Raw genomic sequence first — 288,358 nt, forward strand, 5'->3', positions numbered from 1 at the left:
GGGCAGACCTTCTGCTAGGCCAGCACACGCTGCTGAGGAGCCCCCTGGGCTGCAGCAGTAACCCACATTTCTTGCATTTTTGGATCTTCTTTTCCTTTAACTTTAAGGGCTTAGCTGATTTAAGGGATGGCCCCTAATTTAACTTCATCTTCTTTGGCCCTTGCTGAGTAAGCCAACATCACACTAGCTTCCATTTAGGGCGTGCTCACCACATGCCCCTTCCATGCATTGTCTCACGTGCATTGTTGTCTGCTCCATTTCACTGATGAGAAACAGTGGCCAGATGGGCACTAAGTGGTCAGAGAGGGATTCAAAGACAGGTCTGTTTGGTTCCAAAGCCTGCACTCATGACAACTCTATTCCACTGTCTCTGCATCACAGAGACTACCAGGGAGATGCCAAGATGGTACGGGGTAAGACAATGCCTGTGATCTGCACTGCAGGTCTGGGAAGCCTTCAGTACCCAATGGAGTGGCGTTGGCACAGAGGCTTCAAAGGTGGTTTCGCTGCGCTTGAGATGGGCACCGAGGAATAAAATATTTCTGGATATGTTGCTTGCATTTTGTATTAGTTTCCTGAGGCTGTCATAACAAATTACCACAAGCTGGGTGGCTTATACCTCAGAAATTTATTGTCTTGCAATTCTGTAGTCCAGGAGTCCAGTGTCAAGGTTGGTCCCTTTGGAGGGCTGTGAAGAAGAATCTGTTCCAGATGCCTTCCCTAGGTCCTGGTTGTTTGCTGGCAATCTTTGGCATTACTTGGCTTGTAAAAGCATCACCCAGATGGCTGCCTTCATCCTCACATGGAGTTCTCTGTCTGTCTGTGGCTTTGTGTCTAAATTTCTCCTTTTTATGAGGGCACCAGTCATATTGAATTAAGGTGCACCCTAATGAGCCCATCTTAACTGTGACATCTTCAATGACTCTATTTCCAAATATGATCACTTTCTGGGATACTGGGTGGGGGGGTTCAGCCTTCAACATATGAATTTTGGGGAGGTGGGGTGCAATTCAACCCATAATAGCTTTGTTCATATCAGCTCTTAAACTGAGAAGAACTATTTAAGGAATGCCTTTGTTCTTTCCATTTCTTGTTATAAACCATTTTCTGCACTGCAACTCCTGATGAAATGAAGTAGACATTTCTCTCTATTCTGAACTGATTCCCATCTCCTAACTGTCATGTAAAGCAACTCCCCAGGCCATCTGGGTATGTCTTCTCCAGATCCCCAAGGGCTTCCTCAGGCCTCTGTTCCTTGGACATGGTGAAAGCACATGTGTGGGTGAAGCTTTTCTTTCGCCAGTGATCTGAGCTGTTTCTCTCCAGACCCTGGGGTGTTCTGCTCCGATGGGCTTTATTTTGAGTCTACTGTTCTGAATATTCTATGACCTGCAGGTGGAACACCCAGCACAGATGAAATGATTTGGTGAGTTCTGTCCAAGCTAGTAGCTGCTGCTAATGGGGCTGGTTAGAATCTTCGCCCTAAGTACTGTGGTCCTGCTGATAGAACCAACTCATTCACACACAGTGGGGTGTAGCTACTTAGAGAAAGGAAGAGAAGCTTTGCTTGAGGAATGATGCTGGCTATTTCTGGCATGGAAAACAGTGGGAGCCAGGGAAGAAATGGGGGCAGCTGCTTAGCTCTGGGGTGCTGCTCCTCTTGGGCACATCGTTGCTGTGTACTCTCTTGGGACATCCCTTAGGCCATCGAGGTCCCTCCAAGACTCCTCTGCCCACCAGCAGGCACTCCTTTTTCAATGGTGAGCTGAAAGTCTCAGGGGCTACATGGTGATTCCCCAAGGCCAACCTGGGACAGACATAGTTCCCCTGAACTCCCAGACTGGACACGTCCACTTGAGCCCATCACTTATTCCACCTTTGTCTTCATTCAACCAAGGACAAGATTGACCAAAAAAGGGGTGGAGTGGGGGAAGGAAGAATGTTCTAGGCACAGGGCCACAGGGCCAAAGGTGGTAGGGAAGATGGTCTATGCCTCAAATGAAAGAAGGTGGATCTGGCTGGCTGGATGGATGGTAGGGGGAGGGAGTAAGTGCCAGAGATGAACTACAGAAATTATTTTGCACCTACATGAGGAAAGTCCAAGCTGAGAAGACTGGACTTACCCTGAGGGCACTGAGCAGCTTTAAGGACAAGAGTGACATGGAAGATCCCTCTGGAAATTATTTGAATGATTTGAAATGGAGAATTATTTGAATGGAGGTAAGATTAGAGTCAAAAGATGATTGAAGAGGTTGTTGTAATAATTTAGTGTTCACTCATTCACTCTCCAGCTCCTGAGTCTCCTCTCTGTGTTGTGGGGAGATGAGGAGTTGGAGAAGGGGTAATGCCTCCTACAGCCTTTAAAACTCTTCTTACAACTGATGGAGGCTGTGTTTCTCCCCTTCACTGGGATGAAGCTGCTACTGGGCTGGCCTGCTCTAGGCTGAGCCCTGTGTGAATTTCCTCATTCTGAAAAAAAAATACTGGGTGATCATGAGGCTGTCAGCTGTGTTTCCTGCTTCACAAGTAGAGCTTTGTTTGAAGAAGTTTCAGAGTGCAAAAGTCAGATTGAATACAATGGAGACACAAAATGAAATTGCTCTTTACAAGAAATACAGGTGCAATACAATGGAAATACACTTGTTTTAACACCACAAATGTCCTGAGGATTTCTAAAGGCTACTGAGTAGATTAAGCCAAAGTGGATTTAGGAAAGGAAAGAAGGAAGGCTGGTCAGAGAGGCATGTAGGGGTGTGTGGGTGTGTGGGTCAGTACCCATATGTGTGATTGGTAAGCAGGGACTGTATGAACTTGATGGAAGGGCTTGGAACACTAATTAAAAACTCAACCTAGGATAGAGGTTCCACTAGAATGAGAAGAGCTGACTCTTCCTTCCCTACCCCCAGTTATCTCCTCTGTATTCCTGTGTTCACCATTGCCTGCATACATGCAGATACATCCTCATGCTCTGTCTGCTGACTAGTGAGTTCACAGATACCCTACAGACCCTCTGGATTAGGAACCAGGGGAAAGAGGAACGGGAAACAAACATTCCACACACTATGTCTACAAAATGGGAGAATCTCTTCCTGAATTAGGTATTTTTAATACTGGTCTAGGCTGCTTTCCATGACCTGGGTGAGTACTTTGTACCAAGAGAGTCAGTCAACAGTCAGGAGGTATTTATGTAGTGCCTGCTATATTTCCACATTGCTGTAGGGGCTAAGCTTGCAATCAAGACTGGCAGTTTGCAGGTGTAGAGTGTTTTCTTTGACTTGAACGGTGCAATTTACTTATTTATTTTAGTTTAAATGCCTTTAGATGGAGCAAGCACTTGGCAGTTAATCATAGTCTTGCACCTAACTGTTGCTTTGCTTGCAGTTTATGAGAGAAGAGACTCACCTATATGAAAGGATTGTGTCCCTTCAATCCAAGGGGTGAGTCAATGTTCTGGGCAAAAACTGTCTGAGAGGGCAGGTACCTGAGAGAGCCCGGGGAGTAGCTGGGAGGCTTTGAGGCAGCACGTTTGTTCTTTGAAGTCAAAATGGTTAAAGAATCATTTAGCTTTTTCTTCTGCTTGGCACAGCTTCTACTTGCAAGAGCTGTGGACTTTGGTCCCCAGACAAGTTGGCGTTCAGAGGAAATAAGTGATTGAGCGACTAAAGAGGATGTTTTCAGAATGAATTTTCAGTGTTGGGTCTAAATTGAGATGAGGCAGGGGTGGAGAACAATTACTCAGCTCAGAGATTCTCTTCCAAACTGACTTCATCCTTCCTCTGATTCATTCTCAGCATCATCCTAAGCTGCAGAGAGACTGGATCTGGCTTTTTGAGCAGTTAACTGGGTCTTACACTTCCGGCTCACAAGTACTCATGTCCTTGTGTTCATTCAGCCCTTCATTCAACAAATGTTTACTGAGCACCTACTATGTGCCAGGTACTGCCCTAGATGCTAGGGACACAGCAGTGAATCACACTGATACAAATTCTTGCCCTCATGGAACTTACATGCTAATGTATGTGTGTGGGAAGGGGAAGACAGGCAAGAAAATAAATTAGCAAGTTATGTGGTATGTTAGAAGAAAAAATGATATGCAGAAGATAAAATGGGAATGGGGTGGGGCATGTCATGGGGCAGGTGGGGGAATGATGCAATTATAAATAGGGTGGTCAGGGACGGCTGCGCCAGAAGGTGACATCTGAGGCGAGACTGGAAAGAAGTAAGGGATGGCAGGGTAAATACTGGGAGAAAAAACATTGCAGGCAGAGGGATGATTCAGTCAAAGGCCCTAAGGCAGGAACAGGTCTGCTTTATCTGAAGTGGCCTGTGTGATGGAGAAAGGGAAGGAGGAGTCATAGGACAAGACAACAATTGGGGACAGAAGATGTGGGCCTTGCTGGTGATTGTGAGGACTTTGTCATCCACTCTGATGAGGACAGTAGCCATTTCAGGGTTTTGTGCAGAGGAGTGTCATGATCCAGCTTACCTTTCATCAGGATCATTCTAATAGATGGTGGGAGCAAGGGTGGAAGCAGGGATTCAGAGCGGAGACTGTTGCAGTGGGCCTGGTGCAGTGGCACTGCTGAGAAGTGGCTGGACCATTGAGAGATATGAAGGCAGAAGGACCATGTACTTCCTACTCATGTGGTCTCTCTAGGGAGTTTGGTGGGTTGGGAATTCATTGTGCTCCTTATGTGCTAAACATTGTCCTATGTGCTTCACATATAGTATCGTCTCGTTAAGTTCTCTGGCATCCTGTTGAGGAAGACATGTTTCTTCCCATTTTACAGATGTTGAAGTCCAAAGAGGTGAACAATGGAAAGACATCAGCTGTGAGTCAGTGGGGAGTGTCTGAGGATGGAGGTGCTATGGCTCCCTGGAGATCTCTTGGTGTGTTCACATGCCGGGTGGGTCCACGGACGGGAGCTCTTCTGGTGCTTCCCTCACTCCCCACCCGACCCATGCAGTACCCACCCTCTGCAGCTGGGCCCTCCAGCTGGCTCAGCTCAGCCCTGTTTTATGTTTAGTCGGTCTTTGATCTTCACTCTTTAACTAAAGCCAGAGCCAGGTGAAACCTGATTTTATCCTTTTCTCAAATGTGAACTAAGCTCAAAAGAAAGAGAAGGCTGATATGGACCCACATCTAAACTCACATCTGAAATAAAAACTTGAGTGGATTTTCCTGTTGATCTAGAATTGGTCACTGGGGCTGAAATTGAGGACAAAGAGATGGTAAGTCCTGTGCAAGCTGGAGGGAACTGCCAGCACTCGCATACAGCACTAGCCTTGCTGCCACCAGCTCTGCCCCAGGTCCCTCCCAGTGTGTATATGAGAAGGGATTGGAGGGGAGAGAAAGTGTAAGCTAAAGTCATTGCAGCATGGGGTTCATTATGAGAGGCAAACCTCTCGCCCTTCCATTCACCTCTAATTCCCCAAGTCAAGGGAGGGGCTCAAGAGAATTGAGGGTGCCTATAACTAGAAGAAGAAGCTCATATTCTAATTTGTGAATTAAACGTCTGCTTAGATCACCAACCTTCTGATCTAGCCCTATGCTTGGAAGAGCAGGAGGAGAGACAAGGAGGGAGAGAGGGCAGCGTGTACACAGTGTGACCAGAGACAAGCCTGCGTGTCTGCATTTCAGTGTTTTAAGAGGACATGAATTTTCCATGGGTCCAGTGGACAATGTGGAAGGTGGGTGGGCTTGAGTTGCCCTGCCTGTTTTGGCACCTGCTGCTGTGTGGGTGGTGGGCCCCAGCAGCAGGAGACTGCAGTGTGCCAAGGTACACGGAGAGGTAAGAGCTGGAGTTGGACCTCCCATCTCAGAGGAGTGTGCAGGGGAGGGGAGCAGCCCCGGATGGAGGCTTGTTGGTGAGAGTTGAGGCCAACAGCAGAGTTAACTACCAAGCTTGCATTCCTGTTCCATGCTCTTTCCACCCTGAGCTCCAGAGAAGCCAAGCCTTTAAGGGTTGAGAGGCCTAAGGGTCCAGAGTTCCTCACTCCAAGCAGTCAGGGTCCCTGTCAGCCTTGCTGGGGGTTGGGGGAAGGGAACAGAACGATTTAAATTAAGTTTGAGATTGAAGTTTTAAACATATCTGACTTTTAATAACCCAAAGTGATCAGAAAGTTATGAAATTTGATGAAGGTGCTATTAAGAGATGGGAATGGGTGATTAGATGAGGCTTGATTAAAGGCAGTGAATCGAAAAAAACTCATGTTTATATCCCACTGTGTTGAGACACATTTTAGAACATTATTGAAATGGAACCAAAATCTGAAAAATATTAGGGCTCCAGCCAGCCCTGCTCTGACCTGGACTGTGAGTGAACTGGCAGGCCCTGGCAGTGCTTCGTGGGGTGCCTTGTTTGAGGGGGTGGCATTGAACCCTTGGAGTGTGTCCATTGGAGTGCAGAATTGAATGTCACCCAAGTCATAGAAACAAGTGGAGAAGCTCTTCAGAAACATTTAGTGAGCACCAGTTGATTAGTTAAATTAATAATTCAAGTATACAAAACAAGGAGGAAACAAAAGGAAAGACTTCAGAAGTCTCTTAAAATTGGGAAAACTCTGAAGAAGGAATAGGCAGCCACCAATGACAGGAGTCCCATCCATGCAGGATAATGTTCCTGGGAAGCACTTTTTGCCTGGGGATTTTATGGAATATTTAGAACAGTGACAGTCAACAGGGGCTGCCCAAGTGCAAAACCCCCTTGTGTTAGGAAGCATTCCCAAACATCTGGGAACCACCTGTGAAGTAGATCTTAGCCTATACTCCTTCCTATAAAAACACTGAGGATTTTTTCTTTTTTAATGTTGGAAGACACTTTCCTAATCCCCCAATTCCCTTCCTTCCTAAGAGAATAACTGGATACTTGGCATACTTTGTGTTTTGGCCACAGAATACATATTTTCACATGACTGTAATCATAGTGCAGACACAATTTTGGTCTCTCCTTTAGCTGTAAGTGCAGACTTCCAGTTACTTCTCTTCATAATGGTAGAATATTCTATTGTAAATGCTAGGGCACACTGAACTTTTCTTGTATGGTTATTAGTATCTTCAAAATTATAGATGCTAGTGCAGTGAATATCTTCATACACATGGAGCTTCCTCCTTTTCAATAATGTTATGAAGATACATTCTCAGAGGTGAAGTTTCAGAGTCAGATTAGGTGGCTTTCGTTGCCCCTTGTAGCGCTTTTCTGCCGTGGTCCCGACTTACGGCGTTCACAGTGGGACAGGGATATTCCTGGAGGTGTGGATGGGGTGCCCCATGATGGCCTGTCACAGGCAGAGTGCACTGCACAGAAGAAGGAAATGCTGGGATATTTGCAGGCCACTCATTGATCAGGACAAGGAGCTGTGAAGGAACTATTTAGATTCAAGTATTTGGGGTTGAACAGTGTTGACTTTCCATATTGAATACAGGACATTTATCCATCTCTTCTTCCCAGCCACAATCAATGATGGTTAAACTCTTAAGAGCCCACCTGCTGTTTGTCATTACAAAACCCAAGTTCCCCAGGTAAGATGAAGCCCAAATCATTCATTTACTTTAAGTCCTGGTTTGAGAAATGACTCCAGTACACAGATCTGTGGTAGGTCTCACAGAAGAGGGAAAAGGTGGAGACTACTTTCCCCTTGCTCGGATGAAGCTTCCTTCCCTCCTCTTGACATGCTCAGAGTATGGCACCATTGTCGTCATAATCATCATCAGTCACATTTGAGCACTGACTCTGAGCCAGCACTTTCTCAATTTCACCATCTCGTTTAGCTTTCACAGCAATCCTACGAGGTAGATAATGGCATCATCCCTATTTACAGAGAAGGAAACTGAGGCATAGAGGTTAAGTATTAAGTAATTTGCCCAAGGACACATAGCTAATACGTGACTGTATTGGGCCATGAAGGTGGACAGTTGGCTAAGACAGAATTTCTAGCACTGAGGAGCTCACACCGTGTGTGTGTGTGTGTTTGTGTGTATGTTGTGTTTGTGTGTGTGTGTTTGTGTGTGTGTTTGTGTGTATGTTGTGTTTGTGTGTGTGTGTTTGTGTGTGAGTGCACATGCATATGTGTAAGGTTGATAGACCAATAAATGGGTGAAGCAAAACTGACAGTGGCCCTGAGAGCTCAGAAGGGAGCACCTATCTTAGACTTGCTTCAGGATGGGGAATAATTAAAGAATGTTTTCCAAAATAGCAGCTGGTTGAGGAGGAATAGGAGTGAGCTAGGAGAATTTCACTCTGTGGTTAGAGATAAAAGATTTATTCCGTAAGGGTTAAATTATAATATAAGACTCATTATGGTCTGGGTCAAAATATCGGCCCTGAGAGTTGTGTGAGAGTTGTCAGAGTGGGCATACAGAAGGGGGGTCACGTTATTGTTGAAACGATAGAGAAGAATATGGTGGAGCCACTTTTGAACTGGGGAGGGGAGGCGTGTTGATGAAGAGGGGTTCCAGGTCTAACCTCTCACCTGATGGTTTGTCCTGGCCTCTGCAGTGGTCAGCGATGGGTCAGCTGACTGCCATAGCATCCCAGCCATAGGAGGAGGTGTGGTGATGGCTCTTGTTTCCTTCAACAAATGCTCATTCTTTTCATGGATTGTGAAAGTTATGCTGCATTTTCTTGATTCTAAGACCCCATTGATATTATGGACAGAATTGTGTTTCTCCCCAATTCATACATTGAAACCCTAACCCCTAACATGACAGTATTTGGAGACAGGACTTTAAAGAGGTAATTAAGGTGAGGCAAGGTCATCAGGGTGGGGCCCTGATCCAATAGGACTGGTGTCTTTATAAGATGAGGGGACCCCAGGGATGTGCATGCACAGAGGAAAGGACTTGTGAGGACAAGCAAGGAGAGAGGCCTCAGGAGAAAACAGCCCTGCCCACATCTTGATCTTCAACCTCCGGCTTCTAACTTCTGTTGTCTAAGCCACCCAGTTTGTTGTACTTCATTATGTCAGTTGCCCTAGCAAACAAATACAATTGACTTAAGACACACCATCAATTTAACAGTAATTGGGGTGAGAGGGAGAAAAAAAAGAAACACTGCATTAAATGCACAAATAGTCTGCAAGGATGCATATTAGCATCAAGAAGAAATGTTGTAGAAAACTTAGAAAATATAGAAAACACATGGAAGAGACCCTAAAAAATCTTACATAATGACAGTACCCAGGTAGGACCATTGTATTGTTTTATATCACTGATACAAATACACGAACATACTCATTTTGTGTAAAATTTGTGTTGCTGTTTTTCTCTGATGTTATAAATATTTTCTGATATCAAGACCTTTTTTCAAACTCCATTTCAATAGACGCACACCATATCACATTACACCATTTGTTCTCAATTTACCTAATCTATCATTATTACATATTTATTATGTCCAGCTTATATAACGTTTTTCCTATTTTAAATGATGCTCTGATGAAAATCTCTGGAATCTTTGCCACATCAGGGATAATTTTCTACGGGTTAATTCCCAGGCTTGGAATTAATGAAACAGAGAATGTGAACATTGTAAACAGAGGATATAAACAGAGGAGAAAAACATTTTGTGATTCTTGATGCCAAAAATTTTAGGTAATTCTATGATTCCCTTTCCTAACCTGAACACTTGATTTCAGATATGATGTGACCAGTAGATGTAAAAAAGAACTATAATTTTTCTCTCCTGGATACAATAGACAAGTTAATGCAATGTAAAGAAAAGGATTTTTTTTGTCTTTTGTGTTTATTTTGATTTTGAGCTGGAAAACAATGGCTACCTTTGAGAAAGAGAAAATAATATAACGTGTGAAAGCCAACTCCAGGGTCCTGGAAATTAGGATGGCATCACAGTGGAGCTCTGGGTGAGGCATGGGTTGGGTTATGTCATCCAGGCCATCCTAGAGGAACCCCACTGTCACTGCCAGATCAGAACCCCTATGCAAAGGGACAGAGGGCATCTCATTGCTGACCCTTACTGCGGCTTGCCTGAGTAATGGCAGACTCCAGCCTTTATGACCAAAGACCCAGATTGCCATCTGAACACCTAGACCACCCTACCTCATTGCTCACACAGCAGTCCCCAGCTCCATGAAGTTAGACTAAAAGGTGTGCAGAAGCCTCACTGTGGGGCAAGAGGGACACCTTTGCCACTCCTCCTAGGGCAATCTTAAGTTAGGAGCCCTTAATTCTAAATTTTACATGCCCCCCCCCAAGAACAACATAATGTTTTGAAAAGAATTAATATGTGCCTAATTTCTGGATCCGTTGTAGTTTTAACACAATGAGCTGAAAGGTAGGACTTTGAATTTTACTGGGACTGTGCTATGCTTTAACCTTGCTCTTTGGTACAATATCTTTAATATAAATCTATATGTCACATACGCTGCTATTACATTGTTTTCATATAACCATGTTTGACACCCCATTTGACAATGTCAACATTCACAGTGGTTCCTCAATGCATTTGACAGTATCAGCCCTTAAAATGTTTTCACAATACTTCCATGTAAGCACATTTGACAGGATCAGCAGTTGAAATGTTACACAAAACTACATATTTGCAGTTCCGAATACCAGCAGTGACTGTTTTCACAATATCTGTACATAGTGACTGCTCATTCATTCGGTACACATCTTGTTTTTCTTTCGAGAGCTTATGAAACACCAAGCTCTGTGATAGCCTTTTTGACGTTGGGTACAAAGATCATTAAGATTTAATGGACACTCTCATGAAATTCCAAGTAAACAAAAAATCAAATAGCTAATAACCAGCATTTATTGAACACTTACTGTGAGTCAGGATTTGAGCCAAGGGGTTTTCATGCAGCAACTCATTTCATGCAGCTACAACCGAAGAGATAGGTTATAGCAATCCCATTTTACAGATGATGAAACTGAGGTGCTGAATTGTTAAGCAATTTGTCTGAGCAAACAGCTGGATAGAAGTAGAACTTACTGCTCTCAGGCTTTCTCTCTTTACTGTGTGCTTTTCAACTTGGAATTAATGAAACAAAGAATGTGAACATTGTGAAGAGAGGATATAAATAAAGGAACGAACATTCATTATGCCATAATTATTATAATGGTGTGGGATTATAAAAGTGCCTTCAGAACAAGGTAAAGCAGGCATCAATCTCCTGGGGACATTGAAGGAAGGCTTCAGGAGAGGGAAATATTCAAAGGAACTTCAAAAGCTTCATAGAGTGCGGTCAAGTGGAGAAGATGTGAAAATGCAAAAAATGTTTGTAAATTCCAGGAGGCACTTAGTGGTTAAAGAATGGGGTCAGGCCGGGCGCGGTGGCTCACGCCTGTAATCCCAGCACTTTGGGAGGCCGAGGCGGGCGGATCACGAGGTCAGGAGATCGAGACCATCCTGGCTAACACGGTGAAACCCCGTCTCTACTAAAAATACAAAAAATTAGCCGGGCGTGGTAGCGGGCGCCTGTAGTCCCAGCTACTCGGGAGGCTGAGGCAGGAGAATGGCGTGCACCCGGGAGGCGGAGCTTGCAGTGAGCCGAGATCGCGCCACTGCACTCCAGCCTGGGCGACAGAGCGAGACTCCGTCTCAAAAAAAAAAAAAAAAAAGAATGGGGTCAAGTTTAGGAGGCCTGGAAGGTGTGTGAGACAGAAGCAAGATTGAGAAGGACTTTGAATGTGTCAGGGAGGAAAAACTTTTCTTCTACCCTCTTAGGTTCAGTTACTGAACCTACATGCCTGACAAAAGACAGATAACAGGAGAAAAGGCACAAAATTTTTATTAATATTTATGTGAACATGAGTCCACAGAAAAAAATCAGCGAAACTCAAAGAGGCAGTTAGACTTAGGGGTTTATATACCATTTTAACAAAGGAAAGATAATTCGGGCTTTGAAGGGATGATAAATTATGGGGAAGTGACTAGGAAATATATTGGGGAACTAGTGGAAGACAATGGTTATTTTAGTAAGGTCTGTTATGCCAACTCATCTTGGTATTGACTCCCGTCTCTGGTGATAAGAGTCACTCTGCCTTCCCTTCCTAGTGCAGGGTGAGAGTCACCTTCACAATGGGAAATTTGTCCCTGCTTTTAGACAGATTCGGGGGTCAGAGAACTCTTTCTCCATCTGTTGATTCTCAATTGCCTTCAGCTCAAAATAATCCACATGCCAAAGGGACATATTTCAGGGTGGCATATTCTGATCCCCTTCAAATGCCATGCTAAATAATTTAGGCTTTATTTTATAGCAATGAGAGGTTTTAAGCATAAATGACGTAGTCAGATTTGCATGCTTGAAAATGCAAAATTGGGGGGTTGTTAGAAGGGAAGCTGCGTCAGGCTGTGCGCCCCCTTGTGGAGAAGAGAGAGAGAAAGCGAGAGAGATGGAGAACTCTGCATTGGGATTCCCTCCCTTCTTTCCATCTTCCTGAAGGAAAGCTGGGATTTCAATTTTCATCCTCCCAGGCGGCTGCTGTCTGGAGGCTGCTCCATCTGTGCAGGGCTTATCGCTGCTGTTTCCAAGAGGCAGAGCCCCAGAGAGCCTCTTAAGTTCTACAAAGCCCACCTGGGTAGCAAGCAAACATGGAGCCTCCCCCAACCTCTTGAAGGATCTTAGTGGAGGCTGCCTGTGCCCTAGTGCACCCTTGCTGCGTCCTCAGCAAGTCTATCTTGCTCACCCCCGCTTTGCAAATATTTAACTTCAGGATCAGCTGCTCTGGGTGACATCCAAGGGGGAGCTTCAACTTTCTTGTTTATTTTAGATCCCAGGGACGCCCCCACAGGTAGACGAAGAGGGTCCAGAGAAAGGTGGGGATTCCCTAACCCCTTCTTTCTTGGCCCAGACAGGCAGAGAACACCTCTTTTCTCACCCCTGGGCAGCCCCAGGAAGTCAATCCTTCCACTGTTCCTGCTCCGTGCCTCTCTTCCCTCTGCCCAGATTCCTGGGAGACTCAAAACCCTGTTCAACTCTCTCTGGGCTAGCTGCTCCCCTCCCCAAGAGGATTTCTCTCCAGAGCTGGTATCATCGCTTAATGATGTTCCACCAACAAGGGGAAGGTAATTGATTGTTAAGTGAAAATATAAATTGTAATTGAATCCGTCACATTTCAGTTTTTCATTATCGTGTGACAAGTCTCTTAGTGCATTGGCAAGGACTGCAGGGATCAGGGAGGGCTGGAGAGAGAGATAAGGACAGTTGTCTTCCGTTTCCTTATCCAGTGTGGTAGGCTTGCATTTTCAAATTGTAAACTGCCTCACTGGGACTCTTGCACACATGAGTGTGCATGGGTGTGCACACAGCTATGCGCTGGGTCAAATGAATTCATATTCAAGAACTGAAGTGGAATGCTTACAGGTCCTCAGCTGCGATGTGTAGGTCCAGTTTGAGCTTCAATTTTGTATTTCTAGCTTCCCACTGGACGTTCAGTTTATTTAATAAGTTCATGCTGTCCCAAGCGTTGTGCTGCACACGCTCACTGTTTTGATCTAATTTAGTATTAAGGAGGAAGTATAGTGTGGTGCTTAAGAAGTAGACTTGAGAAACAGTAGGCTTGTATTAGTTTCGTGGTCCCACTGCTTAATAACTGTGTGGCCTTGGGCAAGTTTCTAACCTCTCTGTGCCTCTGTTTTCTCATTTGTAAAATAGGGATAATAATGAATATTTACAGTTTAGGGCTATTGTGAGGATTAAATAGGGTTAGTTTAGGTAAAGCAGTTGGAAAAATACGCCTGGTTAAAAACTGATACCAAATGATTTTGATATCAGGGTCATGCTGGCTTTATCAAGCAAGGTGGGATTTGTTCCTTCTTCTTTATTTTCTGGAAGTGTTTGTGTTAAGTTTGGCACTCCTTCCTCCTTAGTGTTTAACAAAATTCATAGTTTTGATGACAAATCAATTTGTTTCATAGATACGGGGCTGTTTATATTTTAAAATTCTTCTTGTGTACATTTTAGGTTGAGCTTTCAACAAATGTTTCTCTTTTATCTAAGTCAAATTTGGAGGCATAAAGTTGCTCCTTTTATTATATTTGTCTATAGGATCTCTGAAGATCTTCCTTATTTTTACTTCTGATACTGGCAATTTGTGGTTTACTTTCTCCTTTACTTCTTGATCATTCAAACTGAGGAGATTATCAACATTATTAACTTTTTCCAAAAAACAACCTCTGACTTTGCTGATTGTCTTTATTGGTTGTCTCTTTCCGTTGCATTTATTTGTCATCTATTTATTGTCTTATTTCTTGTACCTACTCTGGGTTTAATTTACTCTTCATTTCTTAGCCTCTTAAGGTCGTGGTTTAGATGATTGCTCTAATGTGTTTCCTGTTTCCTGAGATAGGCTTCTGAAGCTATACATTTCCCTGTAAGCACTGCTTTAGGTATAGCCTACACAATTTGAAATCGTTAACATTCCACTGAAAATATTCTGTGCTTTCTTTTGTAATTTATTCTTTGATCTTTGGACTATTTAGCAGTATGTTTAATTTCCAAATATTGGGGAGATTTTCTTGGTGTGCTATTGAGATTAGTATCTAATTTAATGCCGTTGTCACCAGAGAATATACTCTTTATGGTATTGGTCTTTTGAAATTTATTGAGACTTTCTAATGGCCTAGCATATGGTTTTTTGGGACATTTTCTGTGCACTTGCAAAAAAATGTATATTTCACAGTTTTTGGTCTGTTTTATAAATGTCAGTTCCATGAAGCTGGTTGATTGAGTTGTGCAGATCTTCTATCTGCTCTCTGCTTTTTTTTTCTTCAACTTGTTCTATCAACTATTGAGAGAAGAGAATTTAAAGTCTCCATTTGTCTTTGTGGATTTGTCTATTTATCTTTTTAGCACAGCCACTTTTTGCTTCAGATATTTTGAAGCTCTGTTTTAAGGTGCATACACATTTAAGATGTTTATATATCTTTAATTGACTGAAGCTTTTATAATAATAAAATGTCCTTTTATATCTCTACTAGAATTCTGTGTCTTGAAGTCTACTTTAATATAGCTACACTATTTTTCTTATACTTAATGTTTGTATAGTATATTGTTTTCCATATTTTACTTTCAATCTATCTGTGTCTTTATATTAAAATTATGTTTACTGAAAGCAACATAAAGGCTTTTCTTGCTTTTCATTCAGTCTGATAATTTCTTCTTCTTAAAAAGAATGTTTAGTTAATATGCATACTTACTGATATGATTGCTTTTAAGTCTAACATCATGTTATTATTTTGTATTTTCCATTCTGTCTTTTGTATCTTTTTATCTTTTTCTCCTTTATTCATTCTTCCTTGTTTTGCGTGAATGAAGCATTTTTAGTATTCCATTGTACCTTTACTATTGATCTTTTTGTTATACCTATTTGTACTATTTTTAAAATGATCGTTGTAGTGATGACACTATTCATCTTTAACTTACCACAGTCTCCCACTCCCATGGTGCCATTTTTGCCCATTAAAAATTATGGATGGCTCAACCCCAACTCTTCTGGAAATTATGGACTACATGTTGAGCACACCTGATCCAAAAATCTGAAATCTGAAATGCTTCAAAATCCAACATTTTTTGAGTGCTGACTTGATGCCACAAATAGAAAATTACACACCTGCTCTCATTTGACAGGTCTCAGTCAAAATGAGTCAAAAGTTTGTTTCCTGCACAAGATTATTAAAAATATTGCATAAAAATCACCTTCAGGGTATGTATATAAGGTGTATATGAAATGTAAATGAACTTTTGTGTTTAGACTTGGGTCCCATCCCCAAGATATCTTATTATTTATATGCAAATATTCCCAAATCCAAAAAAATCTGAAATCCCAAACATTTCTGGTCCTAGACATTTCAAATAAGTGGTACTCAGCCTGTAATATTATTTCATGAATAATGTAAGAAATTTATACAGTAAAATTCCATTTACCCTTCCTACACTTTGTTCTTCTATGTTTTTTAATTCTACATATGGTATTAATTCCATAATACATTTTTAAAATTGTTGCTTTATATGGTCTGTAGGTTGTTAAAAGTGTGTGTGTGTGTGTGTGTGTCTATGGATAGATTTAGAGGGGAAGAAAGAAAAAGAAAGAAATGAGAGAGAAAGAATAAAGGAAAAAAAACTCTGAAAAGTATTTACACACATTTTAAAGCTTTTATGATCTTCTTTATTCTTCTGTAAAGATCCAAGTTTCCATCTGGTATCATTTCCTGCAGCCTGAAATACTTCTTTTAATATTTCTTATAGTGCAAATCTGTTGGCAAAAAATTCAGATTTTGTTTATCTGGAAAAGTCTGTATCCCACCCTCATTTTTGCAAGGATATTTTGCTGGATAAAGAATTCAAGGCCAGCATGACTTATAATGCTTTTGTCTAATTAAACATCTCATTAAATTGTTTTCTGGACTCCACTGTTTCTAACGAAGTCAGCCATTCTTTGTCATGTATGAATGTCATGGATCTATGTCTTTCCTTTGATTTTCAGCAGTTTGACTGGTTGCCAAGATGATGGTTTGGTTTGTTTTGCCCCTGCTTGTTGTTTATTGAGATTTTCTGAATCTTTCAGTTGATGTAGAATTCTTGGCTGTCATCTTTTCAAATATTCCCTTTGCTTCATTCTATCTTTTTTCCTGGGACTTTGACTTCATATATGTTAGACCATCTGATATTATTTCAGAGATCTCAGATGCTCTGTTTCTTTTTTTCTTTCCAGTCTTCCCTCTACCTATTTTAATTTGGATAATTTCCTGTTTTCTAGTTGACAAATCCTCTTTTGTACTATATCTAGTTTGTAACCCTGTCAAATGAACTATCTATTTCTGAGATTGTAGTTCTTTTTTTTTTTTAGCATTTCTATTTTGTTCTCTTTCATAGTTTCCCTCTCCCTAGACAAATTCCCCATCTTTTCACATATTGTCCACAATTTTTTGGATCCTTTAATGTATTTATCATACGTTTTTTCCCCCAAACTCCCTGTATGATAAATCCAACAACTGGACCTTCTCTGGATCTGATTTCATGGCTCTTTTCTTGGACCATGGTAAAACTTTCTCGGTTCTTTGTGTATCTCCTAAGTTTTTTACTGTGTGCAAAAACATACATATAAAAGGACTGAAGGTGTAGAATAAACTTTATCCCCAAAAAGAGCACACCCCTTTTCCTGCAAGGCTGGTACTGCGGAAGGATGAGTTAATCCCATATGGAGTTGAGCTGAGCCTTGGCTTTGTTGCAGCTTTGGTCAGATTTAATTTCCTTCTAGCTTTAAATGTTTTGAGGGTGTCATCAAGACTCTCCCTCCAGCAGGGCTTGCAATCTGAGAGGACGTGAGATTTGGAGATCTCTTTAAGCCTTATAGGTTTCTGAACAATGAGAAACTCCATTTTCCAACCCTATCACCAACTTTTTGGGTCACTGAAAAATTTTGCATTTTTTTTCCAGTCCCACCCCTGGCTTTCTATTCCTTGGGAAGTCTCTTTCCATCAGGCTACCCCACTCCTGGCGTTTGGATGGCTACTGCAGGACACTATGTGAAGAGCTTCACAGTTTTAAAGGGATTTCCCCTGCCTACTCGGTCCCAGCTTTAGTCGGCTGTTCTAATCACTGGATGCAAGTCTATGGTGTCTCAGGGAGATTTTTGCAGTTCTCTTTCCCTGCCCCTCCCCACCTGCAATGCGTCTCAGTGTGTTGCACTTAGAGAGGGCCTCATGTGCCTTGGGAGGGGAGATATCTTTCAGGTCTCTGGCCTGCCCCAATCTTTAATACATTACTCCCATACACTTGTTCTAGGTCTATGGGAAATGTTTGGGGGCTGGATACCGAGTTATTCTCTGAAAGGGATCCCATGGACCTCTCGTCTTTACCAGCTCACACATGGCCATGGGAGGCTTATAAAATTCTTTGGTTTGTGCTCCTTCTTTCACCACACCACTAGGGACGACAGCAGCTGTAAGTCTGTACTCTCCAAGAAAGGGCTCATTGCTTTCTGGAATTTAACTCATTTAGGTTTATTGACATCCTTGGCTCTCTAATGAGCTTAAAAACTATAATTTTATAGCCTATTTGGCTTCTTCCAATGTTAGAATGGCAGTGACATCCCCTTGTGACTCTACATCCTAAACAGACATTCATACTTTACAGCCCTACTCTCTAGAAGCGTTCACTGAGGCAATAGCACGTTTCATATCTGGACGGTGAAAGATTATTTATCTCCAACCAATGGTTGTTTCTTTCTTCTGACAGCTAAAGATCCAGCCATATAGATGCAGACATCAACATTCTTAAATAAAGATTTTCATTTTTCCAGGTCATTGCTCCTAACATTTGGAAAGCAATACCTAGAGGCATATTAATCTGAATAGGCTGATTTTTGGCTAGGAAGGTTTAATAAAGCAAGTTATTTTCTCTCTGACTTTGAGCAGTAATTTGAACCAGTTCTTCAGCACAGCAGAGACCAAGGCACTCCTTTTGCCCCTTTCTATGAAGGCAAGGCCCATTCTCTGGGGAAGAAGCGGGATAGTTTTGTAAAGTGGAAGAACTATCTAGGTCCTTTTCTATTCTTATTTTTTCTGTAGTCAGTGACAACTGGTCTAAATGGTCCCCAGTATTCACCACCCATTTGATATAAGAACAACTTCTACTCTAAGTGGGGTTTGATTTATTCTGGAAGTCCAATCTGCCTTTGTTTGGGTTTGAGGCTCTACTCCTCATGGTAACTTGACATCCCACAGTGTCCTTTGGGAGGAGTGCTGAGGGACCACTAGACACTGACAAGGTAGCGTAGGGGGCAAAAGGGCTCGGTTAATTAGGAGGAGGTGGCAAGTGTGCACCCTGTCAAAAATCACAGCTACTGCAAGGAGTACTACTGTTCCTGTAAACCCTTGAGCTCTATTAGGAGGAAAAAAAAAAAAAACCTGGTAGGTAGGCATGGTTACAATGCCAGAGGTAATGAGCCATTTTTCATAGTGTAGTAATAATTTTAATTAATAAAGATCACTGCATAGTTCTTGACACTCACAGATGTGAGCATTCACCTAGAATGTACTTAGGAGGGTGTGTGTCTGTACGCATGCAGGCTGGAGAGGCCATTCCACTCCACGCTCCTGTTCTACGCTCCTGGTATCAAAGCCACTCTCTGGGACTTGGGTTTGGTGTATAATGAAGAAGCAGGAAGAGCAAACTTCAGGCCTATTTCTAGAGAAGAATAGAAACACTTTCTTTAGTAGTATGTCTAGACAGATCCATAAAAGTTAAAAGAGGCATATTTCCAACAACTTTATCATACAATCAGAAAAAAAATCATCTGGAACTACTAGTATAACACGATTGAGATGCTGGTGATATAGAACATAAACTCTGACCCCAGGTCAATTTTGCTACTAGCTTTGGTGATTGTCAACTAACGTTACAAGCATCTTCATAGATTTTTAAATCTACTTCCACTGACTTCTTATGTAGTCTCGAGGAAGCCACAAACTTGTTTCTATTTTTTTGAGTATGGTCTTCAGAGCCCCACTTGATATTGCCAGTTGGATGTCTAATACCCAACTAAGACTGGACAAGTTCAATTCAGAACTCTTGATTCTTCCTCAGACTTCCTTAGCCCCAATTCCTTAGCCCTCATTCACCTGTTTCAAAGCCACAGCTCTAAGCACCACCTTTACTTTTTTACAATTTGTTTTATTCTCCGTATCCAAACCATGTGCAAATCCTGTTGGCTTTACCTATGATGTATACCCCAATCCATCCACATTGTGAATGCACATGTGTGTGCAATGTGCATGTGTATGTGTGCATATATGTGTAAGTGTGTTTATATACATATGTACATATGGATATATATTTTATCCCTCTCTCCTCACTGTTTCTGTAGAATATGAGCGAAGATCTTGACTATCAGCTTTGTCTCTCTAGTGTTTAGGACACTTTGAATAACTGAATTAATCTCCAAAGAAACATCTGGAATTGTAGTCAGGGATTAAATATGTTCTACACTGGAGACACCAAGCTCCAGGGAGGCAGAATTATTTACTTAATTTTACTGGAGAAATAATTTATTGGTCCAAACAGATACTGGAAAGATGCCTGGCAATGATAAAGAACATGAATTTAATGTTCTTTGGGCCAAGTTTGCCTACTGACAGTCTAAGGTTCTGATCTGGCCTGTACAGTGTTATAAAATTGTTGAGTTACTTGAAAACATAAAACAAAGTGGATTTTCTGTATCTCTTGAAAGTGTGGGTTGTCTGGCAACACAGGATGTGCATTCCTGTCTAACAACATTCTGATGCTAGAGTTGAGAAGTGGCTGCCCTTGAGTCAAGGTGCTATTCTCCAGGTGGCCAAGGAAGATTCTGTCCCAGCCCATTTCACTAATTTGCATGACCTGCCTGGTTTCCGTGGGTCTCTGAACCTGAGATCCTGGTCAATCTGGATTTCTACAGAGCCTCCTATGAACAGGCAGGTAGCAAGCACTTCCCTAGTGCCCTTCTTTTATCATCAGCCTGGGATCAGTCTCCAGTTCTAAATGGGCACATGGAGATTTCAGAGCCAGTACCTTACCTGGTCCCCACGTAGGCCTGGTCACATCATACCACAACCCAGCATCTTCCTTATTCTCTGGTTATGTCCCAGACGTTTTAAAAAAAATATGGTGAAGAGAGGGTGCCCAGCTAGTGTTAACCACAGCCACCACTCTTGGAGACATGACTCAAAATTAAGACCTGCTAATTTGGTTTTTAGGGTCATCTGCCAAGGACTATTTTGACTGGAAGGAGCCATGGCTCAAGTGCTATGCCCTTCTTTGTCACCCCCAGCCAGGACATTTCCTCCTCCACTTCCCTGGGTCAACATAACACTAGTGTCAGTCACGGGGGTCTTTGCAATCAATCCTTCATCCCCTTCACACTTGTATGCTTGGGAAGCTGGGACCCTTCCAGGAAAAGAAAAAGTATACCTGGGTCAGAGTTGGGGTGTCCCTCATCCCATGTTCTTGTCCTCTCAAATATGTGGCCAATTTCCTGGAGATTTCTGTATCCATCAAGGGTGGCAGGAGGTCAGACTTCTATGAGAAATTACTCCCTAAGATGAAGTGGTGAATCCGAATTTCTCTTAATGTTTACACAACCATACTGCATAGCTGTGGAGTCTAGGAGATTTCCCTTGGGTTAGAAATGCCTATTCATTTTGTTATGTTGGTGGGTTATTCTGAGTCACAGAAGGAATACAAATAGACAACACGAAAGCAGCACATGCATGGCATAAAGCTCAGACTCAGATGCAACCTCCACATTCCACACAGTGGTCACATCTCAGACGTCTTCTCATTTATCTGATTGTTGTTTTAGAACATCCAATGATCAATATGTTTCCCTCCTGTCTGGGAGGCTCCAGTAATGAACAAAAGGCATTGGCTGCGGAGAACGCCACTTTCTACGATTACAAGCAATTTGCTAGTTTTCTCAGAAGAAGAGCTTAAGAGGGGTTCATGAAATGTCTGCTTTCAGAATCATTAACTATTGATTAAACTCCCCATTTTACTTTGCACAAATTCTGTTAAAAAGAAATAACAGGGTGAATAACAGTGCTGACCACCGTGCGATCACAGGGCGGCACAGCCTGAGTCAGTGCGTGATGTGCTCAGTTTCAGGCTCTTTGGAGAGGAGAACTGATTGGGAGCATTCGCCTGTCCTGGGTACCTGGTTTCTGCGACAGCTGTATCTTTCACTGTTGAGCTCATCCTTTATGTTGATTTCTATTAGTGAATTTATAAATACAGCCTGAGGAACGCTACCCATCCCGCAGCTCTTGAACCATCTTTATGATCCAAAATGGTAAATTCTTTGTAGGAGTCACCTTGGTTCAGTTGGGAAAAAAATTACTGATGCGCTTTGAAAACGTAGAGTTCAAGTTTTTTTTTTTTTAATATAGCTGAATAGGATTTTAAGAAAACAGAATTATAATGTGGAGTGAAAAGAAAAGCAAGAGGTTGGGTCGGAAACTAGGTTATCAGTACAATGCAGAAAGGGAAAATAAATGCTAATGGACTGCACATATGCCCTTCCCACTAGATTAGAGACCAGGAGGGCGCCTGCTGGATTCGGCCCATTGTGTGGCCGAACAGAACACAGGGTCTGGGCTATTATCCCCTCCACAGCCCCTTGTGCCACAGATGGTTCTTCTTGCTTCTCTTATCGGGCCGTGCATTCAGTCTCTGTAGCTTGATCTCTTCCTCACTCTTCTGCTCATACAAAATGGATTGATCTGCTGAAAGAGAGGGGCTGGAGAGAGGCTGTCTCGGGAGGAAAGGGGAGGGTGTGAATACAAAAGCCGGGGAGGCCAGGTGCAGTGATGGGGTGGGGAGGGAAGAGAGAGACTCAGTGCCTTGCTGGGGACAGCCCCGTCATCAGTCAGCAGCCTTGTCTCCCCTAGGCCTTGAGCTCAGCTGCCTGGAAAATGGCCTTGTGCCTTTGTGCTCTGGACAGCCAAAGCTCTCAGGTGTTGAACAAGCAAGCAGCGCTGACTGCCTTTTCTCCCTTCCCTGGGGATGCTGAACGTCTAGGGCTGGCGTTGCTGGCGGTCCCCTCCCAGGAGACCCAAAGCTCTGCCTTTGAGCTGACTGACGAGCTGCAAATTCAGCAAAGGTGAGCAGGGGTTGAGAACCGTGGCCTTATGAGAGACAGCCCTCCCAGGAGAGCCAGCTGTCCCAAGACAGCCTACCTGGAAGGATGGAAGGGTCATTCCTCAGGGCTGAATCCAGAGCCCAAGGTGTGCTGAACACAAGTCTCCTCCTGATCTGGATCCACAAGAGGTTGTATGGCTGAGAGCACATCCAGGCTCCTTTACTTACAAGCTGTGGGGCCTCCAGACATTTGCCCAGCTGTATTCATAGTGTTACTGGTGAAGATTAAATGGGTCGGTCATGGAAAGATCTCAGAACAATGAGTGGCTTAGAACAATACCTTAAAACTTAGCTATGATTTTCATCATCATCATGGTCATCATCGTCATCATCATATATCTATATTAGAACCATTTTCTATTAACATTACATATTATCAGTATTACAATGTACCTCCATATGAGACATCATGGCATAATTGAGAGAACATGGACTTTGTGGACACGCAGTTTGAGACCTCACCCTGAAACTCAAATCACACAGTATTTGTGTGATTTTTGGTGTGTTACTTCTCTTTTCAAGCCTCAGTTTCCTAACTGTGAGGTGGGGCTAATGCTATAAATTGCCCAGTACAGAGCCTGCACATTAGAGCAGTTCGATACGCGGGAGCTGTCACTCTTCAGAATAGCCCATGCAAACACATGTTGTGTGTACCTGTGCGTGCCTGTGTGTCATTGAGTTTGGGTGGTCAGTTTCTGCTGGTGTGTGTTGAACATAGAACCTAGAAGCAAGTGTCTGAAACAGCAGAACAGACTGGGACAGGGAGAGGCTGGCAAGAAGGAATGTAAGCAGAATCAGAGACAAGGACCTCAGAATTCCAGTCCTGGTTCATTGCCCTAATACCTCTTTCCCTTCTTCCTGTGGCAGGTGCCTGTGGGCTACAGGCCTGGGCCTTAATGGGTCAAGTCCTGCTTGTGGCTCCTGTGAACCTTCAAGCACAACTTCTCTCTCTCCTGGAACTGAGCAGCTTTGTGTACTTTGAAGCCCCTGAATGCAGTTTGTGGGGCTCTTGATCAGGGAGTTAAGAGGTTCAAGTTAATCCTGGCTTCCCATCAGTGGAAAATGAGGAATAGCGCAAGGACCTTTTTCTCAATGTGCCTTAGTTTCACCATCTGTAAACAGAGGGCTGGGGCAGACAAATCCCATATCCCCTGTCCCCCACAGCAAAATCTTACATCCAGATGAAGTGTGTCCTGTCCTCTGAGCATCTTTTTGCTGCATCTTTGCAAGGAAGATTGTAAATGTCGGTGTGAACGTAGAAAGAAGTGTCTGAAACAGCAGAACAGACTGGGACAGGGAGAGGCTGGCAAGAAGGAATGTAAGTAGAATCAGAGACAACGACCTCAGAATTCCAGTCCTGGTTCCCTGCCCTAATACCCCTTTCCCTTCCTCCTTGTGGAACAAGGTAACTTTATCTGAGCAAGAGCTGAAGGGAACCCTAAAGGGAAAGTCTGAACTTTCCCAGGTTCCAGGTGCTGTTGCTCTAATTATTAATAATGATTAATACTGGGGTCTTGCTTTGACCTTGGTGGGCACACCCCTGAGTGGTTCTGCTCTGAGCCCTGAGAGGCAGGGCTCCACCCCTGCTTGTGCAATGTGCCTACACAACCCCAGGGAGCAAGATTCACATTCATTGTCATCCTAAGTTTATATCACCATTATAAGAATTTTCCAGCAGATGGCCATAAAGTGTCTTGAGAAAGCAATGCCCATTTCTTCTTTTGCAACTTGCACAAGGTCACCATATTGGCTAGCAAGGGGTCCGTGAGACCGCATCTCCTTTTGCTGCCACCCTACAGGCCAGGCCTCTTCCCCTGTCTGCTCTTTAGCCTTCCCTGAGCCTCCTCCTTCCAGGTCCCTTGCCACATCATCCTTCCTTCTCCCTCACCCCTATGCTTGGTGTGCCTCTGAGATTTTCCCTTAGTAATTGAAGGAATCTGAGAGGTAAAATGAAGAGCCGCAGGAGAAGGCACACAGCTACAAGCTGTAGAGGGCTTTGTGTCTCAGTTTTGCCCTGAGTGTTTTGGAACATGATGTGCGGAGTCACATCCCTGGTAGTTTTCATGTATGACCTCTCCTCTTTCTGCATTCTTAAGCTGCACTTCTCCTTCCCCATCCATTCTCTCTGGTCAAATATTCCTGGGGTCAAAGAGCCTTAGTCTCCTCTTCCTTCCAAAAGAAATGCCCTATCCTCAGTATGCATTGCTATACCTCTTGCCCTGACTCCAGAATCTTAAGTGTTAAGTCTTAATGCCAGGCCTACGAATATAGAAGTCTGGGATGAGATTTGCTGATGGAAAGAGGAGGCACCAGGCTCTATCTCCCTAGAAATTTGCTCCTCCATGGAGGATATGACCCAAGAAACTCTTAGAAACAAAGCCAGAGTAACTACCAACCACATTAACCCCACACAGGAGGGGTACTACTTTTAGAATGGGCACTCTGAGGCCTGAGGATATGAGGCTCTTGGATCCTGGTGTGCCTTTTGCCTTCAACAAGAAGCTCATCTTTTTGAAGGAACCTTTAGCTAGAATCTAGAGAGTTGGAGTTCGAGCCCTGCCTCTGCTATTTTCTACCTGTGCCACCTATATTAGGTGGAAGATGCCATATACATGGCCGGAATTTTTAACCTGTCCCCTTCTCTTTCTCTCAGGCAGCAATGAGGTTTTGAGACCTGACAGTTTTAGGTGGACTGTCTCCACCAAGGATAAATAAACATTATTTACATCTGGTGATTGACTTTCACATCCATCTTTATTTCTCCAGCATTTGGTATTAAGCCCCTGCTAAACATCAAGCTTCTCATGAAGAAATGAGGTCAGCACACAAAGGGAATGCCCCTTGGAGAAACTCACCACTCCATTTGGAGCTAACTGGACCAATTCTTGACCAGTGAAAAGATAAATCCAGTGTAAGGTGCAAGCACCTGCTTTTAACATGATGCCATTGCGATTTTAGCTGCTGCTCACAGGTAACTATCGCTTTTCAAGTCTTTCCTTCCTTGTGCTTGTTAATTCTCACAGGCCAGACCTGTAATTGAGGGATGAGATTTACACATTTGCAGCCCCCGGCTTTCCTTCTCGGCTTTCCACTCCAATTAGGTTCCCAAGACATGAATCTACAGATGATCCGTTTTCCCAGATCCAGAGCTGAACCCTAATGAAGCCACACATCTCACCTCACGGTGGTGCAGTTCTGTGGGGAGGCTGTCTCTGCAGGATGGAACCCCTTCCCTCTCAAGAGGTGCCAGGAACCCAGACCTATCACAAGGTGACTCCACTTGGGGGTAGTTCAGGGATCTGCCTGAACCACTTCCTTCTTTGATTTTCCACAGGGTCACTTGCAAAACAAAACTGACTCTGAGAAAAGAAAGTCTTCAGTATTTTGAATCCATTGATACACAGGTGAAACAAATCAGTTTGCATTTTCCCTATACTTTCAACACTTTGTTTCTGAATAATAATAAAAAAGTCCCTGAAGCAAATACTATTTTGAGCCTAATTTCTGGAGGCTCCTAGCAGGCAAATCACTCTTTCTCTTGCTGTGATGTTCTTTTTAGTCTTAAAAAGAAAAGACTTAAGGGAAGAAGATGTCTTTTATTTTTCAAACATTGAGCAGGTGCCTTGAGGAAGAAGCCCTGGGTGCCTTTTGTGGCTGCGGTGGGTAGAACAGGGGGAGACAGGTAGAGGGGGCAAGTGGAGATTTGGACTGGAAAATAGAATACTCCAGTTCAGCAGTTCCCAACCAGGCTGTACAGTAGGGCCACTTGGGGATGTTTTAAAAAGAACCAATTCCCACTCCCCTCCCTAGGTAATACTGATTTAGCTTGTCTGGCACAGGGCCTGGGAATCTGCATATTTGAAAGACCCATTCTCTACCTAGGAAATCAGAATTACTACAGGAGAAGTGTGGGAACTATATTTTAAAAAAATGGCTGGCCAGGCACGGTGGTTCACACCTGTAACCCCAGCACTTTGGGAAGCCAAGGGGTTGGGGGGGGGGTGGATCACCTGAGGTCAGGAGTTCAAGACCAGCCTGGGCAACATGGTGAAACACTGTCTCTACTAAAAATACAAAAATTAGCTGGGCACAGTGGCGTGTGCCTGTAATCCTAGCTACTTGGGAGGCTGAGGCAGGAGAATTGCTTGAAACTGGGAGATGGAGGTTGCAGTGAGCCAAGATTATGCCATTACATCCAGTCTGGGCAACAGAGCAAGACTCCGTCTCAAACAAACAAACAAACAAGCAAACAAAATGGCCCACAGTGATTCTGAGGCAGCCAGGTCCTGGTGCACAGACTGGCATTTTCTAAAAACTAATGGCTATTTCAAGTTGCTCCACAAAGTTTTGGGGCTCCCTTTTGTGGTACAGCACCCTGTCACTTGCTAGAGCACTCAAGCAGGCTCTTGTACAGGTGCTGCAGGGAGCTCCTTACTCAAGGGTGGGGCTGCCAGTGATCTCACAGATGTCCTCTGACTTTGCTTCAACAGCTGGAGATGTCATCCTTGTCCCACAAAGCTGTTCTGTCTGATGTAAAGCCATGTTCAGGTTTATGCCCAAGGTGAACAGAAGACGGGCCTGGTGCAGTGGCTCCTGCCTGTAATCCCAGCACTGTGGGAGGCCCATGTGGGAAGATGCTTACGATGTTCAAGACCAGCTTGGGCACCATTGTGAGATCCTGTTTCTACAGAAAAATAAAAAAAGTAAAAATTAGCTAGGTGTGGTGATGTGTGCTTATAGTCCTAGCTACTTGGGAGGCTGAGGTGGGAGGATTGCTTGAGACCAGGAGTTTGAGGCTGCAATGAGCTATGATTGTGCCACTGCACTCAAGCCTGAGTGACAGAGAAAGACCCTGTCTCCAAAATGAAAAGACAAAACAAAAGAAAAACACATGTTTGGGTGGAAAGAAAGAGGCCGGGGTGGAAGTGGTGGAGGTGGGTGGTGGAGTCTTCTTTAAGCCATGGTAGCCGCATTTGTGCCAGCCTCTATAAACCCTGGGAGTAAACTATGGGCTTTCCTGCATTGAAAATTTTGTTTTACAAAAATCTTTCTTTTTGGTTAAAGCACACTGCACATTCCTCTCCATGTATCCGCTTACGCGTCCACTAAGACTCACCACACATCCCATTTTCCATGAAGCCCTCATAATATAATTAGCAGTCACCTCTGCACGGCAGAGCCTGAGAACAGCACTGGCATCATGAGATGGGAGCCAGGTCCTAGATGGGGACCTTAGACTTAGGCTGGGAGCCAGTGGTGCCTGGGGCTCCTGAAGCCTTCACACCCAGTGTACCTAGCAGGCCTTGGTAGCCTGTACATCACCAGTGATAATCTGCATATCTATGGGAGAGACACAATAAGGCTTTGCCCATACCAGGTGGGAGAGAGCTTAATTTAATCCTCCGGGGTTGTATGTTTTAAAATCAAACAAAACAGATCAATTCTTAAGTCTGAAGACCTAAGTTTGGTTCCTTTTTAGTCAGAGATCTTGGACAAATCAATGTTTTCGATCATCAGATTTCTCATCTGTAATATTGGGGTAACAGTACATAATTGGGTTGTCAAAGGGGTTGGGTAAGATTATGTTCAGTGCTGTGTAAATAATAAATATTATAGAAGTATGAAGAGTTATTACTGCTACCTAAAACTCTGGGCTTAGGAGAATTATGGAAAGCTAACATCTGATTCAAAGGATTTTATTTGATGTTTTGAACCCCAATTTCCAAGAAAAAAATGTACCTCTCCTTCTTTCCCTCCCTTCATGCGAGACACATTTATTGGACACTCACTATGAGGACTTGGCACTGGGATACTAAGAGGAACAAGACCAGGTCTTTGCCTTCATATAGCTCATAGTCTAGCGAGGAAGACAGATTGATAAAGAAATAGATTATTCTAAATTGTGATGTGTACTATGATAGAGGAATGTCTTGGGTTTAGAGATTGGGAAGGGCAGGGAATGATTAAGTAGAGGCAGGAAGGGCTTCTTCATAAAGCTAATACTTGTACTGGGTCTTGAAGGAATTGTCCAGGAAGATATGGAGGTATGAAGGGCATTTCTGGTAGAAAAGAAAATAGAGCTTGGTTCAGATAATGAGAAAACACACAAACGGAGGAGCTTGATTGTGATTTTAGCCCTAGAGAAGGAGCAGATTTATAGTAATTTTAGTGACTCTGAGCTAGGAAAGACTATTGGACACTTGTATTCTTCACATAAAACAGGATAAAAAGGATGAGAGGATTGGAGATAGAAGTGGGATCTTACAGAATCTTGACAGTGAGAAGTGTTGATCATAAAAAATGGCATTCAGTACAGAAGAATATAAACTTCTGTACTTGTATTCAAAACCTAAACTGCCTGTGAATAGGGTGGAGGAGACAGTGCCAAGCTGAGGTATGTACTGAAAAATTCAATACATATACCCAACGGGATAATGTGACCTAAAATTCTAATTGGCCCACAGAAGTCATTACATGAGATGACATAGCAATAAATGCACATTAATATCATGTGGGCAGCTTTAAGAAAAATACGGATACTTACAGCCATTCCCGTATCAATCAGATCAAAGTTTTTAGTGGTGAGGCCCAACTCCAGGTCTTGTTCAAGATCCTCCTACATGATTTAGAAGTGCAGCTATGGTGGAGAATCATTGTAATAAACTGAAGTGACTAACAAAACTGCCTCCCCACAGACGTTCAAAACTGGTAACTCTCCCGTGACCAATATGTCACTGCCCAGAAAGAAGCATTGACTGCTTTCCTTAATCTCTACTGGTTAGACTGTGTGGGCTGCTTTCTTATGGCAACTGCCTCATCAGATGGACAGGTGGAACTTCCCGTCAATTGCTAAGAGTATATTTCAAATCTCCCAATATAATTGTGGATTTGTCTATTTCTCCCTTTAATTCTGACAATTTGTGCCTAGTGTATTTTGAGGCTCTGTTATTAGGCTGATATGAATTAACAATGTTACACCTTTCTGATAGATTGACCTTTTTGCTTTCATGAAATGTCTGTATCTGTGGTAATACCCTTAGTCTTGAAATATGTCAGATATCAGTACAATCAGTCCAGCGTTCTTATGCTCAGTGATTGCATAGTAAATATTTCATTAATCATTTATTTTCAACCCGTCTGTGGCTTTATCTTTAAAGTCCATCTCTTTTTTTTTTCTTTTTTTTTTGAGATGGAGTCTCGTTCTGTTGCCCAAGCTAGAGTGCAGTGGCGTGATCTCAGCTCACTGCAAGCTCTGCCTCTTGGGTTCACACCATTCTCCTGCCTCAGCCTCCCGAGTAGCTGAGACTACAGGCACCCGCCACCACGCCCGGCTAATTTTTTGTATTTTTAGTAGAGACGGGGTTTCACTGAGTTAGCTAGGATGGTCTCGATCTCATGACCTTGTGATCCGCCCACCTCGGCCTCCCAAAGTGCTGGGATTACAGGCGTGAACCACCGTGCCCGGCCTCTAAAGTCTATCTCTTATAGACATCATATAGTTGGGTTTTGCTTTTTTAGTAGAGACGGGGTTTCACTGTATTAGCCAGGATGGTCTCGCTCTCCTGACCTTGTGATTTGCCTGCCTCAGCCTCCCAAAGTGCTGGGATTACAGGCGTGAGCCACCGTGCCTGGCCAAGGGGTTTTGCTTTTTTAACCATTCTGAAAATCTCTGCCTTTTAACTAAAGTGTTTAGTACAATTAAATTTAATGTAATTTTGATATGGTTGAGTTTCTACATAATATTTTACTACTTATTCTATTTGTTTTATATTTGTATTAGTCCATTTGTAATGTTATAAAGGAATACTTGAGCCTGGGTAATTTAAGAAGAGGTTTATTTGGTTCTGCAGGCTGTACAGGAAGCATGGTGCTGGCATCTGCTCTTGGTGAGGGCCTCCAGCAGCTTTCAATTGTGGCAGAAGGCAAAGGAGGAGCAGGCATGTCACATGATGAGAGAGGGAGTGAGAGAGAGAAGTGAAGGTGCCAGGCCCTTTTTAAACAACTAGCTCTTGGGTGAACTAATAATGTCAAAACTCATTACCATGGAAGGGCACTTCATGAGTGATCTGCCCCCATGACCTAAACACTGCCCTCTAGGCTCCACCTCCAACATTGAGGATGACGTTTCAACATGAGATTTGGAGGGGACAAATATCCTCAACCATATCAATGTTTTTCTCATTTTTCTTTTTGTTCCTCTGTCCCTTCTTTCCTGAATTATTTTGGGTTAACAGAATATTTTATAGAATTCAATTTTAATTCATTTCATTGGCTTTTTAGCTATACCTCTTTACATTATTTGTTAGTGTTTTTGTGTGTGTGTGTGTGTGTGTGTGTGTGGTGGTAGTGGTTCTCACACAGGGGTGATTTTATTTCTCAGGGAAATTTGGCAATGTCTGGAGACATTTTTGGTTGTCACAACTAGAGAAGTACTACTGGCATCTGGTGAGTGGAGGCCAGAGATACCACTAAATATCCAACAGTGCACAGGAAACCCAGCAAAGAATTATCTGGCCCCAAATATCAATAGTTCTGAGGTTGAAAAATCTTGCTCTGTGGATGACAATATACAACTGTAATTTTCACAAACTACTTAGAAGTTTCTATTTACTTCATATAAAGAACATTGAAACTGTAGAGCAAGTTTCCTCGTGTCCCCATGCCCCTTTTTAGTGGTCAAAACACTTAACGTGAGATCTACCCTCTTGTTATGCAATGCTGTACAGCAGATCTCTAAAGCTTAATCATCCTGTGTAGGTGTAACTTTATACCTGCTGAACAATGCTTCATTCCCCACCCCCTTCATCCCCTGGCAGCCACCATTTAATTTTCTTACTCTATGAGTTTGACTATTTTAGATGCTTCGTGTAAGTAGGATCATGCAGTATTTGTCATTCTGTGACTGACTCATTCCACTTAGCATAATATCTTCCAGGTCCATCCATGTTGTTGTAAACGGTAATTTTTTTCTCCTTTTTTTAAGATCGAATAATAGTCCACTGTACCTATATAACACATTTTCTTTCTCCATTCATCTGTCCATGGACATTTGGGCTGTTTTCATATCTTGACTATTGTGAATAATGCTACAATGAACATGGGAATATAGGTATCTCTTCAAGATCCTGATTTTAGCTGGATGTGGTGGCTCACACCAGTAATCTCGCCACTTTAGGAGGCTGAGGAGGGAGGATTGCTTGAAGCCAGGAATTCAAGACCAGCCCAGGCAACAAAGTGAGACCCTATCTCTACAAAAAATTAAAAAGTTTCCTGGCATGGTGGTTTGTGCTTATAGTCTCAGCTACTTGGGAGTCTGAGGTGGGAGGATTGGCTGAGCCCAGGAGTTTGAGGCTGCGATAAGCAATGATTGCACTGCTGTACTCCAGCCTAAATGACAAAGTGAGACCCTGTCTAAAAAAAAAAAAAAAATCCTAATTTGAATTCTTTTGGCTCTATTCCCCAAAATAGATACATGGTAGCTCTATTTTTAGTTTTATGAGAAATTGCCAATCTGTTTTACATTGTGGCTGTATCATTTTACATTCCTACCAAGAGTGTACAGAGTTCTAATTTCCCCATAACCTTGCCAACACTTGTTGTCTTTTGTTTTTTTTTTTTTTTTTTGATAGTAGCCATCCTGACAGGTATGAGGTGATATTTTATTGTGGTTTTGACTTGCATTTCCCTGATGGTTGGCGATGTTGGGCACATTTTCATATATCTGTTGGCCACGTGTACGTCTTCTCTGGAGAAATGTCTATCTTTGTCCCTTGCTCATTTTTAAATTGGATTTTTAAATTATTATTATTTTTTGCTATTAAGTTGTGGATTTTCCTTATATATTTTGGAAATTTACACCTTATCAGATACATGGTTTGCAAATATGTTCTCCCATTCCAAAAGTGGCATTTTCACTCTATTGATTGTTTCCCTTGCTGTACAGATATTTTGAGTTTGATAAATTTGTTTTTGACCAAACAGGCGAGATTTTCAGCAATTATTTCTTCAAATTGTTCACTTTTTTTTTTACTTTCTCTTCCTTCTGGCACTTCAATTATGAGAATCATCTTTTGATATCGTCCCATAGATTGGTGAGGCTCTTTTCATTATTGTAATGATGTTTTGTCCCTGTTCTTTAGATTGGATAATTTCTATTGCTCTCTCTACTGACTTTGTTCTATTGTCTTTAAGATACTATTAAGCGCATCAGTGCATTTTTGTTTGTTTTTAATAGCGTTATTGAGGTATAATTGAAATATAAAACGCGTATATTTAAAGTGTATAATTTGATGAGGTTTACATCCATATACACCCATGAGACAATCACCACAATCAATATAATGAACATATTCACCAATCCCAAAAACTTCCTCATGCTCCTTTGTAATACCTCTCTTGTCGCTCCCTTGCCCCCAGGAAACCATGATCTACTTTCTGTCACTATAGATTAGTTTGCATTTTCTAGAATTCTATATAAATGAAATAGGACAGTTGTTTCTTTTGTTGTCTGCGTCTTTCACTTACATAATTATTATACTTTTCAACTATGTTGTTGCATGTTTCAACACCTCATTCACTTTCATTGCACAATAGTATTCTATTGCAAGAATATATCAGAGTTTGTTTATGCATTGTTGTTTCCAGTTTTTGGTTATTCTACGTAAAATTGCTATGAATATTCATGTACAAGTCCTTGAATGGAAGTATGCTTTCATTTCTCATGAATAAATATCTAGTAGATGGATGTTTAACTTTTTAAAAAATAACAAACTGTTTTCCAAAGTGGTTGTACCATTTTACACAACCAATCAGCAGTCTATAAGAGTTCCAGGCCAGGTGTGGTGGCTAATGCCTGTAATCCCAGGACTTTGGGAAGCTGAGGCAGGTGGATCACCTGAGGTCAGGAGTTTGAGACCAGCCTGGCCAACATTGTGAAACCCTGTCTCTACTAAAAATAGTTAAAACAAATTAGGTGGGCATGGTGGTGGGTGCCTGTAATCTCAGCTACTTGGAAGGCTGAGGCAGGAGAATCACTTGAACTCAGGAGGTGGAGGTTGCGGTGAGCTGAGATCGTGCCATTGCACTCCAGCCTGAGCAACAAGAGTGAGACTCCGTCTCAAAAAAAAAAAAAAAGAACAAAAAGAGTTCCAGTTGCTCTAGATTCATGCCAATGTTTGGTATGGGATGGCTAGTTTTTAATTTTAGCCACTCTAGTGGGTATGTAGTTGTATCTCATTGTGGTTTTAATTTGCATTTCTCCAGGAACTAATGATGTTGGAGCAACTTTTCATGTGCAAGGTGCTATCCACAGATCTTTTTTTCTGATTATTTGCTCAAATCTTCTGCCATTTTTCATTTGGTTGTTGATTTCTTATTATTGACTTTTGGGTTCTTTGTATATACTGATATAAAGCCTTTATCAAAATTAATATTGAAAATATTTTCTCATAGCTTGTAGTTTGTCTTTATATTTTCTTTTTTTTAAAATTATACTCTAAGTTCTAGGGTACATGTGCATGACGTGCAGGTTTGTTACATATGTATATAGGACCATGTTGGTGTGCTGTACCCATTAACTTTTCATTTACGTTAGATATATCTCCTAATGCTATCCCTCCCGCCCCCACCAACTCCATGACAGGCCCCGGTGTGTGATGTTCCCTACCCTGTGTCCAAGTGTTCTCATTGTTCAATTCCCACCTATGAGTGAGAATATGCAGTGTTTGGTTTTCTGTCCTTGTGATAGTTTGCACAGAATGATGGTTTCCAGCTTCATCCATGTCCCTACAAGGGACATGAACTCATCCTTTTTAATGGCTGCATAGTATTCCATGGTGTATATGTGCCATATTTTCTTAATCCAGTCTATCATTGATGGACATTTGGGTTGGTTCCAAGTCTTTGCTATTGTGAATAGTGCCGCAATAAACTTACACGTGCATGTGTCTTTATAGCAGCATGATTTATAATCCTTTGGGTATATACCCAGTAATGGGATGGCTGGGTCAAATGGTATTTCTAGTTCTAGATCCTTGAGGAATTGCTACACTGTCTTCCGCAATGGTTGAACTAGTTTGCAGTCCCACCAATAGTGTAAAAGTGTTCCTATTTCTCCACATCTTCTCCAGCACCTGTTGTTTCCTGACTTTTTAATGATCACCATTGTAACTGGTGTGAGATGGTATCTCATTGTGGTTTTGATTTGCATTTCTCTGATGGCCAGTGATGATGAACATTTTTTCATGTGTCTGTGGGCCGCATAAATGTCTTCTTTTGAAGACACTTCTTTGAGAAGTGTCTGTTCATATCCTTCACCCACTTTTTGATGGGGTTGTTTGATTTTTTCTTGTAAATTTGTTTAAGTTCTTTGTAGATTCTGGATATTAGCCCTTTGTCAGATGGGTAGATTGCAAAATTTTTCTCCCATTCTGTAGGTTGCCTGTTCACTCTGATGGTGGTTTCTTTTGCTGTGCAGAAGCTCCTTAGCTTAATTAGATCCCATTTGTCAGTTTTGGCTTTGTTGCCACTGCTTTTGGTGTTTTAGACATGAAGTCCTTGCCCATGCCTATGTCCTGAATGGTATTGCCTAGGTTTTCTTCTAGGGTTTTTAGGTTTTAGGTCTAACATTTAAGTCTTTAATCCATCTTGAATTAATTTTTGTACAAAGGTGTAAGGAAGGGATCCAGTTTCAGCTTTCTACACATGGCTAGCCAGTTTTCCCAGCACCATTTATTAAACAGGGAATCCTTTCCCCATTTCTTGTTTTTGTCAGGGTTGTCAAAGATCAGATGGTTGTAGATGTGTGGTATTATTTCTGAGGGCCCTGTTCTGTTCCATTTCTCTATATCTCTGTTTTGGTACCAGTACCATGCTGTTTTGGTTACTGTAGCCTTGTAGTATAGTTTGAAGTCAGGTAGCATGATGCCTCCAGCTTTGTTCTTTTGGCTTAGGATTGTCTTGGTGATGCGGGCTCTTTTTTGGTTCCATATGAACTTTAAAGCAGTTTTTTCCAATCTGTGAAGAAAGTCATTGGTAGCTTGATAGGGATGGCATTGAATCTATAAATTACCTTGGGCAGTTTGGCCATTTTCACAATATTGATTCTTCCTATCCATGAACATGGAATGTTCTTCCATTTATTTGTTTCCTCTTTTATTTCATTGAGCAGTGGTTTGTAGTTCTCCTTGAAGAGGTCCTTTGCATCCCTTTTAAGTTGGATTCCTAGGTATTTTATTCTCTTTGAAGCAATTGTGAATCGGAGTTCACTCATGATTTGGCTCTCTGTTTGTCTGTTATTGGTGTATAGGAATGCTTGTGATTTTTGCACGTTGATTTTGTATCCTGAGACATTGCTGAAATTGCTTATCAGCTTAAGGAGATTTTGGGCTGAGATGATGGGGTTTTCTAAATATACAATCATGTCATCTGCAAACAAGGACAATTTGACTTCCTCTTTTCCTAATTGAATACCGTTTATTTCTTTCTCCTGCCTGATTGCCCTGGCCAGAACTTCCAACACTATGTTGAATAGGAGTGGTGAGAGAGGGCATCCCTGTCTTGTGCCAGTTTTCAAAGGGCATCCTTCTAGTTTTTGCCCATTCAGTATGATATTGGCTGTGGGTTTGTCATAAATAACTCTTATTATTTTGAGAGACGTCCCATCAATACCTAGTTTATTGAGAGTTTTTAGCATGAAGTGCTGTTGAATTTTGTCCAAGGCCTTTTCTGCATCTATTGAGATAATCATGAGGTTTTTGTCTTTGGTTCTGTTTATATGATGTATTACATTTATTGATTTGCGTGTGTTGAACCAGCCTTGCATCCCAGGGATGAAGCCAACTTGATCGTGGCGGATAAGCTTTTGTATGTGCTGCTGGATTCGGCTTGCCAGAATTTTATTGAGGATTTTTGCATCAATGTTCATCAGGGATATTGGTCTAAAATTCTCTTTTTTTGTTGTGTCTCTGCCAGGCTTTGGTATCAGGATGATGCTGGCCTCATAAAATGGGTTAGGGAGGATTCCCTCTTTTTCTATTGATTGGAATAGTTTCAGAAGGAATAGTACCAGCTCCTCTTTGTACCTCTGGTCGAATTCGGCTGTGAATCCATCTGGTCCAGGACTTTTTTTGGTTGGCAGGCTATTAATTATTGCCTCAATTTCAGAGCCTGTTATTGGTCTATTCAGGGATTCAACTTCTTCCTGGTTTAGTCTTGGGAGGGTGTATGTGTCGAGGAATTTATCCATTTCTTCTAGATTTTCTAGTTTATTTGCGTAGAGGTGTTTATAGTATTCTCTGATGGTAGTTCGTATTTCTGTGGGATTGGTGGTGATATCCCCTTTATCATTTTTTATTGTGTCTATTTGATTCTTCTCTCTTTTTTTCTTTATTAGTCTTGCGAGTGGTCTATCAATTTTGTTGATCTTTTCAAAAAACCAGCTCCTAGATTTGTTGATTTTTTGAAGGGTTTTTTCTATCTCTATCTTCTTCAGTTCTGCTCTGATCTTAGTTATTTCTTGCCTTCTGCTAGCTTTTGAATGTGTTTGCTCTTGCTTCTCTAGTTCTTTTAATTGTGATGTTAGGGTGTAAATTTTAGATCTTTCCTGCTTTCTCTTGTGGGCATTTAGTGCTATAAATTTCCCTCTACACACTTCTTTAAATGTGTCCCAGAGATTCTAGTATGTTGTGTCTTTCTTCTCATTGGTTTCAAAGAACATCTTTATTTCTGCCTTCATTTCTTTAGTACCCAGCAGTCGTTCAGGAGCAGTTTGTTCAGTTTCCATGTAGTTGTGCGGTTTTGAGTGAGTTTCTTAATCCTGAATTCTAGTTTGATTGCACTGTGGTCTGAGAGACAGTTTGTTATAATTTCTGTTCTTTTGCATTTGCTGAGGAGTGCTTTACTTCCAACTATGTGGTCAATTTTGGAATAAGTGCGATGTGGTGCTGAGAAGAATGTATATTCTGTTGATTTGGCATGGAGAGTTCTGTAGATGTCTATTAGGTCTGCTTGGTGCAGAGCTGAGTTTAATTCCTGGATATCCTTGTTAACTTTCTGTCTTGTTGATCTGTCTAATGTTGACAGTGAGGTGTTAAGGTCTCCCATTATTATTGTGTGGGAGTCTAAGTCTCTTTCTAGGTCTCTAAGGATTTGCTTCATGAATCTGGGTGCTCCTGTATTTGGTGCATATATATTTAGGATAGTTAGCTCTTCTTGTTGAATTGATCCATTTACCATTATGTAATGGCCTTCCTTGTCTCTTTGGATCTTTGTTGGTTTAAAGTCTGTTTTATCAGAGACTAGGACTGCTACCCCTGCTTTTTTTTCCCATTTGCTTGGTAGATCTTCCTCCATCCATTTATTTTGAGCCTATGTGTGTCTCTACATGTAAGATGGGTTTCCTGAATACAGCACACTGATGGATCTTGACTCTTTATCCAATTTGCCAGTCTGTGTCTTTTAACTGGAGCATTTAGCCCATTTACATTTAAGGTTAATATTGTTATGTGTGAATTTGATCCTGTCATTATGATGTTAGCTGGTTATTTTGTACGTTAGTTGATGCGGTTTCTTCCTAGCCTCGATGGTCTTTACAATTTGGCATGTTTTTGCAGTGGCTGGTACCAGTTGTTCCTTTCAATGTTTAGTGCTTCCTTCAGGAGCGCTTGTAAGGCAGGCCTGGTGGTGACAAAATCTGTCAGCATTTGCTTGTCTGTAAAGGATTTTATTTCTCCTTTGCTTATGAAGCTTAGTTTGGCTGGATATGAAATTCTAGGTTGAAAATTCTTTTAAGAATTTTGACCCCCACTCTCTTCTGGCTTGTAGAATTTCTGCCAAGAGATCTGCTGTTAGTCTGTGGGCTTCCCTTTGTGGGTAACCCGAGCTTTCTCTCTGGCTGCCCTTGACATTTTTTCCTTCATTTCAACTTTGGTGAATCTGACAATTATGTGTCTTGGAGTTGCTCTTCTCGAGGAGTATCTTTGTGGCATTCTCTCTATTTCCTGAATTTGAATGTTGGCCTGCCTCAGTAGGTTGGGGAAGTTTTCCTGGATAATATCCTGAAGAGTGTTTTCCAACTTGGTTCCATTCTCCCCATCACTTTGTGATACACCAATCAGATGTAGATTTGATCTTTTCGCATAGTCCTGTATTTCTTGGAGGCTTTGTTTGTTTCTTTTTACTCTTTTTTTCTCTAAACTTCTCTTTTCACTTCATTTCATTCATTTGATCTTCAGTCACTGATACTCTTTCTTCCACTTGATCGAATTGGCTACTGAAGCTTGTGCATGCGTCACGTAGTTCTCATGCCATGGTTTTCAGCTACACCAGGTCATTTAAGGTCTTCTCTATGCTTTTTATTCTAGTTAGCCATTCGTCTAATCTTTTTTCAAGGTTTTTAGCTTCTTTGCGATGGGTTCGAACATCCTCCTTTAGCTCAGAGAAGTTTTTATTACCAATCTTCTGAAGCCTTCTTCTCTCAACTTGTCAAAGTCATTCTCTGTCTGGCTTTGTTCTGTTGCTGGTGAGGAGCTGCATTCCTTTGGAGGAGAAGAGGCCCTTTGATTTTTAGAATTTTCAGCTTTTCTGCTCTGGTTTCTCCCCATCTTTGTGGTTTTATCTACCTTTGGTCTTTGATGATGGTGATGTACAGATGGGGTTTTGGTGTGGATGTCTTTTCTGTTTGTTAGTTTTCCTTCTAACAGTCAGGACCCTCAGCTGCAGGTCTGTTGGAGTTTGCTGGAGGTCCACTCCAGACCCTGTTTGTCTGGGTATCACCAGCAGAGGCTGCAGAACAGCAAATATTGCAGAATGGCAAATGTTGCTGCCTGATCGTTCCTCTGGAAGCTTCATCTCAGAAGGGCACCTGGCCGTTTGAGGTGTCAGTCAGCCCATTCTGGGAGATGTCTCCCAGTTAGGCTACTTGGGGGTCAGAGACTCACTTGAGGAGGCAATCTGTCCGTTCTCAGATCTCCACCTCCGTGCTGGGAGAACCACTACTCTCTTCAAAGCTGTCAGACAAGGACGTTTAAGTCTGCAGAAGTTTCTGCTGCCTTTTGTTCAGCTATGCCCTACCCCTAGAGGTGGAGTCTACAGAAGCAGGCAGGCCTCCTTGAGCTGTGGTGGGCTACACTCAGTTCAAGCTTCTTGGATGCTTTGTTTACCTACTGAAGCCTCAGCAATGGTGGATGCCCCTCCCCCAGCCTCACTGCTGCCTTGCAGTTTGATCTCAGACTGCTGTGCTAGCAGTGAGTGAGGCTCCGTGGGCATGGGACCCTCTGAGCCATGCACGGGGTATAATTTCCTGGTGTGCTGTTTGCTAAGACTATTGGAAAAGCGCAGTATGAGGGTGGGAGTATGAGGGTACCCGACTTTCCAGGTACAATCTGTCATGGCTTCGCTTGGCTAGGAAAGGGAATTCCCTGACCCCTTGCACTTCCTGTGTGGGGCGATGCCCCACCCTGCTTTGGCTCGTGCTCCCTGGGCTGCACCCACTGTCTGACCAGTCCCAGTGAGATGAACCCGGTACCTCAGTTGGAAATGCAGAAGTCACCCATCTTCTGCATCACTCACGCTGGGAGCTGTAGACTGGAGCTGTTCCTATTTGGCCATCTCGGAACTCTTTCTTTATATTTTCTTAACAGTGCCTTTGAAAAGCAGAAGTTCTAAATTTTGATAAAGTCCCATTTATAAATTTTTTTCTTTCATGAATTCTTGTTTTGGCATCATATTTGAAGAATCTTTGCTTAATCTAGGTAAAAAGGGATTTCATCCTGTGCTTTAATTTTCTAGAGGCATTATAATTTTAGATTTTATGTTTATTCCCATGACCTATTTTGAGTAAATTTGTATATATGATGCAATCCATATGATTTCAGTTCACATAATTTATGGATTGAAATTCATTAATTAACTAATTGATGCATGCATATGGATGCTTAATTTTTCCAATGCCATTTGTTGGGAATACCATCCTTTCTTCACTGAATTGCCTAACACTTTTGTAAAAAAATCAATTGAAAATTGATTTGTTTTCAATTTTTTGGGTCTAATTCTGGATTCTATATTTTGTTCCATGTCTATTTGTCTATCTTGATGCCAGTACTAAATGTCTTGATTACTGTAACCTTGTAATAAATCTTGAAGCTTGGTAGTATGTCATTCAACTTTGTTCCTCTCTAACTTATTTTGGTATTCTATGTCCTTTAAGTTTCCATATGAATTTTAGATCTTCACTTTAATGCTCTGCCAACTGAGCTATTTCAGTCAAATTTTAGAATAAACTTCTCAACTTAAAGCCTGCTGCAATTTTCATTGGGATTGTGTTGAATGTATAGAACAGTTTGGAGAGAATTGACATCTTAGCAATATTGAGTCTTTCTACCCATGAAACAGAAACCCATGAACCTCCTTCATTTTTTGAGGTGCTCTTCAGTTTCTCTCAGCCATGTTTTATGGTTTTCAGTTGCACATGTCACATGTCTTATTAGACTTATCTCTAAGTGTTTCATAGTTTGGGTTGCTATTGTAAATTATGTCTTTTTTAAAATTTTAAGTCCTGAGTACTTATTGCTAGGAAATAAAATAGAATTGATTTTTAAAATATTGAGCTTGTATCCTGGAATATATTAGTTCTAGTAGGTTTTTTTTCCGGTAGGTTCTATGGAATTTTCTACACAGCACATTATGTTATCTCCATCCAGTGAATATTTCATTTCAGGTAATTTTAGCTTTCAATTCTACAATTTCATTTGGTTCTTTTTTAAACAGTCTATTTCTCTGCTGAGATTTTCTGTTTTTATTTACTTGGCGAACATTTTTCTTTATGTCCTTGAGCATAGTTGTAACAGTTATAACAGCTGATTTAAAATCCTTTTTTTCCCTAATGCCAACATCTGGGTTATCTCAGGGTCAGACTTCATTTTGCTGCTTTTAAGTATGTCTAGTAATTTCAGATTGTATCCAGGACATTCTAAATTATATGTTGTAGACACTCTGGCTTATTCTGTTATGGTCCTCAGAAAACTTGGTTTGTTTGTTTTTTAAAGCAGGAAGTTTAGCTTGCTGGACTAAAATTCTAAACTGGCTCCAATATTGCAGGCAGTGGCAAAATTCTTTTCTTTTACCCTCAGCTGGGTTTCTTCATGTCTGTCTCATACATGCACAGTTCAGGAGATGGCCAGATATTAGGACAGAATTTATGTGCAGAATATAGGGCTCCTGTGTTAGCCTGTTCTCTCACTGCTGTAAAGAAATACCTGAAACTGGGAAATTTATAAAGAAAAGAGGTTTAATTGGCTCACAGTTCTTCAGGCTGTACAAGAAGCATGGCTAAGGAGGTCTCAGGAAACTTACAATCATGGTGCAAGGCGAAGGAGAAGCAGGCTTCTCCTACATGGCTGAAATAGGAGGAAGAGAGAGAGGGGGAGGTGCTACGTGCTTTTAAACAACCAGATCTCTGATAACTCACTCAGTATCATGAGAACAGCAAGGGGGAAGTCTGCCCCCTGATCCAATCACCTCCCACCAGCCCCCACCTCCAACCATTGGGGATTACAATTTGTCATTAGATTTGGGCAGGGACATAGACTCAAACCATATCAGCTCCCTATCCTTGGCTCATTTCTATTTGCGTTAGCCCTCACCACCACCCCAAACCCCACCCTCTCGACCCTGCATCCAGCTGCTGTGGGTACCCTGAACTGTATCCTCTGGTTCTTTAAGCCATAGGACTGTGGAATGCCTTTCAAATTTCAGCCGCACCACTTGCTGCCGAATGAAGCCTGCCTTCAGGTTAAAAACAATGTAAAAATGGGAAATAAATCAGGTGAATCAGGTGCCATTCCCTTCTTCCAAGATAAGTCCAGTCTCCCCTCAAGGCTTGTGTTCTTTGGCATGGATCATGGCTCACTGCAGCCTTGACCTCCCCATGTCAAGCCATCCTCCCATCTCAGCCTCCTGAGTAGCTGGCACTAAGGCATCGGCCACCACACATGGCTAATTTTTTGTATTTTTTTGTAGAGATGGAGTTTCACCATGTTGCTCAGGCTGGTCGGAAGCTCCTGGGCTCAAGGGATCTGCCTACCTCAGCCTCCCAAAGTGCTGGGATTACAGGCCTGAGCCACCGTGTCTGGCCTTAAGTTCTTATTTTTGATTGTTCTTCGGTGCCTTCATGTAGTTATTTTAAAAAGTATTTCCCATGGTTTATAGTTTTATCTGCAGGAGAATTAGTCCAATAAGAGATACTTGATTGTCATACTTAAGCAGCAAACAGTTTAGTTGCAGGGACAGGAGTCAAATATAGGGAGAAGCCAAAGAATGACTTCAGAAGCGTAATATGAACAAAGGCATGATTCATTCATGCATTTATTTATCCAACAAACACTTTTTGAGCCTCTGCTGCAGGTAGGGCTCTTCTCAAGGCACAAGGTAACATAATGTTGAGTATAGATAGACATTCTGTGGTCATTCAAACAAAAAGATCATTTGGAACAAATTGACTTCAGAGGGGGTTTGGAAAAAAAAAAAACCCTAGTAAACCAGGATTAGGCATCTTCTGAGGGCATAAAAAGTGTGTACGTTTTTACTTTCCTACAGGGTCCCCACCAGATACATATATATGGCTATTGAGCACTTGAAATGTGTGTAGTCTGAAATGATCTGTGCTGTAAGTATATAATATTTTATACACCCCAGATTTTATACACCACAGAATAAAGTATTTTATACATGCCAGATTTTAAAGACTTAGTATAAAAAAAAAAAAAATCTCATTTTTACTTTTTTGAAATGTACTATTTTGGACATATTTGATTAAATATATATATTATTACAATTAATGTCACTGATTTCTTTTTACTTTTTTAATGTGCCTACTAGATTATTTAAAATCCATATGTGGCTCACATTATTTTTCTATTGGACAATGGTGGTCTAGACCAGAAGTCAGCAATCTTTTTCTTTGAAGGGTCAGAGTTGCTATTTCAGACTTTGTAGGCCATATGGTCTCTGCTGTAACTACTCTACTCTGGCAGTGTCATATAAAAGAAGCATAGTTAATACAAAAGCAAATGAGTATGGCTATGGTACAATGAAACTTTATTTATAGATACTGATTTTTGAACTTCATGTAATTTTCATGTGTTACCAACCAACATTCTTTTGATTTTTTTCTCCCAATGATTTAAAAATATAAAAACTCATTTTGGTTTGCAGTACATACAAAAACATGTGGCGAGCTGGATTTGGTCTGTGGGCTACTGTTTGCTGAACCATGGTCTGGACCATCATCTTGAAGGACCCCAGAAACAATTTTCTTTGGAAAGCGTCATGTGAAATAAAACCTGAGTGGAATGAATCATTGTTTGCAGTTCTTTACGATCTTCTACATTAGAATTACATACCCACTTTCCCATGTGGCTTTGCAGTACCAGTTATCAGAGTAGGTGGAGTGTATTTTCCCATCTCATCAAAATTGGCTTGATTATGGGACTTATACTGGCTAGTGGAATGTAGGTAGAAGTGGCAGTATGCCAGTTCCCAGTTGAGGCTTCAGAGGAATTGCGTGTTTCCATCCGCCTTGAAATTTCTGTCTTTACCAGGATGCAAGTTGCCTCTGGATTGCTTTTACCATTTTGGCCTAAGTCCTAGAATAAGCACGCATAAAATTGACCAGGGCCCAAACTTCAGTTGAGATATGTCAAGCACAACCTGATCTGCAGCTTGAAGCAGAGGCATTTAGCCAAGCCCAGTGTAAATCAGCAAATTTATAACTGACCCACAAATTTGAGAGAGACAAGTGTTTATTGTTGTGTGTTACTAAGATTCTGTGATTGTTCATTACACAGCATTTGCCGACCACTACAAATTCTATTTTCATTTTCCTTTCTTCGTATCTCACTTTATACCTTCCCATCTTGTCTTCATGGGCAAATGCTGGGACCATCAGAATTGGCACCGTGGCTGCATTAGCAGTGCACTTGCTTCTAGGATTTCTCAGTGTAGGTATTGTTTATTTCGTGCTGACTCTGGGAGAAAGACAGCCAGTTAATCTAGATGCAATTGAATTTAGAAATCACTCAAATCTAATTTTACTCACTTCTTCATTCCCAAGTTATTTTTCTGCATCCTTTGGTTGTGTGTGTTTCAAATCATTTCCCACTGTTTATTTTTAATTTCTACTTTATTTTAATTATTTAATAGGTGGCATCTGTGCTGTGCCTGTCATTCATCGAGAACAGTTTGTTTTCTGCTTATGGAATCACAAAAATATTTAATCTGACGCTTCAGTGGTGCAGCCGTCCTTGAGGCTGCAGACCATAGGATCCTTCCTTCTCTGTCTGGATGCACTGGAGGGCCAGCATTCTCGGAGGTGGCCAGGGTCCTCTGAGAAGCCAGCGCCCAAGTGGTACCTGAGTCCAGTGAACGGCAAGTAAGAAGCTTTCCTTCCTTCAGTTACTGTTTTTGAACAAATGTATGCTTTCTTAAATGTCCCCAGGTAAAACACTGTGGATGGCCTGCACAATGACAGGTGTTAGGGATCAGTGCTCATACTGTTGATGCTTTCCCAAGCCAGATCACCTCTACTTTTGGGGCTGAGTCCATTGGATAGGTGAGTCAAAATGTGGATCAGTAGGGTTGTATCTACTCATGCCCCGGGGACCTGACTCTAGATGCCAAGTGTGTTCTGAGTCATAAGTGGTGGATTCCATAGAGAGGAAGAGATTGAAGGAGAAATGGAGCATAATTAGCAAAATAATAATGATGATAAAAGTTGTCAGCATCATGCTAGCCATTCCTATTGTACAATTTTCACAGTTTAGAGCAAACCAATCCCGTGATTTCTCTGCCAAAGCCTTCTAATTTGGGAGCCTCAGTTCCTTCATCTCTAAAATGGGTTGGCTTGATTAGACAGCTTTTTATAGCCTTGCCATACCAGGCGTTGGATGAATTCTATGTTCATGATCTAATTTGCAATAATGTCAATGTTGAAATCTATGGTCTTATTTCTTTTTCTTGTAATTTTATGGAGGGCCTAACATCCTGCCAATACTTTGTGTGAAGTCTGTTATGGGTTCTGAAGTGATATTGCTAAAGCTCTATTCTTTTGGAATAGGCACTGAAGAAATGCCTCCTGGACATTTCTTCATAGCATTACACCTGCCATTTACACCTTAGTGAGAACCACTGTGTGAGATTAGTTTGCTAGTCCCCTAGCACTATCTGAACAGGATTTGACCCTGAAAGTGGGCAGGCTGAGTGTTTGGGGAAGGGCACAAAGACAGGGAAATGGTGGTGCAGGCATATTAGGTTGGGTTACAAAGGAAAGGGGAACATGGTGGGTGGAATGTAGGGAGCTGTTTCGGGCTCTGGAAGGTTCCCTGGAGCCAAGCAGCGGGGTTTCCAGACAGACCAGAACAGTCTGCCCTGGAACAGATTGCAACTGAGGTGGGAAGATGGTACACAGGAAGCAGCAGGAATAAGCAAGAGAGACTCTTGCCTGGGCTCCCAGCCTCCACTCTGGGCCCTGCGCAATCTGTTCTCTTTCCTGCAGAACAGACAGTGTGGCATTGTGAAACTTACACCAGGCTATGGCTCTCCTCAAAACCCTGCAACAGCTTCTTATCACACTAAGAATGAAGCCACCACGCTCACCATGGTCCACAGGCCTCCATCAAGCTCTGTCTAGCCCCCGAACTCATTTCTCCCCTGCATCCTTCCTGGATCACTGTTTTCCAACTGCACAGGCCTTGGTTTTTCTCATTTAATACACCAAGAAAACCCCTGCCTTGGCCTTGACACTAGATCTTCTTCCCCCTGGAAGCTTCGTCTTTCAGATAGTGACACGGCTTGTTTCTGCAATTCACTCAGGTCGCCACCCCAATGTCACCTCCTCTGACTCTCAATCACTGTCTATCCATCAATATGGCTTTATTTTCCTGCAGAGCATATTTCACTGCCTGATCCTGTGTATATGCTTATGATTTCTTGTTAACCTGTCTCCCTTATTAGAGCACAGGCTCCCTGAAGGTAGGTTCTTTGCTTATTTTGCTCTCTGCTGCACAGCCAGTCTCAAGAACAATGTCTGGTATCTGGTTTATTCTCTAAATAGAGGATTGAATGAATGAATGAACAAATAGCTCTAGTGTCTGGTAAGGCTGCAGGCTACCTGTGCTTGGGAGGACTTGGTTGTTGATGTTTCATTGGGCTGGTTGAGCACTTGCACTAGATAGAGAGATAGACAGATAGATGGAATCTGATACTCAGTGATATTATACAGAAATAGATGGTATGAAAGAATGAATGGAAGAGTTCATCTTAATGCTGTAATATTTTTCCAATTATCACACAAGGAAATACATTATGAGCCAATCTAAGGAACTATTTTTGACTTTCAGAGATGCTCCAAAAGTGAGTGAGGGAGAAAAACTACATTCCCTGCCTCTACAAGGTTTTGAGTAGGATCTGTATGCAGAGCTTGTTAGAGATGATTTTTTAAAAGAAGACTTCAAATAGAGTCAGAACTAGATGAACCCTGATGTCCCTCCATGACTCTCAGCCCTTTCTGGTCCCTTGTTTTCACCTGAAAGCATCATAGTTTGAACTTTATGTTGCTCCTGGATACTTTTTTAAAAATTGTATTTTTTTTTGTTCTCTCTTGTATTATTTGTGTCTGGAAAAAGTTCTTCAAACAGTAAAATCAGATGTTGGTAGCATCTACAGGGCTGGACAGGCGGTAGATTCTTCTTATCTTTGAAGAGGCAATTGCTTCTGGCAGGAGCAGTCAGGGAAGACTTCCTGGAGGAGGCAAAACTTGAACTGGACATTGAGAGATAGGTAAACCAGAAAGAAATAGGAGAAGGGAGGAAAGTTAAGTACAACATTGCCAGCAAAAGGCTCAGAACCCCAGAAGTGGCAACAGCTCTCTCCTACCTCTCTGGCTAGGGCAGAAAATTTTTTCTCTAGGGCCTCATGTGGAGGGGAGTGGGAAATAGGACGCAGCCATCTCCCCATTCCTTAGCACTGAGCTTCTCGAGGAATTGCTGTCTTTGCAGGTGTAGTCACTTAGGTTCTTGTGCCACACTTTTGGGGACACATTTCCAATGAGAAATAACGCCTGCCAAAATTCACATCTCCTGAGTTGCCAAAGCCCCGCCTCCACCTAGCACACCTGGCTTCCCCCATGCCCTGAGGAGTAGGAAGAGGGGGGCACAAAATTGGCAAATTGGTATAAGTTTCAGCCACAGCCAAGTTTATTTAGATATGCAACAGAAGTGGGCTAAGAAAGGGGGGATGGGACTCGGCAATGTAACTGGTGTAAATTGGGAGCAAATAACTGAAACAAATGTTAAAAGTAGACATTGTTAAAAAACAAGTCCCAATAGCAAAAAAAAAAAAAATATTGAATTTCTGTTTTCTCTACACATCACATGACTTAACTGTATTTTGGGCTGAATATGTGCACTTATTCCACATCCTCTTAGGGCAGAAAGTGACCTAGGAGTCTCAGGTACAAGGAAGTTATATTGACAAATGAGCTTATGACCAAATGTCAAGGGGACATATGTTCTGGCATCAGCAAGTAGCTGCAGCCTCTGGATGACCAGGTCGCTTAGTCCAAGACCTTGTGAAAAGCTTAGCCCTCAAAGAATATATATATATATATTATATATCTATTATATATAATATATGTATTATATATCTATTATATATATAATATATGTATTATATCTCTATTATATATATAATATATGTATTATATATCTATTATATCTATTATATATAATATATGTATTATATATCTATTATATCTATTATATATCTATTATATATATAATATATGTATTATATATCTATTATATATAATATATGTATTATATATATAAGATATATAATATAAGATGTATAATACATATATTATATATAAGATATATAATATATCTTATATATATGAGATATGTATAATATATACATACATAAGATATATAAAATATATAATATAAAATATATAAAAACATATATATAATATATAAAATATATATAAAAATATAAAAAATATATATTACTCATAAATACACTATATATATGAATATATAGTGTATATATATTCATATATATAGTGCATAGATATTCAAATACATCAAATATATATGAATATATTTACTCATTTAATATATATTAAATATATATGAATGTATATATTTACTCATTTAATCTCAAGACCTGTGAAAAATAGAGAACAAATATTGGCCCTTGCTCTATAAAAGGCATAGACTTTAGCTTTATTGAAGGAACTTGAATTGCAAAATCATCTCGTCTAAAGAAAAAAAATGATCTTTTACACTGTCTTTGCCTTTTAAAGATACACTGTGTAATCAGTTGGCTTGTTAGGCTGTTTAACAGGTAAAGAATATTAAAATATTTGCCTTGGTTTCTGCACTTTCTCAGTGCTGTAAACATCACAGAACAGAGCCTGCCAATCATTTACTGGCTGCGTGGATGAAAGCGTTTGATGGAGGCAACAGTCTGTAACCAAACAAGATGCCTGCAAAATTTTGACTCTGTTGTGGCCCGACTTAGTTTTCTGTTGCTTATAAGAGAATACCTGAAACTTGGTAATGTATAAACAAAAGGAATTTATTTCTTAAGTTCTGGAGGCTGAGAAGTCCAAGGTCGAGGGGCCATTGGTGAGGGCCTTCTTGCTGGTGGGGATGCGGCAGAGTCTAGAGGCAGCACAGGATGTCACATGGTAAGGGGGGGTGAGCGTGCTAACGTGTCAGCTCAGGTCCCACTTCCTTTTCTCATAAAGCCTCTGATCCCACTCCCATGATATTCCATTAATCCATTAACCCATTAATTCATTAATTCATGAGGGCAAAGTCCCCATGACCCAATCACCTCTTTTTTTTGGGCGGGGGGATGGAGTCTTACTCTTTCACTAGGCTGGAGTGCAGTGGTGTCATCTTGGCTCATTGCAACCTCTGCCTCCTAGGTTCAAGTGATTCTTCTGCCTCAGCCTCCTGAGTAGCTGGAACTACAGGTGCGTGCCACCATGTCCGGCTAGTTTTTGTATTTTTAGTAGAGATGGGGTTTCACTATGTTGGCCAGGCTGGTCTCAAACTCCTGACTTCAGGTGATCCACCCACCTCAGCCTCCCAAAGTGCTGGAATTACAGGCATGAGCCACCAAGCCTGGCCCCAATCACCTCTTAAAGGTCTCATCTGTCAATACTGCCATACTGAGGATTAAATTTTAACATGAGTTTTAGATGGGACAAATACTCAACCATAGCATGGCCTGATAGTATTTCTCAGAGTGGATCCAAGAGCTGAATCAGAGGCAGCTTGTTCCACTAGGCACGTGGGTGGACCACCCTTGTTTCCTGGCATTGGACATTGTCCGTGGAGATGGTCACCAGTCTTTTCCCTTGCAGAGCTATAGAATGGCGAAAACCCACCTGAGACAGCCAGTGTCATGGGATTCATGCCAAGAATCTCTTTGTTTTCCTGCTAGAATAATGTTGTCAATTATTGGGATTTCTGAGGAAGTCCCCTATGAATAGAACTCCTCTTTTCTGCTGGGCTCTGAATAAGTTATGAACTGAAGAGCAAGAATGGGTTTCAAATATACCACCGATAACAAGTAAGTTGGAGGCCATGAGTCCCATTCTGTTAACCAAGTAGGCTTGTTATTTGAAGCTCAGAATGAGGCAGTCCCATCTCCCTAGGCCTGGTAGCACTGAATGGGCAAGGCCTGGTACAGGGAAAGGGCTATCCAGATCAGAGTTTTGGGAGAAATCCTGCTTTCCATGGACTAGCTAGTTCCCACAATTAATGAAATCTGAGTTCAGCTGAGCATCCTGAGTTATTGTTCTCAAATTTCCTAATGAAACGAGTGGTGGGAGATGGGCAGAAACCAAAGCTTTTCAACAAGGGAGTTCCCTCTACTTGGACAGAAACATCAGGAATGGACAAAAAGCTTCCTCCATCCCTAAAATTACCATGCGTAGGAAGCCACTCCTTGCAGGACGATCAAGTTCTCAGCTATCCCCACTCCACTCTGTGAACTCCATCCTCTCTGTTCTTCAGCTTCCCCAATTCTTAATGCAGACAGAGCTGCTCCAACTTTAACCTACTGTGTTAAACATTGGTGCCCATGCACCAAACATAAATAGAGGGATACATGGCAGAAAGGTGGCTCTTACTCTGCTGAGTTTCCCAAGGCTTCTGCCATACCTTGGCCTGATATTACCTCCCATTTATAGGAAGGTATCAGTCTTCTAAGGGCCCTCCTGGAATTCTCTCTCCCACACTGTAATTCACACTGCATGCCATCACTGGACTAATTTTCTGAAAACACCACTCTTACTGAGTCACTCCAACTCTCTGAGTCTCCATTTTCTCATTGCGCAGTGGGTATGTTTATGTTTTCCCTGCTTGCCTACCTCACATCAAAGACCATGGATGGAAAAGCATCCTGATGACTGAAACATGTTGTGTGTATGGGAGTGCACCAATCTTGGGGGCCCTCTTACTTCCTATGGTCTATCAGATCAAGGATGCACTGTTGGGCTTGTGTCCAGAGCCACTGCAAGCAGGCACACGCTGGACCTCCTCTTTCCCTGTTTCCTTACAATCGTGGTTCTCTTTTTCTTCCCTACCTGTCCCTCTGGGAAGTCTTGCCTGACTGCTCCTACCCTCAGGAATCTCCCTCTCATCTGAGCTCTTAAAGGCACTGTAGTTGGAATAAATTGTTCTCAAGCATGGCTGCACATTAGAAATATCCAGAGAGCTTTGAAATAATAGTGTTGCCTGCACCGCATCTAATTTCAATTACATTAAAATATCTTGGTGTGGGGCCAGGGTGGCTGTGTTTTCTCAAAGCTCTCCAATGACTCTAATGGACAGCCAGGGTAGAAAGTCCCTGGTCGATACCTGACACTTAGCACTGCATTGTTTTGTTGCGTGAGTCCATCTTTTCTCCCTAATTACTCTGAATTTTCCCTAGGACAGAAGCCCTGCCTCAGCTCTTCCTCCTTCTTTCCCTTGTGCTTTTTGTCCCTCCAGAACACATCTGGTTTCTATGGGTTGTAGTTAGTGAATTTGCTTCAGAACACATTCATCTGCCCTTTCTCCTGCCCCCAAGTCTGAACTCAGCGAGCATTACTCAAAACTGTGTGGTGGGTCATAGCGTGAGTCCCTCCTGTGCTGCTATGTGGAATTCAAATATATTCATGTGTGTTTGGTGGACTCGTAAGTGGCATCAACAAGGAATCTCTTTGTTTGAGGGACCCATCAGTTTCTTTCTTGGAAGAGAATTCATTTTTTTTTTTTTTTCAGTGGTGGGAGTCAGGAAACAACAGAAGCAAATATTTAGAATCAAACATCCAGAACCAACATTAGGAGGCAATGAAGAAACATTTCCATGCAGAAAAATTCTCTGATGATTACATACATTCAGGAGCTGGAAGGCTGAGACAAGTGTCTTTTAACAATGTCACTGCAGCTCACACTTTATTAAACGCTGGTCACTGACCTTCCCTCATGCTCCAGCCCACTGCTCCTCTCTTTGCCAACAGGAAGCCATGTGGGGGTTTCTCAAGTCTTTCTGGGAATTTGATGGTTCTAATTGTGGAAGGGCTCAAGAATTCTTAGAGCTCAAGAATGAAGTTTCTATTTTCAACAGACACATTCACGATTACGTTTATTTCTAACACCATTCACATGTGCAAATAGAGAGACACCGTGCATGTTAAGTGATTATATACCCACTCAGCATGCCTTTCTACATGGAGGTTGTTCTAGCTATGATAATTCTTCCAGCCTGACCAACTCTGGACAGTTTCATGTTGGTTGCAGTTTTGGATTAATAGAATGCTCCCATTTCATTTCTTTTGTTCTTTTTTGCACATCATTCCAGGCACTATGTTCCAGGTTTTCTGCTCTCCCGGTGTCTTCTTGCATATCTGTTGCACTTAGTTTCTCTCTGTTGCACTTAGTTTCTCCCCAGGCTATACTTAGAGATTTTGCAATTTTGCTTCAGGACACATTTACTCCTTGGTGCCTGTTTCCTGAGAAGACTTACTCTGGTTTATGGAAAAACACTAACTCAACTGCTGAACATTTAGTTTTGTATCTCACAGATGCAAAAGTCTCAGACTGTCCATTGTACTTCATATCCACCCTTAACTATCACTCTCTAAATCTCACTTCTAATCAGTCAGTGGCATAAACTCAATAGTAGACTTGGCTTGACAAGCTCATTGTTATCTGACTAAGGCAGCTTATAATGTCAGTAGGGCCTATTGCAAATGTCTTGCTTTGCCTCACACCTGGACTACTCTATGTCAATGGAATGCTTGATTTTTGAGGACTAGAGATCATTGTCCAACAGTGAATCTGGCACTGTGTTATGGAGTATGGTCACAGTTGAGTCTAATCTGTGTTCACCAATGAAATTCACATGTATCATGTGTGGTTGGTAGACTGGTGGGGCAGCCACACAAATATACTTCTTGGTTGAGTGAGCATATCCTCTCCCAGTCTTTTTGTGACTCCAAGATTTTAGGCTGGTGTGGCACTTGGGTCAACACTCTTCATTTGCCCTGGTATTATGCACGTTTGTGTACATGTATGGTCTGCAGTAATTATAGCATATGCCACCTGCTGCATCCCAGAAGCATGCTGGGTAGCATGAGAACATTTTTGCATGTATGGGATGCTTTTGAAAATTAACATTTATTTCAATAATTTCTCCTCCTTCTCTGAGGGTCAGTTAGCACATCTGTGGAGACTGCACCCCTTGTTTCCTGGAACTGGAGATTGTCAAGGATACCTGATTTCTTCCTGTTCAGCACAGAGAGAGAGGCATGAGGGTCTGTGGGCTCAGCAGCGAGCATCAGAATCTCATGGAGAGGTTTCAGCAAGTCTGCTGGGAAGACATATGCTTGGAATTATTTTTCCATAGTTGGGAACAGAGCCAGAAGTACTTTATTTCATTCATTTCTTTGTTCAACATGATTTAGGTTGCTAATGTCTGTCTTTACTTGTTTTGAGAGCTATGGGGGGTAGGAAAGACAGTTTTATAAAACATCTCTTCCATCAAAACTGAGGAGACAACACACACCTCACAGCCCCCCGCCCCAAAACACAGACTCCACACACACGACATGAGTGAGAAGAAAGCAGCACCAATTGTTCGATGCACGTGAGGCTGGGTGAGAGGGGCTGTCAGTCTGGAGAGGTGACCTCCTCCTGGATCTTGCCATAACTGAGTCTTCAGCCCTATATTCATTCTCAGGCTGAGCCTAACTAGTCTAGCTGTGAGCAGAAATCAGCACAGAGAAAGAAAAGGAATATTCATGTTTATGTTGAATACCAGGATCCAGGAATGGAGAGAACAGGGGTCCATCTGTTTTGCATCAGTGTTGTAAGACTCAGGCATATCTTTACTGAATGTCTTTTGAATGTATTCTACAGTTTCTGGGGCTCTGGCCCAGAAAAAGATGCATTTGCTGCAAATAAACATTCCTTTTTGAAATATAAACAATAGATTCATTTACCCAATGCTATGTGATCCAGCCCTTTGAGGAATCTGGAAAAGGCCTTAACTCCATCCAAAATTGTTCCTAGCAGTGATACTAATAGGCAGGGAGACACGAAGAAAGAGGGACTCACTTAGCCAACTGAGATTTAGAAGAATTATTGATTCATAGAAACATTTCTTCTGGTATGAAGGGCAGAGGTCTGGCCTGAACCAAAGCTGAGGTTAAGCTAGACTTGGGCATCAGGGAAAAGAGACTTTGCTCAGTGGCCTTACCAACTGGTCTTTAGGCTCTCCCAGAGCATAGAAGCCAACTGGGAAAATAGGAAGGAAGAGGCCAGTTTCTTGGGCTGTGTTTTTGATGAATCCAAGTTTTCTGGAAAAGAAAGAGGAGAGTCTCTCCCTCTCCCACTGGGAAATGGGTCCCTTGAGGGTATCCAGTTTGTGATCTTCTATTCATGCATATCATCTGTTTGGCTCTATATTTGGGAAATTACTTCTATTTGGTGCACTTAATTGCTGAGATTATTGTGGATTTGTTGCATTTAAAAAAATTCAGTAAAAGACACAGAAAGATTGACGGTAAAATGTTTATCAGGTGAAAGTAACCTTCACAGATTCACAGACCCAAGTTCATCTTATAAATACTGATTTTGGAGGCCCAGGAAATAGTTGAGAGGCTGTTGATTTTCTCATTATTCCGTGGACAGAAAGTAATAGAAATAATAACAATTATAGGTATGAATGTTTGAACATCTATAACATGTCAGTAAGCACTCAGAATTTTACATCAATTTGAACAGACAGAGATGGAAAAATCTGTGATTCTACTTGTGGGGACTCTGTCACTCCAAGGTCTTGATCCTCAATGGCCCCTCGTGGTGCTCAGTGATGCCTATCCCACCAAGTCAGGGCAGGTTCTTGAAAGATTCCTCCCCCTGCCCTCCTGTTTTGAGGATAATCTTGTAAGGTTTTTAAGTTATTCATGACCACACTTGAGGAGGAAGCTGAACCAGAGAGATTTGGGGACTGCCTGTCCAGCAAGCCAGCAGAACTGTCACTGACCATCAGACCTGAGAAAGTTGGAGTTGCCAAACAGCAGAGAAATGACCACAGCAGCTACAGCAAGGAGGCCTTTGAAACTGGCTCAGTTCCCCAGCTGTGATGCCTGACCATTTCTAACTGCGCATCTGAGGGCATGTTTTCTTTCTTGTTTATACTTCCCATTTCTTGAACTTTCTGACCTCTTTCCAGAAAACATCAGTTTTGTTTGTTACAGCAAATCAAAAAAGCGACCTGCTCATTCATTTATAGAGATGTATCAGTAGCCTGTGGTGGGTACATCATTGTAGAAGGGCTTAAAGCAAGTGCTCTGAGCTGAAATGCTCAACTTTCTTTAGGATTGATGTCTGCTGGGACAGGGATAGAATGCTGTTCATCAGCCATATACATTATTCTGTTCCCCACCCAACTGGTTGATTGCAGAGTCCACTTGATGCCTGGAGAAGTTCCATCTGTAGGGGAATTTGGAAATGTGTGAGAGAGGCCTTTGGTTGACACAATGATATGGGGAGGAGGGATAGGGATGGGTCCTGTGCCTGGAGAATTGTCTCTAATCCTACAGGAATCTCAAATGTTTCAATGGACATTGATGTAGTTGAAAAATCTTTTGACTGGCAGAGCCTAGCTTCTAACTGTTCTGCATGTAGCACAAAGCGTTTTGTGTGCAATTGCAGTTTGCACTGACTTTCCCAGAGGAAGTAACTACTGTGTAAATTGAGAGAAGATTGTGTTTCATTATGTTCAGGAATTGACCAAGAATTGTGTTCATCTTTCTGATCATGGAAAATCATGATCACCAATGGCAATGCCTCACCTGGTATCGGAGCTGTCCTACAATATACCCGTAACATTATGCGTTTATAGCTATCTCATTCCTAGTGAGTCTGTGTAAAGACACACAGAGCATCTGGCCACTTCATTGTGTCTTCTAGGTTAGTCATCCTCTTGACCATTTACAGATTGAAAAGTGTGTTATTTTATTCTTTTCTGTGTATTTCTCCATGATATTATATTTAGGGCATTATATTGATGTTCATTTTTGCACATTTTTGATGCTTCTTTTGCCTAAGAATGCAATTATGTTGTTAAATGAGGTAAACTTGTACTATGTTTTGCCCAGAACTTTACCAAGTGTTGTTCACCATTTTGAAAAATCAGCTTTCTGATGGAAACAGTTCTCGTGATAATTGAATCATAAATATAAGACACTTGAGTCAGCTTGCAGTTTTAGATGCCTCATTCATGGTGATTCTTCCAAATACAGGTATAAACATCTGATGATTTTATTGTTTGCTAGTGTAATCATTCTCATTTACATATTGAGATTTTTTTAATATTATAAATTATTTCCTTTCATCTCTCCTTTAACTTATAGTTAGGACATTATATTTGTATTTAAAAAATTATATGGCTAGGATATATTATCTGTGACTTTCATATGAGGATAGGAGAGGGGCATTACTAAAAGCTTGTTATAGAAGGGGAGCATTGGCTCTAACCGGGCTCTGATGAGAGGCATTGAGGGGACACCCTGTGCAGACCAAGCCTGGCATGAAGAAAACACACGCATTTACCTCACACCCTTTGTGGGGCGACGTGGGTATCCAGCTTTCTGTATCAGGTTCTTTCTCTACACAGCCACATGACTTGGCTGAAGGTCAATTTGCCAAATACAAGTCAGCAATTTGTCAACAGATCAGTTGATTAGATTCAACTTCCTTCCAAGAGTTTTCTCTTCTATTGAGGTGACCTGTATGCTTTTCACCTTTTTTCCCCAAAACACACTGCCACTTTTGCCTTACTATCCTCTGTGTCTTCTCTCTTTCTGTATATAAATATATGTAAACACACACACTCACACATTTTCTTTTTTTTCCAGTTCATTTGCGACTAAATACACAACAATACCCCATTGTCCCTAAGTACTTTAGTTTGTGATTCCTAAAAACAAAGACATTACCCTACAAAGCCATGGTACAGGCTTGGCACGGTGGCTCACGCTTGTAATCCTAGCACTTTGGGAGGCCGAGGTGGGCAGATCATGAGGTCAGGAGATCGAGACCATCCTGGCTAACACGGTGAAACCCCATCTCTACTAAAAATACAAAAAAAAAAAAAAAAAAATTAGCCGGGCGTGGTGGTGGGCACCTGTAGTCCCAGCTACTTGGGAGGCTGAGTCAGGAGAATGGCGTGAACCCAGGAGGTGGAGCTTGCGGTGAGCCGAGATGGCACCACTGCACTCCAGCCTGGGTGACAGGTGAGATTCTATCTCAAAAAAAAAAAAAAAAAAAAAAAAAAAAGCCACAGTACACCTCACTGATCAGGAAATTAGCATTGGCTATCACACTCCCGCCACACACATACTTCCACAGATCCCACTCACAGATCCTGCCTGTGCCAGCCATGCTCTTTATAGGTGCAGGAACCAATCGAAGGTCACACATTACATTTAGTTGTCTTGTCTTTTTAGCCTCTTTCAACCTGTAGCAGTTCCACAGTTTTCCAGGTCTTTTATGACCATCATGATTTTTAAGCATGGGCCTGTTACTTGGGAGACCATCCCATTGTTTGGGATTTTTCTAATGTTTCCTTGTCAATAGGTTCAGGTCACACATTTCTGGCAGGAATGTCACAGAAGTGATGCTGCGTTCTTCTTAGTGCATCATTTTGGAAGAGATATGATGTGGGTTTTCCCATTCCTGGTTAAAATAAAAAAGCTAACTTTAGTCACTTAGTTAAGGTGGTGACTGCCAGGTTCATCCACTGTAAAGTTAATTAGTGAGTATTTTTAAGAAGAGATACTTTGAGAATAAGTACGTAGACTCTTCTTATCAACACTCACCCTCCAGCATTAGCAGGGATGAATGATTCTTGCCTGAATCAGTTATTACTATGACGGTTGTCAAATGGCAATTTTCTGATTCCATCTTTCTCTACGTTGATGAGTTGGCATTCTACTGTAAGGTGGAACTCCTATGTATGTACGATATGTGTATGTATTTCAGTATGGACTCATGGGTTCCTGTGTTACTTAGTGGGCTATAACTCTTACCATCATCATTTATTTTGATGCTCACATTGCCCCCAACTTGGCTGTGGGACCCTTGTCAAGATGGATTCTGTGTCTTTTGGCCATGCTTCTGTCATTGCAGCACAAGATGGCCAGGGCTTGTATGTTTCCAGCTCCAGCCCTGCAGTCAGCCAGTCAGCCATTTCTCCACGAATGCCTGACTCCTTTCAGGAGTCAATATCTGGTGCTGAATGCATTAATCGCTCCTGTTTTGTCTGGCTTCTAGGCCTTTGCAGCAGACAGAGCTAGAATATCTACATCTATGTACGTGCATATTTATCTGACTATTAGAAGTCACAGTGCAGATCAATATCCCTAAACATAGTCTAACATTATATGGTTTATTCTATAGCCTCCTTCTTTCCATATTTGACTTCCATTCTCGCTGGTGAGGAACCTGGCTCTCATAGGATCAGTTCACTTGTTTTCTCAATCATGTTGTTTGTAACTAACCTCCTGAGCCCAGGAGCTATCTCCTTGCCAAAGCATTGTCAACTCATGCTGCTCCTCTCCTGCTGAGAAATTCCTCCCTCTTTGAGCCCTGAGAGTTTGCTCTACATTGATATTTTTGAAATTATGCGTAAAGGGAATATTGTATTATCGATAAAGTTCATTGCAGGGTAATGGGGTAGTATTTTTATAATAACATATATATATATGTATTTTTATAATAACATATATATATGTATTTTTAATGCTATATCTTACCAACTTTTTTCTGTGTCCACCTCCTGAATGCTTCTTATATATCTTATCATCCATCCGTTTTCAATTTTATATGTCTGAAAAGTGACTTTATTTTTGCCTTTTCTCTAGAATAATAGTTTTGCTGGCTGTAAACACTGGAAAGTATTTTCTCCTTCAGCATTTTGAGTATGTTACTCCCTTCTCTTCTGGCATCTAATGTTGACTGTGGGAAGGTTGCTTTCAATCTAAATTTGATAGCCCTCTTTTAAAGGTAGATTTTAAGATTTTTCTCATGACCTTTAATGTTGTGTAGTTTCACTATAATATATCTAGGTGCAGATTATTTTTGTTTTCTCCGTCTGAATGTAAGTGGAGGGCACATTGTTCTCAAGATTCTCAAATTCTGGAAAATCTTTCTCCAAATATTATTTCCATGCCATTCCTTCCATTCTCTTCCTCTGGAATTCTTATTCAAGCTATGCTGTGCACCTCAGTCTATCCCTCCTTCTTTCTTAGCAGGTCTTTCATATTATGTTTTTCTCTCTGCACAGCCTCTGGGTGAACTTTTCGATACTATCCTTTGTTTTACTGATTTGCTTCCACCTCTGTTTTCAGGCTAGAGTTTATCCCATTATTGATTTAGAAAGTCTTTTATATCTGTTACTGTAATTTCCATTTCTAAGATTTCTCACTGGTTCGTTTTCATAACATTTTTGTGTGTCATTTTTGTCTCTTCCACATAGATTTTTGCTCATGTAAAGGATGTTATTCTTTCATTAATCCACCTAGACATACTTCCACACTTCTATAAAGGGATCTGGATTGATTTCTGTTTCAATTGCTCATTTTGTTTGCTTTCATTCTTATTCTTATATTTCTTCACATGGTTTGTAATTCTGATTATGGCTTCATTTTCAGGGGAGATTTTATTAGTTATGTGTTACTTTCTTTTTTGCTCTTTTCTCTTGTGAATGTTTACTCATATCTGAGTGGTTATGTAGTTGACATCACATAATCCTTAATTCTGAACAGATCCTGTAATAGTGGTTTTGGTTTCCTGCCCAATTGTATAATCAGGGAAATTATTGACCCTGTCTCTGAGCTAGTGCATACCTTAGTTGGTTCCTGATCTTGGGGCTGGATTCATATTTCTGTGCCTCTCTAGACGTGTAATCTGTTATAGGTCAGAGCCCCTGGGAGCCCTTCAGGGCATGTCTTTTCTGCCTCCTTTCTCAAGTAATATGTGTGTTTGGAGAGGGGAGAGTGGAAAATCCCTTCCTTAGCTCCTATTTCTAGTCCCCTATTATCCCAGAGGAATTGAATACCTTGGTTTGGGTCAAGGTGTTCGGCAGTCTATGATTTCAGAGTAGTTTATATTTTAGACTTGCAGTTCTGTTTCTGATCCATTAAGACATTCACTTATTTCTAAGCCTGGCTACATTTTTTTGTTTTGTTTTGGATGTATTATTGCTACCTGTTTGGAGCCAGGGTGTTAGTGTCAAAGTGTAAATTTACAGAGCTATTTTGATAGAACGTTTCTTATTTCCATTAAGCAAAGGTAACATTCCAGTAGGGAAGAAGATACTTTTTAACTTGCAGAAGTTGCTAGCACATATTCTCAAGTTACAGCTATGGGAGAATTTATCTCCATCTCTCACAGAATAGCAGAATCCCGACACACATCACTAAGTTGGACCTTGCTTATCTCTCAGTCCAGGAAATTTTTCATGGCAAGTTTGATGCAAAGGATGCCTTTCAGTATGGTTCATGTGTGCAAAAACCTTCTCCAGTATATTTTTCTCTCTTGGTGGAGCACAAAGGGCATAGTCAACACACGTATGCTTAGTTTTAGAAAAAGCTCAAATATGTAAAAATCCAGCATCCCTTCCCACAAGAGCATAACATTAGTGCTCCTTAGGAAAGCAATTAGATTTTTCAAAACCAGGGCAATATTTTTAGGTCCTAAAGGGTAATATGACCCTTGCTCAGCACAAAGTTAGGGTTTTTTTTTTTAATGATGAAGTCCAATTTTGCCTCCTTGTAGCTGCCACTGTAATGACACAAATGATATTCTGAAATGAGAACTGCTCAGACATGGGAAGATGTTCAGTTGTACTTTTGAGTTTTCTCTTCTTTGTGCTAAATTCTTCTATTTTATTCAGAACCGTCTTCTATAACTCAGATGTGTGTGTGTGTGTGTGTGTGTGTGTGTGTTTTAGCCATTTGTTTGGCATAGAGTGTTTATGCAAAGGTATGGGCAATTCTATAAATTCCAAAGTGTCAGAGATGAGGGTCCAGTTTGGTACCTTGCTCCAGCTTCCCTCAGCTGTGGAAAGGATTCATTTGGCTGTATGGCTGGTCTCATGGTATCAAAGAATTCAGTGTAATTCTTCAAGCCTTCCTTTGCCCCTGTTGCAACCTGGGAAGGGTTACTTGCAAACCACTTCTGTAGATGGGTTACATGGTGAATTGATTGCTGAACAGGTGGCAGGAGAGCAGTTTGATTTTTAGATATAATTCTGTTTTCTGCCTTTTGGCTTATTGCTGAAAGGTGTTTTATGCTGTAATTTCATTGTGGGATAATTTTGATTTCAATGCTTGTGAGTAGTTTGACTCTTTGTGTGTGTGTGTGTGTGTGTGTTTGCACAGATTGACATGGTGCATTGAGGCTATGTGAGGGCTAGGCAAAGAAAAACAGTGATGGGATTGTGATTTGCTAAACTGAGAAGCAGAGGAGAGGTTCTCATCCCAGAGACCCAAGCTTTGTACTGAATATTTCAGGAAAATGTTTCCCAAATAGTGCTTCATGGAAGGTTGTAACCTTCTGAGATAGTCTGTGAATAAAGTACTCTATGACCATATAATTTAGAAGTACCATATAGTGTGCCTCCTTCTTGGAGAAAACTTTCTGTCTGATCATATGGAAGGCTGTGAGACTTCCAGCAGTAAAACAATCTTTTTTTAACTTTCTTCTTTAAGATTTATCATCCATATTTGGTCATGGAACTTGTTGAAAAGAAGACTGTAATACCCATTAGCATCCTGGAAAATTAGTACTCCATTTTGCATGCTCTGGAAAGTGCTTTGCTGAGCCACGTGGCATACATATGAATGTTTATGCTCTATGCATTTACTCACAATCATGCCAAATGCCCATTGTGTGCCTCGAGTCTTGGAGACAGCTGCTTTCTCTCATTGGGTAATTAATTTGAGAATTCATCTTACATGGTACATCACCAACCTCCTAACAGTGTGGTCCTGGAGAAAGAAGACAACCAGCAGTTTGTGTCAGGAAACAGGAAAGAGCACAGGGGAAGGTGTCATTAAAATGAGGTGGAGTGAACCATGAGGCTATCTGGTAGAGCTTGTAAGTGAAAATTTATGAAAATGACTGATGTGATTTTCTAGGGAAAGAGAATGTGAACTGGAGATAACCAGTTCAGCAAAGGCGAGGAAGAAGCAAGGAATGAATAGAAGGTGGTGAGGAATGAGTAGGTTCTGCATCCTGGCTGATGCGCCAGGGAGGTGTGTTGTTAAGGAGGAAAGAAGATTATTGTGGAGGGAGAGATTTAGTGGACATCTGGGGAAGGAGACTCAGTCCTCACTGCAGAGTATGAAAGAGTCATGAATGGTGTTAGGGACCTCAGTACAGATCCCCAGGGAGGCCATGAAGGAGAGCAAATAGTCTTCATGGACCATGGCCCCTTTTTCTACTGTCAGATGTACTCGAGGTAATTCCTGGCCTGAGTGGCAGCTGCAGGGAGGGAGGGTGGGGCCAAATGGGGAGAAGAACTTGGTGATTACAAGGTGAAGAGAGACACACACTAGGCAGTCACAAGGTATAGAGAGAAGAGTCCAGCTCAATTCAATTCCTAGCATCATAGTGACTGGGATCCAGGTGTTTCTGAAGGGTACACTTCTGTTCAGGCCTCGCAAAAATTGGCTTCCCTTTTGTCCTAGACACAGCACTGGGGTTGTCAATGAAGTTCTTATCTGGAGGCTATGCGATCACCATCCAGTCATTAGGAGATAGAAACTATTGATCATTATTTGTCTGATGCTCGTTGCAAACAGCAGGCCTCCTTCTAATATCTTTATCCACTTCTAAGGCTGTCAGCCTATTGACTTTTTTTTTTTTTAAACAGTTGATTGGAGTGTGAGGTGCAGAAGAAATGATTTTTAACCAAACGATGGATAATTTGATCATGACACATCTGTAGAAGAGCATGGAGAACTTGTGATGGCTCTTCTCTGCCTAGTGAACGGGCAGGGGGTTGAGGGCTATCCACTGTTTATCTTATGATCTCTTCTCTTGATAAAGCCTAACACAAAGAAAGCACAAATGAAGAAAGCAAGGTTCAGTGAATGACCCAGAACTGGCCACATGACCTCCCTGGCCTTGGTTTACTCATGCGGGCAAGGAGTTAGTTGACACCAGATGTCGTCCTATGTTCTGAGGCTGTGGGAACAACAGGGCACTGCATGGTTTCTCTGCAAAGGCTGCTGAACCCATGGGGTATGGGAAGCATAGAGGAGACTGAAGCAGTCCTTAGTCTCTGGTTTGCTGCAGTGAGCTCTGCACTGAAGCCAGCTGCAGGGAACTCTTACATGAGCAAGCGCACAGGACCTTTCCTAAGGCAACCTCTGATTAGAAATACAGAGGTCCCTGGCAGAGGCAAAGGCCAAAGGTGCATGAGATGTTCTTTTTTTTTTTTTTTTAAATTAATGCTGTGTTATCAAAGAGTTATCACAGAGGGAGATCTCTCAGTGGGAGATTCATCAACAACACAATCAACAGGTATTGATTGAAACTTCTTGGGCTCAGGCTTATGCAGGTAGAGGAGGGATCCCGATGTCAGGAATCCTGGTCTCAGGGAGCTCAGTTTCCGTTTGGGTGATGAAGGCACTCTCACATCAGACTGTTGTAGTCTGTATGTGCAGAGAGAGTCAGGACTGAGAGGTCATGAAAGATTTTCTGCAGGAAGCTGGACTCATTTTGAGTTTTGAAGGACAAATAGAGTTTAAGCAGCAGACAGAAGGGAGAGGCTCAAGATGTCTGAAACAGTGAAGACACAGGTCTGGCTAGGGCAGAAGAGATCAATTGGAGACCATGGTTGATGCCCCTTGATGAGTGCTGGTCATACTGTGTATGCATCTCTATTTATATGTTTAACAGCTTTATTGACATACAATAAACTTCACATACTTAAATTACACAGTATGATCAGGTTTGACTAATGCATACACCCATGAGACGGTCGCAACCATCAAGATAATGAACAATCTGCCACCCACAAAGGGCTCTTGGAGTCCGTTTGTAATTCCCTCCCTCCCGCCACTCACTGCTCCTCATCCCCAGGCAGCCCAGTGATCTGCTGTTGCTATAGATTCATTTGCATTTTTGAGCATTTTCTATAAATGGAATCTAACAGTAGAAACTGTTTTGACTGGCCTTTTCCATGGGCATAGTTATTTTGATATTTATCCATGTTTTATGTGTATAAGCAGTTCATTCTCTTTGTTGCGGAGTAATATTCCATTGTATGGTTATAACCAACATTTGTTTATCTGTTTACATGTTGAGGGACATTTCCAGTTTCTGTTCATACAAATAAAGCTCTTATAAAAATTTGTCTTTACAGGTGCCTATGACCGTGTTGTTCTAGTATTGGATTCCTCATTTTCCTGATTTTCTTTGTACTTGTTCTGTCAGCTATTGGGAGATGAATGTTAGTCTATCTGACTATAATTGGGGATCTGTCTATTTCTTCTTGAAGTTCTATCAGTTTTTGCTTCAGGTGCAAAATTATTTGCACAAAATAATTTTGAAGCTCTGTTATAAATTGCATCAACATTTAAAATTGTTATGTGACTCTGGTGAATTGACCCTTTTATCATTCTGACATCACCTCCTTTATCCTTGATAATATTCTTTGCTCTGAAATCTACTTTGTCTCATATTAATATAGCCATTCCAGTTTTATTTTGATTAATATGAGCATAATATATACATATGTAATGTGTGTATATATATGTATATACATATATTTGTGTATACATGTAAGTTGAGTATTCCTAATCCAAAAATTCAAAATCTGAAAAGCTCCAATGAACATTTCCTTTTAGTGTCATGTTAGCACTCAAAAATTTCAGATTTTGGAGCACTTTGGATTTTGAATTTTCATTTGTATGTATTTTAATTCTTCTACATTTAAGCCCTTTATGTCTTTATATTTAAAATACGTTTCTTATAGGTAGCAAAAGTTTGATCTTATGTATTTTTAATCCAATCTGACAATCTCTGCCTTTAAAAAAACTTTTATTTTGTGATAGATCATACGTAGTTGTAAGAGATAATAGAGAGATCTTGTGTTCTACTTGTTCAATTTCCCTCAGTATCATCTTGCAAAACCACATTACAATATGACAACCAGGATGTTGACATCACTACAATCCATCAAATTTGTTCAGATTTCCCAAGTTTTACTTGGGCTTATTTGTGCGTGTGTTTATAGTTCAGCCCAATTTGGTCAAATGTATAGTTTCACGTATTTGCTATTGAAATCAAGATGTAGAATAGTGCCACTAACACAAAGATCCTTTGTCTTGCCCCTCCCCCTCCACTCCACCCTCATCTTTAATGCCTGGTAACCGCTAATTTGTTCTCCTTTTCTGACATTCATCTTTCACCATTAAGCATGATGTTAGCTGTGGGGTTTTTGTAGGTGTTCTTTATCAAGTTGAATTCTCTTCAATGTCTAACTTGCTGAGAGTTGCCACGAATCGTTATTGGATTTTGTCAAATGCCTTTTCTGCATCATTTGATATTATCATATGGTTTTTCTTCTTTAGCATGTTAGTGTTAAGGGTTACATTGCTTGAGTTTTTGAATGTTGAGTCAGCCTTGCATACCTGGACTAAATCCCACTTCGCCATGCTACATAATTATTTTTACACATCATTGGATTTGATTTGCTCATGTTTTGTTGAGGATCTTTGTTTCTAAGTTCATGGGAGACATTTGTCTGTAGTTTTCTCTTTTTTGTACTGCCTTTTTCAGTTTTGGTAATCTGTGTCCTTAAAAGGAGTATTTAGATAATTTACCTTATTGATTATGATTATTGATATGGTTAAGTTTAAATCTATCATCTTGCCTTTTGTTTTCTATTTGTTCTATCTATTTTTATGTCTCCATTTCTTCTTTTCTCACTTTATTTTGGATCGTTTAGCATTTTAAAATTATTCTGTTTTATCTCCTTTTTTGACTTACAGCTATAACTCTTTGTTATTTTAGTGGTTTCTTTAAGGTTTACAGAACATTTTTTAGTTATTATAGCCTACCTTCAAGTATATTATACCACTTCAAGTATGGAAAAAATCCTTGTAATGGTAAAATCTAGGTCTCCCTGGACTTTCAGCTCCACCTGCTGTACCTAGAGGTATCTGCTGGGCCATGCCTAAGTTCCCTATCCTTGAGTCATGGCCTAGAGACTCTCTCAAGGCAGTGCACCAGGGCAATCATAAAACTCTTCTCATTTACTCCTCCGCTTTCAGAGATCACTAACCTTCATTGCCTCATGCACTGTGCCTTGAAAGCTATTCCTTCATCTATGCTCTTTGTCTTGTCGTTTTGTTTTGTTTTAGGTAAGAGAATAAAGTTTCCTCTTATTCCTTCTTGGGCAGAAGCAGAAATCTTGCACTGTTGTTTTGATGTGGATTCCGTAGGCTTCATGTCAGAGTCAAACTGCTAATCCTTTCAAGGGCATCTCTGTTGTGGTCCAGAGAGAATGAAAGCATCAAGGCTACATGACATGTGTTAGGTCTTTCCCTTTAGAAAGATCCAGCCCATGCACTGGTACCTCACTCCATGGCAGATGTTCATGTGTGACGGTAGAGCCCGCTCCAGAAACAGCAGGTGGTTTGCACAAGGAAATTTGGTTATACATGTATTTAGCCTCCATTTCACTTATAACTGTTTGTGAATGAGACTAAATCCAGGACTGTGAAATCCCACTTTTCACATTTATCAAATAAACAACTCTATGTCAAAGGCAAAGAGAATTGGAGAAAAGAAAGGTCATCAAATGCTTCAAGAATTGCTTAGTCTTAAATGCTGGAAGGTCCTCAAGAATAGCCCTCTGCCTTTAGGAAAGTCAGACACTCTTTTCTTCATTTTACATCTACTGGAAACTCCAGGTGTTAAGGGGCTTATATAGGGTCCCGTAAGTGTGTGATGGAAACAGAACCATAGTTCTCTCTCCAAGTATATTAGTGGCTTTTTCAATGATTGTCTGCAGTATTCCTCCTCTTGCTCCCTGTACTATCTCTGGGGTAGTTTCCTGCCCCTAGCACTGCCTGTCCCCTTGCTAGGCAGCCTGCCTCCTAAAGGCTTTCAGTGTTCTGCCTCTCCAGGTGAGAGAAAAACATGCTCCCCTCTGAAGTTTCTCTGGGCAGGCTTTAGAGCTACACAATTAACAATTTCCCTGTTCATTTTCCATTGCCTTGTGGTCCTGGCCTCTGACAGAGGATAGATGGCTGTATCTTAACAGCCCCCTCACATCATTTGTCATGTCCTGGCATGCTGACAACAGCCTCTCTGTTTCTGGAAGGCCAGAAGCTAGAATGTCAGGCAGGGAAACTAAATAACTTTTCACCCTTAGGACATAATTCCTTCTTCAGAGAGCTGCAGGCCACTGAAAGCTGGTGTGAGGGCATTGAGCCAGGGAAGCATGGAGCCTAGAATATAACTGTGAAGACTTTGTGATGATCAGGCTGGGTCTTAGAAAAGTGATTTGAAAAAATGACCTGGAAGCTGAGTAGGCAACGGGGCCATCCTCTTCCCCAAAGCAATGGGTTACAGTGCTCTGCTATCTTTCCGTGAGGTGCTGTCTGCTAAGAGGGAATTTTCTATAGCCAAGAGCAACTGGAATTAATGGAACAAAGGGTTTGTATGGAGGACAATAATACCAAAGATATCACCAGTGAACACTGTTATAGGGATGTTCATGAGCCAGTCCTAAGTCCTTTAGGTATATTATCTTATTGAAGCTTTGCAATGACTCTTTGAGGCAGGTACTATTACTCTCCCTATGTTACAGATGAGAGCGAACAAGTGGGAAAACTGTGATTCAAATCCTGACATTCTGACTCCAGAGTCTGTGCTCTTAAACTCAATGCCATGCTGTCCATAACTAAGAGTATAAAATTCCTCTTCTTTATCAAATCACAGCGTGGGGAGAAGTGAGCATTTAGGCAAGGAAAGGGTAGATTTTAATACTGGAGCAAAGAGAAGAAATCCCTTTGTTCACAGAATGAAATGGGTGCTTAGAAAACGACACAGACTTGGTGCTTGGGGCTTCTGTGAGCTTCTCTACTTTTCCCAGCCTCCCTTGATTTAGGTCCACCATGTGACCTGTTCTGGCCAATGAAATGTGTACAGAAGTAATATGAACCATGATGGTCATTACCAAGTTTCTTTTTCAGCACCATCTCTGAATCCTTGACAACCTGGAAGGATAACCTCAAGACCATAAGACCACAATAAAGTGGAACCATAAGAGAAGAGCAGCTTGGATCCCTGAATTGCTGCTTAGAAGAGAGTTGCCTAGGAGATCTATGAGCCCACATAGAACTTGGAGTATGCTGTAGACTGAGTTATGTCTTCTATATTCATGTGTTGAAGCCCTGATCTCCAGCTACTGACTACTGTTTTTGGAGACAGGGTCTATGTGGAGATAGTTAAGGTGAAATAAGGCCATAAGGTTAGTGCCCTTACCTGACAGGATTAGTAAAAACAGGCACTGGAGAGCTTTTTATCTCTCTCCACCCACTCCCCCAAGCGCACACCCTGAGTAAGGGCCCTGTGAAGACACAGCAAGAACGTGGCCATCTGTAAGCCAGGAAGAGAGACCTCACCAGAAACTGGCCCTGCTGGGGCCTTGATCTAGGACTTCTAGCATCAAAAACAGTGAAAAAATAAATTTCTGATGTTTAAGCCACCCATTTGTTATTGTGTTATGGTATTTTGTTATGGTAGTGTAAGCAGACTAAGACAGAATGAACGAAAAATACACTTGCATTATCTTAATCCACTGATATTTTCAGGGTTTATTTGTTACCACAGCAAAAACAAACCTGCCTGATTAATACATGGGCTTGAATCTCCCAGATTCCTTGTAGCCCTGTCTGTTCAAAGGCCCTTTATCTTGGGAGAAGGAGGACTGTTTAAGTCTTACAAAGAGAGACACTATCTGAAAAGCTAGGGAGGAACCATTTCCTGCAAGTCTTGTTCAGTCTTTTTTTAGCCTTTAGTAGGCTCCATGGGGAACATAAGAGAAGTATAAGGTGAAATGTGGGAGAGGATCTTAGTTTTCTAATATTTAAAATGAAAGGGTAGCATTGTTTGATCTCTAAGGGCTTTTGAACCTCTATAAATCTGTGATTTAAAGGCATGTTCTGGGATGTTAAATATTTAGAATTTTTCTGATGGCTAAGAAAGATATGTGCCAAGTACCCTCACACTTTAAAGAAATATGATAGTCCATCTACAAAGCACCTTAAAAATAAGTGACCCCAAACTATTCTGCCACATTGGCTCATCACCCTCCTCCCGTGTATAAAGAAAAAAAAGAGGGAAAGAGGAGGTCACTATAAGGATCCATCTGGGGAAAGTTGTGAACATCTAGTGAGTTGTTTCCCCCACAGGCCCTGTGGGAAGAGAGGTAGAGGCCCAGGAAGCTTGACATGTATTCTCAGGCCTTTGGTGGATACAGGGTCTGGACTCCGTTGGTCAGCTTGGGTGGAGGCAGCAGAGAGGGAAGAATGAGGCTGGGGAAATTGCCTGTCCTTCCAGGGTGTAACCAGTCTAGGGTGTGTGTTTCTAATAGAGCAAAGGAAGTTTCAAGGATGAGGTCTGCATGGAGTCTAGCTGTCCAAGGGGACCTGCTGGAGAGGTGAGAGGATGAGGGGACCCAAAGAAAGGGGTAGATTGCAAGAAGACAGAGAATGAGGGAGTGCAGCAGGCTATAGGAAGCATTGCTCTTGCAAGAGAATGCAAGGTTAGGGTTCCTATCCAACCCCTCATGAAGGAAAGGGTGAGCTTTGGACATTCCTTGTATTCTGAGAGCATCAGTGCTCCTCATTCCAGGAGGACCTTGCCTGCCCCCTTCTTCCCCATTCTCCCACCTGCACTCACTCATAGGGCCCCCATTCAGAACTGCAGAGCTGGGGAGGTGGGAGCAAAAGGAAACAGTGAGGATGCTGGCTTCTCCCCTTGGGCTTCTGAGACTGGTCCAGTGGTGGGCCTGACCAGTAGTACATTGGAGGAGATTTTAGAATTTCAATATTACATAGAACTGGACTTTTCAATGTCCCGCTCCAAAGAGATTATTTGCTTTTAACCTGAGCGTTCACAAAAAATGTTATGAGACGTATTGGGTACTCATTCAGGAGCAGGGAGGAATTGCTTCATAGAACGGGCTGGAAGGGGCCTCTGTGACAAAGAATTTAGTGCTTTTTGTTTGTACTCTGTTGAGGTGGATTCATTCAGTTAACCAGTTACATGCATACAGTGCCTCACTTTTCAAAATTTGTTCATATGCATTATCTGTTTGCTACCTACCTACCCATCACCTGATTGGACACATGTTATCTGTGCATAACCTGTTTGAGACCAAAGTAATTTTTTTTGTTCATTCTCCTGCTGGACTTCAGATGTGGCCATTGCCAGCTGGGACTAGCTCTGAGGACCCACTGGTCATTACTGCTGCCGCCCTCATATTTGGAGAATCCAGCCCACCAGCAGATAGAGGAGACAGCTGGGAAGGTTTCCTGGTGCTCTGGAAGCTCACTCTATTGACCTTCCTGGATGTCTAGAGAAGGGAGAATATGGTGCACCAAGGCATTCAGAATTTTTCAGGACAGAGGGACTCTTTTGTGCTTACAGGACTCTCTCTAGTGCTTATCCTCAATGTCCCCCCCTTGTGACCTGCATTCTATGTGCAGCAAAGCCAGCCTTCTCATGATTCCCTGGGTATGTCCTGCATTTACCCACTTCTGAGGCTTTGTTCAAACTCATCTCTGTGCCTTAAATATCCTTCTCTTACGTTCATTTTCCAAGTCCTTTCTCCCAAGTCACATCAAATTCCTGTGCTCCTTCCCCAACCCAGAAGCCTTTCCTGAAGCTCACATGGGGGTTGATTCTGTCCTTTTTCCTGCAACACATTGTTGATGTTCTCTGTGCATTCTCCATGGTCAGCATCTGCTTGGATCATGTCATCTGTGATGGTGCCTGTCTCTCTTACTGGTCTATGAGCTCTCAGAATGCAGAGATACAGCTTCATTCATTTCTGTTATCCCTGTGGGCACTCAGTGAATAAATGGAATTAAATTGTGAATTATCACTGGTAGGTGAATTTTAAAGGATGTGTGATCTAGCATGTCTCTCTCTCTCTCTCTCTCTATATATATATATATATACACACACATACAAATTAATATAAAGGTGGGACTTGAACCCTCATATATGTTAAACTCTGCTGGGGTATTTCATGACCTGTGTGAATCCATAGAAAATTCAGGTGTGTAAATTCTTTTAATTCATTGCTGAGCCCCATGAATCATTGTCTTTTGTGAAATTAGAGGGCCAGCTGCGTACATCTTGATTGGAAAAAAAGTGGGAAAGTTGGTAAACTGGCTAATACCCTCTACAGCTACCTTTTTTTTTTTTTGCCAAGTAAACAAAAAGCTAATTAACTGGGGAAGTAGAGGCCAGATTGGGGAGAGTAAGCCCAGGTGTTCATAATTCTGGGTGGGTAAGGGTCCTTGATATCACAGAGGGGAAAGTCATATGTTCAGCCAAGGCCTGGGGCTGGTGATAAATGGTTCTCAGCAGACCAACTGGGGATTTGGGGAGTTTAACTCAAGCACACAGTATGACAGCTTAGGAATGAGCCAGGGCATGGTTTTGAGCATTGTGATGTTTAGGATGAGCTGTATGTCAAAGATGATACCTTCTTCTTTTGCTAGGGGTAGGTGGTGGGTTCTGGGTGGATCTGCCGTCCAAATACAGAAGGGGTCATAGATGTGGTGACAACAGCCTCCATGATTACTTTTGCACCCTGTCATGCTTGGCACCCTGCTTGGGGGTGAGGCCTTGAAGGCAGAGTGGCTGGCAATCAGCCAGTGTACGTGGCTTAGGCTCTAACAGGGTTAGGCTCTGCAATTTTGCTTGCTTGTCGCTCTTGATCATTTTTCTCTTCTGCCTTTTATTTTTCCCCCAGACCTTTTGGTACCCAATGATTTTTGATTAATTTATTTACCATTGTTGGGTGATTGATGTTGTTTTGTGCTGGTACTTTGTAACTTTCCAATTCTTCTAGTTGTCAAGGTGACAGCCCCCTGATGATGAATTAGACCCTGTCCCTTGCTCTTTTTATTCTCCCTGTGTGCCAAGGCTCTTGGTTTTCAGCAAATATAAATATTTCTAAATGCAGACTTAATGACTGGAGTATACAACAAAATCCAGAAAGATCTATGATACTTTCATACTTCTTTACTTTTACACTGAAGTTCAATACATTGTGTTTTTTCTCTATCTGTTCTACTTTAGATTTGGGGAATCCACTTCCCTTTTGGGAATCCTCTAAGCTATTTTCCTGCTCCTCTGGCATCTTCTCCTAGGCATAGTTTTCCTTTCTTACTTTCTTATCTCCTGTTTTCTCCCTGAATTAGGTGAACTCACATTCCTCTACATAATGCATAAGGATGGGATGGTGGTGAGAAAAGGTACTTTTATTTGTTAAGTCCTTATTTGCCTCACACAATGAGAGGTGCTTTTCTATTAAGTTCATAAATATTTATTGAGGACCTATTATGAGCCAGGAAAACCCCAAGAACCTTTGCACAAGGTAGTCATGTTAATCTCTATTTTATAGGCAAGGGAAGTGAGACTCTGGGAGGGTAATCAATATGTTTTAATTCATACTAGTAGGAAATAGTAGAGCAGGGATTTGAGCTCAGTCGTTCTGGTGTTAGCAATTTGCATTGTTTTCCGTGACACCATTCTGAAGGTGACCAGGGATGGATGAAGGAACTCCTAGAGCCTCAGAATTTGGAAGAAACCATAAACTTTCTCTACAAGGGTGGTTCTCAAACTGGTAATTAGATGCATGCTTGATCAACTACATAATAATCACAAGGAATGCTCATTAAAATAGAGATTCCTGGGCCTTTCCACAATTGTTAAGTCTGGTTTGGCCCAGAACTTTTTTTGTTTTTTGAGATGGAGTCTTGCTCTGTTGCCAGGATGGAGTGCAGTGGCGCAATCTCAGCTCACTGCAACCTCTGTCTCCCGGGTTCAAGAGATTCTCCTGCCTCAGCCACCCATGTAGCTGGGACTACAGGCATGCGCCACCATGCCCAGCTAATTTTTGTATTTTTAGTGGAGATAGGGTTTCACAGTGTTGGCCAGGGTGGTCTCGATCTCTTGACCTCGTGATCCACCTGCCTTGGCCTCCCAAAGTGCTGGGATTACAGGCGTGAGCCACCACGCCCAGCCAGAACTTTTAGTTTTAAAACATTGCCTATGTTATTCTGATTCTCAACCAGGTGAGTGAACCAGTGCAATAAGCCAACTATTATCTAGAGCAACACTTTTCTGGACACCTTCATGAGAGATGTTCATCTAGCTTCTGGGGTAAGGAGCACAGCCTATGTTGTAGCTTCCAGTAGTGGGCAGCCCTTAATAATTTTGGAAAATTCTTTCTCACATTGACCTATCACCAGTTTCTCTGTAACTATAGTATGTGATGCTTATAATGCAAATCATAGGCACTACTGATTGTGCACTCACTGTGTGCAGACTCGTGCTAAATACTTTAGCTCTATTTTACCACTCAAGTGCCTCAGCAACTCTCTGAGGTTGGTATTATCATCATTCGTATTTTGCAGATGAGATCATTTCATCCTGGAGATACAAATGATGTGTGTTTCTTTCATCTAGTCTCTATAAGCTCTTCAGATGTTTGCAGGTAACATCCTTCCCAATCTCTCTGGCTGATAAAATGAAGTTGCAATAATTCACTATGACCAAAAATTCACCAGGTGCTGATTTTTTCCAAGGCAGGATGCTAACTTTGCAGAGATGAAGGAGATCCCCCTTTTTAACAATCTACAATTGGGGGACGGGGGGACAGAGAGCATCAGGATAAATAACTAATGCATTTGGGGGTTAATACCTAGGTGATGGGTTGATAGGAGCAGCAAACCACCAGAGCATACATTTACCTTTGTAACAAACCTGCACGTCCTGCACATGTATCCAGAACTTAAAATGAAATAACATTTTAAAAAATATGAAACAAAAACAATCTACAATTGAGTGAGGGAGACCCAGGTAAACTTGGACTCAGTTTTGTGTGTGAGCCTTGCCTCTTTAAGTGGACTATGAGTCTTTGTGGGCAGAGCCTCCAGATTCTCCCATTTTCTTCCCTACAGTAGGAGGGTTTGAATGCATGATGGGGACTTAGTAAAGACACATTGTCCTGGATTGATTTGGGAATATGTCATCAAGCAAACTCTTTTTTGGCTTTCATGTTTCCTAAGTGAGTCAAGTGATTGGACAGAGGGTATGAGGCTCTTCCTGGATTCCTAAAGCCTAGGCCTTTGAGAGGGCTCATGAATTTCCTTGGAGTCCCTGCATCTGTGATGTGAGGAATGTCTCCCTGGGAGATACTAGCTGCCCACAGTTTCCTAAGCAGGAAGTAACATATCACAATAGATAAAATGCAGGATTTATAAGCAAAACCATGTGAGTATCCTATCTACATCATTGACTTTCTCCATGGTCTTGAATCTGTCTTTATTCTATGCCTTCACTGTTGTCATCTGCCAAATGGGAATACCAATTCTTTATCAGTTCTTAAGGATATGCAGAAGGAAATATTAGTTATTATTAATGTATTTTAAACTACTTGATGACACTAGCTGCATGCATATAGATCCTTCTTGTTTTAAACAAGAGATGCTAAACAAAACCAAGAAATATTAAATTATACATTTACAGAAGAGATAAATTATAGAGGTAGTTATTATTTAAATTGCAGAAATATTTCTCATTTTCAGCCCAGGGTTCCTTTACAAAGCAATCTGTCTTGTGCTTTTAAAAAAAGTAATTCAATTTACAAAAATTTGATTTGCATACAACTTTTTAGAAACATTTATCATGTAAAGTGAGACATCATCCGACTAAATTAGAGAATTTACCAATATGTTTTGGCTTAGGATAAATATCACTTCCTCCAAGGATGGGAATATTGGGAAATTGAATCTCGCTTCTCCCCTTCTCAAACTGAGACTGTCTAAGCCCAGGTTTGAAGCATCTGGTCTGAGAATTAGTAGCCATGATGGAAATACTTGGATTCATGATCTAGATCTGCCAATAAATCACTCATGACCTCAGCGAAGTCAGCTTCCCAAGGCCTCAGTTTTCTCATCTGGACAATGAGGTTATTGGAGTTTATGTTCCTTCCAGCTTTAAGGTTGTTCAATAGTACTCATTGCTAAAAGAAGTGATCTGAAATTACAAAGGGCAAGACCTGGCATCCTGTCAATGTGTAATAAATCAATACATCATTCGCTGAATACAATTATGATGTTCATTTATTTCCAACCAATTCTCCAAGTTGGAGATGCTCCAAGTTTATGATAAAGAAAACAACATGAGTTCAGAAAACCCTTTTTCTTATTCTTCGCTGACTTGATCTCTCTTGACGATTTCTGGCATCCTTAAGTGTGGTGAAAAGAAGATTGGTTCTGAGCAAGTATTGGGGTCCCTCTGTCGTAAAGGAAAGAGTCCTGCAAACTGAAATGCTGAGTTAATCCTAGATCACTACTGTGCCTTTTACATTTCAACTGATTCAATTGCAGGTGATAGCTGCAAGTAGCTAAGAGATACAGAGACATGGTGGCAGCTCATTCTCCTCTCCTCTTCCCCAGTTTCCCCACCCAGGCCAGCGCCTGTCTTTGCATTTGCCGCTGCTGGCCAGCGTGCCAGCCTCCTGTCAGCCTCAGTCGTCTGTGCCTCCCTTCCAAGCCATGAATCATCAGAGGTGCTGTGGCTTCTCCAGCTTTGCATTCCTGGCAGAGGTGTTGTTTCTTCCTAAAAGTGGAGGGGAGGGAGTTGCTAAGGAACACCATTAACATGCTGACAGCACAACAATCTCAGAGAGTTTTGGCCTCAGCCGTTTGACTCTAATCAGGAAATCATTTTTAGAAAGATTTGTCAGTGTAAGAAAACAAGCTCCTGAACTAAATTAGGATCTGGATTATTTTTCCCTCCTCTCTCAATCTGCAGTGCAAGGCAGAGTGGTGAGCCATCACGGTTTTGTGTGTAGTGAATTTGTTTCCACCGCACATTTTAATTCGGAGCTCCTGAAGGTGTCTGTGTTTGTAAGGACTGTGTTTTTGGAGCTGCTCCCTCGGAGGTTTGGTGCTTGTTTCTCCTTCCCTCAAACTGGTTGGCTTTTTTGGCAAGACCGCCTAGGCTTCAGGATTCTTTAGTCTGATTTTCTTCTCCTTTTTCTTTTTTTTTTCCACCCCAGTAATGAATTCACGGCATGTCTCTGGGAAATTAAGGTAATCCATTATACTGTTGTCTCCCTATTTTTGAAGCAGGGATAATAGTATTTAACCCACCTTTGCAGTATACTGAGTGGCCTGTCAGGGTTTCTTCTTTAGAAGGACAGCTTGAAAACATTTTAATAAATGCTCCTTAACTGCATGCTTTAAAAATACATGGGATCAGGTGGCAAACAGCTCAGTAATAACTAGTTCAGGAAACCAGACTAGCCATGTATCACTCTCTGCTACTTCCATTTTCTCCTCTTCCTCTCCCTTTGGGGAGAGGACATTTCTTCTCCCCATTTCTTCAGGGACATGCTATCTCCATTTGGGGTTTCAGTCTTTGGGGATAAGCTAGAATTTTGTTAGTTACAGACCAGTCCCTGCTGCCCCTGCAAATCCAAACATATTTAAGCTGCAGGAGCAAGTGAGTTTCATGTCCTGTAATGCCTCCAACAGACAGCACTTAAGGATGGAGACCTAAATGCCAAACTCAGTGGTGTTGCACAGATGAAGTGTGGGACTGGACTCGTGTTCTCCATGATATGCCCGAGGTTTTGTTTCCAATACAACTAGGGACCTAATCATACTTAGGGATGTCCACTTGTGCATGTCAGTGCTTTACTCACAATCACTCTTCATTTCATGAACCTCAGGCCTGAGACTGGCGTGTCATTCCTGAAGAACAGGGTAGAGCATGCTTTCTAACTTTATCTTCGTATCTCCTTTTCTATGAAGATAAAGGGGTGGGAGTGCACAGACTTTCCATGTCCTGAGGAAAATGCTACCCAGAGTGCAGTGTGAACCCATCCTAGGGATGAGCAAAGTCAAGGCTAAGTCCTTGTGTGATCTGCAGGACTGGCTGCTGAAAGGGATCCAGTTGTGAATGAAGGCTTTAGATGTGACTCTTATCTGCACTCAGAGACCCCAGTATTCAGCCATTACAGATTCATTCCTTCAGGTGTGGGGATCTTTGGGAATTTTCACTTCGGCTCTGAGAAAAAGATTCTCCTGGGGTTTGTGTGGATCCTGCGGGCTCCTCTCATTGGACAGTCCTATGTTGAAAAATGCCCCTCCAACCCTCTTCAGACAGAGACTTCTGAATAAAAAGACTTTATCTATAAGAGGACCTATGACCCAAATAAAAATCCAAGTAAACCTGAATTTTCTCATTTCTCCAACTTATACGAGTTGAGTTGACGATTTAGACGAATTGAGAAAAGATGAGTTTAGATGAGTTCCCGATGAAAAAAATAGGTGATGCAGGAATTGCTCCTGCCCAACCTCAGAACGACCACATGTGCAGGATCCAGGGACAGGTCAAGGCTGACGTTCCCAGGAAGAACAATGATTGACGTGTTTCACTCTGAACTCCTGGGATATGTACTCCAGAGAACCTACCAGTAACTGAGCTCTTGAACCAAACTATGGAGCTGTTGAATAAGGGCTTCTCTCGTTGCTATGTAAGGTTAGGGGACTAGACCTAGAGATTAGTTAGCTCAATGGATTTGTGTGTATGCACACATGTATGTATTTAAGCAACAGAAACCTTTCCCTGCCCATTTATCTTATGTGGAATGCCTACATATTAAACAGATAAAAGTGGGGCCATCTCACTGAAGTGGAGGAGGGGGTAGAGAACTAAAGTCTCACCATGTGGCCCTCCCTTGCCTGTCCATCCCCACATGATCTTCTCCCTGCAGCTGCTCCCAGGGCATTTCTGTGGAATCCTAGGGCTAAACACACTTGCCACGCTTTACCCTTGCACTTCACAGATGAAGTCACTGAGGCTCTGAGAACTACTTTAGCTTGCATTGCACGGTACACATAGGAAATGCTCAACAAATAAATCAAACACATCCATTTTTTTAACTGTGAGGTGAAGAGTTACACTAAAAGAGCCAGAAATGTGCTGTGAACCTAGGTTTTTGCCTTCAGTGGAAAGGAAAGGGATTTTTGGTCTCCTCTCTATTTTCCCTGCTTCCAGGAGCCCACTCACTTCCTTCTGGGCTGTCACTGCTGTTTACACAGTGTAGCTGGGACTGAGATGAACCCACAGGAAGGGACTTTCCTTTGGTGCTAATGCAGGAAGGAACATGGCATCGATCTATCTGCAATTATAAGCTCAATGTGTTTCCCTTGAATTTTTAGACAAACCAAAGATACTTTGCAAGCGCAGTAGAGCTTCCAATTAGGCATTTAAGTTCCCCATTTCTATTTCCCTAATGACTTGACTTGCTCTTTTGCTTTATGAAATGAAAATAGCTTTATTTGGGCATGAGAATGCAGCTGATTGCATGCTTAATATGCTTTTGCAACAAGTTTCTGTTTCTAGTAAAATGCAATGGACAGAATAATACATTTCCATGCTTCTTTTTTTTTTTTCCTACATATTCATGGTCATTTGCTCCAGCTCCATCCCATGCTGAGGGTGGTGCAGTCTAGGTAGGAATGTACAGAGGGCTGGTGTTTTAAGGCTCCAGAGGGAAGGCCATCCTTGAAGGGAAGGGAACTGGCCCCAGGGCCATTTTTTGTGGGGGAGGATATACGGTTGTGACTTATTCATATGGTTTGGATCTGTGTCCCCATCCAAATCTCATGTTGAATTATAATTGCTAGTGTTGAGGGAGGGACCTGATGAGAGGTGATTGGATCATGGAGGCAGATTTTCCCCTTGCTGCTCTCATGATAGTGAGTTCTCATGAGATTTGGTTGTTTAAAAGCGTGTAACACTTCCCCCTTTGCTCTCTGTCTCCTGCCACTATGGTAGACGTGTTTGCTTTCCTTTTGCCCTTTCACCATGACTGTAAGTTTCCTGAGGCCTCCCAGCCATGCTTCCTGTGCAGCCTGTGGAACTGTGAGTCATTTAAACCTCTTTTCTTCGTAAATTACCCAGTCTCAGGGAGTTTTTTTTTTATAGCAGTATGAGAATGGACTAACACATTTTATCAAGTTCTGAATGGTAGGAATCAGGGATGGGCCTGGAGAAAAATCACTCAGAAGAGTGAAAACAGATGTGGAGGACAAGAAGAGGGCACTGAAAGACATCAGCTGTGTTTTAAGAAAGCAATAGCAGGAATAAAGAACCTTTCTAGATCAAGCTCTGTGAAGGTATTAGGGTTGAGTTAAGAAGGTTTTTCTTCATTGGAGGAATAGACCTGAAAATAAAAGCTGTACCCATTTCCAACTTTATCTGTAGCTTTGAACACTGCACAGAGTCAACTCTAGTTTCCGGAAGGCCAAAGTTCTTTCCTTCTTTGGCTTTTTGGTTTGCAGAAAACCTTGCATCATCTGTGGCCCTTAAATATTTCATATACTTGGGAAGCACTTTGGAAAGGCACTCTAGAAGCTCTCCAGTCTTCTCTCTACCCAAATCGTCCCCTTCCTTCCAGCCCTGCACAAGCAGAGAAGCTTTCTGGGATGTGGCAGCCAGTGCTCTGCGCGCCTAACACTGTCATTCTGCACCACGTCATCCACACTGTCTGGCCACATCATGTCTAAAAACATATCCTTTTCTTCTCTGGTCCTCAAGGGTGAACAGCTGGGCACAGACTGGCGTCCTAGGAGGCCTGTCACATGCCTGACAGGAAGTGGAAGCAGGATATTGGGAAAGCTGGAGCCAGCACAGCCCTTCTGGCCATCCTAGTGGGCAGCGGCAGGTTGAGAATGCCCTCAGGTTTTCTGTTGCTTCTGCTTGGGTGGGGCATCAAGATTTTTACATGGCTTGTTAAATGCAGAGCTCTCCTTGGAGAGGACTGCGGTCGTGCCCCTGTTGTCTGGGTGATTTGCAGAGTAGGGCATAATCTATCTCTGCTGTGGTCTGCAGCTGCTCTTGGCTTTCTTGTCTAAGGTGCCCTTGATTAGACCTGAGATTATAGAGGACCTTGGCCACTGCTGCAAGGCAGATGTGGCTAAAAAATAGAAAAAGGAAAGGAAATCTCACATGCTTTGGCCTCTTCTTATTTCTGGGAACACCCTGAGCCTTCCTCAAAGCGTATCCCGGTGCTGGCTGGCCTGCTGATGGGAAGGCCTGCTTTACAAGTCTGAAGGAGACCCCGAGGTCATTGTGTCCATTCCCCTGCCTTCAGGCAGGATTAGAGATAAGCTGCCTCTGCCAGAAGATAATCTCTTCTACTTGTAAAAGCTTCCAGAGCAGACCCGAATCTCTCTAGAGACCATTCATTGCAACTTTTAACAACTTTCACCATCAGGAATTTCTCCCCCATAGCTATCCTAAATCCCTTATACTGGGGATTAAGCTCCTTTTCTTATTCTATCCTCAGTAGCCACTGCCAAGACTTAGCCTGCACTGCCTAAGAACTCTTCTGATACCTGAAGATTGCATGAAATCCTGCCTGCCTGTCTTCCCTGATGAATAATCCCAGCTTCCTTTTCTCCCAGGCCCTGCAGCCCAGCCTACTTGTTATCTGTGAGGCCGCCCTGAGATTCCCTCTAAGTGTGAATTTCCCTGGTGGGGAGCCTAGACCAAGCACAGGAGTCTAGTACATTTCTGGCCCATCTTAGGTATATTGAGAATCTTCTTGGAGCCCATGGTGTGGACAGCATCTTCCTGTTCATGCACTTGAAAGGGGTTTGTGTGTTAGTGACGGTCCTATTCATGGGCCGTGGTCACCCTTTACCCCACCAGAATACTAAATTGTTTTTCTTTACTCTCCTTAGATGTTCAGGGCAAATTGTATCATATTCCCCACAAATGTCACTGCATCCTTTAATGTGCACCAAATACTGACCACTGTCACCACCAGAAATAAGGACGAGGCAGAATGATGACAGTTCTGAATGCCTGTGGCTCTTTTAGAAGGTTTGGACAAAAGCAAGCAACCTGCATTTACAGAGCCAGCAGCCTGGTGCCACATCTGATTTAGGCAGAATCACCTTCTTGGTCTGGTTGCTTTTTCTTCCTTTCCTCTTCTCTGTCCTCTCTGACCTTCTGATCTTTCTGTGCTCTTTTTGGGGGTGCCAGAGCCCTCATACTGTGCCCCTGCTACCTCAACAGCACTGGTGAGTCCTATATGCCCCTTCCCGAGCACACTTTGCCCCGTGCCTACCCCAACCCAGACTAACTCCCATTTGCTGCTTTCTGCGGATCTCAATTCCAAACCACCAAGCAAGTCCTGAGTGACATGCACAGCCAGAATGTGCTCCCTCTGTACTAGGTGGCGACAAAGATAGGTGAGATGGCCAACCTCCTCAAGGGGAATGTAGTTGAGACAGGGACTGAAGACTCAGGCATGGCGAATTCTAAGCAGCAAATATAATTTGATCTACTTTGCCATAGAAGAAAATAGATGTCCAAAGGCAGTCCACCTACAAAGGCTAAAAGAGTTAGGCAGGCATTCAGTGCAGTGGACTACAGGCTGGGTATCAGAGGGAGCTTCCTGGAGGAGATTGGCTTGGGTGCAAGCTGGGCCTTGGGCACAGTTGGGTGTAGGGTGGGCCTTCAGTGGAAGAGACAGAGGCTCTTGATTGGCTCAGGGCTCCTTTTGTGCTCCTCCAACACCTCGATCTTTCCAACTCTCTCCATCTCTAGTTTCTGGAAGGAATTCTCTTCCTTTTCATTCCATTAATAAATAAAAATATTTAATAAGCATCTCCTTTTTTTTTTTTTTTTGAGACGGAGTCTTGCTCTGTCACCCAGGCTGTAGTGCAGTGGCATGATCTTGGCTCCCTGCAAGCTCCACCTCCTGGCTTCATGCCATTCTCCTGCTTCAGCCTCCCGAGTAGCTGGGACTACAGGCGCCCACCACCACGCCTGGCTAATTTTTTGTATTTTTAGTAGAGACGGGGTTTCACCGCGTTAGCCAGGATGGGCTCAATCTCCTGACCTCGTGATCCACCCACCTCGGCCTCCCAAAGTGTTGGGATTACAGGCGTGAGCCACCGCGCCTGGCCTAATAAGCATCTTCTAAGTGCTAGAAGTATCCCAGTCCAGAGGCTTCCTGAAATGTGCTGTGGCACACTAGAGAGACTGTGACTGGATTCAGGTATGCAGGACTTTGGTTCTCTCAGTTCCTGGGCTGGATGAGCAGAACCTGCTTGGGTTGGTGGGGCTCCTGGGCTTTGGTCATCTTTAGTTGCTGAGCAGTCACATTGGTTGACCACACTGCACTCTGTAGTACAATCATTTTCTGCATGTACTGTATGTGGTTGGAGGTAGTATACCAGGCCTCGGGATGCAGAGATAACAAGACAGGCAAATACTCCAGTGGGGGTACGGTAGGCAGAATTCTAAGATAGCCCCCAAGATTCCCACCTGCTGGTGAGCATGCCTTGAGTAACTCTCCCATACCTTGGGTGTGGAGGTGAGCTGTGAATATGATCGGACAGTCACTGCCATGTTTAGGTTATGTTACATGCCACGGTTCACTTTAAAGGTGATTCTGCTTGGTGTGCCTGACATAATCAGGTGATCCCTTCAGAGGGCGTGAGCTTTTCTGGGTGAGAGATATTCAGAGTGTGAGAGGGATTTGATGTGGAGAAGAGTCTTCCATTTCCAACCTTGAAGTTGGAGGGGCCGTGTGGCAGGGAATGTGGGTGGCCTCCAGGAGCTCAGGGCAGACCCTGGCTCACTGCCTCCAAGGAAATGGGAGCCTTAATCCCACCACCACAAGGAACTGAATTCTGCCACAGCCACATGAGCTTGGAAGAGAAGCCCAAGTGGTAGATGAGAATATAGCCACTTGATGCCCTGATTGCAGCCTTGTGAAATCCTGAGCCAAGAACTCAGCCACTCTGTGTCCAGACTCTAACCTAGAGAACTGTGTCCTGGTAAATGGGTATTGTTCTAAGTTGCTGAGTGTGTGGTCACTTGTTTTGCAGCAATAGAAAATTAATACATGGGGAATATAGAAAAAAGTAGACATGAAAGATTAGAACAGTGGTAAGAATTTTGCAGAGGATTTAAACCCAGGAATGTAAGATAGAGTGGGCACTGTGACTTCTTTAGAAGGGGTGGTCATGTGAGGCATTGGGGAGGTGTCAAGAAGGACCCAGCCTGGTGATGATCAGGGGAAAGAGCAGTCCAGGCCCTGAAGCTGCCCCAAGCCTGGTGTTTTCCAGGTACAAAAAGCAGAATAGCATGGCTGGAGTGTCTAGAGAGGCAGAAACCAAGTCAGATAGGGATTTTTTTAGAGTGAGCATGAATTTTGGATTTATTTTCAATGTAGAGGAAGCCAAGGAGGATGGTAAGCAGGGGAGGGACACATCTGCACAACCTGATGTATGCTTTAAAAGATTCCTGCAGACTCTGGCTGGAGCTTGGGTTGCAGCTGGGGAGTGTGGGAGCAGGGAATTTGATGAGAAGGACATTGCATTGTCCAAGTGAGCCCTGCTGGGCTCTGGGGCTGGGAAGGTGGAGGAGAGATGAGCAATGTTGACTTAAGTAGTTTTCCCTTTCCCCTTTCTTCTCTTTATTTCTTTTTTGTAATCCAATTCTGTTCTCCCCTCCTTTTCTCCTTATACATTTGCACACCCTCATGTTTTCCTTTAAGGGCATAAGACAGCCTCTGACCCTAGTCATGGTACATTCTCCCACGGGCTCAAGGCTGAGCAGATGGAATGGGTGTATGGGATCTGGAAAAACATAGGGCAGAGGAGTGAGAACTTTCCTCAGCGCCTGGTTCCTGTGGGCAGCTCTGTGGGGCACAGCCCAGGCTTAGTCAGGCCCTGGGCATGGGGAGATCTGTTCATACTCTGCTGGGAGTTTGTCCTTTGTACCTCAGTGTTAGGCCTCCCCAGAGGGACTTGAGTATAGGAATTGAAACTTCTGCATCTGTCTACCTGGTGCCCAGCCCATTCCGCCTGTACTTTGAACATGGGAGGTACTTGGTAAATGTTTGACAATAGATAATGGCAAAATCTAGTGTTGATAGCGCTGACTCTGGCCAGAATGCCATATGCCAACTACCATGTGCCAATTTGCCATTCATCTGTCCCTTCAGTTATTCAATTCTTACTCCATAAATATTTCTTTGGTGTCGACTATGTGCCCCACTTTGTACTAGAGGCTGTGCTTACCCTATGCTATGGACCAAATGTTTGTGTCTTCCCCATCTAAATTCATATGTTGAAACCCTTACCCTCAACTGGACAGTATTAGGAGATGGAGCCTTTGGGAGGTAGTTAGGTCATGAGGGTGGAGACCTCATGAATGGCATTAGTGCTCTTATAAGAGATGAGAGTGCTTGCCTCCTCTCTGTCTGCTCTTTGCCATGTGAGGACACAATGAGAAGATGGCCATCTGCAAACCCAGAAGCAGGCCCTCCCCAGACACTGGACCTGCCAGCACCCTGATTTTGGACTTCTCGGCTCTAAAACTATAACAGATAAATGTCTGTTGTTTAAGTCACCCAGTCCATGGTATCTTACATAAGCAGCCCTAGCTGACTGAGACACCGTATCAGACTAATGGTGGATCTTTTCTTTGAGGAACATGCATTCTTTTTAAAAAGTTTTGAAAACTTTTTAAAAACTATTTTTATAGATTCAGGGGGTCCATGTGCAGGCTTGTTACATGGATATATTGCATAGTGCAGGCTTGTTATATGGATATATTGCATAGTGCAGGCTTGTTACATGGATATATTGCATAGTGCAGGCTTGTTACATGGATATATTGCTTAGTAGTAGGCATTGGGCTTCTAGTGTACCCACCACCTGAATATTAAACATTGTGCCCAATAGGTAATTTTTCAACCCTCATCTCCCTCCCACCTGCCCCCTTTTAGAATCCCCAGTGTCTAGTATTTTGAGGAATGTACATTCTTAAAGGGAAGACAGATTTTAAAGAAAGCACAGAAACAGTGAATCCAAGAAAACAATAACAAATGGAGGTAAACATAAAGGAAATAAACAAGGAAACTAAGTGCTTGGACCTGGAGACTCCCAGAAGGACTAACTCCAAGTTTTGAAGGTATAATTTAATAAACAAACAAATGTACGAATCGATAATTTCCTTTCCCCTGGATTTGCTGTATTGTGCTCAATTTCTCTTCTCTGGGTCTATTTCTCCTGGGAAGAGGACTGTGAGTGTGGGCAGATATTCAAGGAAGGGGTTTAAGGAGAGGGTAGCAATTTCCAGTTTGCATTTTAGAGACACCTGGCTGCAGTGGGGGCGGGGTGGGCTGCATATTAGGACAGAGACTATTCCAGTGTTAGAATGTGAGGGAGAAAAAGATGGATTTGAAGGACATTTAGGAGACATAGGGCATGGAGGTTTGCTGGTTAAGGAAGAAGGAAGCTAAAGGTCAAGGGTCAAGAACCTTTTCTAGGTCTGTCTGATTTGGGCATCTGGCTGGCTGGAAATGCTAATTTACTATGAGACATTAAGGATAAAGAGCTAAGGGCCGTTTGCAGTGGCTCAAGCCTGTAATGTCCGCACTTTAAAAGGCTGAGGCAGGCAGTTCACTGGAGCCCAGGAGCTCAAGACCAGCCTGGACAACATGGCAAGACCCATTTCTACAAAAATACAAAACTTAGCTGGGTGTGGTGGTGTGATCTGTAGTTCCAGCAACTCAGGAGGCTGAGATGGGAGGATTGCCTGAGCCCGGGGATGTTGAGGCTACCGTGAGCCAAGATTGTGTCACTGCACTGCAGCCTGGGTGACAGAATGTGACTCTGTCTCAAAAAAAAAAAAGCAAACGGGTAGGGGAGCATTGTGAGAATTTTAGTTTTGGGTCGGTTTTGTTTTGCTGCAGGCTCTTGTGCATTAGGAAGTTTGTTAACACCTGTGATGTGCTTAGGAACAAGATCGGGGCTGGAGATGCCAGTGAAGAGGCTGTGACACATAGACACAGTAAGGCAGGAAAGTGAATGAGTAGAAAGGAGAGCTGAGGATTTACCACTGAAAACCACATTTAAAGATGGGAAAAAGAAAGGAGATGGCAGAGCAAAAAGTACAATGTTCAGGAGAGGAAATAGTTAAGGGAAAAGTGAATTGCCTTGGGCAGGGGGACGTGGATCTGGAACGCAGGTGATGCTGTTCAGGTAAAGCAGGAGGACATGGCTTCCCTCAGAGTGGCCCAGGTAGGTTTGTTTACATGCGGGAGGGAAGAGGAGAAATGCCCATCGGACGCTTTCTATTTTCTCTGTAGGTAGGAGGTGAGGTAATCTGTTCATTACGACTCTTCTCATTTTTTTTTAAGAAGTGAAACTCTAGCACAATAAAATACTCCCAGGAAGGAGGCTGCCACGCTGGAGGGGTTGCACATGTGGGAGAGGAGGTGAAGCAGTGGAGTGGGCTGTGGGAAGAGGAGGCCATCTCAGCCATCTTTTCAGAGGAGAGGGTGGGTAGAGATTCAGGTGGTGCATGCATGTGTGTTATATGTGTATTGTGTGTATATGTTGTGTGTTGTCTGCGTGTGTTTTGTGTATGTGTAAGCAAGGGACTCAGGAGTTTGCGTTTGCTGCCTGCTACATGTATGTGACATTGGAGGTACGGATCTCCTGGGAATGAAGAAGCAGGTGGTGGGAAAAAGAGATTGGTGAGTGGAGAATGCTTGCTGTCGCCTTGTGGAGCAGGAAGGAACGAGCTGGCCAGGGGACTTTCTGGTAGCACTGAGCAGGTGTCTGCACATGGGCCACAGAGCTGCAGGAGCAATTTCAGACCACAGTCCTTCCGAGTCTAGAACCAAGCAGGCCAAGACGGTTAAAGCCTTGGCCTCTAGAGCACCTTCTTTCTTCCAGGCCTCCTAGAAGGGAAAGGGAAGTGGCCAGCTGCTCTGGGAAGGAGACCACCCCATGAGCTTGTAAAATAAGCCTGTGCAATTCCCTCTTTCTGTCCGCCTCATGGTGTTACTTGTCTTACCACCTGCCTAGTCCTCCTCCCCAAATCTGTTCCATACATAATTAATGACTGCAACAGCGGGTTCTGTTCATGTAATTGAAGACACCTCTTGGCAGCTTTGAAACTCTCGTGTCATTCTTGGCTTCACAAGCAAAGCTGCTCCCCTTGTGTCTACAAGTGTGGCTCCAGACCGTTCACATCTGCGCATCCTCAAATTAGGATACGCGAGTGATTGTGGCCACCAGGAATGTCTCAGCTGTTAACCCTCAGCAGTGTGCAGAAGGAAAGTCTGCTGATGTGGAATCTGGGGCAGGAGATGACCGGTAGGGTGGGAGGAAAGTAAAAGGATGGTAAAGGGCCAGATCAAATACAAAACACTCCACTACACATGGCAGAAGTATGTTGTCTTAGGTCCCTAGAAGCAGAGCTTGAGGAGGAGATTCTTAGGAAAGTGACTTACTGAGGGAGTACTCTCGGGGAGTGAGGGAGAGAGGATAGGGCGGGGGAAGAAAGCTAGGGAAGGATGTGATCTCAGCCACACACCAGCATTCCCTGGTTCCACCATGAGCCCTGGAGTACAAATTGCATCCCAGCGTTGGACTCTCCCCGCCTGGCTTTTCTTAGAGACACTGTTTGGAATTTCCCCTGATGTCTCCACTTGGACCAAAGTAAGTCTCCCAAGAGAAAACCAACAGCTTCCATTACTATGTGCACTTACTATTTATCATTTACTGAAGTCATTCATTCATTCATTCATTCATTTATTCAACAATACATGTTATGATTGGATCTTCCCATGACCTTTGTATTTCTGGGTATTTGAAGAGACATTTTCTGTAAATTCTCAACTAGTGACTGAAAGCCAAGGTTTTTGTGCTTCCCGAGTAAGAAACCTCTGTTTTATTTTTGAGTATCCACTGGCCCTAGCTCATCAGTGCCTCCAGACATATGCACCCCATTGAAATAAGTTTACGAATATTAGCAGGGTGGAAAACAAAGAGATCAGGAGAGCGTTGGCCACCTCAGGAAGGGGGAGAAGAAAGGAAAGGGTGAAAAAGTAAGAGAACAAAATCTCTGTGCAGGCTTCCCAAGCTTCCCACTGCTGTTCATGGACCACATTCAGGAGGAGAAAAGAGAGGAGACGAACTTTGTGGATGGATCCCACCCATCCAGCGTGGGTGATGGCAAATTCAGGCTCTGGATTGGCCCATCGAAGTCCAGACCACCCTGGAAGCTTGTTACTATGGAAGCTCCCACTCAACGCAAACAGGCTATTTTCAGGATTTGGAAATCATTTATTTCACTTGGGCACGGCTTGTAAACTCATCACTGCACTTTGGATGATGTCAGATGTCACTACCCCATCTGTAAAATCGAGGCATCTAGTCACTTGATCTTTAAGCTGCTGTCCAGGGTGGAGAGCCTCTGTCTTCAGGACTCCCAACTCAAATGATTTGGAACAATTAATCAAGGCCTGCAGGGACCTATCTGCTGGCCTGTCAGGAGGCTCCTTCTGCATTTTCAGTCTTTGTCAACCAGTTGGATAGAGGGGTGACTGTACGCGGCCTTGGTTTTTGGGGAACTGACCAATGTTGAGAGAAACTGAAACTGTGTTGGAATCAAGACGTATGAACCACAAAAGGCTGGAAAAAGGTCTAAAACCTGAAAGATAAAATGCTGCATTCTTAGCTAAAAGTTAATAATTGGCTGGGTAGAGTGACTCATGCCTATAATCCCAGCACTTTGGGAGGCTGAGGCTGGCAGATCACTTGAGGTCAGGAGTTTAAGGCCAGCCTGGCCAACATGGTGAAACCCTGTCTCTACTAAAAACACAAAAATTAGCTGGGCATGGTGGTGTGTAGGTTGCAGTGAGCCAAGATGGCGTCACTGCATTCCAGCCTTGGTAGCAGAGCAAGACTCCTTCTCAAAAAAAAAACCAAACACTAATAATTGCACAAATATGGGACAAGTAAACTACTTAGCCTATGAACAGTTTAAGTGAAAAGAGTTAGGAGTTTTAGTTCAGAATATAGTTACTTACAAGTTTAATAAATATGTGTGGGGTCTCAGGCACTGATCCAGAAGCTAGGGGCTAGGAGCACAGCAGTGAATAATATGACATCATCCTCATACTGCTTGTATTCTACTATCATGATGTGATCCAATCCACAGTCCACAATACGCCATACAAATCAGTAGCTGTATGAGCTGGCAGTAAGAGGTGAGGGGAGAAGATAATGCAGGGCAATGGGAACTGGGATGATGAGGTGCTGTGAGAGATGGGGGAGTCAGGGAAGACTTCTAGGAGCAAGTGTTTATACCATTAGCTGTTTGACATGGCTGCTCAAAAGGACTGAGATCCTAGGTCCTATGACTAATTAGTCTCATTTATTAGAACAACCTGCTTAGATGTCTCTACCTACCTGACTTCCTCTAGCAGCAGGCCCAGCCCCACAGGCCAGTTGAGGCCTTTCAGGAAATTACCAAGCCAGCCTCTCTGACCTTGGCTTTAGGTCAGTCAATGTGCATTTTTCTGTCTCTTGTGAGCTGTTGTCCGTTGTAGGACCCCCATCACTGACCACACCCAACACCACCACCACTTACCAACTGTGATCACCCTTGAATGCTTGGGGCTGGCTGGGTTTCCTCCAGCCCCCATGTGAGGCCCACCCGCAGTGCCCACCTGGCAACCCTCACTCACCCAACCGGACCTATCCCACTCTTTCCTTTCTTTCAGGTCCTGTGCTGGCATTGACTGCAAATAAGATTCAAAGGGAACATTTTCTGTTTTACTGTTGTTCATCTTCTTAACTTTGCACAGTGTGCGGCATAAATGCTAATTTTTCTAGGTGGGAGAAATTTTTCTCCCAAACTTCTTGCAATTTTATTAATAATGTAGCAAATGAGACAACATATTCTGAGGGTTTCGTCAATCCCAAGGAGGCGGTCTGGGCCTCTGAGCACCCGTGTTCTTCCTCTGGGTGACTCCAGTGCTCTCTCTCCAGCAGGTAGCTGCAGCACTGAAGAGCAGAGGGCAAGGGGAATTATGCATGAGCAGAGAGAGGAGACGCTGACCTTCTGTGTTTAAAGGTTAAAATGATTTCTTGGGAAATGGAAGAAACTCACTAATCAGAGGCTGTTCTGAATTTTTCTGCAAAAATTAGACCCTGTGGCTCTCTTCACGTGCTCTGTTTGTGAGTATATATGTACCTAGATCCAACAACTAAGTCAAGTTCAATCTCAATTTATTCAACATCTACTATGTTCCCAGTCCTGAGATGAGTTAGGCTAAAGAGAACACAAGGAAATAGATCAAAACCCTTGGTCATTGATAACTCCAATAACCAGAACACACAACCAGCCAGTGTTCACTTAACACTGCTTAAAAGCGATAAGGTAGTTATTCTTACTACAGGGGTTTAATACAAGGCAAATGGGATCAGGGCATGTCATGGAGTCAATCCCCTTTCATAATCATGTACTGGTGGGGAAGTAAAGCTCAGAGTGGAAGTCATGGGCACCATAGGATCTTAGCCTTTAGTCTGCATTGAAGAGGGGCAAGGGAATGGCTTAGGCCACAAAAGTCATCATTCATTCATTCATTCATTCATTCAGTAAACATGTGTGGAGTATGTTCTCTGTGTCCAGCATTCTAGTGGCCGCTTGAAGATTAATAAGTTAATGCAGCTTCTGCCTTCTAAAATATAAGCCCAATAAAGATAGAGACTTTTTCTATTTTATTCTCCACTATATTTCCAGGACTTAGGGCAGTATCTAGTATTTAGTAGAAACACAATGTTGTTTGATAAATGAATGAATGAATGAGTTCATAATCCAGAGGAAGGTAGACAGGAAAATAAATGTCATACATGTATTGCAGTTCTGTGTGTGTGTGTGCGTGCGTGCATGTGCACACAGTGGGGGCATAGAGCTTAATTTTTCCTTCTTAAGTGGAAATAGGATATGAAAAAAGACTTCAGAGGCATAGCAGGCAGGATTCTTAGTATCAAACAACAGAAATTAACTTGGCTAGATTAAGAAGAAAAATATGAATTTATTAAAATACTGAGAGATCACAGAATCTCTAGGAGTGCAGAAACCCCAGGCTCAGTGCTATGGATGCAGGAACCATGTTGAAAATTGCACCTCAGACTGTGCAGTCTAGAGAAGGTAGTGTTGCCTTTGCTGGACACAGCAATCAGGGCTTTCACCACTGAAACCACAGTACTGGGCCCTGGAAATACCCCTAGAGTCTGACATCACCGCCTCCACACACACCAGAATGGGTTCTGGGCTGTGCCTCTTTCTCCATGCTTCTAGCCTCAGATTCAGAATCTGACTTGGGTTTATCTGACTGGAGAAACTTAGGTCACTTTAGGCAACATGCACCTTGCAACGGAGGCTGGGATCATGAGTATCTGATGGTTGTTCTCTTGCCAAAAATCTTGTGAGGTGAAGAACTTGTGAAAAATGGAGTGGCATCCAAAGCTGTTAGGTGGCCGAAGAGAAAGAGAAATCATTGTCACAATAGGATAGATGATTCTAGTTGGCAGGAGGTAAAGTTGGAGACATGGTGGGGGCAGATCATGCAGAGCTGAAAGGTTCAGATTCTTAACCATAAACGTTTGGGAGCCACCTATGGGTTTTGGGCAGGGGAGTGACTTGATCAGATTTGCATTTTAGAGTGATGACCCTGAAGGCAGAGTGAGGAGGCTGGGTGCGAAGGCCTGGGGCTGGAGGCAGGATGACTGGCTGTTGGGGAAGAGGGAACAGAAGGAGATGGTTCTAGTATGAGCTGATGAGGGCCTGAAGTAGGCAGCGGCAATGGAGGTGGAGGGGATGGGGCAGTAGGAGGGCGGTCATGGGGAGGAAGCCATGGGACTTGTGAAGGAGAAGCTGGCAGGTATGTCCCCAAGGTTTCTGGCCTGGGTGGATGGGGAGGGTGATGATGGCTGTCATTGAGAGAGGCAGTGAGGAAAGGGGTCTAGTAGGAGTGAGACTGAAGATGCAGGTGACAGAATGCCTGGAAGGGAATGTTCTTAGCGGAGAGGGGATCTGAAAGCAGAGGGGAGGGTTGGCCTTTTCCTCAGAGGCCAGAGAGAAGAAGATGAAGCAAGGTGTCTTTGTCAATGCATGTTGAGACACGGGTTCTTAGGGAGTGCATGCCCAAAGGACTCACATTTTCCAAGTTCCTTCCACCCCAGCCCAGCCTCCCTCCACCCTCTGTGTGGACAGCCTCCCTTTCTTCTTCCTCTAGCTCAAGGGTCTGCAAACTTTCTTAAAGGGCCAGGTGGAACGTATTTTTGCCTTCGTGGGCTGGAAGGTCTTTGTCCTGCCCACTCAACTCTGCTGTTGTAGAGTGAAAGCAGCCACAGACAATCTGTGAATGAAAAGGTGAGGCTGTGTTGCAATAGACTTTATTAGAACTAGCCTGGCCGTATGAAGTTTGCCGACCCTGGTCTGGCCGGTTTCTGCTCCTTCTGACCCTCTGGTGTGCGCTTCTGTTGCACTTTGCACTTTGTCCTTTTTCTTTGCACTCATCTCACTCTAATGAATTATTTGTCCAATTATGTGTTTAGCGTCAGTTCCAGTGTTGGTGGCGAGGCAGGGGCCGTGCACGTCTTGTCGTGGAGGATTCCCAGAGCTAACATGAATAGGAACTAGCATGTATCTTGTACTCCCTGTGGGCCAGGTATTACTCTAAGTGTGTTTTATTATCAACCCATTCAAACTGCCCAGGATCTCCAGTAGGTGGATTCTGCCCTTATTTCCACTTTACAGATGAGGAAGCCGAGGCTGAGAAAGACTTGAAATTATACAACTGGAAAATGGAGGGGCTGAGACTTGTATTCAGTCTGGCTCTCCTGAGTGACTCTTTGTGACACAATTTTGACTCTTGATAAGTCGCTGGCAAAAAGTGAGCCAAGTAAATTAGACACTGTATTCCTGACCTAGTAGGAAAGGGAGCCAGCCGGCTAAGGTAGGATAACGGAAACCCGGCGATGTCACTGTGGGAAAGGGCGTGGAGTGTCTGCAGCAGGTGGCGGCCTTCCTCTGTGTCCCGGTTAGCCTACAGGGCTTGCCTGGGTGTTACTCTACAGCTGGGCTTTCCTCTGGACATGTGCTGCAGCCTGTGGTAGGGCAAGGGCAGGCTGAGGTGTGGGTTGCAGGTTGGGGGTTCCCTCAGAGGTTCTCTGGGATCAGAGCAGCCTCCTGTGGTAGTGTGAGCTGGGATCAACAGCCTTCAGATCAGGCTCTGGTTTGGCACTTTCTAACCTTATGACATGGTCATATGGCCTTATTTGGGCCTTGATTTTCTTATTTACAAAATGAGAAGATGATGCCCTATGCTGCAGTGTTGTGGTAGCAATCAGAGCAAATTAATCTGAAGTGCTGCCCTGCCACGGAAGCTCAGCAAATTGGCCCCGCTCTCTTATTTGAGAAGCTTTTGCCCATGGGGCTCCATGAGAACAATATCTGGTCCAGGATATTTAAGACATGCCTGGAGAAGCTACACCTCCTCCTGTTTCACTGTGTGCTATGCGCCCCTCCCCGCCTGACCCCAGCAAGTGTTCTCAGCTCCAACCAGGCAGTACTTAGCACACACTACTCCCTGCCTGCTGTGTGCTTTGAGCCCATTTTTGTGTTGTCCTGAGGTGTGTGTCTGAGTGTGTGTTGGGAGAAGAGTCCATACCATGTGCCGTTGTGTAGAAGCGAGCACATTTCTGGTGTGTCTGCTGATGTGAATTTATATGTGTATATACGCCTTTATATATATGTATGTAGCACTCAAATGACAAACTTCAGTGGCTGAAATGAGTTTCTTGTAAGATGTTGTTGATAATGAAAAATAAAAAGGCAACTGTGGAATCAAGTTGATTAATTCTTTGGAGTGTAGGGATCATGATGTTTAACAAACCCAGGAGCCAAATGGGTTGTAAATAACTGAAAGAACAGATGGTCGGGTGCGGTGGCTCACGCCTGTAATCCCAGCACTTTGGGAGGCTGAGGTGGGTGGATCACCTGAGGTCAGGAGTTCAAGAGCAGCCTGACCAATATGGAGAAACCCCGTCTCTACTAAAAATTCAAAAAATTAGCCAGGTGCAGTAGTGTGCACCTGTAGTCCCAGTTACTCAGGAGGCTGAGACAGAAGAATTGCTTAAACTTGGAAGGCGGAGGTTGCAGTGAGCTGAGATCACACCACTGTAATCCAGCCTGGGTGACAGAGCAAGACTCTGTCTCCAAAAAAAAAAAAAAAAAAAAGAACAGATCAGATATAAAAACTATATGTATATACACACACACACACAAACACACACACACATATAACCAATTGCGCAAGTCTAGAAGAGAAGAGGCTGAATTACTGTTAGGGGGAAGAAGCTCAAGAAGTTTAGCTGACTGCAGTCTCAATCTGACTGAAAGACTGTAGGGTTGGGGCGAACTTTTGTCTCCTCCCCTTCCTCCTGGGCTTCCTCCACGCAGGCCAATACAGCAATGCTGAAGTTATATAATTCCTGACATGGTGCTTTCCTTCCTAGATCATTTTCCCTTGACAAAGAAATGGTTTTGTGCCCACAATTCCAAAGTAATACATCTCTAATGAAACATTTTCAGTCCCAGTGAAAGCCATGGAGTCCCAAAATCAACAATGTAATTGTCGACTGCATTAGTAAAGGTGCATGTTCAGACCTTGGAAGGGACAGTCCTTCTGTCCTCTGCACTGGTCAAACCCATCTAGAAAGTGACACTCAGCTCTGGGTGGCACAGAAATACATTGTTCAACTTGGGTGTATGAAAAGGAGTCAAGGAAATCAAGAAGACACATGTTGGGAGACAATTCTCCAGGCGTCTCCTGCATCTGTGCTCATCTTTTGAACAAGAGGCATTGCTTTGTTGTGGACCAGCTTTTCAAAGATATAATATATCTGCAACAGCTTTTGAAGATGGGGACAGAGTATCACTCTAGGAGAAAATGGCAGATTTGTTTCCTGACCAGGATAATAAAGATGATGTCTCCCTCTTGGAAAATGATGGGCAAGCTTTCTAGCAGCTCCCTTATAATATTGGGGGTCTCTTGAGCTCAGGTTTCCTCAGCTGTGTCATAAACTCACTGGATTCACAGAATTTACCTTGGCCTACCTCCACCTTGCCTACTATGGGATTTGGAGAGCAAGAAGAACTGATGCAAACATGAAGCTCATGCTTCTTTCTGTGCCATGAGTAACAAAGACCTTTTTCTTTGACCCAGGAGTCTTGTGTCTTTGGCCAGCATCTGTGAAATGAAAAGGCTGACTTGTTAGCTTGAAAACAGGGTGAAATCTTAGATGTTCGCAATTCTTGACAATGAGAAGCATCAGAATATACCATGATGAATTGATGGAAGCGATGAGAAAAGAGTCACAGAACAGTCGGGACTGTTAGGCTTCTGTGTAACCCCAGAGAACAGCACTAGAACTATTGGATAGAAATTTGATGGTGAATGATTTGGTAGAACTCAAGGGAATACTATACAATATGTAGAGTTGTGTGGCAGAATCTTGGGATGTTTTGTGGGTAGTGAGAACTCATCAGTACTTGCTGGAGATCCTTTAGAAAGGAATGTTTGGTGACTTAGAGTGAAATAAATAACCCCTGAGACCCTTAGTGTTATACTGTTTTGAAAATTGATGAAATTCCTACTGTTTGGAAATTCATCAGCTGAGAGACACCCTTATGGACCATTGGTTTCAGCTGAAGATGCTCTAGGAAGCTAGTTGCCTGTCATAAATTCCATGACCTTGCATCAGCACCATTGGCTTGCCCTGAAGGACACCACTGGCTTGGACTGAAGGCAGCACGGGAAAGCAAGGGTGGCAGAGGCAGAAAATACCAGTGAGTCCTCTGTGAACAGGGCACAGGCCTTTGCCTCCACACTCGGATTGGTTTGCCTTCCTATTTTATCATCATCAGAAAATATGAATTGAGGGTGTAGTGTGTGGTATTTGCAGGCAGAATTAATGAAATACAAATTTTAATCTTTGACTTTTATTTGTACATATTTTAATTCTTTCATTTCACAAACCATTATTGAAAACCTACATTGCACTAAAGGTTAATACAACATAGTTCTTGCCTTAAGTAATCTATAATTTATTTAAGAAAACAGGAAAATATCTAAAATACAAGCGTACTTTGTGAGTGTATGACAGGATACAAATTCATGAGACCTGCATGTTCACAGACATTCCCATTTCCCCAGAACTCAAGAGGATCTCTACCTCAATGGGCACAGTGATGTGGTCTCTACCAGAATCCCCCACCCTGCCCCTGAAATAAAGGAAGAAAGCAAGGTTCCAGCTGGGTGATGAAGAGTTTTCTAGGGAGGAGTTAAAGAGTGTGCTGCTGGAGTATCTTTGGGATTGGAAGGAAGTTGAAAAGAGAGTTTTCATAAATATTACTGTAAACTATGCATTTGATACATAGAGACATTTTGATGCCCCTTTCTTACCTTATGTTGTCTTCAGAGAGCCAGAGTTGGCCCAAGGCATGCAGTGATGGTGTGACCTTCTTATCTTCCTTGGAAGTGTCATATCTTCTGACTAAAGATAGCTCCCTCTTTGCATGTCTCCAGCCGCAGCCCTGGCTGTAAGAATCCTTGTACCCTGTTTTCACTCATAGGAAGTTTCAAGTCCTCACATCTAGGGCTATTTTCTAAGGGACAAAAATAGAATTGCAGAGTCACATAAATGAATAAAATATTTATGATGAACCTGGGAAGTTAGTTTAATCACATCTATCTCTTTCCTCTCGTGTATTAATTAATCCTAATAAATACCCCTAACTCTTTTCCCCCTACCACATCAATATTGCTTGGAAAATGCATGTATGTGGAGGGGCTGCTTCAGGATCATCTGAAATGAATAAGCCCTAAATATTTCAGATGGAGTCATGAGTACAGCAGCTCCATCATCAGAAAATACAATTATGATGATTTCATGATAAAGATCCATTTTATGTACTTGAAAACTGCCTGAGCTCACTCTATTTGGTCACTGAGACCTCCTCTGCTATTACAGAAATCCAGCAGGATGAGTCAGACTTGAATCCATCAGAATGGAACTCTAAGCTCTACCATCAGCACCTCCTAAGTCATTACCAAATTGTGTGGCTATTTCATGCTACAGGTTGAGGATGCAATGGGGAAAGGTGTTGGACATTATGACACCGTTTCACAGCTCTGGCAACTAGGATAAATCTTTTTCTGTAGTTAGAAAATGGGTTTCACCCCAAAGATAAAGAAAATCAACACCAACAAAATCTATTGACCACTGAGATGAGCTGCTACATCTTTGTATTTTCTTCTCATTTAGTCTAATCAAATTTCCCATGATTGCCAGGTATTACTGATGTAGTTTCCTTATGGAGAGATGGTATTTTCCTCTGATGATTTAACTCTTGTTCCAAATGAAACATAATTTCTGACATCTATTTCTAAGGAAAAAATAATTCAGGAGGCAAATATGAATAGTGATGGGAAGATCTTGGGGAGACAGTAATATGGTCCCTTACTTCTGATTTCTCCAAGTATGGTGGAGAGGTGTGGGGGTGTGGGAGGGCAAGGTGTGCATCTATTGTAGCACAGTCAGACACATGCAGGCATGGAGTGGATGACGGCAGAAGCAACAGAAGAGAGAAGCAGGGCGAGAACACACAGGACTTTCTATGCCAGTAGTTCTCAACCCAGTCTACTCATGCAAACCTCCTGGGGAGATTTTTAAAAATACCATTGCCAAGTCCTACTTCAGGACGATGTATTTTTTAAAATAATTTATGCCTTTGAGTGAATTAATTCAATTAGATTGTTTTCCTTCTCAACTCTAGTCGAGACCATGGAATAAATGAAAGTTTTGTTTGGGGGAGTAAATTAACCTTGGAGCATGGATTAATTAATTAATTAGGCAACCACTTGTGTGTTATTTTTCCCAGCATTGTGCTAGAATGAGGAGCTAAGAAAGTCCTTGCCTCATACCATGAAGAGCTCAGTCACTGGGGTTGGGGGAGAGGGCTGTATGCAGGTAAACAGATGTTTTACAATATATACTACCCTGGCATCAAAAAGTTCCAAATGTTGTCTTTTACTTTCACACCTTTGGCCCTTATGATGACCCTTAGACCCTAACCGTCACCCTTGGGTCTTGCAGTGCTGTGTTTTCTGGGCGAGTATTGGGTGGAGCAAGGCAAGCAAGGGTCTTTCCTGGGATGGTGTGCTCTGAAAGGGTGATATGGCCAATCCAAGGAACCTGATAGATGCAGCACCAAGATTTGGCATCAAAGAGACTGGAAGAGGAGCAGAACTGGTGAACCAGTGAGTGGGATGACTGGCACTGGCAGGCTAAAGGGAGCCCAGAGATGTCCTGGGAGGGTTGCTTTTTTATGGTTTCTCCTAACTGCCTAACAGCTGACATGGACTTGTCAGATACATTTAAAGGGGTAAAATACAACAGGTGTATAACATTCTTTCTTTAAAAAAAAAGCATTCTGAGTTAATAAAGAAAGCAAAGTGGGAACCAAACATACTCAGATTCATAGAGAAATTGTGGCTTTGTTGATATTTTTTTTGCTCCATCAAGTAAACAGAATGATGAGGTACCAACATGATATGATTATTTGACTTTTCTGCTTATAGGCTAGGAAAAGAGAATTTTTATTATTTCATTTGTCGCTGAAAATATTTCAAGAAATTCTAATCTACTTTTATGCCTTGGTAATGGAGTATAGTGGAGATAGTGAAATATTTGTTTCCCTGAACCTCAATGGCTTCACGTTTTAATGTTTTAATCACACGGGTCTTTTTGTTATTTACTAATTACGTCATATATGAAACTTACCTCCCCAAGGAGTCTGTGAACTCTTAGGGAAGCAGAATGTATTTCCTACATCCTGGCCTCCCCTACAAAGCCTAGCCCATTGGCTTGGAAATTAGCAGTGATCCATAAAGAACCATGAACCAGACTAGAATGGCCGAGGAACACAAATTCTTGGGCTGTTTTAATTTTCTGATAAGTGAGGTGCCATGGATGCTTGCCTCATAAGGGTTGGTGATCAAGAAAAGAGGCTGGAGCTAATGGAGCTGGAGGCTATTATCCTCAGCAAACCAATACAGAAACAGAAAACCAAACACCGCGTGTTCTCACTAATAAGTGGGAGGTGAGCAATGAGAACACATGGACACAGGGAGGGAAACAACACACACTGGGGCCTCTCAGGGGGTGGGGTTGGGGGAAGGGGAACACCAGGAAGAGTAGCTAATGCATATTGGGCTTAATATCTAGGTAATGGATTAATAGGTGCAGCAAACCACCATGGCACATGTTTACCTATGTAACTAACCTGCACATCCTGTACAGGTACTCCAGAACTTAAAAATTAAAAAAGTAGAAATGGCAACACATTAAAAATGTAAATTCCTTGTCAAGGCATAAGGAGAGCCTCTGAAAGTGAGTCTATTAGCTGATTAGATGTGTGCCTCCCTCCCCTGTGAATGCTAGTCTCTAAAGTCTGAAGAGAAAGGGCCACCTGAGTGCTCCTTTATTTGATGGAGGCATATTGCCATTTTTGGAGACCAGTCATCATGCAGTTATGACCCAGGTGGCTCACTTGCTGTGTGGGGAGAGGTTCAGCTGCTCCTTTTCCCTCACTGCCTGGTGCGTACCCATGGTGGCAAAAGTTGGATTTGATAGCTAAGTCTAGACTTGGGAATCTGTGGGAGGGGAAGGGATTGGGAAGGTGAAAGGTTTCTTGTGTAGGAAACATTTTTTTTTTAAACATAAACTAACGATTTTGGCTATTCTTTTTCTGCTGAAGGGAGACAGGACTAGTATCAATGATTTTAGAACTAATCCGTATCACAGGCCATATTGTGCAGGGCCCATGAAGGGCAAATTATGTGTGGGCTACACCACACACTCACACCCTCCCATAACACATGCACACTTTCTCTCTAGAGTGAGTATGGCTGACTTGTCTTTGGGGCATAGGCAAGAATCATACTGTGGTTTGGCCTTCACTAATCTGTTTGCCTTTCCCTGAAAGAAGGTTTTAGCTGTTCAATTTACTTTTGTTTACTTGCAATGTTGTGTTTGAACTTTGCTTGCATGCCCAGAGGGCGGAAGGCTGTGGAAAACGTGTGCCTTCTAACTAAATCCAAAAGCAAAATCGTATCAGCTAGGCCCTGAACAGCTAGGGGCCACCTTTCACTCCAAGAAGCAAGTTAGGGTGGAAAGGAAAGCTCTTTCCAACCTTGAAAAAGTGGGAAAAAATGTTTACATGTGAAAACTAATAAGGCAAAAATCTTGTATCCAAAAGTATGAGAAAAATTCTAGCAGGATATTATAGGAAAATTTACTTTTGCATTAGTTCCATTTCATATTATTGTGTATCCCTCATAGCATTGACTCCTACTTTTAGTTTTTGTTAAATAAAGACTATGCTTTATTCCCATCTCATGTATGTGATGTAAATTAGGGTTTTTGGCACAAGACAAGGATGCCCTCTCTCACCACTCCTATTCAACATAGTATCGGAAGTTCTGGCCAGGGCAATCAGGCAAGAGAAAGAAATAAAGCGTATTCAAATATGAAGAAAGGAACTCAAATTGTCTCTGTTTGCAGATGACATGATCCTATGTTTAGAAAACCCCATCGTCTCAGCCCAAAAGCTTCTTAAGTTGATAAGAAACTTCAGCAAAGTCTCAGGTTACAAAATCAATGTGCAAAAATCACAAGCATTCCTATACACTAACAGCAGACAAGAGAGAGCCAAATCATGAATGAACTCCCATTCACAATTGCTACAAAAAGAATAAAATACCTAGGAATACAGCTAACAAGGGAAGTGAAGGACATCTTCAAGGAGAACTATAAACCACTGCTCAAGGAAATCAGCGAGGACACAAACAAATGGAAAAAACATTCCATGCTCATGGATAGGAAGAATGAATATTGTGAAAATGGCCATACTACCCAAAGTAATTTATAGATTCAATGCTATTCCCATTAAACTACCATTGACATTCTTCACAGAATTAGAAAAAACTATTTGAAAATTCATATGGAACCAAAAGAGAGTCTGAGTAGCCAAGACAATCCTAAGCAAAAAGAACAAAGCTGGAGGCATCATGCTACTTGACTTCAAACTATACTACAAAGCTACAGTAACCAAAACAGCATGGTACTGGTACAAAAACAGACATATAGACCAATGGAACAGAGTAGAGAAGCCAGAAATAAGACCGCACATCTACAGCCATCTGATCTTCAACAAACCTGAAAAAAGCAATGGGGAAAGTATTCCCTATTTAATAAATGGTGTGAGGAGAACTGGCTAGCCATGTGCAGAAAATTGAAACTGGACCCCTTCCTTACACCTTATACAAATATTAACTCAAGATGGATTAATGACTTAAATGTAAAACCCAAAACTATAAAAACCCCAGAAGAAAATCTAAGCATTACCATTCAGGACCTAGGCACAGGCAAAGATTTCATGACAAAAACATCAAAAGCAGTTGCAACAGAAGCAAAAATTGACAAATGGGATCTAACTAAATTAAAGAGCTACTACACAGAAATAGAAACTATCAACAGAGCAAACAGACAACCTACGAATTGGAGAAAATTTTTGCAGTCCATCTATCTGACAAAGGTCTAATATTCAGAGTCTACAAGGAACTTAAAGAAATTTACAAGAAACAAACAACCCCATTAAAAAGTGGGCAAAGGAAATGAACAGACACTTCTGAAAAGAAGACATTTATGCAACCAAGAAACATATGAAAAAAGCTTAACATCACTGGTCATTAGAGAAATGCAAATGAAAACCACATTGAGATATCATCTCACACCAGTTAGAACGGTGATTATTAAAAAGTCAAGAAACAACAGATGCTGGTGAGGCTGCAGAGAAATAGGAACACTTTTATACTGTTGGTGGGAATATAAATTAGTTTAACCATTGTGGCAGACAGTGTGGTGATTCCTCAAGGATCTAGAACAAGAAATACCATTTGAACCAGCAATCCCACTACTGGGTATATAAATCATTCTACTTCTGTCCAAAGGAATAGAAATCATTCTACTATAAAGATACATGCATGTGTATGTTCACTGCAGCACTATTTGTAATAGCAAAGACATGGAATCAACCCAAATGCCCATCACTGATAGACTGGATAAAGAAAATGTGCTACATATACACCATGGAATACTATGCAGCCATAAAAAGAGATCTTGTCCTATTCAGGCACATGGAAGGAGCTGGAAGCCATGATCCTCAGCAAATTAACATAGGAACAGAAAACCAAACACAGCATGTTCTCACTTATAAGTGGGAGCTGAACAATGTGAACACATAGACCCAGGGAGGGGAACAATGCACACTAAGGCCTGTCAAGGGGGGCAAGAGGAGGGAGAGCATCAGGAAAAATAGCTAATGCATACTGGGCTTAATTCCTTGGTGATGTGTTGATCTGCACAGAAAATCACCACGGCACACCTTTACCTATGTAACAAACCTGCACATCCTGCACATGTACCCTGGAACTTAAAATAAAAATAAATAAGTAAATTGGTGTTTTCAATCATATTAAATGGAAATTTATTGCGGTAAAAGGAAAGGGGCCATCAAGATAATCTATGAGGAACATTCAAAAGAGTTGGCTCTTCTTTCTTAATAGGAGTGCTTATAGAATAACTTTCCAGGTTAATAAAAAAGTTATTTGCTCTTTCCTAAAATATTACAGATAGTTGATCATTTATGAGAGTACAGGTTACTTCACAAAGAGATCATCTAATGATTGGAATAACAGGAAAGATAAATTGAAATATAAAGAAAAATAAGTTTGGGGTTTCCATAATGTAGAAAATACAAGAAAGATTAAATCTAGTTTCTGAGTGCATATAAATATTAGCATACAAAGCAACCGATGATAAAATATCTTATGTTTTATGGGTTTGGTATAATGCCCAGCCAACCAAACATGCTTAATAAATTTTAAGTGGTATCAACAATATTCCCTTGTGGCTGACAGAGAGTTAATGTTGCCACTTTAGGAAACCTTATTAACCCTTTAACTATGGTGATTTCATCAAGTGAAGAGGGAAAAGGTTTACTGGGCATCAGTAGTGTGGTGGAAATAATGTTTCCCCCCACAGTGAATAGATGTCTGTCTCTCATTGGGATAACCGATTCTAATATTATTAAGCACAGGCCCAATAAATCTGTTCTTGTATTTTCCTGATACAATACACCTACCACTGCTCAATATCTTTCATATGTGAAGTAATAAAACTGATTCGATATGAAATCTTGTACTTTACATGTAAATTGGATTGCTATGGGCCATTAGACTTTTTACATAAACAATATATTTTGTTTAAAAGAAAAAAACTGTGTTCAGTTTAACATTCTGAAAGTTCATAATGTGCGAAATCACATTAGCAGAGTAAATGGTGTCGGGAAGGAATCTGTGGCATGGCCAACAGAGGCATCAAGGGGAAAGGAGCCTTAACTTCCAGTAAAACAACTTCTGCTCCCATGGGTGATTTTAACAAGATGGCTGCCAAGAGGTGAAAGCTCACTAATGTCAGGTGTAATTAAAAACTTTAATTCCAGAATCCTCCTCTAAAGCATTCACAGTGTACCATGCCCAGGGGCTGAAGCAGAGAAGCAGAACCAGGGTAGCAAATTATTTGCCTCTTTGAGAAGGCAGCAATTGCTACACAGAAAGGTGATGACATATTGAGGCCAAGTCTGGCAATACAATATGATGTCACAGGCCCCAATTTTGTTATCAGATAATAGCCTTCATTCTGGTAGGTCAGTATCTTATTCCTTTGCTTATTTATCTCCATTATGCACAAAATCTGCAAAGCCAGAATTCAGGAGACAAACCTTGCCCAAATGCATTGCACTATTTGCATCTCGGCCTCCTTTGTAACACTGATCCTCGTGCTCTGCCACAGCTGTCAAAGTAATGGCTTTTTTTCCCCTTTTTATCTGGGTTGGCTTTATTCCCAGATTCCAAATGAAAGAGACAGCATTTTACTTGACCACCCCTTTCCAACTGTTAAACACTGTGCCTTCAGGCTCCGATGCTCTAATGGTCGATTAAAGTTGATAACAGTCTGTCCAATTTCCATTTTTGAACATTCAGCTTGCTGAAATTGTAATATTGTGAAAATCTGAAGTCTTCAGGACCTGACTGAGAATCTCTCTGGATGTCAACACATAATAATAAACAAGGGGGAGAAAAGTATTGCCAACAGGACTTCACATTTGTAGAGCTCGGGTTAGCTATGTGGCCTAGCCAAGTTTGCGTAGAGTCGAAATGGATGATAGATCAGCTAGTCTATCAATCAGGATGTGGAATGGAGCCACTCACAGTGTGGCTTACATCTGTAGAAGGCAAACATCCTCAAAAACTCATTGACCCACTGAATAGCATATGCATTTCCTTCCTCACCTGCCTTACCAAGCCATCAGTCCTTCTTGCTCTTATTAGAGATCCTTCCTTAATCTGTTTGGCAGACTCATAATTTACAGCTCCTAGACTTTGTTGTTAGGGTCAAAGCGTTACAGGGATACAAATCTAATTGAAATATTTTTGGAAAATCTGATTTCTCAGTGGATTGGACTAAAATAGTTTGACACAATCTCTTTTTTCAAACCAAGAGTGGTCTTTCTTGGACCTTAGAAAAGCAAAACCAAACCCAGAGATTCTGAGATGGATTTGTAGACCAGTAGAATTCCAAGATACACAGTTTGATTCCAGTCTTCTAAGTAATGGAAAAAATAAAAAAAATTCACCATGAGCCATACTCCCTCTATTTGCAGTATGCAGGCTACTCAGTTCCTTTCATTGTACTAGTCAGCTTGCCTTTCTTAGCCACGCTGGAATTCTTTCTCTGAACGTGAATGATCTCCCAGAGTTCTCATCTTTGGTAGGCTAGTCTCATCTTTTTCAATCAATTGCTCAGCTCCAGGATGCTTTTTTCGTGTTGGGGAAGCAATTGCCCATTTTCTGAGTCTTTGCTGCTAAAGTAAGTGCAGAAGCGTTCTTCAGACTCTGCCAAATTTATTACTGCCGATAAATATGACAGTTCTGGGAATGTGGCTTCAATCTCCTCTTCTAGCCAGGCTGAAATGAAGACTGGGGAATTTGAAGGGCCAAATATTTAGTCCTCTATGTTATTACCACATCACAGAGGCTGTGCTTACTTTTTTTTTTAAGACAAGAAATTTTTATATCTACTTCTTTTACACAAAAATACTTTACATCTAAAACAGATATCGTTGCTTAAAAAACAAGTTTCACTCCACCTCTGTCCAGCAACTTGAACTCTAACTCCCACCCATTTCATGTCTGTCCTGGGGCCCTTCTTCACAAGGGAAAAGGCATCCATAGTTTGTTATATGCAACTAGATAAGAACATAAAGAAATTTCATATCAAACATTTGAAATAAAAAAAAGAGGACTCCAGAATTTTTCTGTCTCATAGTTTTGAACTATGATGGTAGTAGAAAATCTGCCCCACAGTTCATAAGCACTGATGATATTTATCTTTATTGTTCTTTTTATTCCTGCTATTGAAGATGCTAGTGCTTGATGTTTATTGCTGGAATGTTTGTAAATTCCTGGAAGCTCATACGTCAGACAATGTGTGTAACTTAAAGAGAAGAAAAAGACTCCATCTTCCGGGACTGTCTTTATTTCCTAGAACTAGCTATCAATATTTGCCTGGTAGAAGCTTTAGGTCACAAACTTTCTGACCCAAAAATCTGTTTCTCTCTACATGTCTGCCATAGTCTCATTGATTTTCTTCTCCTTCTCCAGAAACCCTTGAAAAATCCTGATACTTTAGATAATAGTAATAATAGCAGCAGTGAACACTTACATAGCACTTTATCATGTGCCAGATACTCTTCTAAGCATATGGCAAGGATTAAGTCATTTAATCCTTGTGACACTCTGTGAGGCAGGTACCATTATTCTCCCCATTTGACATAGATGAAGAAATGGGTTTGCACAGATTTGTTACGTAATTTGTCCAAGGCCACATAGCTAGTGAATGGTGAAGATGAGATTTAAACCCAGGAAGTCTTGAGGGGAGAATCTTCTGCTTGGTTTATCCTGGGGGTAAACTTCTGAAGACCTCCTGTTTTCTTGGCCTTTCGGCCTTCTGCCTTGCTGTGTCTTTGAGTGTCTTTTTTCTCCTCCCTCTCTGCATGGTATTTTATTTTGATTGGTTGCTCACACCCCTTATCCACAGGAGCCCATATTCGGCAGACGCAATTCCAACTGAAACCCTGCCAAGGCCTTATCCTCAATTAAGAGCCCATTTCCATTCCAACTGGGATGTCTGGGAAGCGGTGCTGTTCAGAGCCTGGTGTTGGAATTACCACACAATGTTTGGGTCTCCTGGATGCCTCTGAGTTGTAGCATTTCCCCAGTTTCCGCTGGGTGTGCTCATTTGGGAGACATTCTGAGGATCCCTCCACATGCCTGGTAAGATGTAGACCTTGGCTAGAGTATGAGCTTTGTGTGCTGTTACTTCAAAAAGATCAAAAGCCTCTGATGTGGATCCATCGCTGAAGTGCATCCTATAGCTCCTTAAGGTAATGCTTAAAAATGCAAAATGAGTGGGAAAGAGAAATTATAATTGGGAAGAAAATAGAAAATAATTAGAATAATAATTAGAAGAAAGCAAAAAATAAAGTGTGTATGCAATGTCTTCTAAATTGGATAATTTATAGGAAAGTGCTCGAAAGGCCTACAATGCTCTCCAGTGGGAGGTAACATTATTATGTTAATTGTTGCATTTGTTTTATTATCCTCACCTTAGGATTCTGGTTTCTGCCAAAGTTGAACATGGAAATAAATCAGTAGATGGCATGGAATTCCTGAAGGCCGGGTGCTGTTGAACAACCCACAGGCAGGGAAGCTGTCTTCCTGGGGCTCCTGCCTATCCAGTGAACATCCTGAAGATCCAGGGAACAATCAGTTCAGTCCTGATGGAGCAATCAGAAGCTGAAGGAAGAAACCCATCTGTGCTGTAAACCAAAGAGGGGAAGACCAATGATCAAATCCAGGCCACGTACCATCAGTTCAAACTGAAGGGAAAAGATACAGGCCTCCTAAACACAGAACAATTCCAACCTGACAAAGGGCTTAGAGAGAATCAGAAACACTCTTGCAAATATAGCAGAGAAAGAGGCGAGGCTGGAGAAAAAAATAGGCCAAGTAATAAGTGCGAGAGGGGATTGAAGCTAGTAATGACTCAAAAACGGCTGAGCTGCCGAACCTATTTAAAAATCCTCTTAAAAACAGAAGCAGAGAAGAAAAGAATCATGAACGGAAGTGGCACAGGGATGACCTTGAAGAATAATTAAACCAAAACCAAGTGAGGGGCTATTTTGCAGCTCGGAACATAGAGAAATCAGTGTTGGATGGCAGGATTCCGAAGGCATTAAGGGAGCTTGTGCTCTCTAAGCTAATTAGTTCACACATTTACAGTTATTTTGGGGAAAAGTAATAGGGATCTAAGGATGCTAACAAGAGAAGAGACTATAAAAGGTGGTTTCAATCTTGAACCACGACAGAAGGCTTATGGAAATGCAGTGCAATACGGCTGATGTCAACATGCAATGGGGATGTGAAGGAGGGACCCTGGCATCCAGAGGGTAATGGGGTCATTGGCAAGAACCATGATTGATTTTTTTCGAGAACAAAGGAGGTCCAACAATTGATTTTTTTTCTTGTGCACAGGAGTTGGCTGAATTTTAATAGATAGCATAAATCTTTGAACTTTACTCACACAGTTGGCACCAGGGTTCACATCATTTATTTCAAAGCTGAGGTAGCTTGGCTATATGGGCCCTTGCCACATGGATCTGGAGTGTCTGGAAAACCGCAGCAAAAGACAAGGCAGTGGCAGTTTATCCTGCTCATGGCTGGATGGGGAATAAATTATCCTGGTGAATGAAAGCTTCAGATGATTCTCAAATAGAGGATTCTGAAAGAGTCTCTGATAATGTGAAGTCCTACACCATGAGCTTAGGAAATTGTAAGATGATATTTGGCTGAGGGTAAAACTAGGTGCTGTCTTAGTAACGTCACTGTGCTTGAGAAGATTCTTACCTTTGATGGATGACTGGATTGTATGAATTCTTATGTTCCTTACATATTTGATATTTTATAGTGCTAGGAATAGTGGTTGTCATAATTTTCAAAGAGTGGGAAGAAGGCAGGCTAACCAGAGGTTAAGTTGGAATCCCAAGGGAAGAGAAGAATTTCTGGGGTACTGAGGAATGCAGACCGTTTGATGCTCTTCTTTCTTCATCTTATGCTGCGCTTCAGTTCCAAGACTAAATATGCTGTTTCTATTGCCCCCGCCATCTTGAAGCTTTGTACTTTTAATACCATAACCCATAACCCCTCTGATTCATGCATCCTCCATTGTTATTCCCAACTTGAGCTTTACTTCATTTTAGGTAGAATCTTCCCTATGAGAGTGCAGGGTAAATTAAAAACTTATATAGAGACCAAAAGGAATACATAATCTAGTACTTTAATGGCTTGATTTAGAAAGCCTTGTTGACAAAGCTACATAAGTCTGTAGTATTCTGAATGGGTAGGATGACAAAGTGATCAGAATTGATAAAATGAAAGAGGCTGATAGATGACATAAAATGTTCTGACTCATAATTCTCCTGAAAGCCCTCTCCCTGTATGACGCCATTGCCCTGGAAGCTCCCAGGGCAAATTTATTTTCCATTTTGCAGATGAGAATATTGAAACACAAGTCAAGGGACTTCTGGTTTCAGCTCTTACATGTAAACAGTTTGGAAGTCATCACTCTCATTCCTACGTGAAAAAAAGCTGAACAAACTGAAAATCAATGACTTTTTCTTGGGCCCATCAGAGAATTAGGTCACAGAACAAACCAGCACTTTGAAATCTAGAGAAACAAGTGAATATCAAACAAAATCACAGCTGAAATCTGCTTACCTGGAGGAGAAGTCAGTTAAATGGTAATTGTGATGAATTGCTTGAGGCTGAGTGTGGACTAGTATCAAAATGAAAAACTCCTGGGGTCCACAGTCTTAGCGGGGATCCTAAGCTTTTCTGGGTTTTGCCTCTGTGAACCCTACTAGATTCTGACAGTAAAGAGCCAAGAAAGATGTCTCTTTGGCTCTGGCAGGCAGAGATGAAAAGTCACCATTATGAAATAAATTCAAAGCACCTCCACAAAAAAAGAGCCTGCTTTCCAGGGAAAAAGACTTTAGCAGTGACTTATCTCACCTGGAGGGAGGACATTTACTTGGCTTCAGCCCCCTCTAGACTTTCTGTCTCACCTAAGTAGGGGGGAGTAGCTAAAAACACTTGTGAAAGTCACAACCCAGGGACACAGAACCACTGAAAGACTGAGATTTAATCACAAGATTATGGAATGCTTCCCTTCCCTCACATCTTATTATTATACCAACAGGGCTCCAGTATAATCACAGTGGATTACAGCTGAAAAAACTACAAGATGCAAACTTCATCTAAGGTGGAGTTATTAGGGAAGCCCAAAGACAGCAGAGGAGACAAAAACAAGGGCGCTGGAAAAAATTTAAGTCTCTGCTATCTACAGCTACAGCACATATTAAACACAACCCACCTCTAAGCCAGATTAACATAAAACTTCACATTTACCCATTTACCTCAGTTCCTATTGCCACATACCTCATGTCTGGCTTTCGCCTAAACACCACAAGATATGTTAAAAAGGAAGAAGAAAGAGTCTGAAGAAACAAAGTAAGCATTAACCAGACTCAGACATAAAACATATGTTGGAATAATCAGATAGGGAGTTTAAAATACCTATGATTAATATATTAACGGTCCTAATATGGAAAGTAAACATCGTGCAAGAACAGATTGGTATTATAAACAGAGAGATAAAAACTCTGAGAAAGAATCAAAAGGCAATACTATAAATCAAAAGTACTATACCAAAAATGAAGACTAATTTTATTTTTACTTTTTGTTTTTTATGATTTTTTTAAGTTCCGGGGTACACATGCAGGATGTGCAGGTTTGTTACATAGGTAAACGTATGCCATGGTGGTTTGCTGCACCTGTCAACCCATCGCCTAGGTATTATTTGTATAAATTTATGGAGAACAAGTTTAATCTGGTCACATGCATTAATCACATAGCGGTGAAGTCAGGGCTTTTAGGGTATTCTACACCTGGATGTCTAACTTTCTTGCTATACCTGGGAAATTTGTATCATTTATTTTATTAAATAGGCTTTCTAAACTTTTTAAATTTTTATTCCCCCTCGGAAATACTGATAAGTTATAAGTTTATTTGCTTTATGCAGTCCAAAATGTCTCTAAGGCTGTTTTCATTCTTTTTTATTTTTGTCTGGCTGGATCATTTCAAGACCCGTCTTGAAGTTCTGAAATTCTTTCTTCTGCTGCTTCTTGTCTATTGCTGAAGTTTTCAAATGTATTTTGTAATTCCTTCAATGAATTTTTTAAAAATTTCTGTTGTGTGTGTAAGATATATATCTCCTTGGTAAATTTCTCATTTATATGCTGAATTGATTTGTCTAATTTCTTTGTGTTGGTTTTTGGATTTCTCTTGCATCTTATTACATGTTTTAAAAATAAATATTTGGAATTCTTTTTTTTTTTTTTTTTTTTTTTTCTTGAGACAAGGTCTCACCCTGTTGCCCAGTCTGGAGTGCAGTGGTGTGATCACAGCTCACTGCAACATTTACCTCCTGGGCTCAAGCGATCCTCTCATTTCAGCCTCCTGAGTAGCTGGGAATACAGGCATGCACCACCACACAGAGCTAGTTTTTGTATCTTTTTTTGTAGAGACAGGGCTTTGGCATGTTTCCCAGGCTGATCTTGAACTCTTGAGCTCAAGCCATCTGCCTGCCTCAGCCTCCCAAAGTGTTATGATTACAGTCATAAGCCACTGTGCCAGGCCTGTTTTGAATTCTTTATCTGACATTTTGAGGATTTCTTTTTGGCTAGGATCTACTGATGAATGACTATTCCTTTGAGGGTGTCATATTACCTTGCATTGTCATGTTTTTTGTTTCTTTATGTTGATATAGGCACATATGGAGCAATAATCACTTCTCATTTTTGAATTTGCTTCGGTTGGGGGAGTGTTTTTTCTTAAAGATGTGACTATAATGTTGGTTGGGTAGGCAAATAGATAATATGAACAATCCTATAGCTATTAAACAATTAAATAGTTAATAGCCTCTCAAAAAGAGGCAACAGGCCCAGATAGTTTCACTTGTGGATTCTACCAAGCATTCAAGGAAGAAATGATGCTAATTTTTCATAATCTCATCCATAAAAATAAGAGCAGAGGGAATACTTTCTGAATCATTCTATTAGGCCAGGATTATCCTAATACTAAAACCAGATAAAGACATTATAAGAAAGTGAAAGTGCAGATCAATAGTTCACATTAATATAAAAGCAACAATCCTGAACAAGATATTAGTAAATTAAATCCAGCATTGTATAAAAAGAATTATACACCACAACCAAATAGAATTTATTCCAAGGCTGTCTCAACATTAGAAAATTAACCAATATAATCAACCATCTTAACAGATAAAAAAGCAAAATCATATGATAATATAAATTGGTGCCGCAAAAGCATTTGGAAAAATCTGACAACGATTTAGGATAAAAACTCTCAGCAAACTAGGATTAGAGGGGAACTTCTTCAATTTGATAAACAATATCTACAAAAACCCTACAGCTGACATTTAATGGTGAGAGACTGAATGCTTTCTACCTAAAATCAGAAACAAGTTGAAGATATCTTCCCTCATCACTCCTATTCATCTTTGTACTAGAGTCCTACCTAATGAAATAAGAGAAGAAAAGAAGATAAAGTTATACATATTGGGCAGGAAGAAATACAACTGTCTTTGCTCCCAGATGACAAGATTGTTTATATAGAAATTCCTAAAGAATTGAAACAAAACAAAAACTCCTGGAACTAATATGTGAGTATAGCAAGGTCGTAGGACATAAGGCTAATATACAAAAGTCATATGCTGTCCTGTACACCAGCAGTGAACAATTGAAGTTTGAAATTTTAAAAATCAATTTACGTGAAGTCAAATGCTTATGTATAAATGTAACTGAATACATACAAGACCTATATGTGGAAAACTATAATATTGATGAACAAAATCAAGGAAAATTAATAATTGGAAAGATACTCTGTGTTTATGAGTTGAAAACACAAATCAGGGGACAAATTAAAGAGAGGGCTGGGACTAAACTCTGTTTTCAGATTTTTAAACCATAAAAGAATTTTAATTTGAGGAACTTAATTTTGATGCCTTATTAATAGGAACAATTTTAAACAATTCATCAATTGATTAACTGTCTAATTTGTTTATATCATTGCTATTAAAATGCAATGCATTGCTCAGAGCAAAAAATTCAAATAGTTTAAAAGGTGATGAAAAGTTTTTCTCCATTCTAAGAAGAAACTACAGTTATCAATGTCTTGGCTGTGTTTCCAGAAATTTTCTATCGTACACAGTCTTTCAGATGGTAAGTCAGAATCTGTGGCTAAAGAAGTTAGAGAGAATGTTGACTGTTCCATTTGTGAGATCTTGATATACCATACATACTTGTGAGCTTTTACTTTCTTCTTTGCATTGGTTTTAATTTTTAAAATAATACTAATTTTTATAGTTCACTAAAAGGATGAATTTTGTAGTTAACATGCAAAGTTTCTGGTTTCATTTGCCCTCTATTGCTTTTGTGCAAATAATCCAAGGGTGAGGTCAGGGTTGGTGAGATTTGACCTCTTCTTTTTGAGTATGCATTGAGTATCAATGTTTATGTGGAGTTTGGAAAGGAGAAAATATCTGGAAAAGAGAGAAAACAGGAGAGAGGACAGTACTGTTTCTCTCCTTGTCTGTCTCTTGCTTTTTCAGGACTGCTTAGTGGTGTGCAAAGGGGTGTTCCCAGGCCTTAACATCTACCCTGTGGATATCACTATTTTGGAAGCCTATTAGTAGCAGCAGTTAGACTCATATAAGTTCCTAAGCCTTTAAAACCTAGGACTGCAGTTTGGAACCTGAACCTGTGTAATTGTCTATGATATGATTGTGGATGCGGAAGTTCTGCATTTTTAAAAATTTCTCTCTGCCTCTCCACTCAAAGTCTCTTAGTCTCCTTCATTCAGCAACACCAGTGTGAAGTGAGAAGGGAAATGTGCAGAGAAATCTATCACACTCTTATGCTCATTATTTTCACCGCTGATACCTGGCACTGACTAAAACCAATTCCGTCTCCCTATTTTCCATGTTTCTAATTTCTTGCAAACCATCACAGATATTGCAGATTTTAGTAGGCAAATTGCATACCATGCTAATGAACATAACAAATCAGTTGAATAAGCAGGAGCTTGATGTGCAAGAATAAGCACCGTGATAACACTGTTGCATGAAAGTTGCTTTGATCGGTGTTGTAAATGAGGCCTTTCTCCTGGGGGTTCCATGTGCTCTGAGGTTGAAGCAAACATGAACCTCTCCTCTGGGTCACACCACCAGCATCAGTGTGGGGCCCTTGGGTGTGGTGCCCTGGACTGAGGCTAGGGCTGAAGCTAGGCCTGGGACAAGGATTTAGAGAAGGAGAGAAATTGGAGAATGGCTTCCTGCTGCCCTTGAAGGCTTAAAATTTAGGAAGGGACACAGAACATTTGTATAATCTTACAAGCATTATCTTAGTGGAAATCAAATAATGCAATAGCCCGCAGTACTTTGAACAGTGCCAGAGTCTGTGTGGGAGTAAAGAGAAGCATTGGGGATGTTACCGGAAGATATCACAAGGCATAGGGTTATCCATGGTAACTTTTCAATTGTGATTGGCAAGCTGTCCTCAATTCACTATCTCGAGGCTCCATGGAGCAAGATCATGTTCCCAGATGTTCTCTTTTGGAGTCCAGCCAGATATGGCCACTAGCTTTGCTCAGAATTAGCTCAAAACTTGATGTCCTGTCTGAGATACTTTGGCTTAGTGACATTTCCCGTAATGGGGCACTCCCTGTCTATACAGGCATGTGCAACCCACTGACAGTAACTCCAGGGGGAGTCTGGTGGCTTTGATGTTTACCCCAATAGGCTTGAAAAACAGCATGTCTCTTCCTGGCATATCTTCCCGTTACTGGTTTTCATCTTTCCAGTGCTCTTGTCTTGGAGAAGATAATATAATTGTTATTGTTGTTTCACATCATTTCTTAGCAGAGGAATTGTTGTGTTTCCAATGCCTTGAAAGAATACCTTAGATTGTCCTGAAATAGTGTGATCTGAGACAAGTTGTCTATCAAATCTGTGGATGTGTGCAAGGGCAAGCTGGGTGAGTCAGATGCCTCCCGTCACCAGATGAATCACTGGAAAACTTATTAGGAACTGTCCAGTGGCAGGCTTAAATATATTTACTTGACGTCACTTGGTTCTTCTGACTTTAGCTTGCTTATTTCGGAAAGAAGGAGGGTGGTGCTGGGTGCTGCCAGCTGTCTTTGTCTGCTCTGGGGAGTGCATAGACCTGGAAGTGTTGATCTGTTATTGTACATTTGCAGAGTGCAAAGTTCAGAGTGGTCACAGAGCTTGATGGTATCTGAAGGATTCTGCAGCCTCCAAGTCAGAAGCAGCCCTCTTAAGTCTTGCATTAAATAAGGCCCCATCTTATAAGGAGGAAAATGAGGTGAAGCTGAAAATACACAGATTTAGTTAACTTACCCAGTGTCCCATCACTAGAGTGTATCAGAACAGTAAAAACACCTATCCTGTCCCCATGTGAGATGTTGATCTAACTTGGTGACTTTTTGGAAGCCTTCCTTTAGTGCAGATTCATTTCAAAGAGCTCATCTCAGGCCTGCTATCCTTAAGGAGAATGTGTGGGGTATGGAGGCTGCTTAAATCACCACCGAAAACATTTGAGGACTAAGGGAGTAGTTTTGACTCACTATTCACCTTTCTCCTTCTTTGAAGAATACACAGATTTCACTAAATTCACCCACACATCCACAACCCCTTCAATGCATTTATCATATCAAGTTTTCATTTTTATCTGCTGGCATAACTCAATGTAGGCCCATATTTAACCATCCTTATTGTGTTTTTCTAATTATACATTTTTTTCTTTGCCTCCAAACTGTCTTTTTAGGGATATGGCTTAGCTGTTTCTTTATGTTTTAAGGTTACAGTGGGAATTTATTTTTTCTCCTTCATGGCATCAATAAAGCTAAACTATATTCAGTACCAATACAAAGATATAGCTTTGTTGTTCCTTCACCAAGATCTTCACCCTTGCACTAATATAGTTTGATTAGGACAAGTTCAGCTCTGTGACAGTCTTTTTCACATATCTCTCTGGGACCTAATTTTGATATCTATAAAACAGGGATAGTTATGAAGCAGATGGGTCCAAACACCTCAAGGCTGTTGTGAGGACAAAAGAAGTTAATATACATGAATGAGCTCTCAAAGACCTTACATGGGTCCTTTGAGTAGGTGCATTGACACTTCTCTTTTGGTCCCTGCCTTCTGCCCTCACCCAGTCTCTCCTCTCATACTTCAGTCTCAGATGCATCACTGTGCCTCTGAAATGTTTCATTGCCACACTGCATATATTAGTTTACTATTATTTACTTATCTATGTTCTACCCTAGACTCTAGTAAATCTGAGATCTTTGCTTTGGTTTCTCTGTATTTGCGTTCATGGAGCAACTGGATTCCCAATTCTTAAATATTTGTTGAATAATTGAGTTATTGTTACCACCTATAACTGTGTGAAATAAAACCAAATGTTTTTTCCATATTTATTAGGTCTGAGATAAACTATGTCTTGTTTTACGTAAAAATCACAAGAGCCTCATGATGTTGATGTTATTAACCTCTCTGTTTTATAGTTGAGAAATTGGAGGCAATTTGCCTAAGGACAGAGAGCAAGTAATACTGGCTAAGGTGGGATTTGAACTCAGGAAGTATGACTTCAGAGCCTTCATGCTTAAATAGCATACTGAAACATTTCTTGGGAGCAACAGTGGGGTTTGCAGTTATCCCAGCTGCTGGCTTATCTGAGCTTCAGCCAGCTGAAGTCAAGGGACCAGGGAATCTTAGAGTTGAAGTCCTCAGGTGTGATGACTTACCTGAATGCTCCACACATGTGACTGCTTCAGCCATTGGAATTGCGTGACCACTGAGCAGATTCCAGAACATGTTCTCAGTGGTGCACATCAGATAGGTCTTAGTCTATGTCCAGATGTGCTCTTTTCTGAGTGAAGTTTGTATTTTTTCTCTAGAATTTCTGTTAGTTGAATAATATCAGATTGCTAGAGATCTTTTTATTTGCTTTTGTTTATTTTAGTTCTATCTGCCTGAAGACATACTAGTCTTTGGTCTTTCCTCGGGATGGGTCCTCTGTAGCAGACAAGTCTGCAACACCAACGTGCTTGTTTCCTCCTGCCTTCTCCTCCCTACATCCAAGTCCTTTTTGTTGTAAAGCAAACAAGACTGTTATTTTAAAACCACTGGCTCTGAGATGTGTCATCTTAATTTTCATCTTGACTTTCTTCCCTGCAGTCCTTCTATAAGCTAGAATTAAAAATTAGATATGTTTTGGAAATATGTTTAGAATTAGAAATAAGGTGTTCTCTTCCTTGTACTTTGAGCATTCCTCAGCCTTCTTTCCTCTGTCTTATCTGTTTTCTGACTTTGTAAATTGTTGTGTTGTAGTGGCTGCTCTATGAGGTAGTCTAACTTGTAATAAGGATGTGATGTGTAGTTGGAATGGCAGGTTCTGCAATGAGGTCACTGAATCCAGGACAGGTAAACAACATGTTATTTGTCTAACTTCAAAAAATCCTTGCAAATGCTCAATTTTTCTTGCCAGAGTTGATCCTCATTACCACATTTTCTTATTTACCAGGATGGGAGTAGGCTCACTTGAGGGAGAAATGCTATCCTGGTTAAGTGTATAGATAGACAACTTTTTCAGGGCCTCATAGGGCAAAAGAATGCTTGATCTGGATGTTCTCTTTACCTTAGAAGCATGTACCACTGTGGCCAGAAATCTAGAAATCTATATTTTTTATATGGGAAGTCATTCAAGTTTTTGAAAAAGTGATGTGCAGATCCTTGAGCATTCCCTGCTGCCTCAACTCTCTCCCTGAATATGGAGAGCTTGGAGACTATCTACCTTGTATCTAGGAATTTGGGAAGGATAGGCAACATTGCTCCCACCAAAACATAATTGACCCACTCCTGCCTCTGAGGCTTTGTTAATTGAATTATCATCCTGCAACACTTACTCCCATTTTTTTCTGACTGCATATCCTATTATTTAAGCTCAATTAAGGTGTTGCCTGCTCTCAGAAGCCTTACCTGACAAAGAAAGTCAACAGTCCTCCTCTGTATTCTGATAGTTCTTGCTGTCTCTAGCCATCATCTAGCATAGGCTTTTAATTAGTTTTCTTTATGCTTAATATTTTCCACTAGATTGTAAGCTCTTCAAGGCCAATGGCTCTGCCCTTTTCAATCTTTGTATGACCAGAGGCCTTCTAGCACAGAGATTTGTTTATAGTAGGTGTGAAATAAATGTGTGATATTGGCAGATTTATGAGCATGCCCTCTAATACAAGACATATGGAGTTCATTGGCTTGGTGCTTGAGTGTCACCGCCCCCACACCTCCACACTTTTCTCCAAGTTATCCTCTTGGCCTGGCCCAGCTGAAGCTGTGGAAAGTAGATAAATCATCCAGCTCCTAGGTCAGACAGCTCAGAGACAAATGAACACAGCAGGTCGTTGCCACTATAATGATGCAGTGGCTGTTCTGTTTGCCAGTTACTGGACAAACAATAGATTTCCTTCCTTCTCTTAACTTTAATTCCATTTCTCATAAGCCTGAAATTGCAGTTGCTTTTTCCAACTTCTTTTCCCCCCACCCTGCCCTAGTTCATGTCAGTGTTACCTTAACTAACATTTTTATGGCTTGAAAATCAATTCAGCACCAGATATAAAGACATTCTCTGTCTCAAGCCTTTGTTCTCCCCACTAGCCTCACACCCTCCATTGGCCCAGTGCTGTAGCTTCGAACCTGCTTCAGGGTCTCTAGTCTCTGATTCCCTTTTTTGTTTGAACTTTTGTTAGATCTGCATTGATGTTTATGAGATAGACTTTCTCTTGCTCTCCTTTCATTGATTTATTTTCAGATAACATAATCTTGGTAATTATGAAGTTGAAAAGATATTGGTTTGAACAATCCTTGTTAATCGTAAGCCTCACTTATTTTACCCTTTTCAACTTAATGATCTTGGAAGACGGAAAAGAGATTCTGGGCTTAAAGCGGGAGGTTTGGAAAAGATTTCACTGGTTCTCAATGGCCAGGCGCAGAGCCGTATTTAAGATCCTTTACCATAGAGATTGAGATTATTTTGTCAGTTCTTTCTTTAGGCCAGCTATGCTGTCTTTAAATTCAGCACCATGGATAGAGGAGATTAGGGGCAGGGATGCATGAAGCAAAACCCTGCCTGGGGAAGTTTTAGTAGCACACAAAATGATTACTTTTATTCTCAGGAATGGTCTTATGAGTTGAGAAGCCCTATACAGGACACCTTTGCTGCCCTGAATGAACACCTGAGCTGAAATAAGTTTTACTAAAAAGCATTCATGTCGAAATAAAAATATTAAGATTTGAATTCCAGTCTTTATGTTTCCTAGGTACATGACTTTGTGCCTGGTAAACTTTCTGAGAACCAACTTCTGCTGTACAGATATGTTTGGGAAACTACTACCCTGAGAAGATGTAGAGTGTACTTCTAAGTTGGGTTTACATTCTGGCTCTACTCTTTACTTTGGGATCTTGGACAAGTTACTTAAATTTTCTATGGCTGTTTTCTCATCTCTTAAGAAGGTGAAAGGGGTACTTTATTCAAAATGTTGATGGGAGACTTAAGTGAGATATTACATGAAAAATTCTTAGGAGAGTATATGGCATACAGTAAGTGCTACATTATCATCACTATAATTAATAAAATTACTGTAAAAATTACATGAGATAATATATGTAGAAAGTTGGACAGGGACTAGCCATGCAGTAATTCTGGTTATACTTTCTTTTCTCCTCATTGATGTTTGAAATCACTCCATTCCTTTGCATTAAGCATTTACCTCAAAGACTTATAGCACCCTTGGAAGAGGATTTATTCTCTTGTACACCTGTGTATGTTTGAATTAGTTCGTCACTTATTGTGGGACAGAAAAACGTAAAAGTTCTGGGTGCTAGAGCTAGGGAGAGTGGGCCAGGAAAGAAAGGATAAAAGATTGCTGTACTGTTTTCTGGTTTGTTGAAGGGGTGAGTGTAATTTAGAGAATTAAACGCTAGGAGTCCTCTTCATGATCCTATGCAAAAGGCTCACCATCCACACATCATAGCTGCAGGCTTGTTGTGATTTGCTGTATGAGACTCTAGAATCTTATTGAGAATGGAAAAGAACTCGTATAATATGCATAGAAATCCAGAAGCTCCGCCTAATGGTCTTGGAAATTGTGCCTCTAAACAGGGATCCTTTTGCTTCATTCATTCATTTATATATTCACATATTGTACATTAATTCATTTATACTCAATAAGCATTTATTGATAATTTACTGTATCTAGGCATAATGTTAAGGATTATAGCAGAGAAATATGATTTAGACTAAAGGCTGCCATCAGGCATTGGGGAACACAAAACATATGTGAAAATCATTAATTAAGTGAATCAATAAATATTAAGTATTTAATATTGTGGCTGGCAAATAATTGGGATTTAATTTTTGTTAGATGAGTTTACTGTAAGTTTTTATTATTTATACTATCAAGTTTGATGAATTACTGTCTACATATGGGGTTTACAGGAGGAGTGAGATATTGCTCTGTTGGGGGCTGAAAGGAGATATCTTCAGAAAGGAGGTTGCATTTGAGATGGGCCTTGAGGCAGGGGTATAACTTGGTCATGGACAAATGGAAAGGAAGTGGGTCTCTAGCTGAAAGGTATGGTGTGAACCACAAGGCAGTAGGAAATCACAGGAGATTGATCATGAAAAAATACCAAGTACTTTGAAGTAGAAGAAACATTATGTACAAGTACTGAGAGATGAGACTGGGAAGGTAGGTTAGAGATTTATCTTGGTAGCTTTGAGTGCCAGGCTGCAGACTTTGGGCCTTGTGGTGTGAGTGAAGGGGTATCATTCAAAGTTTTATTTATTTATTTATTTATTTATTTATTTATCACTCCAGATGAATAATCAGGTCTTGATCTGTTTATATAATAAAAAAATTGACAGCAGTCAACGGTAACACCATAGTTGCTATTCTTTTTAATGAAATTGTCCTGTGAGAATTCCAGGTATACAAAATGAACCCACCTAGTCATCCAAATTTTGGATAATAATCTCTTGATTTGTGATTTTCTATTTACAGATTCACCCATGTCTTCCTAGGATCCAGCATCCAAACCTGGACCAAAGGCCTCGGATCCTCAGCAATGGGGGTGCATCTGGTGATGGTGTTCATGCTAAATTTGTGCCAAGAGACACCTGTACTTGTGGGAGAATTAATATTTCACTTCTGTTTAGGTTTCTCTTCTGGGAGGTGCTATCACTGAATACATAAAGAAATTGAGCCTATATGATTTCAATCTTCACCTTCTGATGCTGATGAAACAGGATTCTATTCAGGTGAGTGGGCTGAGGAGCCACGAGGTTAAGGGAAGTTCTGTGGGATATGAGGGGATCCTTTACTCCATTTCCTGTTTTCCCTCCTCTTTCCTCTTTCTCTCCTCCTCTTTCCTTTCCCCTCCCCTCCTCTCCCCTCCCCTCTCCTCCTCCCCTCCCCTTTGCTCTCCTCTCCTCTGCCTTTTTGTGTTAGTCAGGGTTCTCTAGAGGGACAGAACTAATAAGATAGATGTATATATGAAAAGGAGTTTATTAAGGAGTACTGACTCACAGGATCACAAGGTGAAGTCCCACAGTAGGCCACCTGCCAGCTGAGGAGCAAGGAAGCCAGTCCAAGTCTCAAAAGTACGGAAGCTGACAATGCAGCCTTCAGTTTGTGGCCAAAGGCCTGAGAGCCCCTGGCAAACCACTGGCATAAGTCCAAGAATCCAAAAGCTGAAGAACTTGGAGTCTGATGTTTTAGGGCTGAAAGCATTCAGTGTGGGAGAAAGATGAAGCCCAGAAGACTCAGCAAGTCTGCTCTTCCATCTTCTCCTGTGTGCTTTATTCTAGTCACACTGGCAGCTGATTAGATGGTGCCCACCCAGACTGGGGGTGGGTCTGCCTCTCCTAGTCCACTGACTCAAATGTTAATCTCCTTTGGCATCACTCTTACAGACACACCCAGGAACAATAGTTTGAATCCTTCAATCCAATCAAGTTGACACTCAATATTAACCATAATGTCTCCCCTCCTCTCTCCTCCTCTTCTTTCCCCTCCACTCTTCTCCCTCTCTCAACATGCATATGCACTTGCACACAAGACGCATATATGCACATCATATGGAGCCTCAGGCAAGATTATATGAAAGTCAGCTTCAACCTTGATATGGTTTGGCTCTGTGTCCCCACCCAAATCTCATCTTGTAACTCCCATAATTACCACATGTTGTGGGAGAAACCCAGAGGGAGATAATTGAACCATGGGGGCAGGTCTTTCCTCTGCTATTCTCGTGATAGTGAATAGACTCATGAGATCTGATAGTTTTAAAAACTGGTTTCCCTTCACAAGCTCTCTCTCTCTTTGCCTGCTGCCATCCATGTAAGATGTGACTTGCTCCTCCTTGCCTTCTGCCTTGATTGTGAGGTCTCCCCAACCATGTGGAACTGTAAGTCCATTAAACCCTTCTCTTTTGTAAATTGCCCAGTCTTGGGTGTCTTTATCAGCAGTGTGAAAATGGACTAATACAGTAAATTGGTACTGGGAGTGGAGTGCTACTGAAAAGGTACCCCAAAATGTGGAAGTGACTTTGGAACTGGGTAACAGGCAGAGGCTGGAACAGTTTGGAGAGCTCAGAAGAAGGCAGGAAAATGCAGAAAAGTTTTGAACTTCCTAGAGACTTGTTGAATGGTTTTGACCAAAATGCTGATAATGATATGGACAATAAGGTCCAGGCTGAGGTGGACTCAGATGGAGATGAGGAACTTGTGGAAAACTAGAACTCTTGTTATGTTTTAGCAAAGAGACTGGCAGCATTTTGCCCCTGCCCTAGAGATTTGAGGAACTTAGAACTTGAGAGAGATGATTTAAGGTATCTGGCGTAAGAAATTTCTAGACAGCAAAACATTCGAGAGGTGACTTGGATGTTATTAAAGGCATTCAGTTTTAAAAGGGAAACAGAGCATAAAAGTTCAGAAAATTTGCAGCCTGACAATACAATAAAAAAGAAAATCACATTTTCTGAGTAGAAATTGAAGCCAGCTGCAGAACTTTGCATAAGTAACAAGGACCCAAATGTTAATCATCAAGACAATGGGAAAAATGTCTCCAGGGCATGTCAGAGACCTCTGTGGCAGCCCTTTCCATCACAGACCTGGAGGCCTAGGAGAAAAAAATGGTTTTGTGGGCTGGGCCCAGGGCTGCTGTGTCCAGTCTAGGGACTTGGTGTCCTGCGTCTCAGCTGCTCTGGCTGTGACTAAAAGGGGCCAAGGTACAGCTTGGGCTGTGGCTTCAGAGAGTGTAAGCCCAAAGCCTTGGCAGCTTCCACGTGGTGTTGAGCCCACAGGTGCACAGAAGTCAAGAATTGAGGTTTGGGAACTTCCACCTAGATTTTGGAGGATGTATGGAAATTCCTGGATGCCCAGGCAGAAGTTTGCCACAGGGGTGGGACCCTCATGGAGAACTTCTGCTAGGGCAGTGGGATCAGAGCCCCCACACAGAGTCCCTACTGGGGTACTGCCTAGTAGAGCTGTGAGAAGAGGGCCATCACCATCTTCCAGATCCCAAAATGGTAGATCCACTGACGGCTTGCACCTTGTGCCTGGAAAAGCTGCAGACACTCAATGCTAGCCTGTGAAAGCAGCCAGGAGGGAGGCTATGCCCTGCAAAGCCACAGGGGCAGAGCTGCCCAAGATGATGGGAACCCACTTCTTGCATCAGCATGACCCAGATACGAGACACAGAGTCAAAGGAGATCATTTTGGAGCTTTAAGATTTGACTGCCCCACTGGATTTTGAACTTGCATGGGGCCTCTAGCCCTTCTGTTTTAGCCAATTTCTCCCATTCAGAATGGCTGTATTTACGCAATTCCTGTTATCCCCATTGTATGTAGGAAGTAACTTTATTTGCTTTTGATTTTACAGGCTTATAGATGGAAGGGACTTGCCTTGTTTCAGATGAGACTTTGGACTGTGGACTTTTGAGTTAATGCTGAAATGAGTTAAGGCTTAGGGGGACTGTTGGGAAGGCATGATTGGTTTTGAAATGTGGAGACGTGAGATTTGGGAAGGGTCAGGGTGGAATGATATCATTTGGCTCTGAGTCCTCACCCAAATCTCACCTTGTAGCTCCCATAATTCTCATGTGTTGTGGGAGGGACCCGGTGGGAGATAATTAAATCATGAGGGTGGGTCTTCCCTATGCTGTTCTTGTGATAGTGAATAAGTCTCACAGGATCTGATGGTTTTAAAAATGGGAGTTTCCCTGCACAAGCTCTCTCTCTCTCTCTTTTTGCCTGCTGCCATCCATGTAAGATGTGACTTTCTCCTGCTTGCCCTCTGTCATGTTTTTGAGGCCTCCACAACCATGTGGAAGTGTAGGTCCATTAAACTCTTCTCTTTTGTAAATTGCACAGTCTTGGGTATGTCTTTATCAAGAGTGTGAAAATGGACTAATACAGACCTGCAGTTGGGTGTTTGGCTTTGTCAGCCCCTGGTCCTATAACTGACACAATAGCCCCTCCTATTCTTTCAAACATAAAAAGTAGTTTCCATGCTGGTTTAGTTGCATGGTGGTAGTGATTGTGAGGTAGACCCTAAAATAGATCATGGCAGCTCAGCTGTCTCATTGACCTGGGCATATTCAGACTGTATAGAAATGATTAGAATGTGTAAGTATAAAGCACCTTCAGAGAGTGGTTGAATTTGGAGAGGAGCTTTGGCAAGGAATTAAACCAGCTCCAGGTACCTCTAAGCAGCTGAGTCTATTGAAGACAGATGTGAGTTGTCCTTTGTATGAAATGTGGCAGCCCAGAAGTCATCCCTCTTTGTGCAAGAACAGCCTTGTTTATTCAATCAATTCCTATTTGAGCACCTACTGTGAACCAGGATTGTGCTGGGCCTTAGGGAGACAGCAGTAAACAAGGTAGATGAAAACCTCCGCAGTCATGGAGGTCACTTGTGAAACAGATAGAATGGTCATTTCAGTGGCTTGGTCTCCAGAGGTTGCTCCCTACTTATTGCTCTCAATAGATTTTAGTGAAATGCTTTGGATCAGACATGGGAGTGTATCGGACCCCATTCATGGGAGGGATTTGAAGTACCAGATCATAGCCAGCTGACCAGATTCAAGCAGGAGGACAGGGATGGAAGCATCTACTGTGGGGTGGATCTCTGGTGGGATGGCTTTTTCAGTTGGCTCTTGACCATTTGAGTTTATATGGAGGGCAATGGGAGCCAAGAAGACAGAGAAGACCAAATGCCAAAAAGATTCAGGAAGGCTTCTCAGGGTCAGTGACTTAATGGACTTTCAGAGAGAAAAAGTTTTCTTTCAAATAAGGGATTAAACAGTAAGTCAATATTGGATTGACTGAAAATTGGGCTGACTTTTGAGATAACAGAGAGGTGCCTAAGAAAACCACATAGAATGACAAAGATTGAACAGATTTGCCCTAGGCTTGAAGGTCTGTAGCCTGCATCTTCCTCCAATGCTTTTTTCCTCCTTTTTACTCCTGCATTTGCATTGTTACTGGCACAGCCTTTGGTATCTTTCTAGGATCCCTTCACTGGCCTGTCTGCTACCAAATCCTGCCACATCGTACCACAGTCATGTGTCACTAAATGACATGGATATGTTCTGAGAAATGCACCACTGGGTAATTTTGTCATTGTGAAAACATCATAGAATGTTCTTACATAGACCTAGATGGAATAGCCTGCCACACACCTAGGCTTTACGGTAGAGCTCAATGCTCCTAGACTGAACACCTGTACTTGCATGTGATTGTATTTAATACTGTAGGCAATTGTAACACAATGGTAGGTATTTTCATATCTGCACGTAGAAAAGGTACAGTTAAAACATGGTCTTATAAGATCATGGAACCACTGTCATACATGCCGTCAGACATTGAAATGTCATTGTGCAGTGCATGACTGTATAAGCCAAAGTCTATACCTGGCCTTCACCGGACACAGACCAGCCTTATCACACCAGATGCAACACAGATCGTTCTGTTTCTACCAGAGATCCTGTGGCAGCCTGCGGCTCAGAGGCCTCTGTGGGCAAGCTCCGTGGAGCTGGGCCTGCTGGCTCTTTTGTTTGCACACACCAAATTTGAGATGGGCTATCATTAACCAAATGGAGAGCAGCTGTGCTTACTGAGACAGTGTGCCTCCTCAGATCTGTGGACATGTCAGAATTTTTTTTTAGCCAGAATGTTTGGCTCTAGAGGCCTCAGAAATATGTGAAGCAGCCTTAGTTAAGGTTCTAAAAGATCCCCCTTCTCTCTGGCTTCATATAGCCTGGGCTGACCTAGTGGTGTAGCCTCAAGTTCCTCAGTTAGGGGATCATGCCTTTAGGATGAATAGGGTTTTCCCTTTTAAAAAGCAAATTCCTCTAGCAAGATCTCATATTAAGCAGCTCCCAGCCAATGACATGTATTTTGGTGTGAATTAAGGGCTGGTAATTTCCTCTAGAAATTAAACAAAGAGCTGAAAAAGGAACAGGTGAGAGAGATAAAATTCCTGAGTGAGACTACCCTCACCTGGAGGATACCAGGTATGAGACATTCACAGATGGAAGGCAGGGTTGCCAAAGACTAAGTTTGCACACCTCAAGATTGTGTCCAATGTTGTCCTAGATGAAACAAGATTAATTTTTATTTGTTGTTGCTCTATTGTCAGAGGCATGGTGAGACAGACCTCATTACCCTCTCTTCTCTTTCCCACACATCCTCTATTTACCTCTCCATTTCCTTATCTTGTTTCTGTTCTCAATGGCCCAGGATTCAGGTTGCAACCAGTAGCCCTCAGTGCCTGTCAGCCATGCATTTCTAGGAAGCTAAGAATGACTTATGGGACATCATTTCCGGAATGGAGGTGTTCACAGGCCCTCTCCCCAGTGAAACAACCACAACTGGTGAAAATTATATACATTAAAATTTTTTAAAGTCGCTGAGCATTGTCTTTGGGCCATACAGCAGATGAAGAAATATTTATTCAAGAACGTTTACTGCATCTTGGTAAGGACGGGAGTACATGGCATTTGATCTGCAATTTGCTTCCTCCCTTCCTACTCTCTCAGCTCACAATGAGGGAATTTCCACACTGGGCAGGTACAACCAAAAATAAAGGACTCCTTCTTCACTCAACTTCCAGTGGAGGGCGTCAGTGTCTCCAAGGGGTAGGGACAGGCCACCAGCATTTTACATCCTCACCACATCTCTGTGTATCAGAGGGTCTATTCCAGGCAAGAATGGCTGAGAGATCTGGGGCTGTCTTCCTCCACTTATGCCATACTAATAGGGCAGAAGATCTATCCCAGGCATGGCAGCCAGGAATAGAGGGCCCCATCACCTCACCCTAGCTTGGGTAAAAGTCTCTATGCAAGGAGAGGTAAACCACAAAGACTGGAGGCTGCCATACCACCCCAAGGTGACACGCATAAAACTCACAAAGCAGGTGTGTGACTGAGAGAAGTAGTTTTCTGTCGCTGACCCTCAGTTCTAGAGCAGTGCTGCAGATTTGTTACCCAAGGGGAGAGGCAGGGCACAAGATCAAAAAGCACTGAAGCTCTCCCAAGGCTTAGGGGCTTTATTTTTTACCACCATGTAAGATAGCACAAACCTAAGAGTGCTCTTAGAAACAATGGGGATTTTGGTGACATGCAATTAAGAGGGGACTGGTTGCTCCATGAAAGCAACAAGCTTAACCTCAGACCATCTAGAAATTTACTGGAGGGAATTATGGAAAGAGACAGCTAAGAGATAGTTTCTTCAGAGACTGGCCTCAAAGATTACCCCTGCAAAGGGACCTAAATTTAATTGCATCAGACTCTGGAGCAATTTATGCCTCAGGGTACTATAAAACATAATAGAACAATTAGCCAGCAATTAGTGGGGGCTAATAGCTGGGCATGATATAAATGGAGCCAGACAACAGAGATATCAGGGAAAGAGACAGTCAAAGACAGCACTAATAAAACCACTGCCATCTCAGGGTGACAGTGTACATGCCCAAGGATGCCTCCTCTGAGTGGCGACATCAGAGGCTGCATCCTTGGGGGAAACAGACCACTAAAATAACCTAGTCAAGTCACTAAAATAAACAGGCAAACAATAACATCATCAACATCAAGCTGCAGAGCAAGGGATCAGCATGCAGAATTGTTACAATATATCATCTAAAATGTCCAGTTTTCAATAAAAAATTATGAGATGAAAAGAAATAGAAGAGTGTGACTGATACATGGAAAAAAGGCAGGTCATAGAAACTGTGAAGGGCCTAGATGTCAGACTTAGCAGACAAATACTTCAAAGCAACTATTATAAGCATGTTCAAAGAACTGTAGGAAACTATGCTTAGAGTGGCAAAGGAAGGAAGGCATAATGATGTTTCATAAAATAGAGAATAATGACAAAGAGATACAAATGATAGAAAATAGATATTGTGAAGGTGAAAGTATGGTAACTAAAATTAAAAATTTACCAGAAGGGCTTAATTGTATAGTTGAGCTGACAGAAGAATCAGAGAACTTGAAGAAAGATCAACAAAGATTACGCAGTCTGAAGAATTAAGAGAAAAAAATGAAGAAAAATAAACAGAGCCTCAGAGAAATAGTGGACACATATGTGTAACTGGAGTACCAGGAAGAAAAGAGAAAAAAGAGAACAGAAGAAATATTTGAAAAATCATGGCTGAAAACCTCTGAAATTTGATGAAAGCCATTCATCTATACACCTAAGAGCCTCAATAAATTCCAAATATAATAAACACAAAGAAATCCACACTTAGACGTATCATAGTAAAAATACTGAAAGACAAACAACACACAAAAAATCTTGACAGCAACAAGAGAAAAGTACTCATCACATACAAGGGGACCTCGATGAGATTATCAATTAACTTTCTTCCATCAAAGACAGTGAATGGAATGACATAGTTAAAGTGCTAGAGAAATAAACCTGTCAACCAACAATCTTATAGCCAACACAACAGTCTTTTGAAAATGAAGATAAAAGAAAAACATTTCCTGATAAACAAAAGCTAAGAGAATTTGCTGCTAACAGACCTGCTTTACAAGAAATACTGAGGAAGTTCTTCAGGTAAAAGCAGGTGATCCCAAACAGTAATTTGGATGTACATGGAAACAACAACAACAAAGAGTAAAGATAATTATGCAACTATAAAGTAAAGTATAAAAGCATATTTCTTTTTCCTTAACTGATTTAGGAAGCAGTTGTGTTAAACTATGCATGTAATTGTATTATCAGACCTATTACATATAGAAAGGTAATGTATTTGATAATACAAGCACAAAACAGATATGTGGGAGCAAAGCTGTATTGGAAAAAGGAAATGGCACTAGAGAGTAACTTGAGTCCACAGGAAAAAAGGACCAGAAATGGCAAATAAGGGCGACAGAGTGAGACTCCGTCTCAAAAAAAAAAAAAAACAAAAAAGAAGAAGGCTAATACAACACACTCCATAAATAAATACTTGTTATCCTTTGTTCTCTTATCTTCTTTAAAAGACAAAGTTATATAAGGTAATTATAACTATGTATTTTTGTATAATGATGTAATACAATAACTGTATATTATATATCTAGATGTAATATGCACATCAGGAATACCACAAAAGGGGGAGGAATAAATGAATAGGGCTATATAGGAGTAATATTGCTTTGTCTCACTGGAACTAAATTAGTGTAAGTCTGAAGTAGAGTAATATTGCTTTGTCTCACTGGAACTAAATTAGTATAAGTCTGAAGTATATTCTGATAAATTGATATGAATATGGTAAGCTCTAAAGCAACCACTAAGAAAATAACTCCAGGGTACAAAAAAGTAGAAAGAATGAGTAAGATCTAGTAGTTGATAGCACAAAAGGGTGACAATAGTCAATAATAATTTAATGGCGCATTTTAAAATAACTAAAAGAGTGTAATTGGATTATTTGTAACACAAAGGATAAATGCTTTCAGTGATGGATACTCCATTTATCCTGATGTGAATATTACACATTGCATGACTGTATCAAAATATGTCAGGTGCCCCATAAATATATACAGCTCCTATGTATCCACAAAAATTAAAAATATGCAATTTAAGGAAAGAAAATAACTTCCAAAATATGGTAAAAAATTATTAAAGGAATTAAAATGTTACAGTGGAAAGTATTTGATTAATGCAAAAGAAAGCAGTAAAGGAGGAATAGAGAAACAAAAAGTTAGAGACATATAGAAAACAAAAGTTATAATGGCAGCCATGAATTCAAGTATAACAATAATAGCATTAAATGTAAACAGATTAAACAACCCAATCAAAAGGCAGAGATTGTCAAATTGGGCTAAAAACAAAAACCATGATTCAACCAAATGATGTCTACAGAGTAAATATTTTAAATTCAAAGATACAAATAGGCTGAATGGAAAAGGATAGGAAAGGTTATATCATGTGAACATCAACATAAGAAACCAGGAGTGGCAGTACTAACTTCAGACAAAATAGACAAAAAGCAGAAATCAAGTTAATAGACATAAACAGGAACATTTTATAATGATAAGAGGAGTGTTTATCTATTATGATGATATAACAATTACCATATGTACAACTAACAGTGCCTCCAAGTACTTGAAGCAAAAACTGTCAGAATTGCAGCGAGGATAGGCAATACAAAAAATAGTAGTTGGAGGCTTTAATATTCTACTTTCAATAATGGATAGAACAACTAGGCAGAAGATTAACAAGAAAAGACTTGAACAATACTGTGAATCAAGTAGTCCTAACAGAGCTCTATAGAACACTCCACCTCAAAAGAGGCAAATACAAATTATTCTCAGATGAACATAGAACGTTCTCTAGGATAGACCATATGGTAAGCCATGAATAAGACTTGATACATTTAAAAGAATTAGAATTATAGAAAGTGTGATCTGTGATCACAATAGAATGAAATAATAATAGCAAAATATCATAAATATAGAGAAATTGAACAATCCACTTCTAAATAAACAATGGGTCAAAGAAATCAAAAGAGAAATTAGAAAATATTTTGAGATGAAGGAAAGGGAAAACACACATAAAAAATCTCAAAGCAGTGTTTAGAGGAAAATGTGTAGCTTTAAAAAATTGTATTAAAGAAGAAGATCTCAAATCAATAACCTAACCTTTCATCTTAAAACAGTGAAAAAAGGAGCACACTAAACCTAAAGCAGACACAAGGAAGAAAATAAAAATAACAGAAATTAATGAAATAGAGAATAGAAAAACAATAGAGAACGTAAGCAAAAGCAAAAGCTATTTCTTTGAAAATATCAAGAAAATTGACAAATCTTTAGCTAAACTGACCAAGAAAAAGAAAAGACTCAAATTATTAAAATCAAGCATGAAGGAGGGGACATTGCTACTGACGTTACAAAAATCAAAAGAATTAGAACACTATGCACGTTTGCATAGCAATTTAGATATTAAATAATTTTAATAAAATGGACAAATTCTTAGACACGTATTATCAAATTGACTCAACAAGAAATAGAAAATGTGAACAGACTTCTAACAAGTAAAGAGATTGAAATAGTACATACAAAACTACAAAGAAAAGTCCTGGCCCAAATTGCTTCACTGGTGAGGAAGAAGTCATACTAATTCTTTACAAACTTTTCCAGAAAAGGTAAGGGAACATTTCTCAAGTTATCCTATTAGGGCAGTATTATCTTGATATCAAAACCAGACAAAGACATCACACACACAAAAAAAACTACCAATGAACATTCCTTATGAATATAGAGGCAAAATCCTCACTGAAATACTGAAAGACCTGGTCTGGCAACATATATAATGGATTATATACCATGACCAAATGGGATTTATCTAAGAATGCAAGGTTGGCTCAACATATGAAAACCAATTAATATAATACACCATATCAATAGAATAAAAGACAAACCACGTAGTTATCTTAATAACTTCAGGAAAAGCATTTGACAAAATTAGCACAATTTCATAAAATATTCAATAATCTAGGAATAGAAGGAAATTCCTCAATCTGATAGAGGTCATTTATTAAAAATCCATAGGCGCTTATCATCATTAATGGTGAAAGACTAAATGCTTTCTCCCTAAAATCAGGAATAAAATGAGGATGTCCACTCTGATCACTTCTACTTAACGTTGTTGAATTCTGGATTGGACAATTATTCAAGAAAGTGAAAAGACATCCAGATTGTAGAGGAAAAAGTAAAACTGTCTCTATTAGCAGCCAACTTAATCCTGTATATATAAAATCCTAAGGAATCCACTAAAAAACTCTTGGAAGCCATAAATGAGTTCAGCAAGCTTACAGAGTATAAGATACATATGAAAAGACAATTGTATTTTCATACTCCAGTGATGAACCCTCCAAAAGTGAAATATACAATTTATTGCAGTGGCATCAAAAAGAAAATAATTATAAATTAACAAATGAAATGCACAATGTATACTCTGCAAGTTACAAAATATTTTGAAAGAAATTAAAGAAGCCTTAAATAAATGTCCTGTTTAGAAAAGCTTTGTCTGTTTCAAGGTCATGAATATATTCTCCTGTTTTCTTCTAAGAGTGTTGTTTCATAATTCATATCTAGTTCTACAATCCATCTGATTTTTTTTTTTTGCATGTAGTATGAGGTAGGGTTTAGGATTCACTTTTTTCTATATGGATATACAATTGATCCAGTACAATTTGTTAAAAGATCAGTATTTTTCTTCTGCACTGCAGTGGTATTTTTGTCATAAGCCAAGTGACTCTATGTGAGTCAGCTTCTGGATTTTCTATTTTGTTCCATTGGTCTGTCTACCCTTGTGCTGATACTACACTGTCTGTCTTAATTACTGCAGCTTTATAGTAGATGTTGATATCTGATATAGAGGATATCAGCCTTCTCTTAGTTGGTATTTTCCGGGTTTATCTTTTTCAACCCATTTACTTTCTACCTTTCTTCAATTTTTATCCACTCAGCCCCACGAGATTGCTAAAACGTCTGCTGTTTTCTGTGCTTTTTATCAGTGGTTCTCTGCCAGGTATGTGTGTCAAGAATTGGCTATTTCTCCTAGTGGAAATGTGGCCAGCTAACCTCTGTCTGCTTCTCTTTGCTCAGAGATTTTGGCTCCTCAAGTCCTAAATTGATTTATTTCTTGGTATTTTTTCCTAACTTTTCTAGCTGTTCAGCAGAAACATTGGTCTGCTTACACAACTCTATCCTAGCATCCTAGCTGGAAGCAGATGTCCTAGGACCCCTGATATTTAACTTGCATATTTAAAAGCAGATATTACATCAGAAAATCTGTATTTTTCCACATTATTTTTTTAAAAAGGAATAACATTATTATTTTAAAAATGCAGGAAAAAGCATTTTGATAAAATCCAGTACTTGTTTATGATAACAACTCTCTTGGAAAAGTAGAAAAAATAGAAATTTCTTCAATTTGGTAAAAGTCTTATACTAAACACCTACAACAAACATCCAATATTTGCCTCCTTTTATACTCACTCCCTTTAAGATTGCAAATAAGACAAAATGCCCACTATCAACATTACAGTTTACATAGTTAGGGAGGTCCTGGCTGATACATTAGCACATACACACAAAGGTACACACACACACACACAAGTCAAAAGGAAAAACACAAAATTGCTATCATTTTGTTAGAAAAAGTATCTGAACCAACAAACTATAACAACCAATAAGATTCCAGTTTATATTTCCAGAAAAAAGATAGACATAAAACATGTAATATCCCTCTACATTAGACGTAATGTACTTGAAGATCTAATAGAATATAAAATGTCATTTGCAATATCAACAAAAGCATAGCATACATAAAAATCAGATGAAGAATGCATAGAAGACAAATGAAAAATTCTATCAAAGGACATATAAAAAGACTTTAAAAAAGCACACTGTATATATGAGTGAGTCACTCATTATGAACATAATTCTGCCCCAAATTAATCTATGAATGCATTACAGGGTACTCTCCCCAGGTAGCTCAGGTGGCAGGCTGCAGAACTGGCCTCATTGCTGTGGGTTCCACACCATTTCTGGGAGCACAATGAAAAGAGAAAAGTGGGGAAATAAAGGCAAATTTTACTTATCTCTCAGTTCACAGGGGGCCTGGAGGAATGAATCAGTGGCAGTGAGTGACAGAGTGGTCTCAGCAGGAAGAGGTGGAGGCAACGCTGGGATTTGGAAATGCCTCTGTGAGTGACTCATGTTTGACTGCAGGTGACTTGCAGAATGATGCTGAATGATTCAGGATTGCCACATACACGGTTAGGATGCCACTAATCCCCATCCCACCCTCCTCACGGGGGGTCACAAGGGTCTGATAACATAATGGGAGTATTCCTTGAAAAGAATAAAGCCACCATGTAGCAATGAGGTGACATTTCAGCTATCTTACCAAGACACTCAATGTGAATAGTGACATTCAGGTTCTGAACATCAGAAACAGCCAGGTTTCCCATCTCTCTTGAGACACTCCCCAAAAGTGAGGGCTTTGGTGGTGCTAGGGGCTGGGGCTAAACTGGAATCAGTGACAAACTTAATAATAATTTCGGTAGCTTGGGGACCTGTCTTTAATCTCCAATTTAGGCATACACCTATGAGGTACTGTATCTGATTCTCTCTCTGAATGCAATAGTGATGGCAGGTACTGGCAGTCTGTTCTCTGTTAAGCTCACTTTCATTAGGTGGGAGAAACATGTAGCAAATTTGCCTTTGTAGCTGGCTGGGTGCTTAGCTGGAAGAAAGTGAACATCAAAGGACACATCCCTACCAGAAACTTAGGATCCTTATTTTAAAAAGGCCCTGTGCAAGGCTCTGGTTAGGACTAGGCTGTAACCAGCAGAGTTGAGAATGGAGAAGCCTTTTCTGGGATAGAATCTGAACATACTTCAGATGGTTTTTCAAAACAAGTAGGATCTCTTTTGAAATCAGATAAAGTCATGATAAAAAGAATTTCACTGTGACCATATCCTACATTTAGAGCTTAGCGCCCTTCAAAAAGAGGAGATGCAAAGAAGAGGGCAAGGGCCGATAGAACTTTCTGATTGTCTTATTTTCATTAGCTAATTAACTAAACATTTATTGAATGCCTACTATGTTGCAAGCCCTCTGCTGAGATCTATTTTTAAAACTTTACAATTATTTACTTTTTTGAATCTCAGTTGCCTCATCTTTAAAAATATATATGAAAAAAAAGTCCAACTTCCTTCACCAGGTAGGGCCCTCTTAGGAGCAGGGGATTTGTCACTGAAGTTATGTCCCGGATACACTAGTTGGCAGTTCTTTGCAGTCATCTTGCTTTCCCTTTCTGTAAGAAGCCTTGCTTACTAGATTGCTTACATGTCCCTGTCCCCAAAGACCAGCAGACTGAAGTGGCTTCAGTTGTTTGGAGGGGAGTGAGTCCTGCAAATGAGGTTGGTTTAGTATAAAAGTGAATGGTATGGGAATGCTCACCTTGTCTGTTGCAGCTTAGCTTGGGAAAAGTGGCCGGACTCCTTCAGTGAGGATGAAGGACTTTGAAGCTGCCAAAGCATATTGCCAACAGCATGCATTCACTTTTTGGGCAGAAACCTAGATTTACTAGAAGTCTAATTGTACCCTGCTTACTGACATCAAGGCTTATGTCCTAAAGGTTTGTTTCGTGGAATCTATGACAGGGGCTCTTACTAAGTTAGAGTGAGTGAATCTTGGGGGCTGAGGGAGAGACCAAATGGAGGCGTGATTGGCCATGTTTCTTCTTGTTTGCCTGAAACTGTCATTGTGCCAGGTGGATATAGAATGTAGTATAGAGAATATGTTTGGAAGAAATATCAGGAAGCTGTTTCCTGTTCAGAAAATCAGCATGTGTGAATGTACTCCCACACAGACGTACTGACCATGATCCACTCAGGTGCTGCTGTGGACAGGAGGTTTTTCTTTCCTGGATGAGGATGTAATAAAGGCCAGGGGTTCCCATATTTCTGTCAATTATTTCTGGCTTCTCCACTTGATACTTTGATCAACTAACCAGGTAATAGGCACCTTGCAAGGGAGAAGAAGGAGAAGAGATCTATCAGGGTAGAAACTGTTCCTGGAGGGGTACAGCCCTCTGTGTCTTGCTTTCCCTGTTCCAAAAATATTCCTTCTCCACCGTTGCTTTGCCTGGTTTGGAGCACACTGGGCACAGGGTGGGTGATTTCCCCCATTTAAACACCTCTGAGAGTCAATTGTCATCTTCAGTGAGACATGAAGAAAGAGGGCAAAGAAACGAAGCCTGTTTTCATGGTAGTTGCTCCTGAGTTGTGCCAGCTCATGATGCTCACGGTGGCATCAGGCATGGTGCTCCAAGTGGCTGGGCTGAAGGTTATCAGTGCTGATACTGAGCGTGAGTGGGTGGAAACTAGGCACAGTCTTCCAAGGCAATGCAGTTTGTATGCCTACACATGCATGCATTTCTTTGGCCAAAGTTTCAGTTAATTTGTATACAAATTGGTTTTAGAAAGATTATTCTTGTTGGAAAGGCATGGGCTATCTGAAAGGTGACACTCTCATGGCTGGAAAGTGCTAGAGTCAGAAGAGGAAGATATCAAAACTGTAGCTGTGGGTAGAGATTGAATGGGATTAAGCAGTTAGCTAGGTTTAGAGAGAAAAAGGCAGAGAGAGGTGGCGAGCCCTTGTCTGTGATTTAATAGAATCAGGTTTGCCATACTTGGCTTGTGAGGATGCTCCTTTCTGTTAGATGTAGCCCTATAATTTGGGTATATTGTGGGCTGGTAAACAGAAGTACCAGAGAAATGGCCCCAGGGTCCAAACAGCAGTTTATATACAGGTGTGGGTCAGTGGAGAAGAAGATTCTTATGTTTTTCCAGTCAATTAAAACCTTTTCCAGAGGAGACTAAAGTCACAAGCATGACTGTGATCACTGCCTTTCTCTTTTTCTGCTTTTTCCTGAGCAGGGAGGTGCAGGACAACCCGGTGAAAATGAACTAGAGAAAATGGTGGGGTCACTCATGATCTAAATTGGCCTTTGAGGAAAACAATCCGCTCGTGGTGAGGCTGGACAAAGGGGGCAGACAAGCTGCCAAAACAGCTTTGGATGTGAATCTGGCTTGCAATTTGGGGGCTGCTCTGGGGGGAATGTTTTTGAAAAAAAGATTTAGGATAAATTAGAAGAAAGTCCTCTGATTAAGACTGGAAATAAAAACCAGGTTAAACAATGAATATAGAACCGTCCAAGATAGAGAGCGACACCGAGCACATCTTGAAATTTTATTTAATTAAAAATGTGCTTTTAAAGAACTATTTACTTCAGCTTTTCAGATTTAAACCTTGCTGTTTAAAAAGTGGCCTTTTCTTGTGGGAAATTGTAAGCAGATGCGCAGGTAGACAGAATCTTTAACTGAACACCTTTGTTCTCATCTCCCAGTCTCAATGGTGATTTACCTAAGACAAGCCTGCCCCATCCACGCACCGACGCCCTGTGCACACTTCCTTCCTTTCCTATTATTTTGAAGGAAATCCCATAAATCAAGTAATTTCACCTATAAATATTTCAGTGTGTTTTTCCAAAAGATAAAGTATTGCTCCTTTAATAAACAAGATAAACCTCTTGCTCATCCATCCCAGCCTGTGGGGAAGTGGATCGTTTGACAAGTGAGGTCATATTTAAGGTGATGCTGGCTCCCCTTGGGGATCCAGACCCACCAGCCTCTTGGGTTCCCAGTCTAGTGATATAAACTACAAACAGAATAAAAAATGATGCAATGTGTAATAGCCTCTGTGTTGTGAGGGCCACTCCTAAGTGAGCACAGGAGAGTCAGCCATCTAGGCTGTATTAACTGGGTCATTTAGCTCCAAGCAGACTTAAGTTACTAAATGCAGAGGAGGCAAAGAGAAATGAAGAGGTTTAGTATAGTCAGGGGAAAAGAGATGGGCTTTCATTTAAAACACACTTCTATTGTCTGTAATAGGGCAGGATGGGCCTAATTAGAAGTGGAACAACATAAATGCAAGCAGCACAAGCAGGTGGATCTGCTTCCTGCTTAGGAACCACTTGCAGGTTGAACAGAGCAAGGATGGAAGTTGGATGTGAGGCTGGAGAGCATCCCAAGTCCCTGATCGTTGCCTTCCCTCCCACGCTGTCACTGGGGTTCAAGGTCAGCTGTAAGGAGGAAACAGGCAGGGGTGTGACAGTCTTCAGACTTGCCTTCCCAGGACAGTGTGACTTGCACTAACAAGTGCTTGTTCATGCTGCTTTTTTCCAGCATGGGCTCACAACAAGCCTGTGCTGTGACAGTTTTCCTTCCCCACTTTACAGTGAGGAAGCTGGTACAGCCACAGGCTAGGAGAGCTGGGGGTCACAGGGCTGCAGATGCGATCCAGGGATAAGCCATTGGCATTGCCCCTTGTAGGTTTCATACTTTCAGAAGCGAGGTTCCCTCTCTGATACTTGAGTCCTGGCTATGAACCACACTCTGATGGCTCCATCTGGAAGCCCTGTTCCAGACTGAACCCCTCTGTGGCTCCTAAGTAGGGCCAGCTTCACCATGAGTCCATGCCTGGGAAAAGGCGGGTGTTTCAGTCTGCTAATTATGGGATTCAAATCCCAAGTGGATAGATGAGACCCAAGTGCCTCCATAACTCTGCTTTTCTGTGTGAGCTGGGACTTCAGTCCTCTAAGCTTTTATCTAGCAGGAAGAACCTTTACCATTTCCTAGACCTCCAGGGAATTTTCTGTCAGAAAGTTATCCAGAAAGTTATCACAGAGAAGAAAATCACAGGATCAAAGTCCAAAGGCACATGTGTGAGTCCCAGATCTAATACTGGTTAACTTTTGGACCTTCAACTTGTCATCTTTAGAAAGGGACAATAGTAGTGGTACTTGCAGGATTGTGTGTAAGTCAAATTAGATAATGTAATCTTTAAGAACATTACATATTTTATTGTTTATGTTGTTGTCATTATTATTTAAAAAGTCATTAGATTTATACATCAAACATGACATGGTCTGCCTCTCTGTAGGATGACGTTACTACATCCACCAGCTAAAAAAAGAATATTCTAATCCTGCCATTCATTGGCTGGTATAATTTCAATGAAGCCTACCACTCCTTCCTCCCTCCATCTCATAAAAAATTGTAAAAAGAATCTTCCTGATAATTGGTTATAACAACACGAATTCTAAATTCATTCTAATTTTAATTTCCTGGCCTCAATTCAATTGTTCTGGAGTAGGCTGTTTGCAGTTTTTCCCCACTGACTTTCTTTTCCCTGAGAACACAGAATATTTACAAGGTACAACATTTTCCTTTAAACAGATTTTTTCCTAAAATCCAAATGTTATTAATGGATTATTGATCTCTCCTGAAAGACACTGACCCAAAGAGCAGACACAATTTAAAAATCATGCAGTTATAGTGTCTTCAAAAGTAGGGTTCATCTATTTGTTTATTCAACAACAATTCGCTGAGCGTTTACCATGTGCCATGCCCTTTGCTAGGCATTATGGAAAATGAAAAGGTGAAAAATTCAGGTTCTTAGCCTCAAGGAACTTACATCTAGGAAGCAGATAGAAAAACAAGCAGATGGCTAGAAAATGTGTGAGAAGATAAAGGGAGTGGTGGGTTTTGCCTGGAAGGACAGAGACGGCCTCCTGGTGTGGTTCACTTCTTACCACTCCACATCCTTCTTTGTGTCCCTGCTTTGCTCACTCCTACAGACCTCACTTCGGAGTCCACTGGCCCAGAGGCCTCTCAACTACAGGTGGATGTGGCCACCTCCCGTCTTGGATGCTATAGCTCTCATTTACGCCTTCCCCAGCACGGAGACTGTGACTTATAGGCTTTGGGTATCTGTTCTTAGGGATTCCATAGTATTTCCAGGAAGGCCTCTGGGAGCGTAGGCAGACGGAGGCTGGATCTAACCCATTTCACTGACCCCTCCTCTCTCCAGCTGGCAAGGCGGCATGAACCAAGGGCTCAGAGTCCTGCTGGTGATGGAGGGATGCTTGAGACTTTCTGAATCCCAGGACTGTTGTGAACTTGAAAGAGAAAGTGTTAGGACATAGATCAAATGGGCCATTATACCTAGGTCTTCACTGAGCACCTAATGTGTACTCATTTTTGTATTGGCCAAGCTGAGCATGCTGGAGGTGGGGCAGCAGTGGTGGAGTGGAGGCTCCCAGGGAACCAGAAATGAGCAGAGCAAAATGCTACATGCTTAATTCTGTGCTGAGCCTTGCTGGAGTCTGTGAGTGGGGTGGGAATGGGCTGTGGCCTTCCAGAAGTCCAAGCTGCATAGGGGTAGTGTGTGGGAATATCTGGGTGAACAGGACAAGTTAAAAATCCCCAGGCCACGTGTAGGCAAGAGCTTGGCAAGGTTAAAGGTGCTCAGAGGAGTAGAGACTCTTCAGTCTGCAGTGGCTAGAGAAGATTTTGGAAAGAGGGCGGGACAGAGAGTTAAGGTTGGAGCTCAAAGCTTCTGAGGGTTGTTGAGGCTAAGAGGGGTTGCATGATGTCACTTTTGTGTCTCTGGATTCCTCCAGGTTTAGAGGTGGTGCTTTGTAATATTGATTGATCAACGCATGAGTTTTGGGTTGAGTTCAAGACTGGAGAGAATCCCAAAGGTCTCTTTTGTACATTCCACTGCTTTACTTTCTCATTGTGTTCATTTCCTTGCCCTAAATAGAGATAGTGGATGCTCCCCATGTTTAATTAGATTTTATTTTTTAAAATTCTATTGGAAATCATTTTTAATGGCTCTCCATAGCATAAGGTTTATTTAGCCAAGTGTTGGGCATAGTATATTCTGAACAAATGCTTGAAGTGACTACCTTGTATGAATTACTCCCCATCTATAACTCAATCTGTATTTTTTGTGGATCTCTGGACTGGTATATCTAATTATTTGCCAGACATTTACCTGTGTAGCCCATAGGCACTTCAAATTTATTGTTCTAAAACTTTTCTTCATCTCTGTCGCCACTGCCACCCACCTCACCACATGTAATCAGCCTAACCCTCCTTCCTCAAAACCAGCATAGCCAAAACACTAGGGCATCTCTGGCTCTTTCTTTCACTTTGCTTACCCTCTGCCTAGAGTTTGGGTCTGTCTCATGCTTTTAGCTATGAAATTACTTAATCCTGCCCTTTCTTCCCCTGCTTTGCTGCCACTTTGGCGAAGCTTAGCCAGCATGTTGCTGAGGTAGAATATAAGTTGACGTGCTGGCCTGAAAGGAAAATCTCACTCATCAGTCCCTTGCTTTAACCCCTGCTGGTGGATTTGTCCATAGAATGAAAACCAAGCTTCTAACCATGGCTCACGAAGTCCTCACCTTCTTGCTCCCATCTGCCTTTCCAGCCTCGCTTCCTCATGCCCCGAGCAAATTCTGGATGATCTTGAAAGTGCCGCCTATGTGTCATGCTGTCTTTTCCTGTGCCCCCAAATATGCTGTCTTACCCTTTCCTCATTTCTACATCTGGAAAATTCAGCCTCTGAGACCTGGCATTATTTCCTCCGCAAAGTCTTTTCTGACTGCTCCAGCCAGGGTCACCCCCTCACGTGGGCTTCCATGCCACCTTGGATTACCACATTTTATCATAATTATATTTAAACGTGTATTATGATGATCTGTCAGACTGAGAGGGAAGGGATTACTGTCTTATCCATCACGGACACTTCAGTACCAAGCTGAATGCTCTGTAAGTATTTGTTAATGGTTAAAATAGAAAGGAGCTTAGATCTTTAAAAAAAAAACTCTCCTGGTTTAATTATTCTTAAATTCATTTATTTATTCATGCATTCATTCGCTCCCTGTACAAACATTTACTGAGTACCTACTATGTGGGAACTCCCCTCCCTTCCCCTAGGCAACAAAGCCTTGATTAAACAGACATAAAAGAGAAACAGCTGCCAATCTGTTCTCCAGGAAGCTCTGCTCCACGGGCCTTCATTTAAGAATCCTGGAGCTTCAGTTTCCTTTCGTCAGCTTTTTTTCTTAATGGCCAAACTCATGGTGTCAGTGACAATGGATTCTGCATTAGTATTAAAAATTTATTCAATAAATAATGGATTAGAACCTCTGTTTAATAATTATTGATGCACTGCAATTTCAGTTGCCCAAATCTCAAGATGTTTTAAACATAACTAATTGAAAACACAATTAACAGCAACTTGCTGAAATAAATCTGAAAGGCAGAACACCCTTGAAAACCTCAGACTATCAGAGAAAAAGTTCAAAAGCGGCCCTCTCCCCTCACCGCCCCAAGAGCAGGAGTTGATGCTGAACCCCAGCAGGGAAGGATGGTGGTCCCTAGCAGGGACCCCGTCTGGGACTTGGAAATTGGTTTAATAGCAATTTCTCTGTAGATACTGAAACTTCAGGTGACCACTTTATCATGCCTGGGGACAGAAGGGATTTGCCTCTCCAGTATGCTGTGCTCACATATATCAGATGGGCCTTTAGAGAGAGGTTGATTTGGTGACCTCATTATGCATAAACTCAGCAAAAGAAGTCCAGACCCTGGGATCTGGGCATGCGTTGGGGCTGGATGTTGTCTCCAACCTGGTGAATGACAGATCTGTGGCTGAGAGACCTGGACTCCCAGCATTGAACTCTGTGCTCACTTACAGGCCCTGATGTCCCCATGTTCTTTCTGTGACTGGTTCTGTGTTATCCTGACTCAGCAAAAACAGAACTGCTGGGTCTTTGGATCAAGGGCTTGCAACAAGTGCCCTTTGGATTTCTTGCTTCAACAAAGAGAGAAGCTCTTTGTTGTCTTTCTCCCTTGCTTCAGCAAAGGGAGAAAATGCATTGAGGCTTTCAGAGGATGGACCCTGGGCTGGTTGTTGGGCTCCAGGACCCTAGAGGGGCCCTGAAGAAAGGCAGTGGGCTTTTTTTTGTCTTTTTACACCTGTTCTTATTCTACTTTTGATTCCAGGAAGGTCTTCCTGCTCACATTTGCTTTTGGGCTTGGGTATACTTACCTCCTTATTTCCATCAGTCCTTCACAGGTTTTAAAAAATTTTTTGTAGGTATTCAGTGAGACATTGTAGGGAAGTTGATCCACTATGGGGTCAGCCAGTAGCAGGCACTCAGCACATGGCAATTCTCCTTCCACTGCCAGCCTTGTCTACTGCCTCTGCATGGTGAATCCATCCTCAGGATGGTCAACTCTGCCGTGGGTGTGCTTTCAACAGGATAATAATACAGTTCTTGGACACATGGATGTTATTCCTGGAGGTAGCTAAGGAGGAAGCTGCCCCACTCTGGGGTTCAGTCTGGAGAGCAGCATGGCTGGGCTTGAGATATGGGTCAGGGCGCAGTAAGCAATGTGACCAGAGATGTAGAATGAGGATATATTGCAAAGTACGTGGAGAGCTAGGCTAGCAAGTTTGAGAATCACCGTGAGGGGGACAATGAAGAATTTTTAAGCTAGAAGGTAGCATGGACTTTGGCTTAAATTGTATACCATAGAGCAGTGGTTCTTAAACTTTATTGAGCATCAGGATTATCTGGAAGGCAGGCTGAAACATGGGTGCTGAACTCTACCTCTAGAATTTCTGATTTAGTAGTTCTGGGATGGGGCCTGAGAATTTACATTGCTATGATGTGTCCAAGTAATGTTGATGCTGCTGGTTCAAGGACTACACTTTGCTTTTCTGTAGAGGATGCCCTGGGGGTGGGTAGGCCTGGAGGCATGGAGCCCTTTAGGAAATTGGTACAATAATGCAGTTGTGAGATGATGCCAGCTTGATTTAAAGCTGTGACTCTAGAAAGAAGGGGAGATACCACAGAAGAAGGATCAGTAACATTTGATGGTCCAGCTGGATGAGTGGGAAATATTGGAGACTCTTGCAAGGTTTTTCCCACTGCTAACATGAGAAGCATGATAGTGCTTCTCATAGGGAAGGGCATGGGATAGAGGTATCCTGATCAGGATGGAGGAAAGTTGTCTGGCTGATGGTTCCAAATGATCCCAGGTGCAGGTGCAAGAAACCTAGGGTGAGTGGCTGCATTCTAGCTGGGCCTTTTTGGTGCGGTAGTGGCCTGAAGAGGGAATATTTCCAGGAAGGTACCATAGGGCTAGCACTGGGGTGAGTTAAGCAGGGTGTCTAATGTATAAAATTGAGAGAGACACCCACTGTCAGGGTCGTGCAAACTTTGCCTGACTCTGAGTATGAACTCCTCATTAAATTTTACCACCTAGGTGCCTCACTTGACTCGCCCTGGCTATAAGGTTTTGTGATGCTGTTGCTGTTGTTTCAAGCCTGGAAGGAGCCTAGTGAGGTCAGCATGGTGAAAGGAGGGCTGCAGAGCCCAGCATTGGTATTGAATCCCATCATTGGCATTTCAGTCCTTATTAGAACCAAAGATGAGATCATCGTTTAGCCAGAGGCTACCATACTCCCGCACACAACTTGTATTGATCCAAACCTTGTAATGCACAGGGTTGCTGAATGGAGCTGAGCACAGAGATGGCTGCAAAGTCTTGCAGGTCTAGAGCCTTCTGTGGAGAATGTGCATGCATGTTCCTAAGGTGTTAGCAACACCTGGTATTTCTGTACTGGCTGAGCCAATGGGAAGAGCCAGCTGTTCTTCAGAAGACCAAGGATCAAGTCTTGCAGCTTCTTTCTTGAACATACTTTTAAATATACTGTTTTGGTTGTTGTTTGTTTTTGTTTCTGTTTTTGTTTTAAGGACTTAATCTATGGAGCTCCATCATGCAACCAAAGCAATACAAGTTTAATCTCTGAGCATTCATCTCTCAAGTTCAGATTTTTCTTCCCGCTTCTCAGCTGGAGCATTCCCTAACTTCTGAATGTCTAAAAATACCCAGCGTGGTTCCCTCTACAAAACACCAGCACCCTGCCAGCTGTTAAATAAATAAACTCGAAAAAAATGCTGTAGTTGTGAAATAAGATATATTTAATTAAATAAAAAAGGAAAAGCAAGTGCTATTACAAGAACATAAAACTGTAAGGCATAAGATAAAAACTAAATTACTACAAGGCAGCTCGATCCAATCTAATCCTTGAAGATAAAGATGAAACCAGAAAATTGCATGTATTGAGAAATCAGCATAAGCCCTGAGCAAATATTAACTAGAGATCTATAAACTGGTTGATTATAAACAGTATGATGAGCATTAGGATTAAGGAAGGAAAAGGAAGCAGAGCCACATTGGGGTAAGGGGGACTTGAGTTCATATCTCCAGTCTGCTTGGTGCGAGCATTTATGGGATGATCTTGTTAGAGTGACTTGTCCACTAGCTAATTTCAGTAAATCCAAGAGGGAAAAGTGAACGGTGTAAAGGTATCTGGCAATTTCTATCTATCATCTTTTGAAAGACTCAAAGATTGATGTGATCTCATCTTACCAGGCTATAAAATGGAGCCTGTAGATAAAACGTTTGCCTTTTACCATGGGTTTCAAAGTTAGCTATTGGCACGATTTTAACAGTGTATTTAAGCATGAAGAATGGGCCAATTACATGTTAAGTAGACTTTTTTAATGGTTCTAATAAAGGTCCATTTAGACGTTTATACTGACAACTCAATTCTTTGGAAGGGCATTTTTCAAGTTACCCACTAAAAGAGGACATTTCATGGTTAAAAAAAATTAAAATTAAAATTAAGAAAAGCCTGCTATTAGCTGGAGAATGTTGCTCCAGCTTTCAGAGATGTGGTTTGTACAGAGGCCAGCCTTCTGATGGAGAAGTTAGCAGCAGCAGCTGGAAAAATCAAGCTAATTCACAGGTGAAGATGTCCTCTTTGTCACGGTTTCAGGCTCTGGGATAAAGCTGCTCCATTGAGAGCATTCAAGCATGTCACACCCCACATGGGGAGCTTCTGAATACAGTCTGAATGGGAAACAGACTCTGCAGAGTGAGAGGGGCGGCTCCCATGGGCGGAGAATGCAGCCCTCGATCACATCAAGGTCCAGGAACAGCCAGGGCTTAGGAGGGAATGGGAAGACCTTTTGGGGACCGAGTTAGCGTTCTTAGGTCCCTGGGGATGTAGGTGACCTGTGGACTCAGAAACATGACTTGTTCTTTTATGCCTCTAGTGAGACTCCAACTAAAGTGTTCCTGACAGAAAGAGATACTTATGTGCTCTTAGCTCTGGAAAAGACACTCCACAACCTCCTGGAGTCAGGAGCTAGGTTTGAGTGTTGTCTTTCATTCATTGTGAGTCTTCTTGGGGCTTTACACTCTTGCTGCCAGCTCCTTGAAGATAGGAAGGAGCTTGTGGTAGTTGGCTAGGGCTTCCAAAATGAAGTACAACAGACTGGGTGGCTTAAACAATGGAAATTTATTTTCTCACAGTTCTGGGGGCCAAAGTCCAAGATCAAGTGTGTCAGGACTGGTTTCTCCTGAGATCTCTCTCCTTGGCTGGTAGATGGCTGTCTTATTGCTGTGTCTTCACACGGTCCTCACTTTTTGTGTGTCTGTCCTCATCTCCTCTTCTTATAAGGATACCTGATTCTTATAAGTGTTAGGGCTCAGTGCAATGAAATCATTTAACCTTAATCACCTCTTTAAAGGCCCTGTCTCCAAACCAGTCCCATTCTGATGTACTTGAGATTAGAACTTCAACATAGGAATTTTGGGGAGAGGCAATTCAGCCCATAACAGGATTGCATCTTAACCCTGTTTGTATAACTGGGAATGTAAATATACCACATCTACTTATTCTGCCTCCAGTTATTTGCTCAATACATGAGGGTCGAAAAGTAAATCTCATGTTGTCCCCCATTCTGGTTTTTTTTTTGAGATGGAGTTTCACGCTTGTTGCCCAGACTGGAGTGCAATGGCGTGATCTCGGCTCACCGCAACCTCTGCCTCCCTGGTTCAAGCGATTCTCTTGCCTCAGCCTCCCGAGTAGCGGGGATTACAGGCATGTGCTGCCACACCCGGCTAATTTTGTATTTCTAGTAGAGATGGGGTTTCTCCATGTTGGTCAGGCTGGTCTCGAACTCCCAACCTCAGGTGATCCGCCTGCCTCAGCCTCCCAAAATGCTGGGATTATAGGTGTGAGCCACTGTGCCTGGCCGTCCCCCATTCTGTTTATGGAGAATGGAAGGGAAGGTGTCCTGTATATGAATTTCTGTTGCAAGGTAAGAAAACTTACTTTCAAAGTATCTGCAAGTGTGATTCTCAACCATGCCTGAGCTCCACCTCCAGGGCTTCTCATCTACTTTACTAGCTCATGGGTCAGACATGGATTTTTTTTTAAAGCTCCTCAAGTGATTCTAATGTGCAGCCAGGACTGATAAACCACAGTTCTCAGGATTTCTGGGTGCAAAAGGGTGACCCTCGAGGGCAGGTGACTGGTTTGGCAAGTCATTTCGGATGCATTGGTAGACCCCTGGGAGTGGTCTGGAAGCAGGAGAGAAGCCCTCTAGCTGTTTTGTGTGATGATGTATGGAGGATCGTCATGGTGGTCAGGGAAGCGTATTTGTAGATTTGGCCCAAGTGTCTCATAGGAAAGGAGAGTCCCAGGACTTTATAAAGGGAAATGATCATGGGGAGTCCTGGGCTGATTCAAGGCACCAGTTATTCCAGACAGAATAAGTTAAATCATGGAAAGAGTGGAGTCTCAAGGATTGTCGTTGAGCAGAAGGGTTGGATGAAAGGCTGGGCCCAGTCTCCAGGGATAAAGTGTGTGGCATGTTAAAAATGGAAGGACAGAAGAGGGACTCTCTTTCAGAAGAAGGGGTTAGCTGACCTCAGCTCTGTGAAGCAATGCTAGGAACTGGGGTGTGGTTGTGAGAATAACTCCTGTAAAGAGCATATTAGTTCTTTCGTATTTTTGTACAATCGTGTTGTGTCTCATTTACATTTTACCACCTCTCTATTATTCCTCAGAGTTGCACACAAACATTTCATAGAGTCTGTCCATAATTCCAGCCATTGTAGAACAAAGGGAAGGGCCAGAGAGGGAGGGGCATGTGGCTGCTCTTGCCCTCCCCTGCCCTGACTGTGGTGGTGGTGGAGGGGCCGGCGTATGGTGCAGGAATTCTGTCGGGATGCACTTTAGAAACAAATGGGGGCTTTTAAAAAACACTAGTGTCTGGGCCCAACCTGGACTAGTTACAACTGCTTCCAGGAGTGGGGAACCAAACAGCAAGGGCTGACAGCCTGTGATACAGATGGGTGGAAGTCCTGTAGCTCCAGACAGGGAAGGCCTAAGACCTAGGACAACTCTGGGAGAAGCGTGATTGAGAAAGAGTGGGTGAGATGGGCCTGCCTTACTGCTTTACAGGTATAGATGAAGGTCAGCCACAATGCGTTAGTGAGAGTGAGATCTGGACTACTTTCGTACTCCTAGCACCCGGTAAAGAGCTTAGTATGGAGGCCAACATAGTTTCTGCACTGCTTCTCTGGATACTTGTGTTGGAATATCTGCCAAAATGCTGGAAAAGTGTGATCAAGCAGAAGTAGTACAACTACTAATGCACAGAATTGTTTTCTTATGTTTCATCCACATGCAGCCTATTTCAATTCCCCCTACTGTATTCTTGATAGGGACTGATTGACCACAATCCTTCACATCAGTAAATACTTACTGAATATTATGTGCTCAGCACATTGACTTCCGGGAAGCTACACTTGAGTTGTGAGGATAAAGTACATCCACACGAAAATATCAATTTTCACCCAAGTCCAAGTGCTTTGGGAACAATTTGTTGCAAACCTGGTGCAGGCACTTAGAGGAAGGATTGCTCCCTGAGGGCTGGAAGGAAGTTGGACCCACAGACAGTTAGAAGCTTGAGCTAGACCTGACAGGATGAGGTTGTTATGTGGCTGGGGAAAGGGAAAAGGTCTCCTTGGTAGAAGTGAGCACATGGGGGACAGATGTGGTGTATATTATGGGGTGTGGGATAAGGTAGTGGTACATAAAGCCTGACTGCACTGGGGATGATGTAGGCAATGCCACAATGCTGGGTGCTTTGGGGGCATTAGGCAGAAATGGGGGTGACTGGTAGGTGGCTGGGTTGTTATTACTTGGTTATCTGATCTTGCTCCACTGAACTCCCTATGCTTCCATCTCTACAGTGCCATGACAATTAAGACAGTGAACCACTGAAAAGCTACCAAAGACATACATCACTGAGGTGATGAACACTAAGTTGACATAGATGGGATGGGAGCCATTGAGTAGATATCAAGGGGCAAGAGGCTGATGGGGAAGAAGTAGTTGCTTTGTTTTAATGATGAAAGTGGGAAAAGATAAGATGTAGATGATGTTATTCTGGACTCAAAGGCCCCTTAAAGTATTCTTGTCTCTTCTACTGACTCCTGTTATGTGACCACATTCCTAACTTACCTTAAGGAGTCCTATTTTCTTTTCTTTTCTTTTTTTTAGAAGTCCTGTTTTCAAGTCATTCACTGTTTTCTTGCATTTTTTTAAGATTTTGAAGTTTCTCTTAATCCCTCGTAAATCCTGTCCATTTCAGAGGTAACCTGGAGAGGTTCAGAGTGCCCTAGAGATGTTGATAAATCTCCAAATACTTCATTTGCTGGAGAAGCTTTTTCATCATCCACCCCTGCATTTAATTCATTTAATTCCAGTGTGTATGTGAGTGGTGGTGTCCCATGTGCAGGAGCCAGGTACTGACGGAACACAAAGTAAATCAAACTCCAGGCCTCACTTCATGGGAGAGAAGTGGGCTATATAGGAATTTCTATGAAGCACATTTTAAAATCAGATATCTATTTGTAGGAAGAAAAGTAACTCTGGTTTATATAGGATGTAATCATACTTAACTGACAAGCTTTTAAAAAATCATCCCTTTGTAAGAAAAATAACAATGCACAAAGTTAAATCAACAAGGCTTTGCTAGTCACAATAAAGCACCAAATTTAAGGGAAAAGAAAAACTTTAAAACTGAATGTCTAGGTCAAAAATCATGTTATGGCAAGGGCTTTTGTAGAAGCTCTTCAGCCTGATTGTTTGCATCCAAGGGAATGCTTTTTTTCTCATTGTTTGAACTTGCCAGTCAACTCCCCATCTCTGAGGCCCTGAGGACCTGCAGACTACGTCAGAGGACTCCTCGGATGGGGAGGAGAAGAGCTCAAGGCGCAGGGGCCCAGTTAGCAGAAAAGGACTGGTGGGTTACGAGCTTGTGCCTGTGCAGACTGTCCTATTTCTGTCCTGACTCCTTCTTTATCTAGTGAACTGGCAGCCTTGGCCTCATTTGGAGCTTTATAAGGATGTCACAGGACATCTATTTTGCTTAGTGAAGATGCCCAAACTGGAGCAGAGGGCAACAGCGAGACAGGCAGGCACTCCCACACAGCCTCCAGATTTGGGCATGAGGACCAGGCAAAGTTGCCATGAAAAGTAGCAGTGAATTTCTGTGACGGCAGTGGGATGTGAAGTAGCGAAAGTTCCCAGGGGAAGACAGTGCATCAGGAAATGCTCTGTTGGGCCGTTTGAGGAACACAGGGACAAGGAGGTCTGTGCCTTCCAGAGTCACCTAATAGCAAACACTCAAACCAAAGCTCCTTGCTGGGAGGTGGTGGGGAGAGATGATCAGCCTCGGCAGCCTAGAGCAATTTGTCCTCTTGATAAGGTAGGTATGGGACGAGAAAGGATTCCCCAGGGTGACATGTGGGGTATGGGATGGAAAAGTGTGCTGGCTCAGGAGCCTGGCTGCTGACCCCAGAGACAAAGGGAGGTGCTGATATTGGCAGGGGGAAGACTCAAGAAGCAAGGGGGGCTGGGCGCGGTGGCTCACACCTTAGTCTCAGCACTTTGGGAGGCTGAGGTGAGAGAATCACTTGAGTCCAGGATTTCGAGACCAGCCTGGGCAACATGATGAAACCCTGTCTCTACAAAAAATACAAAAATTAGCTGGGAGTGGTGCTGTGTGCCTGTAGTCTCAGCTACTTGGGAGGCTGAGGTGGGAAGATTGCTTAAATCCCAGAGGTAGAGGCTGCAATGAACTGTGATCGTGCCACTGCACTCCAGTCCAGGTGACAGAGCGAGATCCTGTCTCAAAACAAAAACAATGAAGTCTTCCCCTGACTTTCCAACTTCTACCCAATGTGCCAAGGTTGGCCCAGGCCCTCTGGTCCCATTGGTCCCTGCCTCTCCATTCTAGGGGAGTGATGTGTATATGTGTGTGTGTGTGTGTGTGTGTATAGGGTGGGCAGGACCTGGAATAAAAGGGCATATGCAAGCCTCCCCCGAAACCGGTCCACCCTTACCTTTTTCAGTGCAAGGGAGGCCAGCTGGAGAGGTGGGTTGGAGGTCTAAGGAAAGACCTGCTGCCTTAGTATGAGCAATGAGGACAAAAAGATTGGAGTGAGTATAAGGAGGTATCTCACTTTTCTAGAGCTGCCCTAACAAAATACCAGAACCTGAGTGGTGGCACTACAAAAAACAGAAGAAATGTTTGGTCTTAGTTCTGGAGGCCAGGAGTCTGAGATCAAGCTGTCTGTGGCAGGGTTGGCTCCCGCTGAGGGCTCCAAGGAGGTATCTATTCCAGGCCTCCCCGGCACCCCTGGCTTCTGGTGTTTTGCCGGTGGTCTTTGGTGTTCCTTGGCTTGTAGATGCAACCACCCTGCGTCTCCAACTTCATCTGCATGTGGCGTTCTCCCTGGAGCATGTCAGCCTCTGTGTTTGAATTCTCCCCTTTTGTAAAGACGCTAGTCATAATGGATTAGAGGTTCACCCCAATGACATCTGAACTTGATCATTCCAAATTAGGTCACATTCACAGGTACTGGGGGTTAGAACTCCAACATCTTTTTGGGGGACACAATTTGACCCATAATGAAGGACAATGATGCCACTGGGTCATAGGTGAATGAGGAAGGGCATGGGTTTTAGGAACAGGCTGGGGTGTAGCCCTGCAACATGATTTCAGGGTTTCAGGGTGAATGCTGCTTCACAGAGTTAGTATGAGGGTGATATTTACAGGCCCCTTGATTTTTGAAGGGGACGCACATATCAGTTGTTATAGCAATAATGTGCTGCCTACATGTTCTCTCACTGAAGGGAGAAGTTATATCCTTATACTCTTGTTTTCTCAGCTGTGAAGTGGGTTGATTAAATAGTGCATTAACCTGGCATGCAGTCCCACAGCGTGGTGGCTATACAAAAGGGTAGCAATGTATCTACTGACCACAGGGCATGTCTAGATCTAGGGGCCAGGGAGTTAAGATCAACTAGAAATAGAAGACCCAGGGAGTTTCATTAGGCTGTGAAGACGAGAGAAGTGGACCTGACTAGATGTGCTCAGGTAGAGAGGAGAGCAGTTACTGTGCGGGTCAGCACTGAGAAATGACGTGTCCTGAATCTTTGCCTTCAGTTGTTCCAAAGGATGCTATTTTACAGACACTTCCTGGCCACAGTGCATGTCACAGTCCTGTCCTGGGTCCTCTTAGCTGTGAACTCTGAGTTCCCTCCTAGAAACAGGAGCCTGTGACTTGCTCCTAGAAGGTCCCAGGACTTCAGCTGCCCCACAGTGAAGGGCCATCTATATTAGGTTGGTGCGAAGGTAATTTCTACTACTTTGGCAAAAACCACAATACTTTCACACCAACCTACTATCTCGTGAACCATTTCTGAATTCCTTTCTTTGGTAGCACTAATGTTCATAAATATATACTCATCTTTAGTCTTCTAACCTAAATAAAGGGAGCCATTCATTCAAGGTCAGTGACCAGCCCCCCACTACTGACCTTGATGGTGGAACCCTGGCAGGTGTTTTGGTCAGCGTCACCCTGTGCCTCACAGAGCCTGTGGGTGGCCTGGGCTTTCTATGAACATATATGTTACCTTTGGGATTTCTCTCCTGCCCCCCCAGTCCTATTCTTGGTTGTTCCTATCCTCGTCATTGTTCTTAGACTGACTTCTTATGTAAAGACGATAAACGCACACCTTCCACTGCAGCCCAGAAGGGTCAATAGAGGAAGCAATAGCAGGTGATTTTTTTTTTCTTCTTCTTCTTGCTTGGTTCTGAAGCTGAAAAGCATTGCAGCATACTTCAAACTTGAGCAGTGGCTGTGAATGTATTCACTCTTAAATTCATCTGTGAGGTTATTATATGCAGCTTTGATGTTACAGCAAGACTGCCTGGGTCGTTTTGTTCCAATTACTCAGTGCAGAGGAGGAGAACTTCCATGCCACTCAAAGGTGCCCAACTTTGATGTTTTGTCGAGGTTGCCCTTCTTGGGGCTGATGTATCAGGAGTGACGCAGGGCAGCTGGGGCATGTCTGGGTGGCGGGGCTGTAACCTGGGTGCTCTGCACACATAGCGCCCTGGCTACCTCAGCTCTGAGCAGCCGTGGTAGGGGATAGCTGTAAGTGAGGGCCTATTAAGCACATTTCCCATCGCATCACAGAGGATTTGGAAATAACCTCATTTTCTTCAATTAGGAAGATGGAGATTGTAATGGCTGTACTTTGCTCTCCTCAGACTTCTTTCATCTCTGCATCGCAAAGTGCTCTGAAAGCATGATTAACGAAGCTTCCCAACTCCCCAGCCCAGCAGGCGTCCCACTACCCACTTCAGTCAAAGCTAAATGGTTGAGGCCAGCTCCCTGGGTGGGCACAGGGTCATAAGAAATCCTGCTGACCCCCACACAGGGCCAGGACAGTGGCTGGACACTTCACAGGATGGGGGTGGGGAGGGAATGAGAGGCAGCCCAGTGCAGGGGAGATTTCTGGGCTGGGAGGCGAGGGTCTGGGAGCAGCCGTGGCTGTCCCGCTCACCTGTTGTCAAAGTGTGGACCTGCCGCTACCACAGCCACTACTCCTAGCCAGGTCTCAGAGCAGTGTGTGAAAAATTAGAAGTGGATTTTGATGTCTCAGATTCCTCCCAGCCCTGCCATTCTGAGTTGCCTGGTAGCCTTGGAATTCTCAGGCAGGCAGGGTCTCATCCCTTGATGATATCCTCACTCAGAAGCCATAGTGCTCCTGGTTGCTGTGGGATGCTCATGCCTCCCCTCTCCCAGAAGCTCCCCACATCACCTGCATCCTCCATTGCTACTGTATTCATAATGCACGGGCTTCCACATCCAAATTCTGCACACAACACCTTCCACACCCAAATTCCGCACACAACAGATGGCCTCTCTGTTCAAATCATCCACTACCAGCTTGGCCTGCCTTCCAAACCTTGCCTTCCATTCTTGCTCTCCTCTGCCTTTCCTCTAAGCAGAAACGCCAGCTCATTGTGGAGTTTTGCCAGACTGGATTGCCCCCTTTGGTTCATTTGAGTCAGACCCCTTCCTCCAAAATCCTCCTAGTCTCTTGCAAAACCTTGGATTGTTTGTTCAGGCATGGGCAGCCTCACCTACTGTGCTTTCAGAGCCTTTGTCACCTGCGGTGGTCCCTCTCCCTGTTCCAATGCACTGTCCTAGGTATGCCATGGGTTGAGAACCAAACTCACTAGTGTTTAAAATGTAGGTTTAAAAATAAAATTATCCAGTTCTATATTTATGAATTGGCATATGCTGTTGGGTCTCAGTATCTCCCTCCCTCCCTCCCTCTCTCTGTCCCTCCCTCCCTTCCTTCCTTCCTTTCTTCCTTAACCCCGCCCTCCTTTCTTTCTCTCTCTCACTTTCTTTCCTAATGGTAGGCAACTCACAACTTGTGCCATAAGTGATATTGAACAGATGGAGCTGGTCTCTAGACTGGTTAATATATTCAGACAGAAAATATCTCAATTCTGACTCTAGGATTACACCACTGTCAATGGGTCTGTGAGATAATATCTTTTCTCAGAGCTAAAAGTGCTCAAACACTGCCCAGACATGGGCCATGTGGCCAAACATTTGGTGTTAGTTCTGAAATTCATAGATTGATACCCAGAATTCCAGGGATAGTGTGTCTTCTGTGTGGGAATTTTTAGCATAGTCAGTACTTCTTGAGTGTCTCCTGTGGCTATCCCTGACAGTGTACCTAGCACATGTCACATATGATGAGTCACGTTCTTCAACATTCCTCAGTGAGGTTAGATTAAGCCTAGTTTCCCCACACTACGCAATCATCGTTTTCCTTTTCTTATGTGTTAATAGAGCACTGCTTTTGAATAGGAGCAGCATGTGTCCAACTAAAGATTATGATTCCCAGCTTCCTTGCAGCTCAATATGGCTACGTGAGTGGCCGAGAAGGATATTGTTGTGTGGACCTTCAGGGAAAATTCTTTAAAGGTGACTGACTCACCCAGCGAATGTGCCCCGCTGTTTTTTTTCCCTTTTCTCTCTCTTGCTGGGGAGGGTCCTTGGACTTTGAAGAGCAAAGTCACATATTAAAATGAAAATGCAAAAGCTTAGAGGGTCTCTGATGACATCAGATCTGGACTTTCTACTTTTGAACTTATTTTATGTTAGAGAATAAACTCTTCTGGGTTTAAGCCACGATTGTATGTGTGTGTGCATGCATGTGTGCATGTTAAGCCCACCTATTTCTAACAAATGTACCAGATAATTTTTTAATATTGATGAAAACTGACCAACGACTAAGCCGTATGCTGAAGTTATGCACTTTTTCGTGAATAAAATGTATCTCCCTAAAAAAAAAAAAAAATGTAGGAACAAGAAGGCTATGAAGCTTCCTTGTGGCTGCCAATGTCTCTGGGTGGACAGGGGGACCTCTAGCCTGGGTGCTCAGCTGCCTTGCAGCACCTTTTTTGTTCTCCACTCTGCTCTGGATGGTTGAGGATGCTTGAGTTCTGGATAGATGGGATATAATGGAACTGCAGAAAGAGGACGCAAAGAATGAGGCTCCAAAAAGGGGGTAGGGGATGGCAGAGGTCTGTTTTCTACTCGAAGGGGAATGAAAAATGAAACTAGACCTTTTCATCTTATTGTTGTTTATTAATATATGTTTCTAAACACTGCATTTTGAAAAAAATTGTGATACTACAAAAAATATTTTTCTACCAGTATTTGGAAATCCCAAGGTCTTCCCAGATAAGAAAGTGGACGAGGTAGAATCATGCTTTGGAGGATGGCATATCTACTGGGGAATTCTTATTCTTACCAAAGAGGTTGTGACCTGCCTTCCTCACATTCCCATGGAGGGAGCTCAGGCTTGGAGAAGTGCTCACCCTGGGCTTTTGATTGCTGTGCCGGGAGTCTGCCCCTTGTTTCCCCGCTCATGGCTTGCCATGATCCACCACAAAAGCAGTTCTGGGGAAAAGCTGTATCTTGTTGTAGAGGTTTTCAAGTGTGAAACACACAGTAAAACTTAATGCTATCCTTTTTCTGGAACAAACAAAAAGAAAACTGCTGAAGTGGAAAATTCAGAATGGAAAATACAGGAGAGCCATTAGGTTGGAGTTTTAAAAATGGAAAAGAATGCCTGTGTACTCCACATGTTTGCATGGGTGAGGGCCACCCATCTGTTGGGTGATGGTCAGTGGACTCCGGTCTTCAGGGCTCTTCTGATGTGGGTGAGATGCTTCACGAGGACCACTATGTGAGTTTCTCTTTTGTTTGGCTTCATTGTCAGTTCCCAGTTCATCTCTGCATCTCCCCTCCCCGCAGCTCTAAACTCCTCATGGCACACCTGCTGATGCCACTCAGCCTCAGGCTCAGTCCCAGCTTAACCCTTCCAAGTCTACAAGCAGCTTCTGTGCCACTCCTCGGACTTGGTAGGATCCAAAGCCCAGGGACCCAGTCATCCTGCTAAACTCTCCAGTGTCTCTGCTACTGGGTCTCCTCTGCTGCCACCAATCTTGGGACAAGCATCCCCAGGGGCAGCCCTCAAGGTGTGGGATTTGACTGCATCCTGACTCCTGAGTTCTGCCTTCACAACTGGCCTCCTTCTCTGCTTTAATCAGGCTTAGCAGTCACCCTGCCTGCTGCTTTGATTGGTGACCAGAGTCTTTGCTGGCATCTCTCACCATTGCTGGACATATATGACCTTCTCTCTGTGAGTGCCCCAGCAGGCTGAGCTGCAGAGAGGGACAGCAATGGCACAAATTATGGGCAGTGAGGAGTCGACAGATCTCTAGGGAGGAGTTATAAGGGGAGAATTTTGAGGGCAGCACTGTCACACCATCTGGCAGCACACAAAAAATGCTGGGTGGGAGTAAGAGATGGGAAAGGAGACTAAATAGTCTGCCCAGGCATGACTCAGGGATCACACTAGGATGGCACTGTGATGGGATCCTTTTTGGATGTTAAATTAATAGAAGGTAATTTAATAGAGATGGTGAATTTCCTTTGTTATTTCTTGGGTTCCACAGGGCCAATTACAGGACTCAATCTTCTACTAATTATGGTATTCTCAGGGGGTCCTGGAGCCAATACTGGATTGTCCCAAGGGACAACTGCATTTGTTTTACCACTTTAATTTGTACTGCAGGGCACACAGCTTATGATGATCTATCATTTCCCAAATGCCCTGGGATGCTTCCCTATGCCCTGTTAGTATCACACTGTTGGCAGAAGTGGCCAGGTAGCCACCAAAGGTGTGTGTTTGTGTTCTGTATCATTGCATAGAGCTGCTGCCAGGAAGTTGCTTTCTGGCAAGGGCTACCTTGCATGTAGGTGGGGCCCTGGCCCAAGCTGTTGCTAATAGGAATTGATGAGAGGAATTGATGAGTGTCATGTCTGGGTCTAGGTAGTTACCAAAGTCTTTTCCTATTTGTTAGCTGATTGGAGAAACTGTTGAGGACTTAGAGTGGGCAGAGTCACAATACAGAAGGAGCCTGGGTTCCTGAATGGGCATATGACAGGTGCGTCATAAGAAGTACCTGAACTGTACTGTGGCATGAATAGGAAACAAATCTTCATTGTAGTAAGCGCCTGACAGTCCATTGAGGTAAGTGCCTTAAGTCCACTTAAGGCTTAATTGTTACAGTAGTAACTGGTGTTACTGTAGCCACTGCATATTGATTTAAATCACCCAATGCCTTTTTGGTCCTAACCAAGATGAGCGGCCCCATCTTAGTCTGTGTTTCATCTCTCTCCTTTTGCCCCTTCACTGAGGAGCTCAGGAGCTGCCACTGTTGAATGGGAAAGTTTTGAGGCAAGAATGATGTGAAAAGGCAAACAGGATAAGAGGTAGTTTAGGGTAGCTATTGAAGGAATTTCTTCTCTGGGCTCTGTGAGGTTTTTTTTATTTTAAGTGATTTCTGGGTCTCTGGAATTATGAAAGTAATGGAGTCATGAATATAATTACCTCTATTCTGTAATTACCCGGCAAATATCATATGAATACATAGGGGGTTTGAGTCAGCAAATCTGGCAGCTGCAGAGTTTGATTATGATGATTTAGCTGCTGGGAAATGCCAGAGATTAATTTTAGTCATCAGTGTAGGAACAACAAGGAGAAATGACCCCAAATTAGGAAAGGACAAATGCAGGCCATGTGGGGAGCGCATTTTGTGACTGCAAGTCAATTAGACACAGGAGCTTACCTCTGGGGAGGACCACCCCTCAGAGCCAGGCCTGCAGGGTGAGGGGTGAACCGGAGATGTGCTTGCACACTGCTATTTCCCCTAGGTGACTGCACCGTAAGAACCTCACAAGTGAGATCTCGGAGGGCAGCGGATGTGTTTGTTTCAGCTCTTTGGCTTTCATAGTGATTGTTCCCTTTCGTTTTTGCCCAGGTACTCCTCTGAGGTGGACTTAGCCCAGTGATTCCCATTTTACAGATACTGACATGAGTCCTAAAGGAATGGATTTTTCACGGTGGCACAGTTAGTGGGATTTTCTGGGTTAGAACCTAGGTCCCCTGTACCCTTTCCCTTATTTTGCACCGGCTTTGGTGAGGAACGTATCTCCAGTTATAATGTTTGCCCAGTGGAATAGGGTGATTCCATTTATAATTTGATTTTGGGTTTTGGGAGAATTTCATGAAAAAAAAAATGTGGGTACTTCTTGTGCAAATCACGTCCTGTTTTCCCTCAGCAGGATAAGACCCTTTGCAAACTTGAGGTCTCCTAAGAGAGACCAAGGATTCTGTATTAAGTCCATTTTCACACTGCTATAAAGAACTACCTGAGACTGGGTAATTTATGAAGAAAAGAGGTTTAATTGACTCACAGTTCTGTAGGCTTGACTGGAAGCATGACTGGGAGGTCTCAGGAAACTTATAATCATGGCAGAAGGTGACAGGGAAGGAAGCACATCTTACCATGATGGAGCAGGAGAAAGAGAGACAGAGAGAGAAATAAAGAGAAAGCACGAATTGGGAAGTGCCACCCACTTTAAACCATCAGATCTTGTGAGAACCCACTCACTGTCATGAGACCATCAAGGGGGAAATCTGCCCTTACGATCCAATCACCCCCAGCCAGGCCCCTCCTCCAATATGACATGAGATTTGGGTGGGGACACAAATGCAAACCATATCAGATCCCTATAATCTCACCTTTGCTGAGAATTCCACTCAAGAGCTTCCTTTGCTGTTTGCTCTAGACAATGTCCACCCACCACCACTGGAGGAGCGAGAGCTGTGGTATCTGGGTTGAGGCCAGCACTGTCCTGAGCATTTTCCATTAGCTAGAATGATGGATGACTGGGGCTGTTTGGGACAGGGACTGAAGTGTAGAGGAGGTGGTGTCTTGGGGCATAGAGGAGAGAGCTCACAGATTCCATCCAGGCCTGGACCTGTTCCTTGCATTGGGTTTGAAGGAATCAGAGCAATTTCTTGTTTTTTTTTAAACAGTGGAATAAGCAAGCCTTTCTCTTAAGACTTTGACTAAGGCCTGATAAGCTTGTTTCATTAGAGGGCAGGGCATCCCCTCACTTTCTCTGAGGGATCAAGGCTGCTGATGGGAGTGTAGGAAGCGTGAGTAAGCCAGGGTGGAAGGGCTGGGTTCACAGGACTCCAAGGTAGTAGAGGGTGTGAAACCCTGGCATGTTCATAGCCACAGGCAGTACCAGGGATGCAGGGGCGAAAGCTGCTCTGGGCGGTCGCTGTGTCCACAGTTACTCTCTAGGTGGATGGAAACATCTCTATCAGATACACTCCCAGACTCCCAGCTACATCTTGCCAACACACTCAGACCTGTGTCATATCTCTACCAAGACCATAGGCAGAGCACAGATCCTTACCCAGGGTTTTGTCAGCAACTGGAAAGTATTCTATTCCTCACAATCTGAATTTAGACCTAAATAGTTCTTTCGATTGAATCTCCAACCCATTTTCCTGATGCTGACCTGGACTCTGATAATAGCTCTAAAACAAATGTCAACAGCTTCTAAAACATAACCTAACCCTAAGGTCGATCTAGAAGTCCAGGCCCTAACTGGAACTTAGGCACCATGCTTTATTGTGAATAAGATTCTCACCCTAACCTGCAGTCTAATTCTAACCCTAACCTTGACCCTACATTAAGTATTACTAAGTTTTGCCAATACAGATTCAAACTCTAATATTGACCTAGCCTTAAAACTAACCCAACCCAGAAATGATTTTTAAGGTCTGGCTCTTCTGAGCTGGGATCTGGTACCTTGATCTATGATTCTTTCTCTACTTGTCCTTCCACTCCCATGTCTGCTACTCTGGGCTCCTTAATGTGATAACCCCTGTCTCCCAGGAAGGGTTTTGAGTCTTGAACTTTGAACTGATATAATTTCTTTGTGATTTCTAAGGTGGAAGACTAGTTGATTTGATGATCAACTAATTTTGGGTAGTGTATTAGTTGAGGGGAATAGATTAAGGTGTTACCCCTTAAGAATCTATTTGCATAAAGAATTCTTAGTTTTCAAATAGTTATCTAATCCCAGGCTCTTGGGGCAGGGGAAGAAAATCTTAAAATCATTATGTGTGGTGGTGGAAGGCATAGATTTCTGCTTGAGATCATCATCTATCTATGACTCACTTTTCTAAATTATGAAGTAGGAACACTTCACATTTAAGATTAAATGAGATAATGTATGAAAAGTGCTTAGAACACTCAATAATTGCTCATCATCATCACCATCATCATCATTGTCTTTCTATTTCTTAAACCCTGAATATATCTAAAGTCATTTAAAATTTTCCAAAAATGAAGTAAGTTAAAAATGTGAACCCAATTTTTCACCGTCAGTTTTCAGCAAAAGCTACCATTGTAAATATAAACATTTTTTGTAAAAGTAGCCTTCCTGAGGGCCAAGATGAACAAAATTATGTAGACAACTTTTCTGTTAAGTAGAGACATCGGTGGAAGATGGTACTAGAAGGTACACGTGTGCAGCAGAAATCATCTCTTAGTAAGTTTCATTCAATATGACACAGCAAAAGAATTAAAGCTATGGCGTTAGACAGATGGGTTTCTTGTAGCCATGCTCCACTGCTTACCAGTGATAGGCAAAGTCATTTATTCACTCATTCATTGAATCACTTCCTGCACTAAACAGGGTGACCATGGTTCCAGCCCTCATGGAAGCTTTCAATCTTGTGACACTGAAAGATCCTAATCATGCAAACAAAAGCATATGTAATTACAACTGGAGACAAATTGAGTTGTAAAAATTAGATTTGATGGGAGAGGATAACAGGGAAGAGGTTCCTCACTTAATTGCGGGGTGGGGGGTGGGTGTCAAAGAAGCTCATTCTGGTGCTGCAGGATGAATAGGAGCTATTCAGGGAAAGAATGTTGGAGGAGAGTTTTCTTTGTACAAACAAGGCTCTCAACTGCAGGGGAATTCCACTTTATTTCACAGTGTAGTGTTAGTGGTGGCTGTGAGCTGGTCACCAATAGAGATCACAGCTGTTTTCATATCATGTTCGCTGAAATTATGGTAGTTACTGGCACCTTTGCAAGATCTTGTCAGCAAATGCACTGATAAAGAAGCACATATATTGTTACTATATGGCAAATATATTTTTAATAGACTATTTTTAGAGCAGTTTTAGGTCCACCGCAAGATTGAGCAGAAGATACAGAGATTTCCCAAATATCTCCTGCCCTCTACAGATGCATGGCTTCCTCTCCTATCAAAATCCTCCACCAAAGTGGTACCTCACAGATGCAGCTGTATTTTGATATATTTTTTATAATCCTATGCATTTTATTTTACACATTAAAAACACTCTGAGCAGGGTTCCATAGGTTTCACCAGGCGGCCAAAGAAGTCCAGAGCATGCAAAGGGTTAAGATAGCAGGATGTAGGAAGAGCAACCTGCTGAGTCCCTGAAGGAAAGGAAGGATGGCAGTCCTGGGATTGTGGGGTAGCTTCAGCCAGGAAGAAGGTGGCAAGGTGAGGCTGGAGCCGTGGGAAGGTCCGGGTGTTGAACAGCCTTGAGGGCCACTGCAAAAATTTGATTTTCTTGTATAGACAATGGGAAGCAATGGGAGGGTTTTCAGCAGAGATCGACTTTATAGTTTGACTTATCTTAAAAACTAAAAGCACCACCACCTCTTCATGATTGCATGTGAGGAAAGGAATGGAGGGTTTAGAAATGACACAGAGACACCTACAACCTGGACTGGCATGATGTTGATAGAAATGTAGAAAAGAGAATGGAAGTAAGAGAGATATCCTGGAGGTGAAATGGGAAGTTTGTGGTAATGGATTCGATATGGGCGGTAAGAGAAAGAGAAGTGTCAAGGATGATTCCTTGGCTTCTTACTTATGTCACCAGCGGATGATGGTGCCATTGTCTGTGATAAAGAAGACCGAGGAGCGGCCAGGGGAAGGAAGTTCTGTTTTAGACACGTCAATTGAGATGCCTGTGAGACATCCAAATGGATGTGTCAAGCAGGCGATTGGATAAATGAGTCTGGAGCTTAAATGAGATCTGAGTCTGAGATATGAATTTGGAGATGCCAACGTATAGATGACATTGAAAGTCATGGAGATGAATGAGGTTGCCTTAGGAGAGAGCAAGATGAGAAGAGGATCAGAAGGCTCCGAGGAACTTCTCCACTTAGAGAAAGAGTAATAATAGGTTACTGTCGTAATAGTGATAATAAAAGGAGCTAGCTCTAATAGAGGGCTCACTATGTGTTGGGTGTTGTTCTAGTTGTGCTTCATGTATCCTTTTATTTTTACTGCAACCCTATGAAGTAAACTGAGTCATGAGAGATTAAATATTTGCCGAAGTCACTGTTAGTAGATGGGGGAGCTCAGGGTATGAACTCAGCAATCTGGCTACAAAACTTTTTCCCTTAATCCCTGTGGAGCCTGGAGGGGAGTAGCCAGGAGAGTCAGAAGGTAGAGAGAGAGAGAGCAGACAGAGGAAGCCAGGAGTGTGATGTCAAGAAAACAAAGAGAAGAATCTTCAAGATGGAGGGGGTAGTCCGCATGGTCAGATATAACATAGAGGTTATAGGGAAAAGCAGAAAAAGCCATTTTTGTGGAGTGGTAGGAGGAAGTGGAAATCAGTTGGTGTGGCTTGGAGAGAAAATGAGCAGAGGATGTAGAGATGGCCATGGCCCTTAACTTTTCCCTTGAGGACAGAATACTCACTTTGCAGAGTAGTTAGAAGGGTTGGAGAAAGTGTATATAAAGCACACAGCATTGTGCCTAGCACACAATAGGCATGCAATAAATGCCTATATTTTAAAAACATGTCTACATAAATCTTGAGGTCATAAAAGCCAGCAGTGTTGTTGACACAGGAGCAAGAATATAAATGCACAACATTTGTTCGACCAGCATGTAGGTGTGCAGGCACTGTGACAAATTCAATGAGAGACTTCAGGATGAATAAGACAAGCTCTAGCCCTGGATGAATTGACAGGCTGGAGCTAGAGGAAAGACATACCTGGGAAAAGGTAACAAGGCTCTCTGTGACATACCAGCCCCGGTGAGTAGGCAAATATGGAAGGTGGAAGGAGTTCAGAGGAGAGATCTGAGGCCTGGATGCGTGATGCATTTTCCTGGAGAAAAGATGGACTATATTGCCAGGATCCCTGTTTCTGCCTAAGGAATGAGGGACTCAGGCAGGGGCAATGGCTTTGTCACTAACCTTGGTAGGTTTCAGGCAAAGCTATCAGTCACATACACCTTCACATTTGGAAGTACTTCTCTCCGCAGGGCTAAAAGCAATTTGTAAACAGAACAGAGTCTATCTCATGACTTCCCCCACCTCCAGCCTTCCATCCCACTGTGAGTGATGGCTCAGGCTTGTGGGAAGGAGCCAGAGATCCCTGGTGTGACTGATGGCAGCATGGGGAAACTCCCACAGAAGTTTGGAGTCTCCCACTCTTGGAGCCCAGAGTCAGAGAACTGGGTTGAGACATGGGTTGTTCTCAGGGTTCCTCAGAGCTGCTCATCAGATCCTTCCCTAGCGGGGCTGCACTGAAGGCAGGCCTCGCTTATTCCTGGGTCCCTCCCGTGTTTCTGCTCGCTGAAGAAAGGTGAGTCTAGCTCAGCACCATAGTCGGGAGTTTCTACCTTCAGAGAGGCCACTGACATCTCCTTTGCCCCCAAGGCTGTGTGGGTGGTGGCCCAGAGAAAGGCGGAACAGCTTTATCTTCTCCAGGGATAGCCTTCCCCAGGCCCTTTCCACTTTGCTGGGACCTCTGACCTGTGCTCTTGATCGGAATCCTTGGTGACTTGGTGGGGAGGAAAAGGGCCAGGCAGGTCATGGTGGGCAGCAAGGCAGAACTGTGGGTGCCTCTAGGGACTGGGCAGGGTCACCTGGTGCACAAGCACCCGTGTTTTCTGCCTGCAAGCCCTAGATACATTTGGGGAGCTGTGGGGCTTTCTCAGTTATTTGGAACTTGCTCCAGTTTTTCTGATATTAGTACGTTGCTCTCCAGCAAGTACTCTGTTTCACACCATTTATTTAAAACCTTCTGTAAATGCGGTTCTTGTTAATTCCTATAGAGTCACTGGGTGCTGGGTAGAGTTATGGAGAAGGCAAAGCCAGGTGAACTTGGGGCAGGCTATGCAGGAACTTGCTGATATGCAAGAATATCTATTGTATGGGATTAATGGAGAATTATTCTGTATTTTTGCTTACTATTTCATTTCTTCCTAGCCTGCCTAATCCTAGTCATCATCTGAGGCTCTGATTAAGTTCTACATCTTCTAGAAAGCCCTCCTTGATAGTTTTTATTTGCAATATTCCTTTATTTTTTATAAAAATAAATTCACCTACCATAAAATTAATCATTTTTTAAAATTTTACTTTAAGTTCTGGGATACATGTGCAGATCGTGCAAAATAATCAAGGTTTGCTGCCGGTTATGCGCAATGGTATAGTCGCTGTGGGAAACATTTTGATGGTTCCTAAAAAGGTAAACATAGAATAATCAAGTTGCCCGGAAGTTCCACTCCTTAGTACCTACCTACCAGAACTGAAGGAAAAGTACTGAAACAAGTATTTGTACACAATGTTTATAGAAGCAATATTCACAATAGCCAAAAGGTGGAAACAGCCCAAATGTCCATCAACAGATGAATGAATAAACATATTTTGATATATACAAACAATGGAATATTATTCAGACATAAAAAGGGATAAAGTGCAATACTGATACATGCAACAGGGTAGATGAACCTTGAAAATATCAAGCTAAGTGAAAGAAACCAAGCACAAAAAGACACACACTGCATTATTCTTTTTATGTAAAATATCCAGAATTAGTAAATCCATACTGACAGACGTAGATTTTTTGTTGTTGTTGCCAGAGGCTGGGGGAAGGGGGAGAGGTAGGCAAAATTCACCTACCATAAAATTAATCATTTTTTAAAGTTTTACTCTAACTTCTGGTATACATGTACAGAACGTGCAGGTTTGTTACATCGGTATACCTGTGCCATGGTGATTTGCTGCACCTATCAATCCATCATCTAGGTTTAAGCCCCACATGAATTAGGTATTTGTCCTAATGCTCTCCCTCCCCTTGCCCCCCACCACCCTACAGGCCCTGGTGTGTGATGTTCCCCTCCCTATATCCATGTCTTCTTATTGTTCAACTCCCACTTATAAGTGAGAACATGCAGTGTTTGGTTTTCTGTTCTTATGTTAGTTTGCTGAGGATGATGGCTTCCAGCTTCATCCATGTCCCTGCAAAGGACATGAAATCATTCTTTCTTATGGCTGCATAGCATTCCATGGTGTATATGTGGCACATTTTCTTTATCCAGTCTATCATTGATGGGCATTTGGGTTGGTTCCAAGTCTTTGCTATTGTGAATAGTGCTGCAATAAACATATGTGTGCATGTGTCTCTATAGTAGAATGATTTATAATCCTTTGGGTATATACCCAAAATTAATCATTTTAAAGTGAAAAATTTAGTGACACTGTTGTGTAACCACCACCTTCATCCTATTCAAAAACATTTTTATCACTGCCCAGATTAAAACCCATATCTACTGAAGAGTTGCTCCCCACTCTCCCCTCTCCCCCAGCCTCTGGCAACAACAACAAAAAAATTTATGTCTGTCAGTATGGATTTACTAATTCTGGATATTTCACATGAAAAGAATAATGCAATATGTGTCTTTTTGTGCTTGGTTTCTTTCACTTAGCTTGATATTTTCAAGGTTCATCTGCCCTGTTGCATGTATCAGTATTGCACTTCATCCCTTTTTATGTCTGAATAATATTCCATTGTTTGTGTATATGAAAATACATTTATTCATTCATCTGTTGATGGACATTTGGGCTGTTTCCACCTTTTGGCTATTGTGAATATTGCTTCTATAAACATTGTGTACAAATACTTGTTTCAGTACTTTTCCTTCAGTTCTGGTAGGTAGGTACTAAGGAGTGGAACTTCTGGGTAACTTGGTTATTCTATGTTTACCTTTTTAGGAACCATCAAAATGTTTCCCACAGCGACTATACCATTGCACATAACCAGCAGCAAACCTTGATTATTTTCTTTCATCGTAACTCTTTTACAAAGGCAATTACTGTATTTTTTCCCATGTTATATGCCTTGTGGGATTTCTATCATTGTTTACACATCATCTTTTAGCTCAACTCTAAGCTCTGCAACCTCTAAGACAGCATCTTCTTCATCATTTGTTAGTTTATTAATTTGTGGATTCAATTAGTAGTTGGCAGTGTAGTTTAGCAGCTAAGAATCCTGGCTCTGGAGTGGAACTACCTGGGCTCAAGAATTAAATCTGCCTTGCTGGGCGTGTGATTTGGGACAAGCTGTTTCACCACTTTGTGCCTTAGTCTCTTCATCTGTAAAATGAGGATAATGATAGTTGTATTAGTTTCTCATCTCTGTTATAACAAATTACCACAAACTTGGTATGAGTGGCTTAAAATAACACGGATTTATTCTGTTCTAAAGAGACATGCACATGTATATTCATTGCAGCACTATTCACAACAGTGAAGACATGGAATCAACCTAAGTGTCCATCAGTGATAGGCTGGATAAAGAAAATGTGGTACATATACACCACGGAATACTATGCTGCCATAAAAAAGAATGAGATCATGTCCTTTGCAGGGACATGCATGGAGCTGGAGGCATCTTCCTTAGCAAACTAACACAGGAATAGAAAACCAAATATCGCATGTCTTCACGTATAAGTGGGAGCTAAAATGACAAGAACACATGAACACATAAAGGGGAACAACACACATTGAGGCCTATCGGGAGGTGAAGGGTGGGAGGAGGGAGAGGATCAGGAAAAATAACTAATGAGTACTAGGCTTAATACCTGGGTGATGAAATAATCTGTACAACAAACCCCCAGGACACAAACTTACATATATGACAAACCTGCACATGTACCCCTGAACTTAAAATAAAAGTTAAACAAAACCAAACAAAACAAAGATTTACTTACAGTTATAGAGGCCAGAAGTCCAAAATGGATCTACTGGGTTAAAATCTCATGTGACAAGGCCACACTCCTTCTGGGGGCTCTAGGGAAGAATTTGTTTCCTTACCTTTTCCAGTTTCTAGAGGGCACCTGCCTTCTGTGTCTCATGGTCCCTTTGCATGTTCAAGCCAGCAACCACATCACTATGACCTCTGCTTCTGTCATCCCCTCTCCTTCTCTGACTCTGAATCTCCTGTCTCCCTCTTATAGACGCTTATAAAGACATTGGGTCCACCCATCTAATCCATTACAGCCACCCATCTTCAGGTCGTTAATGTAACCACATCTGCAAAGTCCCTTTTGCCAATATAAGGTAACATTGTTAAAAGTTCCAGGGATTAGGCTGTGGACATTTTTTTTTTTTTTTTTTTTTTTTTTGCTGGGGGACATTATTCTACCTCCCACAATTGTATGACTACATACAATTATTTTGAAGATAAAATGAGATATCTCACACAAAGCACAGGTACTTAAAAATGTTAGAAACTACTGCTGCTGGACCTATGGCTACTTCTTTTTAAATGCTGTTAGATTTAGTAAGTCACCTTTGTCTTTCCTAATGCCTTGAATATATAGACTGCCCTGTAGGAATGTAGGGACCTCCAAAGTCTCAGTGCTGTTGCTTCTTAGGAATGAGCTGCCTTTTTCTCAATAAGGACAGAGTCACTTATCAAACTTCCCATGTCAGAGTCATCTCTGGGGTTCTACTTAGTTAGATCTTTCTCTTTGGGGTATAATGAATCTGAACCCTGAAGCTCTGATGTATCACAGAGGTCTTGTGTATTTCTTTTGTCTCTGAGTTATAGAATCAGAAGTTCTGGGGCCGGGCACAGTGGCTCATGACTGTAATCCCAGCACTTTGGGAGGCTGAGGGGGGCAGATCACTTGAGGTCAGGAGTTTGAGACCAGCCTGGCCAACATGGTGAGGCCCCATCTCTACTAAAAATACAAAAATTAGCCAGGCATGGTGGCAGGTGACTATAATCCCAGCTACTTGCGAGGCTGAGGCAGGAGAATTGCTTGAACCCAGGAGGTAGAGGTTGCAGTGAGCCAGGATCGTGCCACTGCACTCCAGCCTTCCAGCCTGGGTGACACAGTAAGACTCTGTCTCCAAAAAAAAAAAAAAAAAAAAAAAATTCTGGGTCTTTGGGAAGACATACTGAGGCTCAAGAATCCAAGGCTGAGTAGCAAAGTCAATTTGGAAGTTGTGCTGAACTCTGAAAGCCTCTGGTTGCTGTCCCTAGGGGACTTTTAATCCTGCAGAAGATGCTGTTTACAAGAGAGGTTCTACTAGGCAGAAAAATCTGCCTGGAAGATGTGTCCGTAGATGCCCCTTACTTTGTCTTGCTCAAGGTGATGGGAAGGAGGATGAAGAGGGAAGGGAGACAAGAGCCTTCAGATGACCTGATACCCTTCTGTAGTCATTTAATCACTTTGGGAGAGTGGGGAGAAGGTAAGATTTTGCTATTGCTGTTGTCAGGCAGTCTTTCTAGTCGTGTTCACTGTAGCATCCCCAGTTAGGATTTGTGCAGCTGTTTCCAGATCTCATGGCAAGAGCAGAGATTCCTTCCCTGTGTGTAACATAGAGGAGTGTGAACGGAGGCCAGATCCCTGCATGAGGAGGTGGTGGGTGGGGTTGGGGGACAGAGAGTCTGGCTTTAGTGAGGAAACTTGATTTAGTTAATGTGCCTTGCTTGGCCTTGGCCAACCAATCTGAATAAGGTGGGTGGATTAAAGATTTTGCACAAGTCCTAGCAGCTTATGATTCTATAACTGTATAAAGAGTTATTCCAAATAATTTTAAAATAAATTTGTCTCTGATGATTCAGTTTGATGTCTTATCAACAAAGTGCAATTCTTAGATTTTGACTCAGTCCATGGAAACATTTAGGTCTTACCCTGCCCACTTGTGTTTACTCATCGGCAATGCTTCGAGAAGCCGTCAGATCTCTGGAGTTCTGCCCTTTAGCTACGCCTCAGTTTTGCCAGAACCAGCTGACCCTTGGGACTTTAAGAGGCTCCAAACATCCTGGGGTGTAGAAGAGAGAAGTGTACACTGATGGTGCTGAAATATTTTCCCAGAAACCAAGAAATAAAGGTGTTTTCTTGGCCTTTGTGGCTGTGGGAAAAGAGGACCAGAAGTGGAATTCCCTGATGCTGAAGGAGGACTTTTAATCCCTTCCCACCTGGGACCTCCCTTGAGACCACAGAGGATGGGGTGCTGAGGCCAGGAGTGTCAACACTTTGAATGCTTTCTGGGACCCCTGAACTTTGAAGGAAAGCTGAAGAGTTCTGGAATGTAACAGATCTTTCTAATAGCTGTAGTTGGAATAATATTATACTGTCAGAAGAAAAACTTGAAGCTACATGGACAAGGGGAAGTGGTCTCACGAGGCCCCAGTGTGGGGAGAAGGGAGAAATCAGGATGGTGGCAGGCAGGCAGCAGAGGCCACAGGGGCAGAGGTCCAGAGGCAGAGCAGGCTTGGTGTGTTTGGGTAGCTCCAAGCAGTTCATTGTCTTTGGAATGCCAGGTGAAGGGCAGGGGGCAGCCAGCTGTGGCTGCAGGCTAGGCAGGGGCAGGCCAGGAATGACCTTGTGGGCAAGGCAGGGTGTTTGAACTTGACCCTGTGAGGGTGTGGGATGAGGAGGCTCGAAGGGCACTGGGCAGGGACATGCTGAAGTTCACTGAGAGTTCACCATCCCTGCTCCTTGTCCTTAGGAGCACACTGTCTCTGTCTCTTTGTTTTCATGGCAGCCTCAGGCTCTTCACTCAAGGAGTTGTCACTTCAAGTTGAGAACAAGCAGAGCAACAAATTCTCAAGAGAAATCTGTGCTTTCCCTAAAGTGTTGTTGGCAGACTGGGAGGAACGGAAACTTGACACAAGATATGTAGGACTTTGGGGACAAACAGTGTATTTTGCACGTCACTGCACGGCATTGGGAGGTCTTGTGGATGCTTAATTACATCCTGCATGGTTTTGTAGAAAATGCTGTGGTCATAGCTTGTTTGTGGCAGGTACATCTCCAGCAATGGCTGATGATGCTATCCCCTTTCCTCAATGTTAATCTTCAACAGAAAGTAAACCCATTGCAATCTGTGTAAGGGCTTTAGAAAAAGCAGATAGAATAAAAGGGAGAAAAGAAGTCCTCTTTTTTCTCTATTTTGGATAAAGGCAGTGGGGCTGTCACTGAATCTGTGGAGGTGGCTGGAGCCCCATGGATCAGAATGGATCCTAATGCAGTGGTTGTGAGGGAAGAGCATGGTGTTGGGGTCGTGTGCCCTCCATGTCTGTCCATTTGTCCACAGACTGGCTATGTGACCCTGGGCAAGTTTCATTCTCTTTCTGGACATCCGCCTTCCCATCTGAAAAAAGAGCCACCGAACTCGACATTCTCTTCTGGCTCCAAGTTTCTTCGTAGTCACTGGGAATGTTCTTCCCCCAAGTTTGCCTACCTCCTCCTGTTTTATCTTAAGCAATTTTTGATGGTGTTTATTATTTATAACAGACTTATTTCCAAAGAGGCTTGGAGTCAGGTTACCATAAGAGATGTGGTCACAATGGAATCATTAACAAGGCAATTAATGATCAAATGTCATTTGGTAGGTGGTGGTGGTGGTGGTGGTGGTGGTGGTAGTGGTGGTGGGTGTACAACATATACCCAACCTTGGATGAAGAGGGCTTTTCCAAGTAAGCACTAAAGGAGAGCTCTGACCTTCCTGGCTGTCAGTGGGGGATGGGTCCCATCTGCTGCTCAGAGGGAACCCTGTGTAATGGGAGAGCCGGGCATTGCTGGCACCTTGGAAAGAGGTACAGAGAGCACTAGAAGACACCACTCATCAACAGCACTTCCATAAAGATGCAAAATTTCATCACCCAGCTTTTGTTTGTTTTCTCTTTTAGCAATTCCTATTTTCCTTGGCAGAAATGAGCAAATGTGTCTCAGAAACTGACGAAGGGTGACGAATTTAAGGTTTGCTTAGAGCATTTTTTAGAAAGTGGGAGAGGGCTCTTTCAGGGATGGCTGTGAAGCCTGAGCCTCCCTTCCCAGGCTCCTCTCCCCAGACCCTGGTGAGCACCTGTTCTCCCCCAGTGCATGTGGAATCGGAGCCTTCCCCCATCCCCTGCTCTCCCGCCCACTGCCAAGCAGCTGGAATGGAATCCCCTCCTGTCCCCTAAGCAGCCACCTCATAGAACCTCTCTAGGGATCCAGCACCAGGCTTCTGAGTAGCTCTTCTCTCCCACTGATCTAGACACCCTTTTGGGGTGTTTGGGAGTCTACCTTTCTTATTCTAAAGCATGCTAAGAAAATGCCACATGCTGAGTAGATATTCTGCACAGCAACTTGTTGAAACCAGAGAAAATAAAAACTTAGCTTGAAAATGAGCAAGTTTCATGTTCTGCAGCTACCTCATCAGAAACACACGTCTGCTGCCTGAACTGTGGCAGAGACAGAAAGCTGTCCTTCCAATAACTATGATTCTGACTCTGCATAAATTTGGGGGGTGCTCTGGGAACTGAGGGCTCTGAAACCTACTTTCTTTCCATGGCATGTGCTAGTAGCTCACATTAAGGATAATATAAGATACGTGGGCACTCAGATGCTAGCAGAATTTAACTCATAGCGTGGTAGAGGCATTATGTGTGTGCCTGTGTTTAACTTAGGGCTGCAAAAAATGCTAAATTAAGAGCTCAGAGCATTGGCCCCTACATTCATCCATAATAACATGTAACTTTCAGAAGTTGAAAGTGTTCAGCACAATATAATCAGGCTGCACAAAGGATGGAGGCTCAACTGTGAGGCTCAAGTGACTCCACACTCAGCATAAATCTGGGAGGATCTGAAGCTATGGGCATCTTTTAACTAGGAAAGTTGGAGAACTCAAAACTATTAACACTTTCCTTGCTATTCCTCCTGTCTACTGAAATCTGCCACCCCCATTGTTAATTTCCTTTTTGTCCACACCAATTCTGACTTTCATTCCTGTCTTATTTCCTCTTTGAAATTTCCCTTGACTACTGAAACCAGCAGTAATTACAGGATCACAAACTCAGGGAAGTTCAAGGCTGGAAGGGTCTTAAAAATCACTCCAGGCTGGGCGCGGTGGCTCACGCCCATAATCCCAGCACTTTGGGAGGCTGAGGTGGGTGGATCACCTGAGGTCAGGAGTTTGAGACCAGCCTGGTCAACATGGTGAAACCCTGTCTCTATTAAAAATGCAAAAATTAGCTGGGCGTAGTGGTGGGTGCCTGTAGTTCCAGCTACTCAGGAGGCTGAGGCAGGAGAATCACTTGAACCCATGAGGTGGAGGTTGCAGTAAGTCAAGATTGTGCCATTTCATGCCAGCCTGGGTGACAAGAGTGAAACTGCATCTCAAAAAAAAAAAAAAAAAAAAAAAAAAGTCACTCTAGTTTCCCTGTTCTTCAAGGAAGAAATTCCTTAGAAAGTATCTCTCACTGTGGGCCTCCAACTTCTGTTTGAATACTGCTAGCAATGGGCAATTCATGACCTCTTATGTAGCGTACTGCTCAGGAACTCCTACTCTGGAACCAAACACAGTTAGGTTTGCAGTCAGCTCTGCCCCTTACTAATTGGTTTTTCTTCGGCAGTTTTTGCCACCTCTTTGTGTCTAAGTGTCTTCATCTCAAAAATGGAGTTAATAATAATCTCTACTTCATAGGGCTGTTGGCCTATCCTTGGTTTGGACCAAGGTTGTGTCTTTTAAAGGCTAGGCTTTATAAAATATACTTTTAGAAAAATTTTGTTCTTTCATTTTTTAAGGAAATCAAGGTTAAGAGATATCTGAACTGTGGAATAAAGCCAACATGTCTATGTAGACATCTATACAGACACATATTGCACTCCGGACAGTTGATATTTGTGTGTAAGTTTGCTTGGGCTGCCATAGCAGAGTACTGCAGCCGGGAGCCTTAAACAATAGAAATGTATTGTCTCAGCAGGGTTGGTTCCTCCTGAGGCTGTAAAGGAAGGACTGGTTCAAGGCCTTCCTTCTTGGCTTGTAGATGGCTGTTTTCTCCCTGTCTCCTCACATCTTCCCTCTGTGTCTGTTTCTGTATCCAGAATTTCCTTTTTTAAAAGTACAGCAGTCATACTGGATTAGGGCCTACCCTAATGATCTCATTTTAACTGAATACCTCTGTAAAGACCCCATCTCCAAATAAAGGCACATTCTGTGGTACTAGGAGTTAGTATTCCAACATATCTTTTTCTAGAGGGGATACAATTCAACCCATAATATTGGGTAATGGACAACGTACCAGGCTTGGCATCTAGAGGCCTTGGAATGGATCCCAGTTCTATTAATGACTGGTTGTGTGACTCTGGCTGAGTCTCCAGATCTGCATTTTGCAGCTGTGCATTGGACAGATTAAATTGGATGACAACCCGGGTCCCTTCTAGCACTACAGGTCTAAGGATTGAGTGATCCATTTGTTTTGACAATGAACTGATGGAGATTCAAAGGGACGATTCTCAATATGGAGCTTGGAGAGTGGGAACACAGATGTTTGTGAGTGGGGAGTCTTATGCAGTTCACTTGTCCCCAGACCACACCAACTGCATTGTAAGAAATGGACAGTGGCTTTCCACTGTTCTGAAAGAGTCCTTTCTTTCTCTGCCATCCTGTTTACAATCCGTTGCTTGGTGAATGGCCCTATTTTAGCTAGAGTGTGGTATTTTTATGGACTTAAAAGCTCCATAAAGCAATGATTTCGGGTAAGGTAGTTGAGGAATTCAGTGACTTTAAGAACATATTTGTAATATTTCACAAAAATAAACCAACTTTTACCTTTTATGGGAATAAACATTTTCAACTGGGAGAGTTGCATTTTTTTCCTCCTCTACTCTAATTCTTAGAATAGTCTTGCAAAAAATGGCACCCAGTAGAGTCCTTTGTGCATTTTTGCCTTTTGACATATTGTTATAGTCATTGCAGGATAGTTTTATTTTTGTTAAATGACAGTTTAAATGTTGATCCATTTCAGCAGAGCACTGAAGCCATCAGCATATAATTGCATTAATATTAATTCTCATCTCAAAGAGAAAGGGGTTTTGTAATCATTTGTTATTTAACCCCAGCTGCAACCTTCCCAGAAAAGAAGAGGACAAGTTGACAGATCCATGCACACTCTAAGATGAGCTGTTGTGCTGTCTCTCCATTCAGGGCCAGAGTGGGTAGGGGACCCCTCCTATCACCAAGCATAGTCCTGGGCACACATCAAGATTTTCATAAAAGGAAAGGGAGATTCGTGGTTATTGCCGGATTCAGGAATCTAGACTTAAGCCTTATGCAGGGAAAGGTTCAGAGTTGTTGATGTTTGTCAGATGTAACTAGGAGATTCTCTCAAAACAGATGTACCCTGGGTCATCTCTGATTTTGATGCACTTGCTGATACAGTGATGCGTTTGCCAAAGTTTTCTTTTGGAGAAAGCAACTCCTGTTGGGATTTGGAGTAGGATGTCTGCCAGTAGAAGAAAAGTTCCCTCACAGTTCCCTGAAGTGATCTAGGAAGGAATGAAGCCCAAGGTCCAAGGGCCCCCAGTTCTTTCTACCTTGGCCAGCAAACTGCTGTTTTGTCACCTCTTATGATAGGAACAGTGTGTCTGGCTGTGAAATTTCCATTCCTTCTGAAATGCAGAAGTGATCTACGATAGAAATCTGGGTGTAGCAGAGAGCTTGGAGGAAACAGTATTTTTCATCATTCAGAATCTCACAGCCTGGACTGGCCCTTGGGATGGTGAAAAATTTAGGCTGTATCTGGACACTTTGCATAAGTCCTTCGTGTGACCAGACTCCTTTGTGACCATCGGGGAGTGGGGTGGTACCTCCTCTCAGAGCTCTTCCCTGGATTTGGGCTGAGATAGCTATGTCACTTCATGTCATGTCAGGATTGGTTATTCTTCCAATGTCATACTTTTAATGTCTTTTCTTTTAGAGGACAGGGCAGGGCCCAGGTCTCAATCTCTGCCCCTTCCCATCATCTCTTGAAGTCCCCATTCATCAAACTCATTTGTAGCCCTTACTTGTTCACTGAATGAATGTCCATTCATCTTTGGAAGCAGCCAGCCTGTTGTTAGCCACTGGTGGCTGACCTCCTCACCTCCATCACTGTCAGTGTCTCTGGCCTGGTTCTTTGGAGGCAGAGTCCCCAGACAGGAGACCTAAAGAGACAGGATGATGTTTGGGGCTTTGATTCTTCAGAGGTTAGATCCTTAGACAAGCAAAGCTGAATTAGCATCTGAGAACCTTCCTCCTGAGGGACCAGTCCTCTGCCTCCAGCTGACCTCTGGAAGATGGGCAATGATGCTGTTGACAACATCCGGTCAGGGGTCAGTGTGGAAAAGCAAGCAAGGTCACCGTCCATCACGCTGAGTCCACTGTGGTCATCCTGCAGGTATTACTGAGGGTCTGATGTGTGCCAAGGATTGTGTCAGGCCTTGAGCAGCATGACTATGAACCTGTGGTGCTTCCTACTTTTGGGAACTCAGCTGCTTGAAAAAGACAAGATACCCACTGGGAAAGCTGACTTATCTAAGACCCAGGGATTAGCGTCTGCCACAATTACTTGCACAGCAAGGCATCCATATCTGTTTTGATGAATAATTAAATGAATGAAGTGCCAAATGGCTACTAGGAAGGAATGTCTAAGAGGAAAAGTGCTGAGATCTGGGAAATTCGAGGGAGAATTTTGTAGATGACTCAGGTAGTCTGGAAGGACCTGCAGTTTTTGAGTTTTTGACAAGATAGAGAAGAATGAGAGGTCCTGGCAAGAGAGTGGCCCCAAGGCTGGAAGGAATGGAGCAGAACAGAAATGGAGCTGTGTGCATGTGTGTGTGTGTGTGTGTGTGTGTGTGTGTATAGATATAGATATCCATATAGTGTGTGTATTTGTATATTTAGTTTTTTGTTTCCTTATTTACTCTTCCCAACCCTTGTTTGCTACTGCCCCCCACTCTGATTTTCTCTTTGATATTGTGGTCTTTTTTAAAAACAAGCTAGAGAAGTTCTGCATTTTAAAGCCTATCTTGCCTGCCAAGTTGTGCTCCCAAGTCCTCTAAGCTCCACATGCAGCCAGAATAACTTTAGGATGAAGCTCATTAATAATGTGCATGGTAAATCACATCCGCTGCAGGAGGCCTGCAGAGGGGGGCTCTGCCCCTGTCATCAAGCTTTCAGAAATGGCAGCTCACAAATAGGACACCCCGTCCCCACAGCCTGAAGGTACAGGAGCTGTCCACACAGGTGTCCGGTGGGGACATTTCTTTGGTAAAACTTCTCCATCCAAGGTAGGGGCTCAAGTGCAAAAGCCTGGTCTCTTTAGATATAGTTGCTTCCTGGCCCAGCATCTTTGTTGCATCTTTGTGGATATTCTCAGCTGGGGGAAGGGGATTTCCAATGGCATACTGCTTAGTATGAATATGCCCATTAGTTATAATTAAACAGGCCACTGCAATGATTACAAATAGATTTAGCACGAAAAGGATTGTGCATATATTCGGAGCCATAATAGCGGTCTTCTGATGACAAATCAACCGGCTTTCCAACAGGCTGTGGAGGAGCTGAGGGGAGGGGTTCGTCTCCCTGGTGGATGACCGCACAGTCTTAAAGGGCATCGCTTTCCTGGAGCAGATGCAGCTTGAGTTTAGTTCAGGTAACATCCTCAAGGCCTGGGATGCCGGCTGCATCTTCTTACTTTTCCTAACATTTGTGAACCATTTTTTTCCTGCTTCATGCTAAATGCACTTGCATCACCCACCTCCAGCTTTCTCCTAGGAGGGAAGGTGCCCACTGTTTACAGCAGGCTCTCCCTGTGATCCTGCCACCTTTAGCACCAGATTCCTGCAGGATCCAGAGGAGCCAGAGTCTATGCTTGCACCCCACTCCTAAGCCAGAACCTTCTGGTGGTCTCCCTGAGACAGCCATTGTCAGGTGAAGCCAAATCCCACCTTTTGAGCTTGTGGTTAATAGCTCATGGATATCAGTCTGGCTATTTTATGCTTCAAAGTGCTGTGTTATTATGCCTTTGATATCCTCTAGATCCCAAGTGGACAGTGCTTTATTAGACTTCTTGAAATTGGGACACAACATTTGAGGGGAAGGAAAGAGTGTCAAAACCAAAGCAAAAAACAAATTGAGAGAGGAGTGATGAATGACAGGCAGGTTCTTGAGCAGAACGCAGTGAATCAAAAGGAAAGAGTATTATTTGTAACAACAAGAGTCATCACAGGATGAGTGTGACCTCTTCTGTGCCAGTTAATATGCTTGTCCTTTATGTGAGGGCAGCGTGGCGTGATGGCCAAGAGCACAGACTTCAGTGCTTAATTGCCTGGGTTTGAATCTTGGCTTTCTGCTGATGACTTGAGTGTCCTTAGTCATATAACTTCTCCATGCCTTAGTGTTCCCATCTATAAAATGGGACTAATAGTATTATGTATCTCATAGGATTGTTGTGACAATTAAGTGAGACAATTTATGTAAAGTTTACAGAACAGGATCTGTATCTTGTGAAGGTTACTTCTTTCTAACATCTCTTTGATCATTATTATGCTCGCAATTTTGCTATAATCATGTACCCATGTGTTAATATTTAAATACCTTGTAAAATATTTTCAAAATTATGAATAAAAGAGATATATTAAAAAGTACAAAAAGCATAAATGTAGAAATCAAGAAATTATCATGAAATGAATACTCGAGTCAAGAAACAGGGCCAGGACCTTGGAAACACTTCTGAGGTCCTCTTCCTGCTTCTCCAGAGGTAACTCTATCCTAACCTTCAAACTATTGTTTATTTTGCCCTGTGTTTGCTCATTGTACATATGGGATCATATAGTCTATTTACTTTTGTGTGTGTCTGTGCTATGGTTTGAATGTTTGTATCCCTTCCAAAATTCACTTTGAAACTTAATGCCCATTGTGGCAGTAATAAGAGGTGGGGCCTTTAGGGGACTAGCTAGGCATTTGGCCCTTCTGCCTTCCCCCATGTGAGGACACAGTGTTCATCCCTTCTGCCATGTGAAGACATAGCAAGAAGGTGAATCTTGGGAACAGGGAGCAACCCTCACCAGACACCAAATTTGTTGGTACTTTGGTCTTGGACTTCCCAGCCTCCAGAACTGTAAGAAATAAATTTCTGATAAATTACCCAGTTTCTGGTATTCTGTTATAGCAGCATCGGAGGACTAAGACAGTCTGGCTCCTATAATTCAGTAATATAGTTGAGAAATCTACCTCTGTTGTTGCATACAGCTGTGGTTCATTTATTTTCATTGCTGTGTGGTATTCCATTGTGTGTATCAGCACATTATTTATTTATTCTACTGTTTATGGACTTTTTAGTTATTTCTAGTTTTGGCTATTAGAAATAATAGTAGTATTAGCATCATCTCCATATTTATTAAAGCACATTTATGCTGAGCATGTACTTAGGAGTATATTGGCTGGGTTATAACATGGGTATGTTTAGCTTTAGTAGATAGTGCCAAATAGGTTTTCCAATTATTGTACCAATTTACAGTCCTATTCTATGCAAGTGTTAGGCAAGTATGCAAGCTTCTATTGCCCTCCATCCTTACCAAGACTTAGTTTTATCTTTGTTTTCATGTAGCCATCCTGGGAATGTGATACCCTATTGTGTTCTTAATTTGCATTCCCTGATTACTAATGAGATTAGTTATATTTTCACAGTGACCATTTGGATACTTTCTTTTGTGAGTGTCTGTTCAAGTCTTTTATCTTTCTTTTTTTAAAAAAATATTTTTGTTGATTTGCAGAAATTCTTATATATTCTGGATATAAGCCTTTTCTTGGTAATGTGTGTTGCAATTAACTTTCTCAGTCTGTGTAAACTAAATTTAAACTTTAGATTTATCTTAAGTAGTAATATCTGTGAAGTTATAAGTTTGATGTTTGGTTAATTTTTTTCTGAAATAGCTACATATTTTAAATAACAGTTTGCCCTGTGCCAACTAAAATGTTCCTGTACCACTGATGGTGTGTTTTCTCACCCTTTGGGAAACACTTCATTATCTCATGTAATCTTCACAAATAACCTATTAGGTAGGTATATTGTTATTCCTTTTTTCCACATATAGCATTGGAGGCACTGAGAGGTTTGATAACTTACCCAAGGACTCACAGCTGAGATGAGGACACAGGGGTAACTGCCTGCCAAGCCCAGCCTATTCCATCATATGGCTGGTCAACAGGCTGTTTTATCACTTGCTTTACACCCTAGATCCTTGAGAGACTCTGCATCCCCACAGAGCCTTGTATGTAGTGGAGCCCCCAGCGTTTGCAGGGTGGATGGATTGTTGGATAAGTGAGTTGGTGAATAGATAAGTGGATAGATGAATGTATGGATTGGTGGATAGATGGATGGGTGGATTGGTGAGTGGAAAGATGAATGGAGGGAGATATGGGTGGATGGATTGATGGATGGATGGATGGAAGGAGGGAGGAAGGGAAGGAGGTGGTGGGAATGAATGACACAGGAAGGTAAGTGTTTTCACAAAGGCTCTTTGCCTGGGGAGGAGCTTGCTCTCAGGTCATGCCCTGGGTGTCTAAACCTGCACCATGACCTCACAGGAGCCTTGCCATGACCCTTCTCTTTTCAGTGGCCTTACTGGAGAGAAAGATCAGAAGGGATCTGGGGAGGAAATGGCAATTCCAGTTTGCCATTGCAGGGGAGAGAGGTACCCTCTCATCTTCCTCAGCTTAGCAGCTGTTTTAGGAACCCTTGCTTGCGGAGGAAGTGAAAAGTAGTGGCCGGCATACTCCAGTGAGTTGTTAAAGCAGCTCTGTCTAAATGTCCAGAGCAGGGCTGAGATGCAGGCTTGCCTTTGGAATGGCTTTCAGACCCCTGGATGAAGACCCCTTCTCTGCTTCTTCTCTGAGCAGAGAATGGGCAGACTGGAGGGTTAATCCCTACATTCTCCAGACTCACTATGTTTGACCTCACCTCATCCATGCTTTTCTTTGCCTGATAGAACTTACCCTGTTTCACTCTAACACTGGCTAGTTCTGTCTCAAGGGCCAACCTGAGTGTTTCTGTGGAAAGGATGGTAAGTGGGGCTCTGTCTGAAGAGCAACAATGAGAATCTGCCTAGGGAGACCCCTTTTGGGATTGGGGTGGGGTGGGGTGATTGGAAAGGTCACTGTTCCTGGCTATAAATCTGTTCATGAACTATTTGTTGAACTTTTGTTCATACTAAGTAAGTGGCCACTGGGACCTGTTCTTATGCTGAGTGCTGGTGACATGCTATTCTGGAGTATTTCTGAGCACTTTTCTAGGAAAGTTCTTGTTGTATTTAATAAATTGCATTGATTTATTGCTTTTATTGATCTGCTGAAGCACTCTATATTATCAGAGGTGATAGTCTTCTTAGGAAAACGTGGAAGGTCTCTTCATTAGCGTCCATTTTTCTATAAGGCTTTGGAGGGTGAAATGCCAGGATGCACAGTATTCATTCTAGTGATATATTGAACACCATCAGGGTGAACAGTGGCTTTGGTATAAATCAGGTGGAAGGAAGAATTGAGACCATTTGCCATAGGCTCGCTGAAGTTTTTGTGATGAAATGAGCAGGCTTCTTTTCTTTCTTTCCGTGATGACAAACTCCTCTCTTAGTTTTCCACAGGGAGAAGCAGCAGGCTGAAGTGGCTCTTTAGGGAGACACATACCTCCACAGGCAGAGCAGTCTAGATTGTTTTAGCACATTCCACTTAAGGATTGCAGTGTGACAGCAGGTAAATCACTTGCCACTTTTGTGCCCATGCATCTAGCCTGTCAGTTTGTGCCTGACCCTCACCTGTGACATGCTCTGTTTCTCTCTCTGCTTCCTTCCCCAGACCCAATTGAGTCTGGAAGTAGCTCTGGGATTTGCTGCATGTTGCCGGCCCTGAGTTTTGGAGAGAAGCCCTGATGAGAGTAAGAGGGATGCTGATAACCTGGAGGGACATTGATGACGTATACCTGTGCCTCCTTCCACTTTATTTGGCTGGCTGCCTCCCTATGTCCCGGCTTAGGTTTTTTCTTTTTCTCCTGGAGAAGACGAGTGGAGTCTGGCTCCTGCTTTTACCTCCTTACAGAGGATCTTGCAGGCTTAGGAGCCCCATTTCTGGGAGCTTTCAATTTTGACAACTGCAAATCCTTCTGCCTTCCATGTGGATGCATTTGTTGAGCACTCGAAGCTCCTTGGATTCTTTTTGCATCTGGCAGGAAGGAATTTTCTCTCCTTGTGCATCAGCAGAGATTGTGCTCTCATTCCAGGAGACCTCACACTAGCATTTATGGGGTCCAGGGACAGTTCTGAATTTGAATCTAGTCTCACACTGTGTGACCTTGGGCAGATTACTTAGTTTCTCTGAACTTCGGGGCATCCCTTAATTGCTTGATAGGGATAATAATGCCAGACTCAAAAGATTATTGCAAAGGCTAGAGGAGCCAATATTTGCCAAGTGTTTAACAGCATGTGACACACAATGCCTGTTCAAACACTGGCAGCTATCATTATTAGTGAAGTTTTTCTAAACATGCATTAAGTAGGCAGCACTTGAAGTCGTGGCTAACAAAGTCTCACATTCTCTGTTGGTCCTAGGGGTAAAATTTGAATGAGACTCTCATGCCTCTGCCTGCAAGGAGCTTGTTATTCAATGGATGAGACTGGCAATGAAACAAACAATTAAAATATAGCACAGGAAGTTCTATGGAAGGATGGTGGTGGTGGGGGACATCACAGATCACAAAAGGAACATGTAGGAGGGATATCTAATCCAGTCTAAGATCTGCCACCATCCCTCCCCAGGCTGGACTGAAGCTCTGAAAGCTGACTGGGAGCAGGGAGGGATAAGGAGCAAAGGCAGTGCTGGGAGCCTCCTGTTTTAGAGAAGTAACCATTCCTGCAATTCCCTCCACATCCTCAGCAAGGACAAGCCTGCTGCTCCCATGATGTCACTTTGCCCTTTAAAAATTGTGTACGGGCTAGGCACGGTGGCTCACGCCTGTAATCCCAGCAGCACTTTGGGAGGCTGAGTCAGAAGGATTATTTCAGCCCAGGAGGTTGAGACTGCAGTGAGCTGTGACTGCGCCACTGCACTCCAGCCTGAGAAACAAAGTGAGACCCTGTCTCAAAAAGCAAAATGCAAGAAACAAATAACAAAGTTGTGTGTGGTTCCACCTGATTTATCTTGGCAATTATGTGTAGTATAGATTGAGCATACCTAATCCAAAGATCTGAAATCCAAAACATTCCAAAATTTGAAATTTTCTGAGTGCCAACATGACATCGCAAGTGGAGAATTCCACATGTAAGTACTTGACACAGACTTTCATGCACAAAGTTATTAAAAAATTGCCTTCAGGCTCTGTGTACAAGGGGTATATGAAACATAAATGAATTTTGAGTGTAAACTTGATCTAATACTCAAGATATTTCACTACATGTATGCACATATTTCAAAATCTGAAAAAGTTTGAAATCTGAAACACTTCTGGTCCCAAGCATTTTGGATAACGGATTCTCAACCTGGACTTGCCCAATGTCTTTATTCCCTGCTATAGAATGCATCTCCTACAGGCATGATCCCAGGCTGTCTGCTATTTCCTCAGCATTTAGCATAGGGCATGTAACACTTTTTCATGCTCAACAATATTAATAATTAATTGAGAATACAGCAAACATTGAGACTTGCCATACTCTGTCATTCAGAAATGCCCCTAGTCTTTGTGGATCTCCCTCCTCTTCCACTCCTTCCTGCAAGCTGGTGACTGGCTCCCAGTGGGCTGGCTCTAGGCTCTCCTGCCTGTCAGGGATTGGGGTTTGAGCTGGGAGTTGTACTCATTCTGGTAAAGCAGCCAGCACGCCCCGCTTGAAGCTGGTTTTGGCCCTTTGATCTGGCGCAGGCCCCTTGCTCCTCAGGGTTCCCTGTCTGATAATCAATGCTGTCCTTATCTTCAGAGGAAATGCTGCCCAGTGATATCCCACACTGAATCGATTAAAAGCAGAACTTTGAACTCATTTGCTTGGAGAGGTCTCCATGGAGTGACTCACTCTGTCCTCCCTTAATGTTGTCCCCATGTCTGCTGGAAGCCCCATCTGCAGTTCTGAGGTGACTTCTATTGCAGGGCCAGAGAATAATTTGCATTTTCACAGATTAGCTTGAATAGGAGCTATTTAATGTATTTATCTACAATGAACTCACCTTCTTTAACCGACCTCTCTTCAACTTGTGTTTATAGCTCAATTCAGTCAGAACAACCTCCGGGTTTTCATGGCTTTCCCTTTTTCTGTTTTGATTTTGTTCATTTGTTTTTTAATCCAACATTTACCATCATTATGCTTTCCTTCCTTGCAGAGAAAATCCTCTCCAGTCAAGTAATTGCATCCATTTCATCTTCCCAGCCCTCCTCTAGATGGGAGGTGGAGGTGTGTGTACCAATCTCTTAATTCAGAAATGAGACAAAAGGAGGAAAAAGGAGTTCAGGAGGTGTGTGATCCAAGTCTGGCTGCAGGCTATGGACATTCCAGGAGGGAGACTCCATCAGAGAAGTGGAGCTGGAGTTGGGTGTTAGAGGGTAAAGGGAGGGTTTGAACAGGCAAGGGATGGGGGAGGAGTGCCTTACAGTGGGAGAGGGAGAGGCTGCTTGAAAAAGCATAGAGCTGTGAGTGAGCATGCGTGCCCAAGGAGAGGGAGCCGGGCACTGCCAGGGTGCAGGTGGGGCAGACTGGCTAGGTGTGTGGCCAGGGTGTGGAAGGAACATGCTAAGTGTGACAGTTAATTTATGTGTCATCCTGGCTAGGCTATGGTGCTCAGTTGTTTGGTGAAACATCAGCCTAGATGTTGCTTCAAAGGTATTTATTAAATGTGTAATTGAAATCATAGACTTTGAGTAAAGCTGATCACCTTACGTAATGTGAGTGGGTCTCGTCCAATCAACTGAAGGCTTTAAGAGCAAAGACAAAGGTTTTTCAAAGAGAAAAAGAAGACTCTCCTCAAGACTGTGACATAGAAACTCTGCCTGAATTTCTAGCCTGCTGCTCTGCAGAATTTAGAGTCAAGCCTACAACATAACTCTTACCTGAATTATCAGCCTGCTGACTTACCCTGCAGATTTTGGACTTGCCAGCCCCTCACAATCCCATGAGCCAATTCCTTAAAATAAATCTGTCTTTTTCCCTCTGTATATATTTATATCCTATTGATTTTGCTTCTCTGGAGAGCCCCGACTACTACACCGAGTGAAGGGAGGGCTTTGCTAAGTGATCATGGTCCCAAGGGCAGCCTCTGAGAGCCCGCTCCTTTTGCAGGGTATTTGAAGACCAGACCTTGAGTCAAATTCTGCAGCCAAATTCAATGCCCATAAGACTTTCTGCTCAGAAGATGTCGTGCAAAGGGAATCCCCATGGCTCTTTAAATTAGATCTTCTGTTTGTGCAGACACGTGATAAATGTGTTGGGTACAGCCTGGCTCACACCACATTTTCCACTTTTTGGGTGGAATCAGTTTTAATTGACAAGAAGTGCCTTTACAGGTGGACTTTTTTTTTGGTGGCGGAGGGGAGTGGTTAAAACCGATGCTTTGCATTCTGTTGGGCAGCAGAAAGATTGCTTTTTCAATAAGCAAGCCTTGGGTTTTTCTGAGCCAGTGGTATGAGAAATGCCTCTCCTGAAGGCCACCACACAAGCGAGTCCCCACAGAAGCATGCCCGGGCTGTCAGGTGCAGGGAGAAATATCTTTAGTAAGAGCCAGTCATGGAATGAGACTTCCCCACCACAGCATAGATGGGCAGAGGGGTTTCCACAAGGACAATTCTTAAGAATCTCTGTAAAAACGCATGACTCCATCTATCTCCTCTCTCTTCTTTGGCTTCAGATGAGCTGAGCCATTTAAAAATTCCCCAACAAGGGACCCCAGGCACCAGAAGAAGTGATGAACAGATTTTCAATTTGGCCCTGATTTGCATAAATTTTTTTTTTCTGGCAGTTGAAATCATTGAGACTAGAGGCCGGAGATGGGTAGTAGTGGGTTTTCCCCATCTGAAGCGGATTCTTGATTGGTCTGGAAAGACTGCTGGCGCTCCTGGGTGCAAGGCTCTGACCAGCAGAGCTGGTCAGCAGAGCTGACTGCTCTGGGTGCAGCTTCTCCAGAGAAGGAAGAGATGGCAAAGAGGAAGGCCTGGGGTTCAGAGAAGGACTTTGCAACCCCAATGGGGAGTCAGATCCTCAGGTCTCCTCCTAGAGCGGCTGCCTGGTAACTTTCCCAGTGTCCTTCAGGGAGCATCTCCTCGTCCGTGTGGCTGGTTTCTTCTGATAGGAGGCTACCTTGTAATTTCTCACTGACAGGACAGTGGGGACCCCAGACAGAGCCTGGGGACTTGGCTGCCTTGGAACCAGAACCTGGCCCCTCAGAGGAGTTGCAGAATTTCGATAGATGAGTGGCGGGAGGTGTACTGGCTGAAGAGGAGGCCCAAGGTGTGTCTTGAGGCTCCACGTGTGATCATTTGGGCTATGTTTGGTGGTGGTGGTGGTGAAGGGCAATAGTGATGGGAAGGAATATGTAATTATAATAATACTAATAGCTAGCATTTGTTGAGCACTTCTTCTGTCCCAGGTGTGGGCCTAAGGGTTTGCTCATACTTTGTTATCTAATTGCCCCAGCAATCCTGTGAGGTGGTGCTCAATTATTTTCATTCTCAGATGGGGAGAGAGGTTAAGAAACTTGACTAGTTATCTAGCCAGTAGGTGGTGGTACACCCAGGTTTGAACCTAAGTGGTCTGGCTTACAGCCTGTGTTCCTAACCTCTGCACATACTAACTTTCTCCCTAAGCTGTCACTTGGCCTTGACATCATGCCTGATGTGTGGGCCAGGCCCCGTAGGTAGCCCTTTAGACAGCAGTATGGGCTTCATGGAGGCAGCTGTAGTCTGTGTCAAGAAACTTCCAACTCAAAAAGAGCTTCCCAAAGCCTGCTGCATGTCCGTGTTCAAACCTCTCACCCTACCCTGCTGAAATTCCCTCCAACCTCTCTCCTCTTGTGCACTCAAATCCTGCCTCCCACCCTTTAAGGCCTCAGCTCCCATTCCACCCACTCGTGGAGACTTCGGGTAGGGCTACCCCCAAAGCAGTGCTCTCTGGGAAAAAGCTTCAATTTGATCTGGTGGGTTAACTGGATCCCTACAGTAGAAATAACAATATAAACCTCAAGTCTAGATGTAAAAAAAAAAAATCGAATCACATAGATGGGCTCTCTCTGTCCCATGGGAAGGCATGGATGGACAGACACGTTAGTAGTGCCCTTCTTGACACTTCCCTTGAAACTTTGCAAGTGGTAGCCCACCCCTGGAGTCTGGGCCTTGTTTGAATTCTTCCTACAGGGCACAGAAAGAAGGGAAGAGCAACTCTGGTCTAGGCAAGAAGGAAAACCAATGAGTATAGAGGTGTGTGTGGAAGGTGCGAGGGGCTGGGGCAGGAAACCACCATCACCACCAGGGAACACCCACTGCGTTCCAGAGCAAGACATCCACTGTCGCTGTGGAAGGAGGGGGTGGGGGGTGTGACCCCAAGGCCCCTCAGCCCTCTGGCAGCCAGGCGGCCTTGCAGCCCAAGCACTGGGCCTCATCAGCTGGCTGCCTCCTCTCTTTGAGTATCCTGTTCTGTGTATGCCTTGGTCTGGGAAATAAAATGACTGAAAGCCCATAATGAATGTGGTATTGACCAGAGAGAATGATTATAAGACTAGCTACTAATTAGAGACTTAGGCGAAGGCCTGTGGGTAGTTTACAGGGGAGGCCTTGGGATCTCAGCGAGTGGGCAGGAGTGGGCTGCTGATGAGGAGTTGCTCTTGACAGACTCAGCAGTGGTGCACCTGTCAGCTCCTGATTTTTTTAGGTAGGTAAACTGAGGGCACAGACAGAAAAAGTTGCTCACCCAGATCTCAGGGAACCTGACACCTAGGCCAAGAATCTTTCAGCTCAGCTTCTCCCAGGGTCTCACGTGGAAAGAATCTACCTACACTGGGATGTTGCATGGCTGCTGCTTATGATAACATACATTCATCCAGTCATTCATTCATTTGTTCAAAGACTTTTTATTTTTTAGAGACAAGGTGTCACTCTGTCACCCAGGATAGTGTGGTGGCACAATCATAGCTCATTATAGCCTTAAACTCCTGGCCTCAAGGGATCTTCCCGCCTTTGCCTCCTAAGTAGCTGGCACTGTAGGTGCGTGCCACCACCTGATTAATTTTTGTATCTTTTGTTAAGACACACTGTTGCTATGTTCCCAGGCTGATCTTGAACTCTTGGCCTCAAGTGATCTCTGACCTTGCCTCCCAAAGTGCTGGTATTATAGGCAGGAGATACCATGCCTGGCCCTGTTTAAAGATATTTATAGAGTGCCTGCCATGGGTCAAGTACTGGGCCAGATATGGGATACAGCTGTGAACAAAAACAGACAAACATTCTTCTCCTCATGCAGCTATGTTTTTGAGAAGAAGAGAGAGACATAAATTAAACACACAATAAATAAATAAATACTATGTCAGAAGGCAGAAAAGACAATGGAGAAAAACAGACTGGACTGTGTAGGGTTCCCGCTGTGGCAGGTCTCTGGTCAGAGACCAGCAGGGATGCTCACAAGATAGTAAGGGCAGTGGAAGAATGAGTGATCCCACTCTGGCAACATGAGGGGTGCTGAACAATCTCTCCAGCCTGGAGAAGGGGTAGGAGGTAGAGTTGGAGGACAGAGCTGGATGCTGTAATTCATAAGACCATGTAAGAGATGGCCAAGAGGTACTGTCCCCCAGAGGCCCAGGGAGAGTCCTGGGCAGAGGAATGAGCTGGCAAGGTCAGGGTGGGCTTCCTAGGGGGAGGCAAGGTGTGGCTGGGCATGGAGGAAGTGGCATCATTGGGTATTTAGGGATGGCAAAAGAAGGATACAAGTAGAACTCGTGGGCTGGCCTGGGAGCAGAATACAGGAGGGGAGGAGTAAGGGATGACAGTAGAAGTGCTGTGTTGGAGTGGCCATGGGGATGTGGAGAAGAGGCTCATGGATCTTCTCTCCCAGGGGAGATGGGGAGCTCCTGTGATTTATAGCTAGGTGACATTGTGAAGAGGCCACTTTTTAAAGGTCATTCTGGCTGCTGCAGTAGGGTTGTGCTGGAGTAAGAAGGAGCCTGAAATCCTCATGCCTGGAGAGCTGTGACTAAGGGGTGGAGAGAGGGGATGGATGTCAGAGAGGGAGGAAGAATCACAGGACTTAACATTGAGCTTTTTTTTTTAGTTTTATTATTATTATACTTTAAGTTTTAGGGTACACTATGCAGCCATATTGAGCTTTGCTCCCCAGTCTGAAGGTGTTTCTCTGGGTTTTGGCAGGGCCATGGTCTCCTGTTTCCCTCTTGCACATATGACAACTTTCCAGGATGGGGACAGGAGGCCTGATTGCTTAGGGACACTCTACAGATGTCAAATCTCTTCCTACCACTGCTGGATGCCACTCAATCTCTCCTTCCACAATCTTCCTTCCCTAAGTCTGGCCTGCACTTGGCCAGCCAAAATCACACAGACTCTGGGGAACAGTTGGCATGAGATGTTGGGGTCAGCCTAGGGCTAAAGGAGATGCACATGATCTGTTCCTGAAAGACCTAGCAGGGAAGGAGCTTTGAAGGCATTAGGTGTCCCGAGTCCGGTTACACTGGTGAAGAAGCCCCAGGGCACGTCTGGGTGCCTGAAATCAGCAGAGACTGTTTTGGGAGGTTGGTCACCAGGGACCTCTTTGAGGGTCTGCAATAAGTGTTCTTCAGCTTGTTGCAGCCTGGCAGAGGCCCTTGGGTTTTCTGGGTGGACAAGACTGAATCAATACAGTACCTAGTGCCCCTGATAAAAGACATAGATTCCAGCCTGGGCTAGGACTGGATCTGGGAGAGTAATCATGCTGTGATTCCAGGCCCTACTGAATGCCTCTGCTGGGATCCACAAAACAACCTCTGGACACCTGGGTGGGGCTGTCATGGGTCTCTGGGGACTGCTGGAGCCCTAAGGGTCCAATCTCAGAGCCATGCAGGGGCAGCAACCATGAACAACCAGGGCTCATGAGTAGGGAGAGTAGCCAGGTGGGTAGACCAGATGAACAAATAGAGATTCCAAGATGAGAAAAGGGGCCCCATTTAGTGACAGAACAGAGGCTGGAGTCCTGGTACCACTCCTCCTAGCCCAGTGCCCCTCCCCAACTCCCTGGGGTCTTGAATGGAGCTTAACTGAGAGTTCTCAGAGGCCATCGTGGGACAGATGAGTTTGACAGCCAGCAGTCTGATGTAGAAACTTCGCATTGATTCAGTGAGGCAGTTTTGCTGTGCCAGGGTTGGCTTTCCCACCCTCTCTGTGCAGACTTAGGTGGGTGTGTACTATGTGCTTAATTATAGTGCACATAACCAGAGAGGAGCTACTCAGAAGCACATGTCATTTTGTTTGGGGATAATAGACATGAAGGCTGGAAAATATCTATTAGATCATCCCGTCCTGCCTCTGCCAGAGCTGGTATGACGGGTGTCAAGTCACCTGGGCTTTCTTCAGCCTGTGACTCAAACAGGGGGAGCTGGGATAGGCCTCCAGGGAGATGGCAACCCCATGTTTTTCTCAAACTCTGCTCTGGTTTTCCTTGTCTGTCTACTCACATTTTTCATCCGTGGATCTGGTTCTGCCGGCCTTGCCCTCTCGTGTCTTCCCAGTGAGCCTCGACTCCTCCAGCTTCATCTACTGAGCCCCCGCTCTGTAGCAGGGCTGCCCACGCTCAGTTCTAGGGGCTCAGACAATGATATCCATCAATCCACAGTCAAGAGCAACGTGAGACGTGCCCATGAATAATTTCAATTCATGACCAAATATGGAAACCGCCATGCAAGAAATACCAATGCAGGTTAGGGAAGGGAAAGGTGGCTCCGTCTCTGCTTGTTGGAAAGGCTTCTTGGAAGAGATAGCAGCTCCCTTATCAGAGCTGAGTGAGATTTCTTAAGTGCAGGAAAGGGGTTGAGGCTTTCCTCCATTTAGTGGGGGACTACAGCTTCCTTCTCTTCCTCCTACTGCCTGAACTGGGCCTGGTTAATATCCTTTGTCTTCACCTCATCTTTTTGGCTGTGACTGACTCCCTCTAAATCAAACCTTTGCCACCTCGTCCTTCTTATCTCCCCTTTCTCTTCCTTCCCTTGTCCTATTTTAGATAGAGTGGGGCAGCAGGTCAGGTCTCAGACCAGGGTGGGAGTCAGGGACCAGAAAGCTAGGGCCAGAGCTGCCCCTAGTCTTCAGCTCCTGCATCTGCAAAATGAGGGTTAAGGGCTAATCTCTACGGACTCTTTAAAGCCCGATGTTCTAGGAATTTCCAGAGCAGTGAGCTACCCAGCTGAGTCAGAGTCCAGAGGTGCGGTTTCATGGCTGTTTCTTCCTTGTTGTGACTTCCACCACCACCATCAGTCCGGCAGCTCCCAAATCTGCATCCCTAGCACAGATTCCCTTCCTGAGCCGTGGGACCATATATCCCACTGCTCCCTCCATGTCCCTAGGAGGTGCTTTAAAATCAGCATGTCCAAAAAGAAAAATCATTATATTGCATACCATTCTGATTCTGTTGCCAGCATGCGTGTGCATAGCACACTCACATTCATACACTTCTGATCATGTGACTTTCTGTTTAAAACCACTCCACCAGGATAAAATCCCCAGAAAACAAGGCTTGGTGTGGCACAGGCCTTTATTGACCTGACCCCAGACTCATCTCTCATCTTCCCACCTCCCCAGACATCATACTTCAGTCAACCCTAACTACTGAACACACCATGATGTTTCACACCTCTGTGTGTTAGCATTGGTTCTTTCTCTTGTATAGAGGATCATTTCCCCCTGTGTTTTACCAAGGAACTCCTTTTCATACATCAAAACTGAGCTTATCACCTCTACCCTGAAGTCATCCTGGATATCACTGGTCCCAGTTAATCACTCACTTATCTTTGCCATCCTTGACCTGGTGAGTACAGTCTTTATACCATTTATCAATTAGTTATAATATATTTATCAATTTGTTATAATTGGAGAGTTGTAAAGGATATTAACCAGGCCCAGTTCAGGCAGTTTACAGGTGTGTGGGCACCCCATCTGCTATAGATCTTTTGGTCCTAGATTTCTATAGCACAACGCTTATCACTTATTAAGTACTAAAGTTTCTGATTTTCATAAACTGAACTGAAATGAATCCCAATTACTGACCTGTGGGACTCCCAGCCCTTTGACATCTTGGTCCTGCCCAAAGTCAGGAGTACATTTCCAGAGGGCTCTGCAGTGGGAAATAGCAGTGGGAGTCTGTGTGTATTCAGCTCGATGCATGCCCTATGTCAGGTGTTTTCCCTTTTGCAGGCTGGAGTGAGCCCTTGAGCTGACCCAGAAGTTCTGAGCATTTATCACCCAGTATTGATGACCATGTATTTTGCCTCCTCTCTTTATGCCTAAAGATGAAGGAAGAAATACAAGCTCATGTTACAAAGAGTATTTCCCTGGTTTATCAGCTCTCCCCCTCTCAGCTTGAGCTCTGAATGATTTCTTAGTTCTCAGCTTTTCTTCCTCTGATCAAAGTGCCTGAGGCAGTGAGCACTGGGAGGGCAGGAGCATTTCTGGCTGAGCCCAATGCTCCCCTCTTCTGGGCCGTTTTAGGAAGCTGTGGCCCAGTGTTCTCTGGTCAGACAAGCATGGCCTGGCTGTGGAAGGGTCTCCAAAGGCTCGTGGGTCCCAGGTGCCCTGGATTTTGAAGGCAGCTTCCCTGCCTCCACTGGGAGAAGATTAAAGCCCCCTTTGCCTTTCTTCGTCCCTCCCTTTCCCACTCTGTTCACTCAATCACTCTTTTCTCTCCAATGAATTAAATGCAGAAAATCCATGAGCAGGATTTCTCTCTTCAAAGGACCAAATAACCTTCTTTCTATTCCCCCTAAATTTTTTTCCAAACTGCAAAAAGAAAACATGCAAACAGACTTCAAGTTAAAGGTGAGAGAAAGAAAGAAAAATTGAAGCAAAGTAATTTTAACTTGAGAAGTAGAGCAGTTTAAACCCAGAAAATAAATGTACACTCAGCAATATAGTCCTTTCCTACAAATTAATTAACCCAAAGTACTTGTTTAATTAGTGTGAGGGGTAGGGAATTGAGTAGCTAACAATATCTCTCACCCAGTTTAGAATTATGTTCACAAAAGAATTTCTTCTTCTTTTCCTGAAAGGGAAGAGAACATTGCCCTCATTGGTCTGGAATCAGCAGGTACCTCATGGCTGGAGGTGTATTTTCAGGTGGGTTGGGCCTTTGAAGAGGTGGCTTTTCCTATGGACCCCTCTGACTCCCCACCTGTGGGCATGACACAGGTGACCTGGCTGCCACAGTGCCAGGGCAGAGGCTGCTTAGCCCTGCTCCAGAGAAACAGAGCTCTGAGGGCTTCCAGAAACCAGGGCTCCTGGCTCCTCAGTCCTTCCCACTCCCCTCTTCCTACTCCCGTGCTGCATATAAACTTTTCTTTTTTTTTCAGATGGAGTCTCACTCTGTCACTCAGGCTGGAGTGCAGTGGTGCGATCTCAGCTTACTGCAACCTCCGCCTCCCGGGTTCAAGTGATTCTCCTGCCTCAGCTTCCCCAGTAGCAGGGACTACAGGACTACAGGTGTATGCCATTATGCTCGGCTAATTTTTGTATTTTTAGTAGAGACGGGGTCTCACCATGTTGGCCAGGCTGGTCTCGAGCTCCTGACCTCAGGTGATCACACGCCTTGGCCTCCCAAAATGCTGGGATTACAGGTGTGAGCCACTGCACTTGGCCTGCATATAAACTTTTTGAGTTTCCTGCTTTTGACATGAGCATGGATATTTATCACTTCTAGAGGCATTAGGAGAACTCAAGTCCAAGTGCTCAGAGGCATACAGTGCAGCTTAAGACCCTGTCACAGGAATCTTCGGGGTGGGGGCATGCACGGGAGTTATAGAGAGTTGGGGAAGGATGAGTTCTCAACCAATGCTTTCCTTTTTTCCACAGACTCCTTTGGCATCTGGTGAGGCCTGTGGATTCATTCTCAGAATCACATTTTTAAATGCCCATAATAAAATACATAGAATTGCAAAGGAAGTTAATTATATTGAAATACAGTTATCAAAAATATAAATAAAACAAGTATGTGGTACAGTCATATGTGTGCTTCTTTATTAAGTCATTACAAAGCAAGATCTATTTGGGGGTCTAATAACTGTCATATGCTTGAAAAAATCCTTAACAATCATAATATATTAAAAAATCTGATTTCTACTTTGGCAAATCATAGATATTGCTGAAACTGTGGTTTATTGCCTGCATTCATAATTGAAGGAAATGCTAGAGTTCAGTGAGAAGGTTGTGAAAATAAAGAGAGCCTTTTTTTCTCATCAAGGTTCCTTGGACCTCTGAATTCTTTTCATGGATCTTTTGGTGAGTTTTTGCTGATGAATAAATGGGTTCCTTATGAATGTAACTGAACCTTTGTGTCTTCTACTGAATTCTTCTATAATTTACTTGGGGAGTCTTTGCCACTCTTTGTTGGTTTCTTGAAGTCATTGAGGCCTGTGTTGTTAAGGGATTGAAAGAGGATGAAGAGGATAGGAATGGAGTGAGAACCCCCAGTATAGCAGGTGCAAGACAAAAAGTACTAGGTTGTTGGGCTGTGCTGTGCTGAAAGAAGGCTGAGAGCTTGTGTGTGGGGCCAAGGAATGATACAGGAGCGCTGAATGCCCCATGCCTCCCAGAAGGGAAAGTGTGGCTGCTTACGACATAAATTGGCCAAGTCACATGGTGAGAGGGAGGAACCTTAGGGGACAGGCAGGGTGCAGGCGTGTGGGGCAGGGCATATTGGAAGGTACAGGAGGTGGTGGAAGGTGGGCTACTGGAACAGAAAAACCACCAGACCTGAACTTGAGCCCCTTTGGGCTGTAGGGACAGGGTAGGGCCTCTTTCAAGCTCACCAGGATGCTACACCATGATTGATGTTGCAAGTATATGGATTGTCAGGTACACCTGGTCAGACACTGTGAGTTCTTGCTCTTTCACGTGTTCTCCATGAGCGAGGTGTTGGTGTCGTCATGTGTACTCAGAACATTTTCACCCACTGCCCATTTCCTTCCCAGACAGCCCCTCCCAGCTTCTCCTAAGCAGCAGATTCAAGCATCTTAAATACACATCTGTAAGCCAGCTGCTCATATGCCCCCTCGTTAGTGCCCTTGATCGCTAATAATCTCAGAGCAGAAAAATGGTTTTATCTTTCTTAGTTGCTATTCAGAAGGCTGGGGGTGGGTGATTGAACTTCTCTGCTTGAGAAAGAAAAGTTGCTCTAGGTAAGATTTAATTTTACTAAAGAAAATTCTCAAAATGACTTTTTCCCCTTAAGTTAATATTTTTTGTCCTTGAAAACAGAACCCACACAATACAGGCAGACAGTTCCCTAAAGTCTTTGTTCTCTAACAAAGACTTAGAGCTGAGTGCAGGCAGAGGCATGGAATCCTCACTTTCTCCCTTTTAACAGGAAGCTCAGGCTTTTCCAAGACATCAGGCCACACCTTAATGACCAAGTGCCCATCAGAAGCTTTGTGGTAAGAGATTAGATACAATTCCAGGTAAACTGGAGCCCACAGGCCCTGTTTTTCCTAATGAAGTGTGTCTGTGTGTGTGTGTGTGTGTGTGCATGTGTGTAAGAGCTGACCTTGTACTTTTTAAACCATAGCCAAAGATGCAGAAGAGCTTATTTTTTCTTTGGGGACTGTATTGCTCTTTTCTCTGGGAAATATTTGTTGGTGTTTTCTATTCACAGCACTGTACTAGGCACTGTTGGTCAGGAGGGAAGGCAGATGTTAGAGTAAATCAGATTCAGGTGCTACCACTAAGAAGCAAAGTGTGATGTGGGAGGTAAGATGAGAGTGTCTGGGTTACTCCAAGAGGAGGGGGCTGAGAAAATTCCATATGAGAGGTGCCAGAAGAAGGCCACCAAGGTGACCTTGAGAACTGTGGCCCAGTTGACAATTTAAAATTACCAACAATGAAGAGAATATTGCAGTGCCTCACTGGGAGAAATGGAAAAGCAGGTCAGGCAGGGTTTTCTTAAATGCTAATTATACAGAGTCTCAAAACATAAGGGACACATGCGGGTTTATTCTTTGTCCTTTGAACCTCATTGATGTCAAAGCACTATGTCAAAGCACTTTCATGCATGTTGTTTTATTAGCACTTTGTGATAAAACTATGACATAGCATGAATTATTATTCCCATCTGAGAGCAAAAGGAGTACAAGGCCAGACACACGAGTGCCTTTGTACTCTGCCTGAGGATTGTCATTGCCAAATGATAACTTGGGCAGGAAGACGGAAAACGTATCAGACGTAGGTGCCTGGGGATCTTGATATAAGAGTTTAGATCCCAATTTCTCAGGCTGTGAGCTCTTGTCTGCCTTTGTTCTGTAAGAGTGGGAAGAGAGCCTGCTTCAAATGGATCGGAGTGTGTCCATCTCTAGCACATCGTGTTCACTGAATGTCTGATGAAGAGGGTCAAGGTGGAACTGAAGACGGTGGGGGAAACCTGTGAAGGCCTTCTCCTAAGAAGGAAGATAAATGCAAAATGATCTTTGGTGCCTGTTGGTATCTGGTCCCTTCCCCTCTAATTCTAGTCTTTTTAATTCCTACCCAGTTGTTAGGTGATCATGTCTGAAGCAGTGACTCCTGGGGATTATTTATCTTTCACTTTGGATGTCTGATCAGAATAAAGCACCCATCTTAAAGCCAAAAAGTGATAATGATGGAAAATGGGCCATGGTGTGATGGGGCAGCAACACTTTCACCTGTTTGTAAAACACTGAAAAAAATGTGACCTCAGATAAGTAAGTGTCCTCCAGTGAGAAAGTAATTATTTCCCACCGACCACATGATAAATGTACAGGTGAGTAAAACTTGGGCAGTTGAGGGAAAGTTTATCTAGACGAATGGCTGGTAATTCAGGCCCTAGAGACAGAACTAGAAGGAACTCAAAGGAGGCCCATGGTCAGCTCAGCCAAGGGCAGGATGAGGAGTGTGGGGCCATAGCATTCAGGGGCAAGTTTCCACAGGTGACTTCTTCCTTGGTCAACTCTGGTAACTTTCCACACTCACAATTTCCACCGTATTGGCACTTGGTTATCCATTCCTGACCTGCCTCTTCTCCTTGTTAATTAATTTCCTGCTTCTGATTGGAATTGCCGTGGGTGATCACTTCTGCATCTACAGGTAATCAATCCAGGGATGGGTGTACTCTTATTTTCACAGTTCTGTTTCCTGTCTTCTCAGCCCACAGAGGCACTTTCTCCTGGATGCACTAAGCACTCACACAGGGAGGAGAGAGCATCTCAGGCCCTGGAATGCCCCAGGGAAGGGGAACTGAAAGAAGGACACTTCCTAATTTGTATTTTATTTGACACTTATCTAGCATTTAATGTGCACTAGTCATTGTTGCAATTGTTTTACAAATTTAATTATTTAATACTCACAACCGCTATACTCCCCATTTAAAAAAAAAACAGAAATGAAGAAACTAAGACCCAGAGAGATTGCATAACATGGCCAAAGTCACACAGCTATCAAATAGCTGAGGTAAGATTCAGATCCAGTTAGTCTGACTCTAGAACAACACTGCACAATACAAATAAGATGTAAGGCACCAATGACAAGCCCAGTACATAATTTAAAATTTTGTAGTAGTCACATTAAAAACATTTTAAAAATTAACAGGGAAATTAACTGTAATAACTTGTTTTCCTTAACCAATCTAAAATGTTACCATTTTGACATGTAATCAATATTGAAAAGTATTAATGTGATATATTCGTTCCTATTAACTCTTCAAAATTGTGTGTATTTCATACTTACAGCACATGTCAGTTCAGACTCGTGTCATTTCAAGTGCTCAGTAGCCACCATGCTGAGCAACGCTTCTTTAAGTCTTGCTCTTCACCAGTGGGCTATGCTGCCCCTTGGCTAATCTGCCCATGGAGCTCAGAAGGACCTCGAAGGTAGGGCTTTTAAAAGAGCTGCTGGGTAGCAGACGTGTGGCCATGATGCACAGACACAGGGAGAAACACAGTGGGAAACATACCAGTGACACTACCACCCCCGTACATCAGGGAGCAACCCAAAGATTCCCATCCCCTTGAGAAATTGGAGAAGGCTTCTCCTAGAGTTTGTGGGTATTCTGCGAGCTGGGAAAGTGTCTTCTTGAAGACTGCCCCAACCCTGTGTGTGCAGCAGATGCCTGGAGCCCAAGGAAGAGCCTTGCTCACTAAGAGTCACCACAATGAAGAAGCCACACCCATAAGGCCAACACTGTGGCAAGAAGAGAAGGAAAATGGAAAGTGTCTCCAATTTTCTCTAGTGGCTCCTGCATCTTAACTATCCCATATTCTGTGTATCAGTCTTTTGTTATTTATTTATTTATTTTGTTGTTTACCATTTTATTCCTTGAATGGATGAGATGTAGTTTACAAAGATAGTTGGATGATGGCAAGATGACATAAAAGACTCCAAAACATGAGGCAGAGGGGAAGTAAGAATAGGAAAGATGAATGGAATCAGGTATGAAGTGGGTTCAAAAAGTGCATCCCTTAGGGTCTTGCTTAATTGCTAGAGATGGGCTGTATTGATTGCAGTCTAAGCTTCCCAACAGCCTAGGCCAAGAGGGAAGCACAATGGTTACAGGAATCACAGTGTAATTAAACAAAAACAAGCAGGAGCTAGAAGCGGGGTGGGGGACACTACTGTTTTAGATTCAGAGGCCTGAGAGAAGGCTATCTGAACTTCTTGAAAAGAGACATCATCCAGTCTCGATGCTATCCTCAGCAGGACACTGATGTGAAATCCTCCCTACCCTTCCATGCACCCAGAGTTTCCTTTCCTGCCCCTGTTTAGACTGAGGGCTTATCTCTAGCTATTCTATAGCTATTGTGAAGCATGCAATGCTTCCCAGATACTCAGCACTCAGATAAACTGGCTTAGTCTGGGGTCAGTTTAAATGATTTAGATCAATGCATTTTTGTGCAGAACTACTGTGAGTTCACCAAAGCCTGTCTCCTTTCCCTCCTCAACACTTACCATGAATGCTTTTCCCAGCCTTCATTGCAACTGGGTGTGGCCTCGAGACTGAAGGTGGGCAGAAGTGTTTGGAAAGTAAATGTGTTCCCTCTAAAACCCCTTTCCCTATCTGCTGTCTGGAAGGAAAAGGATATCAGGACCCACAGGAGGGTGGAGTCACAGGAAAGAAGAAGCCTGGGCTCCTGGAGGCCTGGGGGAAGGATACGGAGCCGGAAAACCTAAATTGGACTGTGATGTACACGAGAAACTAACTTCCATTGTGTTAAGCAACTGGGAATTCTGTATTTATCTGTTAGAACAGCTAGCATTACCTTAACGAATACAATTCCCTGTTGGGAAATACTCCCTAAACACAATTCCTCTCAATCAAGGGGAATTGAACAGTTTGAGTGGCACCAAGTTCAAGGTTATGTTCCCTGACAGCTAGCAGGAGTGCAAATATTCTCTGTTGCAGGGAAGTGGGGAGGTGTAGAGCCTCATGTTTTAACAGTCACCCAAGGTGGGAGTAAGATTAACATACTCTTGTCAAAATTGTGTCACCTTACAAGAACTCCTGCCTGAATAGAAAGCTCTTATATCTCCTTTTGGAGATAAGCCAGGATGTACCTGTGGGTAAGGCCAAGATTCTCTTCAGAAAGTCATTTTGGATCTACCTGAACACATGGGACAATGATAACCAAGGCCACACAGCTTTATACGGTGAAATCTGCTCTAATAATTTTTGCCTGAAAGAAAATGTAAAACAGCTGTAACCCTATGACTGTTGTGCCCTTAAGAACAAAACAAAATTTGCACTGTTTACCTGTCCAAGTCCCCTTCTTTTTTATTTTAAAACTACTTTATTGGCCAGGTGTGGTGGCTCATATCTGTAATCCCAGCACTTTGGGAGGCTGAGGCGGGCAGATCACGAGGTCAGGAGATCGAGACCATCCTGGCTAACACAGTGAAACCCCGTTTCCACTAAAAATACCTAGCCGGGCGTGGTGGCGGGTGCCTGTAGTCCCAGCTACTTGGGAGGCTGAGGCAGGAGAATGACATGAACCTGGGAGGTGGAGCTTGCAGTGAGCCGAGATTGTGCCGCTGCACTCCAACCTGGGCAACAGAGCAAGACTCCATCTCAAACAACAACAACAACAACAACAACAACAACAACAACAACAACAACAAAACTACTTTATTGAGGCATGGTTGACATGTAAGGAACTATATGTATATTTAATGTATACAACTTGATGAGTTTGGGAATAAGTGTCCATCCATAAAACCATCTCCCTCCTCAAGGCCACAGACATACCCATCACCTCCCAAGGCTTCCATGCCCCCTTTGCTATTATTATTATTATTATTATTTGTGGTAAGAACACTTGACATAAGATCTACCCTCTTAGCAAGTTTTAAGAATACAATACAGTGTCGTGAGCTATAAGCTGTATATGGTATAGTAGATCTCCAGAAACTGTACCCTTTGACCATCCTATCCCCATTTCCCATTTCCTCTCCCCCGACCTCCTGGCAACCACCCTTCTACTACTGCTATATGTTTGACTAATTTAGATTCCATATATAAGTGAGATCATGCACTATTTGTCTTTCTGTGCCTGGCTTATTTCACTTCACACAATGTACTACAGGTCCCTCCATGTTATTACACATGGCAGGATTTTCTTCTTTTTTAAGGCTGAATAATATTTTATTGTATACATATACTGCATTTTATGTATTCATTTATCCGTCAATGGACACTCAGGTGGTGTCCATTTCTTGACTATTGTGAATAAGGCTGCAATGAACATGGGAGCGTAGTTATGTCTTTGAGATCCTAATGCTGATTTAAATTCCTTTGAATAAATACCAAGAACAAAGCTGAGGCCTCATATTTCCAGATTTCAAATTACATTACAAAGCTAAAGTAATCAAAACTGTATAGTGCTGGTATAAATATAGACACACAGACCAATGGGACAATATAAAGAGCCAAGAAATAAATCTATGCATGTAAGGTTAACTGATTTTCAACAAGAGCACCAAGAGTACAAACTGGTGAAAGAATAGTTTCTTCAATAAATGGTGTTGGGAAAACTGGATCTCCACATGCAAAAGAGTGAAATTGGATCCTTATAACATACACAAAAATGAACTCAAAATGGACTCAAGACTTAAATGTAACACCTGAAAACATAAAACCTCTAGAAGAAAACACAGGAGAAAAGCTCTGTGACAGTGGTCTTGGAAATACATTTTTGGATATAACACCATGAACACAGGCAACAAAAGCCAAAATAAACAAGCAGAGTTGTGTCAAACTAGGAAGCTTCTGTACAGCAAAGGAAACAATTGGCAAAATGAAAAAAAACTACAGAGTGGCAGAAAATATTTGCAAACTATATATCTGATAAGGGGTTAATATCCAAAATGCATAAGGAACTCATACAACTCAATAGCAAAAAACCAAACAAAATAAGTTAAGTCAATAAAAAAATGGGCAAAGGACCTCAACAGCCATTTCTCCAAAAAAGACATGCATCAGTGATCAGGGAAATATAAATAAAAACCACAATGGATATCTCCTCATGCCTATGAAGATGGCTGTTATAAAAAAACAAACAAGAAGATAAGCATTGGCAAGGATGTGTAGAAAAGGGAACCTGGTACGCTGTCGATGGGAAGGCAAATTGGTATGGCCATTATGGAAAACAGTACAGAGGTTCCTCAACATTAAAAATAGAATCACCATGTGATCCAGCAATACCATTTCTGGGTATGTATTCAAGTCCAATTCTCATCCTGGGCTTTAGTTTCTAAGCATGATGAATGTTAAATGCATGTGATGGGCCAGAATTGCAATTCTACAATCTATGTGAACAATGCCAAACAAACTCTAAAGTATGTCATGTCTATAGTAAACACAATTCTGTTCCCATTGCTCTTGCAAGGTTATAAGCACAAGAGCACCAGGTAAAATCACAGAACAGGCGTTTCCAGGTGCCACGCCCACTATACAAAGTGAGATGGCTGTAATATTTATGGCTGAGGTCCTGGTGGGGAGCCTGTGGAGAAATGGTTCTCCCAGAATAACACTGTGGGCACACAGTTGTGCTTAATGACCATTGATGGGTCGTGATGGGCCCTTCTGTCATCATCACAATACATGTTAAGGGAGGCTTCCGGTTTGTGAGCCTTGCTAGTGTGCAGGGCTACTTTGCTTCTGATGAGCGCTTGTCTCTGAGGCATCTGCAGAGCTTGGTGATCTGCCCAGGAATGAGCTCATACATTCTGCAGATTCCAGGGAACAGACAAGAGCAACAGCATTGAAAGAACCAAGCGAAGGTACCGGCTAGAGTCTCTGATTCTGGGCCAGCCCTCCTGCAGTGTGGCCTGGGCAGTGGATGTCCCCGCCAGTGGACACAGCTATCTTTAATTTCAAACTTAACCCTGACTGCACAGGACCTGAACTTTTGTCCTTGGAGGAGGTAAAGCCAAACTCTGGCTAAAGATTGAGAAATTCACAGTAAAGAATCCCAGATATGATTTTTTCCCCCTCATTTGAACTTTCAAACATGGTCATAAATCATCCTGGATTTTTCTTCCACAGTCTGCCCTCTTCTGGGAAGGTTTTAAGATGGGGTGGGATTGTGAGCGGATGCTTCCTTACTATAGAGATTGGATGGCTGGGATAACTGGGATCCGGGGTTCATGAGGCCTATAGTCCAAAGTACCTTTTACCTAAGCTCAGGGCTGTGACCTGGGGTGGGGGTACTTTCCTCTTTCTTGCCTTGCTGATTATCCATTCTCCTCAGATGCAGGACCCTGAAGAAGGCATCCATGTCCAATTATGAGCATGCACTATTATCTCATTAGTAAGCACACAAATCACCCAGGCATCTTTGAACCAGCAGTTCCTTCCCGAGTCAACAGGTCTGGGGCGAGGCCTGGGACCGCATGTCTAACCAACTGTCAGGGGATGCTGATGTTGCTCCAAGGACTACAAACTGCATAAGAAGGGCCCAGGGGATCATGCATAGAGTGATGTTTTGACAAGGCGTAAGTCCCCACTGCTCACCAGCGCCTGCAGTGGGAGGAGGAGGGGTCTGTGACGAGAAGGGGCTGCTGTTGGTCTAAGTGGGAAGAGAGCATCCAAGAGAATGGCTGTCTGGGGACTGTGGAGCATAACCCTGGTGGGCTTCCTTCCACTGACCTTGGCTTTGTGCTTTTGTGCCTTTGCTTTTACAAGTTTGGAAGGGCCTCATTGTACCCTGTGATTGAGCTAGGTATTTAAGCGATCTGAGAATATAAGCAAGCTGGCAAAAGGCACCTGATGGAAAAGCCTGCCCCCGGGCAGAGGGGCTGCTATGCATTGTTTGCTCCCTGACGGGCATCTCAGGTCAAAGCCCAGCTCATTCTTGTCCTCTCCTCCTCCAGGGATGCTAAGGAGGGGGATACCTCCACTCTTGGAGAGGCTTGGCTCTTTGCATCCTGACATGTGCGTGTTTTCCATTTTAAAGGAAGAAATGCGTCTTGGCTGAAGGCCCATGTTTTGTCCCAGCACATCCTTTTTACCAAAAGAGCCATCCCTGGAGCTGCCAAGAGTGTTTTCGAGAAAGCCATCCAACAGTACTTTGGATGTGGGAGCATGGCCTGACCGTAGACGTGGCCTTCCCCATGCCATGAACCATCCGTCAGACAGCCTGGCACATACTGTTGGTGTCTTTATTTTTACCCCCAAATGTAAAGCTGGATTCTTTCATTCTTTTTTTTCTCTTCTCCAGCTGGGAAAACTCCTGTCAGTGGATGCAGTGTCCTTTCCAGATTCAATATTATGCAAACTGCATATCGGCAAATGGAGTAAACAAATATGTCCGTGAAGTTTCTGGATGCACAGAGAGAGGGGCTGTACCAATACACAGGCACAGACCTCCCGATCTGCATGGGAATGGCTGAGCACCCTTGGCCAGCCCCATGGCCATCTCCACTGCCATCTCTCTCCTCTGCAACATGTCTGAGCACCTGAGATAGTAGGCCATTCTGCTGCCCAGCAGCAGAGGACAAGAGGTGGCACACAGATCTAGGGGTGGCTGTAGGTTAAATTGGAGCTGTCAATGGCTGGGTCTGGGGGGTCCTTTCAGGGAATGAGAGTGAAGTTGCCCCAGCCAGTCCTGCACCTGCTCTAGGCCTGACCCTCTCCCCTTCAGCCCCACCCACAACTATCAGGCTCCTCAACCACAGGCAAGGCTGTGGGCATTTGTGCTTTTCAGCTCTGTCTTCCCTGCCTGTCAGGTATGGACAGGAGGCATTACCCATACTGAGTCTTCCTGGTAGAGAGAATTTGGCCCAGTCCCTTTCTCATCACAGACTTCAATTTCCAGGCACAGGGAGAGTTAAAGTGTGTGTGACGGACCAAGGCTGGCTTTAGTCCTGCAGTTCTGCAAAGTGTAGGACACTTCTGCACTGTGCTGATCCCAACATGCTCCTATTGCAATAACCCTGGGAGATTAAGTACTTTTTAAAAATTTCCCTTCTAAGCAGATGAGAAAACAGATTTAAAAGGATAAGAGTGGGTTTTTTTGAAAGGCGGGCAGCAAATAATTGGCAAAGCTAGCGTTTAGACCTGGGGCTGTCTTTTAACACAAATCTCATACTTACTTTTTGCAAAATGGTACCATGTTTCCCCAAACACCCCTGCATTCAGAAAACAAACTAACAAACAAACAAACCAAAAAGGGACCAGGATGTCTAAAAGGTCCATCTTCAAAGCCTGAAATGAAATGTTTATCTATCTGTCCTCCACATTCCACCTCTTCTACCCTGGCTTGCTTGACAGATTTTTCTTGCAGCTTCTGTCCCCTTTGTTTGTGACAGGGGATCTGCCTGCTTTCTTACATGTTTGTTTCTATGGACAGATAGAAATCAGCATGTCCTCTGCTGGTCTATGGTGGGGCAACAGGGCCTTCTCACCATCACCTACCTTGTGGGATCTGGCTTTGCAGAAGCTGTCACTCAAGTAGACTGGCTTCAGTCACTATCAAACATATTCAAAGTCTCAGAATTAAGGAAACAAATATTTGCAGCCATGCTAGTTGGGCTCCTGATAAATAGGCATGTTTGTCTTTATTGTTTTGGAAGCGTGATGAATTCTGAGATGTCAAGAGAAAATGTCCCCAGACTCAATTTCACATCCCAATCAGTGTCCTGTCCCTGGCACCCAAGGTGTGTGTTGCAGAGCAGATGGTTGTGTTGTGGGGAGACAAGACTGAGATGAAGATGCATAACCCCCTTGCATGGGCAGCTCTGAAGAGTCTCCAGCAGCTCTCGCAGGGGAAATGCTGGGATGGGAGGTTAGTTAGGCCACAGGAGGAACAACTGAGGCCAAAGCTTTATGTGTTTAGTGGATAGACATCTTGTTGTGGAGGCTATTGATGAATTGGATATCTGTGATCTGATTTTTAGCACCTAGCATGTATTTGATATTTCATATAGGTCTTTGATTATTACATTGTAAGTAATTTTAGATCTTTCCCCTCTCCAGAATTTCACCAACTCCATTCTTTTTGAAAGTGGAGACATCAATCAACTAAAATATTCTTTGGCCAATCACTGTGCCCACTCGATGTTCAGATCCAAAGCCAATAAAATCTTTCAAGAATACCCCATATAATACATGTTGAGGATTATTGTCAGGCTGGCTTATTTGAGTCTCCCTCTTTCACCCTAAGACGTCTAAAATAGATGATAGGGACATCCCAACAGAGTTATACCAATGAAATTATTTACCAAGAAGCAACACTAGTGAAGTGATTAATGGGTGCATTTGGAAAACTTATTTTCCCCACCACATTGCCAAAACTCCTAATCTTTTACATGTCTTATCTGGCTTTCCATGCCAGAATATATGTTGAATATACTTGTACCTCATATTGCCATGCTTGTCCCTTGGAGATGGCTTTTCAATTATTTTTCCATGTCTCTCCCATCCATGGACAAAGTGGCAAACAATGAGGTTACCCTCCATGATCCCCAGCTCCTGTTCACATCCTGTACAGTCCCTTCCCTTGAGCGTGGGCAGGACCTGTGACTTGCCTCTAACCAACAGAATATGGCAAAGGGTTGAACTGTCACTCCCAGGATTACATTGGATTTTATGAGACCTCCTCTTGCTAGCAGATTTAACTAGAAACTCTCCTTGCTGGCTTGATGGAATAAGTGGCCATGTTGGAAAAGCCCACAAAGGGCTCTGTGAATGGTGAGGGCCTCTAGTTACTGAGGGTAGACTCAAACCATTAGCCAACAAGAATCTGGGGCTCTCAGTCCAAAAACACTAGGGAAAATGATTCTGCCATCAACCAGAACAAGCTTGGAGGCAGAATCTTCCCCAGCTAAGCTTCCAGATGAGATCTCAGCCTGACAGATACCTCAATTGCACCTTATGAGACCCTGAGAAGAGAACACAGCTGAGCAGACCCACAGACATTTTGAGATGATAAATGTGTGCTTTGTAAAGCCACTGAATTTAAGATAATTTGTTGTGCAATAACGGAAAAGATACGTAACACTCAGGAGTTCCTTGTCACGTGCATTGTATGAACGGCTCAGTGCTGTTACTCTGAAATCCTCCTGTGTGTCATCTGAAGCTTATTCTCTGTGTGCTCTTGAAAATGAAAACTAGGTAACTTGCTAGAGGAAAACAACAAATACTGCTGGATTTGAGGTTTATAGTTGTTAATGCCTGTGTCTATAGGCTGCCATGTCCCTTCAGAATTCCAGGTCTGAATGCCTGTGAATGCATCTTTACATGGTGGTTCCACCTCAAATGAAAATGATCCCAAACAGAACTTCTCATCATTCAAATCTGCTGCTTCTTCATCACTTTAAGCTTTAGGAAATGACATCCCTCCTCTCTGAACTTGAATCCCCAGTCTCCCCAACTTCCCATAGCCAACTGTTCCCTGGGCCCTTGCCCAGAAAAAAATGGTTCTGGGTGATTCCTGTCCTCATGTCTAGAGTAGAAAAACACCACAAAGTTCCCAAGAGTTGGGGCCTTTGTAAATTGTCCCACTGGGTTTCTATGGGGTCTTTGTTTTTTTTTCCCCAAGGGCCAAAAGCACTCTTTCATCTGAAAGATAAGAAAGTCCCAAACCTCAGACCAGAATAACAGACAAGAAAAAATCACAAAGGCACTGGGTCCTGGAAGCGCCCCCGAGCCTCAGGTCTGTTCTAAACACAACAGAAAGGAGGTGGACTTCTGCCATGGACCCAGGTCTCCTTGCCTTGCCTTTCCAGTCTCTCAAAACTGCACTATTAAGGACTCAGAGAAACCATATACAAACACCCTCCTATATTAAATGACATTACATTAGCATCCAGATAAAGCCAGCCAAGGTTTATTGACTAAGGAATGTCTTCACATCCTTACTGAACTTCAGCATAGGCATGACTGCCCTTGATAAAACATAGGGCAAAATATCTCTCAGTATCTGCATTATTGGCCATAATTGAAAGCCATAAGAGTTGCATTTTTCAAATAAGTGTAATTAAAAGGAAGTAGTGTCTGTTCAGATGACAAAGCAGAAGTGTAGAAGCAGAGACGGTGCTTGTCTCTGAAAAAGTGTTACAAGCTCAGTGAGAAATGTCTTCTGGGAAAAGAGGAGGAACTGGGCCCGCATACAAAAATTAAAGGGATAGGGGAAAAGACAAACCATGAAGTCAGTGTATAATATGATGGATGTAGCATGCTTTACAAGTAAGTAAAGATTGAAATGAAAGAAATATAAGGATACGAAACGTAAGATGGGTCCAGAAACAAGGTCTTTACTCAACTTATGTGCTGTAAATTCTACTATATTTGGCAGAAATGTGAGGCATATTTGGTCCTAAGTTTTTTAGCAGCCAATGATGAAGGAAAGAGATTCCATTGCATGAATTGCACCGCCCCCAAACCAACAAAAGCAAAAGTTACTCAGAAGAACAAATGAAGTTCTGCTTTTGAGTCCAGAGACAAAAGTTCTTCATGAAGGCAAGTGAAAAGGAGATAGGGCAGGCGCGGGGCCTCACGCCTGTAATCCCAGCACTTTGGGAGGCTGAGGTGGGCAGATCACCTGAGGTCGGGAGTTGGAGACCAGCCTGCCTGACCAACATGGAGAAACCCCGTCTCTACTAAAAATACAAAATCAGCTGGGCGTGGTGGCACATGCCTGTAATCCCAGCTACTAGGGAGGCTGAGGCAGGAGAATCGCTTGAACCCAGGAGGTGGAGGTTGCGGTGAGCCGAGATTGTGCCCCTGCACTCCAGCCTGGGCAACAAGAGCGAAACTCCATCTCAAAAAAAAAAAAAAAAAAAAAAAAAAAAAAGGCGACAGTGTGATACAGTGAACGGTGTGTGCTATGACATTTAATGGTACATGCTGCTGCAAGTATAAAGTCATTCCTTATAATGTTCCTCAGCGTAGGCCACTGCAGCACCAAAGTGAAGCCCCTTAAAGCAGTCGCCAAGGAGAAACAAATGATGCAATGCAGCCTTGTGATTATCAGACCGTCTGGTTTGACCCAAAGGAAGATTTTAGTCTCTGGAGGAAAGATGCTGTTCTATTCCCCTCATCAATAGTGTTATTTTCAACACCGAGCAACAGTGAATTTGATGTTCTTTTATTATAGGTTACATGTTACTTTCAGAAAATGGTCACTCAGGCTGGATATTAGGGCAACAGCCACTAAAAACTAAAAACTGTTAGTCTGATGAGAGTAGTGACCTGCCCAGTAGTGGGTGAAAGATGTACCTGAGTGCAGGTCAGTGTTCATTGCAGAGAACATCTTAGGTTCTTTTCTAAATTGTGGGCAAAGGCACAGCTGAAGCCACTTAAAAGCATTTGTTTGTATAGGTGTCTTACTTTTTATGTGCAATTCATTCTTATGTATATTACATATTTTGTGAACATGTAAATGGCATTCATTTTGCCCATTACAACTTTCTAACTGGCTAACACTAGCATAGAAAGAAGTCGTTAATTTCTAAATAATCATTTTAATTATTTAAAAAATATTATATTTCTAATCATTTATCAATTGATTTATCTAGAGTTATCTCATCCTTAAGTGGTAATAATTACACCTTCTTATTTCTTGTGGTAGAACATGCTTTTCTTTTTTTTTTAAACTTATTACACTGTCTCCTTTGACTTAGTGATATAAGGTTGAGGTTTTAAGTTTTCCACTAATATTGAACTTTCTTTGCATTCCTAGAACAATCCTTACTTACTTACGGAGCAATAAATACTGTTTTTGCTTTGCATGATCCTATGTGGTAAGGTTTTACTTTGCTACTGCAAGGTGAAATTTCTCCCTAAAAATAATGCAAAGAATTCTAGACAGGATAGGCAGGCTTTGGGCTGAGTGAAGGAAGGACTTTTTCTTCTGGGAGCCAGGAAATAGATAATGGGACAAGGTATTAGGTCAGAGTGTGTGCCTGAGGCTGGAACTTCCTGGGCTCAGTCACTTTGGCACAATGCAAGTGTTTTAAGGAAAATGCCCAGGTGTATGGAGAAAGGGGTGAATAGTCAAACAGCAGCACTAGGGGCTCAGATATTGAATAACGTGTCCTGATAACTTCTATAGCACTGGCCTCAAGCACTCCATGCTTGCACACTGGGCTACCTGGTGCTGTTGTCTGGGCCAATGAGGTTTGATCCAAGAACAAGGATGACCCCTGATACTGGGTCACATGCTTTCAATGGAGACACTGTGTGTGTACCATGAATAACAGCAGCAGTACACTTGGCCCTCTGGTGGACTGATCAGATTTTCTATCTTTTTTCTTCTTGTAAAACTAGTAATCAGCACTATTTGTACTCAGTGAGTGTCCTTGGGATTTTTGGAGTTTTCATGAAGATAGTACCCAGAGAGAAGGAAAAGAGGTGTTTTTATGATAGTGGGGTGGGTACTAATAGTCTTTTTTTTTTTTTTAATTTTGAAGGTTAAAGTGTGATTCTATTAGTTTTCTAGGGGCTGCCATAACAAAGTGGCAGACCAGGTGGCTTAAACAACAGAAATGCATTTTCTTATGGCTCCGGAGGCTGGAAGTCTGAGATCAAAATTTTGACAGGATTGGCTTCTTCTGAGCCCTCTCTCTTTGGTTTGTAGATAACTGCTAATATGGTTAGGCTGTGTCCCTACCCCGAGCTCATCTTGAATTGTAATCCCCACAATCCCCAGGTGTGAAGGGAGAGACCAGGTGGAGGTCATTGAATCGTAGGGGCAGTTCTCGTGATAGTGAGTGAGTTCTCATGAGATCTGATGGTTTTATAAGGGGCTCTTCCTCTTTTGCTCGCCATTTCTTCCTGCTGCCTTGCGGAGTTGGTGCTTTGCTTCCCCTTTGCCTTCCGCCATGATTGTAAGTTTCCTGAGGCCTCCCCAGCCATGCTGAACTGTAAGTCAATGAAACCTCTTTCCTTTGTAAATTACCCCGTCTCTGGCAGTTCTTCATAGCAGTGTGAAAACGGACTAATACAACTGCCTTCTCGCTATGTCGTCACATGTCCTTTTCTCTGTGCCTAGGTCCACATTTCCTTTTGTTATAAGGACACCAGTCATATTGCATTAGGACTCACCCTAATGACCTCATTATGACTGAATTACTTCTTTAAAGACTCAATCTCCAAATACACTCATGTTCTGAGGTACTGGGCATTAGCACTGTTGAAATTTTAAGGAGAAACAAGCCCATACAGTGATCATATTTTTTGTTGCCAGGATGGAAAGTGAAAAGTACCACTTATTTAAGCTTTTTGCTTCTACAGTCAAATGAAATCACACTGCAGTTTTCATTTTGGAATAAACTCTTTTGCCAAATTTTAGATCAAGGTCATGCTAGCTTCTTAAAAGTAGTTGACAAACTTTTCATCTTTTTCTATGCTCTGTAACAGTTTATGCAGGCTGACAAGGCCTGTCCTACAACCGTTGGGTTGAGATATGTTTCCAAAATCAGAACATTTGGGTTTTCAGGAAGGCAATAGCATGTACTAAACATATACTACACACACACACACACACACTCACACTCACACACTATAGAACACATATCTTGCCCAGTGGGGTCTGTGACAAGAGTGCGTAATAAAGCACATTAATATTTCAAAGTATAATATGTAACAATAATAGAATAAAGACCATATACATAGCTTCATATAAATTCAGGTCAAATTTTGCTGTTAAATGAGTTCTAGTCAGATTTTGCCTTTAAATGTTTTATGAAAAAAGAATGTTTGAAATTTTAGAATTGTAAATAAGGAACTGCAAGTCTGGGTGGCAGTGGGATTCTCTTTCCCCTGAGAACATGAAAGTTTTACCTGGGTATAGCTTGCTTAAAAACAGATATATTTGGCCTGAGCAACATAGGGAGACCCCATCTCTACAACAACAATAAAAACAAAAAACATAATCGGGTGTGGGGGCACTTGCCTGTGGTTCCAACTACTTGGGAGGCTAAGGTAGGAGTATTGCTTGAGCTTGGGAGGTCAAGGCTGCAGTGAGCTGTGATTGTGCCACTGCACTGCAGCCTGGGTGATGGAGTGAGACTCTGTCTCAAAAAAAGATATCTATATATATATATAGATATAGATACACACATATACATATAAAATACATATTGGGATGGTTGATTTTATGTATCAACTTGACTGAGCTAAGGATGCTCAGATAGCTGGTAAAATCTTATTTCTGGAGGTACCTGTGAAGGTGTTTCCAGAAGAGACTAGCATTTGAATAGGTAGACTGAGTACAGCAGATTGTCCTCACCAATGTGGGTGGGCGTCGTGTAATCCATTGAGGAATTGAACAGAAAAAAAAGGCAGAAGAGGATGAGCTGCTTGAGCTGGACCATCCGTCTTCTCCTGCCCTCAGATATTGGTGCTCTTGGGCCTTTGGATTTGCTCTGGGATGGACATCATCAGTCCCCCAGTTATCCGGGCTTCTGACTCATACTGTGACTTATTGGCTTCCCTGGTTCTCAGGCCTTTGAGCTTGGACTGGAACTACACCACCAGATTTCCTGGGCCTCTAGCTTAGAAACAAGAGATCATGGGACTTCTCAGCCTACATAAGCACATGAGCCAATCCCTCATAATCTTTCTATGTATCTGTATGTACATGGAATATACATTTTTACGCATTCCAAAATTTCTATGGAATATAAATCCTTTTAAATTCTATATACATACATATATATAGAAAGATTTGTCATTACATAAAATAAGGCTTATATATATATTTATAAATATATATAATTGGTGTTGTTTCATTGGAGAACCCTAATATGTGTATACATAATATAATATATACACACATGCAAATGTATGTACAGGCGTATATTCTGTGGCAACTCTTTCAGGTTGTCTGATTAATGAGCTACTTGGGTTAATTCTTGAGTCAATTGTGGTAATTTATAGATTTTCTAGAAACTCATAGCAATTATCAAATTTATTCATAGAGTAGAAATAATACTCATTTAATTTCTAAAATATAAGCTTCATATTTACTTTAAATATACATGATTTAAATGTGATTTAATCACTTTTTCTTAATTATATCAACTATATATTGTTAAAAAGTCAACTCTTAAAATTATTTCTGGGGGAGATTTTATTAAGAATAATTCATTTGTAATATCTTTCTTTTTTAAAAAAAAAATTCCTGATAATACTGTGCTCTTTTTCTGACTTCTTGAGCTAGATGCTTAGCTTATGTATTTCATCCCTTGTTGAAGCAATAAAATCGAGTCTCCAAATTTTTCTGAGTACTGCTTTGGTCTCATTCTCTAAGTCTGATGTGTAGTTATAAACTGCAGGCTTAATGAACTCAAAAGGCCAGTGTCTCCACCCTTTCTTCTGACCCCATCTCTTCCTGCCATCTTCAAAAGTCGCCACTATTGATTTCCCTTTTCTTTCCTGTGTGTTCATCCTCTTCCTTTGATTGTAATTCTTTCCACTGGATTTTTTTTTTTTTCAAAATCTCATTCTCTCCTATTAAAAACCCAAACAAACAAAAGCCTTTTCCTGGATCTGCACTGTCTCCTTTCACAGTTGAAATGTCAAGAGCTGTGGCGTGCAGTTTGACTTAGTGACTCTCGGAGGTGTGGCACTTTTAGTGATGACACGTCCAATCAGTGACAATGGCCATGGGTGGCTGGGGCAGAGAGAAGGTCAATGAAGATGAAGTTGAGGTGAAGGAACCAAGGTCCCTGTATTGGATCAGGATCTTGTGTCCACCCAGAATGATGGAAGGACTCAGAGGAAAAGTCCTGTGTGTGCCTGAATGAGAAAGTGGAGGAGAGAGATAAGAAGGCGAATGGAGGTGAAAAGGAGGGAAAGGTTATAAAGCCACATTGTGCCATCACCAAAAGAGCAGTGGTTTTTGGGTGTGTGTGTGTGTGTGTATGTGTGTGTGTTTTCTTTAAAAATAATTTATTGAGATGAAATTCACAGAACATAAAATCGATCATTTTAAAGTGAACAATTTAGTGGCATTTAGCACATCCACGATGTTGTGCAATCTCATCTCTACGTAAGTGCAAAACATTCCCATCACTCCAGGGTGAAATGTCTTGCCCCTTTGTCATCTTAACAATTTTTAAGCATACATTTCAGAGGTATTAAATATATTCATAGCATTGTGTAATGCTTTTGATTTTGTTTTTCTTGGCTTTGGTTTGTCTTTAGGGAAAGCATGCTTTGTCTTAATTCTGCTGTCTTATTTTTTGGTTTTATCTTATTTATGGCTCCTTTTTTGGGGGGTTCTTTTGCTGTATTTTTCTTTGTGATCCATATTTTCTGGCTTTATTTCTGAAAATTTCTATGGAATATAAACCCTTTTAAATTCTATTAATGGTTATATTACAGTAAAATCTTACATATCATTTATTATCAATGCCAAGAATCCATGAACTCTCTGCCATCTCAGATGCCTGTTATTTTCTTTCTCACTGTTTCCCTGCACTTGATCCCCCATCTCTGTTCTGGAGTGCATGTTGATAAATTATTACTTTTTACTAAGTTTCATGTTGTTAAATTGATTTTTTTACATTATGTATATTCTACCAGAAGGATTATCTATGACATTTGTATTCTGTTTTGTGACTACATTTATAACAATTACATAGAACTACTTTTTAGTGTAAATTATTTCAGTGCTTACCTAGAAAGGTAGGAAGGAGAGAGCTGGAGAGACAGACAAACATTAGTTCACATTCTAGCCAAGAGACCTTGGCTCTAGCCCTAGATCAAGCACCTTGGGTGCCTCATAGGGATTTGGGAAAGGTGTCTTTTTATCTTTTATGTCATCTCCCCACATGTGGTATCCTTGGCCACATGACTTACTCTGTCTACAATGATAGCAGACCTGCTGATAGGGCCAGAGGCTAAAAATGACACCAATGTCAACCATTCCTAAGCTTGAGTCACCACACATCCTAACAGAGCCCTGTCAAATCTCTCTAGCTTCATTACTGCCCATTTTTTCTTTGCAAGATCCATAAGACCCTTCCAAGGTAGTTTTGGTCTTGGATATTTGTCTCACAAGTACTGTCTTAGTCCATTTTCTGTTGCTATAACAGAATACCACAGACTGGTTAATTTATTTTAAAAAGAAATATATTGTTTACAGTTTTGGAGGCTGGGAAGTCCAAGGTCAAGGGGCTACATCTGCTGAGGGACTTCTTACTGTGTTGTAACGTAGCAAAGACATCACCAGGCCACAGAGTAAGAGCCTATGTCAGCTCAGTTCTCTCTTCCTCTTCTTATAAAGCCACCAGTCCCATCATGGGGGCCCTACCCTGATGACCTTGTCTAATCCTAATTATCTCCTAAAGGCTCCATCTCCAATCAACGTATGAACTTGGGGATGAAATTTCTAGTATGTAAAATTTCACTCAAATCGGAGCAAGACAAGTACAGTTTATTAAGAGTCAAACTCTCCTGGAAGAACTCCAGGTATTTTCCCAGGATTTTTCAGTATTTATGTATTTTCTCCCATCTTTATTTGGGTTGATGCATGTTTGAGAAGTTTCCTGGAAACCATCTGCAGATGTCCTGGCAAGATGGCCATGTTCCAGGTGGGGATTTCAGTGTGTGTACCTCTGGACACACTGCAGGAATGACGGTAAGTGCTTCTGGCCTGCCTTTATCTCAGTGGTACACTCACTAGTTATGGTCCTCATGGGGGATATAGCACATGTCTGGATGTACCAGGTGCTAAAGGCACTTCAGATGCTTTCTTGGGATGCCATTAGGGTCTCATTCTGAGTGGGTCTGTGTGGGTGAACTCCTCTCATTCAGGGTTGTAGGCTCCTTGAGTGTAAGATGGTACTTGATTCTTCTCCAAGGAAAAAACTTGAGGGACAGGACAAAAAATTGAGTTCATATTTGGGTTGCCATAAGTTAATGTTGGTGTTTTTTTGAAGAATTTAAGAAAACATAAAAGCCTGGATCCATTGGAATTAATTCACTAGTTTGGGTTCTTTTGATTACTCTTTTAAAAAAGGTATTTGTTTGTGTATGTTTGTGTGTGTTTCTTGTTCACGGACCCACTCATGCTGTTTAACTTTAGAGTTGGGGGCTACATCTTACAACAATACAGCTTTAAGTGGAGCCCATGGCTGGATAGCATCAGCATCTCTTGGAAGCTTATTTGAAATGTAAATTCTCAGGTCCTAATCTACACCTACTGAATCAGAAACAGGTTGGGCCCCAGCAATCTGTATTTTAACAAGTCCTCCGAAAGATTACGGTGCACATTAAAGAATGAGAGCCACTGTTTTGAAGATGATTCAGTTTACTTTTCTCAATCTGCATATAAGGTATTAAGAACCCTCCAGCCCCCTGCCCAGAGGGGAAGTGATTTACCCAAGATCGCATGCCCTGTCAGATTGAGGGCTAGAACCCGGGTATCACCCATGAAAGCGGCTGCCGTCAAGTCTGGAATATAAGAGATAATCAATAAATTAGCTCTCCTTCCTCTTGCTTCTGCCTCTCCATAGGGGCAGCAGGGCATAATCAGCTTAGGGGTATATTGAGGTCTTTCAATGCTCTTTTCTTGCTCTTCCTAATGCAAATGCAACCCACAGGCACATGCTGTAAACTCGCTGTGTATCCAAGAGCAAGCCACCTTGCCCCTCTGGGCCTCAGTTTACCCATTGTCATAATGAGAAAATGAAGGGTTTGCTGGGCTCTCTAAGATCCCTTTCAGATCTGACTTCTTAAGGCCCCATGACAGGCTCTGACACACACGCTTCTGCAGTTGGCTATCAGCGGCCATCTGGCAATTAGCAGTCTCTGAGGCAGCTAATCCCACTCTGAGCTGGATTAAAGCAGAAGTTTAAAACATGGAGATAGGCAGGTGATTTCTGTTAGAGTCTTTGGGTCCCGCTGTCCCTGGCAGCCCAGTGATGGAGGACAGAAAAGCTGATTTCTTTCCTTATCTATCTTGGGAGGCTCAGCGGAGCCAGATCAGCTTTGCAGAGGGGCATCCTGTGCTGGGAGATGTCCTGGGCTGCAGGAGGTGCCAGGTGAGCTCCAGGAGCCCAACCCCAGTAACATAGGGCATGGCTGGGCTGGCTCGGGGAGAACGAGGACAGGGCCAGCCAAGTTCTGTATCACCAAAAGCAGGTGCAGTGCAGAACCTGGGACAGAGGGGCCAGAATCACTTTGGGCCATGGCTCCCAGATGCCACGAAGGGCCTTGGGGTGGTAGCTGACAAGCTCTCAGCTCCTCTGGGGTGTCCTCTCATTAGGCAACATGGTCAGAAACCAAACCCGTGTGTTTGTTCATTGCCTGAGGAGATAATTAACTTATCTCCACAGAGGGCCTTGATTACATTCCTAACATGATCAGAATGAGAAGTCTGAACTTGGAAACGCTGGTGGTGGTGGGGAGGTATTTGCAATGGTTGGCTGAGGAGCCGCTTGTTCAGAAATTGGGCGCATAATCAAACAAATGCCTCTTTTCCTAATTGTTGATAAAAATCAGCTACTATGGCAGATCCAGGGACTCACTCCTGAGACAACACATTACTTAAGGTGAGCATGCATCTGAATATGTTAGGGTGATCTAAAAACATTTCACATAGCTTCAGTTTAAAAACAAATTGTGCTCATTGTGAATTTTATAGACAGCCAGGCATAGGGAGTGTGATTTACTGCCTGCATTTTGTGGCTGGCTTGTTACAACTATCAGAAACCACCTTTCACAAATAATTACTCAGGTTAGGTATCTTATTGGACACCTACTATGTACATCTTTGTGCTAGGTTCCATGGGACCAAAGTAGACATGGTCCCTACCTTTGGGGAGTTTCCTGCTTATCCTCATAGAAAAGTTTTAGAGCATACTCCTGAACCCTGAGTTATTCTGTGAGGGCCACGGATGTTCAACTGATGGAGAAATCAGAGTAGAACAGAAAATAATAGCTAATGCTTCTTGAGAGCTTACCTGTGCCAGGCACAGTGCTATGCAATATTCCACTTAATTCTCACAACAATTTTTTGAAGTAGCTGCCATTATTATTACTCCTGTTTTATGTATTAGAAAACTGCAACCCAGAGAGGTTAAGTACCTGCACCAAGGTGGGCAAGAAGCAGAACCAGGAAGTGCACTGAGGTTTGTAGGTGTTCAGAGTCTGTGCTCTCTATACTCAGGCTGCAGAGGGATTGGCTTCTGAAAGCTACACCTGCCCTCTCCCTACTCACCTCTACCCTGCACAGGTGCAGACAGCCACACAACCTCTGGCTCGTACTTGAGTTGGTTCCTGCCCCAGGGCTTGTGTCGCAGCTTCACAGGCTCTCATCTCATTGTATAGCTTTCTCTTTCCCATTATTCAGGTCTCTGATGAAATATCTACTCCTTACAGAGGCCTCCACTGGCCAGCCTATCTAAAATAAGGCACTCCCCTCAATCATTTTTGAATATTTTATTCTATCCAGTTTTTGTAGAAATTACCATTATCGGAAATTAAATTATTTGTACATTTGTTCTCTTGTTAAATGTCTCCTTGATTCTTTTACCAGAAGGCAAGATAAATAATCCTTGGATCTTGCAGTTCTTGAAGCACTGTGATATTAAACTTTCCAACAGTTTAGGGAAATGGACAGCTTAGGTGCTTTTATGTCCACTTTCTGACAAAGATTTTGCAGCCCAGCGAGCTGAACCAACTTATTCAAGGTCACATACCTGGTTAATGGCAGAGGTAGAACTGTCCCATTCATGAGCCTTCTGACCCCTGGCCCATTGTTCTTTTACCTGTACTGGGAAAGCCCATTCCATGTGATATACAATAACCAAACTCAATCATCATTTTAGAGTCCTAGAAACCAGAAAGTTGCTGAATCTACCAATAACACTGACTTAAAGCTTCCTGTGAGTTCTTTTACCACTCTCATCCTCCAAAATGTCGTATCAAGTGGGACAACATAAGGCAGCTCTAGTTGATGAGAAATTAGATATCTGAAGATTTGAGATAGAGCAAATTATGAAACAAAGAAAGCACATTTTGTTAATTCATTCATATGCCCACCTTACTCCACAAGGTTTCAGTCTAGCTACAGAAATAAGATACATAAGTAAGTCAGAGTAAAAGAAGAAAGAAAAACTAGCTGGAAACATAGCATGGTCCAGGAATGAGACCAAGAACACAGATTCTGAAGACCTACCACAGTGAATTGGACACAGTGGAGGCTCTAAATTTCCTAGCAGGTGTTCTCAAAAGAAAAAAAATACTTGGTTGTTACATAATTCGAAGTGTCTTTCCATAAAAACAGAACAATTACCTAGGATAAAAACAGCCATTTCATTTTCTAAACTGGAGGTTAATTTTTCTTGAAAGAAGTGTCTCTGGTAGTCTGTTTCTCAGTCTAAACCTCTGAACTTGTTGATAGCAATACAAACCTCACTCTTCCATTGAGAATTATTGATGCACAGAAAATGGATTTATGTTCTAGCTACTCCCATTAACTAGGACAATTTTGTTGACCTTTACTTTCTGTAGATTGTAGTAAAAATAGATACTGCTTTATTTTTCAAGTAAAGAATTACACTATCCCATTCCCCAGAGATACTGGTACACCCCTTCCATGTAGCAAGGTGTTGCTTTTCATTCAGCTACCACCACAGTAACTTGATGTAGGCAAGAGTCATCAACAGATGTTGAAACTATTGGGCAAAAATTTGATGAGAAACAGGATATTTGCTTAATCTCAAAATATGTCCACTTATTAAAAAGGGGAAATAGCAATTTTATGATGAATATCACCTCACCTTAACCAAGAGATTTTTAGGACAAATTAGTATGTGCTTCCTGATACAATACATTGAGAAAGATTGCTTCTGTGTATTCCTGCCAAGAATGTGTAATCTGAATGCAACTCTGAAGAAACATCAGACAAAACCAAGTCATTCTATAAAATAACTGACTTGTGCTCTTTAATAAGTGTAAAGGTTAGACTAAACAAAGAGACTCAGGTAATGTTTCAGATGAGAAATCAAAGAGGCATGACAATGGAATGCAGTGTGTGATCCTGGATTGGATCTGGGACAAGAATTTCCTTTTTCTTTTTTCTTTAGTTTTTTTTTTTTTTTAAATATGGAAGTTGTTATTGGGACAATTGGCAACCTTTGGATAAGATCTATAGATTAGATACATATTGATTTTGATAATTTTATTCTAATTGTGAAAAAGAGTACCCAAAATATACACTGAAGTTTTAGGGTTATATAAATTTGCAACTTCTTCCCAAATGATCAAACTACCTATACATCTATAACTATATGTATTCTATCTATCTTACACACACATACACACACACACGAGAGAGAGAAAGAGGGAATGTGGTAAAACATTAACAGTTTTCGAATCTGAAAGAAGGGTATCTGAAGTTCCTTTGGTTCTTCTTGTATTCTTTTTTTTTTCTGTAAATTTGAAATCACTTAAAAATAGTTACGACCATAATAAAGAATGACAGATCTAATTAGGGGTTTTAAGAGGTCCTTGGCTAACAGGCTACAACTCCACCTACAGGTGGGAGGAGCATCTGTACACCAGAGAGCAAATGCCAATCAAATGTCAGGCAGCATTTTCACAGACAATATTTGCCATTTCCAGGACATTTTAATTGACTGACTTTGTAAAGTCATTCCACCTCAGTAGTAGGGTCCTGTCTCCAATTTTTATTGCGATAGAATTCCTTTTTAGCATAGAGGAAAATGACATTCTAAGAAGGATTTAAGTATTTCTCACCTTAAAATATCCTTGTTAATTATCAGCATCATCCACTGCCTCTTTATTACTGTTATTTATATCTCACTGGGAGGATTTCCACAAGGATATTTCAGTGGCCTTTCATCACCTCTTCTTGATATATTTTCTTTTCCTCTGCTTTTTCTTCCAAATTTTTGTATTTTATTTTATGCCGACAGTTTTATAAGGAATGGTTTTAATAGGTACATGTTGTAAAATGGAAATATTTTACTAGGATATTACATAAAATACACAGGAGAAACTAGGTTATAAATTATATTTTTATTGTAAGGCTTTACTGCAAATAATTTCACATATACAATCTTTTATTTATGATAAGAGCAAATTCTTTTTACTTACAGCTGCTTTTGAATTTGGTGCTTCAGTAAGGAAGCTTATGTGTAGCTACATAAAAGAAGGTTCTGTTTTGATGAAAAATGAAATCTCTTATTTAGGGAATGTTATTTTTCTTGTTGACTTATAAAAGTAGAGAAAAGATTAGGTGGTTGTGCTGGCAAATGGGAGGAGGGAGTCAGCCTCTGTAAGAAAAGGTTAGACTTGGAGAGGGGCATATATGGTCATCTTTCAACAGGGCTTCAATGCCAGGGTATCCTCAACGTATCCTTAATCTACCCCCACCCAATCTAACCTCTCAAGCTCTGGCCTCCTCAGTCTTTCCGTTTACTTTGAGAAAAATGCACTAATGAGCTGAGACCCTGATACTCCCATAAAACAAGTTTTTCCTGCTCATGGAAGCAAATGGGATTATAGTATGTGAATATCATCTATTGTTTCTAAACAATAATGCAGAGCTCTGTGTGCCCTTCCCCAGAGATAAGAGATATCTTTCACAAAGTTGAACCTTTGCTACAAGGATTATACAATTCCAAATTTCCTGCTTAAGAATTTTCTTTGTTTAGAAATCATGCATGCTTAGTTTATATTTTTTCATTTAACATATAAAGAATTTTAAACCTTGGGGTCCCAAGCAATCACTGGGTGCCACAATGCACTCACCTTTCTACTCTGAGGGAAACAATTGGAGTGGTCAGACACTCCCTTCATATAAGGTAGTAGCATGAATTTGCTCAGACTGGCTCAGCTCTGTTGCAAGGAAACTCCTCATCTGAACCCAACATGTTTTGAACTAGTAGAGAGTCCAGGTTTACTTGGACAATTGAGGAATCACCCTCATCAGCCACTCTTAGGCAGACGGCAAGATCAGCACAGGTAAATCCTGGTATTGTCTGGCCCTGCATTTGATTGGGAATAAAAAAGCTAAAGAAATTGCATAGCCTGTCTCTGTTTCTTGCAGACTTGAAATTTCTATCTCATTGAATTAGGGAATTAACTGAAATGCAGTCTTGCCCCTTGAGAGGAGGTGTGCCTAACTTTGGCAGGCCATGAAAAATGTCCTGTTGGAAACTGAAACTCAACAAATAAGACCCTTTCATTTAATGGTCTATCCGTAAGCATTTATTGAGTCTCCTTTCCTGGCTTGTATTCCTTCGCCAAAAATCTCCTCCCCTTAATTTCCTGTTTCTGTTAAATGCACCCTCATTTTTCCTGCTCCTAGGGTGAACTTAAACAACAGCAACCTCTGAAATGCAAAATTTCAGGGAATGATTCTTTTTTTTTTTTTTTTCCTCAGCAAGGCAAATTTCTTTCTTTCTTTTTTTTTTTTTTTTTAAATTATACTTTAAGTTTTAGGGTACATGTGCACATTGTGCAGGTTAGTTACATATGTATACATGTGCCATGCTGGTGCACTGCACCCACTAACTCGTCATCTAGCATTAGGTATATCTCCCAGTGCTATCCCTCCCCACTCCCCCCACCCCACAACAGTCCCCAGAGTGTGATATTCCCCTTCCTGTGTCCATGTGATCTCATTGTTCAATTCCCACCTATGAGTGAGAATATGCGGTGTTTGGTTTTTTGTTCTTGTGATGATTTACTGAGAATGATGATTTCCAATTTCATCCATGTCCCTGCAAAGGACATGAACTCATCATTTTTTATGGCTGCATAGTATTCCATGGTGTATATGTGCCACATTTTCTTAATCCAGTCTATCATTGTTGGACATTTGGGTTGGTTCCAAGTCTTTGCTATTGTGAATAATGCCGCAATAAACATACGTGTGCATGTGTCTTTATAGCAGCATGATTTATAGTCCTTTGGGTATATACGCAGTAATGGGATGGCTGGGTCAAATGGTATTTCTAGTTCTAGGTCCCTGAGGAATCGCCACACTAACTTCCACAATGGTTGAACTAGTTTACAGTCCCTCCAACAGTGTAAAAGTGTTCCTATTTCTCCACATCCTCTCCAGCACCTGTTGTTTCCTGACTTTTTAATGATCGCCATTCTAACTGGTGTGAGATGGTATCTCATTGTGGTTTTGATTTGCATTTCTCTGATGGCCAGTGATGATGAGCATTTTTTCATGTGTTTTTTGGCTGCATAAATGTCTTCTTTTGAGAAGTGTCTGTTCATGTCCTTCGCCCACTTTTTGATGGGGTTGTTTGTTTTTTTCTTGTAAATTTGTTTGAGTTCATTGTAGATTATGGATATTAGCCCTTTGTCAGATGAGTAGGTTGTGAAAATTTCACTCTGATGGTAGTTTCTTTTGCTGTGCAGAAGCTCTTTAGTTTAATTAGATCCCATTTGTCAATTTTGTCTTTTGTTGCCATTGCTTTTGGTGTTTTGGACATGAAGTCCTTGCCCATGCCTATGTCCTGAATGGTAATGCCTAGGTTTTCTTCTAGGGTTTTTATGGTTTTAGGTCTAACGTTTAAGTCTTTAATCCATCTTGAATTGATTTTTGTATAAGGTGTAAGGAAGGGATCCAGTTTCAGCTTTCTACATATGGCTAGCCAGTTTTCCCAGCACCATTTATTAAATGGGGAATCCTTTCCCCATTTCTTGTTTTTCTCAGGTTTGTCAAAGATCAGATAGTTGTAGATGTGTGGTATTATTTCTGAGGGCTCTGTTCTGTTCCATTGATCTGTATCTCTGTTTTGGTACCAGTACCATGCTGTTTTGGTTACTGTAGCCTTGTAGTATAGTTTGAAGTCAGGTAGTGTGATGCCTCCAGCTTTGTTCTTTTGGCTTAGGATTGCCTTGGCGATGCGGGCTCTTTTTTGGTTCCATATGAACTTTAAAGTAGTTTTTTCCAATTCTGTGAAGAAAGTCATTGGTAGCTTGATGGGGATGGCATTGAATCTATAAATTACCTTGGGCAGTATGGCCATTTTCGCAATATTGATTCTTCCTATCCATGAGCATGGAATGTTCTTCCATTTGTTTGTATCCTCTTTTATTTCCTTGAGCAGTGGTTTGTAGTTCTCCTTGAAGAGGTCCTTCACATCCCTTGTAAGTTGGATTCCTAGGTATTTTATTCTCTTTGAAGCAATTGTGAATGGGAGTTCACTCACGATTTGGCTCTCTGTTTGTCTGTTGTTGGTGTATAAGAATGCTTGTGATTTTTGTACATTGATTTTGTATCCTGAGACTTTGCTGAAGTTGCTTATCAGCTTAAGGAGATTTTGGGCTGAGACAATGGGGTTTTCTAGATATACAATCATGTCGTCTGCAAACAGGGACAATTTGACTTCCTCTTTTCCTAATTGAATACCCTTTATTTCCTTCTCCTGCCTAATTACCCTGGCCAGAACTTCCAACACTATGTTGAATAGGAGTGGTGAGAGAGGGCATCCCTGTGTTGTGCCAGTTTTCAAAGGGAATGCTTCCAGTTTTTGCCCATTCAGTATGATATTGGCTGTGGGTTTGTCATAGATAGCTCTTATTATTTTGAGATACGTCCCATCAATACCTAATTTATTGAGAGTTTTTAGCATGAAGGGTTGTTGAATTTTGTCAAAGGCTTTTTCTGCATCTATGGAGATAATCATGTGGTTTTTGTCTTTGGCTCTGTTTATATGCTGGATTACATTTATTGATTTGCGTATATTGAACCAGCCTTGCATCCCAGGAATGAAGCCCACTTGATTGTGGTGGATAAGCTTTTTGATGTGCTGCTGGATTCGTTTTGCCAGTATTTTATTGAGGATTTTTGCATCAATGTTCATCAAGGATATTGGTCTAACATTCTCTTTTTTGGTTGTGTGTCTGCCTGGCTTTGGTATCAGAATGATGCTGGCCTCATAAAATGAGTTAGGGAGGATTCCCTCTTTTTCTATTGATTGGAATAGTTTCAGAAGGAATGGTACCAGTTCCTCCTTGTACCTCTGGTAGAATTCAGCTGTGAATCAATCTGGTCCTGGACTCTTTTTGGTTGGTAAACTATTGATTATTGCCACAATTTCAGCTCCTGTTATTGGTCTATTCAGAGATTCAACTTCTTCCTGGTTTAGTCTTGGGAGAGTGTATGTGTCGAGGAATTTATCCATTTCTTCTAGATTTTCTAGTTTATTTGTGTAGAGGTGTTTGTAGTATTCTCTGATGGTAGTTTGTATTTCTGTGGGATCGGTGGTGATATCCCCTTTATCATTTTTTATTGTGTGTATTTGATTCTTCTCTCTTTTTTTCTTTATTAGTCTTGCTAGGGGTCTATCAATTTTGTTGATCCTTTCAAAAAACCAGCTCCTGGATTCATTAATTTTTTGAAGGGTTTTTTGTGTCTCTATTTCCTTCAGTTCTGCTCTGATTTTAGTTATTTCTTGCCTTCTGCTAGCTTTTGAATGTGTTTGCTCTTGCTTTTCTAGTTCTTTTAATTGTGATGTTAGGGTGTCAATTTTGGATCTTTCCTGCTTTCTCTTGTGGGCATTTAGTGCTATAAATTTCCCTCTACACACTGCTTTGAATGTGTCCCAGAGATTCTGGTATGTTGTGTCTTTGTTCTTGTTGGTTTCAAAGAACATCTTTATTTCTGCCTTCATTTCGTTATGTATCCAGTAGTCATTCAGGAGCAGGTTGTTCAGTTTCCATGTAGTTGAGTGGTTTTGAATGAGATTCTTAATCCTGAGTTCTAGTTTGATTGCACTGTGGTCTGAGAGATAGTTTGTTATAATTTCTGTTCTTTTACATTTGCTGAGGAGAGCTTTACTTCCAAGTATGTGGTCAATTTTGGAATAGGTGTGGTGTGGTGCTGAAAAAAATGTATATTCTGTTGATTTGGGGTGGAGAGTTCTGTAGATGTCTATTAGGTGTGCTTGGTGCAGAGCTGAGTTCAATTCCTGGGTATTCTTGTTGATTTTCTGTCTCGTTGATCTGTCTAATGTTGACAGTGGGGTGTTAAAGTCTCCCATTATTAATGTGTGGGAGTCTAAGTCTCTTTGTAGGTCACTCAGGACTTGCTTTATGAATCTGGGTGCTCCTGTATTGGGTGCATATATATTTAGGATAGTTAGCTCTTCTTGTTGAATTGATCCCTTTACCATTATGTAATGGCCTTCTTTGTCTCTTTTGATCTTTGTTGGTTTAAAGTCTGTTTTATCAGAGACTAGGATTGCAACCCCTGCCTTCTTTTGTTTTCCATTTGCTTGGTAGATCTTCCTCCATCCTTTTATTCTGAGCCTATATGTGTCTCTGCATGTGAGATGGGTTTCCTGAATACAGCACAATGATGGGTCTTGACTCTTTATCCAATTTACCAGTCTGTGTCTTTTAATTGGAGAATTTAGTCCATTTACATTTAAAGTTAATATTGTTATGTGTGAATTTGATCCTGTCATTATGATGTTAGCTGGTGATTTTGCTCATTAGTTGATGCAGTTTCTTCCTAGTCTCGATGGTCTTTACATTTTGGCATGATTTTGCAGTGGCTGGTACCAGTTGTTCCTTTCCATGTTTAGCGCTTCCTTCAGGAGCTCTTTTAGGGCAGGCCTGGTGGTGACAAAATCTCTCAGCATTTGCTTGTCTGTAAAGTATTTTATTTCTCCTTCACTTATGAAGCTTAGTTTGGCTGGATATGAAATTCTGGGTTGAAAATTCTTTTCTTTAAGAATGTTGAATATTGGCCCCCACTCTCTTCTGGCTTGTAGAGTTTCTGCCGAGAGATAAGCTGTTAGTCTGATGGGCTTCCTTTTGAGGGTAACCCAACCTTTCTCTCTGGCTGCCCTTAACATTTTTTTCCTTCATTTCAACTTTGGTGAATCTGACAATTATGTGTCTTGGAGTTGCTCTTCTCAAGGAGTATCTTTGTGGCTTTCTCTGTATTTCCTGTATCTGAACGTTGGCCTGCCTTGCTAGATTGGGGAAGTTCTCCTAGATAATATCCTGCAGAGTGTTTTCCAACTTGGTTCCATTCTCCCCATCACTTTCAGGTACACCAATCAGACGTAGATTTGGTCTTTTCACATAGTCCCATATTTCTTGGAGGCTTTGCTCATTTCTTTTTATTCTTTTTTCTCTAAACTTCCCTTCTCGCTTCATTTCATTCATTTCATCTTCCATTGCTGATACCCTTTCTTCCAGTTGATCGCATCGGCTCCTGAGGCTTCTGCATTCTTCACGTAGTTCTCGAGCCTTGGTTTTCAGCTCCATCAGCTCCTTTAAGCACTTCTCTGTATTGGTTATTCTAGTTATACATTCTTCTAAATTTTTTTCAAAGTTTTCAACTTCTTTGCCTTTGGTTTGAATGTCCTCCCGTAGCTCAGTGTAATTTGATCGTCTGAAGCCTTCTTCTCTCAGCTCGTCAAAGTCATTCTCCATCCAGCTTTGTTCCGTTGCTTGTGAGGAACTGTGTTCCTTTGGAGGAGGAGAGGCGCTCTGCGTTTTAGAGTTTCCAGTTTTTCTGTTTTGTTTTTTCCCCATCTTTGTGGTTTTATCTACTTTTGGTCTTTGCTGATGGTGATGTACAGATGGGTTTTTGGTGTGGATGTCCTTTCTGTTTGTTAGTTTTCCTTCTAACAGAGAGGACCCTCAGCTGCAGGTCTGTTGGAATACCCTGCCCTGTGAGGTGTCAGTGTGCTCCTGCTGGGGGGTGCCTCCCAGTTAGGCTGCTCGGGGGTCAGGGGTCAGGGACCCACTTGAGGAGGCAGTCTGCTTGTTCTCAGATCTCCAGCTGCGTGCTGGGAGAACCACTGCTCTCTTCAAAGCTGTCAGACAGGGACATTTAAGTCTGCAGAGGTTACTGCTGTCTTTTTGTTTGTCTGTGCCCTGCCCCCAGAGGTGGAGCCTATAGAGGCAGGCAGGCCTCCTTGAGCTGTAGTGGGCTCCACCCAGTTTGAGCTTCCTGGCTGCTTTGTTTACCTAAGCAAGCCTGGGCAATGGTGGGCGCCCCTCCCCCAGCCTCGCTGCCGCCTTGCAGTTTGATCTCAGACTGCTGTGCTAGCAATCAGCGAGACTCTGTGGGCGTAGGACCCTCTGAGCCAGGTGCGGGATATAATCTCGTGGTGCGCCGTTTTTTAAGCTGGTCCAAAATGCGCAATATTCGGGTGGGAGTGACCTGATTTTCCAGGTGCGTCCGTCACCCCTTTCTTTGACTCGGAAAGGGAACTCCCTGACCCCTTGCACTTCCCAAGTGAGGCAATGCCTCTCCCTGCTTCGGCTCACGCATGGTGCACGCACCCACTGACCTGCGCCCACTGTCTGGCACTCCCTAGTGAGATGAACCCAGTACCTCAGATGGAAATGCAGAAATCACCTGTCTTCTGCGTCCCTCACGCTGGGAGCTGTAGACCGGAGCTGTTCCTATTCGGCCATCTTGGCTCCTCCTGGGAATGATTCTTAAGAAAAACCAATGGATGGATTTATTTCAGTTTTGATTTGTCTCTTTTTTTTGGTTGTCAAATCTAAATTTTTTCCCCTTTTTTTCTTTCCTTTTTTTCCTCTTCTCTTTCTCCTTTCTCTTATGCTCTTTCAACACATTCTTTTCAAAAGGTGGGGAGTTCACTTAAATATTCATCTCTGGGATTTATTTCTATGAAATGGTACTGAAAGAGTCTGGTTTTTCTTTTTCATATAGAATTAATATTTTGTGCAAATCCTCTTTATATATGATAATTCAATACAAAAGACAGTTGACATTTTTATTCCTTTCTGCATATCCATTTGCCTGGCCTGCTGATGTGTATAGAGTTTCCAACAGAAACATTCTGATACCTGGCCAGTTAGGACCTCTGGCTTCTGAGTTTCTCTAATCAGTCAATATTTTGATGTTCTTAGGAGCTCTGATGGTGGAACAGTGCTGAGCCAGTCTCTCATGAACAAAGTCTTGGTAAGCAACTAAAAAATACTCTGCAAGGGACAAATACATTTTAAAATTGCCATAATTCTCTTTCTCTAACAAATTGACTTTTGCTGTTGCCAGGTTCCCATCCAGTCTTTGCCAAATATGCGCCTATCATTGCAATCGGGTTGCAATCAACATGTAGATACATTTTTACATGCTGATTTTTCAACTTAACGTTCCATCTGTTATAAATACTTATTCTTACTGCCACATATTTAATTTTTCTAACAACTATTGAACACCTAGTATGTGTCAAGCTACTGTGTTAGAAAAGGGAATGAGACAGTATGGTGGCCAGACAGCTGGAATCAATAGACCAGTCTTCAATTCTTGGCTATGCCATTTACTTACTTTGGACTTTGAGCAAGTTACTTATTTGAACCTCAGTTTTCTCATCTGTTAAATTGAGAATAACAATAACATACATTATTAGAATTATAAAATTTTATTGCGCTATGGAGATAAAATGCAAAACGCGTAACATAGTGCTTGGCATATGATAATCATTAAGTATTTCTGGTGAATAAGATGCTATTACTGGACTTGATGACATATCCGTGACCTTGAAGTTTAATAAAGGGTGATGTATATACATACACATCAATACATACACACAAGAAGAAATGACAGGAGCTATTATAAATATCTCTACAGGGTTCATTGGAGGCCCCGAGTAAAGCTTGTTAGATTTCACCTTGAAATAGACGTGTAAAAAATCAAGAAAATATTTACAAATAGGCAACAATTAGGCTCAATTTTGAAGGCAAACTGGCACTTCTTGCACAGATAAGGCCCCACTAATTCTGAAGATGTATGTGCAAAGCCAAGCCAATATTTTTAGCTGAGTTTTAAAGACAAGAAGGATTTTACCAAGAGGAGATGAAGAAAGGCTATTCTAGATAGAAGCTGCAAGACAAATAAAGACATTGAATTATGGATATGTATGCAGGAAATGGGTATGTTTATGATTTGTTTAGTGCAGTAGGAACAGAGGTCTCCAGGTGGGGCCACAGCAAAAAATGAGGTTGGAGAGGAAAGTAGGGAAGAGCCCACAGAGGCCTTAGGAGCCAGAATGCTCTCATGCAGGTAGGAGGAATACCATGTTCATAAAACCCCTCTGGTGGCAGGGTAAAACCTAGACTTGGGAGGAGAAAGCTGAAGACAAGAAACAAGTCCATTGCAGTGGTCCGCACCAGAGAGGGTAGTGCCTGAGCTAACTCTAGGTAATATTCTACCATGTTAACATTCCATGTAACCTAAACATCTTGTTCAGGGACACTTAACTTTAAACTTTTGCTGTTCTGAATATTGTCATGGTTTGCATCTTTATATGTATAAAATATTTCAGATATTTTCTTTAAGATAAAAAGCATAAACATCTGCATGACTCTTGATAATTATAGGTAAATTTGTGTTAAATGGGATTTCCAAATTATATTTTCACCAGGGTACATTTGTGTGCAGGGTTTCATGACACCCTTGGAAACATTGGGTGCTGATATTCCTTTCTTTGTTGTCTTAGAGAGCATAAAACTGTTGTTTTAATTTGCCTTTCCTTGATATCTAGAAACATAATATGTTTTCCCCATTTGTCTTCTAATTATGTGTCCTCGCTTGTGAATTGCATGTCCTGTCCTTTGCCCATTTGATAAGCAATTGTCTTAAATCCCTTTTTGGCTGGCCTCTCTTCTGGCAACTCTCCACATACACATTTCCCCACAGGCTCTCTTTCTAATTTCTTTTCTCTTTGATCTATTGAAACCAAATCCTTTTTCTAACTCAATATTACAATAGACATAACAATTCTAATTGCTCTATTGATTCATGGCTACCATAGTCATGGGCACATTAGGAAGAACAGGGCTTTGCTATCAGGGACCAAGGTTTAAAAGCCTGACTTCATGCTATCTAGATGTGTGATTTGGTGCCTGTGTCTTAAGCATGCGTAACCAGTTTGCTTTTTTTTAAGTGAGAACATTAATATACGTCATTATCAATTAGAAACTGTACTTGACCATTAGTACAGAGATTCAAATACAGTGGCTTAAAAAATGTAGTAGGCTATGCTTTCATGTTAAATAGTTTTGGAGGTGAAGAGGCCAGGACTGATAGGGCAGTTCCATGAGGTCTTCCCCTGCCTTCAGCATGTTGGTGGGATTAGGATCGGTTTGGGGGAGAATGACAGAATTGTCCAGACTTATAAACAGCCTTATTCCTTAAGGACCAGGAAAGCAACTGGATAGTGTTGGATTGTGGCAAGGCTGAACGTCTTCACTTACTCATCAAACAAGTTTTTCTAAGTACATGTATACAGAGCTCCAAGATTTCCTGTAATGGAAAATATACATGCTAAGTCAAACAAGAAGACCCAGGTTATGAGAGTCAATTCCTAAACCATAGAAAGCTATGATCTCTTTGTTTAGAATGACCCAGGCTTAGAAGCTCTGGGTTCCAAGGTGACTCTGTAGCCATCGACCTAGTTGTTGAAGTATCCTTACAGTAAACTTTCATTCCAGAAAACACATCCCTGTGAATGTAGGCTCATAAATAGGCTGTCAGGGTTATTCAGAAGAAGAGACCATATCCTTATCATCAGATGCAGTCAGTTATGGATGTCTGCATTATGGTCTGTTGGTTAGAAGATCAACTTCCTGTTTTCGTAGTCTCATTATTTATATAGATGCTATGGAGCATCACAAGACCATGTCATGGACAGAGGGTCTCATAGACCCCCTGCCAGCTGAGAACACAGAATCCTCTTGTTCTCTTGATATGGCTTATTATTATCACGAGTAGAATCATCATAATTCTACTTCTGACAGAATGTATTCATTACAAATGAAATTTTTGTTCAGATCTCATAGTTCATGCCTGAAAGCAAAGATATTAGAATTAATGAGCATTTTTGCTGATGAGAAGAAAAATCACTGAAGGGTGATTGGACTTTAGCCTTTTAATGGGTCTAATATTCTTCTTTCATTAGGGCTGACAAGGGTATATCCAGCTCCCTTATGCTGTGTGCCACAGATTAAGAATGTACTTTATATAACATGAAGCCAGCTTTTCTCTCACAGTAATATAGCCTAGTAATCATGAGCACATGCAAACAGAGCTCCATTGAAGGGGGAATCTGGGCAGAGGTAGGGTGACAATGTGAACCTTGTTAGCAGGTGGTAGAGGGCCTTGATGGGCTTATTAAATGGCAGTGTAATTTGATTCTACTTTTCCTTTCACACAGTAAGCAAGCAATAAGGATTTACAGAGCAGGCCTACTCAGACAATCGAGTAGTAACTGCAACAACTGTCGAGTCCTGAAGACAACACAGGAATATTTTTTATTTATTTTTATTTTTATTTTTTGAGACTGAGTCTTGCTCCTTTGCCCAGGCTGGAGTGCAGTGGTGCTATCTTGGCTCACTGCAAGCTCCACCTCCTGGGTTCACGCCATTTTCCTGCCTCAGCCTCCTGAGTAGCTGGGACTACAGGCACCCACCACCACACCCGGCTAATTTTTTGTATTTTTTGTAGAGACGGAGTTTCACTGTGTTAGCCAGGATGGTCTCAATCTCCTGACCTCGTGATCCACCTGCCTTGGCCTCCCAAAGTGCTGGAATTACAGGCATGAGCCACCATACCCAGCCAGGAATCTTGTTGATAGTGCAGGGAGTGTGAACTCTGAGACATTGTACTCAGGGTTCAAATGGATGTGGATGTGTACTGGAACGTACTATAACAAAGGACTTAAAGATTGACTCAAGGAAACATAATTAGATGCCTTCAGGGCCTGTGAGCTTAAGCAACGTTATTAATGGGGTTTGGGAGAATTTTCAGACTGAGAACAGGCATTTATTTTTGATATCCTAAGGCCATGAAATTACAGAAACCAGAGAGGAGAACTGAGGTATCAGTTCTAGTGGCTGTGTCACCCTTGCATGGACTTTCCATTCAGGTGAACGGGATGTGGGGCCATGAGAGAATAGTTCAGGGTGTGGTGCCTGTTGGTTTAGCTAGCATATTTTTTTAAGACAGCTGCAGACTCCATTGGTACCCTGATTGGCCTCTCTGAACTGTTTTTACTCCAGACACTTCTGACACCAAATGTGTGTGTGGTTTTTATCTGCACTAACCAATTCTCCAACTTTCTGGACACCAACTGGGTGTCCCACAATTCAATTCAATTCTAGACTACCCAGAGTTCAGGCAGAGCCCACGGGCTCAGTCCCATGAGACTGCTCCCACTTCACATGCCAGTTGCAAGTCTCAGATTGCCATCTGTACTTCTGACCAATCATGAATTAGGAGTTCCCATAGCACTCTTCTAATTTGCCAAAATAGCTCACAAAACTCAGGGAAACACTTCACTTATGGAGATACCAATGAACAGGCAAATGAAGAGATACTTAGGGTGAAGGCTGGAAGGGTCCTGGGTGTAAGAGCTTCTGTCAGGTGAAGTTGGGAGGTACTGCACTCCCAACGTGTGGATGTGTTCATCAATCTGGAAGCTCTCTTCACCCCATTGTTTAGGGATTTTTGTGAAGGTTTATTACATAGACATGATTGGTTAAATTATTGGCCATTGGTGATTGAACTCAATTTCCAGTCCCTCTCCCCTTCCCAAAAGCTGGGGTGTAGAGCAGAAAGTTCTAAGATTCTAGTCAAGACTTGGTTTTTTGGGGGTCCAATTCCCATCCTGAAGCTATATAGGTGCCCCCAGTCACCAATCATCCTACTGGTATACAAAAGATACTCATCATTCTGAAGATTCCAAGGGTTTTAGAATCCAGGAGCACACACAATTTTTTTTTAAATCATATCTCAGGCTTCTTGTCCAAGGGACCAGAGAAAGTGAGGCTGAAGAGGGGAGTCACATGGGAAAGACATTATCTGCATTGGGGTTAGGCTATAGGGCTGAGACTAAATTGTCACGCTTTTCCAAATACTAGCATGAACTTGAGAAGAGCTGATGACCAACCTTTCCTTTCTTTCCCCTTCATTTTTCTTCCTTCTCTCTCTCTTTCTTTTCCTATATCTTTTTCCTCTATCTCCAGCTCCCTCATGTCTTCACTCTCTTTCACACTCAATATCTAGCAACTCCTATGTGCCAAGCATTTTCTCCGGTGATGTGATGGATATATAGGTCACCATGAACTCCATACCAAGGAGCTCACAATATTGGAAGAAATGGCATATAAGCAACTGTACGTAATACATTGTGGGAAGGAATATTTAGAGATTTGTAACAGTACTGTGAGAACAAAGAGGAGAGAGCAATTAATTATGCCAGGATGTTCAGGTAAGTTACTGTCAAAACGGACGTAACATTTTCAGCTTGATTGTGAAAGACGAGAAGGATATTCCCAAGTTGAGATAAAGGAAAGATATTCCAGGCAGAGGCTACAACACAAGTAAAGACACTGAGTTATGTATATTTACTCAGGAAATAGAGAACTGAGCGGCATGGTTACAGCATAAGGTACTAACCGGGAGTAATCAAAATAGTCAGCATTAATCGAGCATTTATTATATGCCAAGAATTTGTTAAGCCATTTATGCATATTAATTTATTTAATCTTAAAAACAATCCTATAAGGTTGTTACTTAATATTATCTCCATTTTACAGAGGAAGACATAGAGGCTTAGAGAGGTGAAGGATCTTCCCTAAGGTTGTAACTTTCTATAGCCTGGAGCCAGGATTAGAAAGCAAACAGACTGACTATGATTGACTAGAATGACAAAGAGTATAGGACTTAATATCTCAGCCCAAGGCTCATTCTTAATCTCTGTGCCTCCCAGAATATTCTGATGCGAGGTGTATAACATTCATGTGGGTACAGAAAGAATATTCTTAAATTTTCTATTCTTTTTTGTTTTACTTTTTAAAATGATTATTTGTAATGTGTTTCATAATGTACCTGCCATGTTAATGCATTAGAACCTGTAAGTAATTTATAAATAATTAGGCATACCTATAACGGAGGTCTGAAACAATTTTTCCTGGAAGAACTGCAAATCAAACAGATTTAAGGACGATGTTCTAGGCCAGGAATTCTCAAGTGTGGTTTCCTGACCAGCAGCATCAGTATCACCTGGAAACTGGTTAGAAATGCAAAATTTCAGGCCCCACAGCAGATGTACTGAATCAGATACTCTGGGGTTGGGGCCAAGCAATTTGTGTTTTAACGAATCACCCAGGTGAGACCTAACAGTTTATGCAGTGCAACTTTTACGGTGGAAAGTGAAATGGTCAAATTTGAGTTCTAGAAAGATAATTCTAGTAGGATTGGAAAAAAATGAGATACTAGAAGTTGGGAGATTCTTTAAAAGGCCAGTCAAATGGTCAGTGCAAGAGCTGAGCAGAGTCTGAGTCAAGAGAAGTGGATTTCAGAAATATATGGGGGTGAGGGAGAGGAGGTTAAATCCAGATGTGACACCAAAGGGCCTCACGTGCAGAATTGCTGTGGCCATATGTACCTAGGGGTCAGTGTGAGTCAGCATTTATGATGGCAGGAACCTTTCATGAATGATCCCACTTAATTTGAAGTATGTGAATGATATTCAAGATTAGTAGGCAGCTGGAAATTTAGATTGTTAAGCTCAGAAGAGATGGGTTTGGAAATATATATTAGAGAGAGAGTGGCACACATGTAACAATAGAAATATTGGGCATGATTAAAACGAGGAAGTTTTACCTTTTCTATAATGAAGTATGGAGCAGAAACGTCTGTGAAGAATGAGGGGGCCATGAGTAGGAAGAGGGTCTGAAGACACAGGCTGATATTCAGAGCAACTACAGGAATTGGGAAAGGGAAGCAAAATGGGAGAAAACTAATGTATCTGCCAGCTGACCTCTGAGACCACTTGGACACATGGCAGGTGCTCAACATGTACTGACTGGCAGGAAAGTCAGGTGAGCTAGAGCTATACTATGGGATGAACATCAAGGATTTTTCACTTTTTTGGTGTCATGAACCCCTTTGGTTGTCCAAGCAGCCTATGAATACTTTCTCAGAATAATGTTTTTAAACATTTAAACTAAAACACATTAGCATTAAAAAGCAAAACAATTATAGTAAAATATGGTTATCAACATATGAAAAGCAAATTTGTTTTATAGTAGGATATATATTATATATGTGTGTATGTACACATAAATATGTTTTTTATTAATGTACTATATAGCAGCTGCATCAGTGGGATTAATAAACCTAATTTTAGCATTGTGATGAGCATAAATAATAATTTGAGATATTTGCAACAGCTGTTATGTGAACATATTGTTGATTTCTAGTGGTAGCAAAAATCACAGGTACCGTTAATAGTTTTTGGGTTTTTTGTCTGTATTTATAATTGAAATTCTAAATTCAATTAAACATTAAAAAATAAATAATTGTATTCCCATGAAAGTACATGGACCCCTGAATTTTATCCATGGACCCCTTGAGAGTACATAAACTGCAAGCTAAGAACTTCTATGCCAAATGAATAGACAGAAGTCCATGCATTTGCTCTTGTATATACATAGTCACCGACTTGTTTGCAGATAGGAATTAATCTTCTAGACCAATTTTCATATGTCTTGTTCAATGGAAATTTTTGTTTGAAGGACTGAGATATTTTAGATTTAAGGTAACTTGGGTGGATTTCGCTAACCCTTCTGGAGTCATTGAGGGGAAATCACCTTGTCTCTCTATAAAAACATTAACCATGTTAGCTTATCTTCAGCCAGAATGGTGGTTTGTATGTACTGGCAGCAGTTCCCCAGCGTTTTAACTCTGGTTCAGGTGTTTAAGTTAGAAGTGACTTAATTTTGTAATGCTTACTACCTTTAGATGATTTTATAAGAAAGATTGTGGCAATTGCAAAGTGTTGTTTTGCCAATTTTGTTAAAATTGGAAGAAAACTCAGGGGTCTGATTCAAATCTCACATTTTGTCGGTGAGGAAACTGAGACCCAGAAGGAGGAAGAGACCTCATTCTGGTTATTTACTGCTGCATCACAAATTTTCCCAAATACTTAGTGGCTTACATAAAAAGTTACTTTAATATTCTCACAGTTTTATGGGGGTGAGATTCAGGCAGGGCCTACCTGGGCAATTCTACTGTACATGGCATTGGTTGAGGTCACTTTTAATATTTGACAGGTGGGTGGGCTGGTTCAGAGAGAGGGTTCAAGAGAGCTTCGTACCGTGTCTGACCCTTGATGTGGGCAGCTGGAGGGCTGAGCTATGCTGAAACTGTCGACTGGAGTCCTCCTGCATAGTGGCTCACAGCTCCTGGAAAATGTTTCCAGAGGCCCAGGTGAAAGCATCTTGAAAGTCCCAGAATGTCAATTCCATTGCGTTTCATTGGTCATACAAGTTCACAAGGCCAACTCTGATTAGAGGGGAGGAGTATATTGGGCTCCTCCTTTCCAGGGAAGCAGTGCCAAAGGAATTGTGACCATCTTTCACCCATCAGAGTCCACCTTTTGGCCACAAACTTTATATTTCTTCCACACACACATACATTCACTGCCTTTCAAGACTCAAAATTCTAATCCTATTCTAGCATTAAGCTTAAACTAAGGCCCCCGGTTTCTGTTAATCTAAGCATGTAAGCTAAAGAGGCTCCCCAGGTGTGATTCTTTGAGTATGGTTCCTCTTGGTCTGAAGATATATAAAATAAAGAGACATGTTATCTTCCTCCTACACAGCCAAAATACAATGGTGATGCATGGATGGGACAAACATAATAGACATTCCCACGTAAAAAGGTGATAGTAGGAGACACTTAGCAGTCACAGGTCCAGGCCAATTCAGAAATCCAGCCAGTGCTGAAATACAATTGAGCATATGTTGTCACTTCTTAGTTAGGCCTCTTCTTCTGCTATGGGAACGATTCTCCATGGTTTCTATCTCTGCTCTTTGGGCTCTTGGTTCTACCCTGTGGGTCATCTTTTCTTTCACAAAAGAAATAGCCAATGTTTGCGGCCGAGTAGCTTTCTCAGTAGGCTTCCTGCCCTAAGTAAGTTGTGTGTATCCCAAGAGTTGTTCTGGGTTGGCATGCTTCTGTGATGCTCTTGATATGCTGGTAACACACGTAGGCATACTATATAAATATAGCACTTTTTCTGCTTATTTGTCCTCACTGAGGGACAAGGTGGTCAATTATGACTTATCTTTAATGCACTAAGGTCAAGCTCTGCCAAACCTGTCTTTCTGATGAACAAGCAAGTCTCCTGCATCCACATCTTCCTAACTATAACCAGTAAGGACCTATATTCCTAGTCTCTAGAAATAGAGTTTCTAATTGAGGGGATAACAAGGAATCGACATGAATGGAGTCCAGTATCAAGTCCTACTTTTTAAAAAATTTTTAATTTTTGTGGGTACATAGTAGGTGTATATATTTATGGCACATATGAGATGTTTTGATATAGGCATGCAGTGTGTAATAATCACATCATGGAGAACAGGACATTCATTCCCCTCAAGCATTTATCCTTTGTGTTACAATCCAATTATATATTTTAGTTATTTTAAAATGTACAATTAAGTTATTGATTACAGTCATTCTGTTGTGCTGTCAAATAGCAGGTCTTATTCATTCTTTGTAACATTTCTTTGTACCCTTTAATCATGCTCCTTTTCCCCATCCCCTACTGCCACACTTCCCAGCCTCTGGTAACCATCCTTCTACTCTGTATGTACATGAATCCAACTGTTTCTATTTTTAGATCCCAAAAATGAGGACATGTGACATTTGTCTTTCTGTGTCTGGCTTATTTCACTTAACATAATAATCTCCACTTCCATCCATGTTGTTGCAAATGGCAGTATCTCATTCTTTTTATGGCTGAATAATACTCATTGTGTATAAATACCAAATTTTCTTTATCAATTCATCTGTTGATGGATATTTAGGTTGCTTCCAAATTTTCGCCGTTGTGAACAGTGCCTCAGCAAACACGGAATATCTCTTTGATATATTGATTTCCTTTCTTTTGGGTATATACCTAGCAGTGGGATTCCTGGATCATATGGCAGCTCCATGTGTTAGTCAGGGTTCTCTAGAGGAACAGAACTAATAGGGGGACAGAACTAATGTATTTATATAAAGGGGAGTTTATTAAGTATTAACTCACACAATCACAAGGTCCCACAATAGGCTGTCTGCAAGCTGAGAGGCAAGGAAAGCCAGACTGAGTCTAAAACTGAAGAACTTGGAGTCTGATGTTCAAGGGCAGGAAGGGTCCAACGTGGAGAAAGATGTAGGCTGGGAGGCTAGGCCAGTTTAGTTTTTTCACGTTTTTCTGCCTGCTTTATATTCTAGCCATGCTGGCAGCTGATTAGATTGTGCCCACCCAGATTAAGGATGGGTCTGCCTTTCCCAGCCCACTGACTCCAATGTTAATTTCCTTTGGCAACACTTTCACAGACACACCCAGGATCAATATATTGCATCCTTCAATCAAGTTGACACTTAGTATTAACCATTACACTCTACTTTTAGTTTTTTTGAGGTACCCCCAAACTGTTCTCCATAGTGGTTGTACTAATTCACATTCCCATCCACAGCATATGAGGGTTTCCTTTTCTCCATTTTGTCCCCAGCATTTGTTACTGCCTGTCTTTTGGATATAAGCCATTTTAACTGGGTGAGATGATACTATATCCCATTGTAGTTTTGAGTTGCATTTCTCTGATGATCAGTGATACTGAGCACCTTTTCATGTGCCTGTTTGCCATTTGTATGTCTTCTTTTGAAAAATGTTTATTCAAATCTTTTGCCCATTTTTTGATCAATTGCTAGATTTTTTCCTATACAGTTGTTTGAGCTTCTTATATATTCTGTTTAATAATGCCTTGTCAGATGGGTAGTTTGAAAACATTTTCTCCCATTCTGTGGGTTGTCTTTTGACTTAATCAATTGTTTACTTTCCCTTGCTGTGCAGGACCTTTTAAACTTAATGTTAATTTTGTTCATTTTTGCTTTGGTTGCCTGTGCTTGTGGGGTATTAGTTAAGAAATTTTTGCCATGACCAATATCATGGGGATTTTCCCCAATGTTCCCTTGCAGTAGTTTCAGAGTTTGAGGTCTTAGATTTAAATATTTAATCTATTTTGATTTGATTTTTGTACGTGGCAAGAGATAGGGGTCTAGTTTCATTTTTCTGCATGTGGATATCCAGTTTTCCCAGCACCATTTATTGAAGAGAATGTCTTTTCCCCAATATATGCTCTTGGCACTTTTGCCAAAAATGAGTTCACTGTAGGTGTGCAGATTTGTCTCTGGGTTCTCTATTCTATTCCACTGATCTATGTGTGTCTGTTTTTATGTCTGTACCATCCTGTTTTGGTTACTATTGCTTTGCAGTATAATTTGAAGTCAGGTAATGTGATTCGTCCAGTTTTGTTCTTTTTGCTTAGGATAGCCTTGGCTATCTTGGGTCTTTTGTGAATTCATATAAGTTTTAGGATTGTTTCTATTTCTGTGAAGAATGTCGTTGGTACTTTGATAGGGATCATATTGAACCTATAGACGGCTACTTTGGGTAGTACAGACATTTTAACAATATTGATTATTCCAATCCATGAACATGGAATTTTTTTTGTGTCCTCTTCAATTTCTTTTTCATCAGTGTCTTACAGTTTTTATTACAGAGATTGTTCACTTCTTTGGTTAATTTCTAGGTATTTAATTTTATGTGTGGCTATTGTAAATGGGATTACTTTTTTGATTTCTTTTTCAGATTTTTCCCTGTTGGCATATAGAAATGCTACTGATTTTTGTATGTTGATTTTGTGTCCTGCAACTTTACTGGATTTATCAGTTCTAAAAGTTTATCTGTGGAGTCTTCATATTTTTCCAAATATGAGATCATATCATGTGCAAACAGGATAATTTGACTTCTTCCTTTCAAATTTGGATGCCTTTTTTTCCTCTTGTTTGATTGCTCTAGCTAGAATTTCTAGTATTATGTTGAATAACAGTTGTGAAAAAAATGGGCATCCTTGTCATTTTTCAGATCTCAGTGGAAAGGATTTCGGTTTTTCCCCATTCAGTACGGTACTAGGTATAGATATGTCATATATGGCTTTTATTATGTTGAGGTATATTCCTCCTATACCTAGTCTCAGAGTCATTTGAAAGACCCTCATCATAGTACCTTGGATATCATTGCTGGTTATTCAGGGCCCAAGGGCTTTTTAGTTAGCAGGTGATTAATGCTGCCAGGACTGGGTCTTTCCCTTCAAGGCAGCGGGTTCCCTTCTGGCCCATGGTGTGTCTAGAAATGTCCAGGAGCTAGAGCCAGGAATGGGGGTCTCAACACTCTGACCAGTGCCCTACCCTGCTGTGGCTGAGCTGGTATCCAAGACACAAGACAAACTCCTCCCCACTCTTTCCTCTGCTCTTCTCTAGCAGAAAGAAGGGCTCTCTTTTGGAGCAGTGAGCTTTGCTCCCTGGGGCTAGGGGAGGGGTGATGCCAGCACCCCTTTAGTTGCCCCAGCGGGTATCTTCAGCAGGTTGCATTCCCCTGCCCCCCACCCCCCGCCCACAGTCTACTGGCTCTGGGCTCAGTTCAACAGTAGAACTCCTCTAGAAGTTGCAGATCCTGTGGCCTAAACTGCATTTCAAGTTTATTTAGAGCCCCTGAGCACTTTAGGCCCCAGTGGCAAGGTTTGCCAGAACTCAAGTTCTGACCTCTGGGATCCAGGATTCCCTTCTGGCTAGGGCTGATTTAAATGTTCCCTCCATGGGCAGGAGTCAGCTGAATTTGGTCCAGTTTTTCTTTCTGCTCTAATGGGACAGCACTGAGTTAAATGCCTCACCATCACTGTGTTCTCCCTCCCCCAGTGCACAGAGATGCTCTCTGCACCAGGCAGCAGCTACCTGGGGTCGGGGAGGGGTGGTGTTTGCAATTCAAGACTGCTTTTCCTACCTCTTGAGTAACTCTTTCAGGAATACAGAGTTGCTAGAAGCAGGTACTGTGAGTGCTCACCTGATTTTTGGTTCTTAAGAGCATGTTTTTAAAAAATATATGTAGATAGTTGTTAAACTGGTGTCTGTCAGGCCTCTGAGCCCAAGTAAGCCATCATATCCCCTGTGACCTGCATGTACACATCCAGATGACCGGTTCCTGCCTTAACTGTTGACATTCCACCACAAAATAAATGAAAATGGCCATTCCTGCCTTAACTGTTGACATTCCACCACAAAATAAATGAAAATGGCCCGTTCCTGCCTTAACTGATGGCATTGTCTTGTGAAATTCCTTCTCCTGGCTCATCCTGGCTTAAAAGCTCCCCTACTGAGCACCTTGTGACCCCCACTTCCTGCCTGCCAGAGAACAACCCCCCTTTTTCCTTTACCTACCCAAATCCTATAAAACGGCCCCACCCCTATCTCCCTTCGCTGACTCTTTTCGGACTCAGCCTGCCTGCACCCAGGTGATTAAAAGCTTTTATTGCTCACACAAAGCCTGTTTGGTGGTCTCTTCACAGGGACGCGTGTGAAAGTGTCTTTGTAAGGGAGGATGATGGGTGGAGCCTTCTCTTCAGCTGTCTTGCTCTGCTTTCTTAATTCCTATTCTGACCTTGTACTGAGATTTATAGAACTCTTAAGCCTTTCCCTATTCAATTGACCAAGTCTATAACCTTGCTGTCAGCATCTGCATTGGGTCTCACTTTGGTTCATTTTGCCTCTGTCCATTTTTATGTAATTGAGGTCCATCTTGCTCCCATTCCATCAGATGAAACAAGATTATTTTAAAATAGTGATAAAAGCACATGGAAAAATATTTCAGTGGGAAGGATTAATGTGAATTCTGGGGAAAAATCTGTTTGTTTCTTTGCAAATAACACAGTGAGCAGAGGAAAAATGTATTAGAAGTATAAAAAAAGGACACAGGACATTATCTTAAGCAAAATGGACATGAAAAACAAACTACAAAGCAAATACTGTGCACAATTATTGACCAAAAAGGAGAGAGGCTGAGGTTTGGAAAACAAATATTTTTCAACACAGACATATACAGAGCCAGAAGGCATTTTAATGTTTTGTGTTTTCATATCACCTATGCCAAGAGAATTTATGATCAGAACGTTTCTTCATGATTTTTGGAATTAATAATACAAAAAAGGAGCTTGGCATATTAAATGAGGATTCTGTTTTCTACAATGGATTCAGCAATAGACACCCCATAATGTCTCAACCAGCAGTAAGGAAATAGAGGGTCAGCAGGCTGTACATTTAGGTTTCTAGCTCTTTCTAAGGAACCAACATATAACATCCTATGGGTCTGAATAAGCATATCCATATATCCCCATTTAAGGGTTCAAGTTCCACAAACTGATGCACAAGCCATTTATAATAATTCTAGCTCTTCCTCAAAGTAGACTAATTTTTTTCCTTGGGGAAATGATTTTCTGAGGCCGTAACTAGACTATCATATTGAAGGAAAAAGACTGTATACATACTAGACTGGTAATAGAAAGAGAGTGTCTGCAGTTTTGGGTTTTGACCCGAACATACAGAAAATAGCTTCAACTGACAAGATTACTTCAATGTTTATTTAGAATGTTGAGCTTGGACTTAACAAGTATGTAAGATTGTTCCATAAAGTCACAGAATGCTAGAAGGCCTCTCACTACACTGGTGACAACATGGGATTCAGGGAGGTCAAGAGACTGCTCCAAAGTCGCAGAGCCAGCCAGTGTTAGAGCTGAAGCAAAATCCATTGTCCTCATTCCCCAATTTGCATTCTTAAATTTGGACACCCCATATGCATACAAAACAGAGTTTCTGTATTCTCTATTTTAAATTCTGATGTGACTCTTGAATCCTTAAAAAAAAAAAAAACTTTGCTTTTTTATTTATATGGCCTCGCTTTTCACTACTTGTCATCTATTCATTTGTTCATTCAATCAGCAAATATTCGAGTGGCTACTATGTGGTGGGCATATTCTACACCCTGGGTGATAAAGCATGTACGGCCCTTATATTTCCACAGGAGGAGATAGACACCAAAGAAAGAAGTAAATGATTTAGTGCAGAGTAGATTAGCTGGTGGCAAGTGCTAAGGAGAACTGCAAAACAAGGGAAAGAAACAGAGTGCCACAGGAGTAACTATCCCACATAGAATGGAGAGAAGAATGACTTCTCTAATATATGGTTACACTGGAACAAAGATGAAGGAAGTAAGAAGCCAGGCAGTTAGGCTTCCCTGAGCACACCATCTGATGTGGTTGGCTGTGTCCCTGCCCAAATCTCATCTTGAATTGTAGTTCCCGTAATCCCCATGTATTGTGGTAGGAACCTGCTGGGAAGTAATTGCATCATGAGGGTGGTTACCTCCATGCTGTTCTTGTGATAGTGAGTGAGTTCTCATGAGATCTGATAGTTTTATCGGGGTTTTTTTTCCCCATGTTCAGTCTGCACTTCTCCTTGCTGCCACCATGTGAAGAAGGACATGTTGGCTTTCCCTTTCACCATGATTGTAAGTTCCATGAGGCCTCCCTAGCCATGCGGAACTGTGAGTCAATTAAACTTCTTTCCTTTATAAATTACCCAGTCTCAGGTATGTCCTAATAGCAGAGGGAGAATGGACTAATACACCACTCATGCAATTGCACAGGACCCCACACTTGGTTTAATGCTCTGCTGTTGCCATCTTGTGATTCTTACCAATTTTTAATGAAAAGCATTTTTCATTTTACACTGAGCATGAAACATTATGTAGCTGGTCCTGGGCCAGGAATGTGTTATCCAGGGAAAAGCATTCTAGGCGGAAGACACTAGTAAGAGCATAAGGCCTGAAATGAACAAGAAAGAGGAAGGGGACCAGTCAACTGGAGTGGGCAGACAAGAGAACAGAGTGATGGGAGAGGACATGGCAGGGGGCGTTGAGATTGGGCCCTTGGGAGGACAGTGGCTTTCACTCCAAGTGAGATGGCAAAGCCATTGACTAGAGGGGTGACACAATTTGATTTTCATTTAAAAATAATTATTCCAGGTTTGTGCTGACTCATTATCACAAGAGTTCAATGTGAGATTTACCTATTTCCCAAAATAAGCTAATAGCAATTTTGCCATAATTAGCTACACAACTTAGAAAAAAGACTTTTTAACATTAAAAAGAGTTTACTTAAAAATATTAAGCAAATGTATTAAAAACTTTGTGAAAGTGGCATATTATCCACTCTCTGTGCTTATACAGACTAAACCTTTTTTCTTTAAAAGTATTCCTTTATTAGTTTCAATATTTAGAACCACATAGATAAAATGCTTAACCACAAATATTCCTGTTCACAGAAATATTGTTTTTTAAAATCTAGTTTTACTAGAAAAAGCACACATGTATATCCTAGAGAATGTTGAATCTTCTGCTATACTTCAATTTTCACTTTTGAGAGAGGGGGAAAAATCATGCTTATTATTGAATAACACCACTATTTCATGAAAGAAGACGTTTCTGCCAAATGTCCAAAGGAAGGAATCTCAATTATGTTGCTGGTTAGGGCATTTCTTTTTGAAAAAATTTTAAAAAAACATAAGTTTTTGAAATAAAATCCTAGTACTATCCAGTGTTATATATATGGAATTTAAAAAAGAAATTTGATAGAATGAAAAGCAAGTTTGAAGTTGCTAAAGAATATTCTAGAGAAAAATAGGAATGCACCGAGTACTTAACATATAAGACTTTTTGTGTTTGTAGTTACAGAAATACCTTTGTAATGTGGGGTCCAAGTAAGTTCATCAAAGTTGATGGGAGGCTTTTAGAAGCAGAAAATGTTTCTTTAGTGATGTTCTATGCAAGTATAATCCTTCCAGTACTTTGCAAGTACTTTTGAATCTTTTATTTAATGTTATCCTCATTATTCCTGAGATGGGTAAAGCAGGTTTTATTTATAAAGTGTAGATAAGAGCTGGGTGTGGTGGCTCATGCCTGCAGTCCCAGCTACTTCAGAGGCTGAGGCAGGAGGATCTCTTGATCCCAGGAGGTCAAGGATGCAGTGAGTTATGATCACACTATTGCACTCCAGCATGGGCAACAGAGAAAAATCCTATCTTTAAATAAATAAGTAAATAAAAATAAAATGTAGGTTAAGGAATGGAAGTCTAGTGAATTTAAATCATTAGCTGAAGGTTAAAGGCAAAACAAGAATCTAGACATCTTGACTCTCAGTTTGATGTTCTTTCCATGTCTTCTTATTTGCTTCCTTCATGTTAAAGAGATTCAGTAGCCACTGGATGTGCTAGTGAAACAGACCAAACCATTCCTGCTGAACATGGTCAGTTGAGGTGTCACTAGGAGTAAAAAAAAGATAGAGGCAAAAAACAAAAACACAAAAATGCATATTGTTAAAAATTATTATAAATTAGACTTTTTCACAATTGAAAACTTCTGTTTTGCAAAAAGTACTGTTAAGAAAATGAAAAGACAAGCCACAGACTGAAAGAAAACATTGGCAAAATATTAAGGACTTGTATTTGGAATATAGAAACTCAACTGAAAACTCAATAATAAGAAAACAACTAATCCAGTTAAATATGAAAAAATATTTGAACAGGCACTTCATCAAAAAATATGGATGGCCAATAAGCCCATGAAAGTTTACTCAGCTTAATTAGTCATAAAAAATGCAGATTAAAATCACAATGGGATACACACCAAATAAATAGGCTAAAATAAAAACAGCAGACAATGCCAAGTGCTGATGAGAATGTAGAGCAACTGGAATGCTCACGGATTGCAACAGGATGAAAATAAAACATGTTCAGCCATTTTGGAAAGCAATTTGTCAGTTTTGTTTGTCCACAAAAGATAAAAACTTAACAACTGCACAAAAACCTGTACATGAATATATATAGCAACTTTATCCATGATTGGTCTGACCTGAAAATGATGCAAATGTACTTAAAGTAAAATAAATAGACAAATTGTGGTATATACATGCAAAGGAATGCTATTTACCAATATTTAGCAAAATAAAGGAACACCCTGTATGAAACTCAAATGCATTCTGCTAATTGAAAGAGGCTGACTCAAAAGGCTGTATACTGCATAATTTCATTTCTGTGATATTCTAGAAAAGGCCAAAACAGATCAGTAGTTGATAGGGGCTGAAGACGGGGAGAGGTTGACTATAAAGGAGTAAGGGAATATGTTTGAAGGTAATGAAACTGTTCTACATCTTGATTCTGGAAGCTGGTACATTATTTATAATCTTATTTTCAAACTCATAGAAATGCACTTCAAAAATGGTTGATGTTGTATGTAAATTGTGCTTCATTTTTTAAAAATAATACAGGTACATAAAATCTAGTTGAAACTAAAAGCCATGATACCTAATTGATATAAAATTTCCAGACAATAAGAAAAACATAAATTGTGCAGAGCATCTCATATTTGATAGTAGAATTAAATTAGTAATTGAAATTTCCAAGCACTATTTCTGAAAGTAAAAACTTGAAGATGGTTGGGATAGAGCCCATATTCAATTTTAAAAGCTATATATTAAAGCTAATCATAGCAATAAAATAGTCATAAGTGGTCTAAATAGCTATTATCATTTTTAACATGAAATAATGCACTGAGAAAGCCTTTACTTACAAATTTATTTAGCTATATAGAAATATTCTGAATAATCAAGCCTTCAGAATGTAAACCCCAAAATTTTTACTCAGCAAAAGCAAATAAAGGATTAAAAAAATTACCTTAGGGCCACTCTTCAATTGGTCAAAAATTATTGATATTCTCTGAACCCTTGGGAATCATGTCAACTCTAGGCCTTAGTATTGCATGTGAATATTGCTTATTTACCTTAAGTATTTTATAATCCAGTATTTAATAAGGTGCCAACATGGCAGTTTTGCCTTGCAGACTCCATCAGTCTTTTTCATATTTCAACTGTAGTAGCTTTCATGATTCAGTTGTCCAAATGGAAAAACCTTGTTGTTTTGTGTAATTTACTTCCCTGTCTTGGTCTTTGATGCAGTCTCAGTTCTCTGGTTGAAAATACAAAGACCTCAGGTTTAATAAATAAAGTTATGCCTTCCACAAGGTAAAAAAGCAGTGTTTTGTATTCAGGCAATGAGACTTTAAAAATAAAAATGAGAGAATCAAAGAAGTCAAAATGAAAGCAACCTTGAAGTACCTTTTTTTCAAATCTACTAAAATAATAACAGCAAACAAACAACACTTGTTTTCAGTCCTGCTGATGATATATAAAAATAGTGCACCCATTTTTGCTTAAATGGCCTTATAAATTCCTAAAATTAGTTGGGATAACAAAATGGAAGTACATTGTGAGATCTTACAAAATGTACATTTTGATTAAATAATTCTCCATTTAAGAATTTATCCAAAGGAAATAATTTGATGGGAACAGAATGATGCCTGACCCATATATCATCCCAGAATGAGCTAAAGTAGCATTAAAATAGAAAGCTAATTAAATGTACACCATTAGGGGACTTCGGTAAAAAAGAAATTTAGTGGAATACAGACAGCAGGGACCTCTAAGGTAGCATGAGAATTAATTCTAGCTACCTGTGGTCAGCACCTATGTTTAAACATCTCCTAGTTCCTCCCTATACCAGCCCTACGATGATGTCAGGCACCATGTAACTAACTGTACATTTTGTTTGATAATTTTCTTCATTGTCTGTCTCCTTTAACTAGAACATAAGCCCTCTATGAGTGCAAAGATTTTTGCCTGGTATTTTTCACCGTTGTATCTTCTGTGCCTAGAGCAGTTCCTGGCACATAGTGGACAAAAGAAATGAATATTTATTGGAACAAAAACACAAATGAAAAAATAGTAAGCACTTTCAGTGGCACAATTTTGATTCTGTTTCTGTTTTTGGTTTTTATTCCATGGTTCATTTTACTAAGCCCTCCTGGTAGCCAGACACTGTAATAGGTGCTGGTTTACAGACATGAACTTGACAGTCATGATCCGGCTAGAATGGAGCTGACGGGCTGATGGGAAGGAGTTGCTGGAGCAGCGATTATGAGGGAGATAAATGGGGAGTAGAGCATGCCATCGCAGTGTGCATCATGGGGTGCTCATTTCCTTGGGGATTAGAGAACTTCCTAGAGGAAGCTGCATCTACTAAAATCTTGAGTGATGAGAAGGTGCTCACTAGGAATGTTCCAGGCCTGGTGGACACACATGAAAAGACCAGAGCCACAGAACTTGGTACTTCTACCAAGAATGAACACCTAAGCTGCTGTCGTTGGGGCCATGACAATCGCTGGGGAGACCACTACAGGACAAATAGAGGATAGACTGGATTGTGGAGAAACCCCGTCAGGATTTTGTTCCGTATGCCAAGGATGATGGGAAATAACTGACAAAAGATAGATTTAAACAGAGAAGTGAGATGACCCTATTTGAAGTTTGCAAGGATGGGTGTGGCTGCAGTATTGACTAGAGGCAGCTGACCCCAGAGGATCACACAAGTCTGGTTGGGAGGCCAGAGTCCTGGGTCCAATTCCTGCCCTGCTCCCCAACTTTCCACCGATAAAGGAGGCCTCTATCCTGTCTGCCTCGTGGAGTTGTTACAAGAAATAAAGGAGACTGGAGAGTCCATAGCAGGATGGGGAATGCTGTCAATGTGACATGCATTTTGTATTCTTTATCTGACCTGGAAAAGGAGAGCATCAAAATGAACTTTGTATTTTCTTGGTCCTCATGTTTAAGGTGAGAAATGGGCCTACTTCTCACTAATTTTCCATCTGAGAAAATTAGAAGCTCTTTGTTTGAGTCACACTCTCAGTTCCCTTGGTCGGTTATCACAGGCTTGGGGATGGAGAATAAGCAATCTGCATTTTCATTGCTTTTACCATATAGATTAACTTGGTAGCAGAAACACATGCTTGCTATGAAGGTATAGCGCAGCTAATCCTTGCAAAATTCTTGCTGCTGTCCCACAAATAAGCATGAGCCCATGCCCAGTCCCTGAGGGAGGAGGTTTCCCTGTAGAGTGCCCCACACCCACAGGGGTGATGCAGGCTGCCGGCTCCCCACTCCTCCATTTCTAATCAATTCCTAGCCTCCCCACTTCTCCATTTCTAATCAATTCTTAGCCTGCTGTGGCTTGGGGCCCAGTCTTTCAATTATTCAAGAATTGGAAAGTATTTGTTGCCTGATGCAGGATTTGCTTTTATTCAACAGAACAAAACCCTGGTAGGTGAGATTCAACACCCAGGGCAGCGAGGTCTCTAGACACATGCAGATTGCTGACAGAGGGGCAGTTGCTCTGGGAAGGGGTCCAGTTCAAACAGCATATAGAGTGGAAGGAAGAAGGAAAAAAAAGGCAAGCAGAGATGAATAGGAACATCCTGATTTCACCTTCTATTTATCCAACTAGAAAACCAGAGCATACTGAAATAACGGAAACCTCAGGCTGTGGTTCAGGCAAGGGGCATCTTCGCAGAAAGCATCCCCAGGCTGGGTAGTGAGAGCTCTGGGTTCTAACCTAGATTTTGCTGCTAACTTGCCCCATGTTTTTGGTAAACTATCTCTCTCATTGGGCCATAGACTTCTCACCTGTGAAACGAGGAATGTAGATTATGTGATCTCTAAGTCTTCCTTGCATCTCTGTTTTCTGATACCAGAGCAATTCTCAGGCCTTGGTACTAGCCGTTAGTAAATCCTCTGCTTAGGATGGAGCTGGTCTCCTTATAATCTCTTCTGCTCATTGTCATCCATTTAATCCTTACTGTTTTTGTTAACAAAACAAATATTGAGCATTTTCTGTGTATTTGGGGGCACCTGTTCAGGGGATCCCAGTCTATGTGTCTCAGGTAATACAACCAGATCACAAAGAGCTAGTTGAGCATCACCTCTATTCTTTCTTTTTTACTAGACTCTGCAGACTTATTTAATTCACAACAGAAGAGCCTTTTAATGAAAGCTCTGGGAGGCCCATTTATTTACTCCGCTATTCATTCAGCAAACATTTATTGAGCATAAACTATAAGTCAAGTGCTATATAAGGGAAAATCAAAGGTGAATGAGACAAAGATTCTGCCCTCAAATTCACATGTTTTTGTTGATGAGACTGATATATAAAAGGAAAACTATAATGCAGAGAGATAAATGCAAGAGAAGTTATATGCACAGGGAATTAGAGCACAGAAGAGCTGTATCATTGAACACTGCCTGGAGAGCCAAGGAGCGCCTCTCAGAGGAGCTGGGATCTGAGCTAAGAGTTATTTTTAAATAACTGTATAACTTTATTCTGATTATGAAATGTATACATGTATGCATGTGTATAATTCAGAACATTCAGAAAAGAAAGTAAAGATTACCCCCTTTCCCATAATTAAAGATAATAACTAAAAATACATTGGAGTATATATTTAAGATATTTTTTGATTTTTCTTTTCTTTCATTCTTTTGACAAAAAAGCACCCCATAAATACTGTGCAAGTTTCATTTTAATTTGATGCCATTGACTTTTTATATCACTAATTGTAATTCTTCTTTGTTATTTTTAGTAGCTGTATATCACATTCTATTTTTTAGATGTCCTGCTATTCTTTTAACTAATCTGTTGATGGATTTGGGTTTATTCTAATTTTTCACTATTATAAATAACATTGTGATAAAAATGCTTACCCTTAGGACTAAGTCTTAGAGGCTGGATATCTGGGCCAAAGGATATCTTAAATATTGATACATACTGCCAGACTGTACTTTAGTTTTCAAGTGGAATTATCTATTTTTCTCTGTGTGTGTGTGTATACTCATGAGTGCACATGTGTTTTCCTTAGCTAACCTTGAGTGCTTACTATATTTCAGATATTAGACTAAGTACTTTGCATACATTGTCCAATATAATGATTGTAACTCTTCATACCAAGCAAATCACTGACTCATACACTATTATAGCAGATACTCCAAGAAAAATAATCCACATTTCATTTGTCAACCCAAGAAACTAAGTGGTATTTAGAGGCAGAAGAGTAGGCATATAAAGTATAAGAGAAACCATAAAATCTTGGTTTGAGCCTTGTTGGGATGTCAGTCATCCTGTGCCATTGTCCAGAGTTCGTGACCTTCATGACCTTAAACTTAAATGCAACTGGAGAAGTTGTCCACCCTGGGTCTATGACTACTGCCATGACTAAAATCACAACTTGCGGAAGACCACTGCATTTTTAGTTCTATCTATCAGCTGATGTTACCAAAATTTTTCCTAGAGATACAGAGACCATAGGTCCTGATTTACCTAGGAAGGTCCTAGTCTATGCCTGTTGTCTTAAAGTAATTATTGATATTGTGCCCTTTCATTCTCAAAGTTGTCCCACTTTGGACAGGACATTATTTTTAGGAAACTTGCACCCTGGGCAGAAATTGAGCAGTGAGATTGCCAACTGCTGCCCACTCCCTTATGCTTTAGGGGAGGACATGGCTGTCTCTAACTTTCTAAAGCAACTTACCTTCTTGATCACGCATGAGGATATCTTGCCATGTCACTTATCCAAATAAGAACCAGAGAAAAGCAAAAATACCTGTGTAGTAAGAATCAATTTTTTTCTGTAATAATATTTTTGGCTTTGTCTATGGAAGAAATTCTTATTTAAAGCCTGTCTTCTCTTGTTACTCGTGCAGACCCCCAAAAGCTTGGGTATCTTATTTCTCACCCATAGGTAACTGAAAGGATAGGTTAGAAGGAAGAAAGGAATCCTTAAGGAAAATACCTTGGCTTGAGCAAGAAGGGACTGAAAGCAGCCCGAATGAGAGGGAGAAGATATAAAGCCTACAAACAAAGGCAAGAACTGCCACTGCAGTTTACAAGCAACCCCCACCTACCAAAATGGACCTCCAGAGAATCAATGCAGAGGGCAGTCATGGGAGTTCATCGTAATGACCTTGAGTTATCAAGGAAATGTTTCATTGCATTTGATAGGCACAGTTAAGAAAGTAGGGTAGAGGGAAACATTTAAGATGAGATCTCCATCCAAAATATTTCATATTGCTCAAATTAGACTTAGAAGAGATAAGCATTTAGCAAGCTGAGTACCTTGATTATACAGAATGACTTAACTTTCTAAAAGTCATGGGCAGCTAAGAATTTAATATATAAGAAGAAGCATTTACATCATCTTTCCTGCCCTCAATGACTTCAAATTCTTATTGGTAATATAAGTTTTCAACCTTGCTAGATGGCTTTGCATCTTAATAAAGAACTTTGAGAGACCAAAATGCTTACAATCCCAAAGGAGTCAAGTTCCAGTAGTATAATTCTGGGCACTAAGAACACAGGGGGAAAGTTTGAGGGGCCAAAGGCTTTTTCTGGTTATCCATGCAAGGAGCTGTTGACTTTCCTTTGTGTGAAGATGGTCCTGTAAAAAGAATTGTCTTCTTAGTTGCTCATGTCCTTTGGAGTCATAACCTCCCGCCCTCTAGACCTGAATCTTGCCTTTAAGACACAGTGCAGAGTAAGTCAAACATGCTCATGGCCAAGAAGAAGGCTGAAGGGTCCCCAGAGAAACTGAGGGTACCACTCTGTACTAATCAGAGACAAAACTACAGATCATTCAAGTGACAAGTGGTTCCAAACTCTCAGAGTCAAGACCTTTGGGGTTCTGAGAATTCTGGCTGGATGTCCATCAGGCCTCTGCTTAGTAATTCCACCCATGGCAATGTTTAAAGTGTAATGAAAACTCAATGCAAAAAAATTAGAAGACTCAGGGCTTTAAATAGTTATCCCCAGGACACACAGCCTTAAGGCAGAGGACAGAGGGCAGTGGAAGCAGAAAGGGATGAGGCTACCTCCATGGCACTGTCGCTCACCTCATTGGTGCCCCCATAGGAAACTCAGTCTGGAAGGAAGGTGTTAGATGGTAAGGAGGCCACCCTTTAGAAGGTCAATCCAAAACCTTGACCCAAATCCTTTACCCAACAGAGTGGTTGTGACAGTCACTTCAACCTGCTGAACTGTGATGCGTTCCTGCATGTTGTTACCAAAAGTAATACAGGTCAACGTTTCCCTGAAAGAAGCTTAGAATGTCGCTAACCTAATACTTGCTCTCTTTCTGGGCAGTAGAACCTGAATCTCTGAGATCCAGGCAGGAAGAACAGCCTCTAGTTCCAAGTAAGCGTCTGTTGACTCCAGTTAGCATTTCTGGGGTTTTAAGGTGCTTGTTTCTCACTCTCTTCTGCTGGAGAAAAAAAGCAGCAAGGCCATATATAGCTGGCTCAGCTGTGTAGGGACCAGATAAAGCCCATCCTCCCTAGCCTTGGGCTGAGGCAGAGAGAGTGGCTGCTTTTGCTACATGATCTCCTTTATCCAAATCAGTATCCATCTTCTATAATTGATGTTTATAATTCAGTTATTAGAAGCGTATTCCCTTGAGGCCTGTGTGGGTTGCCTTATATGCCTCATCAATCATTACACCTATCATGTGCTGAAATAAGATGTGCAGAGGGCAAGGACCAATGGTTCACAGGGACCCTGGCACCTAAGATCTGGGAAGATGCTCTACAGCACCAGGGGAACGCTGGAGATAGCAGACACACACTGTTCTACCTCATAGCTCGAGCCCTGGTGCTGATCCTACACAAATTCTGTTCCTCTACCCCGTGTCTTCTATCATCTCAACACTGCACACTCTCCAACCCACCCCATTGGTCATCATGGTCTCCTGGGAATATGGTTGCTGACTTTAACATCTAAGGAAAATCATATCTGCTACTTTACTCTGGAACAGCTAATTTCAAAATATTTTACGTTTCATCTAGTTCAAGGTTTTCAAAGTCAGTTGCTGTGACTCCTAACAAAGAAGCTCAGGAAATTAAGGTGAGACAGCCTGACCCCAGAGTGGAGGTTCCAGAATCAGATTTTGATGTTTCCTAAAAAAGGCATTAACCACCATCTCTAGACCAGAGAAAACTGTCATTGTCAACCTGTGGTGTAGGAGGCTATGGAGTCCTAGGGATAGGCTATGGTTGTTTAGACCCCTTGCCCAGCTCCAAGCAGGAAGCAGGGCTTACTATTCCTGCAGAGAGAACCCAGCTGAGACTCCAAGCCCCAGGGGATGGGGCACCATGGCTCAATGCACACAGACACAGGTGCATGCACACATACGCACACACACACATGCACACACGCACATTCACACACACACACACACACACGAAGGTAGAAGTCGGCGGGGGCCCTGTCTGAAGGAAGGTATTTCACCATGGGAGGAAGACAGAATGATGCTCTCAGCTGGAGAATTTAAAACAGAGATAGGAGGCAGTAAAAAGCAAAACTGCCAGCTTCATTTTGCTCCCCAAGGCCAGGGTGCTGCACTGAGCTGGCCCTGCCAGCACTCAGAGGCCCCTGTCATATCTGCCTGTCCTTCCCAAGGTGCCAGCCCAGACAGCCCACCTCTCTGTGTAACTCATTTCCACATCATCTACACTTTCCAATAAGCTCTTACTCTATTAGATTGCTTCCAGGAAGAGCCAAATATTAAAAATCACCGGTCAGTCAGTTCTTTATTCTGTTAGTCACCAAACTGATTTTTTAAGCTCAGAACCAATAAAGCTGTGACGGCGAAGAACGGATATAGATTTCTCGTTCCCACACACTCATATATAATAATAATAAAACTTTATTAAACAAGAGACATGTTGTTTCAGGGAATTTTTCTTTCCCTTCTCTGGTGCCCTGAGGCTAAAATATACAATCTTATTAACTTCCTGGAAGAAATACTCCATTCCCTTGGTAAAAATGCAGAACATTCATCTTCTTGGACCTGGAAAATGAGACAGGCCCTTGACGAAAAGGTGCGTGGGCCACAGTTCTATCCAGGGAAATCTAGGGAATTAGTGTGATTACAAAACTTCCCAGGAATCTCTGCAGAGTGCACGAAGCGCTTGGAATTGGCTACTCTGGGACGTCCCAGGGCAGAAAGGAAAGGAAAAGGGATGCGACAGCAGGTTGGTCTTCTGTGGCACCCCAGATCTGAGGGAGGCTGGAACTTCCATTTAGACCACCCTCCCAGTCAATACATCGGGGGCTGAGACTCGCGCAGGGGCTGTCACTTACCCAGAACGACACAGAATGGATGGTGAGCAGGAAACAGAACACTGGCATTCGTTCTGAGCACTCCCTTCTCTGCCTTCCACCCAGCAGTCCTGGCTTGATCTAAAAGGAAATGCGACAATGATTCCTACACTGTCTGTTAGGAGGCTTCACACTGCTCAGGGAGATCAGGGGCTGTGTCCTCCCTTGCTTTTGCTCTCTGCCCACCGCAGAAACTAGAGCCATGCTATTCATGAGGCAGTGCATGTGTCAAAATCAGCAAAATCTGTTGAATGACTAAATGATCTCCACCAGGTGACGAATAAGATCAGAACACAGAAATCTAATTCATATAGTTCCATGTGACCATGGGAAGTGTTTGGTCCAGGCAGGGTCAACACTCAGAACCCTGAAGCCACTGTGTCTCTGTTTTCTAGGGTCAGAGCCTTGAAGAAGGTAGAAGACAAGGACGCAGGCTGCCACTGAGTATGCTCAGCCAGATTATTTGTCAATGTCTCATGGAAGGCTGTTTTGGCACACCTAGGCGTTTGTGATTAGCTTTGGGAGGACCAGAGGAGGGGATGATCGTGGACAGGCAACACGCAGATCTCAGGCACTGACTGGGCCCTGAGACAAAGGAACGCCCCTGTGTGCCAGCACCCAGCTCCGCACGGTGGCGTGGGGATTTAGGGTGGTCCTTAGGAGTGAGGGGCTGTTGTGAACTGAACTGTGTCCCCATACAAAATTGCTTTAAGGCCTAACCCCCACTATGACTATATTTGGAGGTAGAGCCTTTAAGGAGGTAATTAAGGTAATTATAGTTAAATAAGGTCATAGGGTGAGCCCTAATCTGATAGGACTGGCGTCCTTCTAAGAAAAGGACGAGACACCAGAGTTCTTTCTCTCTGTACCAGCACGCAGAGAACAGGCCACAGCAAGAAGAGGCTGTAAGCAAGAGGGAAGAGAAGCCTCTCTAGAAACCAACCCGGCTGGCACCTTGATCTTGAAACTCTAACCTCTGGAACTATGAGAAATACATTTTTGTGTCTTAAGCTATGCAGTCTGTGGTATTTTGTTATGGCAGTCCAAGCCACAGAGGACGGAGGCTGACAAAGAGGGCCGGAGTCTCAGGCAGGACAAGTACAGCCGGAGTCAGGGCCAGGGGTGCAAGTTCTTGTTGCCAGCTCTGATACAGGCAAGTGGTCTGCACTTGGTGAGTCTCAGCAGAACAGAGCAGCCATGGGCTCTCCTGACTCTGATATTCTATGTTTTATCCTTTTCTGAGGTGCTAAAACAAGACATGTACTCCTTATCATTAGCTGGAGTCTCCCCAGGAAAATGGAAAAAGGATCAAATGACCTCTCAAGGCCATTGTCATCATAAGACTCTAACCCACTGGAACAACAGAGATTTATCACTGAAAATGTTTTATTGGGATTTTTGTTTTAAGCTGCAAGATTAGAAATCTTTTAACTCCATGTAAAAGAAGCAACAGTGGGGTAATTGTAAACAAGTATCTATTTGTATTTCAGATTACATATTTCAGGTACCATTTAGTGAATCCAAATTAGGTACCTGTCAAATACACATGACGTTTAACAGGGGTTGTCTAGATATTTGTACTGTATAGGAAGTGCTTCTAACGCACACGACAGTTGCAAAGTGCTGGACAGATTCTCTTCCCTTCCTTCCCCCAACCATGAGGGTTAATTTGTAGGAATCCTCCCAATGTCCCTCTGACACCCACTCAGCATCAGCACTCTAGCTTTGGATGCTGGGCCCAGCCTCCACCCTCAGCCTCCCTGTCTGCAATGTTTTTCTGTAGATCCCATTTCAGATCAACCACCAAATGTTTTCCAAGCAATTACTGCGCACTCAACTCCGTGCTTAGCTGAATTCTGAGACAGCAACTAAAATGACCTCTGCGGTTACTTCCAACCTGAGAGACAGGGCAGGCTGCACGGACGTATGTTCTCAGGGAGCTTAGATACTACTCCCTCCATGAAGCCTCCCTAACTGTGGCAGGCAACATAAATGTGCACCAAGCCCCATTCATTCCCTTTCCTCATGCATGCAGAGATAGACTACATTTGCCTACCCTCCCTTCATGGAAATTGTGTTATTCCCTTCTCAAGCTGTTAATAAAGACATTCCCAACTGGGTAATTTATAAAGGAAAGAGGTTTAATTGACTCACAGTTCCACATGGCTAGGGAGGTCTCACAATTATGATGGAAGGCAAAGGAGGGGCAACGTCACGTCTTACATGAGGCAGGCAAGAAAAAGATAGCGTGTGCAGGGGAACTCCCCATTATAAAATCACGAGAACGGTATGGGGGAAACCACCCCCATGATTCAATAATCTCCATCTGGCCCTGCCCTTGACATGTGGGGATCATTATAATTCAACGTGAGATTTGGGTGGGGACACAGCCAAACCATATCAGAAATGTAGTCCCTTTCTAGATGGGGCCATGTGACAATAGAAACGTGGGTGGGAGTGATGTAAGTCCTTTCCAAACCTGGATCTTCACACTTTCCTTTTAGCTTGTCTGTCAGTTGTAGAGGGAACTAGTATAAAATGTCAGGGTCCTTGGAGCTGGAGAGACCTGCTACATCCAAGAAGCCTGGATCCCTTAGTGACTGTGTGGAGTAGAACCACACACCCGCCCTCCAACCCCCTGCTGCCAACCCACATTAGACAGGGTGACAACAGTAAGAAGGAAACTTCTATTGTGCTAAGCCACTGAGAGTTGGGGGTTTCTTGTTATGGCAATTAGCATCTCAGAACGAATAAAATGATTGACTCTCACATTGGAAATAAGAGTCATTTGATTTCTAACTGAACATGCTCCCAGATGTGGGAACACTAATTGTGCAATTTTCTAATTCCATAGAGCTATGAATGCAAACCATGGTCTCTCTGACTCCAGAGAGCATGATCTTGATCCATTTCTTCTCTAATACTCTCTGGGCTATAGTAGTAGCCATGGGATGCTGTGCGATAGCATAAGGAAGAAGCCTAACTCATCATACTCTTAAGTTGGTAAAACATTTTTAAACAGTGCATATGAGCATTCTTGTTGCATCAGGTGAATTCTTTCTCTCCTTTCACCAGCATGTTCCCATCTCATCCCCCAAAGTATAACCTCCCAAAATAAACTGAAACTGCTTTTGAGCTGGATCTAGGATCATTGCCTGGGTTCATCCTCAGGTCGAAGGCAGCAAGTTCACAGAGATTAGGCTCTGTAGATGGCCTCTGTGACACTTTCCAAAACCTGCTGAGCTGCTCAGAGTGAGATCTGATGTGGTAACATGTTAGGTCTGCCACCCATAGGCGTATGGTGACAGAGAGGTCAGCAGGGGCCCGGGGCTGGGGGCCCAGAACTCTTGAGATGCACTTCTCCTATTTAATTGAAAGGTTCGAAACTAGATAAGGTCATTGCATTCTCAATTATTCCCTTGCTAGGCTGCCTCCCCACACTGGGTCTTGGCAGCACTAGCTTCAGTATAAATCACATTCCAGCAGCATAACTGCAGAGCTTCAGGGATCATTTTGGAATTCTAGGATGTTAATGCATCAGGTTTTGTTCCAAGCAGTGAGCCACCTCCTGGGATTTGGGAATCTCTCTTTTAAATCCAGATAGTATTAATGAGCTAGTAAGGGCTTCTGACCCCTTTGACTCATTCTTTCACTCCCAGGAGTGCTCCGAGCTTCGGAACCAGCCACATCTGCGCCGTACTGCAGCCAGCCATGGGTTTGATATAGCCACAGGCTTTCAATGCAACTGGTTCCGCTTGGAGGCATTCTAACTGCACTTTCTTTTCTTCTAAATTACTGACTAAACCTAAAAGTGCTTCGCACATGAAAGATCTGGGTAAATGTTTGTGGTTATTTTGGTGTCAATTGCACTGGTGTCCTATATAATGGAATTTGACCAGGAGCTGTCTCTAATTCTATTCCCAAGCAAAAACTACACTAGGAGGCCAAGGAGGTGGCCCTTGAGGGGGAAGACAATAAGAAAGACACATACTGGCAAGCAGTTGAATACCATTTAGCCTTTTAGCCAGACCTGTCTCTCAATGCCCCTAACTTACATTTATTCACTTGAAAATGCCTCTTGTGACACTTACTGTGTCAGGGTCTGTTCTAAATGGTTTACAAACATTTACCAATTTGCTCTTATGCATTGTTTTTTATGTCCACTTTACAATAAGCAACCTAGGACAACAGAGGTTAGGAAACTTGTCCAAAGTCATAGAAGCAAGTAAATGCTCATCACAGGTTTTGAAGTTGCGATGTCTGGCTCCAGGGATGATAAACTTGGCCACTGTACCATTCATTCTCTCCTCCACAGTTATTCCTGCCACTCTAACTTGGCCCAAACAGTCTATTCTATCTAGAATGTCTGTTCTCCCTCTCTTCATGCTTCTACATCCTAGCTCCTTTTTTTTTTTTTTTAAATTGTGAGATGGTGTCTCGCTCTGTCACCCAGGCTGGAGTGCAGGGGCCCAATCTCCGCTCACTGCAACCTCCGCCTCCTGGGTTCAAGCAATTGTCCCTGCCTCAGCCTCCCAAGTAGCTGGGATTACAGGCATCCACCACCACGCCTGGCTAATTTTTGTATTTTTCGTAGAGACGGGGTTTTGCCATGTTGGCCACACTGGTCTCGAACTCCTGACCTCAGGAGATCCACCGGCCTCAACCTCCCAGAGTGCTGGGATAACAGGTGTGAGCCACTATGCCCAGTCAACCAGCTCCTCTTTCAAGACCAACTTAATTCTTACATGGAGCCTTCCTGAACATTCTGCACCACACTGCAGTTGACTGGCTCCAAACTCCAATAACACAATCATTTGGAGAATGACATTCAGAGCTAGACTGTAGAAATCTAGTTCAAACCTCAGCTCTGCCACTTAGTAGTTTTATGACCTCAGGTAAATAGCTTAACTTCCATGAGCCTAAGTTTTCTGATCTTTAAAATGAAAATAAATATCACACCAACCTCATAGGGCTATTGAGAAGATTAATAAAATTACCATATCTAAATTACTTAGACTAGTGCTTGGCTCATACTATACGATATATATACATTATTATTAATTATTATTTCAAAATTTCCTCTCCTATTGCTTTTGGGTCACAGCTCTGTTTTACTTGTATGATTCCTATACACTGTGAGACTGTACTCACCTTGGAGACGAAGATTGGCTATGTTCTGTTTTTAAAAAAATTCTCCAGCACTTAGATTAGCATACTGCAGACAGTAGGCACTTATTTAATAGCAATAATTAATTAATGAGTTGAAGGTAGCTAATATTATATCCCTGGCCACCGGGATTCAAAAATCTCTCTCTCACTGAGTTGCATATAAATATAAGTTGTAGGCCCTCATCGATTTTGGAACAGTGCGTCTCAGGGGTAATTGAATCTGTCTTAGCTTAAAGAAGACCCACGCCTAAACAAGTTAACAAAGGCAGTCATTAATTGAGGTGGCCCAGTATGTAACTGTGGGATTTGAATATCAATAATCTGTAAAGAAGCACAAACCTCCAAGAATCTGTGGCTCCCGATGTCATCTTTTAAAGCTTTGCTTTCCAGTTTTGTCTTCAGGGAGGCCGCACTTATTTATGATGGGGATTCTGCAGACAAACCCTGCCAGGTGATTGAGAAACCATTTGAAGACCGATGCCTCCTTATCACTGGAAGCACAGAGCAAAGGACCACTTAGAAAACCTTCTCTATTATTTGACTATTTGGAACCCTAGGTTTATTGATTTCAGAATATTTTTAATGAATCATCCTGAAGTCAATAAAGTTCCATGACTTGCAAGAGGTCAGGAAGCTACTGCAAGGCTCTGGGTCTGCAGCAGAAGGGCCCTCTGCAAGACAGCTGTCTGCTGCTCCCGCTGAAAATCTAGGCAAGAGTTTAATTCCATGCCAGCTCAGAGACCTCAAGTATTCAGCAGATTCTTTGTGCGTGCTCAGCTTGAAGAGGAAGAGGCTCCTGCAGTCTTCCTCTGAGCACTTAACATCTGTTTGTTATTGTTTTGGGAAGTTAGCCTTCTGGAAGGAGGAAGATAAAGAATTATGGAGAGTGGAAACTACTTTTCTTACAACAGAAAGAACAGAACTGCAACATGTTCATAAATACCTTCTGGTTTTTCAAGACACTTTTTCTGGAGCATGGACGTCATCTCTCATCCCTGAGGTCATCAGCAGGGCTCCAAATAGCCATGATATTGACAGTGAGGCACCAGGAAGCAGATGTGGTTCCAGGTGGTTCTATTCCACTATTCTCCATTCCTCCACCTAAAAACATTCCCTGCCTGCTTTCACATAGAATCCTGTGTAGCTGACAAATCCTTTTTTCATGTTCAGGGACAGGTTTGGGATGAGTTGATATTTCATCTCCTGCTGGCCTGACTGCCCCAAATGAACTACACATTAAATGGCATCCCACAGGCTACTCAGAAAGGAATTGCTTTTCTTTGGCCCTATATCTTGGGAGGTGTGGAGGAAAGGAGATGACTAGTTAGGTCCGGGGAAAGAGAAGCAGTGAGTGTTGACCTCCCCTGGAGGTGCCTTTGCTATTGTGGCAAGGTTGTTGTGTGTGTCACTTGTGAGTGCTTTCCCTACTCCTTCTAAAGTAACACTCTCCCTAACTCGCTTAAGTCATGCTTAGTATTGTAAACATTGTTAAGAACATCCATTTCCTTGTTACACCTCAGCACCTTTCCCATAACATTACATCCTTCTTCACACATTTTATCTCATTAGATATTTCACCCAGTGTAAATCACCACCACTAATCATCTCTCAATTTGTATCGCTAATCTCCACGTCAACAAGCAGATCCCTGGTCCAGCTCTCATCATCTCACACTCAGGTGATGGTGGTTGACCTGGGCATTCTGCCTCTCCGTTCTTTGCACACCAGTTTATCCTGTCCTCTCCAGCAGATTAATCTTGTCACTGCTTTGCTCAAGAAAATTCAATGGCTCCCCTTTGTCTACTAAAAGTTAAGCTTAGCCTGATTTTTAAGGCCTTCTGGAATCTAGCTCTAATCTCTCTTTTCTGCCAGTCCCTCATCTACACTTTGTAATTCTCATCATTCCCAAATTTACACCACACTTGTGACTCCTTGCATTGCCACATAACATATTCTCATCTTGGAATGTGCAACACCCTCTTCCTTCCTTCATCTGTCAAGTCATTTGGCAAAGAAAGGGCGCCCCCACCCTCCTAACTTCTGCTATCTTACAGAATTTGGTTTGTTTTAATCACTTCACATTATTACCCACTGCCTTGTTTGCAGAGATGTGAGTGCCTCCTACCTACATGACTGGACCCTTAGCTTGATTCCCTATGATGCAGAACATCAGGTCTGTCACCCCCACCCCAGATTCTCACCTTCCCACATTGGTACTTACCTACATAGGGCCAGGAATATAACAGGTGCTTCAGAAACATTTTAAAAATAAATGATAGACATTCCAGCTGTGGGAACTAGGTGGTTGAGATACAATCCTGTGCAAAAGAAAAATAATCACATCTATTTTATTGTCGGAAACACATCTTGAGGTACCAACCCCTAGTGGAATCTTTCTTTATCTGTGGTGGCCCTGAGGGAAGGAGCTCCCCGTCCCCCAGTGTCAGGAGGGGGAACCGCCTTGACCTTTGCAAACATGATTTTCTCCACTTGGAATACCTTCCTTTCCTTTCTCCATACGCTCTTTCTCAGTTTTCAGTACCCACACTAAATATTGTTTTCCTGATGAATCCTTTGGCAGATCTCATCTCTCCATTGTCCCTCTATGTGACCAAAAAATACATAAAAGTAATAGTTACCATAATCTCCTGGGACATCTATGACCAGATTATTTTGAGAGTATGAACCTTATCCCATCTGTGGACCTGTGGCCTGTTGGAAATGGCCCTGTGTGCTGCTTTCTACTAGCCACAGAAAGGTGCGGGCTTTGAGCCTCTCTTCCTGGCTCTTGTTTCATGCAGAGCACTGGCATTCTGGTTTTCTCCACTCCTACCTGCGAGATCTGCGTAGCTGAGTTGAAAATGTGAGCCTCTTCTTCAGTGACCAAGGATCAAAGATGGTGGACATTGAAGGCGGTGCCTTCTGTCCCGTGTGTGACAGACTTTGGCCCTCTGCACGCCTCTGCTTTGGAGTTCTGTCTTCTCAGATACAAGATTCTCTGTAGATCCTCGAGGGCGCTGAGCCTGCCCCTAGCATGGAAATGGGACTCAGGATCTGTGTACTCGCTGAATGAACTGAATGAACAATGGCCAGAGGCTTTCCTCCCCATTTCAATGCATATGCCCATTCTTGGGTGCGTGGCTATGTATACTTCATGATTAAGAGGAACTGAAGTAGGTCAAATGAGGGAAAACAATGAACAAATCCATAACTTATATTTAGGTTTATGCTACTCACTCTTTTCACCTGAGATCCTCTGTGCTTAAATCAAACTTTCAGGCATTTGTGGCCAAACATAGAACCTTTGTGATAGCTGCATCCTAGAGGTTTTTCCTAAATCCAGGTCCAACACTGCTTTTTTTCTTTAAATGTGATCCACTAACGCAGTCTTTGTCTTTAATTTTTCTTTTTACTTCCTCTAGCTCCATTATATCCCTTGGGGTTATTCAGTGTGGGAGGCACCATATGCCCTAGGCCCGATGACTTTTACTCATGATCACTATGTGGAAGTGAAATGGGGAAACAAGCAATACATACTCTAACCCCACTGAAATTACAAAAGGGTAACAATTTCAGGCATGCCCTGGCTCCCATTCTCGGCTTATTTCTAATATGGTAGCTGGCTGAGGGAGGCAGTGTGGCCCAGCAATTGCTTTGTATCCCAACCCAGACGCCTGTTAATCGAGAGCGACTTGGGTGACCTCTGTGCCTTTTGTGTCCTCGGTTTTATCATCTGCAAAAACAGGACACTGCTATTTGCCTCTCAGGGTGGGTGTGAGTGTCCCATAGGTTGCCACCTCTATGCTCTTAGCCCAGAGTCTGTGATGTCCTTACAGCTCAGACCATGGTGGTTAAAGTCGCTACAGCAGCTCTGGATTGGCAGCCATGGGAGGTACTGGGTGCAGGGGTAGCTTTTTCTTTCTAGAAGTGGTGCTTGCGGAAACCCTGTTCCCTCCTCTCCTAGCCTCCTCCCCTTGTTAGCCCTATTTCTCGAGCCAAGGGCAAGAACAAATTGCCTAGAGCTTTGCTAGCTTCAGCAACTCAAGCCAAGGAGCCAACAGGCAGAGGTCAAAGCCAAAGTCTTACTATGGGGAGAAATGCAAGTCAGTTTTCTTGAGGCAGCCTCTGGAAGGAGTCCAGATACTCATAATTGCTAAGAATATATGTTGCTTATTTACTTGGGTACTTGGACTCGACTTTAGGCACATGGCTGCTGACTCCTGTTTCTCTCCTCCATGACAGGACAGGAGCCTGACCTCCCCAGATATCAAAGACAAAACCATACACTCTTTGGAATGAAAAAATGAATGAGTGAGTGAGTGAATGAATGAATGCATACATGAACATAAGAAAGATAAGGCCTCCTACAGTAATCCCAAATCTAAACCTCCAGCATTTCCTTGGAAGGACAATGTATATGTAAATAGAGCCATCACCTTCAAAATGTCAGGCCTCAGAAGGTTCCTCTGCAGTTTACAAAGGCCACTTCACATTTCTCCACGAAATTCCAAAACTTGACAGCTTTCTTAAACACAGTCATGGCATGGAATAAAAGCTTCAAAAATTATGCTGTTTGAGAAGTAAACTATTTACTGTTCAGAGGAAAAATTTTCAATGTACTTCGCAGCTATCAAAATGGAACCTGATGACACAACAGTGATTTAAAATGTAAATGAGACATTTAGTCATGCAGATAAGGGACCAGCCATGGCCCAAGTCTAGTTCTTCTGAGGAAGAAGCTAAATCTTAGCCATTCAAGGGACAGACTAATGTACTTACTGGGTCACTGGCTGGACCAGGCCTTCAACTACCTACATTTGCAGGATTTAATGCCACTTCCACCCACTGGCTCCCAAAGATATAAAGCAGGTACTACAAATGCCTGCCTGAAGACACATTTTCACAACAGAAGTATGCAGTACATGAAGTCTAGGTTAATAATCAAAGCAGATGTTCTTAAAAAAGGAATGCAGTCATGCGCTGTATAACAAAGTTATGGTCAATGACAGACTGCATATACTACAGTGGTCCATAGGCTGAAAATGGACTGAAAAATTCCTATCGCCTAGTGATATCTTAGCTGTGGGAACATTGTAGAACAATGCATTGCTTGTGTGTTTGTGGTGATGCTGGTGTAAACGAACCTATTGCACTGCCAGTCTTATAAAGTATAGCACATACAATTACATACAATACATAATACTTGATAATAAATGACTGTATTACTGGGTTATTTATTTGCTACATTATATATTTTATCACTATGTAGAGTGTACTCCTGCTTCTATATATAAAAAATAACTGTAAAACAGCCTGAGGCAGGTCCTTCAGGAAATATTCCAGAAGAAGGCATTGTTATCATTGGAGATGAAAGCTTTGTGTGGGTTATTACCCCTGAAGTCCTTCCAATGGGACAAGACATGGAGGTGGAAGACAGTGATAATGGTGATCCTGATCCTGTATAGGCCTGGGCTAATGAGTGTTTGTGTCTTAGTTTTTAACAAAAAAGTTTACAAAGTAAAATAAATAAATAAATAAATAAATATATAAAACTTATATAATAAGGATATAAAGAAAGAATTTTTTTTTTTTTTTTTGGGCGATGGAGTCTCTCTGTTGCCCAGGCTGGAATGTAGTGGCATGATCTCAGCTCACTGCAACCTCCACCTCCAGGGTTCAAGTGATTCTCCTGCCTCAGCCTCCCAAGTAGCTGCGACTATCGGCGTGCGCCACCACGCCCAGCTAATTTTTGTGGTTTTAGTAGAGATGGGGTTTCCCCATGTTGGCCAGGCTGGTCTCAAACTCCTGATCTCAGGTGATCCACCTGCCTCGGCCTCCTAAAGTGCTGGGAATACAGGCATGAGCCACTGTGCCCAGCCCAGAAAATATTTTTGTACAGCTCTACAATGTGTTCATGTTTTAAGCAAGTGTTATTACAAAAGAGTCCAAAAGTTTTAAAATAGTAAAAAGTCTCTAAAGTAAAAAAATTACATATTTACAAAAGCTAAGGTTAATTTAGTATTAAAGAAAACAATTTGTATAACTTAAGTGTAGCCTTATATATATATGGTGTTTAGAAAGTCTAAAGTGGTATACAGTTGTGTCCTAGGCCTCCACATTCATCACTCACTCACTGACTCACCCAGAGGAACTCTGAGTTCTGTAAGCTCCATTTATAGTTAAGTGCCCTATACAGATGTGCTGTTTTTTAATTGTTATTACCATATTTTTACTGTAACTTTTCTGTGTTTAGATATGCAAATACTTGCCACTGTGTTACAATCGCTCACTGTATTTAACATAGTGACATGCTGTCCAAATTTGTAGCCTAGGAGTGATAGGCTACACCATATAGCCTAGGCATATAGTAGGCTATACCACTTAGGTTTGTGTAAGTACACTCTATGACATTCACATAAACGATGAAATTTCCTAAGGATGCATTTCTCAGAACAGATCCCTGTCGTTAAGGAATGCATGACTGTATGTGACCTCCAGGAATAGAAGGTTGTCTGTGAACTACATTGTGATTTGTGCTTTGTGCCCACTGAGTCCCCTCCCTGTGGGTATAACTGCATCTCAGTCTTTGGAGGTACATATGTGCATATGTAACACTCTAGGGCTCTATGCCCTAAGAGTACGTCTGATTCAATAAACCTCAAACATTCCTGTTTAATTTTGTAAGATGAAGAGGACCCGGCAGGACTCCTTCATGAGCAGTGGTCAACACCGTCTGCACAGATCCATTAGCTCCCCCTTAGCTGTGGGCACCTGCTGCCCCGGGGCCTGGCGGTTGACTTGGGGTTGGTGCCAGAGCCTGTGGAGCCGGAGCTGTTCATAGGTTTCCTGATAGGAGCTGGCAGACGTTGCCTGGGTAGGGGTAGAACTAGATGACCTCTAAGTTCCCTTCCAATCTTAAGATCCCATGACAGGCATAGATGACATATTCTGCAGCATTAAACTATCAACCTTCTTCCACATAGAGCTATAACACTAAAGACTTTTTGGAAGTCTCTCCCACTTTTTTTCAGAATACCAGTCCAAAATGCATGGCTTTAGATAGTAATATCCATTTTGGTCTTTTTTAAAAATTGCACCATAGTATTAATATATTTATATGAAAACACAGGATCATATATAAAATGACTCATACACAAAAAATTGTGAACACTTCATAAATGCAGCGAAGATACTCAAGCTCTAGGCAGGGCTAAGTCAAACTTATTTTTTAGAGGAATATAGAAACCAGTAAAATAAACCAAGGAAATCACCTATGTATATAAAATTCTGGGTACAATTTAGTTCAATTCAGTTCAATGAATATATATTGAGTGCTTACTAAATGCTGGGCACTGTGCTAGGCTTCAGATCCATTCAAAGTAGGCCTATTTGTTTCAGGGATTGGGAGTTTTCACAGGGGTAGGGAGGGAGAAATCAGACCAAGAGCACAGAATCATTTTATTACTGAGGGCCAATCATAGGCCAGGCCTTCTGCTGCACTAAGCATTCTATGTGTATGTGTGTATATATATACATTTATATATATATGCATTTGTATATATAATAGCTAATCCTTAACTCAGCAAAGGTAGTCATTCTTATTCCCTATTTTACATACGAGAAAACCAAGTCATTGAGAGGTTAAATAACTTAACCCAGCTCACCCAGCTATTAAGTACTGGGCCAGATTTTGAAAAGGTGATTGTCTGACTTCAAAGCCAGAAGGGTGTACATTATCCCTACATTTCAGCCCATGTTTCACCATCTTCTGTCATGGCCAGAAATACCTGGCAGAAAGGAGGAAGGCGGGCCTCAACCTGTCCTATGACTCTTGGTGAGAGCTGATCCCCTGGTGTGCAGCTCCTTCTCCAGGACCCCTGCACTGCCTAAGCAAGCCCTCTCCCCTGCTATTTTATTTTAAATGGGCAAGATCACAATCCAGGTAGGAAGTGGTGGACAGCTTTTGAGCCTGGCTTTGAGCTGTGTTAAAGATTCCAAGTAGTCCATTTAGGTCAAGTGTTTTCCAGCCACCTTCCTAAAGTCTTTCTTCTGTTTAAGTCAAGACTACACGTGCAACCTCTCTGATGCAGGGTCTACTCAGCAGTGGTGAATGGGGTTATCTACCCCGAGGCCTGGTTCCTGGCCAGGGGGCAAAGCTTGCCTGGAAGTGAGGCTTTGTAAAGTTGCTCGGCATGCTTCCCTAGAGTAAGCCTTCTAGTCCCTCTCCTAGTGTTGGAGCCAGTTCTTCACCAAAGGGGATGCTTATATGAAAACAGCAGGTTACCCCTGGCAGCAGAGATACATCTTTGCCCCCTGTGATGGGCTCCACTAGTCTGGCAGCTACAGGCAAGATGTGTTTTATTCGTGAACGTCCTTCTTGTTTCAGCAGATAATGGACTCTAGTTAGGAGACAACACAGTAAACACAGCATAAACATCGGGATATGGAGCCGGAATGAGTCTGAATATAAATAAGAGAGCTGGGATCCAGGGAGGTAATAAGTCAGGAATGCAATGAGGAAAGGTTATTAAAAGTGAAGCTTGTAAAAATCTGCAACAGGCCTGCAAGCGTGCAGCATTTCTTGATTACAAAAGGACTAAAGGCAGCAGCCTGTCTCATCTCTGCTGCTGACTAGCTGGGTGACTGGACACCTCACTTAAAATCCTGCTATCACACACTTTGTTCAATCATAAAATTGGAATTTTACATACTTAAAAAATCCACAAAAACGTTCTAGGGCTGTTGTAAAGATTTGTACTGAAAGCATTATGAAAAAGGCTGAAAATGCTGCACACATGCAAGGTTATATTATTCTTAATTTTTGAAAGTGGCTGAAATTACTCTTACACATCCAAATCCTCTTGTTGGTTGAATATTAAGCAAGGTTCTCTTTTATAACAGAAGTCTCTCAGGAATGCATCAGGCATAAAAAGGAACCAAAAGTATTGTCTGCTGTGTTATTGTCGAACAGAAAGACACTTTTATTAGCTCTGTATTTGTCAGGATATGGTGGGCTATGCTGCAATAACAAGTACATCCTGAAATCCCAGTGGCTTAACAATAACAACAAAAAGGAGGATGTTGATATCTTTCTGAGGCAATGCTACTCATTGTGTCTTGGGTATTTCTCCCATGTCTTTCCTCCAAGAAGTGAGTTCTGAGTCTTAGGCTGCTTCTGTCTAATTGCCTGGCATTACCACAGAAGGGAAAGGGATGGAGGAGCCCATCATGAGGAGATGTTCACAGTCAGGCCATGTGGTTTATCACTTCCACTCCTATTCCATTGTCCAGAACCCAGTTACATGGCTGCAACACAAAGCAAGAGAAGCTATGAAAAGTAGAGGAGCCTATGGATGTTTTGGTGGGCACGTGTCTGCCTTACCTTTCCTAAAGTGAGTGCCTGGCTAATGAATGTACAAGGAAATCTAGTAGCTAGAGAAGAGACTATACTACTTTGATATAACCCTTCTGGCCAGTAAGTCTGTGGAAAGGATTATGAACTTTCATATACTCGGGGCAGAACAAGATATCCAAAAGGACTTACTAAGCAGCTATAGACTTGCTATGTGGGTTCATTGTGACTTTAATTCTGGAAATTGGTGTGTCTGCTTCCTGGTTTATTCAAGGTAACACTTAAGTAATTTAACCATATTTCCAGGCTAATTGCTTCCATGCCATCTTAGCAGCTATGATATAATTGGGATAGTATTACCTTTTAGCCTTCTAATGCTAAGGCTAATAGCTTTGGTCAGGCAGTTTACTATTGATTAGAAGACTTTATTAAAAGCCTAGAATTATTATGTGAAAAGAAAAACTTGTTAAATGCAGTCATATATATCTTATAGCCTAACATCTGGCATTTTCATAGGCTGAATTCATCATAAATTGCTGACATTAGTTACTACCTGCAGACTGTTTCAATTTTAAAGTCATTCACTGGTAGCTTTTAGAGTTACAGAAGATATCTCAGCATCAAGGTATCTGAGATTCCAGTGTTAGGACTACATGTGAACAGAATGGACATCTACGCAAAACAATCGTTACCTTCAAATAGCAGTCTGCATTTAAGCTAATTTTAAGTACTTTTTCCAGATGGACAACCAACTGTTTTCATCAGTGTTTGGAACTTTCCAGCAGTAAAATGCTGGTGTGTAAAGGTTACCCTTTCATTTTATCTTCAACAATGCAGTCTGTTCTTACACCGAGTCGATTCTTTCAATTCGTTAGCTTGATGATTTGAATTCACTAATCCTAAACTCCATCTGCTTGTTGCCTGTCAACAGCTGAACAGATTTCAATAAGTTTAGCAACTGTAAATACATCTTTGAATAAACGTGGATGATTTGTAGGATTTAAACATTGAGGATGGTCAGCCATTATATTTATTTAAGACTTATAGATATGGATCTCTTCACGTCTCATCATCCACAAGGGCAGATAAGAATTTCCTACTTTCTCATATTTAAAGTGGTTACATCGTTTCCTTCCAAACTTTGCAGGAGAAAGGAAATCCAGACTAAATTTAAACTGCCTGACCTGTTCCCTCTGGTTTCCCTAAGTACTTGAAATTCATCATCCATGCATCCTTTTTGCATTTCTAAAAGTTTTCCTATAGAAGAAACAAAAGATAAAAGAAAAAATGCAATACAATATATAACTTCTGTGTATTATTTTAATTTGTAAATATATTTTTTACAAATATATATATTATGTGATATATAAATATTTTATTTTGAGTATATTCTGATAGCAAAAGTTATAGTACTTTAAAGGCACTGTTGAAATGTTTGAAAAATACAGTAAACTTTTTAGAAATCCCAGGAATTCCCAGTAACACATATTGATATAAGAAAAAATGAATTATGTGGCCACCTCTTTTTCCATAACTACCACTTACTATAAGCATATTACATTTCAAATATTGCCAAGTATTTTTCCATGTATTATTTCATTAATATTTCCAAACAATGTGAGTTACACACTGTCTTCATTTCACAAATGTGAAGAGCAAGTCTGAAAGAGGTAAGAACCTTACCAAAGTCACGTGGCTGGTAAGTAGAGGAGTTGGGATTCAAACTTAGGTTTCCCCTCTATCTTCTCCTTTCATTTCTTTTGTTTGTCTTTATTGAAGGAGTTGAGTGGTACCAGTGGAAGAAGAGAAATCTTTCTTCATGTTCTTTGTTGCTTCCACAAAGCCTGGGTTAATTAGGTAAAATAAGATGCTCAAATTTTGTTTCACAGATGTCCTTTGATATTTCTGTTTCAAATGGTCCTTTGAAGGGACAGCTGGGCAGACATGCTAACTTCCTTCTATTGTTATATTAACCAGAGATGGATGTAGGCATCTGAACTTGAGCTAGAGTCCTTTCGTCTGTATTTCTACCATAAAATAGAGATTCAAATACATTTCATATTTTTATATTGACAAACAGCCTATACCTTTAATTGGTTACCTTTTTTAAAGTAAAAGCATACCAGGGTATTTACATACACTTAAATGAACTCATTTTAAGTATACAATTCAATGAGTTTGGATAAATATCTATGCTCATTAACCACAAGCACAACAAAGATAGAGATTTCTATCACTCCAGAACGTTCCTTTCTGTTTGCAGTAGCTCCTTCCTGTTTGTTTGCAGTCAATCTCTACTACCACATATTTGGCCCAGGCAATCATTGATCCGCTTTATGTGATTTTAGATTTGATTTGCATTATGATAGGGATTTAAATAAATGGAACCATACAATACCTATTCTTTGTGACTGGCTTTTTTTTCTTTGTCAGAATATGTTTTTGAGATAAATCTGTTTTGTTGCATCTATCAGTAGTTTGTTCTTTTTATAGGAGTGGGGTAAAATACTATCCATTGTATAAATACAACACAATATACATTTGTTTATCCATTCACCTGTTGATAGATATTGGGGTGGTTTTCAATGTATTTCAGGTCAGATGTTTCCATAACAGAACATATGTTTTCATTTCTCTTGGGTAAATATCTAGGAGTAGTACTACTTGTTAATATGGTAAAAGTATGCATAACTTTATAGGAAACCAACAAATTGTTTTTCAAAGTGGTATACTTCTACCAGCAATGTATGAGAATGCAAGATTGCTTCATATCTTGACCAACGCTTGGCATTACCAGTCTTTTAAGGTGTTGGCCATTCTAATATATGTATTAGTTTTAAATTACATTTCCTTATGACTAAGGGTTTTAAGCATCTTTTCAGGTTTACTTCTCTCTCTCTCTTTTATATTTCTGTTTAAATGTGTTGCCCTTTTAAAAAATTGCATTGTTTGTCTTCATATTGTTGAATTGTAAGAGTATGGTATATATTCTGGGTAGAAATCATTTGTCAGATGTATGTATTGAAAATATATGAACATAGCCTATTAGTGCTATTTGATTCGCGCATTTTGAAGAACAAATGTTTGAAATTTGGATGAAATCCAAATTATCAGTGTTTACTTTTTTTGTCCTATCTAAGAAATCTTTGGTCCTATCAAAACAATAAGTTTTTTGATTCTATCTAAGCAATCTAAAGTCACAAAGATTTTTTCCTATGCTTTCTTCCAAAGTTTCAGAGTTTTAAGTTTTTATACTTAAGCCCACGATCACTTCACATTAGCTTTTATGTGTGACAGTTAAGGTGTGAGGTAACTGGTTGGGCTTTGTATTTTTCCATATGGATATCGGGTTGTTCCAGCATCATTTGCTGGGAAAACAATTATTTCCCAATTGAATTACCTTGGCATCTAAAAATTAATTGACTATATGTATATATAGTGTGTGTGTATTTTAGGCTTGAAATTCTTTCTTATTGATCTATGTGTCTATTTCTATGTCTTACTATAAGTTTATAGTAAATCTTGAAATTAGGTTGTATAATTGTTCTGTTTTTATTTTTTCTAAAATTGTTTTAAGTATTCTATATTTCTTAAATTTTCATACATACTTGGGAAACAAGTCACTTTCTTAAAGCATTCTGCTGAGAATTTAGGTTCAGTTGAAATTGATAGATCAGTTTAGAGAGAATTAACATCATGAGTCTTCCAATTCATAAACATGTAATGTGTACCCATTATTTTAGTCTTCCTTAATTTTTCAAAGCCAAATTTTACAGTTTCAAGTAAACGAAGCTTGCACATATTTTGTTAATTTTATTCCAGAGTATTTCATTTTTGATGTATTCTAAATGATATTTTTAAAAATTCAATTTCCAATTGTTTTAGTACATAATTGATTTTTGTATATTGATTTTGTTTCCTGTAACTCTATTAAACTCATTCTTAGTTCTAAAAGCTTTTATGTAGATTTATTAGGACTTCCTAGGTATATTAAATTAATTAATTACTTAATTATTTTAGAGGGTAGCCCAGGCTCTAATGCAGTGGCATGATCTCAACTCACTGCAGCCTCAAATTCCTAAGCTCAGGCAATGCTCCCTTCGGAGCCTCCTGAGTAGCTAGGACTACAGGTGTGCACCACCATGCCCAGCTAATGTTTTTTATTTTTGTGTAGAGATGGGGCTTCACTCTGTTGCCCAGGCTGGCCTGCAACTCCTGGCCTCAAGTAATCCTCCCATTTCGGCTTCCCAAACCACTGGGATCACAGGCATGAGCCACTGCACCTGGCCTACACTTTCATGTTTTGTATTATCTTATGTGCGAACATTTTGTTAAGAAACTTTGTTTCTATATTATAAAATATATTGGTCTTCAATTTGCTTTACTTATATATCTTTGTCTAGTTTTGGTATGACATTAATGACAACCTCATAACATGAAATACAAAACGTTCTTCTTCTCATTTGAAAGAGTCTTGGTGTAGAAATTATTACTTTCGGCCAGGTGTGGTGGCTCACACCTGTAATCCCAGCACTTTGGGAGGCCGAGGAGGGTGGATCACGAGGTCAGGAGATCAAGACCATCCTGGCTAACATGGTAAAACCCCATCTCTACTAAAAATACAAAATTAGCTGGGCATGGCTGTGCATGCCTCTAATCCCAGCTACTCGGGAGGTTGAGGCAGGAGAATTGCTTGAACCAGAGAGTCGGAGGTTGCAGTGAGCTGAGATCGTGCCACTGCACTCCAACCTGGTGACAGAGAGAGACTCTGTCTCAGGAAAAAAAAAAAAAAAAAAAAAAGCCCTATTTGAGTACCACAGCCCTTATCTGTCTGTGTCTGATAGTTCTATACCACACAAAGACTGGAAAAAAAAAAAAAATAGCAACTCCATGACAGGGACTGTGCTATCCACATGAGTGCAAAGAAGAATAACGTATGACTCCTTTATATATATAGCCTAGTGTACGTATCCACATGAGTGCAAAGAAAAATAACATATGACTCCTTTATATATATAGCCTAGTGTACGAGGCAGCAGAGATACCTGTGATTAGGATGCTATAGGATCGAGACAGAGATATTGATGGGCCCTGTGCCTTCTTCTAGTTCTGTGTTTACAGACAGGTCATTTCTCTGATCCTCAGCTTTTCCATCCTTAAAACGATGAAATTAACAATTATTTTATAGGGTGGCTTAATACATTAAGTGGGATAATGAATGTAAAATGCATGGTAAAGGTCTGACCTGTAGTGGGTGTGAAATCACCATTTTCTAGTTGGCAGTGAGCTGAGATCATCGTGCCACTGCACTCCAGCCTGGCGACAGAGCGAGACTCCATCTCAAAAAAAAAAAAAGAAATTATTACTTTCTTAAGTGTTTAATAGACTTTACTAGTGAATACATATGTATCTGTCAGCAGTCTTCTTTATTAGAAGGCTTTAAATCACAAATTCATTTATTTTAATGGATTATTGCTATTAGATTTTCCATTTCTTCTTGTGCTGTTTTGCTAATTTGTATTTTTCAAAAAAAATTTGCCCATTTAATCTAAGTTGTCAAATTTATAGCCATGTAATTGTTCATAGTATTCTCTTCTTCTGAAATGACTATTATAATAATAGTAATATCCCATCATTAATTTCTGATATTGGTAATTTATATCTTCTACTTTTAACAAATTTTATTGAGGTTTTTAAATTTCCAGTTTTTAATTTCACTAATATTTCTCCATTCTTTGTTTTCTAATTCATTGATTTCTGTTCCTATATATATTACTTCCTATCTTTTTCTAACTTTGGGTTTAATTTGCTCATTTATTTAGACTCAAAGGGGAAATTTGGATTCTTGATTTCAGGCATTTTTGCTTTTCTAAGGTAGCATTTAAACTACAAATTTTACTCTACTACTTTAATCGTACCTCACAAATTTTGATAAATTGTTCTTCTATTACTACGTAGTTCAAAATATTTTCTAAATTTCATTTTGCTTTATAATTTGAACAATGAAATATTTAGAAATGCATTAAATTCCAAATATTTGTATATTTTTTGTTTTTGTTATTTATAGTTTAATTCTATTTTAGTCAGAGAATATAGTGTATGTAATTTAAATTATCTTACATTTATTGAGACTTGTTGTACCACCCAGAATATAGTATATTTTGGTTGCTGTTCCATGTGTATTTGAAAATAGTGTGTACTTTGTCATTATTGAATATAATATGCTATGAATGTCATTTTGGTCAAGTAGTTTGAGAGTGTTATTCAAGTCTTCTATATTCTTATGATATAGTATAAACAAGATATAGTAGTAGAGTTTTCTATTTTTACTTTTGTTCTGTCAGCTTTTGTATTTGGAAGCTGTTGTTAGATGCTTACACATTTATGATAATGAATGCTCAAGAATGGTCAATTTTCTTATCATAATATAAAAATACGAAAATTTTCATATTACTGTGATTTGTCCACCTTTTTCCTTTTAATCCAGCTTTTTTCTTTTGTCCACCTTTTTCTTTTAATCCATCTTCTTTCTTTTAATCTATTTTATTATTTGTCTATTTTTACATTTAATCTATCTGAATCTTCCTATTTAAAATGAGTTTTTGTGGAGCACACAATTGGGCTTAGCTTTGTTGTCTGTTCTGGAAATCTCTGTCTTTTAATTTGAGTATATTTAATGTAGTTATCACTTAACACTTTGTTAAGTCTACTATTCTTCCTTTTGTTTTCTATTTGTTCATGTTTTCTTCGGTCTTTTCTTCTTCCTTTTCTTTGTTCATTTGTATGTAGTATTGTGAAATATTCCATTTTATCTCTGCTACTGGAGGTTGCTCTTGGGTGGTGATTCTCAAAGTGTGGTTCATAGTCCATCAATATTAGCTGATATATTCTCTTATCAGCCTTGTTTATCTAGCCTTGGCATAGGCCCATTTCCAGTCTTACTGAATCAAAAACTCTGTTGATATGACCCAGCCATCTGTCTCATTAAGCTGTCTCGGTGAATCTGATGTATCCCAAAGTTTGAAAACCATTCCTCCAGCACTTAAAATGTGCATATTTAACACTTCACAGTCTACTTTTAATTATACCACTTTGCTTAGATGAGTTTTAAAACAGTTTGCTCTCATTTGCTCCCTCCTGTTATTGGTGCAATCATTGCCGTAATTTCTTTTTCCACCTTTATTATAAATCCTACAATACATTTTACTTTTGCCTTTAAACATTTCATTGGAAACATGAGATTCAATCATTTACAATTATTTATATATTTACCATTTCTGTTGGTCTTCTTTCCTTTATGTCAAGGTCAGCTTACAGGAGAAATTCCTTTACTGCTTTTTGCGGTAAAGTTTTCTGTTAGCAATAGATTCTCTCAGCTTTTGTTAGTCTGAATATATCTTTATTCTACTTTTATTTTTATTGATATTTTCACTGAATATATAATTCTAGGTGGACTTTCTTTGAGCTCTTCAAAGCTATTATTCCATTTTCTTCTTATTTGTGTGTGTGTGTGTGTGTGTGTTTTTTACCTGAAATCTGTGTTTATTTACTCATTGTTTTTTTGAGAAAGAGTCTTGCTCTGTCACCCAGGCTGGAGTGCACTGGCATGATCTTGGCTCACTGCAACCTCTGCCTCCTGGGTTCAAGCAATTCTCCTGCCTCAGCCTCCTGGGTATCTGGGATTATGAGTCCATGGTTCTCATTATTAGAATTTTACTCTAATAGTTTTTGAATATTGTCTCTATCACTGCTTTAGAGCTAGTATATTACGATGTGTTTGGTATTACTTTGTGTTTATATTGGTTGGTTTCATTGAGCTTCTTAGCCCTGTAGGTTGGTAGTTTTCATCAAATTTGGATAATTTGGGGAATTAGGTCCTCAAATATTTTTCCATTCCCACGGTTTGTCTCTTATTGTCGTTGTACACAGATCACTGAGGTTCTGCTTATTTATTTATTTATTTTGGGATAATTTTTCTCTTCTTGGTTATATTGGTAGATTTAAAATTCCAATATCTTCACATTCACAAAGCTTTTCTTACTCAGTGTCTAATCTGCTATAAAGCCCATGTAGGGAGTTTTTCTTTTTAGGTATTCTATTTTTCAGCAGTAGAATTACTTTTGTTTCTTTTTATATCTTCTGTTTTCTGCCTCCTTCTATGTATATTTCTCCTTCGACTAGTTCTATTTTCTCTGTGATTTCTGGGCATGTTTTATTGATTAATTTTTCTTCTGATTTTAGGTCATACACATTTGCTTCCCCATATTTTGTCCAGTGATATTTGATTGGATGTCTGATATTGTTTATTATATTGTTGAATATATGGATTTTATTTCTTTCTTTAAAGAGTGTTAAGACTTTTTTTGTTTGTTTTTGGCAAGCAATTAACCCATTTATGCCTAGTGTTCCATTATTGGAATGCTGAGCTTGTGGGAATTATTTATATCCTGCTCAAGGTCATTGCCAAGGTCTGATTTTTCACAAAAAAAATTTGCAACCTCCAGCATAAGTGGGTTAAATTGCTTACAGAATGGCTTGATCCTTTTGATGATTTTTGTTAAAGTTTTTTTTGAGGCTTTCTTTTCTTTTCCTTTTTTTTTTTTTTTTTCCTTTTTTGAGCAAGCATAGAATAACATTTACTCTAGGACTAGTTTAGCTTTATTTCTAAGTCGTGGTCTTTTTCTGGTCTCTAGTGAGTTCCCTGAAGGTTCAGTGAAATCTTGCAACTCTGGCTTCTTGGGAGTAAAATGCCTGTCAGTCTCATATAAGCTTTAAGATTTATTCAGTTTACAGATGGTGAGTCGTTCCATGCCTCAGCATGGAACAGCTCTCTTGTCTCCGTGTGATATTCCTCCATGAATGCACAGCTTAATATTCTGCAAAAGACTCAAGGAGGCCCGATGCTGATTTCTGGATCTTTTTTTTTCCTGCACACCTCTCTCCTTTATGAAACTTTGACCAAATTTTGGCTGCTTCAGCCTCCCAAAATTCGGATCACTAACTCTTCAACTCACAGAGAACCACATTTTGTTTGTGTTCTGCCTTCTTAAGTTGTAGTCCAAAAAGTGCTCCTAGGAAGCAAGGGGGGCAATTCTAGAGCTGTCTTTGTTCTGTTTCCTTTCTCTGCATGATCACCATCCTGTGCTTCTTATTGTCCAATTATATACGTTGTTTCATATTTTTGTAGTTTTCTAATTGTTTGCAGAGGGAGGGCAAGTCTGCTCCCAGTTACTTCCTTATGGCCAGTGATAAAAATCCTCCAGTGATTTACTTTAGATATTTGTGTAGATTTGAACGATGAAGCATTAATTTGTTTAACGCAGAAAAGTCTCTACTAGGATTCTCAATCTCCCTTCTTCTCCTACCCATATTAAAGCTATTACTTTGGAAAATTCTTCAACTTAACACCTGGCTATCTGGTTCTAGTAACTTAGACTATATATGGAAAATTGTGTTCTAACTGTTCTATTTGTTTGTATCTTTAAGTCAGAAGCTTTGCAGGGCATTTTAATATTGCATGTGTTTGTGTATTGTAGAGGCTAGATTGAGCTTATGCTATGAAAAAAGTACCCCCAAATTTCAGTGACTTATAGTCTATTTCTCACCCAAGCAAAATTTTTCTAGAGATCAGATTAACCCTCGGGGGCTCCCAAGTATGCTTTGAATCAATTATCCAGGCTGTTGGAACTTGTGGTCCTGCAATCTCCATGCTTGATTTTCATGTCCACTGCTAAGTGAAGGGAGAACTAGAGTGTCTTTCAGGGTTTTTCTTGCCTCAACCTGGAAGTGAAACATTATCAGTTTCTCTCACAGCCTTTGCTCAGAAATTATTACTTGGCTCTGCCCAGGTTCAAGGGATCTAGGAGATGTAGTCTCCAGGGTGTCCAGGAAGGTGAGAACTTGGTGTTGATGAGTGCTAGTGACGTGTACCACAGTGTGTGTCCATCACCTGAGGCCATGCTTCTCTCTGCTGCTGAAGAGGGCATCTCAGACTATATTGTAAGTCTGTAATCCCTCTGACTGTTCAAAGGACTTTTTTTTTTTTTTTTGGAGACGGAGTCTCGCTCTGTCACCCAAGCTGGAGTACAGTGGCACCACCTCATCTCATTGCAACCTCCACCTCCTAGATTCAAGTGATTCTCCTGCATCAGTCTCCCGATTAGCTGGGACTACAGGCATGTGCCACCACGCCCGGCTAATTTTTGTATTTTTAGTAGAGACTGGGTTTTGCCCTGTTGCCATGTTCGGCTGGTCTCGAACTCCTGACATCATGTAATCCACCTGCCTCGGCCTCCCAAAGTGCTGGAATTACAGGCATGAGCCTTTGTGTCTGGCCTCAAAGGACTTTTGTATCCATTATCTTAATATGTCTCCAAATCAATCTGTGAGTTATGCAGGGCAGGCTGTTTTAGACATATTTCCTTGGTTGAGGTATAGTGAAGCCAGACACAAATCAAGAAAAAGAAACAAGAAAGAGTCTTACAGTTTTATTATCTCACACTTCCCTGGGGGAGAACAGAGCATGCCGGGCAGGGCCGTTCGGGGGAGAGAAGCACAAGGGTCACAGGGCAGAGAGAGGGAGGGGAACTGTGAACAGGCGACTTTCTCATGGCTTCTGCTGCAAGCAGGCCTAGTGTTGGCTAGTTTGAATAACTTCATCAGGCTCTAAGGCATAAGAACTGCTCCTGGCTCTCTGGCACGTGGCCCTGGTGTAGTTAGGGAGCCTGTGTAGAGGCCTGAAGTGTGAGAGTCCAACAAAGGATGACGGTTGTGGGTATGGACTTAATTGGCTGCTCAAGAAGGGGAACTGACCAGCCTCTAGCCAGGGCCTAAAACCAGGTCAAGATAGCATTTTAAAAATACTATATTACACAAGTATTATTTATTATCCCCATTTTACATTTAGGAAATTGAGTCACATAGGGGCTAGATCGTTTTCTGTAGGTCATCTAATGATTTCCTGGGGAGCCCTTGAGTTGGAACACAAAAATCTGATTCACTGATGGGTATGTTTGAGAGGTTCAAAATATTCTTTCATGAATCACACGACTCAGTCAGGTGCCTGGGTTCTCTTCTTTGTGACCTCATTTAGCAGTGTTGCTCTTCTGATTCTCATGTAAGACTGCCATGTGGCAGTGTCCTGGAGGGGCTGCTGGACTCAGGGGAGGTGCCTTCTTTCTCCAGTTCTCAGTGAAGTCAGTCTTCATCAAGAGTAAGCACAACAGAAGGTGAGAGCTGATACCGTGATCAAGGAAGCAAGCTTCCAGGGCATGGCAACAATTAGAGCTGGTGAATGAAGTTTTTCCAAGACTAGATTCCCCTAGAATAGAGGTTAGCCTAAAACATCAATGTCATTCTTTCCAGGATGTGTGGCATAGAACCATCACACTGAATGGGGCTTTGGTAGTCTCCAGAAGTAAATGGTATTCCCAACCTATCACTGATCTCCCAAGCAATGCTGTCCAGGGCACCAGTGCTGACTGCACAATCCAGATTTCTGGGAAGAGAAAGCAGTCCAAGACGCTGGCATGCTGTGGGGTTTAGGCCATATGAATATTAACACCTATTTGCAAACACTATAGAAATGCTAAATTGAGTTAATTTCAGTTTCTTGAGTTGAAACACTGAATTAAAAAACAATTTAAATGTCTTACTCTTTTAGAAAAAAAAAATCAATGGTTTAAAATTAATTTCATTTTTTAAACTCACTGTTAACTCAATAAAGCCTTTTGGGCTTTTAAAGCTAATTGTCTTTGAACTCATTTTAAATTCAGAAGTCTTTATAATTTTGATAATATTTTAAACACTATCCTCACTAAAGCAGTTCATATTAAACCCTTAGAAGGATATAAAAAAAAAAAAAAACTAACAAAGCCCTAGTGCAAGAATGATACATACATTTTTGAACCACTTCTGTTATTCTTGTAGAATAGTAGGAGTTATACCATCTTTACTTAGGAAAATAGAATGTGTATATGTATATATCTATATATATGTGTATGTATATAGAGAGTGAAAATCTATATATTTATGGAAAAAGTAAAAAGATCATACAATAGAATGATATCTCTGAGGAATAGGAAATATTTATTTTTATGTTTCTATTTTGACTCAATTATTTCCAGCAAGTTTCAAAAAGTTTTATAATTAATAAAACAAATAATTTATAAATATTTTAAGCCCTGAACTAGCTTGGTTTGAATGTGGTCAGGGATTCATGTGTGAATGTGTGAATGGGATTTAAAGCTCTTCTTATCAAGTGGGGTCACATGCTGTGAACATTTTCCATGCCATTAGTCTTCTACAGCACCATTCTTTTAAACAGTTTTACAATATTCCACTTTATAAATGTAAAATAATTTATTGTTAATTCTTACATTTTAAGTTTAACAGGAACACATGTTCATGGGGAACAATATATAGGTTAGGAAAAGCAACAAGTAAAAGTACTCTCTGTCACTTTCCATTCTTCCATCTCAGGTTGGATACATTTTAAAAAGTTTAATGTGTATTTTTCTAGACCTTTCACTATTTACAAATCAAAAATGTGAGTATGCGATGAAAAGAAAACGGTTACATTGTTTCTTTTCTGTCCCACACCTTCTTTTAACTATTTCTATTTTCAGTTCTTCTAGTAGTAACCTAGATATGATTTACCAACTTAAAGTATCATTTGTGATTTGCTTAGTATTTGAGAAATTTCCATCACTTATACTACTTCTTTTTCCTTTCAACCTTCAATCATGACATTTTAGTTTAAATCTATTGGTTTATTTTCTGATGTCAAAATTATATTTAAATATCCATTTCTTAACCCATCAACATGCAATTACACCTATTGTTTCTGTTATATTTCTTGTTCCTTTAGGGCCCAGGGTGGTAAACAGGGCAATGGATTCTCCTTTGCATGGCTTTGTTCATACGTGCCAGGGTTCTAGCTTGTTCAATGAACCAACTCTTTCTGCTGGAGCAGCAGACTCTCTGTTCCAACTGATAGAAGACCCACACCAAAAGGAAAGGCAGAGTTGGGAAAATGTGTAGCTCGGGCTCCTGATGAGCCTTCCAGCGCCTTGAATTCATTTAGGACCCAGATCTGACTTCTTCTAGTACATGGGCACAAGGCCCATGAAGCCTTTACAGTGATGACTATAGAAAGTATCTATCTTCTTTGGACACACTGGTGAGCAGGAAGGAGGATCAGCTCAGAAGATCTGGCATCAGATGCTCTTCAATATTCCTCGAATTAATAGCTGTCTCTGGAGGGGGAAAGGTTACCAAGCTAAAAGCCAGGATTTTCTGGAAGTAGTTTTTCAGGAAGCATTATCTCAATGGCCCTATCTGTCAACTTGGGATCACACAGGGTAACAGGCTTTTCAGACAGAGTGGAGATTCCCAGACTCCTGCTAGCTCCGGGCAGGGAGGCAGGGAGAATTTGAAGGAATGGCACCTGCTATGACTGAGGAGAAAGAGCTGTCTTGCTTACCTTTTGTCTTTTATGAATAATTCTCATTTCTATACGGCACTTCCCAAACACCTTCAAATCCATCCTCAGGTGGATTACATATGATATTCACATTGGTCATACCTAACTCACCCATTCTTCAGCCAGTAAAAGCAAGGTTAGGACACTGACATAGCTGGCATAAATAATCAAGGCTCTCCCCAACCTGGTTTCCACTGTGCTCCAGTTCTTCCAGTTTCTTAACCATTGCTAGTTACCCACTATTTGTTCCAATTTTGCTTTTTATAATTTTATTTTCTATCTTTTACTGTTGTTTCATCATGCAATTTTCCTCTCTTTTCTGTGACTCATCTTAATTAAGTCTTTTAAAGGTGTTCAGTTTGGTGTACATAAAAACAACTCTCTTCATGTTCATCTTTCATTGGTTTATGTGACATTTTATTAAATTACATAATGGCAAGAGTACATACAACTGGCATAAATAGGTTTGGATACAATCACAACTGACATGGCTGAGCATTCAGCTCAACTGGTGGAGGTGACAGCGTTAGTATATATCAGAGATTAGCCAACTAGCAGAGAGCTTTGAGCATGCCATGCCATCAGTCAGCATGACTTACCAAAGACATGGAGAATACTTGCTAAGTAAGTAGTTGGTAATGGGCAGAGCAGTTCAGAGAGCTTGTATATCAATGAATTCCACAGAGGTTTGTCTTGGAGTCCTCAGAGCTCTTTCCATATCGTGTGCTACTCTAGCTTAAATCCGTGGGACCTGAGTCTTGATCAGCCTTTGGGGCTAGAACCTTAGCAGATACATTATGGATGGAGGAAGCTAAGAGGAATGGTCAGAAGACAATCCCTCTGAAAATGTCTTCCCAGTTTCAGAGCTCCATACCAGGATCATGAAGTTTGGAGGACATAGCTGCAATTGTATCTACTATACTAGGCAAAATAACGGTCCCTCTAGAGATGTCCATGTCCTAACCCTGGCAACCTGTGAATATGTTTGATTTCATGGCAAAGAGGAATTGGGGTTGCAGATAGAATTAATGTTGCTAATCAGCTGGTTTTAAAATAGGGAAATCAACCTGGATTATCCCTGTGGGCTCAGAGCAATCAGAGGGTCCTTAAAAGTAGGAGAGGGAGGCAGAGAAAAATGTAACTACAGGGAAGCTCCAAGACATTTGGTGTCAAAAGGACTTAGCCCTCCACTGCTGGCTATGGAAATCGAAGGAGACCACCATCTAAGAAGAGTGGGCATCCTCTAGAAGATGGCAAGGCTAGAAAGCATTCTCCTCTGAAGCCTCCATAAAGGAAGGCAGCCCTACCCTGACCTTGATTTTAGCCCAGTGAGACATTGCCGCAGACTTCTGGCCTCCAGAACTGTAAGATAATGCGTGTTTTTAAAGTCACTGTTTGTGGTAATTTGTTATAGCAGCAAAAGGAAAGTAGCCTTCTTGCTTCCTTGACTTCCTCCCTCTTCCTAATAAAGGAAATTACATTTAGAAGATTTATTTAACCTAGTATCCAATTTTATAATCCTTTCTTACTCTCTGTTACATTTAAATGCAGTGTCAGAGCTGCTGCTTGTGACTTACAGGAATGTAAAGTAAAGGGCCAAACCTCTTTACAACTAAACGTTTACAATGCTTTAAATATCCAAGGAGAGTTTTTAAACAGCAGTTCTGTCATGGATAGAGAAAGAGCAAGAAGCATGAAGTGCTCCACAATGTACACGGCTTAATAAGCCAAGGTGGGTTGGGTGTGGTGGCTCACGCCTATAATCCCAACACTTTGGGAGGCTGAGGTGGGCAGATCACGAAGTCAGGAGTTCCAGACCAGCCTGGCCAACATGGTGAAACCTGTCTCCACTAAAAATACAAAAATTAGCCAGGTGTGGTGGTGCGTGCCTGTAATCCCATCTACTTAGGAAGTTGAGGCAGGAGAATTGTTGCAGTGAGGTTGCAGTGAGGTTGCAGTGAGCTGAGATCGCGCCATTGCACTCCAGCCTGAGTGACAGGGTGAAACTCCATCTCAAAAAACAAACAAAAAACAACCCCCCCCCCAAAAAAAACCCAAAACAATAAAAAATAAGCCAAGGTGATAAAGAAGCAAGGGTGAGGGCCCTTTGGAGAAGGGAGGGCCTCTCTGGGAAGCCGGCTTGCCATGCCCTTGTTCTACCTAGCCCCCAGAGTGATCTTGCAAGCAACAGGTGCTGTGAACCTGATCTTGGTCATTGTGGTCTCTCAGCACACAGCCTCTTCCATTTGGACAGCAAGACTGTGGGGCATTGCAATGCAGAGAAATGTCAAAGAGAATATCCACCTTTAAATCACAAACCATCTATAGAAGCAGAGGAGAGAGCAAAACATCCAGCAGCAGGTACAAGGTTAGTGTTATAAGAAGGTAGAGGGCTCTTAGGAGGTGGGACTTTTCCCAATGTAGAATCCAGTAGAGATGAGATACCTGCCCAGAAGAATGAGTTATGGAGCAGTGGCGATTAAGTCCTGAATGAATGCCAGCTGGTCAGTGTTTTGAAGTGCAAAAGAGGCTTCACCCTCTGCTCAGGTGTCAGGGTGGCCCAGTGGAAAAGAGATGAGATAAAGAGAAGTGGAAGATGGTGGGGATTGTGGGTGGGGTAAGAGTGCGAGCAAATACATCTGCTCAGGGACTCCAAGTGGCTCAGGAAGAATATTGAGGAAGATTGTGTTATGGGACATGTTCTCAGTGAGAAGCCTAGGCAAGAAGGCAATTTGTGGCAGCTCTTTAATTCCAAACCAAGAAAATAGATGGTAGTCACTAACGCCAGAAAGTCTCTGAGGTTTGTGAGTATAAGGTGACATATGTAAGCATTTTTGAGATATCAAGAATTTAGAGATGAGGCTGGGTAGTGCGGTGGCTCATGCCTGTAATCCCAGCACTTTGGGAGGCTGAGGTGGGCGGATCACCTGAGATTAGGAGTTTGAGACCAGCCTGGCCAACATGGTGAAACCATGTCTCTACTGAAAATCCAAAAAAAAAAAAAAAAAAAAAAAAAATTAGCCAGGCGTGGTGGCGGGTGCCTGTAATCCCAGCTACTTGGGAGGTTGAGGCAGAAGAATTGTTTGAACCCGGGAGGCAGAGGTTGTAGTGAGCTGAGATGACACCACTGCACTCCAGCCTGGGCAACAGAGCAAGACTCCATCTCAAAAAAAGGAAAAAAGAATATAGAGGTCAGAGAGAAGTTTACTCTGGTTGGATGTGTGGCTTGGGACAAGGCATCCACCTTGAGACTTGATTTCCTCATTTGTAAAGTCGGATCAATGGTCCTGCCTGTATCCTCAGACTTAAGAATAAAGTGAAATAAAGCTACTTTGTAAACTTTGAAGTAGTTTGCTTAAGTAAGTTATGATTAATATTTTCATTGCTGCTAATATATTCACTTACATTCATACCAGTTCATCAGAATTACCAAAGCTTTAGAATAATGTTTCTGTTTGGGTATTTTACAGCAAAAGAAGGAATTGATTCCTTTAGACTCTGTGACCTTCTGTAGTTATTATCTAGCTGTTTCCTTCCTCTTGCCCAAATTCCATGTTTCTACTTTCTCATCCTCCATTCATTCATCTGTCCACATCATAATGGCTTATATACCCTTGTAATTTATTAAAATTGCTTTGGATAAGGTCATTAATGATCTTCTAAGTATCAGATTCTATAATAATAGTAATAATAATATAATAATGATAGCTAATCTTTAGTGAACCTTAATTATGTCTGGTACACTTCTAAGTGATTTACATGTATTAGCTAATTTAATTTTACACTATCCTGTGAAGAAGATACTATTATCAGCCAGATTTTAATGGTAAGAAAACGGACACAGAAAGGTTGTCCCATGCCCATATCACACAAGAAGTGGCAGAGCCAGGATGCAAACACAGGTAATCATACCAGAGCATCACACCTGTAACCACTATGCTATGCCACCCCTTCCTTTGGTGCTGTCCTCTGCTAGATGTGGATATTGCCCCCATGAACAATCTCTTGTTGGAGATGGGCATTGAAAAGCGAGTGGGCAGGTGTCATAAAGCAGTGGAGATAGCTGAGAGAGCAATGAGCTTTAGGGATACTCTTGACATTGAGAATTCTGTGGCATTGGCCAGGTTAGGCAGGCTCTCTAGAGGTCCTTGCTTTGAGGCTGTGACGGCCAGTGTAGAAGGGCTGGCTGAACAGGCTGGAATTTAGGGAGCCAAATAAATCTTAGGTGGGCATTTGGATGTAGAACTGGCAGGCGGCTGGGAGTCAGTTCCTTCAGATCTGGAGCACTGGAAGGGCCAAGAGGAGGGTGCATGGTGGACCTTGGTGAAATGTGACTTTTAAGGCCTCTTTGTGGCACTTTGGAGGCTTCAGGGTCTGTGGCTTCCTAGTGTGTGAGTGTCCCTGTGTTTTCCTCTGCCTCTGTGATGAGGATACATGGCTAACATGTGGTCCACATGTCTTCATGACTGGGATTAAAATGGCAAACTGGGTATTCTAATAAAACAGACAGTCCCTTCTCAAACTCTATGTAGCTTCCTCTCAGCCTCCACAGGGATACAGTGAAATTAGAGAGAAAAAGCAGAGCGCATTGCAGCCTGCCCGTGCACAGGTCTGCATCCTACAGAGATGTGAGAACACAAAAGGGAAGAGAAAGGCACACTTGAGAATGTTATTTTGAAGGAAAACCCTCAAAAGTGAAATAAAGCTTTAATCAACTAGAATCCAGATGTGTTAGCTTGTCTGTTCTGTGATAAGTTATTTTTTTCAGATGTGCATAAAGCAATTTGCCACTCATAAATTTGATGAGTCAAGACACAATCCCTTAAAACACAATGTTTGAATAATTTGCCTGTTATTTTGCAGAAATCACTTAGTAACTATGTAAAGTGAGACTCGATGATAGAAGTAGAAGTAATCCTGGCATTCTAAACCAATAAAGAGAAGAGGTAAGAGAGGACTCTGGGTTCCTGGAGCAACTTGGTGCACTGTTAGTTGCGGATGT

General features: G+C 41.9%; 2 long non-coding RNA genes across 5 annotated transcripts; both read left to right on the forward strand.

The window, feature by feature from the left end:
• Positions 1–3,225: 3,225 nt before the first annotated feature.
• LOC104004905 (uncharacterized) lies at positions 3,226–5,171 on the forward strand. The gene is made up of 3 exons (XR_001714480.3): positions 3,226–3,437; positions 3,792–3,936; positions 4,791–5,171. It is a non-coding gene; the product is annotated as an uncharacterized LOC104004905 (long non-coding RNA).
• A 7,541-nt stretch (positions 5,172–12,712) lies between these two features.
• Positions 12,713–193,877, forward strand: LOC104004903 (uncharacterized). Of its 4 annotated transcripts, XR_677989.4 has the most exons (6): positions 12,713–13,031; positions 23,806–23,959; positions 25,408–25,612; positions 25,743–25,884; positions 25,976–26,045; positions 27,132–27,354. It is a non-coding gene; the product is annotated as an uncharacterized LOC104004903 (long non-coding RNA). The 4 variants fall into 4 exon arrangements; XR_001715528.3 differs by lacking the exon at positions 25,976–26,045 and having other exon boundaries at positions 12,714–13,031; positions 25,743–25,911; XR_010149609.1 differs by lacking the exons at positions 23,806–23,959; positions 25,408–25,612; positions 25,743–25,884; positions 25,976–26,045; positions 27,132–27,354 and adding exons at positions 44,839–45,067; positions 121,128–121,229; positions 192,938–193,004; positions 193,737–193,877 and having other exon boundaries at positions 12,718–13,031.
• Positions 193,878–288,358: the final 94,481 nt, after the last annotated feature.

The sequence above is a fragment of the Pan troglodytes genome, chromosome 12 (assembly GCF_028858775.2).
Source record: "Pan troglodytes isolate AG18354 chromosome 12, NHGRI_mPanTro3-v2.0_pri, whole genome shotgun sequence".
Classification (NCBI taxonomy): domain Eukaryota; kingdom Metazoa; phylum Chordata; class Mammalia; order Primates; family Hominidae; genus Pan; species Pan troglodytes.